The 288358-nt window shown below is 43.4% G+C and overlaps 11 protein-coding genes and 1 long non-coding RNA gene across 19 annotated transcripts in view; 8 read left to right on the forward strand and 4 right to left on the reverse strand.

Moving 5' to 3' along the window:
• Positions 1 to 13023: 13023 nt before the first annotated feature.
• dynlt2b (dynein light chain Tctex-type 2B) lies at positions 13024 to 20359 on the reverse strand. 5 transcript variants are annotated; one of them, XM_021611230.2, is made up of 5 exons: positions 20104 to 20359; positions 18434 to 18567; positions 14562 to 14631; positions 13786 to 13849; positions 13024 to 13682 (listed from the first exon to the last, which is right to left on the reverse strand). In XM_021611230.2, the coding sequence occupies exons 1-5, from the start codon at positions 20160 to 20162 to the stop codon at positions 13608 to 13610; spliced, it is 402 nt and encodes a 133-aa protein (XP_021466905.1). In that variant the 5' UTR covers positions 20163 to 20359; the 3' UTR covers positions 13024 to 13607. The 5 variants fall into 5 exon arrangements, with proteins under 5 accessions (XP_021466905.1, XP_021467015.1, XP_021467078.1 ...); XM_021611340.2 differs by having other exon boundaries at positions 13024 to 13687; positions 20104 to 20350; XM_021611403.2 differs by lacking the exon at positions 20104 to 20359 and adding an exon at positions 19733 to 19945.
• Positions 20360 to 24928: 4569 nt separating this feature from the next.
• On the forward strand, positions 24929 to 35243 carry LOC110529397. Its single transcript, XM_021611590.2, has 5 exons — positions 24929 to 25061; positions 28521 to 28856; positions 29213 to 29377; positions 33838 to 33875; positions 34094 to 35243. The coding sequence occupies exons 1-5, from the start codon at positions 25001 to 25003 to the stop codon at positions 34289 to 34291; spliced, it is 798 nt and encodes a 265-aa protein (XP_021467265.2). The 5' UTR covers positions 24929 to 25000; the 3' UTR covers positions 34292 to 35243.
• Positions 35244 to 50136: 14893 nt separating this feature from the next.
• LOC118965595 lies at positions 50137 to 54987 on the reverse strand. The gene is made up of 2 exons (XM_036986834.1): positions 54707 to 54987; positions 50137 to 50607 (listed from the first exon to the last, which is right to left on the reverse strand). The coding sequence occupies exons 1-2, from the start codon at positions 54921 to 54923 to the stop codon at positions 50183 to 50185; spliced, it is 642 nt and encodes a 213-aa protein (XP_036842729.1). The 5' UTR covers positions 54924 to 54987; the 3' UTR covers positions 50137 to 50182.
• Positions 54988 to 55092: 105 nt separating this feature from the next.
• Positions 55093 to 56887, forward strand: LOC100135997 (VHSV-induced protein-5). Of its 3 annotated transcripts, none has more exons than XM_036974755.1 (3): positions 55093 to 55430; positions 55889 to 56216; positions 56588 to 56887. In XM_036974755.1, the coding sequence occupies exons 1-3, from the start codon at positions 55282 to 55284 to the stop codon at positions 56687 to 56689; spliced, it is 579 nt and encodes a 192-aa protein (XP_036830650.1). In that variant the 5' UTR covers positions 55093 to 55281; the 3' UTR covers positions 56690 to 56887.
• A 3897-nt stretch (positions 56888 to 60784) lies between these two features.
• LOC110529481 (receptor-transporting protein 2) lies at positions 60785 to 64084 on the forward strand. The gene is made up of 2 exons (XM_021611716.2): positions 60785 to 61030; positions 62218 to 64084. Exons 1-2 carry the CDS (start codon positions 60876 to 60878, stop codon positions 62564 to 62566), a joined length of 504 nt encoding a protein of 167 aa, XP_021467391.2. The 5' UTR covers positions 60785 to 60875; the 3' UTR covers positions 62567 to 64084.
• A 1453-nt stretch (positions 64085 to 65537) lies between these two features.
• Positions 65538 to 72522, forward strand: LOC110529566 (5-hydroxytryptamine receptor 3A). The gene is made up of 10 exons (XM_021611929.2): positions 65538 to 65688; positions 65993 to 66056; positions 66725 to 66894; positions 67084 to 67128; positions 67414 to 67520; positions 70176 to 70345; positions 70646 to 70818; positions 71037 to 71247; positions 71431 to 71634; positions 71898 to 72522. Exons 1-10 carry the CDS (start codon positions 65659 to 65661, stop codon positions 72194 to 72196), a joined length of 1473 nt encoding a protein of 490 aa, XP_021467604.2. The 5' UTR covers positions 65538 to 65658; the 3' UTR covers positions 72197 to 72522.
• A 9666-nt stretch (positions 72523 to 82188) lies between these two features.
• Positions 82189 to 86743, forward strand: LOC110497697 (5-hydroxytryptamine receptor 3A-like). The gene is made up of 6 exons (XM_036989287.1): positions 82189 to 82403; positions 84696 to 84865; positions 85167 to 85339; positions 85575 to 85785; positions 85962 to 86165; positions 86451 to 86743. Exons 1-6 carry the CDS (start codon positions 82189 to 82191, stop codon positions 86741 to 86743), a joined length of 1266 nt encoding a protein of 421 aa, XP_036845182.1.
• Positions 86744 to 97220: 10477 nt separating this feature from the next.
• On the forward strand, positions 97221 to 98123 carry LOC118943893. Its single transcript, XR_005039281.1, has 3 exons — positions 97221 to 97299; positions 97497 to 97541; positions 97816 to 98123. It is a non-coding gene; the product is annotated as an uncharacterized LOC118943893 (long non-coding RNA).
• A 3921-nt stretch (positions 98124 to 102044) lies between these two features.
• Positions 102045 to 104422, forward strand: LOC110501328 (5-hydroxytryptamine receptor 3A). The gene is made up of 5 exons (XM_036989290.1): positions 102045 to 102213; positions 102501 to 102673; positions 102910 to 103120; positions 103666 to 103869; positions 104124 to 104422. The coding sequence occupies exons 1-5, from the start codon at positions 102045 to 102047 to the stop codon at positions 104420 to 104422; spliced, it is 1056 nt and encodes a 351-aa protein (XP_036845185.1).
• A 24306-nt stretch (positions 104423 to 128728) lies between these two features.
• Positions 128729 to 144588, forward strand: LOC110505168 (5-hydroxytryptamine receptor 3A-like). The gene is made up of 9 exons (XM_036989291.1): positions 128729 to 128939; positions 132942 to 133105; positions 133215 to 133259; positions 133353 to 133462; positions 134880 to 135049; positions 138044 to 138204; positions 138332 to 138542; positions 143308 to 143616; positions 144072 to 144588. Exons 1-9 carry the CDS (start codon positions 128729 to 128731, stop codon positions 144293 to 144295), a joined length of 1605 nt encoding a protein of 534 aa, XP_036845186.1. The 3' UTR covers positions 144296 to 144588.
• A 2905-nt stretch (positions 144589 to 147493) lies between these two features.
• On the reverse strand, positions 147494 to 213943 carry LOC110529671 (run domain Beclin-1-interacting and cysteine-rich domain-containing protein). Of its 2 annotated transcripts, XM_036986903.1 has the most exons (21): positions 213636 to 213943; positions 199510 to 199663; positions 198513 to 198596; positions 190678 to 190837; positions 189819 to 189925; positions 189236 to 189455; positions 186272 to 186736; positions 177817 to 177864; positions 176928 to 177026; positions 173186 to 173301; positions 171734 to 171929; positions 164704 to 164808; positions 159153 to 159213; positions 156306 to 156438; positions 155880 to 156025; positions 155545 to 155609; positions 155173 to 155411; positions 154916 to 154977; positions 152587 to 152740; positions 152081 to 152174; positions 147494 to 148290 (listed from the first exon to the last, which is right to left on the reverse strand). In XM_036986903.1, exons 1-21 carry the CDS (start codon positions 213671 to 213673, stop codon positions 148142 to 148144), a joined length of 2895 nt encoding a protein of 964 aa, XP_036842798.1. In that variant the 5' UTR covers positions 213674 to 213943; the 3' UTR covers positions 147494 to 148141. The 2 variants fall into 2 exon arrangements, with proteins under 2 accessions (XP_036842798.1, XP_036842809.1); XM_036986914.1 differs by lacking the exon at positions 177817 to 177864 and having other exon boundaries at positions 213636 to 213942.
• A 31505-nt stretch (positions 213944 to 245448) lies between these two features.
• The window catches only part of LOC110529747 (TSC22 domain family protein 2), a 46458-nt gene continuing 3548 nt past the window's right edge, over positions 245449 to 288358 (reverse strand). The window contains exons 2-3 of the mRNA XM_036986955.1: positions 247355 to 247406; positions 245449 to 246297 (exon numbers count right to left, since the gene is read on the reverse strand). Coding sequence (XP_036842850.1) covers positions 246010 to 246297; positions 247355 to 247406 — 340 coding nt within the window. The 3' untranslated portion in view covers positions 245449 to 246009. The remainder of the gene's footprint in view (positions 246298 to 247354; positions 247407 to 288358) is intronic.

Here is a 288358-nt window from a genome sequence, read left to right on the forward strand (position 1 = left end):
TTTGAAGAATATAAAATATATTTAGATTTGTTTAACCCTTTTTAGTTACTACATGATTCCATATGTTTTATTTCATAGTTTTGATGTCTTCACTTTTATTCTACAATGTAGAAAATACAAAAAAAAAATAAAGAAAAACCTTTGAATGACTAGGTGTGTACAAACTTTTAACTGGCACTGTATATACACACTGAGTGGACAAAACATTTGGAACACCTTCCTAATGTTGAGATGCACCCCCAATTCGTCGGGGCCATGGACTCACACAAGGTGTCGAAAGCTCATGTTGATGCAAATAGGCCCCGGTACGTATTAGATAGAACGTTGCGACCCTGTCTGCCTGTGAGGAAAACAACCTGTGGTTACAACATTTTTCAAACAAAATGTTCTTGTTTTCGGCTTGTTACTGACCAGAACATTAAGCTAGCTACTGACCAGAACATTAAGCTAGCTACAGACCAGAACATTAAGCTAGCTACTGACCAGAACATTAAACTAGCTACTGACCAGAACATTAAGCTAGCTACTGACCAGAACATTAAGCTAGCTACAGACCAGAACATTAAGCTAGCTACTGACCAGAACATTAAACTAGCTACTGACCAGAACATTAAACTAGCTACTGACCAGAACATTAAGCAAGCTACTGACCAGAACATTAAACTAGCCACTGACCAGAACATTGAATCAAATTGATTTATATAGCCCTTTTTACATCAGCTGATATCTCAGTGCTGTACAGAAACCCAGCCTAAAACCCCAAACATCAAGCAATGCAGGTGTAGAAGTACAGTGGATAGAAAAAAAACTCCCTAGAAAGGCCAGAACCTAGGGCGAAACCTAGAGAGGAACCAGGCTATGAGGGGTGGCCAGTCCTCTTCTGGCTGTGCCGGGTGGAGATTATAACAGAACATGGCCAAGATGTTCAAATGTTCATAAATGACCAGCATGGTCAAATAATAATAATCACAGTAGTTGTCGAGGGTGCAGCAAGTCAGCACCTCAGGAGTAAATGTCAGTTGGCTTTTCATAGCTGATCATTAAGAGTATCTCTACCGCTCCTGCTGTCTCTAGAGAGTTGAAAACAGCAGGTCTGGGACAGGTAGCACGTCCGGTGAACAGGTCAGGGTTCCATAGCCGCAGGCAGAACAGTTGAAACTGGAGCAGCAGCACGGCCAGGTGGACTGGGGACAGCAAGGAGTCATCATGCCAGGTAGTCCTGAGACATGGTCCTAGGGCTCAGGAGAGAAAGAAACTGACCAGAACTGACCAGAACATTAAACTAGCTACTGACCAGAACATTAAGCTAGCCAAGACCAACATCACTTAGAAACGGACTATACAGCTACAAGTAGTGAGTGGAGTTACAAACAGACTATATTAAAGAAGTGAAATGTCTTACCTGTGATTAAAATGTTTTCCACATACATAGCTACGTGTCGTCTACTTGGACACCGAGTCCCCACATTTCGCACACCGAATAGCCTGAAGCCACAGGGCTCTTCTCGCAGAACCGCAGGTTGGGATATTTAGATCTGGCTACATGTACATTGAACAACACAGCAGCTTTTCAACATGTTTTTCTATATAACAAAAAATGTTTTATTGACAACGAAGTTGCCTCTATTACAATGGGGGTCAATGGTAAACAATGTTGGTTTTCCCCAATTTGTGAGCGTGGTCGAGGTGAACTGCTTATTATTACGTGAATACCGACTGGGATTATGCTTCCCACAGTTGTGTCAAATTGGCTGGATGTCTTTTGGATGGTGGGCCATTCTTGATACACACTTGAAACGTTTGAGTGTGAAAAGGCCAGCACCGTTGCAGTTCTTGGCACACTCTAACCGGTGTGCCTGGCAACTACTACCATACCCTGTTCAAAGGCACTTTAATATTCTCTTGCCCATTCACCCTCTGAATGGCAAACATCAAACAATGATTTAAATAGATTTAACAAAGTGACATCAATAAGGGATCTTCGCTTTGAGCTGGAATCACCTGGTCAGTCTATGTCATGAAAACACAATGTTTTGTATACTCAGTGTACTCAGTATTACTGTTATTTTGTACTTTTTTAGTTTTTCTTAAAACCGCATTGTTGGTTAAGGGCTGTATACATGCGCCAAATACATTTAAATTTGATTTGTGTCTGGATTCACCTGGTCAGTCTATAGAAACACAATGTTTTGAATACTCTGTGAATTCAGACTTTTGCTTCCTTCTTTCCCTCCACCTAGAAGTGGCAGTATGGGGGAGGGGGGTTTAACAGAGACTCAGGGAATGTATGGGTGGGAGTGGGACTGATAAACAACCTCAGTTGCTGGGTGGGTGTGTGGATATTCAAAGCTGAGCTTCTGTTGTCATGGAAAACTGCCAGTTGCCTTACTGCCTCCCTGGCAAGAGTGGCCTTTGAATGATTAGCTTGGTCAAAATACGTGCAATGTGAACTGAATAAGCGGAGTTGTGTCTTATTGGAAAAGCCATGATTCATATTTTGATATTCACTGATTTTCCCCTCTAGTGGCATTAAGGCCAGACTTTTGAATATTGAATTATCTCTGATCTCTCAGCTAGATTTAAGGCCTTGTGAGTTTTGAAAATGGATTTGATTTCACATGGAAGTTATGTAAAGATATTTTCTGAAGGAAAAGGGAATTATATTGACCTGTCTATACAAGGTCCCACAGTTGACAGTACATGTCAGAGCAAAAACCAAGCCATGAGTTTGAAGGAATTGTCCGTAGAGCTCCAAGATAGGATTGTGTTGAGGCACAGATCTGGGGAAGGGTGCCGACATTTTCTGCAGCATTGAAGGTCCCCAAGAAAACAGTGAACTCCATCATTCATGAATGGAAGAAGTTTGGAACTACCATGAGTCTTCTTAGAGATGGCCGCCCAGCCAAACTGAGCAATCAGGGGAGAAGGGTCTTGGTCAGGGAGGTGACCCGATGGTCACTCTGACAGAGCTCCAGATTTCCTCTGTGGAGATGGGAGAGCTTTCCAGAAGAACAACCATCTGTGCAGAACTCCACCAATCAGGCCCTTATGGTAGAGTGGCCAGATGGAAGCCACTCCTCAGTAAAAAGGCACGACAGCCCACTTGGAGTTTGCCAAAAGGCACCTAAAGGACTCTCAGACCATGAGAAACATGATTCTCTGGTCTGATGTTACCAAGATTGAATGCCAAGCGTCACGTCTGTCGGAAACTTGGCACCATCCCTACGGTGAAGCATGGTGGTGGCAGAATCATGCTGTGAGGATGTTTTTCAGCGGCAGGGACTGGGAGACTAGTCAGGATCAAAATAGCAGAGCAGAGACGCCCCATCCAACCTGACAGAGCTTGAGAGGATCTGCATAGAAGAATGGGAGAAACTCCCCAAATACAGGTGTGCCAAGCTTGTAGCATCATATCCAAGAAGACTCGAGACTGTAATCACTGCTAAAGGTGCTTCAACAAAGTACTGAGTAAAGGGTCTGAATACTTACTTAAATGTGATTTCATTTTTTTTTATACATTTGCAAAAATGTATAAAAACATGTTTTTGCTTTGTCATTATTGGGTATTATGTGTAGATTGAAGAGGGGGGAATTAAATACATTTTAGAATAAGGCTGTACCGTAACAAAATGTCAAAGGGTCTGAATACTTTCCGAATGCTCTGTATATAATGTATTCTCGTTAATGCCATCCTATTCAACTATTGCTGTACATATACTATTCTATAGATCTACTAAATATTCTAGTCACATACTATCCCATACACAATCCAGACTCCGACATTGCTCATCCTAATATTTATACATTTATTTTACATTTTAGTAGATCTCTTATCCAGAATGACTTACAGGAGCAATTAGGGTTAAGTACCTTGCTCAAGGGCACTGACAGATTTCACCTAGTCAGCTCGGGGATTTTAAACAACAACCTGGCCCAACCTCTTAACCGCTAGGCTACCACCCAGCCCACATTTGTGTGTATTATTGTGAATTGTTAGATATTATTGCACTGTTAGAGCTAGAAACACAAGCATTTCACTACACCAACAATAACATCTGCTAAATATGTGTATGTGATGAATAAAATTTGATTTGATCTAGATTTTCAACAAAGTTGTGCTTTTATGCCAGAGAGTGATTTTCAATTTTCAATGCACTTGAATTCTCAGATGACAAAATAACATTGCCCAGTTTAAGTACTAGTGTTTCTTCAGGAGTATGGTTGGTTTAAAATAAGAAATGGCATTGGTCTATTGCTGGGAACATGTCGGTTGAACCTTTACCATTTGGACATTAGAGATTTAAGAGGGGAAGATTTTGGGACAGCTACCTAATAAAAAAAAAAGTGGTTGTAGTGTTCAATCTCACATTGTGCCAGGTATCCTGCTAATACTTGCCAATTACCTATGCCAGAAATAAAACTATACTGTCACATTGTATTTACTTTACATTGCTCAGGAGACCTCACAAAAGTGTTGCTATTGGTTAAGTTAAGGTGTGCGGAAATGTGCATATTAAATGAGCAGTCTTATGATTGAGCTCGCTCTGTTCTCTGAAGCTTCCATAAATCGGTTAGTCAGTACTGCCTAGTGAACCATCACAGACCTGAACCGAGGAGACAGTTTCATAGAATTTTCGAGGGCCCTGCGTTACGGAGAAATCACTTATAGCACATAAGGTGCCTCAGAAGGTGAGGCCTTACAGGATAGAATGCATTTAGAGTCACATAGTAGAACTCACAATCCATATGGCCATACGAGGGCAACACAATAGGTAACACACTTCATTCTCGGGGGAATGAGATCACTGAACCCAGTGTTCTGTGTTACAGATACAGATTAGGTCTAATGTTTTGATACACTTGCACTTGTGCAATGGAGCAGAATGCTCTGTTTTTCCTATTTAAAACTTGAATGTATTGGGTTTTTTTTACCTGTAGACCCTGCTGCAACTTTGCGCAGGTGAAATGAATTACACAGTAAACCAGAATCATTGCCTCCAAACAAATTCATCTGAATTTTAAATAATTTAGTCCAGGCCATTTAGATGTTTTTTTTATATTCTTAGTGCTTTATATTCTTAGTGCACATGAAATTGAATTTTTTTTTTTGGTGTTTACAATTTATTTCAGAATAAATAGTGAATCATCAAGGAGGCCTATATATTTGATCGCATCTGAAGGTAATTTAATCCTCAGAAAAAAAAATCTGTGATGTAAGAGAGACCTGCTAAACACATTCAAACATTTACCTGCTAAACACATTCACACTCATTCAAACTATTGCCTAGAACCGCACAGAGGCAGCAGTTCTGTTCCATTCCAAATTAGGACTATCACATGCATCAACATCAACATGGCTCCATTACGTGACAAATGTCAATCAAATGTTTCTAAAAGGATAATAGTTCCCCAGAAAATAAGCTACAGAAGCACATCATAACGATAATAAAATGTATGCACACGACTGTAAATCGCATTGGATAAAAGTTTCTGCTAAATGGCATATGTTACTATGGAACATAATAATATTTTATTTTGTATTATAATGCATTATTATGATATTACAACCTTTGTTTAAACAATAATTGAAAGAACGAAATAATTAGGCTACATTGTTTTCTGTGTAAAAAAGGGAAAGTGAGGCGATTGGTAAAGGATCATCAAACAGTCGACCTAATTGTGGTTCTGTGGTGGTGTGGGCGGGGCTTGAATTGAGATTCTTAGTCATGCATCTATCTCAGAATGAGTGCGAGAGATAGATGGGGAGAGGTAAATGGAGACCAAACTGGAGGGTTGGAAAAAGTCATCATAGAATCAGTTTGACAGTGCAATGTGATGGTATTGCTCATCTGCATTGTAAATTCCCAATGAGAAACTCAAGGAGAGCGAGCTGTGCATTTTGATTTAAGACTGAGTACGTGTCATTCTTTCCACCAAGGGAGATTAGCTCCTATTTTTTGAATTTGAAAATAAAACCGCTGCCATCTGCCCTTAAGGGTAATTGCTATTCAGTGAGACCATGATCTGTTTTCTGAAATGCTATTTATGACTAGCTTGAGTTGTGTGCCAAAATGGTCAACCAAAATAAAAAGTGCTTTGAGTAGTTACTTGGCATTTGCAGTACATCCAACAGCAATTTGTCTAATTGTCTTAAACGTCCTGCTCTTTAAAAAGGAGCTCCCTTTACGGCTCACCGTTACTCCGTCTCTATCCGAGTCGTCCGACTTTCCACTTACACCAGGAAATAAACGGCAGTGTGAAACGTCGTCAGTCAGCAATTATGAAAAAGGCACAGAACGAGTTGGAGGATGACCTCGCTCATGATTGAGACAACGCTGAAATCATTGTCTATTTGAGAAACAGACGATACGGATGAAAGGATGCGTAATCCATTTGCGGAGAACAAATTCGATTTTTATTTGTAATCAGAAAGAGATAGGTGCTAATGGTGTTTGCTCATGTGCAAATATTTAAACTATAGGATTGAACATTGTTACCATATTAGAGTGCAAAATATTAAATAATCTGAACAGAGCAAGAGCGTTTCTTACATTGTCATCCTTTAGATGCAGGTTCACTGCAGACTGAAAATAAATTCAGCCGAAAGCTAGTGTAGGAAACAATCAATTCAAACAGTCAACGATAAGCAGAACTCATGTGTTCGAACAGTAAACCAAGCAGTGTTCCAATCATGACAGAGGCATATGGAGACAACACTAAATAAATCAGAACTCAAGTATTCAAGTAGTAATCCAATAATGACAGAGGCATATGGAGACAACACAAATCAATCAACTGGGATATAGAAAGATATTTTCAGATTTAAGTTAGACATAAGATTTTTGTTTTTAGCTGAGAAAAACTGAAAGGATGCAACGTAGACCACATGACGCAACGCAGACCGCATGACGCAACGGAGACCACATGACGCAACGCAGACCGCATGACGCAACGGAGACTACATGACGCAACGCAGACCATTGGTGCAATTTTCACAAGTATGTGGTAAATCTTCACAACTCTTAATTACAACCCTCAAAACCACATCGTCAAAAAGGCAGCTGTATCAAAAACCTCAGCACATTTTCACTTGACTAAGACCACAAAAAATAAAAAACTGGACCAGTGTTTGTTGAGATTGTGAACAACAGAATGAAAATGTATGTTTGTAAAGTATAAACATATAGCATGACAGAGGCTGACTGTAACGCGCAATTCTGATGATTTTTTTCGAATCTGATATTGACACGAACAGATGCATAATCCAAAATGAATTGCTTGGTATTTTTGCTATGGGGGGGGGGGGGGGGGGGGGTCGCTAATATTCCATTGTCTAATAGATTACTGTAATATATTTCATTTACGTAAAAAAAAAACACTTGGATTGGCCATGCCAAAATATTTTATCCCCAGGTGCATGAACATTCACCGCTATGTGCATGAGAACCTCTGGCCAAATGCTAAACAGGCTTGATGCAAACTAGAACTTCCTAAACGTTCTATTTCTTTCATTCATTTCATTTGATTACAGTACACCTCTGTTGTAATTATATCTGGGAAAAAAATCCATTATTTTCTTGGCATCAACGATTGTGGAAGACGTCTTCAATGATCACACCTGGGATAGAAATGATGGAAATGTGATTCAGTTCATTTTGATGGGTAGTGCAAAGGGTATAGCCTAATCTGAAAACAAAGTAATGTACTATAATATACAGTACTTTGGCATATCACTTTCAGCCATTCAAAAGGGCAATTTTTTAAACATGTATCTTGCATTTTTTGCTATTGGATAGTGTTTTGTTGATTAAACCAAAATGTTCTCATTATATTTCACAGTTAACTTGTATTTTTGATCAAATGGTTGTGTGGTGAAAGATGTCTCCAAAGAAAAGAAATGCAAAATGAAAAGTTTTGAATGTAAGACGCTACATTACAAGAGAAACTGGCTTAGAAACCACGAGGGTCACAATACGTTAGTCTGTCATATACAGATGCTACCTACGCTTCCATTCTAATTAGTATGCAGCTGGTTCTCTGCAGACGAGTGGTAGCTCCACACACACACACACACACACCGTGTTCTTGGGGACTTTCAATGCTGCAGACATTTTTTGGTACACTTCCCCAGACCTGTGCCTCGACACAATCCTGGCTCGGAGCTCTACAGACAATTCCTTCGATCTCATGGCTTGGTTTTTGCTCTGACATGACCTGTCAACTGTGGGACCTTATATAGACAGGTGTGTACCTTTCCAAATCTTGTCCAATCAATTGAATTTACCAGTGGTGGACTCCAATCAAAGTTGTAGAAACATCTCCAAGATGATCAATGGAAACAGGATGCACCTGAGCTCAATATCGAGTCTCAAAGCAAAGGGGCTGAATACATGTGTAAATAAGCTATTTCTGTTTTTAATACATTTGCAAACGTTTCTAAAAAACCTGTTTTCACTATGGGGTATTGTGTGTGTAGATTGATGAGAAACAAATGATTAAATCCATTTCAGAATAAGGCTGTAACGTAACAAAATGTGGAAAAAGTCAAGGGGTCTGAATACTTTCCGAATGCACTGTACACACATACATACACAGTACCAGTCAATAGTTTGGACACACCTACTCATTCCAGGGTTTTTCTTCACTTTGACTATTTTCTACATTGTAGAATAATAGTGACATCAAAACTATGAAATAACACATATGGAATCATGTAGTAACTAAAAAAAAAAGGTGTTAAACAAATCAAAATATATTTTATACTCTTCAAAGTAGCCACAGATTTGCACACTCTTTGCATATATTGGAAAATTGTAATAAAAAAATAAAAAACCCTTGAATGAGTAGGAGTGTCCAAACTTTTGACTGGTACTCATACAGTTGAAGTCGGAAGTTTACATTCACTTAGGTTGGAGTCATTAAAACTAGTTTTTCAACCACTCCACAGGACCTTGTGAAGATGCTGGAGGAAACAGGTACAAAAGTATCTATATCCAGAGTAAAACTATATCGACATAACCTTGAAGCAACATCTCAAGACATCAGTCAGGAAGTTAAAACTTGGTCGCAAATGGGTCTTCCAAATGGACAATGACCCCAAGCATACTTCCAAAGTTGTGGCAAAATGGCTTAAGGACAACAAAGTCAAGGTATTGGGAGTGGCCATCACAAAGCCCGCACCTCAATCACATAGAAAATGTGTGGGCAGAACTGAAAAAGCGTGTGTGAGCAAGGAGGCCTACAAACCTGACTCAGTTACACCAGCTCTGTCAGGAAGAATGGGCCAAAATTCACCCAACTTGTTGTGGGAAGCTTGTGGAAGACTACCTGAAATGTTTGACCCAAGTTAAACAATTTAAAGGCAATGCTACCAAATACTAACGGAGTGCATGTAAACTTCTGACCCACTGGGAATGTGATGAAAGAAATAATAGCTGAAATAAATCATTCTCTCTACTATGTTTCTGAAATTTCACATTCTTAAAATAAAGTGGTGATCCTAACTGACCCAAGACAGCATTTATACTAGGATTAAATGTCAGGAATTGTGAAGAACTGAGTTTAAATGTATTTGGGTAAGGTGTATGTTTACTTCCGACTTCAACTGTATGTATGTATACACACACATACAAATATACACACACTATAAAGTCTCCGAAACAGTTCTTAGCAACACAGTTCAACAGGATTCATTGAAAATAAGAATTTGTTCTTAACTGACTTGTCTAGTTAATTAAAGGTAAAATAAAAACAATTTTTAAAAAATGGGGCAGACGTATTTGTGTGTTGTGATTCTGGATGGCCAGATAGCTAGCAACAATGACAAGAAGCTGTCCTGATTCTGGATGGCCAGATAGCTAGCAACAATGACAAGAAGCTGTCCTGATTCTGGATGGCCAGATAGCTAGCAACAATGACAAGAAACTGCCCTGATTCTGGATGGCCAGACAGCTAGCAACAATGACAAGAAGCTGTCCTGATTCTGGGTGGCCAGATAGCTAGCAACAATGACAAGAAACTGCCCTGATTCTGGATGGCCAGACAGCTAGCAACAATGACAAGAAACTGCCCTGATTCTGGATGGCCAGACAGCTAGCAACAATGACAAGAAACTGCCCTGATTCTGGATGGCCAGACAGCTAGCAACAATGACAAGAAACTGCCCTGATTCTGGATGGCCAGACAGCTAGCAACAATGACAAGAAACTGCCCTGATTCTGGATGGCCAGACAGCTAGCAACAATGACAAGAAACTGCCCTGATTCTGGATGGCCAGACAGCTAGCAACAATGACAAGAAACTGCCCTGATTCTGGATGGCCAGACAGCGAGCAACAATGACAAGAAACTGCCCTGATTCTGGATGGCCAGACAGCTAGCAACAATGACAAGAAACTGCCCTGATTCTGGATGGCCAGATAGCTAGCAACAATGACAAGAAACTGCCCTGATTCTGGATGGCCAGACAGCTAGCAACAATGACAAGAAACTGCCCTGATTCTGGATGGCCAGACAGCTAGCAACAATGACAAGAAACTGCCCTGATTCTGGATGGCCAGACAGCTAGCAACAATGACAAGAAACTGCCCTGATTCTGGATGGCCAGACAGCTAGCAACAATGACAAGAAACTGCCCTGATTCTGGATGGCCAGACAGCGAGCAACAATGACAAGAAACTGCCCTGATTCTGGATGGCCAGACAGCTAGCAACAATGACAAGAAACTGCCCTGATTCTGGATGGCCAGATAGCTAGCAACAATGACAAGAAACTGCCCTGATTCTGGATGGCCAGACAGCTAGCAACAATGACAAGAAACTGCCCTGATTCTGGATGGCCAGATAGCTAGCAACAATGACAAGAAACTGCCCTGATTCTGGATGGCCAGACAGCTAGCAACAATGACAAGAAGCTGTCCTGATTCTGGGTGGCCAGATAGCTAGCAACAATGACAAGAAACTGCCCTGATTCTGGATGGCCAGACAGCTAGCAACAATGACAAGAAACTGCCCTGATTCTGGATGGCCAGACAGCTAGCAACAATGACAAGAAACTGCCCTGATTCTGGATGGCCAGACAGCTAGCAACAATGACAAGAAACTGCCCTGATTCTGGATGGCCAGACAGCTAGCAACAATGACAAGAAACTGCCCTGATTCTGGATGGCCAGACAGCTAGCAACAATGACAAGAAACTGCCCTGATTCTGGATGGCCAGACAGCTAGCAACAATGACAAGAAACTGCCCTGATTCTGGATGGCCAGACAGCTAGCAACAATGACAAGAAACTGCCCTGATTCTGGATGGCCAGACAGCTAGCAACAATGACAAGAAACTGCCCTGATTCTGGATGGCCAGACAGCTAGCAACAATGACAAGAAACTGCCCTGATTCTGGATGGCCAGACAGCGAGCAACAATGACAAGAAACTGCCCTGATTCTGGATGGCCAGACAGCTAGCAACAATGACAAGAAACTGCCCTGATTCTGGATGGCCAGATAGCTAGCAACAATGACAAGAAACTGCCCTGATTCTGGATGGCCAGACAGCTAGCAACAATGACAAGAAACTGCCCTGATTCTGGTTGGCCAGACAGCTAGCAACAATGACAATAAACTGCCCTGATTCTGGATGGCCAGACAGCTAGCAACAATGACAAGAAACTGCCCTGATTCTGGATGGCCAGACAGCTAGCAACAATGACAATAAACTGCCCTGATTCTGGATGGCCAGACAGCTAGCAACAATGACAAGAAGCTGTCCTGATTCTGGATGGCCAGATAGCTAGCAACAATGACAAGAAACTGCCCTGATTCTGGATGGCCAGACAGCTAGCAACAATGACAAGACACTGCCCAATGGGGATTCAGCTAGTGACATCTTGTTCTTGATAGCATGTTTTGAGGTGTTTTGACTGATGTCACATCTATGCTAATATGGCTAAAATTCCATGTATTTGAGAGACAAGTGCTCATTGTACAAATGTATTTGTTTTCAATAAGAATTGGAGACAAACTATAGTTAATATGCTGTCAACAATCTAAGCCAACACCTTCTGTTTTGCCCCATAGTTGCGCACGCATAGGTTGTGTTGCTAAACAACCAACCCGTCCGCATATGTGCCACTTTGTGTTTATACGTTTCCATTGGTGCACTTCCCACACCGGTCTTCTTTTAAGTCAGGTGTTCCAATGCATCACTCCACCACCTCATTCACAACCAACACAAATAGTTAATCTTGTAAAGAACAGGCGATAACAACCATATTTAGGATGGGTTGAAAAGAGCCCAAATACGTTACCTAATCGTTTCAAGTTTATTAGGTAAAACCACCACGAAAATGGTTCGCTCCTACAGACAGTGAGTCACGTGGCCGTGGCTTGCTGTATAAAGCAAGCAGACAGGCATTGAGGCATTCAGTTACTGTTCGATTGAACGTTAGAATGGACAAAACGAGTGACCTAAGCAACTTTGAGCGTGGGTATGATCACAGGCGCGCCGGTTCCAGTATTTCAGAAACGGCCGGTCTCATGGACTTTTCATGCAGTATCTAGGGTTTACCGAAAGATAAGAGCAACTCACCTGTGTTACTACATCGGAGACATTTAGCAGACGCGCTTCTCTAGAGCGACTTTCAGTAGTGAGTGGATAAATGTTTTGTTTTTTTCCCTATACTGGTCCCTCGTGGGAATTGAACACACAATCCTGGTCTTGCAAGCACAACGCTCTACCAACTGAGCCACACAGGACACATTTGAGTGGTGAGAGATACACAATAATTCAAAGTCGAAAGTGTACTGAGGACCCAGCTGCAAAGTACGCTAACGCTTCCAGGTAATTACCACAGAACATATTCACTGGGGAACTAGCTGGATAACCTAGCTACATAAAGTGCATGCATCTATGGCTACAAGATAGGAAGTTAACAATTGCTCATTTGTTTGTGCCTTCCTCATTAGCGAGGATGTCTGTATTAAATTGGAAAGTCAATTGCAGTACCCAATGACAAGTCAAATTGCCAATATATTTGAAATTAATTACATTTAATAAACTAATCTTGTATACAAATAGCAATAAGGGTGATGTAAAGTGACATACACTAGAAAGAAACATTGGTAGACAGCATTTAACACCATGTTACAGTTACAGTCTGCGTGTAGGTTATGCATGTTTTATTCTCAGGTTGACTTGACATTAGTATGAATAAAACAGTGCCTGTCTTGTTGTCCTCTGCAGTTATTAAGCAAGGCAACAGTCCTCTTTCTGTCAGAGTATTTAACTATAATTTGCTGCTACTTACAACAACAAAAAACACAACAGAGATTGCACAGTGCATCTTCCCCCAGGGAAAGGGCAAGTTCTCGGCTCGAATCCACAAAGAATCTCAGTGTAGAAGTTCTGATCTAGGATCTGTCCCTGTAATCCTACTCACTATGATCTAAAAAAAGGTTAAACTGATCCTGGATCATCACTTCTACTCGGAGATGCTTTGAGGATCTTTTTCTGTTTATTTGGATGTCTTATGTGGAGCACTCTCATTTCAAAAGTTCTTGTGTCAAAGTAATTATGCAATTACTGAAGTCATGAGTGCTTTTAAAATAGCAAAGCTATTGCAAAATCTTCCCATCTTCTTTTGTCCTCAGTAGAAATAACTGCCGAAAGCAGCCGCCACACAGAACAAACTGTCCTAGAGGAGGGAAAATAGTAATTATCACAGACGATTACATTTTTTTTTTTAAAACGACAATTCCTCCCTCATACCAGACTGGAAGACAAAACACTTACATTCATGAAAATGTCCTGAGCGTAGCTGTCTGTGTCAGCATCCCAGAAACACCTGGCAGCCATCCTGGTGAGACAGGAAGAAGTCATCAGATCCTTTTAATGAACTTCAATACAAAGAAAGAAGCTTTGGAAATCACAATACAACAACCACAGGGACCAACAGAATGCATTTTGACATTAAAGCCAACACTAGGTGTCATGCACGCTCCCTGATAAAAAAAAAGGTACAGGACACAAGAGTTCATAGTTCCTTACAGTCTAGTTATGTTTTTAGCCCTAAAGGGTTACACCACATACAACTACTACTAAAAGCTGTAGGGTACCTTTGTTCACTCTAGTGCTCAACAATGTTTCTATGAGGATAAGTGGGGTCCATAAGACTTGTGAACTAAAAAGATGGTCAGAGATGGTCTTGAAATTGGGCACACAAATAGTAGCTTGGGAGAAAGGAAAACAAACATCCTCTGTACATATTATCTAAATGGTATAGGAGCCAATGACACATCCTCTGTACATATTATCTAAACGGTATAGGAGCTAGTGCCACATCCTCCGTACATATTATCTAAACGGTATAGGAGCTAGTGCCACATCCTCCGTACATATTATCTAAACGGTATAGGAGACAATGACACATCCTCCGTACATATTATCTAAACGGTATAGGAGCCAATGACACATCCTCCGTACATATTATCTAAACGGTATAGGAGCTAGTGCCACATCCTCTGTACATATTATCTAAACGGTATAGGAGCCAATGACACATGACTCACTTGACACCTTCTCCTCGCTGCTCTCCAATTACCACTTGTACCACCAGCTTGTATCGGTCAAAGCCCACATCTGTTATTGGAGAGAGAGAGACCATTATCATTAACCGTATTTGTTACAAGGTAAATTGAGAAAGAAAAATAACAAAATAACTGTCTGACAGCGAGATCCAGGATTCTCACCGGGTCCAAGTTCAATGTCTCAATATTTTGTGTTTTTAAATTCACCTTTATTTTGACAGGGAAGACATCTAGGTCTCAAAATCTCTTTTCCAAATGTGGAAAGGCACCAGAAAATCAACATTATTAAATGTATTTTGAAATTTGTTCCAGCAATACCGTGCATTAAAACTAAAAGCAGATTTACCTAGCTCTGTGGCGACCTTAGGAACCTCAATAGTTAACCAATCCTGTGAACAGGTTAGGCAACTCGGATGTGTATACTTCAACAACAAAGTTAGATAAGACGGAAGTTTATGAAAAAGGGCCTTGTAAAACAAAAAGGGATTCATGTAGAGATCTATGGGTTTTTAGTGAAGTCCAGCCAACCTTTCGATACAGGATACGGTGATGAGTATCAAAACCGCCGCCTCTAACAAAACGACAGGCACTATGATAGATGGCATACAGAGGTTTAAGAGTAGTAGCAGCTGCACTTCAATAAATAATATCACAATAATCAAGAACAGATAAAAAGGTTGACTGAATAATCTGCTTCCTACTGCTTAGAGAAAGACACCATCTGTTTCTGTAGAAAAAGACAACTTTTAATCTTAGCTTCTCATCCAGCTCATCGAGATATGTTTTTTATATGTGTTTATATAAATAGAGAATAGGTTCCATAAATCGACCCCTGCGGTACACCTTTATGTACTTCTAGACATAACACCATCAATCACGATGGCCTGAGTTCTGTCACTAAGATAATCATGAAACCATCAACAGGCGTCAGAGCTCTGACCTATCGAGGACAACTTATTCAATAAAATAGCCTGATAAACAGTATCAAAAGCTTTTGACAGGTCAAAAAAAAAAAGCAGAACATTTCATTTGAGTGTCTAAAACATTGACAAGTTCATTAACAACTGTGGTGGTTGCTGTAATAGTACTATGTCCAGGACTAACCCCTGACTGTAGTGGTTGTTGTTCAGGACTAAACCCTGACTGTAGTGGTTGTTGTCCAGAACTAAACCCTGACTGTAGCGGTTGTTGTCCAGGACTAAACCCTGACTGTAGCGGTTGTTGTAATAGTACTGTGTCCAGGACTAAACCCTGACTGTAGTAGTTGTTGTCCAGGACTAAACCCTGACTGTAGTGGTTGTTGTCCAGGACTAAACCCTGACTGTAGTGGTTGTTGTCCAGGACTAAACCCTGACTGTAGTGGTTGTTGTCCAGGACTAAACCCTGACTGTAGTGGTTGTTGTCCAGGACTAAACCCTGACTGTAGTGGTTGTTGTCCAGGACTAAACCCTGACTGTAGTGGTTGTTGTCCAGGACAAAACCCTGACTGTAGTGGTTGTTGTCCAGGACTAAACCCTGACTGTAGTGGTGGTTATCCAGGACTAAACCCTGACTGTAGTGGTTGTTGTCCAGGACTAAACCCTGACTGTAGTGGTTGTTGTCCAGGACTAAACCCTGATTGTAGTGGTTGTTGTCCAGGACTAAACCCTGACTGTAGTGGTTGTTGTCCAGGACTAAACCCTGACTGTAGTGGTTGTTGTCCAGGACTAAACCCTGACTGTAGTGGTTGTTGTCCAGGACTAAACCCTGACTGTAGTGGTTGTTGTAATAGTACTATGTTCAGGACTAAACCCTGACTGTAGTGGTTGTTGTCCAGGACTAAACCCTGACTGTAGTGGTTGTTGTAATAGTACTATGTTCAGGACTAAACCCTGATGGTAGTGGTTGTTGTAATAGTACTATGTCCAGGACTAAACCCTGACTGTAGTGGTAGTAGTAATAGTACTATGTCCAGGACTAAACCCTGACTGTAGTGGTTGTTGACCAGGACTAAACCCTGACTGTAGTGGTTGTTGTTCAGGACTAAACCCTGACTGTAGTGGTTGTTGTTCAGGACTAAACCCTGACTGTAGTGGTTGTTGTCCAGGACTAAACCCTGACTGTAGTGGTTGTTGTCCAGGACTAAACCCTGACTGTAGTGGTTGTTGTCCGGGACTAAACCCTGACTGTAGTGGTTGTTGTCCAGGACTAAACCCTGACTGTAGTGGTTGTTGTAATAGTACTATGTTCAGGACTAAACCCTGATGGTAGTGGTTGTTGTAATAGTACTATGTCCAGGACTAAACCCTGACTGTAGTGGTTGTTGTCCAGGACTAAACCCTGACTGTAGTGGTTGTTGACCAGGACTAAACCCTGACTGTAGTGGTTGTTGACCAGGACTAAACCCTGACTGTAGTGGTTGTTGTAATTGTACTATGTCCAGGACTAAACCCTGACTGTAGTGGTAGTTGTAATAGTACTATGTCCAGGACTAAACCCTGACTGTAGTGGTTGTTGACCAGGACTAAACCCTGACTGTAGTGGTAGTTGTAATAGTACTATGTCCAGGACTAAACCCTGACTGTAGTGGTTGTTGACCAGGACTAAACCCTGACTGTGGTGGTTGTTGTTCAGGACTAAACCCTGACTGTAGTGGTTGTTGTCCAGGACTAAACCCTGACTGTAGTGGTTGTTGTCCAGGACTAAACCCTGACTGTAGTGGTTGTTGTCCGGGACTAAACCCTGACTGTAGTGGTTGTTGTCCAGGACTAAACCCTGACTGTAGTGGTTGTTGTCCAGGACTAAACCCTGACTGTAGTGGTTGTTGTTCAGGACTAAACCCTGACTGTGGTGGTTGTTGTCCAGGACTAAACCCTGACTGTAGTGGTTGTTGTAATAGTAGTATGTTCAGGACTAAACCCTGACTGTAGTGGTTGTTGTCCGGGACTAAACCCTGACTGTAGTGGTTGTTGTCCGGGACTAAACCCTGACTGTAGTGGTTGTTGTCCGGGACTAAACCCTGACTGTAGTGGTTGTTGTCCAGGACTAAACCCTGATTGATTTATATTCAAAATACATTACTCAGATAAACATTTTTTTAGCAAAGTTGTACATTTACCAAGGATTGTAGAATCATAGACAAGGAAGCCTTGGAATGGGGTGATATTTATTGAGATCACTACTTTCCCCGTCTTTATGGAGTGGCAGCACAAGAGATGATTTCCATACTTTTGGCATATTTCCTGATAACAATGGTCAAACTAAAATGTGTGTTATTGAGCCAACAATGGGCGCTGCACATTTAAGCAGACCAGGCCATCCAATTGGTCAGCCCCTATGTATTTTTTTGTTGTCTACTGGTAGCAAAGCATTCAGGACTTATTTTAAACTGATGCATGCTTAATATATGATTTAAGGCCAAACAACACTGCTATAAATGCAAGGTAAGAAAAGTCGTGTTTTATGTCAAACGATTTTGGACAAATCTGTCAAGACACCAACCATGAGAAAGTGTTAAACATAGTTTCTAAATCAACTCGTGAATTGTATTAAATGTAGCCATGTTTTCCCCTTATATCTTAAAGTAATGCCATAAAAAAGAAACGCGGCAGATTATTATCAATGACTTTACAGCTGTAATAAATTGTCCACTGCAGGAAATCAAGAACAAGGCCGTTAAACCACTGTTCCTAGGCCGTCATTGAAAATAAGAATTTGTTCTTTAACTGACTTGCCTAGTTAAATAAAGGTAAAAAAAAAATTAAAAAGAGCCAAAGACACTCATTGCCATACATTTACTCATCTTATTAGGATAAGAGTTGTTTCACAACGTCACCCGCAGTTAGAGGCTTTGTAACGGCTGAGTAGTTTCTCACCCTTCAGTTTGTCCTTTATGCAATCTGCTAATGAACGGGACAGAACGCCGACCTCATCCGGATCGTACTGCACCCCAGACAGTTGTTCTCTCAGGATATCATGAATGCATTCCTTCACAACAGCTGCTTTGAACCTGAAATAAAAACAAAATGATAAAGAGAGGGAAAGACAGAGAGACACACCATGCTGCCCTGCTAACTAACGTTAGCTAGCTAGATGGCCAACTAATTTTGTTTCATAGCTAGCTATTAATCTAGTCTACATAACAGTAAATTGTGCAACAAAATGTCTTGAACGTTGACTGCTGCAGCAGCATAGCTAAAGACTGTATATTATATTGGAAAGATATTTGAGTGACCGCTCTAAAAATGTGAAATATGTCCTCAAATATGGAAGGCAGGTGGGAGGCGAGATCAGGTAGGACAATTCTAGCCAATGAGAGGGCAGATGCGCATGTAAACTACAGGACATAGATAGAGGAATAATCTGTGTAGCTGAGGCTATCGCCATTTTAAAGTAGTCAATTTTATTCTTATTCATTGGCTGATTGCTCCCAACTCATGAATCCCCACACAGTTGACTACTTTAACATTCCCACATTGTAATGTTTGGACACAAATGCTCTCACTGCACACATTAGGTAGGTCTCCTCAAACGGATGGGTATACTTTGTGGAACGTTCCAACAGGAATCTGTTCCCAAAACTTCGTAGGGTACAAGTATGCAAACAAACAACGCATACAAAGTAGCATGATCAATTCAACTAGCTGACGAATAGGCATCAATTTACCACGTAGCTTATTCTTAATGTTTGTCCATAGGCTACCAGGGCAGACATTTTCCAGAATAAACGTGGTGAGTGAAAACCGTAATTAAAAAGTCGACTGCCTACCTGGTATCTTATTCTGCCGCTATACAACTTTGTATGCGTTGTTTGTTGACAACCTTGTCATTTACAACGTTTTTGGAACGTTCCACAAATGATATCCACCCTCATCAAACAACAATAACATCGATAGTCTTTTCTCCTTCCTTCCATTTACCCTACGGGTCAGGTAACTTCCTTCCATTTACCATACGGGTCAGGTAACGTACACTGACCACTCCTGGGCTTGTCTGACTAATGTACTCGTCATCTATATCCAACGAGACTCCAGCTATAACTCCTTTGGCAGGCGCCCTACTGCGAAGATCAATACGTGTTGTTTCTGACGTGAACAACTTAGCCAGATCCAGCGCACGCTTCTTCTGTTCTTCATCAACACAATTAACCAGTAAACTCGGCAACTTCTAGTCACCTTGATTGAATCCACATTTCTTCAGTCCTATAACGTTATATTGCAAATGGGAGTTCCCAAATGAATCTCTTAACGCAGTGCATTGCAGTGCGACCGATCCTTGTCTTCTACCACAACTTTTGCTCGTTTTGTTCCATTCTTTGATTTCACTATTTTACATTCATTGTCACACACTTCACTTTTGGACACTTTCAGATTCAAGCAGTCGCCATTTCCTCCCAACCACTACTACCTTAACTCCTTTGAACCTCCAACGACCACCCAAATGATTTTCTTGGGCACAGTAAAACCTCTCACTTCGCCTCTTCCTCTCTACCATAGCTAACGTTAGGTAGCTAACTTTACCGCTAGCATTGAGTATGGCAACTTACTTGTGATGATAATTCGGTCTAATGAGGTAAGTATTTCCTCCGGTATCTGTTCCCTCCATTTTAACTGAGTATGTATTATGGTGCGTTGGATGGTAAAAAAAAGCTTATTTAGCAAATAATACATAACACATGGCAATGGAGATTGAGCTAAAGCCTCAAGAGGCTTGAATAAACGTTTGCTAATGTTACCATAACAACATTTCCGCTTCCGGAAGTGTAACGAACCAAGCGTAACCTTCTCAACGGTTGTTGGAAACATAAGGTCTCGTTCAAGACTTCAAATGTTGAACGGCGTTACGACAACATCTTCCAAGAGCCAATTTGAGTTCAAAATAATTAGCCCCAAATGAAAATAATTACTTAAATAATAGTATTTATATTGTAAGCGACAGTGAAGTAATGCACATTGGGAGATTTTTTTTTTGAAACAAAAAAAATAGTGATATCAATTGTATGAAACATTTTGAAAGAATTCAGTTGATATTTGCATCCAATCTTTCTTTGGTCAAACAACATATTTTCACTCAAGGTTCTTGTTATTTTTTTCACCTTCCTTCAAGTCATCTTTTCTCTCAATTTAGGATTGGTAGTCTTGATTTGGAGGAGAGGTTAGGGGGGATGGGTAATTAAGGTAATTAGGATACTGAAATAACTTGTTCTTTAGTATCTTAAACAACAAGTTTCCATCCTCTTCTTTCTATTTTTAATACAGTTATTTACCCCTCCCCCCCAACCCAAGTCCCCTTACCTTAAACCAGGTTTGTATCCTATTCACAGCCCTTCCCTTTAAATGTAAACCCTTACCCTAAACCAGGTTCATATCCTCTACCCAACCCCTCCTCCTCTTATTAGTTATTTATGTTTACTTTAATTCTTTACATTTTACATCCATAAAAGTTTGTTTTAATCAAATCAAGCTTAGGAAAAAAAAACACCCTGACCCACTTGTACCTTGGCAAACCTGACCTTCACCAGACCGATACATTGAGAAGAGATTGGAAAACTCTAAACAAACAACAACACGAAGAGTTATCTATCCAAAACAGAAGCTGTATGGATAAACCACTTCTCCAATATTTTTGGCTCTATAACAAAGAACAAACATCAAAAACATAAACATGATCAAATAGAATCAACTATTAAAGACTACCAGAACTCACTGGATTCTCCAATTACATTGAATTAACTACAGGACAAAATACAAAACCCTCCAACCCAAAAAAAGCCTGTGGGGTTGATGATACAGACCACAAATTCCAATTGGCTATAGTTAAACTCTTCATCATCCTCAACTCTGGCATATTCTCCGATATTTGGAAGCAGAATACCTGGGTAGAGGATATGAACCTGGTTTAGGATAAGGGTACAGGTTGGGTATAGGATACAAACTTGGTTTAGAATACCTGACCATGGTGACTGACTAAAAATTAAGGAAATGTTTGACTATGGACAGACTTGCTATTGAGAAAGGCCGCCGAAAGCAGACCTGGCTCTCAAGAGAAGACAGGCTATGTGCACACTGCCCACAAAATGAGGTGGAAACTGAGCTGCACTTCCTAACCTCTATCCAAATGTATGACCATATTAGAGACACATATTTCTCTCAGATTACACATGTAACAGTATAACTTTAGTCCGTCCCCTCACCGGGCTCGAACCAGGGATCCTCTGCACACATCAACAACAGTCACCCACGATGCATCGTTACCCATCGCTCCACAAAAGCCTCAGCCCTTGCAGAGCAAGGGGAACCACTACTCAAAGCGAGTGAAGTCACCGATTGAAACGCTATTAGCGCACACCACCACTAACTAGCTAGCCATTTCACATCGGTTACACACAGAACCACAAAGAACTCGAAAACAAAACCAATTTTGATAAATTCCCATATCTATTGGGTGAAATACCACAGTGTGCCATCAGAGCAGTAAGATTTGTGACCTGTTGCCACAAGAAAAAGTCAACCAGTGAAGAACCATCACCATTGTAAATACAACCTACATTTATGTTTATTTATTTTCCCTTTGATACTATTTGCACATCAGTACAACACTGTATATAATATGACATTTGAAATGTCTTTATTATTTTGGATCTTTTGTAAGTTTAATGTTTACTGTAACATTTTTATATTGTTTATTTCACTAAGTGTTTATTATCGAGTTCACTTGCTTTGGCAATGTTAACATGTGTTTCCCATGCCCCAAAAAATCCCTTAAATTGAATAGAAATAGAAGAGGGCATGAAGCCCTGAGATGTCACTACCAGTCCCAAAGGTCGTCGTTGCTTAAAATAAGAACCGAAACGCACTCTGAGACCATCAAGACCCACGCCTCACCTCATTGGTCATTCAATAGCAAATGGGCTCTAAGCAACGCTTCCACCGCCGTGTCCAAGGATAAGCTGTCCAAAGTGGCAAAGTAGTTAGCTAGCTAGCTAGGTACTGTCGACGTAGAAGAACTAGAAAAAATTCAGCCAGTTGTGATTGACTGACAGACATCGAGCTATATACCATGCTGTATGTAAACTGAGCAGGTTAGCTAATGAATTAGATATGGGTATGAGCAGATGAGGTCTACCGTGGGAAAATGTACAAATAACAGTGGAGTTGTTGCCAAGATTGGGCCACTGCACTATACACTACATTGGATTTATGTACACGTTTTATTAGTTATTCCCTGCTGCCAACACCAACCAGCTGCCTGGTACAGCCTGACTGCCTGGTTTAGAACCAGTCCTGCTTTGCCCAGTCCAAATCTTAACGCCACAGCATAAAATTACATTCTAGATGATTCCGTGTAGTGTACTATTAAAAACATTGATGAGTGTGAAATATGGCCTACTCAACCCAATGTCAGCGGTGTTTAGGCCTACGTGTTGGTATAAGAGAAGAGCACAGCATACCAAATATTTTTAGGCAGTTGATATACAGCCGACAGATTTTGTAACCCTATGCCTAACCTTCAGAAAACTGGACACAGGAATGTTCTTGTATTGAAAGATAGCTTGCTACATCCTATCAAACCTGTCATCTGGTGTGTTTGGTTAGCCCGCTAGCTAGTGAAAAGCAGGTTAGGAATTAAGATAACTAGCTAGGATGTCATGCTATCAACAACGCTAACCATTTAGATAGCTATCAAGCTAAACATTTAGCTAGCTGCCATGGCAAGCAAGGTTAGGAATTAAACTAGTTAGCGAGCTTGTTTTGCTGTTTTGCTATCAACGACGTTTAGCTAGTTAACAAGTTAAACATTAGACTAGCTGGCATCGGGAGTATGGGATAATGTTAGTTACAGAGTGGTGAAGTTGAATACAATTTATTCCGCATCTTTGGCTACAACACTAAGTTGTAGGACTTTCTACAATTAACTAACTAGCTTGCAACATTAGCCAAGATACCCGCACAGTCACAATGGCTAGCTAACAACATAACATTTACATATTCTGGAGGCAGTGGAAACACAAAAAAATCGACCAATGGCCAGCCAGGTTGACTTCACAGTGCGAGGCTTTAGAATCCTGTTTTTTTTTTCTTCTCGAATTTGAGCAAAGTTGTATGCTACAACGGGACTTGACTTGCACCATTTCTATTGAGAAAAGACCATACGCCTTAGACCGGGTATACTGTAGGATGGTACAGATTTCCCCCCAAAACGTATGTCCCGCTCCAGATAAGCTTGCCTGTTCCCGCATGTGAAGGCATGCTGAAGTTGCCCCTAGACGTGACTTGGGTCAGTTTTGAATTTATTCCCTTAAATGATTGAGTTCAGGATTGGGGGAGGGAAAGCTTATCCCATTTTGCTCATCCTGAATTTAATTCTGCTGCTTTATCGATGATAAATTCACTGTGAAGAAGAAACAATAGTGGAAGTGGTGTTTTGGATGGATAGTCAGACTAAATCCCATTTGCACTGAGGGGGAACTTCAAGCCGGAGTGTGAAAAATAAACCTTCAAAGTAGGTATGTTTCCAGAGAGTGCATTTGTTACAGTACAACATGATAAAGAGACTGCTGATAAGTCAGTCAGTTAACAATTGTGGTCTCAGTTTAAAGTGACAAAAAGATGGTAGGATTTACACAGCAGAAGGATGTCAGCAGGACCACACAAAAAAAAACAGCTGAAGAGGACGCCCTCCCTACGACCACAGACACCACAACGAAACCCTTTGTTTTGATCCCTCCACTACTGTAGACCACCGGCAACTCTCTCTTTGACATGTCCTCACAGAACCCCATTACATCCTCCAGTAAGCTTCAAACTGCTGTTTTGGCATTTGTTTACCTCATCTAATGTCATGTCTTACTGTTTATGCAAGTGGTACTCGTGAAAATATATGTTTTGATTCTTGATTTCATCATCAGAGGAATGATTTTACGATGATTAATCCCTCATCATTTGTTGCTGGTGAACCATATATACTTGTCACCCCAATTTTTTTTATTATCTTGCCATACATTTTTATACATCGGAAGTGTCTTGGAATAATTTAATTCTTTATTTCTTACAATTTGAGTGGCTCACAGGTGCTGTGGCATGGACCCAGCTTTGCTTTGGTTCCAAAACAGTTGTGAGGTATGACAATGTCTGACATAGTTCACCTTTAAAAGTAGCCTATCTCTTTAACTGACACATTATTCTGGCTTTTATTGGCACGCTTGAGAAACTCACAAGTCTGCACCACAAGTCCCAGAACCCCTTTGAAGCCTTTGTTCACAGGAGGTGCTTGTAGTTCCACATACATATGGGTTCAGGCTAGTTCCTGTCAGCATTTCTCTCTTTACTATGAGCTCAAGTGTGAGGGTAGGAAGAAACAGATCAGGCGTTAGACGGGGGAAGACACATCATTTAGGCCAAAGATAGAAGCTCCATTCTTCTGATCCAGTCCTCGTGTATATCATGTTCTACTACTCTAGCCCAAAGCCTCTCTTACTGGTTGTCCTCATCGTGCTGTTCAACGGTAGGCCATCTTCCTCCGTCTATGTACTGTAGATGTAGCCTACTAGAATGGCAGTGACTGTGTATGTTCGGATCAAATATTGAAGGATTATTATTTATTAAAACATTCCTGAACTGTAAAAGTTATGACTTAAACTATAGGAAAAGGAACTTTAGTAACCCAACTCTTTATCATCGAAGTCACAGGTCAGAGGTGGTGATACTCAGTAGCACAGAGTATGTATGGTATGTCTCTGAACAACCAAGATTGTACTTTTATTTCATTTTTTTTTTATTTCACCTTTATTTAACCAGGTAGGCTAGTTGAGAACAAGTTCTCATTTACAACTGCGACCTGGCCAAGATAAAGAAAAGCAGTTCGACACAAACAACAACACAGAGTTACACATGGAATAAACAAAACATACAGTCAATAATACAATAGAGAAAAAAAAGTATATATGCAGTGTGTGCAAATGAGGTAAGATAAGGGAATTAAGGCAATAAATAGGCCAAGGTGGCGAAATGGGCTGTATAATTCATCCCAATGTGTTTGTGACTTTTTGCTTGTGGATGATGTGACAAAGTGACATGTTTTCCATAGCATTTATTTGAATTGGGGTAGAGTAGGCCTATATACAGAGCCTTCAGAAAGTATTCAGACCCCTGGACTTTTTCCACGTTTTGTTGTGTTACAGCCTGAATTTAAAATTGGATTACATTTGTGTCACTGGCCTACACACAATACCCGTGGATCTATATTTTTAGACATTTTTACAAATTAATTAAAAATGAAAAGCTGAAATGTCTTTAGTCAATAAGTATTCAACCCCTTTTGTTATGGCAAGCCTAAATAAATTTAGGAGTAAAAATGTGCCTAACAAGTTGCTTGGACTCACATACAATTACAGTGTTTAACATGACTTTCAAATGACTACCTCATCTCTGTAGCCCACACATACAATTACAGTGTTTAACATGACTTTCAAATGACTACCTCATCTCTGTAGCCCACACATACAATTACAGTGTTTAACGTGACTTTCAAATGACTACCTCATCTCTGTAGCCCACACATACAATTACAGTGTTTAACATGACTTTCAAATGACTACCTCATCTCTGTAGCCCACACATACAATTACAGTGTTTAACATGACTTTCAAATGACTACCTCATCTCTGTAGCCCACACATACAATTACAGTGTTTAACGTGACTTTCAAATGACTACCTCATCTCTGTAGCCCACACATACAATTACAGTGTTTAACATGACTTTCAAATGACTACCTCATCTCTGTAGCCCACACATACAATTACAGTGCCTTCCAAAAGTATTTACACCTTGACTGTTTACACATTTTGTTGTGTTAAAAAGTGGGATAAAATGTATTTAATTGTCTTTTTGTTGTCAACGATCTACACAAAATACTCTCTAATGCAAGTATTTAACCCCCTGGGTTAATAAATGTTAGTCACTACTTTGTTGAAGCACATTTGGCAGTGATTACAGCTGTGAGTCCTTCTGAGCAAGTCTCTAAGAGCTTTACACACCTGGATTCTGCAACATTTCCCATTATTATTTTCAAGATTCTTCAAGCTCTGTCAAATTGGTTGTTGATCATTGCTAGACAACCATTTTAATGTCTTGCCATAGATTTTTAAGCAGATTTAATTCAAAACTGAAACTAGGCCACTCAGGAACATTCACTGTCTTCTTGGTAAGCAACTCCAGTGTAGATTTGGCCTTGTGTTTAAGGTTATTGTCCTGCTGAAAGGTGAATTCGTCTCCCAGTGTCTGTTGAAACGCAGACTGAACCAGGTTTTCCTCTAGGATTTTGCCTGTGCTTAGCTCCACTCTGTTCCCCTATTTATCCTGAAAAATTCCCCTTAACGATTACAAGCATACACATAACATGAGGCAGCCCCCTCTATACTTGAAAATAGGGCGAGTGGTACTCAGTAATGTGATGTATTGGATGTGCCGTAAACATAACACTTTGTATTCAGGACAAAAAAAGTGAATTGCTTTGGCACATGTTTTGCAGTATTACTAAAGTGCCTTTTTACAAATATTCCTTTGATCATGATGAAATTATGAATGACACTTTGGATGGTGTATCAATACACCCAGTCACTACAAAGATACAGGCATCCTTTCTTACTCAGTTGCCAGAGAGGATGGAAACTGCTCAGGGATTTCACCATGAGGTCAATGGTGACAGTTACAGAGTTTTTAATGGTTGTGAAAGGAGAAAACTGAGGACGGATCAACAACATTGTAGTTACTCCACAATACTAACCTAAATGACAGAGTAAAAAGGAAGCTTTTACAGAACACAAATATTCTAAAACATGCATCTGGTTTGCGCTGGGAGACAAATTCACCTTTCAGCAGGACAATAAGCTACAACACAAAGCCAAATCTACACTGGAGTTGCTTACCAAGATGACATTGAACGTTCCAGTTGTGCAAAGCTTTTAGAGACTTACCCAGACAGACCACAGCTGTAATCGCTGCCAAATGGGATTTTAACATGGATTGACTCAAGGGTGTGAATACTTACATAAAGTAGATATTTCTAAAAGCATGTTTTTACTTTGTCATTTCAGGGTATGGTTGAGAGAGAGAAAAAAAATTCAATCAATTTTGAATTCAGGCTGTAACACAACAGAATGTGGAATAAGTCAAGGGGTATGAATACTTTCTGAAGGCACTCTCATACCTTCTAAAAGGCATTCTAATTTTTGTAATATTTTTATTCCACTTTGATCATAAAATGTTTTTTTTAATATTGCTTGGTTTATTTTTTCTATATCCCAATGAAGACATTTTTGTCCAAGGAATATTTGTGGATCATATCTCTAGTCAATGAAAACTGGTAACTGGGTTCCTGGGATAAGATAAATATACAGGAAATATAAACAATACTGTATGCACAGTGATGAAAATATACACAACACTGTGTACATTTGTTGAAGTATATGGCACTTCTCTTTTCCTACTAGCACTGACTTTGCTGATAACTTCTTAATTAAAGGAGAAATGTACTTACTACGATTGTGATATGTGGTTGTCTCAACTAGCTATCTTAAGACGAATGCACTAACTGTAAGTTGCTCTGGATAAGAGTGTCTGCTAAATGACTAAAATATGAATTATATTAATAATATTAAATATAAATGTAAAATTAGTAATATGGAACATAGTTTTTTTTTATTTAATTAAAAGTAAAAGATGTTAAAGGTCCATTACAATATTAATTTACAATATAGTTTTACATTTATATTTAATATGATTAATATAATTCATATTTTAGTCATTTAGCAGACACTCTTATCCAGAGCAACTTACAGTTAGTGTTATGCAATCAGGTGGAGATAGAAGTTATAGAAAAAAGAGAAAAAAAAAACATATTGTGTACCTAAATCATCAGGTCATGTCCTAACTTGTTGACAACTTCCTCTCTCTTTTTCAGGACACAACTGGGCAGAGAAAATGGTGGGAATCATAGGTCATGGGGTCACCATCCGCTTCTCATTTCAGAACATGTCCAAAGTATTTAATAATCGGTCAATTAGTCTTTACAAAAATAATAACAAGATCGCTGAATGTAATCATGATGTGCACAGCTGTTGCTTACAAAGCCACCTCTGCTTCTCTGAGAATAAAGAGGCCTCTTTCTTCATCCAAAATCTGACATCAGTTGACAACGGAACGTATTGGATCATGTTGTTCCAAATCAATAGAGATCCTCCCATGCTAAAAAGCAATGAGGTGTCGCTTATCCTTCAATCGAATGGTAACACCGCAGGTAGGCTATAAGATCGCTCTCTTCACAGTATAATGTCTATAACTATTCTAAGTCAATGTCAAGCATAAGGGTTTTCATGATACGTCACATGATGTTTTTTATTCATCTTAAAGCAGTGTCCGTCCAGCCTGTATTGAACCCAGCTAAATGTACAACTTTTTTACAAGTACTATCTGTTAAAAATTCAAAACCAACCCAAGCAACCATTTTAAATGAGCTAACTATGGACCTTTTAAAGCCTTTGGTAAAAAATTGTGTTCCTTGAAGATTGATGTTCTAGACAGCATGACCCTACTCTGCTTTACCTTAATTTACTGTCTCATCTAGTTTCACCTAAGGAGCCATTTCTATTCCAGAATCCCCATCATTCACCTCTAACGCCGCAGATGATGCTATCAGCGACCGTGGAAACGCCAACAATGTCTATGTCCTGATCATCTTTGCTGTTTTGGGGGTGTCCATCATAGCTCTGTTAATCGGACTGCTTGGTTGGTTCTGCTGGACCTACAAAAGGAGCCCAGGTATTGAAGGGACCTATCATTATCCCTAACCATACATACCATAAGCAGGAGGTTGGTGGCACCTTAATCAGGGAGGAAGGGCATGTGGTAATGCTGGAGCGGAAAGGTATTTGTGAAAAGGTATCGACAACATCAAACACATGGTTTCCCTCAGCAGCCTCCACTGATACCATAGTATCTCTTGTAGTTGTAATTCTTTGCAATCCAGTTAGATTAAGGCCTTGGTTCTTGTCCATCCACTTCTTTCTTTCTGCCCTTAATGTCAACACCTGGACCAAAGATACTGTATGTCTTTATTATCTGAAACATAGCTTTACAGTCTTAAATCAGTCAAATAATTTTGCTTGTGTAACAGTATAGCTTCCGTCCCTCTCCTCGCCCCAATCTGGGCTCGAAACAGGGACCCTCTGCACACATCAACCACAGTCACTCACGAAGCATCGTTACCCATCGTGCCACAAAAGCCGCTGCCCTTGCAGAGCAAGGGGAACAACTACTTCTAGGTCTCAGAGCGAGTGACGTCACCGACTGAAACACTATAGCACCACCGCTAACTAGCTAGCCATTTCACCTCGGCCACACTTGATCAAACTGACAAATGGAGTAATTCTTAAGGGAGCTGAAATCAATAGCGTTTTTTTGGGGGGGGGGGGGGGGTGGAGCATCAGTAATTCGGTTTCCATCCAATTGGTGATAGATTTGAAATGCAAATATTCTAAAATCTGCAATAAAAAATGCGCATTTTCCCATCAGAGATGTGTTTCCATCCAATTGACTTTTTGCAGATAAAACACTGTGCGTAATCAGTTTAACCAAAAATAAAATGATCTTGCGGAAGTTTGTAATTTCCTGTTTTACTTCTAGGGGAAATGCTGTTAACAATTGTGATTACCTTTGTGCAAAGGAAGAAAGTGAAGACTCCTCCCTCGCAAATGGAAACTCTCTGCAAAACCTATCCCTTCCGCTAATTTCACCACTTTTTATCATGGCCAAAAAGGACATTTTCGTTTTCAGGAATTTTTACGATATAGACAATTTTGACTTTGTGGCTGTGAAATCTAGTGAAAACCGTTTATCGTCTGCACACAGGCTTGAAAATCACCACACAAGTTTAAGAACCGCCTTCGCCCAATCCTGATTCGTCCAAATAATCAGTGTAGTCAAAACCAGGAACTACTGCTGCTTGTAATCACATAATTCTACTTGTGCCTTGACAGATTCTCACTGTTTCATCTATCCACGAGAATCTGTCCACGAGCGATTAGGCTGTGCATGATGATGTAGTGCACATAAAAATAACTTTTCAATTAAATTCCCATGTCTCAAATCAAAAATACAAGTTAAATGGGTTTCCGTCGTATTTTCAACTCTACTGATGCTTTTGTAAAAACAAATGCCTCATTATAAAAATTGATTATTGTGGACCAACGAGCGGGATTATTTTTATTTGTCAAACGGAAGCCAAGTATCGATCCTCACGTCACCAGAATAACAATTGAAGACCCTCAATATTTAGTTGAAAGGAGCATCAACCTCATCATTGTGCACTTTCACCACCCTGTGAAGTTCATGATAATTTATTTCATCTGTAGCCTAATCCTTAAGAAGTCTTTTACTGCACCCGTGCTTCAATCTAAGTAACATAATTAAAGAAAATCCCCGTAGGGCCTCCCGAATGGCGCAGCGGTCTAAGGCAATGCATCACAGTGCTAGAGGTGTCACTACAGACCCGGGTTCGATCCCGGGCTGTATCACAACTGGCTGTGATCGGGAGTCCCATAGGGCAGCGCACAATTGGCCCAGCATCATCCGGGTTAGGGGAGGGCTCATCGTGCTCTAGTGACTCCTTGTGGCGGGCTGGGTACCTGCTGGCTGACCCCAGTCATCAGTTGAATAATGTTTCCTGCGGCGGGTGTTAAGGAGCGTGGTTTGGCGGGTCATGTTTCAGAAGACTTGTGACTTCACCTTTGCCTCCCGAGCCCATTGGGACATTGCAGCGATGAGACAAGATCGAAATTGGGGAGATTATAATAATGAAACAAAAAATCCCCATCAAAATCCATCAGTACTAGAGATACGGTTTTTTTTTTTTGCATGGGGCTGCATCTCCACATCTGCAGTGGAAGGTGACCGAGCTACAGTGGTGTTTGTCAGACCACATCCTAAAAAATCTGTCTTCTCACAAAAACATCTGTAGCGTCTGAGCTACAAACTAATTTGACCACTCTGCGGAAAGGGGAGACTCTCACAAAAATGATGGTGTTCTTTATTTTTGCTCTACGACCTCCATACGTTTCATGGGAATCGTCTGAAGGTAACCCATCCAAATGAATGGAAGTAGTGTATGGAGATCGTTTTGTATAGTAGTAATGTCAAAATGCCATAGATTTAGTTATATCTAATGGTGTACTACATTTCAAAATGTAATAGCTAAATGATCGCACTGGTAGTGGGAGGACCACACAACATATCATTGTGTGACTCCAAGTTTACTTCAATATAATGCTTATTATATCAACATTTGTGCATAATGGCGTTTCTACTGCCATTTTTTGCATAATTAATTTTACAGACACAAAAAGATCCCATCATACGTCGACATTTGCAAAACTGACAAATTTGCTCTTTCCACCAGGCCATTCTTTATCAGACACTTTTACTTGCATGAAAATGCTGGATGGAAACCTTGTTAGTGAGATGAAATACATTCCTTCGAATGAGCCACTGTTGCAGTTTCACATGCATGACTCACGCACTTTGATACGAGCCTCCTTTAACCAGAGGAAATAACCACCTACACAGAGAATTCAAATTAGCACAGAGATTGCAAACTGTTTGTTTTCACAAATGCTGTCTCAAACTCTGGTTTGCTTTTCTCCTGACCCACTTCAAAACAGAGCATCGTGTTTCTTTGATGTGTTTTTTTTGGTATCCCCCCACATGTCATGTTTTGTACCTCCTTGAACAAATGCCTTCTCAAGCACTACAATGTACCAGTAGAAAAGTTTATCTTTCCATTCAGCGACTTCATCTGACTTTGAGGTGTCACTGACTCAGGTTGTATGCAGATACAAGCAGCACAACACTGCAAAGATCATCTGGACTACTAGAATCCTTGGATATGAATAGAATAACTGTTCCCAACTTCAACCCCTAATACCATAGGCCATGATCTTATACCATCTTGTATCCGTGGTGGTAGGTGCCGTTTAAGACGAGGAAGGATGTTTGTTTTTTGTTTTTCTTCTTGAACATTGGCCTTATTTCTATTTCAGCATATCAGATGACTCTCACTCAAATTCCATTCACCCAGTTCTAATGTAACATTGATAGATTTAGGCTATACTCTAATTTTCCCGATGCCCCATCATGAGGTTGCTACAACCTAGGCTATAAATTAAAGTTTACAACGTAAGTGCACACAGGTTCGAGAGACAAATTTGATGTGACAGACAGTGACAGACTTTCCTGCATGTAGCTGATATATGGTGTAATCATTAGTCCAACAGTTGCAAACAATAGTTTCTATTGGATAAATTCAGGTATGTTTAGACCTGTTTTGCTCCATTTGCTTCTGTTTAAGAAACGTTTTTCAACAGAATCTGATGAATGAATACACCCCTGATCACGCGTAAACACAGTTCACTTTCATGGAAGCCACGTCCTATGCGCTCTCCTTCTCTCACCTCTTCCCTTCGCTTGTGGACTTCAATGCACAACACATCAGCTGTATGTGACCAGGCGAAAAAACCTTTCCAAGTTAAACCGCTACACACAGCCTACATTGTCACCATATTAGCTAAAGTAATGTCATAGTCAGCATAGCTAATATAACTAACTTGTTAGTAAACCCGCTACAATCATGCAGTAATGTACAGTCAGTAAGCAGTTACACCAGCTGCAATACATGAGTTATACCAAAAGCTTAACTTGACTTCCAGTGTTGTGTAGCCAGCTAGCTAACATAGCATACTTCTGTTTGTGCAGGGTGTTTTAGTAGGCTGAAAGTGGAAAGAAATTACACTCTCTCTCTCTCTCCATTTCTCTCTTTCAACTCCTTCATGTATTTAATGTACTTCATGTATTTAATGTACTTAATGTACTTAATGTATTTGTTCAAAACTGTTAAACTATTGGCTTTCTTTATGTTTGAGTCAACTACTCACCACATCTTATACACTGCAGTGCTAGCTAGCTGTAGCTTATGCTTTCAGTACTAGATTCATTATCTGATCCTTTGATTTGGTGGACAACACTTCAGTTCATACTGCAAGAGCTCTGATAGGCTGGAGGACGTCCTCCGGAAGTTGACATAATTACTTTGTAAGTCTATGGAAGGTGCTGAGAACCTTTTTTGTATTGTGAAGTCAATGTGCCCAGAGGAGTTTAAGTGACAAAATGCAGGATAATTTGTCTTTGTCTATGATTAACACATAGTAAAATCTGTATCTTGTGTCCAGAAAGGGACCAGCAAGAGAACCTCAAGGCCAAGCAACAGGTAAGATCACACTCTATTGGTGTCTCTCAGAGTCCTGGTCATTCTTTGGTTTGTTACAATTTTGACACATTTGCTTAGCAACAACCATAAGACAAATTCCTAATACAAAGTTTAAAAAAATAATGCCTCAATGTTTGTATTTTGACAGATTTATTAGATCAAATTCAATAAATTGCAAAGGTTCTGTTTTATAAAATGCATACTGTATACATTTTCAGGGGTCAGGAGAGGCGTCCACCTCCATGTCTGTGTATTCTGTAGAATACGGTGTGCTGGACTTCAACAGTAGACCCAATGGAGAAGAGGCAAACAGGCATGGGGGGGAGAGGGAGGGAGGAGTGGTAAGGTCTGCAGAGACAGTGGAATATGCTGCAATCACCTTTCCCCCACAACAAAGGGTGTCATACGGGAGATAGTGAGTCATCTGAAACTCTATTAAATACAAACAGCGTTGCCTGATTTGAACTGAATGCCATCAACATATGGAACAGGTGCTGAGAGAATGATGCTGCGGTTGATGTGTCACTCTGAGGTGATAGATACCGTAAGAATGGAAATACTTAGTCCCGTATTAATAAAAACACCCTCCCTGTGGCTATGCGTGACTGTACCCTACTGGAAATACAAAAAAAAAAAATAAGTTGTAGATACAATAACCCATTTGACTGTAACACGAATGTAATTTTAACATGTTTTTTTTTTTTTTTTTTTTCATAAAGTCATGGAACATTAATTGTGTGTAAAAATTTCCGGAAGGGTTTGCACAGATAAATACACCTTTAATAGGGTATTTTTTTTCTCACAGAGTGTCATGTTGTTTGTTTACTCTGACACTATTCGGATTACCAGAAGTATCTGGGGGGATTTTACAAAAGAATTAGCATGGTCCTCTGCAATCCAACTAAGTTCTCATTAAATGGAGTTTACTTGACACACGTTTGTTTTTTTTTTCATCCCTCAATGGTTTCAAATTCACAATGATTGACATATACATGTATACTGGGAAAATCAAGTTTCAAATAAATTATTTTGTATAATAGGTGATCATATCACGCGGATTACATTCTGATCTAAACGAGCTCTTTCACGGATGTTGTTTTTAGACTTTCAATGGCTCTCATGTAACAGTTTCTAATGTTTCCAGACAAATGCAGTGCATCAAGTGCTGTAATCTTGACACGATCGGTCTAGCGGAAGCCTCGAAGCATGGAGGATTTGGAGGATTTTCATTTTAATGTATCACTGGCAATTGCTATTAGGCAACGTTTGTGCAGAGTTACTCTGTCCAGTGTCTGTGTTCTTTTGCCCGTCTTAATCTTTTTTTTTTATTGGCCAGTTTGAGATATGGCTTTTTCTTTGCAACTCTGCCTAGAAGGCCAGCATCCCGTAGTTGCCTCTTCACTGTTGATGTTGAGACTGGTGTTTTGCGGGTACTATTTAATGAAGCTGCCAGTTGAGGACTTGTGAGGCGTCAGTTTCTCAAACAAGACACTCTTGTCCTCTTGTTCAGTTGTGCACCCGGGCCTCCCACTCCTCTTTCTATTCTGGTTAGGGCCAGTTTGCGCTGTTCTGTGAAGGGAGTAGTACACAGCGTTGCACGAGATCTTCAGTTTCTTGGCAATTTCTCGCATGGAATAGCCTTCTTTTCTCAGAACAAGAATAGACTGACGAGTTTCAGAAGAAACTTCTTTGTTTTTGACCATTTTGAACCTGTAATCAAACCCACAAATGCTGACGCTCTAGATACTCAACTAGTCTAAAAAGGCCAGTTTTATAGCTTCTTTAATCAGTACAACAGTTTTCAGCTGTGCTAACATAATTTCCAAAGGGTTTTCTAATGATCAATTAGCCTTTTAAAATGATAAACGTGGATTAGCTAACACAACGTGCCATTGGAACACAGGAGTGATGGTTGCTGATAATGGGCCTTTGTACTCCTATGTAGATATTCCATAAAAAAACATCAATTTCCAGCTACAATAGTCATTTACAACATTAACAATGTCTACACTGTATTTCTGATCAATTTGATGTTATTTTAATGGACAAAAATGTGCTTTTCTTTCAAAAACAAGGACATTTCTAAATGACCCCAAACTTTTGAACGGTAGTGTATTTTAATAGCACTAAACACAAATCACATTTCATAAATCTTTGTTCATTCTCATGATTTTAACCCCCTTAACCCCAAAATGTCTCCAAGTTTTCAGCATCATTGTGAAGCTCTAGTTATTTTGTTGCTTTGACAAAAGTCATTTCTGAAGATTTTCTTTATTTAATGTGATTAGTGATTCATTTACTGTCTGTCCTTCATTTTAATGTTGAACTGAACTCTCATTTTTATCATGGTGAAACTATTCCCTTTTTCTTTTAAAATCTAAACAAACAAACAAACACAGTCATAGTGTAAAAGCAGGTGAGCTGGTTCTTCTCTGTGTCCATTTTCTGGTGTTTTGTGGTGGAAAACTAAGCGTGTAACGACAAGGTGGTGCCTGAAGCATCTTCTGAGACCTTACTGAGAACATTTACTGTATGTTATGAAGTTGTAAGGGTTAACAAAAAACAACACAGAACTGCATGTGAAAGGTGTGAAATACTATGTTAGTATTTTTTTGTGAAGCTTGCATTAAATTGCCACTTTCTCATAGCATATGCTCCAGTGTTAAATCAACACCGAGAGTGTTAAATTTAACACTGTTCCAGTGTCTATACGACTACACACTTTCAGGGTTAAATGAACACACTCCTTATTGTGAAGCCTTATTTGCATATTTCCCAGAGTGCATGTAAGAACTAATTTGTTGTCACTAGCAAATACAGTCATGGGTGGTAACTACAATTCTTTAACATTCATTCAATTTTAGAGTGTGTGGCCTTCATCAAGTGAGTTCCTCTTATCTCAGGACTAGCAGCCTGTCCATGAGGTGTACTTGTACATCAAGCTACCTTGCGCTAAATAAACAGGAAATAAGATCCTGTCCCAACCATTCTGGCTCAGACAAGGCTTAGGATATGTTTACTGTATCTCAGTATTTAATTTATACAGTATGGGGGTTATTTAATCCGGTGGGGCATTAACATAACATCATGTCGGCATATTACCAGTCAGATAGAAGGGCAATAAGGACAATAGCACGCACAAAGATGATAGGAGAGGGTGGAAAGGGGGTATCTTGCTTTCATACACAATGTGTGGTCAATGTCATTGTGTAAAATTACCACTGGAGACTAGCAGTAGATTGCAGAATGGCTCTAGCTACAGTGCCTTCGGAAAGTATTCAGACCCTTCACTCAGTACTTTGTTGAAGCGCCTTTGGCAGCGATTACAGCCTCAATTCTTCTTGGGTATGACTCTGCAAGCTTGGCACACCTGTATTTGGGCAGTTTCTCCCATTATTTTTTGGCAGATCCTGTCAAACTCTGTCAGGTTGGATTGGGAGCATAGCTGCACAGCTATTTCAGGTCTCTCCAGAGATGTTTGATCTGGTTCAAGTCCGGGCTCTGGCTGGGCCACTCAAGGACATTCAGAGACTTGTCCTGAAGCAACTCCTGCGTTGTCTTGGCTGTGTGCTTAGGGTCGGTGTCATGTTGAAAGGTGAACCTTCGCCCCCAGTCTGAGGTCCTGAGCACTCTGGAGCAGGTTTTCATCAAGGATCTCTCTGTACTTTGCGCTGTTCATCTTTCCCTCGATCCTGACTAGTCTCCCAGTCCCTGCCGCTGAAAAACATCCCCACAGCAATATGCTTCCACCACCATGCTTCACTGTAGGGATGGTGCCTGGTTTCCTCCAGACATGAAGCTTGGCATTCAGGCCAAAGAGTTCATTCTTGGTTTCATCAGACCAGAGAATCATGTATCTCATGGTGTGAGAGTCTTTAGGTGCCTTTTGGCAAACTCCTAGTGGGCTGTCATGTGCCTTTTACTGGAGTGACTTCCGTCTGGCCACTCTACCATAAAGTCCTAATTGGTGGAGTGCTGCAGAGATGGTTGGCCTTCTGGAAAGTTCTCCCATCCCCACAGAATAACTCTAGAGCTCTGTCAGAGTGACCATCAGGTTCTTGCTCACCTCCCTGACCAAGGCCATTCTCCCCCGATTGCTCAGTTTGGCCTGGCGGCCAGCTCTACGAAGAGTCTTGGTGGTTCCGAACTTCTTCCCTTTAAGAATGATGGAGGTCACTGTGTTCTTGGGGACGTTCAATGCTGCAGAAATGTTTGCCACCCTTCCCCAGATCTGTGCCTCAACTATATCCTGTCTTGGAGCTCAATTCCTTCGACTTCATGGCTTGGTTGCTCTGACATGCACTGTCAACTGTGGGACCTTATATAGACTGGCATGTGCCTTTCCAAATCATGTCCAGTCCATTGAATTTACCACAGGAGGACTCCTATCAAGTTGTAGAAACATCTCAAGGATGATCAATGGAAACAGGATGCACCTGAACTCAATGTCAAGTCTCATAGCAAAGGGCCTGAATAGTTATGTAAATAAGGTATTTCTGTAAAAAAAATATATATACATTTGCAAAAATTCTACAAACCTGTTTACGCTTTGTCATTTATGGGGTGTAGATTGCTGATTTTTATTTATTGAATACATTTTAGAATAAGGCTGTAACGTAACATAATGTGAAAAAAGTCAAGCGTTGTGAATGCTTTCCGAAGGCACTGTAAATAGCACCCATCCTTTTGTTTCTATATTTCCATCACCTTCATGAGGCCAAGTGTTTGTCGCTCACAGCTTGTGGTGTGTGATGAAGCGTTAACCTCTGGCTCTGCACAAGATCTCATATCTCTTTGACAAAAAACTGTTGCCCCATCAGCCCACAATCTAACCACGCCACACTCCATAGCTGTGTTGTCAGCACATTTACCACAAGATGTTTCTCTATTACTGTTAGTATTAGCAAGCAGGTCTAATTTTCCTAATACAAACTTGACCTTGATAACTACAGAGCTGAGAACTAGTTGAGATCAACATAAAGCATCTGAATTTCCAATTGGCGTCACCAGAAAATGCAGAGCAACACAACACAGAGCGATATAGTGAAGTTGGAAACTTTTCATTAGTAATTTCAGTATGGTCTGATCATGTGTTGATCAGAGTGTTGTAAACTACAGAGTACATGTAATATCAGATGACAAGATGGCGCCGACAGAGATGGTCGCCTCACTTCAGGTCCTTACGAAACTATGCAGTAATTAGTTTTTTATGTATTATTTCTTACATTGTTAGCCCAGAAAAGCATAAGTGTTTATACATACAGCCGGAAAGAACTATTGGATATAAAAGCGAAGTCAATTTACCAACATTTACGACCAGGAACACGACTTTCTCGAAGCGGATCCTTTGTTCGGACCTCCACCCTGGACATGGGATCCAATCCCAGAGGCCGTCCCAAAACAATGCCGTCACCACAATTCGAGGCAGACGAAGCGGCCTACTGGTCAGACTTAGAAGGCGAGCACACCATCCACCACTTCCGAGCATATTACTCGCCAATGTCCAATCTCTAAACAACAAGGTGGACGAAATTAGTGCACAAGATGCCTTCCAGAGAGATATCAGAGATTGAAACATTCTCTGTTTCACGGAAACATGGCTCACTCTGAATATGTTGTCAGAGTCGGTACAGCCACCTGGTTTCTTCGTGCATCGCGCCGACAGAAGAAGTGCGTGGGGTGTATGCCTTATGATTAACAACTCATGGTGTAATCAGAACAACATACAGGAACTCAAGTCCTTTTTTTCACCTGACCTAGAGTTCCTTCGATTATAGTCACAGCCGTGGATATCCCCCGCAAGCAGATACCTCGACGGTCCTGAAAGAACTTCACTGGACTCCATGTAAACTGGAAACCATATATCCTGAGGCTGCATATATTGTAGCTGGGATTTTAACAAAGCTAATCTGAGATCAAGGCTTCCTAAATTCTATCAGCATATCGAAAGCGCGACACGAGCTGGTAGCATTCTGGACCATTGCTTCTCTAACAACCGCAATGCATACAAAGCCCTCCCCCGCCATCCCTTCGGCAAATCTGACCATGACTCCATTTTGTTGCATCCATCCTATAGGCAGAAACTAAAACAGGAAACGCCCATGCTCAGGTCTATCCAACGCTGGTCTGACCAATCGGATTCCCCGCTTCAAGATTGGGACTGGGATATGTTCCGGGTAGCCTCAGACAATAACATTGACGTATACGCTGACTCGGTGAGCGAGTTTATTAGCAAGTGCATCGGAGATGTTGTACCCACTGTGACTATTAACACCTTCCCTAACCAGAAACCGTGGATTGATGGCAGCATTAGCACAAAATTGAAAGCGCGAACCACTGCTTTTAATCATGGCAAGGCGACTGGAAACATGACTGAGTACAAACAGTGTAGTTATTCCCTCTGCAAGGCAATCAAACAAGCAAAGCGTCAATATAGAGACAAAATAGAGTCGCAATTCTATGGCTCAAACGCAAGACATATGTGGCAGATTCTACAGACAATCACGGATTACAAAAAAGAAAACCAGCCCCTGTCACATTCTGACCTTAGTTCCTTTGTTTTGTCTTTTGTTTTAGTATGGTCAGGGCGTGAGTTGGGTGGGTTGTCTATGTTAGTTTGTCTATGATTTTCTATTTCTGTGTTTGGCCTGGTATGGTTCTCAATCAGAGGCATCTGTCAATCGTTGTCCCTGATTGAGAACCATATTTAGGTAGCCTGTTTTCCATTGTGTTTTGGTGGGTGGTTATTTTCTGTTTAGTGTTGTGTTGCACCTTACAGGACTGCTCGTTGGTTGTTAATTGTTTTGTTTTCAGTGTTCATAAAATATTTAAAATATGAACACTTCCAACGCTGCACCTTGGTCCTCCTCTCCTTCCCCGGATGACAAGCGTTACAGCCCCGTCTCGGACATCGACGTCTTGCTCCCAGACAAATTAAACAACTTCTTTGCTCGCTTTGAGGACAACACAGTGCCACTCACACGGCCCTCTACCAAACACTGTAGGCTCTCCTTCTCCATGGCCGACGTGAGTAAAACATTTAAACACGTTAACCCTCGCAAGGCTGCCGGCCCAGACGACCGCGTCCTCAGAGCTTGCGCAGACCAGCTGGCTGGTGTATTTACGGACATATTCTATCAATCCCTATCCCAATCTGCTGTCCCCACATGCTTCAAGATGGCCACCATTGTTCCTGTTCCCAGGAAAGCTAAGGTAACTGAACTGAATGACTAACACCATGTAGCACTCACTTCTGTCATCATGAAGTGCTTTGAGAGACTAGTCAAGGATCATATCACCTTTACCCTACCTGATACCCTAGACCCACTCCAATTCGCTTACCACCCCAATAGGTCCACAGACGATGCAATCACCATCACACTGCCTCTATGCCATCTGAACAAGAGGAATACCTATGTAAGAATGCTGTTCATTGACTACAGCTCAGCATAGTACCCTTCAAACTCGTCATTAAACTGGAGACCCTGGGTCTCGACCCCACCCTGGGCAACTAGGTCCTGGACTTTCTGATGGGCCGCCCCCAGGTGGTGAAGATAGGAAACAACATCTCCACCCCGCTGATCCTCAACACTGAGGCCCCACAAGGGTGCATTCTCAGTCCTCTCCTGTACTCCCTGTTCACCCATGACTGCGTGGCCATGCATGCCTCCAACTCAATCATCAAGTTTGCAGACAACACTACGGTGGTAGGCTTGATTACCAACAACCACAAGACGGCCTACAGGGAGGAGGTAAGGGACCTCAGAGTGTGGTGTCAGGAAATAACCTCTCACTCAACGTCAACAAAACAAAGGAGCTGATCGTGGACTTCAGGAAACAGCAGACAGAGCACCCCCCACCCCCCTATCCACATCGACGGGACAGTAGTGGAGAAGGTAGAAAGTTTTAAGTTCCTTGGCGTACACACCATAGACTGAAATTGTCCACCCACACAGACAGCGTGGTGAAGGCGGCGCCTCAGGTGGCTGAAGATATTCGACTTGTCATCTAAAACACTCACAAACTTTTACAGATGCACAATCGAGAGTATCCTGTCAGGCTGTATCACTGCCTGGTATGGCAACTGCACCGGCCTCAACCGTAAGGCTCTCCAGAGGGTTGTGTGGTCTGCACAACGCATAACCGGGGGAAAACTACCTGCCCTCCAGGACACCTACAGCACCCGATGTCACAGGAAGGCCAAAAAGATAATCAAGGACAACAACCACCCAAGCCACTGCCTGTTCACCCCATTAACATCCAGAAGGCGAGGTCAGTACAGGTGCATCAAAGCTGGGACCGAGAGACTGAAAAACATCTATCTCAAGGCCATCAGACTGTTAAACAGCCATCACTAACATAGAGAGGCTGTTGCCAACATACAGACTCAAATCTCTAGCAACTTCCATAAATTGATTTAATAAAGATATCACTAGTCACTTTAATTGACACCACTTTAATAATGTTTACATATCCTACATTACTCATCTCATATGTTTATTTTTATTATTTTGTATTTTCACCCCTTTTTTCTCCCCAATTGGTAGTTACAGTCTTGTCTCATTGCAGAAACTCCGAACAGACTAGGGTTAGGTGAAGGTCAAGAGCCGTGCATCCTCCGAAACACAACCCAACCAAGCCACATTGCTTCTTAACACAATGCCCACTTAACCCAGAAGCCAGCCCCACCAACGTGTCGGAAGAAACACTGTACACCAGGCGACCGTGCACTGAACCCAGCCCAACACAGGAATCGCTAGTGAGCGATGGGATAATGAAATCCCTGCCTGACAAACCCTCCCCTAACCCGGACGACGCTGGGCCAATTGTGCGCCGCCCCATGGATCTCCTGGTCACGACAGAGCCTGAACTCGAACCCAGAATCTCTAGTGGAGAGGCCCCACTCATCTCATATGTATATACTGTATTCTGTAACATCAAATGCATCTTGCCTATGCCGCACGGCCATCGCTCATCCATATATTTATATGGACATATTCTTATTCATCCCTTTCCATTTGTGTGTATAAGGTAGTCGTTGTGAATTTGTGAAATTACTTGTTAGATATTACTGCACTGTCGGAACTAGAAGCACAAGCATTAACATCTGCTAACCATGTGTATGTGACCAAAACAATTTGATTAGTACAATGTAATTACTAGGTGTTACACGAGATTTATCTACTTGAAATTAAGTGTATCTTGAGGGCTACGTTATTGTAATGATTGTGTACCTACAAAGTACATGATCCATTCTGACAATCTAAATCGTCAGCTTCTGAAAAGCGCCATCCAAGTGAGAAAATACACTCACCAATATACCACAGACAGATATATGTACAGCTGAAGTCAGAAGTTTACATACACCTAGGTTGGAGTCATTAAAACTCATTTTTCAAACAATCCACACATTTCTTGTTAATCAAACTATTGTATCTGGCAAGTCGGATAGGACATATACTTGTGCATGACACAAGTAATTTTTCCAACAATTGTTTGCAGACAGATTGTTTCACTTATAATTCACTGTATCACAATTCCAGTGGGCCAGAAGTTTACATACATTAAGTTGACTGTGCCTTTAAACAGCTTAGAAAATTCCAGAAAATGATGTCATGGCTTTAGAAGCTTTGACAGGCTAATTGACATCATTTGAGTCAATTGGAGATGTATCTGTGGATGTATTTCAAGGCCTACCTTCAAACTCAGTGCCTCTTTGCTTGACATCATGGGGAAATCAAAATAAATCAATTGTAGACCTCCATAAGTCGGGTTCATCCTTGGGAGCAATTTCCATGGTACCACGTTCATCTGGTACCACGTTCATCTGTACAAACAATAGTACGCAAGTATAAACACCATGGGACCACACAGCCGTCATACTGCTCAGGAAGGAGACGCGTTCTGTCTCCTAGAGATGAACGCACTTTGGTGCGAAAAATGCAAATCAATCCCAGAACAACAGCAAAGAATCTTGTGAAGATGCTGGAAGAAACAGGTACAAAAGTATCTATATCCACAGTAAAATGAGTTCTATATTGACATAACCTGAAAGGCTGCTCAGCAAGGAAGAAGCCACTGCTCCAAAACGGCCATAAAAAAAGGCAGACTATGGTTTGCAACTGCACATGGGGACAAAGATCGTACTTTGTGAAGGGCGGAGGCTTGCAAGCCGAAGAACACCATCCCAACCGTGAAGCACGGGTGTGGCAGCATCATGTTGTGGGGGTGCTTTGCTGCAGGAGGGACTGGTGCACTTCACAAATTAGATGGCCTCATGAGGGAGGAAAAGTATGTGGATATATTGAAGCAACATCTCAAGACATCAGTCAGGAAGTTAAAGCTTGGTCACAAATGGTTCTTCCAAATTGACAATGACCCCAAGCATACTTCCAAAGTTGAGGCAAAATGGCTTAAGGACAACAAAGTCAAGGTATTGGAGTGGCCATCACAAAGCCCTGACCTCAATCCCATTGAACATTTGTGGGCAGAACTGAATAAGCGTGTGCGAGCAAGGAGGCCTGCTACCAAATACTAATCGAGTGTATGTAAACTTCTGACCCGCTGGGAATGTGATGAACGAAATAAAAGCTGAAATAAATGTACTCTTCTGTTTTTCTGACATGTCACATTCTTAAAATAAAGTGGTGATCCTAACTGACCTAAGACTTGGAATTTTTACTAGGATTAAATGTCAGGAACTGTGAAAAACTGAGTTTAAATTTAGTTGGCTAAAGTGTATGTAAACTTTCGACTTCAACTGTATAATACCTGCGTAAGTACAAAGTATAAATTGTCAGCTTCTGAAAAGATTTTCGCAGGATTTACATATTTAAAGTGAAGTGTAACTTTATAGTTACCGATAAGCAATTTCTATATAATTAGTTATTACCAAGTGAAAATACCTACAAACAAAAGAAGATTTTCTACTTTAGTCAACTTTATTTCAACATGTAAAAATACCTTACATTTCTGACAAAATAATAAGGATTTTATTTTTAGATTAATAATTAGATTAATTAGATTAAACAAAGAAATATAGGCCTACTACTCAAAAACATAAAATGACCTATTCTAGTGGTGACTCAAATAGTATGGTGAGTAGCTTAGATAGTATGGTGAGTAGCTTAGATAGCTAGCTAATTTAGAAAAATTGGATTGTCTTTTTCGTCTCTTTTTAACATTACAAGTAACAATGGAAATCGACAACTCTGTCTCTGACTGTCTTCATCCGTTTCGTTCTTGTTTTATATTATTTTATTTTTAACCTTTATTTACCTAGGCAAGTCCGTTAAGAACAAATTCTTATTTACAATGACGGCCTACCAAAAGGCAAAATGCTTCCTGCGGGGATGTGGGCTGGGATATTTTTTGATATTTTTTAAATACAAATATATACAGTAAATACTGTGTAGGACAAAAAACACATCACTACAAGAGAGACAACACTACATAAAGAGAGACCTAAGACAACAATATAGCAAGGCAGCAACACATGACAACCCAGCATAAAACTGTCCAGTTTGAGTGTTTGTGTAACGGATTTTCTCCTCTTCGTCTGAGGAGGAGTAAGGATCGGACCAAAGCGCAGCGTGGTAAGTGTTCATGATGATTTTTTATTAAACTCAGAACACTAAACAATAAATGACAACGTGAATATACAAAACCGAAACAGTACCGTGTGGCCCAAACACTCACAAACCAAAAGTGAAACCCAGGCTACCTAAGTATGATTCTCAATCAGAGACAACTAACAACACTTTTCTCTGATTGAGAACCATACTAGGCCGAACAGAAAAAAACAACATAGAAAAACAAACATAGACTGCCCACCCCAACTCACGCCCTGAACATACTAAAACAAATAATAAAATAGCAGAACTACGGTCAGAACGTGACAGTTTGTTGCAGCTTGTTCCTGTCGCTAGCTGCAGCAAACTGCAAAGACGAGTGACCCAGGGATGTGTGTGCGTTGGGGACCTTTAACAGAATGTGACTGGCAGAACGGGTGTTGTACTGTATGTGGAGAACAAGGGCTGCAGTAGATATCTCAGATAGGAGGGAGTGAGACCTAAGAGGGTTTTTACAAATAAGCATCAACCAGTGGCCCCACCCAATTTACCTACCTCATCCCCATACTGTTTATATTTATTTACTTTTCTGCTCTTTTGCACACCAGTATCTCTACCTGCACATGACAATCTGATCATTTATCACTCCAGTGTTAATCTGCAAAATTGTAATTATCCGCCTACCTCCTCATGCCTTTTGCACACAATGTATATAGACTCTCTTTTTCTTTCTACTGTGTTATTGACTTGTTTATTGTTTACTCCATGTGTAACTCTGTGTTGTTGTCTGTTCACACTGCTATGCCTACCTGGTTAAATAAAGGGTAAATAAAAAATTAAAATAAAAAGTGGGTCATGAGACTGGTAAACAGAGATGACCAGTTTACAGAGTAGTATAGAGTGTATTGATGTGTCCCATAAGGAGCATTGGTAGCAGATCTGATGGCCGAATGGTAAAGAACATCTAGCCGTTCGAGAGCGCTCTTACCTGTCGGTCTGTAAATTGCATCTCCCTAATCTAGCATGGGTAGGATGGTCATCTGAATCAGGGTTAGTTTGGCAGCAGGGGTGAAAGAGGAACGATTAAGATAGAGGAAATCAAGTCTAATTTTAACCTTAGCCTACAGCTTGGATATGTGCTGAGAAAAGGACAGTGCACTGTCTATCCACACTCCCAAGTACTTGTATGAGGTGACTACCTCAAGCTCTAAACCCTCAGAGGTAGTAATCACATCTGTGGGGAGAGTGGCATTCTTCTTACCAAACCACATGGCCTTTGTTTTGGGAGGTGTTCAAAACCAGGTTAAGGGTAAATAAAGCTTGTTGGACACTAAGAAAGCTTTGTTGTAGAGCATTTAACCCACAATCAGTGGAGGGGCCAACTGAGTATAAGACAGTATCATCTGCATATAAATGGATGAGAGAGCTTCCTACCTACTGAGCTATGTTGTTGATGTAAATTGAGAAGAGTGTGGGGCCTAGGATGGAGCCTTGGGGTACTCCCTTTGGTGACAGGCAGTGGCTGAGACAACAGATGTTCTGACTTTAGACACTGCACTCTTTGAGAGAGGTAGTTAGCACACTAGGCCAAAGACGCCTCAGAGACACTAATACTCCTTAGCCGGCCCACATGAATGGAAAGGTCTACCGTATCAAAAGCTTTGGCCAAGTCAATACAAATAGCAGCACAACTTTGCTTAGAAAAATGGGAAATTGAGGACCTTTAAGGTTGCAGTGACACATCCATAACCTGAGCAGAAACCAGATTGCATACCAGAGAGAATACTATAGCCAGTCAGTTGATTATTTACAAGTTTTTCCACCACTTTTGATAAACAGGGTAACATAGAAATAAGCCTATAACAGTTAGGATCAGCTTGATCTCCCCCTTTAAATAAAATACCAACTGTGGCTGCCTTCCAAGCAATGGGAACCTCCCCAGAAAGGAGAGACAAGTTAAAAAGGTTGGATATAGGCTTGGCGATGATAGGGGCAGCAACCTTAAAGAAGAAAGGGTCTAAACCAGGGATGGGCAGTTCTAGTCCTCAAGGGCCTGTTTGGTGTCACAGTTGTGCCCCAGCCCCAGTTCCAGCTAACACACCTGACTCCAATAATCACCTAATCATGTTCTTCAGTTTAGAATGCAATTTGATTAATCAGCTGTGTTTGCTAGGGTAGGAGAAAAAAGAGAAAAAGTGTGACACCAATCAGGCCCTCGAGGACTGGAGTTGCCCACCCCTGTTCTAAACCATCTGACCCAGATGTTTTTTTGGGGGTCAAGTTTCAGGAGCTCCTTTAGCACCTTGGACTCAGTGACCGTCTACAGGGAGAAACTTTGTAGCGGGGCAGGTGGAAAAGGAAGGAGCAGCATCAAGGCTAGTCGCTTTAGAAGGGGTGAGAGATTAGGAAATGTTGGACGGGCAATGAGGCTTGGCTGAGTCAAATAGGAATCCTGACTTAATGAAGTGGTGATTAGTCATGTTCTTCTTCTCATTAACAACCCCATCATCAACATTAAGGGACATGGGCAGCTGTGAGGAGGAGGGTTTATTCTCCAGGTCTTTAATCATTTTCCAGAGCTTCTTGGGGTTAGACCCACAGAGAGCGAACTGCTCCTTAAAGTAACTAACTTTGGACTTCCGGATAGCCTGAGTGCACTTATTTCTCATTTGCCTGAACAAGAGCAAGTCAGCCTGAGTATGTGTGTGCCGAGCCTTTCGCCAAATGCAATTCTTGAGGTGGAGTAACTCTGCAAGATCACGGTCGAACCAGGGGCTGAACCTGTTTTAAATTCTAATTTTCTTTATGGGGGTGTGTTTGTTAACAATACCACTGAAAATATCAAAACAGAAGGTCCAAGTATCTTCGACAGAGGGGATCAAGCTGATTATATACCATTTTACAGAGGCCAGGTCATGAAGGAAGGCTTGCTCATTAAAGTGTTTTAGCAAGCGTCTATGACAAATCAGGACAGGTCGTTTCACTGAGCAGCCATTACGAACACCAGACTGTAAAAAAGTGATCACTAAGGTCATTACAGAAAACACCAGACTGATACCTATCAGGATTATTTGTGAGGATAACATTGAGGAGAGAAACCTTTTCTGGGGTAATTGAAGTTGTATCTGGTCTGTCCTAGCAAGCCTGGCAGCCTTAACTCAGCATTCAGTCCCCATAAAGTAAAATATATAATTGTAATGTACTTTATTTGTCTTTATTTTTTTAAATGTTTTTTTCTTCTTGGCTTTCAAAATAGCATCAGACTAAACACTACTCCCTCAGTGCCAGGTTGGATGGTGTCCTCAGATCTCTCCTGTTTGTTTGGTAGAGCACCCCCCGAGTTTTGATCTGGAGCAAAGGCCATGTTGTAGCGGGTAGCATCCTGCATATGTCCCTGCCGAAAAATCCAAGTTTATTAAACTCCAAATTTATCCTTTTGTAAAACATGTTGAAAAATATGAGCGCTCACGTGTAGCATACCGGAGTCGCCTCCTCACTGTTGAAGTTGAGACTGGTGTTTTGCGGTTACTTTTTAATGAAGCTGCCAGTTGAGGACTTGAGAGGCATCGGTTTCTCAAACTAGACACTAATGTACTTGTCCTCTTGCTCAGTTGTGCACCGGGGCCTCCCACTCCTCTTTCTATTCTGGTTAGAGCCAGTTTGTGCTGTTCTGTGAAGGGATTAGTACATAGCGTTGTATGAGATCTTCAGATTCTTGGCAATTTCTCGCATGGAAGAGCCTTCATTTCTCAGAACAAGAATAGACTGACAAGTTTCAGAAGAAAGTTATTTGTTTCAGGCCATTTTGAGCCTGTAATCAAACCCACAGATGCTGAGGCTCCAGATACTCAACTAGTCTAAAGAAGGCCAGTTTTATTGCTTCTTTAATCGGGACAACAGTTTTCAGCTGTGCTAACATAATTGCAAAATGGTTTTCTAATGATCAATTAGCCATTTAAAATGATAAACTTGGATTAGCTAACACAACGTGCCATTGGAACACAGGAGTGATGGTTGCTGATAATGGGCCTCTGTACGCCTATGTAGATATTCCATGCAAATATATGTAGTTTCCAGCTACAATAGTCATTTACAACATTAACAATGTCTACACTGTATTTCTGATCAATTTGATGTTATTTTAATGGACAATTTTTTTTATTTTCTTTCAAAAACAAGGACATTTCTAAGTGACCCCAAACTTTTGAACGGTAGTGTAGATACTATACATTACCCCTAATCATCATTATGATTTCTATAGTTTAGGCATATAGCTAGTTAGGCCTAGCTAGTTGTTGTATTATCCAGCTAGCAATAATAGTGCTCGTGTTGACACAAATAGCTAGCTAGCTAGCTAGCTAACATTAACATGCTGGGGATCTCACGTAATACCATTGTGGTATGGATACCCTGAGAACAAGGTTCAGGGACGATAAGACCATTGAGCCCAGCTAACGTTAGCTAGATATTTAGCCAGCGAGTAGCAACCATAACAAATTTGCCAGCTTTAGGTCGCTAGCTAGCTGGTCATGGTTTGAAAGCTAGCTAGAGCGCTAGCTAGTCTAAAAATAAATAAACAGACCCCCCATGGGGAGCCAGGCGCAACCAATAAGAAAGAGTTTTCCCCACAAAAAAGGGCTTTATTACAGTCACAAATATGGATTGTGGATTGTGGATTGTGGATTATCTTGACAAAGGATAAAATGCTCACTAACAGGGATGTAAACAAATTTGTGCTCACATTTTGAGAGAATGTAAACCAGGTGTCCTGAAAAATGGAGCGGCGATGGCTAGAAGGCCGGTGACATTGACCGCCGAACGCTGCCCAAACAAGGAGGGGAGCCGTGAGTTGTGACCCACCCTTGACGCGCGGATCCAGCAGCGCGCCTCGGGGATGACCCAGAGGACGAGGTGCAGGGAGATCCGGCTGGAGACGGTGGAACTCCCGTAGCATTTCAGGGTCCAACACGTCCGCCACCGGAACCCAGCACCTCTCCTCAGGACTATACCCCTCCCACTCCACGAGGTACTGAAGGCCCCTCGATCGACGCATTGAATCCAGGATGAAATGGACGGAGTACGCCGTGGCCCCCTCGATGTCCAGAGGGGGAGAAGGAACCTCCCGCACCTCAGACTCCTGGAGCGGACCAACCACCACCGGCCTGAGGAGAGACACATGGAATGAGGGGTTAATACGGTAATTGGGGAGAAGATGTAACCTGTAACACACCTCGTTCACTCTACTCAGGACTTTGAATGGCCCCACAAACCGCGGACCCAGCTTCCTGGAGGGCAGGAGGGGGGGCAGGTTTCGGGTCGAGAGCCAGACCCGGACCCGCGGCCTCACTGCGGTGATAGTCCGCGCTGGTTTTTTGGAGCAGAGCGGCCTGCTGGACGTGAACATGGGCGGCTTCCCATGTCTTCTCCGCGCGCCTGAACCAGTCATCCACCGCAGGAGCCCCGGTCTGACTCTGATGCCACGACGCCAGAAACGGCTGGTACCCCAATACGCACTGAAAGGGGGAAAGGTTAGTGGAGGAGTGGCAGAGCGAGTTCTGCGCCATCTCGGCCCAGGGCACGAACGCTGCTCACTCCCCCGGCCGGTCCTGGCAATAAGATCGCAAAAACCTGCCTACATCCTGGTTCACTCTCTCCACCTGCCCATTACTCTTGGGGTGAAAACCTGAGGTGAGGCTGATCGAGACCCCAGACGTTCCATGAACGCCCTCCAGACTCTCGAAGTGAACTGGGCACCTCGATCAGACACTATATCCTCAAGCACCCCATAGTGCCGGAAGACGTGTGTAAACAAGGCCTCCGCAGTCTGTAGGGCCGTAGGTAGACCGGGCAAAGGGAGGAGATGACAGGACTTAGAGAGGCGATCCACAACAACCAGGATCGGGGTGTTTCCCTGTGAGGGAGGAAGATCGGTCAGAAAATCCACAGACAGGTGTGACCAAGGCCGTTGTGGAACGAGTAAGGGATGTAGCTTACCTCTGGGCAGGTGTCTAGGAGCCTTGCACTGGGTGCACACCGAGCAGGAGGAAACATAAACCCTCAAGCCCATTGCCAAGGTAGACCACCAGTACTTCCCACTCAGACAGCGCACCGTTCGGCCGATCCCCGGATGACCAGAGGAGGGTGCCTTGTGGGCCCAATAGATCAACTGGTCACGGACAGCAAACGGAACGTACAGACGCCCAACAGGACACTGGAGGGGAGCGGGCTCTGTACGTAACGCCTACTCAATGTCCGCATCCAGCTCCCACACAACCGGCACTACCAGGCAGGAGGCCGGGAGTGTGGGAGTCTGATCCATGGGCCGCTCCTCTGTGTCATACAGCCGGGACAGTGCGTCTGCCTTAACATTTTGGGAACCTGGTCTGTAGGACAGGGTAAACACAAAACGGGTCTGGACTTTCCACCGTGGCAGCACCAACGGAAACCCCTTCACACCTCCTCGAGCACTCTCGCGACGACCCCGTGAGAGCCCTCTGTTGCCATGAAATGGTGGAGTCATGACGAGCTAACCAGGAAAGGCCTAGTACCATGGGAAACGCAGGAGAGTCAATGAGGAAGAGACTGATTCTCTCCTCATGACCCTCCTGCGTCACCATGACCAGGGAGATGGTGGCTTCCCTAATTAACCCGGACCCTAATGGTTGACTATCCAGAGCATGTACCGGGAAGGGTCTAACCACAGGAACAATGGGGATCCTTAAACTAAGGGCGAACGCTCTGTCGATAAAATTCCCAGCCGCGCCTGAATCGACGAGCGCCTTATGCTGGGAATGCGGGGAAAACTCAGGAAAACAAACATGAACAAACAGGTGGACAACAGAGGACTCTGGATGAGAGTGGTGCAGACTCACCTATGTTGACGCCAGAGAGCCCTTCTGCTGCCTCGAGTCCCAGGGACCAACCCGGCACCGACCGGCAGTGTGCCCTCTGCGGCCACAGATGGTGCACGTGAAGGCCCCTCCTCCAGCCTCCCTAAGCGCAGCCCTTCCCAGCTCCATTGGCGGTGCTGGAAGATGAAACCAACAGAGCCATCTCTGGACGTCGGCAGGTGACCAGCAGGTTATCCAACCGAATCCACCAGTAGGTCAAAGGTGATGGTGGCATCCCTGCAGGCCAACTCCCGATGGACATCCTCCAGGCTGCATCTTTAATGGTCGATAAGGGCCCTGTCGTTCCATCCTGCTCTGGAGGCCAAGGTCCGAAATTCCAGGGCGAACTCCTGGACGCTCCTCATCCCCTGCCTCAGGTGGAAGAACTGTTCGAAGACTGCGCGGAAGCGGCGGGTGAACTCCTCGAAGTGGTCCAACGCCGTATCTCCTTCCCCCCCGCACGCCGTTTGCCAACTCCAGAGCTCTCCCCTAAAGGCACGAGACGAGGGCGGAAACCCTCTCTCTTCCCGAGGGAGCTGGGTGAACGTTGGCCAGGTAGAGGTCCAGCTGTAACAGTAACCCCTGGCACCGTGCTGCCGTCCCATCATACTCCCTGGGAAGGGAGAGACGCATCCCACTGGGACCGGATACCATGGACCGCTGTCTCTCCCAGCGGCCCATGGTCTGGACAACGCGATCCATCGTGGCGCCATGATGTTGCAGCATCGCCAAGTGTTCTCGGGCGTGGTCCTCAACTCCTTTGACCGGGGTACCTGCTCCTGCTGACTCCATGGGTGGTGTGGAATTCTGTCAGGGTTTTCGCTGCTGGTCATTGCAGTCAAGTGCAGGAGAGCAGAGAATAGGTGATCAGGCGACTTTATTAGCCAAGGGAAACAAACAGACGGGCGCAAACAGCTACAACTCAAGCCAACCATCAAAAGTGACAAGCGCAAAATACCGTCAATAATATAACAATAAGGTTCACCAATAATTCCCCAAATAGGGTACAGGCGATGCCCAAGGTGAAAAACCATACTGGCGCGATACAACAAACACAAAACAAAAAACAATTCCAAACAAAGACATGGGGGGGAACAGAGGAATATATATATATATATATATATATATATGCAGTGTGATTAGGGAATGTAAACCAGGTGTGCGGGGAACAAGACAAAACAAATGGAACAATGAAAAATGGAGCGGCGATGGCTAGAAGGCTGGTGACGTCGACCGCCGCCCGAACAAGGAGGGGAGTCGACTTCGGCGGAAGTCGTGACAATTGTGGACTACAGGAAAAGGAGGACCGAGCACATCCCCATTCTCATCGACGGGGCTGTAGTGGAGCAGGTTGAGAGCTTCAAGTTCCTTGGTGTCCTCATCAACAACAAACTAGAATGGTCCAAACACACCAAAACAGTCGTGAAGAGGGCACTACAAAGCCTATTCCCCCTCAGGAAACTAAAACGATTTGGCATGGGTCCTGAGATCTTCAAAAGGTTCTACAGCTGCAACATCGAGAGCATGGTTGGTACGGCAATTGCTCGACCTCCGACCGCAAGGCACTACAGAGGGTAGTGTGTACATCCCAGTACCTCACTGGGGCTAAGCTGCCTGCCATCCAGGACCTCTACACCAGGCGGTGTCAGAGGAAGGCCCTAACAATTGCATGGCAAGCGGTACTGGAGTGCCAAGTCTAGGACAAAAAGGCTTCTCAACAGTTTTTACCCCCGAGCCATAAGACTCCTGAACAGGTAATCAAATGGCTACCCGGACTTTTTGCATTGTGTGCCTCCTCCAACCCCTCTTTTATGCTGCTGCTACTCTCTGTTTATCATATATGCATAGTCACTTTAACTATACATTCATGTACATACTACCTCAATTGGCCCGACCAACTGGTGTCTGTATGTAACCTCACTACTGTATATAGCCTCGCTACTGATATTTTTCACTGTCTTTTTACTGTTGTTTTATTTCTTTACTTACCTATTGTTCACCTAATACCTTTTATGCACTATTGGTTAGAGCCTGTAAGTAAGCACACGTGACAAATAAACTTTGATTTGATCCCCTGAACGCAGCTCACTCTCCAGATCCCAATCACCTGAATTCTGATCACCTGTCCACACACCTGTATGTCATTTACACACACTATTTAATTCAGTTCATTGCACCCCATCATTGTGAGGTATTGTTAATTTTTGTACACATTCTATTCGGAGTACTGTTTATTTCCATATTAGTCCTCCCGTGTATCGTAGTATTTTGCCTATTCCCTGCCTGTACTTTTGCCTATCAGATGTCCTGTTGTCAACCAGCCTGATCTCCCGAACCGCGTTATTAGCCTTTTCCCTGGCTGTACTGTTACCTTTTTGGATTCCCAGTGTATGACCTTCTGCCTGTCTAGATCCTGCTACCTGCCTCCTCCTGTGGTCCTTTTCTAAATAAACACCTGCCCTGTGCTTGAAACCAGCACTCTGTCTCCCATCATACTCAATACAGATAGCTTGCCATCGTCCATGTAAGATGTTGGGGAAAGGAAATTGAAAGTTTACGCCATAGCACATACAGGCAGAAGTATTCATATTTGGTAGTTGAGCAGTGCCGTTAACACATACTACATGCCGGATTATTGCGCTGGACTTTGTAGAGACGTGTCATAATGACGAAGTAATTTCAGCTGCAAATCGAAACTTAACGGAAAACAGAGAGCAAGCTTTCAGTTTCATTTCTCTTTTCCTTTCGCATCTCTAGCAACAGAGGTATTGATGTCAGTTGTCCAAATGCAGAGCCAATCAACAATCAGCTGGACAGCCCAGTCATTGTAGATAGCATATATAAAACCCAGTGAGTAGACAAAATCTCACGGACAGACATACGTTTCGAAAAGCTACAGCTAAACTGTCCGTTTTGGAAACCTGCTACTTCCCCTGCTCAGAAGCAATGGATCTTCAGGAATGGGCCAGCATTCTCCAGAACACGATTGAGGAGCATGACATAGAGGACACCTGGAGCATTGAATTTGATAGCGCCATCATTCCTGATCACCCAGCGAGAGGTTGGCAGCAGTACATCAGTGGGGCATTTGCAAGGTAGGCTCTTTGAATAAAGTGTAAATAGACGTATATCAATTCAATTCAGAACATAGAAATGTGTTTACAAATGTACAGTAAACCTGATTAAATGTTAAATGACTGTATTCAATGGGATAGGGACTTAATAGATTACATTCAGAATCAAGACGTGAAATATACTATACAGTGGGGCAAAAAAAGTATTTAGTCAGCCACCAATTGTGCAAGTTCTCCCACTTAGAAAGATGAGAGGCCTGTAATTTTCATCAAAGGTACACTTCAACTACGACAGACCAAATGAGGAAAAAAAATCCAGAAACTCACAGTGTAGGATTTTTAATGAATTTATTTGCAAATTATGGTGGAAAATAAGTATTTGTAAATGTCAGGAATTGTTAAAAACTGAGTTTAAATGTATTTGGCTAAGGTGTATGTAAACTTCAGACTTCAACTGTATCACTTATCTCTCCCTGCAGGTTCATGTGCTCAAAGTGTAAGAGGACCTGGCCTTCGAAAAGAGTTCTGGTGGTGTTTCACATGCGTCTGTTGGAGGACAAGGGGATGGTTAAAGTGAAACGCTACAGACAGGAGTGCAAGAAGTGTGTACAGAGTACAATGGAGGAGCCTCATTTTAAGACAGAGAACATTGAGGTTCTGCTGGAGAAGCTTGTTGTGAAGATCCTCGTCAAGTGCTACTATAAGGACGCAGGCGAAAATAATAACCCATTCCATTTGGAAGGGAGGAGTGATGGACCCCATGAGGCTGCCCATTGTGAAGCCTGTAAACATGGCATCTGCAGACAGGTGACCACAAAAGAAACAGAATGAAAAATATAGAAACATCTGGGAAATGTTTAACTCCTAAATGTATTGTATAATCAATGAACAATTTTGAGGAGAGTTGGATGTCGAACTGGATATAATACTGTAAAGATAATTGTATTTCCTGATGAAGCTGCGAAAACGATATCCTCTGAATCAAGGATGGATGGGGGGGGGGGGGGGGGGGGAGAAGGCATTAACTGAATTGTCCACCATTTCATCCAGACGAAATGTACTTGTTTTTTTTTATACAAAAGTTGATAGTTGATTGAGAAAGTAGTTTCCATTATATGCATTCTTTTGCAATAATCTCTTACACTTTAAAAAGAGTTGAAGGAATTACTTCTCAACAGGTGTACAAATCATATCCCATGTGTCAGGTGATGATGACCTTTATGGTGCAGAGACGACTGTCTACAATGCAAATGCATACAAGCAAGGCAACATTGCTTTAGAAGCACATTTGCATGGATTACAAATATTTGTGGGACTTTACACAGATCTTAGTGTGCAAAACGTGACAACATTTTTATAATGTTCAGTGTGTGTGTGTGTGTACTTTGCTTATGACATCAGCAGGGAGTTAAACACCCTTATATGATTTATAACTTTGAGTCAAATGTCCTGACCTGCTATAAAACTGCTTTAAAAATTGAATTTCACTGTTGTCGAGTTATTTCATCAGAAAAACAGATAGGAACAATGACTACGTACAACCAGGGGTTAAATTGGGCCAGGTCCCACCCAGTCCGAGACCCTGTACCTATGATCCAAATGAGAGCCAGGCGGAGCTGAGATCCGGTACCTTTCGTTAGCCTATTTGAATTATGTCATTTAAAAAAAAAAATGGTTGTCCACATTTGTAAATTTTTCACAGTCAACAACATGAGTGGGAAAAAAGGTGCTTGTGGTTGATGCATTTATAAGCATTACTAATAACATTACTAGAAGAAACCATGAACAGGACAAGAAGCAGAGTCCTGCCTAACCTAAGTACAGGGGGTCTCTAATGTAAACCGGATCTCTTTCCTCCATTAGAAAAGCCTATAAGACTGTCCCACTTTAGCTACTCCATGCTGTCCTACTTCAGCTAGCCGTGGTTAGTGAAATGAGACAACAAAAATGACAGAATTACATTTTAACATAATATGGGCAACTTTTATGTATTTTAATGCACAAGTACAAGGTATGCACACATCCATCATAACATTTACATCACAGTTTGGCACTGTGTGTTATGACAGTTTAATCATCTTAACATCAAAACAGAAAAAAAAACGATGTCACTGATATTATTGTGTGCTTCGCGGGGTGAGCTTCCTGTTTGAAACTTGCTTTGTCCGCCTCTCTGATGTCACAGTCTTATAGGCTTTTCCATTGGAGGAAAGACATGTAATCAATAGTGTTTTTTTTAACTGTGGGTTCGAGCCTACTTTACATCAAGCTTTTTTTGTTGAGGAAAAAACAATTACATTTTTGTCATTGATGCTCGATTCAAAACACGTGACAAAGTGATTTATTATAATAATGCATAAACTGTAAAACATTGTAGTCCTGCATGTAAGTGTAACCTTCATAAGAATACACTAATGACAGTCAACTGTCTTCCTGAGGAGTATGTATTATTTTTTTCGTTTTTGCTCAATCTGATTGGGCAGGGCCTGGCAGGGCCTGGCTCCCCAGTGAGTGGGCCCAAGACCCCACAGTCCCACCCATGCCTACCAGAGGAGGCTGGTGAGAGAAGCTATATGAGGACATGCCTATTGTAATGGCTAGAATGAAATAAATGGAATGGAGTCAAACGTGTGGTTTCCAGACATGCCGCCCACCAGCCTCCTCTGATGCCTACGCCCCTGACACCGGTACCTATTTTACTCCAAGTCAAGCACTACACACTAACACAATAAATATACATCTACATTTCAAATCCACTTATGAGTCAACTCTAAATATATAACATTATTCATGAACAAATCACTGTGTGCATGACTTTGTACTTAAAGCAATGTTTACTTTTCCGAAGACGACAGAAAAAGAGTTCCTACTTCTCCTAGTGCATCAAATTTATTTGAGCACGACATAAATACTCGCTCCCCTATTGCCCCAGCATTCAGGCATGCATAATAACAAATTAACATGCTATATTAAGATATGAACCTGGTGAAATTCACAAAATATTATTAACAGCGGTTACATTCTGACAACCATTTGTCTCTTTGAGCTTGGTGAGAGCATGGTTGTCCTATTATTTTGCGTACATCCTTCGCACAACATTTTGGGAACGGCGCAGGATACCCAGCTAGCACATAATGTTCTGAGAACCATATGTTTCTTATATGGGAATTTCAGTACTTCAGCATAATATTTTCTGCAGGTTTCCTCATGGATCTATTTCAAGTCATGTTCTCAGAACAATAAGAAAACTTTCCATAAAAACTACAAGAAAACATTAATAATATGCAAAGAACCTTGTAAGAAATGTAGTTAAAAACATTATTTTCCCAGCAATAAAAAAAACTCTAGCATCTATCTCGTTAAATGTGTCCAGGTGTGTTGGCCGCACCCACTAATTGGCCATACCTGATCTTAATGAGTGCTTGTTTCCTTTGAAATTGGGTTTATTTGAATAGACTAAAATGAACAGCTCTGTATGAGTAAAAAAAAAACATGCCATACTAGCTCAATCCTGATGGGGCATTGGACTAATTCCATGGATAGAAAACAGAATATCACATTGACACTGTGCCACAAGGAAAAAAATGTGTTTGCATGATTAATGCCTAAAGAAATAATGTGTCCTATCTGTGTTTGGAGTTCAAAACAGTTAACTTTAGCAAGCAGTGTTATTGAAACATGTTCTCATAATGTAATTACCTTCAAATTACCTTTCATTTCCATTCTCAGAACCTTTAACCCCCCAGGGAAGCATAGTAAAACATTCTCAGAACCTTTAAACCCCCAGGGAAGCATAGTAAAACATTCTCAGAACCTTTAAACCCCCAGGGAAACATAGTAAAACATTCTCAGAACCTTTAAACCCCCAGGGAAGCGTAGTAAAACATTCTCAGAACCTTTAACCCCCCAGGGAAGCAGAGTAAAACATTCTCAGAACCTTTAAACCCCCAGGGAAGCGTAGTAAAACATTCTCAGAACCTTTAACCCCCCAGGGAAGCAGAGTAAAACATTCTCAGAACCTTTAAACCCCCAGGGAAGCATAGTAAAACATTCTCAGAACCTTTAAACCCCCAGGGAAACATAGTAAAACATTCTCAGAACCTTTAAACCCCCAGGGAAGCAGAGTAAAACATTCTCAGAACCTTTAAACCCCCAGGGAAACATAGTAAAACATTCTCAGAACCTTTAAACCCCCAGGGAAGCATAGTCAAACATTCTCAGAACCTTTAAACCCACAGGGAAGCAGAGTAAAACATTCTCAGAACCTTTAAACCCTCAGGGAAGCATAGTAAAACATTCTCAGAACCTTTAAACCCCCAGGGAAGCATAGTCAAACATTCTCAGAACCTTTAAACCCCCAGGGAAGCATAGTAAAACATTCTCAGAACCTTTAAACCCCCAGGGAAGCGTAGTAAAACATTCTCAGAACCTTTAAACCCCCAGGGAAACATAGTAAAACATTCTCAGAACCTTTAAACCCCCAGGGAAGCGTAGTAAAACATTCTCAGAACCTTTAAAGCCCCAGGGAAACATAGTAAAACATTATCAGAACCTTTAAACCCCCAGGGAAGCAGAGTAAAACATTCTCAGAACCTTTAAACCCCCAGGGAAACATAGTAAAACATTCTCAGAACCTTTAAACCCCCAGGGAAACATAGTAAAACATTCTCAGAACCTTTAAGCCCACAGGGAAGCAGAGTAAAACATTATCAGAACCTTTAAACCCCCAGGGAAGCGTAGTAAAACATTCTCAGAACCTTTAAACCCCCAGGGAAACATAGTAAAACATTATCAGAACCTTTAAACCCCCAGGGAAGCATAGTAAAACATTCTCAGAACCTTTAAACCCACAGGGAAGCATAGTAAAACATTCTCAGAACCTTTAAACCCCCAGGGAAGCATAGTAAAACATTCTCAGAACCTTTAAACCCCCAGGGAAGCATAGTAAAACATTCTCAGAACCTTTAAACCCCCAGGGAAGCATAGTAAAACATTCTCAGAACCTTTAAACCCCCAGGGAAGCATAGTAAAACATTCTCAGAACCTTTAAACCCACAGGGAAGCATAGTAAAACATTCTCAGAACCTTGCTGCAATCTAAAAAATGAAGGTTCCCAGAACAGGAAAAATGTATACTTCTTGTTCTCAGAACCTTTCAATAAGGTTGAGTTGTACCGGTCAGGAAACGTATGGCTTTGTTCTCAGAACCTATGGGAAACAAAACATGTACATTCCCACAACTTCTAAGGAAACAAATGTGATAGCTGGGCCAGGACTATCAGTTGAAATAGAAACCTAACAGCACACTTAAGTTTCACTTTCCCCATAGCATTCCTGTTGAAGGCAACAGTTTTAAGAAAGCTATTTGCATAACTGCCAGGTCATTCTTAGCTACAGTATAAGTGTGTGTGAAGAAGAAGGATAACAACAACAAGTCAAAGGGTTTGGCTACTTCACCAAAAGAGCAATGACTAACCGAGAATGGATTAGGATTTTTCAATCAAAGGTCAATAATCTGAAGAGGAATAAGAGAGACCGCTGGCGTATCGAGTTTGATGAGTCCATTAAGGCAGACAATGTGCAATTTGGCTGGCATCAGTACATCAGTGGGGCATTTGGAAGGTAGGAGTCCTTTGATATTGTTGCACTGTGTGTGTTACCTGTTAGGTGCTAACATAGACAACCAAAAACAGGTCATTGTGTGTATCTGATAAATTAAATACATTAGACTGATAGTTGACATTGAAGTATTAATTTAAAGGGTAAATGCTGTAAAATGTTTTAAACTATAGTAGATAGATATATTTAAACTGTATGCTGAACAAAAATATAAAAGCAACAATTTCAATGATTTTACGGAGTTACAGTTCATATGAGGAAATCAGTCAATTGGGTGCATGGCTGCACCCCTGCCCAGTCATGTGAAATCCATGGATTAGGGCTGATTAGTCAATCAGAATGAGTTTTTCCCCACAAAAGGGCTTTATTACAGACAGAAATAAGCCTCAGCACCCCCCCTCAGACGATCCGGCAGGTGAAGAAGCCGGATGTGGAGGTCCTGGGCTGGCTTGATTACACACGGTCTGCGGTTGTGAGGCCGGTTGCAAGTATTGCCAAATTCTCTAAAACAATGTTGGGGACGGCTTATGGTAGAGAAATTAAATGAGCTCTGGCAACATCTCTGGTGGACATTCCTGCAGTCAGCATTCCAAATTGCATGCTCCCTCAAAACTTAAGACATCTGTGGCATTGTGTTGTGTGACAAAACTGCACATTTTAGAGTGGTCTTTTATTGTCCCCAGCACAAAGTGCACCTGTGTAATGATCATGCTCTTTAATCAGCTTATTGATATGCCACACCTGTCAGGTTGATGGATTATCTTGGCAAAGGAGAAATGCTCACTAACAGGGATGTAGACAAATTTGTGCACAAAATTTGAGAGAAATAAGCTTGTGCGTATGGAAAAGTTTGGGGATATTTTACTTCAGCTCATGGAACAAGGGACCAACACTTTACATAATTTTCTTCAGTATATTGTTCAGTATATTTCTCTAGCTTTCATGTAGCCCTCTCAAAAAGTATGTTTGAATGCAATTATTTGTAATTCAACACCAGGTAAAGACTGAATTATTTGTAAGTCAACACCAGGTAAAGACTGTGCCTGGGGTTGAATTACGAAGAATACTTGCGCAAAGTATAACACAAGTTGATGACAACAGCACCGTAATGGATTTCAACAATTGCTCTGTTAAAAGCTGCTTGTGTCTGAAACCCACTTCCCCCTTTTTTCTCCAATTTCCACATGAAGGTTCAAGTGCTCCAAGTGTAACAGAAGTTGGTCCTCTGGCCGGGTGAATGTGGTGTTTCACATGCATCTATCGTCAGGGCAGGGAATGGTGAAAGTGCGATGTTTGCGTCAGGAATGCAGGCAATGTGACGGCGCTCTTATGGAGGAGGCCAGTTTCGATGAGGAGAAACTCGAAGTCCTACTGGAGAAACTGATGGAGAAGATTCGTGTCAAGTGCTACCGCGAGAACCTGGGCAAGAGAAACAGACGTGATTTCGATGACGAAGACGATGAAGGTCCCCCCCATGAGAGTGCCCATTGCGAAGCCTGCAGTATGGGCCTTTGCACAAAGCGTTTTAAAGCCCGGTAGAATATGGTAGAAATAGACTGGTATACGCCCTAATACACTTTTTATAATATTTCTCTTTGTTTTACTTGTCTATATCTAGTGGTCATTGGGTACACCCTAATGTCTAATTGCTAAAGCTATTTGTTGATTAAATAAATGCAGTGAGACACTGGTGGAACTGGTGGAAGATAGGTGTGGCTGCACAGGGCACAACGAAAGTGGAATAAGAGCCTCAGCAACGTGAGATTAGAGAGGTAGAGAAGGTTCCTCAGCTATGTGAGGTTAGAGAGGTAGAGAAGGTTCCTCTACTATGTGAGATTAAAGAGGTAGAGAAGGTTCAGAGAAGTAGAGAAGGTTCCTCGGCTATGTGAGGTTAGAGAGGTAGAGAAGGTTCCTCTACTATGTGAGATTAGAGAGGTAGAGAAGGTTCCTCTACTATGTGAGGTTAGAGAAGTAGAGAAGGTTCCTCAGCTATGTGAGGTTAGAGAGGTAGAGAAGGTTCCTCTACTATGTGAGATTAGAGAGGTAGAGAAGGTTCCTCTACTATGTGAGGTTAGAGAAGTAGAGAAGGTTCCTCAGCTATGTGAGGTTAGAGAAGTAGAGAATTTTCCTCAGCTATGTGGGGTTAGAGAGGTAGAGAAGGTTCCTCAGCTATGTGGGGTTAGAGAGGTAGAGAAGGTTCCTCTACTTGTGATTCCTTTGAAGAGGAAATGGATTGCCTTTATTTTGCAGCTGTTCCAGTGTGTGTACAAACAATGTGTCACGTCCTGACCTTAGTTCCTTTTTTATGTCTCTATTTTGGTTTGGTCAGGGCGTGAGTTGAGGGGTGGGCATTCTATGTGTTTTTTCTATGTTTTCTATTTCTATGTGTTTGACCTGGTATGGTTCCCAATCAGAGGCAGCTGTAAATCGTTGTCCCTGATTGAGAACCATACTTAGGTAGCCTTTTCCCACCTGTGTTTTGTGGGTAATTATTTTTTCCCTGTGTGTTTGTGTGCACCTCGTGTTGTGTCACGGTCTTTTTTTTCTTTTTTCTGTTTACCTGTTTGTTTCTTGGTTGTTTCTGTTTCACTTTCATTAAAAGACGTGGAACTACATGCACACTGCGCCTTGGTTGATTTATGACAGGAAGTTTGACGATAGCCAGCGTGACACAAAGCTTTATTACTGTCATTGAATTATTCTGCTGGTACACCAACAATACTGTTGGGTCTGTGTATTTCCTGTCTTACTCCACAGTGTGTCTATTTGTAGTTGTAATCCAATCTAATGAAGGCGAAACAAGTTTTATTGCACAAGACATTTGTTGATGATGGGGTGTGATATTAGGCGTGAACTACTACAAGACACAACATGTCACTCTTTTGTATTCTTACGTGGAAGTTTATTACCCATAACCAAAATAAATACACCACATATCCTCTTCCTCTTTCATGATGATGACTTAGCCTTTATGGTAACGGTGACAGGCCTGCACTGGCCACAACCCCCCCCCCCCCCTTTGTCAAAGACAATGTAAATAAAATGGCTTTATGAACTCATTTGCATTTCTTCCCAATCATTGTGTGAATCGAATGTATTATTGGCAGCGTGATGATGAAGTTAAAAAGGATTAACTGTATTTTAGTACCGTTTCCTCCATACACACACGTTTAGCTACTCCTAGCGACAATTATTTGAATGTTCATCTTAACACGATGCTGATGTTTACAGAGACAGTAATACTTGATTGCAAACATCTACAGTTGAAGTCGGAAGTTTACACACACCTCAGCCAAATACATTTTAAACTCAGTTGTTCACAATTCCTGACATTTAATCCTAGTAAACATTCGCTGTCTTAGGTCAGTTAGGATCATCACTTTATTTTAAGAATGTGAAATGTCAGAATAATTACTAGAGAGAATGATTTATTACAGCTTTTATTTCCTTCGTCACATTCCCAGTGGGTCAGAAGTGGACATACACTCAATTAGTATTTGGGAGCATTGCCTTTAAATAGTTTAACTTGGGTCAAACGTTTCTGGTAGCCTTCCACAACCCTCCCACAATAAGTAGGGTGAATTTTGGCCCATAATTATTGGAATGTTCGTCTTAACATGATGCTGATGTTTACAGACACATTAGTACTTGATTGCAGATATCTACGAATAAAGAGGTCTCCTTAATTTAGTCATGAACTAATTTCAGGACTCATATTACCGCCCATCTATAATTAAATTATCAGCCTCTATGTTGTATCAGACACGAGATATAGAATAAACATTACCATTTCATAACATTTCATAAGTTATATAACTAATTATTTGGGTGGGAGAGCTGAATGGGGGGACATTGGGACACCTGTTCCTTTGTGTGCTGAGGTGAACCCCCCCAGCTCATTTCCATAGCCCAGTATGTGTATTGTCTGCAGAGCTGTGGTACACTATCGTCAGATGCCCACTGGTTGCACTTGTTGCGTAGGTTGGTACACCACAGCTCTGGGGTGAAATGTCCCCTAGGTACAGATGTAGGATCAGCTTCCCCTCCGCCAATCCTAACCTTAACCATTAGTGTGGAAAATGATACACTGACCCAGGATCAGCTTCTATGGGCAACTTCACCCTCCACCACAGCCATTTACTGTGGCTCACGCCTGTTTTGTATCCAACCCCCTGCAGGTAAAGTAGCTCTGTACCACAAGAGTTCACCTGCTCTACTGACCACCTCATTTGCCCCAAAGTTTATGGATCTCACTCATGGTCTTCTCTGTTGCTAGGCATATTTCTACCACATTTCTACAACACTTTAGTTTGATTGCACAATCAAGAATATCATTGAATCCTCGTGTCACTTCTAACGTATCAGAGATCTTTGTTGCAGGAGAACTGTGTTAAAACTTGAAAACAGTCTGGAGCTGTAAGATTTTCTGTGGATTCTCCAACAGCAAATTATGATATGACATGACAATACATCAACATAAGTGTTTAACTATGCAAATTAGTCTGTATATGTACAATTTGTTCCAGCTGGTGAAGAGGTGCTATCGATGGGTGTTAGGAAACAAAGCTTTGCTCTGAACAATTCTTCAGCCAGAGGATCGAAACGGTCAAGAACTTGTAGCTTGCTGCTTAATGGCAGCCAAGGATTTTTCCAAAATGGAGGTAAATATCTTTCATTCTAATGCCTTTTGTTACAATTGGGGGTTTTACGTTACTTAAGTTGTGTGTCTGTGTGTTGTGCTTCAATGCATTTACTGTAATTGGTCAAAACATTTGATCGGTGTCTATCAAGTAATGAGAGAGGTACATTTAATTTAAGGTAAATTAAGGTTTGAATTCATAAAGTCATTCATGGTGTTATACAAATTGTGTTAATTATCAAACATACACTAAACAATGGACCGTATCTCTAAAATACAGTTTGACCTTTGAACCTAATAGTGATTTTTTTTTATTGCTATTTCAGTCTCAACGATGGTGGGTCAGTTCCCACCAGGTTCTGTTCATCATCTGCTGTATCATGGTACAGGGTAGGTACAGCTTGGACACGGGAAAAAATGAGTAAAGTCAACTAATTTAAGCAAACTTAAAGTATTATATTTGAGTAATAGTTTGTTTTCATTTATTATTTAGTTTTATGTTAACTTTTTGATATTACTTGGGGTATCTGATACCTTAACCATCAAGTTCTTAACATAATTTATTTGTGGGTTTGCAGTCAATTCATTTCACCATCATATGAAAAAGTACCAAGGTCTTCATCATTCAAACAAGATTCTAATAATGATATCTACAGTAGGCAGGAACCCCATTAGTTGGTAAAATTAAAGACTTTTCACTGAAGATGTTCTTATATTTGACCTAATTTACCAGATTCTCATATCCAGAGCAACATAGTGAGTGAATACATATATTTATTTAATTTAACTAGGCAAGTCAGTTAAGAACAAATTCTTATTTTCAATGACGGCCAATGACAGCCTAGGAACAGTGGGTTAACTGCCTATTCGGGGGTTTGAACTTGCAACCTTCCGGTTATTAGTCCAACGCTCTAACCACTAGGCTACCCTCCCACAGGTCCCCTGTGGGAATTGAACCAACAACTCTGGCATTGCAGCATCATGTTTTACCAACTGGGCCACACAGGGTCATAACAAAACCACAATTTAAAGCAGCATGGTTACCATTGTTTCCCCAGCGCCATGCCTGAGATGTAAGATAGTGGTGAACTGCACCAACCCCAACACCATATCCCTTCTGGCCGCCCTGGAGAACGTCATGACATTGTACTCCATACGACCTGTCATGAACCTCTCAACCCCCACCAACATCAGCATGTACTTCACTCTCTACGGCATCCTGGGTGTGGTAAGGAGTAGTAGGACAGCATGGTATCCCTTTCAACTAGTTCACCTGAGGAGACAAACCATTAAATCCATCAATGTATTTGACATGTGCTATATAGTTCTGAATGTTCCTCCACATCCTGTTTCGTAGACGTATGTAAAATGTGTCTTTATTGCCTTTACTTTGTAGGAAAACTAATTCTCTTTTCAGGAGGAAAAAGCACAACTGTTGTATACCTACATTTGGCTGGTGAAGGTAAACTTATTATTTTTGCAAGTATACGTACACAGTGTATGGGAGTCATTATCAATGTGCACTTTGGTTTCTGATTCTCCTACAGCACCTGTGTTAAGGACGTTACTTCACATTACTTCATATTTGTTAGGGCACCAATATGTACTGGATAGCAATAGTGATATATATTTGGTTAAAAAAAAACAAATACATTTAATCTTTGACTGTATTACAATCCTAACATCATATTATAATTGTGAATGCTGCTTACAAACATATTGTATTGTTGCTAATGTGTTGTTTTAGGAATGGGAGAATGAATTTTTCAGCTGGGACCCAGTCCAATGCGGCTCTGCCAATATTTCTCTCCCCAGGGAAAGGTTCTGGTCACCAGATGTGGTAATCAATGAATTGTGAGTTAAACATCTCTATAGTCTATATAGATACGATATACTTATTTTTTTGATGAAACGTTGACTTTGGTCTTCCTGATATTAGCCCATAGAAACACATTGAATAACAGACTAATACATGGAAAAACACAATCAAAAAATGATGAAAAGGAAGTTTGTTTTAAAGTGTCTGTCCTATATCTGAGAGATAAACGAAAGATCAGGCAATGTATCATTTAAAAAATGGGCCTCACAATGGATCTCAGGATGTCGTTGCGGTACTTTTGTGCATTCAAATTGACAATTGATCAAATTAAATTATGTTCGTTGTCCGTAGCTTATGCCTGCCCCATACCATAACCCCACCGTCACCATGGGGAACTCTGTTCACAATGTTGGCATCAGGAAACCACTAGCCCTCACAACTTCATACACTGCGCTTGTGTGGCCGGATGTACTGCCAAATTCTCTAAAATGACGTTGGAGGCAGCTTATGGTAGAGAAATGAACACAGGACATTCCTGCAGTCAGCATGCCAATTGCATGCTCCCTCAAAACTTGAGACATCTGTGGCATTGTTTTGTGTGACAAAACTGCACATTTTAGAGTGGCCTTTTATTGTCCCCAGCACAAGGTGCACCTGTGTAATAATCATGCTCTTTAAACAGCTTCTTGATATTCCACACCTGTCAGGTGGATGGATTACCTTGTCAAAGGATAAAGGCTCACTTACAGGGATGTAAACACATTTCCGAGGTGTAGTTAGGAATGAAGTTGGGAGATCGGCGGTAACTACTTCAAACGAGTCTCATGAATTTATGGGGGTCGTAGAGCAAAATGGAGAATTTTGAGTATTTGTGACAGTCATATTAGTTTGTTTGGACTCAGACAGACGTTTTCGAGAGAAGACCGATTTTCAGGATGTCGAATGGTCTGACAAACACAACTATAACTCAGCCACCTTCCACCGCAGATGCAGAAGGCCGTCATTGGCCGATGTGGTGGATTGAGACACAGGCCCTACAAATCTCCAGCTTAAAAAGATTTTGATAGGGATGTTTTTATTATGCTAATTAGAATTCAGCGAGGGTGAAGACATCTTAAAAACTTCTTAGGGCTGCAATCGCGTTAACGGGATCGATATGACAACAGCCAGTGAAAGTACAGGGCGTCAAATTCACAACAACAGAATTCTCATAATTACAATTCCTCAAACATACATGTATTTTATACCGTTTTAAAGGTAATCTTGTTGTTAATTCCACCACAGTGTCCGATTTCAAATATGCTTTACAGCGAAAGCACCACAAACGATTATGTTAGGTCACCACCAAGCCAAAGAAAAAAAAAAATTCCAGCCAAAGAGAGGAGTCACAAAAAGCACAAATAGAGATAAAATGAATCACTAACCTTTGATGATCTTCATCAGATGCCACTCATAGGACTTCATGTTACACAATACATGTATGTTTTGTTTGATAAAGTTCATATTTATATAAAAAAATCTGAGTTTACATTGGCGCGTTACGTTCACTAGTTCCCAAAAACATCCGGTGATATTGCAGAGAGCCACATAATTTTACAGAAATACTCAATATAAATGTCGATGAAAATGTAAGTGCTAGACATGGAAATATAGATATACCTCTCCTTAATGCAACCGCTGTGTCAGATTTCAAAAAAACTTTACGGAAAAAGCAAACCATGCTATAATCTGAGTACGGCGCTCAGAAAACAAATAACATTTTCCGCCATGTTGGAGTCAACAGAAATCAGAAATTACATTATAAATATTCCCTTACCTTTGATGATCTTCATCAGAATGCACTCCCAGGAATCGCAGTTCCACAATAAATGCTTGATTTGTTCGATAATGTCCATTATTTATGTCCAAGTAGCTACTTGTTAGCGCGTTAGGTACACATATCCACACGCTCGTGCAGGTCAGACATAACTTCGGACAAAAACTTCAAAAAGTTATATTACAGGTCTTAGAAACATTTCAAACTAAGTATACAATCAATCTTTAGGATGTTTTTATCATAAATCTTCAAAAAAGTTCCAAATAATTCCTTTGTGTGTAGAGGAGCCATGGAATGCAGGTCGATATCAAGTGAAATGCGCATGACCAGGAAATGGCTCTCTGCCAGTAACCTGACTCATTCCCCTCTCATTCAGCCCCACAACACAGTAGAAGCCTCATTCAAGTTTCTAAAGACGGTTGACATCTAGTGGAAGCCTTGGGAAGTGCAACTTCATCCATATCCCACTGTGAATTCAATAGGGCCTGGGTTGAAAATCGACCAACCTCAGATTTCTCACTTCCTGTTTAGATTTCTTCTCAGGTTTTTGCCTGTCATATGAGTTCTCTTATACTCACAGACATAATTCAAACAGTTTTAAAAACTTCAGAGTGTTTTCTATCCAATACTACTAATAATATGCATATATTAGCAAATGGGAATGAGGAGCAGGCCATTTACTCTGGGTACCTCTGGGCACCTTTCATCCAAGCTACTCAATACTGCCCCTGCAGCCATAAGAAGTTTTAACAAACACTTTAATTCTGTCCCTTTTTATTGCACAAGTGACTGATTCAGTTTAGAACTTTAAAACACATGACTTATATCATGCCCATGGTTTGAAATTGTCCCCCTATTTCACCCTGTTTTACAGTATGGATGAAAACAGAGCTCCCATCGTCCCTTATGTGTACATTAAGCACTCTGGTATAGTGCGAGACGCCAACCCTGTCAGAGTGGTTAGCTCCTGTAACCTGGAGATCTACACCTTCCCCTTTGACGTCCAGAACTGCACCTTCACTTTCAGATCCTACATCCACCACGGTAAGACGTCAATGCAACCATGCTTTAGGACTTACTTGAACATAAGGGTCAGACGCCAAACCCATCACTCCTTCTCTCCCAAAAAAACATCCTGACTCTCTTGTGATCTGAAATGATAGGTACGAAACAGGATGGTCCATTGGTTCAATTTAGTTTTTGATAAATTACTTGGTGTCAACCAAGGGATCTGTTTGGTGTTAGGCCCAAGTTTACCATCCCCTCAGTACAGATCATGTTCTGCTTCCATATAGGTTCAACCCATTCATCCCAGTATGTCCCATTCATTTTTCTCCCCTGCAGTGTCGGACATAAGGATTATTTTAGGGAAGAAGGTGGAGGACATCCTGAAACGCTCCATTAGCGTGTTGTCCACTGAAGGGGAGTGGGAGCTGATGGACATCAAATCCAGCAAGTTCAAGTTATCATCATTTGATCAGGGAGAAAGCAACCCCTATGATGAGCTCTGCTTTTACGTACGAACCCAAAGAACTGTAATTTAGCTCTACTAGTACTGAATGTTGAGCTCTCTATATTTCTAGCGTTAGTTTTGTTTCAGAGACTAGTTCCTGTTTCACACATAGGATGCTAACCCAGATAATTATGGCTTTGTCTTGTCTGATATGGGAATCGACTGCACCAAGCCAGATCACCGTTGAAGATTTTCATTCACCATTGTGTCTCTAAACTGTAGATTATCCTGAGGCGCAGAGCCACCCTCTACGTGGTGAACCTCCTGATCCCCAGCTGCTTCCTCATCACTGTGGATCTCTTCAGCTTCCTGCTGCCTCCCCAAAACGTGGACCGCTCCTCCTTCAAGATGACCCTTATTTTGGGCTACTCAGTCTTCCTACTCATCATAAATAACCTGCTGCCCGTTACAGGAAGCACCATTCCACTGATAAGTGAGTATGAAAACATGTGTACTGGAAACACCATATTTTTCGTAAGTCATAAATGTAGATGTTTACTTTGTGTTATTGGATTAGCTGGTTAGGGTCAAGTATCATTTTGAAGTCCACTTCCTTTGTCCTCCTATGAGTTGCTGAATATTTCTTCTCTTCACCTCCCTCCTCCTGCACATACAGATGTGTTCTTCGCCATCTGCTTGGCTCTGATGGTGGCCAGCCTGCTGGAGACTATTCTCATCACCAACCTCCTGGTCGGCTCCAGTAACTTCCACCCAGTGCCAGGCTGGGTCCGAGTGCTCATCCTGCGCTTCATGGGCACCCTCGTCTGGCTGCCTCAGAAATCCAGAGAGGACAAGGTCATCCTCAATCCAGTTTCAAGAGGTACCCTGTCTGATCCTCCAGGGATTTACAATTACACAGACTTTCATTCAGTTAGCAGATCCTTGTCTTGTTCAACCCAATGCAATATAGTGAAGCATTTAATCACAGGCCTGAACAGTAACATAAATGCAGGAATCACTCTGATACATTTTTCCAGACACTTGACTAGTCTAAGGTCCGACCTTAGACAACCAATCATTTCTGTCTTTAGGAGGTATATTCATAATTTCTCCTTTCTCCCTTCCTTCCCTCTTGTCTCTAAGAAACAGACGTGAAAGTCTGCCCTCTAGTGACGGTGGAGAGACAGGTTCAAACAGGAGAACCAGGTAAGATGTGGGCTGAGGCAGACGATCCAGCCCTGGCGGAGCTGAGGAAGCTGGGCAATGAGCTCCAGTCCATCCGCCTCCAGGTGGCCCAGCATGTGGACGGGAACCAGATCTCCCAGGACTGGATGCAGGTGGGCTACATCCTCGACCGGCTGCTGTTTGGCGTCTACTGCATCTTCATCACCTTCAGCTTCATCGTCATCCTCAGCATCTGGAGTAATTCGTACAAACAGTGATGTACTGGTTAAAAAAAAATAGGTGGTTAAACGCCATTCGCTGTGAATAGAGAAATGCTCCTGATATGTTCTTCACATTTTTCCACGATAGGTGGCTAAATGTTTGTGTAAAATACAAAATGTGTGGAAAGAGTGCTTACCCTCCACTACACCACCGTGTACAAGACCTAAGAGTCTCCCATGTTGTCAACTGCTGTTGAGATTTAAAAACAATTACCTTAAAATTAGCATAACTTCAACGATCGCTTGTTTGATCTTCTGGCTGTGTGTGACTTATATATTACTATATTAGATTACATTTATTTTTCTTTGACAAATAAACATACTTTCACAAAAACCACTGTTTCATCACTAAGAACAATTCATTGGGGTCATCTGAGATGTTTTCTGAATTGTAATGTTGATGGTGGATCAATGATGATGAAGATGAAGATCTGTCACGCAAGACACGGATCAATGACATGCAAAGTAGGGGATCATCCAAAAACCACATCCTTGTTTGATTAGAGTGTCGACATACAGGAAGTTATTTTGGCGTATTTTCTTAGGATCCCCATCAGCTGTTACAAAAGCAGCAGCTACTCTTCCTGGGGTCCATACAATGCTCTTAGTTTTAGAGATGTTCCGTTCCAGTTTATTACTGGCCACCCATTCCAAAACTGACTACAACTCCTTGTTAAGGGTTTCCCTGTCTACAGTGGTACTGTAGATCTCCTCCCTGTCTACAGTGGTACTGTAGATCTCCTCCCTGTCTATAGTGGTACTGTAGATCTCCTCCCTGTCTATAGTGGTACTGTAGATCTCCTCAATGTCTACAGTGGTAGTGTAGATCTCCTCCTCCCTGTCCACAGTGGTACTGTAGATCTCCTCCCTGTCTACAGTGGTACTGTAGATCTCCTCCTCCCTGTCTATAGTGGTACTGTAGATCTCCTCAATGTCTATAGTGGTACTGTAGATCTCCTCAATGTCTACAGTGGTACTGTAGATCTCCTCCCTGTCTACAGTGGTACTGTAGATCTCCTCCTCCCTGTCTACAGTGGTACTGTAGATCTCCTCCCTGTCTACAGTGGTACTGTAGATCTCCTCCCTGTCCAGAGTGGTACTGTAGATCTCCTCAATGTCTACAGTGGTACTGTACATCTCCTCCTCCCTGTCTACAGTGGTACTGTAGATCTCCTCCTCCCTGTCTACAGTGGTACTGTAGATCTCCTCCTCCCTGTCTACAGTGGTACTGTAGATATCCTCCTCCCTGTCTACAGTGGTACTGCAGATCTCCTCCTCCCTGTCTACAGTGGTACTGTAGATCTCCTCCTCCCTGTCTACAGTGGTACTGTAGATCTCCTCCTCCCTGTCTACAGTGGTACTGTAGATCTCCTCAATGTCTACAGTGGTACTGCAGTTTAGATGCTCTGCATAACTAATTTGCATACTAACAACCTGTTTAAAATGATTTTTCATTTGTTCTTTCTGGTTTGTTTTAAGGTATAATGTTTTCTTCAGTATAAAGAGAAAGGTGTTTGTCTGTCAATGTTTTTTTAAAGTAAAGATGTCCCTCTAAAAATACCTTATTACAAGCACGAATGACAACTTTGAGAGAACTTGAATGTTATTATATTACTGAGAATGATCCATTTGACAAATAGGTGCAAAGCCTGCAGCATTACCTGAGTGGTGAGGTTTTACCAACTTGATAGTACAACAATATAGTATATTATGTTGCATGATACAAGTTTTGTCATTTTTGGAGGTTGCCAATGTCCCTTATGAATAACCTTGGCCTTATTGACAGTGGTGTAAAGTACTTATGTAAAAAATACTTTAAAGTACTACTAAGAGTATTTTGGGGGTATATGTACTACATATGACTATTTATATTTTTGCCAACTTTCCCTTTTACTTAAATACATTCCTAAAGAAAATAATGTGCTTTTTGCTTCATACATTTTCCCTGACACCTAAAACTACATTTTGACAGGAAAATGGTCCAATTCACACACTTATCAAGAAAACATCCCTGGTCATGCCTACTGCCTCTGATCTGGCGGACTCACTAAACACAAATGCTTCATTTGTTAGGTCTTGGAGTGTACCCCTGGCTATCCGTAAATAAATAAAATAAAAACACGAAAATTGTGCCATCTGGTTTGCTTAATATAAGGAATATGAAATTATTCATATTTTTACATTTTAGCAATTCCATGTACTTTTGATACTTACGTATATTTAAAAACAAATACTTAAAAACTTTTACTCAAGTAGAATTTTACTTGGTGACCACATTTTACTTGAGTCATATTCTATAAAGGAATCTTTACTTTTACTCAGTATGACAAATGAGTACTTTTTCCAGCACTGCTTATTGATTAGGTACCATTGATACTAAAGCATTTAATCCTGTGCATGTGCTCTTCTTACCCTTTCTTTCTCTCTTTATCTCTCATTATTTATTTCTCTCTTTCTTTCTTTCATTCGTTATCTCCCTCTTCCATTGGTCTCCGGCTCTCTCTCTCTCTCTCTCTCTCTCTCTCTCTCTCTCTCTCTCTCTCTCTCTGTGTCTCTGTCTCTCTCGCTCTCTTTCTCCATCCATCTTTCCTTAGGTCATGAACTAATTCCAGGGCTCATATATCGCCCGTCTAGAATTAAATGATCAGCCTATATATTGTATCAGACGCTGGACAGAGAATAAACATTACATTACATACACTCTCGTTGGCTGGCCCTCACTTCATACTCCCCGCCAAACCCACTGGCTCCAGGTCATCTAAAAGTCTCTGCTAGGTAAAGCCTGGCCTTATCTCAGCACACTGTAGCACGCCCTCCAGCAGGTATATCTCACTGGTCACCCACAAAGCCACATTTTCCTTTGGCCGCCTCTCCTTCCAGTTCTCTGCTGCCAATGACTGGAACAAACTGAAAAAATCCAACTACCGCATCCCCATACAGTATTTATTTATTTTACTTTGCACCCCAGTATCTCTACTTGCACATTCATCTTCTGCACATCTACCATTCCAGTGTTTAATTGCTATATTGTAATTACTTCACCACCATGGTCTATTTATTGCCTTACCTCCCTTATCCTACCTCCTTTGCTCACATTGTATATAGACTTTTTCTACTGTATTATTGACTGTATGTTTGTTTTTTCCATGTGTAACTCTGTGTTGCTGTTTGTGTCGAACTGCTATGCTTTATCTTGGCCAGGTCACAGTTGTACATGAGAACTTGTTCAGAACTGGCCTACCTGGTTAAATAAAGGTGAAATAAAAATTAAATAAAAAAAGAACACAAGTTATATAACTAATGATTTGGGTGGGAGAGCTGAATGGGGGGACATTGGGACACCTGTTCCTTTGTGTGCTGAGGTGAACCCCCAGCTCATTTCCATAGCCCAGTACGTGTATTGTCTGCAGAGCTGTGGTACACTATCGTTCGATGCCCACTGGTTGCACTTGTTGCATAGGTTGGTACACCACAGCTCTGGGGTGAAATGTCCCCTAGGTACAGATCTAGGATCAGCTTCCCCTCCCCCAATCCTAACCTTAACCATTAGTGTGGAAAATGATACACTGACCCAGGATCAGCTTCTATGGGCAACTTCACCCTCCACCACAGCCATTTACTGTGGCTCACGTCTGTTTTGTATCCAACCCCCTGCAGGTAAAGTAGCTCTGTACCACAAGAGTTCACCTGCTCTACTGACCACCTCATTTGCCCCAAAGTTTATGGATCTCACTCATGGTCTTCTCTGTTGCTAGGCATATTTCTACCACATTTCTACAACACTTTAGTTTGATTGTACAATCAAGAATATAATTGAATCCTTGCGTCACTTATAAGGGATCAGAGATATTTGTGTCAGGATAATTGTGTTCAAACTTGAAATAGTCTTGAGCTGTGATTTTCTGAGGATTCCCCAAAAGCAACTTCATCTATATTCTTCAGACCTGTCTATTTACCACCACAAACCGATGCTGGCACTATGACAAGTAAAAAGCTCTCACTCGCCCTCCATTTGGCAAATCTGACCATAATTCTATCCTCCAGATTCCTGCTTAGAAGCAAAAATTAAAGCAAGAAGCACAAATGACTCTGTCAACAAAAAAAGTGGTCAGATGTAGCAGATGCTAAGCTACAGGACAGTTTTTCTAGCACAGATTGGAATATGTTCCGGGATTCTTCCGATAGCATTAAGGAGTACAACACATCAGTCGCTGGCTTCATCAATAACTGCATCGATGAGGTAGTCCTGACGGTGACTGTACCTACATACCCCAACCAGAAAACATGGATTACAGGCAACATCCACACTGGACTTCCTGATGGGCTGCCCCCAGGTGGTAAGGGTAGGGAACAACACATCTGCCACGCTGATCCTCAACTCGGGGGCCCCTCAGGGGTGCGTGCTCAGGCCCCTCCTGTACTCCCTATCACTCATTACTGCACGGCCAGGCATGACTCCAACACCATCGTTAAGTTTGCTGATGACACAACAGTGATGTGCCTGATCACCGACAACAATGAGACATATAGGGAGGAGGTCAGAGACCTGGCCGTGTGGTGCCAGGATAACAACCTCTCCCTCAAAGTGATCAAGACTAAGGAGATGATTGTGCACTACAAGAAAAAGAGGACCGTGCACGCCCCCATTCTCATCAACGGGGCTGTAGTGGAGCAGGTTGAGAGCTTCAAGTTCCTTGGTGTCCACATCACCAACAAACTAACATGGTCCAAACACACCAAGACAGTCGTGAAGAGGGCACAACTAAATATATTCCCCATCTGGAGACTGAAAAGATTTGGCATGGGTCCTCGGATCCTCAAAATGTTCTACAGCTGCACCATCGAGAGCATCACTGCCCGGTATGGCAACTGCTCAACTTCCGACCGCAAGGCACTACAGAGGGTAGTTCGTACGGTCCAGTACATCACTGGGGGCCAAGCTTCCTGCCGTCCAGGACCTCTATACCAGGCGGTGTCAGAGGAAGGCCCTAAAAATGACCAAAGACTCCAACCACCCTAGTCATGGACTGTTCTCTCTGCTACCGCACGGCAAGCGGTACCGGAGCGCCAAGTCTAGGTCAAAGAGGCTTCTAAACAGCTTCTACCCCCAAGCCATAAGACTCCTGAACATCTTATCAAATGGCTACCCAAACTATTTGCATTGACCCCCCCCCCCCCCCCCCCCTCATTTACGCTGCTGCTACTCTCTGTTATTATCTTATCTTAACTATTAGCATAGTTACTTTAATAATAACAACTCTACGTACATGTACATATTAACCTCAATTACCTCAACTTAACCGGTGCCCATTGACTCTGTACCGGTACCCCCTGTATATAGCCTCCACATTGACTCTGTACCGGTAGCCCCTGTATATAGCCTCCACATTGACTCTGTACCGGTACCCCCTGTATATAGCCTCCACATTGACTCTGTACCGGTACCCCCTGTATATAGCCTCCACATTGACTCTGTACCGGTACCCCCTGTATATCGCCTCCACATTGACTCTGTACCGGTACCCCCTGTATATAGCCTCCACATTGACTCTGTACTGTAACACCCTGTATATAGCCTCCACATTGACTCTGTACCAGTACCCCCTGTATATAGCCTCCACATTGACTCTGTACCGGTACCCCCTGTATATAGCCTCCACATTGACTCTGTACCGGTACCCCCTGTATATAGCCTCCACATTGACTCTGTACCGGTACCCCCTGTATATCGCCTCCACATTGACTCTGTACCGGTACCCCCTGTATATAGCCTCCACATTGACTCTGTACCGGTACCCCCTGTATATAGCCTCCACATTGACTCTGTACCGGTACCCCCTGTATATAGCCTCCACATTGACTCTGTACCGGTACCCCTGAATATAGCCTCCACATTGACTCTGTACCGGTACTCCCTGTATATAGCCTCCACATTGACTCTGTACCGGTACCCCCTGTATATAGCCTCCACATTGCCTCTGTACCGGTACCCCCTGTATATAGCCTCCACATTGACTCTGTACCGGTACCCCCTGTATATAGCCTCCACATTGACTCTGTACCGGTACCCCCTGTATATCGCCTCCACATTGACTCTGTACCGGTACCCCCTGTATATAGCCTCCACATTGACTCTGTACCGGTACCCCCTGTATATAGCCTCCACATTGACTCTGTACCGGTACCCCCTGTATATAGCCTCCACATTGACTCTGTACCGGTACCCCCTGAATATAGCCTCCACATTGACTCTGTACCGGTACTCCCTGTATATAGCCTCCACATTGACTCTGTACCGGTACCCCCTGTATATAGCCTCCACATTGCCTCTGTACTGGTACCCCCTGTATATAGTCTCCACATTGACTCTGTACCGGTACCCCCTGTATATCGCCTCCACATTGACTCTGTACCGGTACCCCCTGTATATAGCCTCCACATTGACTCTGTACTGTAACACCCTGTATATAGCCTCCACATTGACTCTGTACCAGTACCCCCTGTATATAGCCTCCACATTGACTCTGTACCGGTACCCCCTGTATATAGCCTCCACATTGACTCTGTACCGGTACCCCCTGTATATAGCCTCCACATTGACTCTGTACCAGTACCCCCTGTATATAGCCTCCACATTGACTCTGTACCGTAATACCCTGTATATAGCCTCCACATTGACTCTGTACCGGTACTCCCTGTATATAGCCTCCACATTGACTCTGTACTGTAATACCCTGTATATAGCCTCCACATTGACTCTGTACTGTAATACCCTGTATATAGCCTCCACATTGACTCTGTACCGTACTACCCTGTATATAGCCTCCACATTGACTCTGTACTGTAATACCCTGTATATAGCCTCCACATTGACTCTGTACCGGTAGCCCCTGTATATAGCCTCCACATTGACTCTGTACCGGTACCCCCTGTATATAGCCTCCACATTGACTCTGTACCGGTACCCCCTGTATATAGCCTCCACATTGACTCTGTACCGGTACCCCCTGTATATAGTCTCCACATTGACTCTGTACCGGTACCCCCTGTATATAGCCTCCACATTGACTCTGTACCGGTGCCCCCTGTATATAGCCTCCACATTGACTCTGTACCGTAACACCCTGTATATAGCCTCCACATTGACTCTGTACCGGTACCCCCTGTATATAGCCTCCACATTGACTCTGTACCAGTACCCCCTGTATATAGCCTCCACATTGACTCTGTACCGTAATACCCTGTATATAGCCTCCACATTGACTCTGTACCGGTACTCCCTGTATATAGCCTCCACATTGACTCTGTACTGTAATACCCTGTATATAGCCTCCACATTGACTCTGTACTGTAATACCCTGTATATAGCCTCCACATTGACTCTGTACCGTACTACCCTGTATATAGCCTCCACATTGACTCTGTACTGTAATACCCTGTATATAGCCTCCACATTGACTCTGTACCGGTAGCCCCTGTATATAGCCTCCACATTGACTCTGTACCGGTACCCCCTGTATATAGCCTCCACATTGACTCTGTACCGGTACCCCCTGTATATAGCCTCCACATTGACTCTGTACCGGTACCCCCTGTATATAGTCTCCACATTGACTCTGTACCGGTACCCCCTGTATATAGCCTCCACATTGACTCTGTACCGGTGCCCCCTGTATATAGCCTCCACATTGACTCTGTACCGTAACACCCTGTATATAGCCTCCACATTGACTCTGTACCGGTACCCCCTGTATATAGCCTCCACATTGACTCTGTACCGGTACCCCCTGTATATAGCCTCCACATTGACTCTGTACCGGTACCCCTGTATATAGCCTCCACATTGACTCTGTACCGGTACCCCCTGTATATAGCCTCCACATTGACTCTGTACCGGTACCCCCTGTATATAGCCTCCACATTGACTCTGTACCGGTGCCCCCTGTATATAGCCTCCACATTGACTCTGTACCGGTACCCCCTGTATATAGCCTCCACATTGACTCTGTACCGGTACCCCCTGTATATAGCCTCCACATTGACTCTGTACCGGTACCCCCTGTATATAGCCTCCACATTGACTCTGTACTAGTACCCCCTGTATATAGCCTCCACATTGACTCTGTACTAGTACCCCCTGTATATAGCCTCCACATTGACTCTGTACTAGTACCCCCTGTATATAGCCTCCACATTGACTCTCTACCAGTACCCCCTGTATATCGCCTCCACATTGACTCTGTACCGGTACCCCCTGTATATAGCCTCCACATTGACTCTGTACCGGTACCCCCTGTATATAGCCTCCACATTGACTCTGTACTAGTACCCCCTGTATATAGCCTCCACATTGACTCTGTACTAGTACCCCCTGTATATAGCCTCCACATTGACTCTCTACCAGTACCCCCTGTATATAGCCTCCACATTGACTCTGTACCGGTACCCCCTGTATATAGCCTCCACATTGACTCTGTACTAGTACCCCCTGTATATAGCCTCCACATTGACTCTCTACCAGTACCCCCTGTATATAGCCTCCACATTGACTCTGTACCAGTACCCCTGTATATAGCCTCCACATTGACTCTCTACCAGTACCCCCTGTATATAGCCTCCACATTGACTCTGTACCGGTACCCCCTGTATATAGCCTCCACATTGACTCTGTACCGTAATACCCTGTATATAGCCTCCACATTGACTCTGTACCGGTACCCCCTGTATATAGCCTCCACATTGACTCTGTACCGTAATACCCTGTATATAGCCTCCACATTGACTCTGTACCAGTACCCCCTGTATATCGCCTCGCTATTCTTTTTTTTTGTCAGGTATTTTTCTTAAAACTGCGTTGTTGGTTAAGTGCTTGCAAGTAAGCATTTCACTGTAAGGTCTAGACACCTGTTTTATTCAGCGCCTGTGACTAATAACTTTTGATTTGTTATGCCATGACAATACATCAACATAAGTGGTTAACTATGCAAATTAGTCTGTATATATAAAATGTGTTCCAGCTGGTGAAGAGATGCCATCGTTATGGGAGTGAGGTAACAAAGCTTTGCTCTAGACAGTTCTTCAGCCAAACTACTGTAGGATTGAAACAGTCAACAGTAGTTTGCAAAAACTTGCTGCTTAATGGCAGCCAAGGATTTTTCCAAAATGGAGGTAAATATCTTTCATTCTAATGCCTTTTGTTACAATTGGGGGTTTTACGTTACTTAAGTTGTGTGTCTGTGTGTTGTGCTTCAATGCATTTACTGTAATTGGTCAAAACATTTGTTAGGTTTACTTTTGTGGTAAATTAGGTTGTGAATTCTTACTGTAATTCATGGTGTTATACACGTTGTATTAATTATCAAACATACACTAAACAATGGACCGTATCTCTAAAATACAGTTTGACCTTTGAACCTAACAGTGATTTTTTAAATGACTATTTCAGTCTCAACGATGGTGGGTCAGTTCCCACCAGGTTCTGTTCATCATCTGCTGTATCATGGTACAGGGTAGGTACAGCTTGGACACGGGGAAAAAATGAGTAAAGTCAACTAATTTAAGTAAACTTAAAGTATTATATTTGAGTAATAGTTTGTTTTCATTTATTCTTTAGTTTTATGTTTACTTTTTGATATTACTTGGGGTAGCTGATACCTTAACCATCAAGTTCATAATGTATTTCTGGGTTTGCAGTCAATTCATTTCACTATCATATGAAAAAGTAGCAAGTCTTCATCATTCTAAGAAGAATCTAATAATGATATCTACATTACGCAAGAACCCTAAAATGAATGACTTTTCACTGAAGATGTTCTTATATTTGACCTCATTTATCAGATTCTCATATCCAGAACAACATACAGTAGAGAGTGAATACATTTTCATCCTGGTCCCCCGTGGGAATTGAACCCACAACTCTGGTGTTGAAAGTGCCATGTTCTACTAACTGAGGAACACAGGACCATAACAAAACCACAATATAAAGCAGCATGGTTACCATTGTTTCCCCAGCGCCATGCCTGAGATGTAAGATAGTGGTGAACTGCACCAACCCCAACACCATATCCCTTTTGGCCGCCCTGGAGAACGTCATGAAGTTGTACTCCATACGACCTGTCATGAACCTCTCAACCCCCACCAACATCAGCATGTACTTCACTCTCTACGGCATCCTGGGTGTGGTAAGGAGTAGCAGGACAGCATGGTATCCCTTTCAACTAGTTCACCTGAGGAGACATACCATTAAATCCATCAATGTATTTGACATGTGCTACATAGTTCTGAATGTTCTTCTACATCCTGTTTCGTAGACGTATGTAAAATGTGGCTTTATTGCCTTTACTTTGTAGGAAAACTAATTCTCTTTTCAGGAAGAAAAAGCACAACTGTTGAACACCTACATTTGGCTGGTGAAGGTAAACTTATTATTTTATTATTTTTTGCAAATATATGTACACAATGTATGGGAGTCATTTTTGCACTTTGGTTTCTGATTCTCCTACAGCACGTTACTTCTGTGTTAGGGCACAACATCCATTCACCAATATGTACTGAATAGCAATAGTGATATATATATATATATATTTGGTTAAAACTAAAATATATATTTTATCTTTGACTGTCGAACAATCCTAAACATCATATTATCAATTAGAATGCTGCTCACAGACTTCTTACAAACATATTGCATTGTTGCTAACTTGTTGTTTTAGGAATGGGAGAATGAATTTTTCAGCTGGGACCCAGTCCAATGCGGCTCTGCCAATATTTCTCTCCCCAGGGAAAGGTTCTGGTCACCAGATGTGGTAATCAATGAATTGTGAGTTAAACATCTCTATAGTCTATATAGATACGATATACTTATTTTTTTGATGAAACGTTGACTTTGGTCTTCCTGATATTAGCCCATAGAAACACATTGAATAACAGACTAATACATGGAAAAACACAATCAAAAAATGATGAAAAGGAAGTTTGTTTTAAAGTGTCTGTCCTATATCTGAGAGATAAACGAAAGATCAGGCAATGTATATTTTTTTTGGACCAATATTTAAACTATTTTTTTGGCACTAAAACTACTTCAATATACACTGAACAAAAATATAAACGCGACATGCAACAATTTCAACGATTTTACTGAGTTACAGTTCAAAGGAGGAAATCAGTCAATCGAATAATTTCATTAGACCCTAATCTATGGATTTCACATGATTGGGAATACAGATATGCATCTATTTGTTACAGATACCTTAAAAAAAATGGGCCTAGGATTTCGTTGTGGTAATTTTGTGCATTGAAATTGACAATTGATCAAATGCAATTATGTTTGTTGTCCGTAGCATATGCCTGAGCATACCATCACCCCACCTACTCCATGGGGAACTCTGTTTACAATGTTCACGATGTTGACAACAGCAAACCGCTCGCCCAAACAACGTCATACACATGGTCTGTGGTTTTGAGGCCGGTTGGACGTACTGCCAAATTCTCTAAAATGACGTCGGAGGCAGTTTATGGTAGAGAAATTGACATGAAATCTTCTGCCAAGAGCTCTGGTGGACATTCCTGCAGTCAGATTGCCAATTGCACACTCCCTCAAAACTTTTCCCCAGCATAAGGTGCACCTGCGTAATAATCATGCTCCTCAATCAGCTTCTTGATATGCCACACCTGTCAGGTGGATGCATTACCTTGTCAAAGGACAAATGCTCACTAACAGGGATGTAAACGAATTTGTGCAACCTGACGTCAAGGCAAAGGGTGGCTACTTTGAAGAATCTCAAATATAAAATAATATATACGATGTTTTTGGTTACTACATGATTCCCATCTGTATTATTTCATAGTTTTAATGTCTTCACTATTATTTTACAATGTAGAAAATAGTGAAAATATAGAAAAAACATGGATTGAGTAGGTGTGTCCAAACGTTTGAGTGGCACTGCATGTACTTCCATAATTGATTTTAACTGCTACCATGCTCCCTTCAGATGAGTCTTGTGAGGCTTGTGGTTGTCCTAGAGCAAAACCACAAACATGTATGTGTTTGTGAGTCTCACCTTTCGGACACGAGGTTGGTAACACCATAGTATTTGTGAGAGTCTCATCTTTCCATGGAGTGGTCATTTTAGTTAGTTTGGACTCAGACAGACGTTTTCGAGAAAAGACAGATTTTCGGGATGTCGAATGGTCTGACAAACACAACTGTAGCTCGGCAACCTTCCACCGCAGATGCAGAAGGCCGTCATTGGCCGATGTGGTGGATTGAGACACAGGCTATAGAAATCCATATCTTAAACAGACAGATCTTGATAGGGATGTTTGTATTATGCTATTTAGAATTCTGCGGGAGAGCGGACATCTTAACAAACACTTTAATTCTGTCCCTTTTTATTGCACTATTGACAGCTTCAGTCACAATTAAAAAATATAAAACATATGACTTATATCCTGCCCATGGTTTGAAATTGTCCCCCTATTTCACCCTGTTTTACAGTATGGATGAAAACAGAGCTCCCATCGTCCCTTATGTGTACATTAAGCACACTGGTATAGTGCGAGACGCCAACCCTGTCAGAGTGGTTAGCTCCTGTAACCTGGAGATCTACATCTTCCCCTTTGACGTCCAGAACTGCACCTTCACCTTCAGATCCTACATCCACCACGGTAAGACGTCAATGCAACCATGCTTTAGGACTTACTTGAACGTAAGGGTCAGACGTCAAACCCATCGCTACTTCTCTCCCAAAAAAACATCCTGACTCTCTTGTGATCTGAAATGATAGATGTGAAACAGGGTGGCCCATCGAGTCCATTGAAGTTTTTGATAAATGACTCGGTGTCAACCAAGGGATCTGTTTGGTGTTAGGCCCAAGTTTACCATCCCCTCAGTACAGATCATGTTCTGCTTCCATATAGGTTCAACCCATTCATCCCAGGATGTCCCATTCCTTTTTCTCCCCTGCAGTGTCGGACATAAGGATTATTTTAGGGAAGAAGGTGGAGGACATCCTGAAACGCTCCATTAGCGTGTTGTCCACCGAAGGGGAGTGGGAGCTGATGGACATCAAATCCAGCAAGTTCAAGTTATCAACATTCAATCAAGGAGAAAGCAACCCCTACGATGAGCTCTGCTTCTATGTAAGAACCCAAAGAACTGCAATTTCTGAGACGCCAGTAATTTAGCTCTACTAGCACTGAATGTTGAGTTCTCTATATTTCTAGCATTACTTTTGTTTCAGAGAGTACTTCCTGTTTCACACATAGGATGCTAACCCAGATAATTATGGCTTTGTCTTGTCTGATATGGGAACGACTGCACCAAGCCAGATCACCCTTGAAGGTTTTCATTCCCCATTGTGTCTCTAAACTGTAGATTGTCCTGAGGCGCAGAGCCACCCTCTACGTGGTGAACCTCCTGATCCCCAGCTGCTTTCTCATCACTGTGGATCTCTTCAGCTTCCTGCTGCCTCCCCAGAACGTGGACCGCTCCTCCTTCAAGATGACCCTAATTTTGGGCTACTCCGTCTTCCTGCTCATCGTGAATGACCTTCTGCCCGTCACAGGAAGCACCATTCCACTGATAAGTGAGTATGAAAACATGTGTACTGGGAACACCATATTTTTCGTAAGTTATAAATGTAGATGTTTACTTTGTGTTATTGGATTAGCTAGTTAGGGTCAAGTCCAAGTCCACTTCCTTTGTCCTCCTAAGAGTTGCTGAATATTTCCTCTCTTCACCTCCCTCCTCCTGCACATGCAGATGTGTTCTTTGCCATCTGCTTGGCTCTGATGGTGGCCAGCCTGCTGGAGACTATTCTCATCACCAACCTCCTGGTCGCCTCCTGCAACTTCCCCCCAGTGCCTGGCTGGGTCCGAGTGCTCGTACTGCGCTTCATGGGCACCCTCGTCTGGCTGCCTCAGAAATCCAGAGAGGACAAGATCATCTTCAATCCAGTTGCAAGAGGTACCCTGTCTGATCCTCCAGGGATTTACAATTACACAGACTTTCATTCAGTTAGCAGATCCTTGTCTTGTCCCAACCCAATGCAATATAGTAAAAACCTTCAATCACAGGCCTGAACAGTAACATAAATGCAGGAATCACTCTGATACATTTTTCCAGACACTTTACAAGGTCCGACCTTAGACAGAATTAAACTTCCCACGTACGTCAATAATTTCTGTCTTTAGGAGGTACATTCATAATTTCACCTTTCTCCCTTCCTTCCCTCTTGTCTCGAACAAACAGATGTGAAAGTCTGCCCTCTAGTGTTGGTGGAGAGACAGGTTCAAACAGGAGAACCAGGTAAGATGTGGTCAAAGGCAGGCGATCCAGCCCTAGCGGAGCTGAGGAATCTGGGCAATGAGCTCCAGTCCATCCGCCTCCAGGTGGCCCAGCATGTGGACGGGAACCAGATCTCCCAGGACTGGATGCAGGTGGGCTACATCATAGACCGGCTGCTGTTTGGCATCTACTGCATCTTCATCACCTTCAGCTTCATCATCATCCTCAGCATCTGGAGTAATTCGTACAACCAGTGATGTACTGGTTAAAAAAACTAGGTGGTGAAACGCCATTCGTTGTGAATAAAGTAACGCTCCCGATATGTTCTTCGCATTTTTCCACGATCGGTGGCTAAATGTTTGTGTAAAATACAAAATGTGTGGAAATAGTGCTTACCCTCCACTACACCACCGTGTACAAGACTTAAGAGTCTCCCATGTTGTCAACTGCTGTTTACATTTAAAAACAATTACCTTAAAGTTAGCATAACTTAACAATTGTTTGTTTGATCTTCTGGCTTCACTGAGTAAGTGTGTTGACTTATATATTACTACATTAGAGGAAATATATTTTTCTTTGACAAATAAACATGCTTTCACGAAAACAACTGTTTCATTACAAACAACAATTCATTGGGGTCATCTGAGATATTTTCTGAATTGTAATGTTGATGGTGGATCAATGATGATGAAGATGAAGATCTGTCACGCAAGACATGGATCAATGACATGCAAAGTCGTGTATCATCCAAAAACCACATCCTTCACTAAGTTGTTTTTTTGTTGTATTTCATTGGGATCCCCATTTTCTGTTACAAAAACAGCAGCTACTCTTCCTGGGGTCCAACACGAAACATGCAACATTACATAATACAGAACATTAAAAGACAAGAACAGCTCAAGGACAGAACTAAATCAATTTAAAAATGTCACACATAGTCTACATGTCAATACATACACACAATATCTAGGTCAAGATAGGGGGGAGACATTGGTCCGTGAGGTGTTGCTTTACTTTGAAAACAGGTTTGCTGTTCATTTGAGCAATATGAGACGGAAGGGAGTTTCAGGCAATAATGGCTCTATATAATTTGCTCACTTTCTTGATTTTGTTCTGGGTTTGGGGACTGTGAAAAGACCCCTGGTGGCGTGTCTGGTGGGGTAAGTGTGTGTGTCAGAGCTGTGTAAGTTTACTATGGAAACCATTTGCAATTTACAACATGTGAAAGTTTCTTCTAAAAAGAAGAAGTGATGCAGTCAGTCTTTCCTCAACTCTCAGCCAAGAGAGACTGGCATGAATAGTATTTATATTAGCTCTTTGATTACAATGAAGAGCAAGACGTGCCTCTCTGTTCTGGCCCAGCTGCAGCTTAACTAGGTCTTTCTTTGTAGTACTTGACCACATGATTGGGCAATAATCAAGACAAAACTACAGTCTGCAGGACTGTTTGAAGTGTGGTGTCAAAAAGCAGAGCATCTCTTTATTACAGACAGACCTCTCCCCATCTTTACAACCATTTAATCTATGTGTTTTGACCCGGACAGTTTACAATCGAAGGTAACACCAAGTAATTCAATCTTCTCAAGTTGTTCAACAGCCACACTTTCATTACCAGATTCAGCTGAGGTCTCGAACTTACGGAACGATTTGTACCAAATACAATGTTCTTAGTTTTAGAGATGTTCACTTCCAGTTTGTTACTGGCAACCCATTCCAAATCTGACTACAACTCCTTGTTAAGGGTTTCCGTCACTTCATTCGCTGTGTTTGCTGAAACGAACATGGTTGAATCATAAATTGGTAGGGATACGATGTGGGAAGGCTTGAGATACTGCCTTTGTACCCGGTGGGGAGAAGAGACGGGTTGGTACTGGAACTAATGATATCATTGTCAGTTTATAACCTGTGGTAACCTGTATCGTGTTCAGTACTCTCGTCAATAAAGGCTGCTATTTGACTTTAAGACCGGGCTCTGTCCATTTCTATAAAATAAGGGTCTTACAAATTCTTATGAATTGACAGTGTTAAATTTTAATTGGGTATTAAAACAGAGGAATTACATTCCTTCAACAGGGTGCTTTGCTGGTGACACTGTCAGTGATTTATTTAGAGTTCAATAACGAGCATGGCTACCACAGCATTCTGTAGCGATACGCAATCCCATCTGGTTTGCGCTTAGTGGGACTATCATTTGTTTTTCAACAGGACAATGACCCAACACACCTCCAGGCAGTGTAAGGGCTATTTGACCTAGAAGGAGAGTGATGGAGTGCTGCATCAGATGACCTGGCCTCCACAGTCACCCCACCTCAACCCAATTGAGATGATTTGGGTTGAGTTGGACTGCAGTGTGAAGGAGAAGAAGCCAACAAGTGCTCAGCATATGTGGGAACTTCTTCAAGAGAGAATGCCAAGAGTGTGCAAAGCTGTCATGAAGGCAAAGGGTGGCTACTTTGAATCATTCAAAATATAAATATATTTTGTTTGTAAAACCTTTTTCTTTCCAACATGTGTTATTTCATAGTTTTGATGTCCTCTCTATTATTCTACAATGTAGAAAATAGTAAAAATAAAGAAAACCCCTTGAAAGAGTAGGTATGTCAAAACCGTTGACAGGTTCTGTATGTTTTCTTAACAACAGGTTATGGTCAATAATATCAAAGGCTGCACTGAAATCTAACAGTACAGTTCCCTCAATGTCTACAGTGGTATTGTAGAACTCCTCCTCCCTGTCCACAGTGGTACTGCAGTAAGAACAAGGAGGTCTCCTCAATGTCTACAGTGGTACTGCAGTAAGAACAAGGAGGTCTCCTCCCTGTCCACAGTGGTACTGCAGTAAGAACAATGATATTATCTCCTCCATGTCTACAGTGGTACTGCAGTAAGAACAATGATATTATCTCCTCCCTGTCCACAGTGGTACTGCAGTAAGAACAATGATATTATCTCCTCCCTGTCCACAGTGGTACTGCAGTAAGAACAATGATATTATCTCCTCCCTGTCCACAGTGGTACTGCAGTAGGAACAATGATATTATCTCCTCCCTGTCCACAGTGGTACTGCAGTAAGAACAATGATATTATCTCCTCCCTGTCCACAGTGGTACTGCAGTAAGAACAATGATATTATCTCCTCCCTGTCCACAGTGGGACTGCAGTAAGAACAATGATATTATCTCCTCCCTGTCTACAGTGGTACTGCAGTAAGAACAATGATAGTATCTCCTCCCTGTCCACAGTGGTACTGCAGTAAGAACAATGATATTATCTCCTCCCTGTCTACAGTGGTACTGCAGTAAGAACAATGATATTATCTCCTCCCTGTCCACAGTGGTACTGCAGTAAGAACAATGATATTATCTCCTCCCTGTCCACAGTGGTACTGCAGTAAGAACAATGATATTATCTCCTCCCTGTCCACAGTGGTACTGCAGTAAGAACAATGATATTATCTCCTCCCTGTCCACAGTGGTACTGCAGTAAGAACAATGATATTATCTCCTCCCTGTCCACAGTGGTACTGCAGTAGGAACAATGATATTATCTCCTCACTGTCCACAGTGGTACTGCAGTAAGAACAATGATATTATCTCCTCCCTGTCCACAGTGGTACTGCAGTAAGAACAATGATATTATCTCCTCCCTGTCCACAGTGGTACTGCAGTAGGAACAATGATATTATCTCCTCCCTGTCCACAGTGGTACTGCAGTAGGAACAATGATATTATCTCCTCCCTGTCCACAGTGGTACTGCAGTAAGAACAATGATATTATCTCCTCCCTGTCCACAGTGGTACTGCAGTAAGAACAATGATATTATCTCCTCCCTGTCTACAGTGGTACTGCAGTAAGAACAATGATATTATCTCCTCCCTGTCCACAGTGGTACTGCAGTAAGAACAATGATATTATCTCCTCCCTGTCCACAGTGGTACTGCAGTAAGAACAATGATATTATCTCCTCCCTGTCCACAGTGGTACTGCAGTAAGAACAATGATATTATCTCCTCCCTGTCCACAGTGGTACTGCAGTAGGAACAATGATATTATCTCCTCCCTGTCCACAGTGGTACTGCAGTAAGAACAATGATATTATCTCCTCCCTGTCCACAGTGGTACTGCAGTAAGAACAATGATATTATCTCCTCCCTGTCCACAGTGGTACTGCAGTAAGAACAATGATATTATCTCCTCCCTGTCCACAGTGGTACTGCAGTAAGAACAATGATATTATCTCCTCCCTGTCCACAGTGGTACTGCAGTAAGAACAATGATATTATCTCCTCCCTGTCCACAGTGGTACTGCAATAAGAACAATGATATTATCTCCTCCCTGTCCACAGTGGTACTGCAGTAAGAACAATGATATTATCTCCTCCCTGTCCACAGTGGTACTGCAGTAGGAACAATGATATTATCTCCTCCCTGTCCACAGTGGTACTGCAGTAAGAACAATGATATTATCTCCTCCCTGTCCACAGTGGTACTGCAGTAAGAACAATGATATTATCTCCTCCCTGTCCACAGTGGGACTGCAGTAAGAACAATGATATTATCTCCTTCCTGTCTACAGTGGTACTGCAGTAAGAACAATGATAGTATCTCCTCCCTGTCCACAGTGGTACTGCAGTAAGAACAATGATATTATCTCCTCCCTGTCCACAGTGGTACTGCAGTAAGAACAATGATATTATCTCCTCCCTGTCCACAGTGGTACTGCAGTAAGAACAATGATATTATCTCCTCCCTGTCCACAGTGGTACTGCAGTAAGAACAATGATATTATCTCCTCCCTGTCCACAGTGGTACTGCAGTAAGAACAATGATATTATCTCCTCCCTGTCCACAGTGGTACTGCAGTAAGAACAATGATATTATCTCCTCCCTGTCCACAGTGGTACTGCAGTAGGAACAATGATATTATCTCCTCCCTGTCCACAGTGGTACTGCAGTAAGAACAATGATATTATCTCCTCCCTGTCCACAGTGGTACTGCAGTAAGAACAATTATATTATCTCCTCTCTGTCCACAGTGGTACTGCAGTAAGAACAATGATATTATCTCCTTCCTGTCTACAGTGGTACTGCAGTAAGAACAATGATATTATCTCCTCCCTGTCCACAGTGGTACTGCAGTAAGAACAATGATAGTATCTCCTCCCTGTCCACAGTGGTACTGCAGTAAGAACAATGATATTATCTCCTCCCTGTCCACAGTGGTACTGCAGTAAGAACAATGATATTATCTCCTCCCTGTCCACAGTGGTACTGCAGTAAAAACAATGATATTATCTCCTCCCTGTCCACAGTGGTACTGCAGTAGGAACAATGATATTATCTCCTCCCTGTCCACAGTGGTACTGCAGTAAGAACAATTATATTATCTCCTCCCTGTCCACAGTGGTACTGCAGTAGGAACAATGATATTATCTCCTCCCTGTCCACAGTGGTACTGCAGTAAGAACAATGATATTATCTCCTCCCTGTCCACAGTGGTACTGCAGTAAGAACAATTATATTATCTCCTCCCTGTCCACAGTGGTACTGCAGTAAGAACAATGATATTATCTCCTCCCTGTCCACAGTGGTACTGCAGTAGGAACAATGATATTATCTCCTCCCTGTCCACAGTGGTACTGCAGTAGGAACAATGATATTATCTCCTCCCTGTCCACAGTGGTACTGCAGTAAGAACAATGATATTATCTCCTCCCTGTCCACAGTGGTACTGCAGTAAGAACAATGATATTATCTCCTCCCTGTCCACAGTGGTACTGCAGTAGGAACAATGATATTATCTCCTCCCTGTCCACAGTGGTACTGCAGTAAAAACAATGATATTATCTCCTCCCTGTCCACAGTGGTACTGCAGTAAGAACAATGATATTATCTCCTCCCTGTCCACAGTGGTACTGCAGTAAGAACAATGATATTATCTCCTCCCTGTCCACAGTGGTACTGCAGTAGGAACAATGATATTATCTCCTCCCTGTCCACAGTGGTACTGCAGTAAGAACAATGATATTATCTCCTCCCTGTCCACAGTGGTACTGCAGTAAGAACAATGATATTATCTCCTCCCTGTCCACAGTGGTACTGCAGTAGGAACAATGATATTATCTCCTCCCTGTCCACAGTGGTACTGCAGTAAAAACAATGATATTATCTCCTCCCTGTCCACAGTGGTAGTGCAGTAAGAACAATGATATTATCTCCTCCCTGTCCACAGTGGTACTGCAGTAAGAACAATGATATTATCTCCTCCCTGTCCACAGTGGTACTGCAGTAAGAACAATTATATTATCTCCTCCCTGTCCACAGTGGTACTGCAGTAAAAACAAGGAGGTCTCCTCCTCCCTGTCCACAGTGGTACTGCAGTAAGAACAATGATATTATCTCCTCCCTGTCTACAGTGGTACTGCAGTAAAAACAATGATATTATCTCCTCCCTGTCCACAGTGGTACTGCAGTAAGAACAATTATATTATCTCCTCCCTGTCCACAGTGGTACTGCAGTAAGAACAATGATATTATCTCCTCCCTGTCCACAGTGGTACTGCAGTAAGAACAATTATATTATCTCCTCCCTGTCCAAAGTGGTACTGCAGTAAGAACAATGATATTATCTCCTCCCTGTCCACAGTGGTACTGCAGTAGGAACAATGATATTATCTCCTCCCTGTCCACAGTGGTACTGCAGTAAAAACAATGATATTATCTCCTCCCTGTCCACAGTGGTAGTGCAGTAAGAACAATGATATTATCTCCTCCCTGTCCACAGTGGTACTGCAGTAAGAACAATGATATTATCTCCTCCCTGTCCACAGTGGTACTGCAGTAAGAACAATTATATTATCTCCTCCCTGTCCACAGTGGTACTGCAGTAAAAACAAGGAGGTCTCCTCCTCCCTGTCCACAGTGGTACTGCAGTAAGAACAATGATATTATCTCCTCCCTGTCTACAGTGGTACTGCAGTAAAAACAATGATATTATCTCCTCCCTGTCCACAGTGGTACTGCAGTAAGAACAATTATATTATCTCCTCCCTGTCCACAGTGGTACTGCAGTAAGAACAATGATATTATCTCCTCCCTGTCCACAGTGGTACTGCAGTAAGAACAATTATATTATCTCCTCCCTGTCCACAGTGGTACTGCAGTAAGAACAATGATATTATCTCCTCCCTGTCCACAGTGGTACTGCAGTAAGAACAATGATATTATCTCCTCCCTGTCCACAGTGGTACTGCAGTAGGAACAATGATATTATCTCCTCCCTGTCCACAGTGGTACTGCAGTAAAAACAATGATATTATCTCCTCCCTGTCCACAGTGGTAGTGCAGTAAGAACAATGATATTATCTCCTCCCTGTCCACAGTGGTACTGCAGTAAGAACAATGATATTATCTCCTCCCTGTCCACAGTGGTACTGCAGTAAGAACAATTATATTATCTCCTCCCTGTCCACAGTGGTACTGCAGTAAAAACAAGGAGGTCTCCTCCTCCCTGTCCACAGTGGTACTGCAGTAAGAACAATGATATTATCTCCTCCCTGTCCACAGTGGTACTGCAGTAAGAACAATGATATTATCTCCTCCCTGTCCACAGTGGTACTGCAGTAAGAACAATGATATTATCTCCTCCCTGTCCACAGTGGTACTGCAGTAAGAACAATGATATTATCTCCTCCCTGTCCACAGTGGTACTGCAGTAAGAACAATGATATTATCTCCTCCCTGTCTACAGTGGTACTGCAGTTTAGATGTTCCGCATAACTTATTTGCATAAAGGTAACCTGTTTAAAATTGATTTCCTCTTTCACTGTGATTAACGTATTTTTAATTTGTTCTTTCTGGTTTGTTTTATGGTACATAGTTTTGTTGTAAACAGAAAGGTCTTAATCTGTCAATGTTTGTTTTTTAAATAAAGATGTCCCTCTAAAAATACCTTATTACAAGCATGAATGACAACTTTGAGAGAACTTGAATGTTATTATATTACTGAGAATGATGCATTTGACAAATAGGTGCGAAGCCTGCAGCATTAGCTGAGTGGTGAGGTTTTAAGAACTTGACACAATATAGTATATTATGTTGCATGATACGAGTTTTGTCATTTTTGGAGGTTGCCAATGCCCCTTATGAATAACCTTATTGACAGTGGTGTAAAGTACTTAAGTAAAAAATACTTTAAAGTACTACCTAAGAGTATTTTGGGGGTATATGTACTACATATGACTATTTATATTTTTGCCACTTCATACATTTACCCTGACACCCAAAACCAAATTTCGACAGGAAAATGGTCCAATTCACACACTTATCAAGAGAACATCCCTGGTCATCCCTACTGCCTCTGATCTGGCGGACTCACTAAACACAAATGCTTACTTTGTAAGTTAGGTCTTAGTGTTGGATTGTGCCCCTGGCTATCCATAAATAAATAAAATCAAGAAAATTGTGCCGTCTGGTTTGCCTAATAGGAGGAATTTGAAATGATGAAAACAAATACTTAAAAACTTTTACTCATGTAGTATTTACTTGGTGACCACATTTTACTTGAGTCATATTCTATAAAGGAATCTTTACTTTTACTCAGAATGACAAATGAGTACTTTTTCCAGCACTGCTTATTGATTAGGTACTTTCTTTCATTCGTTATCTCCCTCTTCCTTTGCTCTCCCTCTCTCTCTCTCTCTCTCTCTCTCTCTCTCTCTCTCTCTCTCTCTCTCTCTCTCTCTCTCTCTCTCTCTCTCTTTCCTTCTCTCTCCATCCCTCTTTCCTTAGGTCATGATCTAATTCCAGGACTCATATTATCACCCATCTATAATTAAATGATCAGCCTCTATGTTTTATCAGACACAAGATAGAGAATATACATTACCATACAATTCATAACACAAGTTATATAACAAATTATTTGGGTGTGAGAGCTGAATGGGGGGACATTGGGACACCTGTTCCTTTGTGTGCTGAGGTGAACCCCCAGCTCATTTCCATAGCCCAGTACGTATATTGTCTGCAGAGCTGTGGTACACTATCGTCCGATGCCCACTGGTTGCACTTGTTGCGTAGGTTGGTACACCACAGCTCTAAGGTGAAATGTCTCCTAGGTACAGGTCTAGGATCAGCTTCCCCTCCCCCAATCCTAACCTTAACCATTAGTGTGGAAAATGATACACTGACTCAGGATCAGCATCTAGGGGCAACTTCACCCTCCACCACAGCCATTTACTGTGGCTCACGCCTGTTTTGTATCCAACTCCCTGCAGGTAAAGTAGCTCTGTACCACAAGAGTTCACCTGCTCTACTGACCACCTCATTTGCCCCAAAGTTTATGGATCTCACTCATGGTCTTCTCTGTTGCGAGGAACATTGCTAGAAATATATTTATTTATTTATTTATTTATTTTTACCATTCCTATGTTGAGTTTATTGTAGAATCAAGAAATCACTGACTCTTCGTGTCACTTCTGACGTATCAGAGATCTTTGTTGCAGGAGAACTGTGTTAAAACTTGAAAACAGTCTGGAGCTGTAAGATTTTCTGTGGATTCTCCAACAGCAAATTATGATATGACATGACAATACATCAACATAAGTGTTTAACTATGCAAATTAGTCTGTATATATACAATTTGTTCCAGCTGGTGAAGAGGTGCTATCGATGGGTGTTAGGAAACAAAGCTTTGCTCTGAACAATTCTTCAGCCAGAGGATCGAAACGGTCAAGAACTTGTAGCTTGCTGCTTAATGACAGCCAAGGATTTTTCCAAAATGGAGGTAAATATCGTTCATTCTAATGCCTTTTGTGACAATTAGGGGTTGTACGTTACTTAAGTTGTGTGTCTGTGTGTTGTGCTTCAATGCATTTACCGTAAATGGTCAAAACATTTGTTCTGTGTCTTTTTAGGTAAATTAAGTTGTGAATTCATTAAGTAATTCATGGTGTTATACACATTGTGTTAATTATCAAACATACACTAAACAATGGACCGTATCTCTAAAATACAGTTTGACCTTTGAACCTAACAGTGATTTTTTAAATGACTATTTCAGTCTCAACGATGGTGGGTCAGTTCCCACCAGGTTCTGTTCATCATGTGCTGCATCATGGTACAGGGTAGGTACAGCTTGGACACGGGAAAAAAATGAGTAAAGTCAACTAAATTATGCTAAGTAAAGTTAAAATATTCTAGTTGAGTAATAGTTTGTTTTCATTTATTCTTTAGTTTTATGTTCACTTTTTGATATTACTTGGGGTAGCTGATACCTTAACCATCAAGTTCTTAACATAATGTATTTGTGGGTTTGCAGTCAATTCATTTCACTATCATATGAAAAAGTAGCAAGTCTTCATCATTCTAAGAAGATTCTAATAATGATATCTACAATACGCAAGAACCCCATTAGTTGGTAAAATGAAAGACTTTTCACTGAAGATGATCAGATATTTGACCTCATTTACCAGATTCTCGTATCCAGAACAACATACAGTAGAGAGTGAATACATTTTCATCCTGGTCCCCTGTGGGAATTGAACCCACAACTCTGGTGTTGAAAGTGCCATGTTCTACTAACTGAGGAACACAGGACCATAACAAAACCACAATTTAAAGCAGCATGGTTACCATTGTTTCCCCAGCGCCATGCCTGAGATGTAAGATAGTGGTGAACTGCACCAACCCCAACACCATATCCCTTCTGGCCGCCCTGGAGAACGTCATGAAGTTGTACTCCATACGACCTGTCATGAACCTCTCAACCCCCACCAACATCAGCATGTACTTCACCCTCTACGGCATCCTGGGTGTGGTAAGGAGTAGTAGGACAGCATGGTATCCCTTTCAACTAGTTCACCTGAGGAGACATACCATTAAATCCATCAATGTATTTGACATGTGCTATATAGTTCTGAATGTTCCTCCACATCCTGTTTTGTAGATCTATTGAAAATGTGTCTTTATTGCCTTTACTTTGTATCCTACAACAAAAAGTAATTCTCTTTTCAGGAGGAAAAAGCACAACTGTTGTACACCTACATTTGGCTGGTGAAGGTGAGCATATTATTTTATTATTTTTGCAAGTATACGTACACAGTGTATGGGAGTCATTATCAATGTGCACTTTGGTTTCTGATTCTCCTACAGCACGTTACTTCACATTACTTCATATTTGTTAGGGCACCAATATGTACTGGATAGCAATAGTAATATATATTTGGTTAAAACAAACCAAATACATTTAATCTTTGAATGTATCCTAACATCATATTATAATTTTAAATGCTGCTTACAAACATATTGTATTGTTGCTAATGTGTTGTTTTAGGAATGGGAGAATGAATTTTTCAGCTGGGACCCAGTCCAATGCGGCTCTGCCAATATTTCTCTCCCCAGGGAAAGGTTCTGGTCACCAGATGTGGTAATCAATGAATTGTGAGTTAAACATCTCTATAGTCTATATAGATACGATATACTTATTTTTTTGATGAAACATTGACTTTGGTCTTCCTGATATTAGCCCATAGAAACACATTGAATAACAGACTAATACATGGAAAAACACAATCAAAAAATGATGAAAAGGAAGTTTGTTTTAAAGTGTCTGTCCTATATCTGAGAGATAAACGAAAGATCAGGACATGTATCATTTTTTTGACCAATATTTAAACTCTTTTTTTGGCACTAAAACTACTTCAACATACACTGAACAAAAATATAAACGCGACATGCAACAATTTCAACAATTTTACTGAGTTACAGTTCATAGGAGGAAATCAGTCAATTGAAATAAATTCATTAGACCCTAATCTATGGATTTCACATGATTGAGAATACAGATATGTATATATTGATTACAGATACCTTAAAAAAACATAACAAATGGGCCTAAGGATGGGCCCTGCGGTACTTTTGTGCATTCAAATTGACAATTGATCAAATTGTGTTTGTTGTCCGTAACTTATGCCTGCGCATACCATAACCCCACCGTCACCATAGAGCACTCTGTTCACAATGTTCACAATGTTGGCGTCAGGAAACCACTAGCCCTCACAACGCCATACACATGGTCTGCGCTTGTGTGGCCGGTTGGACGTACTGCGAGATTCTCTAAAATGACATTGGAGGCAGCTTATGGTGGAGAAATGAACATTCAAATCTCTGCCAACAGCTCTGGTGGACATGCCTGCAGTCAGCATGCCAATTGCACGCTCCCTCAAAACTTGAGACATCTCTTGTGACATAACTACCCCTTTTACAGTGGCCCTTTATTGTCCCCAGCACAAGGTGCACCTGTGTAATAATCATGCTGTATAATCAGTTTCTTGATATGCCACACGTGTCAGGTGGATGGATTACCTAATCCATCCACCTGACACATGTGGCATATCAAGGCATATCAAGAAACTGATTATACAGCGTGATTATTACACAGGTGCACCTTGTGCTGGGGACATTGGCATGCTGACTGCAGGCATGTCCACACACTTTCTGTCAAGGTGGCTACTTTGAAGAATCTCAAATATATATTTTTAAAAATATATATTTCACCTTTGTTTAACCATGTAGGCTAGTTGAGAACAAGTTCTCATTTACAACTGCGACCTGGCCAAGATAAATTAAAGCAGTGCGACACAAACAACAACACAGAGTTACACATGGAGTAAAACAAACATACAGTCAATAATACAGTAGAAAAGTCTATATACAGTGTGAGCAAATGAGGTAAGATAAGGGAGGTAAGGCAATAAATAGGTCATAGTGGCAAAATAATTAAGATCAGGAATTGGCTTTGGGGGTGACCAGTGAAATATACCTGCTGGAGCGCGTACTACGGGTGGGTGCTGCTATGGTGACCAGTGAGCTGAGATAAGGCGGGGCTTTACCTAGCAATGACTTATAGATGACCTGGAGCCAGTGGGTTTGGCGACGAATATGAAGCGAGGGCCAGCCAACGAGAACATACAGGTCGCAGTGGTGGGTAGTATATGGGGCTTTGGTGACAAAACGGGGGGCACTGTGATAGACTGCATCAAATTTATTGAGTAGAGTGTTGGAGGCTATTTTGTAAATGACATCGCCGAAGTCAAGGATTGGTAGGATAGTCAGTTTTACGAGGGTATGTTTGACAGCATGAGTGAAAGATGCTTTGTTGCGAAATAGGAAGCCGATTCTAGATTTAATTTTGGATTAGAGATGCTTAATGTGAGTCTGGAAGGAGAGTTTACAGTCTAACCAGACACCTGAAGAGCATGCGTTTAGTTTTACTTGCATTTAAGAGCAGTTGGAGGCCACAGAAGGAGAGTTGTATGGCATTGAAGCTCGTCTGGAGGTTAGTTTACACAGTGTCCAGAGTAAAAAAGTAAAAAGAAGTAAAAAGAATAGTGTCGTCTGCGTAGAGGTGGATCAGGGAATCACCAGCAGCAAGAGAGGCATCAATGATGTTTACAGAGAAAAGAGTCGGCCTGAGAATTGAACCCTGTGGCACCCCCATAGAGACTGCCAGAGGTCCGGGCAACAGGCCCTCCGATTTGACACACTAAACTCTGTCTGATAAGTAGTTGGTGAACCAGATGAGGCAGTCATTTGAGAATCCAAGGCTATTGAGTCTGCCGATAAGAATGTGGTCATTGACAGAGTTGAAAGCCGGTCGATGAAGACGGCTGCACAGTACTCTCTTTTTTTGATGGCGGTTATGATATCATTTAGGACCTTGGGCGTGGCTGAGGTGCACCCATGAACAGCTTAGAAACCAGATTGCATTGCGGAGAAGGTACGGTGGGATTTGAAATGGTCGGTGATTTGTTTGTTAACTTGGCGTTCAAAGACCTTGGAAAGGCAGGTTAGGATAGATATGGGTCTGTAGCAGTTTGGGTCTAGAGTGTCTCCCCCTTTGAAGAGGGGGATGACCGCGGAAGATTTCCAATATTTGGGGATCTCAGACGATACGAAAGAGAGGTTGAACAGGCTAGTAATAGGGGTTGCAACAATTTTGGCGGTTAATTTTAGAGAGGGTCCAGATTGTCTTTCAGAACATCAGCTATCTGGATTTGGGTGAAGGAGAAATGGGGGAGGCTTGGGCAAGTTGCTGTGGGGGGCGCAGGGCTGTTGACCGGGGTAGAGGTAGCCAGGTGGAAAGCATGGCCAGTCATAGAAAAATGCTTCTTGAAATTCTCGATTATCGTAGATTTATCAGTGGTGACAGTGTTTCCTAGCCTCAGTGCAGGGCAGCTCGGATGAGGTGCTCTTATTCTCCATGGACTTTACAGAGTTCCAGAACTTTTTGGAGTTTGTGCTACAGGATGCAAATTTCTGTTTGAAAAAGCTGACCTTTGCTTTACTGCCTGTGTATATTGCCTGTGTATATTGGTTCCCAACTTCCCTGAAAAGTTGCATATCGCGGGGGCTATTCGATGCTAATGCAGTACGCCACAGGATGTTTTTGTGCTGGTCAAGGGCACTCAGGTCTGAAGTGAACCAAGGGCTATATCTGTTCCTGGTTCTACATTTTTTGAATGGGGCATGCTTATTTAAGATGGTGAGGAAAGCACTTTTAAAGAACAACCAGGCATCCTCTACTAACGGAATGAGGTAAACATCCTTCCAGGATACCCAGGCCAGGTCGATTAGAAAAGCCTGCTCACTGAAGTGTTTTAGGGAGCGTTTTACAGTGATGAGGGGTGGTCATTTGACCGCAGACCCATTACGGACGCAGGCAATGAGGCAGTCATCCCTGAGATCTTGGTTGAAGACAGCAGAGGTGTATTCAAAGGGCAGGTTGGTTAGGATGATATCTATAAGGGTGCCCGTGTTTACGGATTTGGGGTTGTACCTGGTAGGTTCATTGATCATTTGTGTGAGATTGAGGGCATCTAGCTTAGATTGTAGGATGGCCGGGGTGTTAAGCATGTCCCAGTTTAGGTCAGCTAACAGCACAAGCACTGAAGATAGATGGGGGGCAATCAATCCACATATAGTGTCCAGGGCACAGCTGGGGGCAGAAGGTGGTCTATAGCAAGCGGCAAAGGTGAGAGACTTGTTTCTGGAAAGGTGAATTTTTTAAAGTAGAAGCTCAAATTGGATAGTAAGACTGAACTCTGCAGGCTCTCTCTGCAGTAGATTGCAACTCCGCCCCTTTTGGCAGTTCTATCTTGTGAGAAAATGTTATAGTTAGGGATGGAAATTTCAGGGGTTTTGGTGGTTGGCAGAATGTGCTAAGGCAGTGAATAAAACACTTAGGGAGGAGGAGGCTTCTAATATTAACATGCATGAAACAAAGCACTGCAATTACTCAGACACCATTAATTTGGCTCTGCTACTACCAAACGTTGAGTTCTCTATATTTCTAGCATTACTATTGTTTCAGAAAATACTTCTTGTTTTACTCATAGGATTATTCTTATTATATTTTTTTTGGGGGGAAGGATATCCTTACAAACATTTTAATTCTGCCCCTTTTTATTGCACTTGTAACAGATTCAGTCACAATTAAAAAATATAAAACATATGATTTATATCATGCCCATGGTTTGAAATTGTTTCACCCTGTTTTACAGTATGGATGAAAACAGATCTCCTATCATCCCTTATGTGTACATTAAGCACACTGGTAAAGTGCGAGAAGCCAAACCTGTCAGAGTGGTTAGCTCCTGTAACCTGGACATCTACACCTTCCCCTTTGACGTCCAGAACTGCACCTTCACCTTCAACTCCTACATCCACCGCGGTAAGACGTCAATGCAACCATGCTTTAGGGCCTCTTTGAACATAAGGATCCTATGCCAAACCCATCGCTCCTTCTCTCCCAAAAAAACATTGAAATGATATGATAGATGTGAAACACGATGGTCCATTGGTTCAACTGAGTTTTTGATCAATTACTCGGTGTCAACCAAGGGATCTGTTTGGTGTTAGGCCCAAGTTTACCATCCCCTCAGTACAGATTATGTTCTGCTTCCATATAGGTTCAATCCATTCATCCCAGGATGTCCCATTCATTTTTCTCCCCTGCAGTGTCGGACATAAGGATTATTTTAGGGAAGAAGGTGGAGGACATCCTGAAACGCTCCATTAGCGTGTTGTCCACCGAAGGGGAGTGGGAGCTGATGGACATCAAATCCAGGAGGTTCAATTTATCAGCACCCGATCAGGGAGAAAGCAACCCATATGATGAGCTCGGCTTCTACGTACGAACCCAAAGCACTGCAATTTCTCAGATGCCATTAATTTGGCTCTACTACTACAGAACGTTGGGTTCTCTATATTCCGAGCATAACAATTGTTTCAGAGAGTACTTCATGTTTCACACATAGGATGCTAACCCGGCTAATTATGGCTTTGTCTTGTCTGAAATGGGAATATGTTGCATAACACCAAAACACCCTTGAAGGTTGACATTGACCGTTGTGTCTCTGAACTGTAGATTGTCCTGAGGCGCAGAGCAACCCTCTATGTGGTGAACCTCCTGATCCCCAGCTTCTTTCTCATCACTGTGGATCTCTTCAGCTTCCTGCTGCCTCCCCAGAACGTGGACCGCTCCTCCTTCAAGATGAGCCTTATTTTTGGCTACTCCGTCTTCCTGCTCATCGTGAATGACCTGCTGCCAGTCACAGGAAGCACCATACCATTGATAAGTGAGTATGAGAGCCTCCCAGGTGGTGCAGTGGTCTAAGGCACTGCATTGCAGTGCTAGATGTGTCACCAGAAACTCTGGGATCGAGCCCAGGCTCTGTCGCAGCCAGCTGTGACCAGGAGGTCCATGGGGCGACGCAGAGCATTGTCCTGATTAGGGAGGGTTTGGCTGGCAGGGTTATCCTTGTCTCATCATGCACTAGTCACTCCTGTGGTGGGCTGGGTGCAGTGCAGGTGTTTCCTATGGCACATTGGGTTGGATGTACTGTCTTCTGGGTTGTGTCAAGAAGCAGTGCAGTTGGGTTGTGTTTCAGAGGATAGCCTCTCCTGAGTCTGTGCAGGAGGTGCAGTGATAAGACAAGACTAACTACCAATTGGATACCATGAAAAGGGGGTCAAAAAAAGATAAGTGAAAACATGTGTACTGGAAACACAATTTTTGTCGTAAGTCATAGAGTTAGGTGTTATTTAATTAGCTGAAGTCCACTTCCTTTGTCCTCCTAAGAGTGGCTGAATATTTTACTCTCTTCACCTCCCGCACATGCAGATGTGTTCTTCGCCATCTGCTTGGCTCTGATGGTGGCCAGCCTGCTGGAGACTATTCTCATCACCAACCTCCTGGTCGGCTCCAGTAACTTCCACCCAGTGCCTGGCTGGGTCCGAGTGCTCGTCCTGCGCTTCATGGGCACCCTCGTCTGGCTGCCTCAGAAATCCGGAGAGGACAAGATCATCCTCAATCCAGTTGCAGGAGGTACCCTGTCTGATCCTCCAGGGATTTACAATTACACAGACTTTCATTCAGTTAGCAGATCCTTGACTTGTTCAACCCAATGCAATATAGTGAAGCATTTAATCACAGGCCTGAACAGTAACATAAATGCAGGAATCACTCTGATACATTTTTCCAGACACTTGACTAGGTCCGACCTTAGACAACCAATCATTTCTGTCTTTAGGAGGTATATTCATAATTTCACCTTCTCCCTTCCTTCCCTCGTCTCTAAGAAACAGACGTGAAAGTCTGCCCTCTAGTGACGGTGGAGAGACAGGTTCAAACAGGAGAACCAGGTAAGATGTGGGCAGAGGCAGGCGATCCAGCCCTGGCGGAGCTGAGGAATCTGGGCAATGAGCTCCAGTCCATCCGCCTCCAGGTGGCCCAGCATGTGGACGGGAACCAGATCTCCCAGGACTGGATGCAGGTGGGCTACATCCTCGACCGGCTGCTGTTTGGTGTCTACTGCATCTTCATCACCTTCAGCTTCATCGTCATCATCAGCATCTGGAGTAATTCGTGCAACCAGTGATGTCATTACAAAAAATAGGTGGTTAAACGCCATTCGTTGTGAATAAAGTAACGCTCCCTATATTTTCTCTGCATTTTTCCACGATCGGTGGCTAAATTTATGTGTTAGATAGAAAATGTGTGGAAAGAGTGCTTACCCTCCACTACAAGACCTAAGAGTCTCCCATGTTGTCAACTGCTGTTTAGATTTAAAAACAATTACCTTAAAATTAGCATAACTTTAACAATTGTTTGTTTGATCTTCTGGCTTCACTGAGTAAGTGTGTTGACTTATATATTACTATATTAGAGGAAATATATTTTTCTTTGACAAATAAACATGCTTTCACAAAAACCACTGTTTCATTACAAACAACAATTCATTGGGGTCATCTGAGACGTTTTCTGAATTGTAATGTTGATGGTGGATCAATGATGATGAAGATGAAGATCTGTCACGCAAGACACGGATCAATGACATGCAAAGTAGGGGGATCATCCAATAACCACATCCTTGTTTGAGTAGAGTGTCGACATACAGGAAGTTATTTTGTTGTATTTTATTAGGATCCCCATTTTCTGTTACAAAAACAGCAGCTACTCTTCCTGGGGTCCAACACAAAACATGAAACATGACGATACAGAACATTAATAGACAAGAACAGCTCAAGGACAGAACTAAATCAATTTAAAAATGTCACACATAGTCTACATGTCAATACATTCACAAAAAAATCTAAGTCAAGATAGGGGGGAGACATTGTGCCATGAGGTGTTGCTTTACTTTGAAAACAGGTTTGCTGTTCATTTGAGCAATATGAGACGGAAGGGAGTTTCAGGCAATAATGTCTCTATATAATTTGTTAACTTTCTTGATTTTGCTCTGGATTTGGGGACTGTGAAAAGACCCCTGGTGGCGTGTCTGGTGGGGTAAGTGTGTGTGTCAGAGCTGTGCAAGTTTACTATGGAAACCATTTGCAATTTGCAACATACAGTATCAATGTTTCTTCTAAAAAGAAGAAGTGATGCAGTCAGTCTTTCCTCAACTCTCAGCCAAGAGAGACTGGCATGAATAGTATTTATATTAGCTCTCTGATTACAATGAAGTGCAAGACGTGCCACTCTGTTCTGGACCAGCTGCAGCTTAACTAGGTCTTTCTTTGTAGTACTTGACCACACAACTGGACAATAATCAAGACAAAACTAGAGTCTGCAGGACTGTTTGAAGTGTGGTGTCAAAAAGCAGAGCATCTCTTTATTACAGACAGACCTCTCCCCATCTTTACAACCATTGAATCTTTGTGTTTTGACCCGGACAGTTTACAATCGAAGGTAACACCAAGTAATTCAATCTCCTCAAGTTGTTCAACAGCCACACTTTCATTACCAGATTCAGCTGAGGTCTCGAACTTACGGAACGATTTGTACCAAATACAGTGTTCTTAGTTTTAGAGATGTTCACTTCCAGTTTGTTACTGGCCACCCATTCCAAATCTGACTACAACTCCTTGTTAAGGGATTCAGTCACTTCATTAGCTGTGTTTGCTGAAACGAACATGGTTGAATCATCAGCATACATAGACACACAGACTTTGTTTAATGCCAGTGGCAGGTCATTGGTAAAAATAGAAGAGTAGATTTATCTGGGGTGACAGTGTTTCCTAGCCTCAGTGCAGTGGGCAGCTGGGAGGAGGTGCTCTTATTCTCCATGGACTTTACAGTGTCCCAAAACTTTTTGGAATTAGTGCTACAGGATGCAAATTTCTGTTTGAAAAAGCTAATAAAACAAACTTAGGGAGGAGGTTTCTGATGTGCACATGCATGAAACCAAGGCTTTTATAGTTACAGAAGTCAACGAATGAATAGGTATGTAGTACCTGGGAATGTAGTACTGGGGGCTACAGGGCCTGGGTTAACCTCTTTATCACCAGAGGAACAGAGAAGTAGGATGAGGGTAGGGCTAAAGGCTATAAGAGGTTGTGTAAGAGCTATTTAACCAGGATGGAGCGTGATGGAGTGCTGCATCAGATGATCTGACCTCCACAATCACCCAACTTCAACCCAATTGAAATGGTTTGGGATGAGTTGGACTGCAGCGTGAAGGAAAAGCAGCCAACAACTGCTCAGCATAAGTAGTAAGTGTGCAAAACTTAGTGTGCAAAACTGTTATCAAGGAAAAGGGTGGCCACTTTGAAGAATTTAAAATGCACACTATATTTTAATTTGTTTAAAATGTTTTTAATTCCCAAATTACTCAACATGTGTTATTTCATAGTTTTGATGTCTTCTCTATTATGCTACAATGTAGAAAATAGTAAAAAATAAAGAAAAACCCTTGAAAGATTAGATACTGTATGTCAAAACTTTTGACTGGTTCTGTATGTTTTCTTAACAACAGGTTATGATCGATAATATCAAAGGCTGCACTGAAATCTAACAGTACAGTTCCCTCAATGTGTACAGTGGTACTGTAGATCTCCTCCTCCCTGTCTACAGTGGTACTGTAGATCTCCTCCTCCCTGTCTACAGTGGTACTGTAGATCTCCTCCCTGTCTACAGTGGTACTGTAGATCTCCTCCATGTCTACAGTGGTACTGTAGATCTCCTCCTCCCTGTCTACAGTGGTACTGTAGATCTCCTCCTCCCGGTCTACAGTGGTACTGTAGATCTCCTCCTCCCGGTCTACAGTGGTACTGTAGATCTCCTCCTCCCTGTCTACAGTGGTACTGTAGATCTCCTCCTCCCTGTCTACAGTGGTACTGTAGATCTCCTCCTCCCTGTCTATAGTGGTACTGTAGATCTCCTCCTCCCTGTCTACAGTGGTACTGTATATCTCCTCCATGTCTACAGTGGTACTGTAGATCTCCTCCATGTCTACAGTGGTACTGTAGATCTCCTCCCTGTCTACAGTGGTACTGTACATCTCCTCCCTGTCTACAGTGGTACTGTAGATCTCCTCCTCCCTGTCTATAGTGGTACTGTAGATCTCCTCCTCCCTGTCTACAGTGGTACTGTATATCTCCTCCATGTCTACAGTGGTACTGTAGATCTCCTCCATGTCTACAGTGGTACTGTAGATCTCCTCCATGTCTACAGTGGTACTGTAGATCTCCTCCCTGTCTACAGTGGTACTGTAGATCTCCTCCCTGTCTACAGTGGTACTGTACATCTCCTCCCTGTCTACAGTGGTACTGTAGATCTCCTCCTCCCTGTCTACAGTGGTACTGCAGTAATCGCACCGAAAGAGATGGCCGCCGTTTTACCCCTAACCTATCGTGTTATTGTGCATGTTTTTTCACCTTATTTGTAACTCATTTTGTACATAATATTTCTGCGACCGGGTCTTATGACTGAAAAGAGCTTCTTGATATTAGGGCAGCGATTACTCCCCCCGTACTGGAGGAATTCTTCTTCAACGAGTCGGACGGGGAGGATTTACTCCAGACACCCGACAAGGCCCTCATCTCTGTCATTCACAGGAGGAAAAGACTGAGATATTGTGGATGACAGTCCGGGTGCCTTGTAAGGATCCGTCGCCGAGACGGTAATCTGCCTTTACCATCAGTCCTATTAGCCAACGTACAATCAATCTATAATAAAATAGACAAACTACGAGCACTTATATCCTACCAACGGGACGTTAAAAACTGTAATATCTTATGTTTCACAGAGTCGTGGCTGAACGACGACATGAATAATATACAACTGGTAGGCTTTAAGCTTTTTCGGCAGGATAGAACAGCGGCCTCTGGTAAGACAAGGGGTGGTGGTCTATGTATATTTGGTAAGACAAGGGGCGGCGGTCTATGTATATCTGGTAAGACAAGGGGTGGTGGTCTATGTGTATCTGGTAAGACAAGGGGTGGTCTATGTATATCTGGTAAGACAAGGGGCGGTGGTCTATGTATATTTGGTAAGACAAGGGGCGGTGGTCTATGTATATCTGGTAAGACACGGGGTGGTGGTCTATGTGTATCTGGTAAGACAAGGGTGGTCTATGTATATCTGGTAAGACAAGGGGCGGTGGTCTATGTGTATCTGGTAAGACAAGGGGCGGTGGTCTATGTATATCTGGTAAGACAAGGGGTGGTCTATGTATATCTGGTAAGACAAGGGGTGGTGGTCTATGTATATCTGGTAAGACAAGGGGTGGTGGTCTATGTATATCTGGTTAAGACAAGGGGCGGCGGTCTATGTATATTTGGTAAGACAAGGGGCGGCGGTCTATGTATATTTGGTAAGACAAGGGGCGGTGGTCTATGTATATCTGGTAAGACAAGGGGTGGTCTATGTATATTTGGTAAGACAAGGGGTATGTACATTTGTAAACAACAGCTGGTGCACGAAATCTAAGGAAGTCTCGAGGATTTGTAGGATTTGCACCTCGCCTGAGGTAGAGTATCTCATGATAAGCTGTAGACCACACTATTTACCAAGAGAGTTTACATCTATGTTTTTCGTAGCTGTCTATATACCATCGCAGACCGATGCTGATACTAAGACCACAATCAATGAGCTGTATACGGCCATAATCAAACAGGAAAACGCTCATCCAGAGGCGGCACTCCTAGTCGCTGGGGACTTTCATGCAGGGAAACTCAAATAAGTTTGACCTCATTTCTATCAGCATGTTAAATGTGCAACCAGAGGAAAAAACTCTAGACCACCTTTACACCACACACAGAGACGTGTTCAAACCTCTAGACCACCTTTACACCACACACAGAGACGTGTTCATACCTCTAGACCACCTTTACACCACACACAGAGACCCATACAAACCTCTAGACCACCTTTACACCACACACAGAGACCCATACAAAGCTCTAGACCACCTTTACACCACACACAGAGATGTGTTCAAACCTCTAGACCACCTTTACACCACACACAGAGATGTGTTCAAAGCTTCCCCTTGCCATCCATTTGGCAAATCTGACCATAATTCTATCCTCCTGATTCCTGCTTAGAAGCAAAAACTAAAGCAGGAAGCACCACTGACTCGGTCAGATGAAGCAGATGCTAAGCTACAGGACTGTTTTGCTAGCACAGACTGGAATATGTTCCGGGATTCTTCTGATGGCATTGAGGAGTATATCGCATCAGTCACTGGCTTCATCGATAAGTGCATAGATGATGTCGTCCCCACAATGACAGTACGTACATACCAACCAGAATCCATGAATTACAGGCAACATCCACACTGAGCTAAAGGATAGAGCTTCCGCTTTCAAGGAGTGGGACTCTAACCCGGAAGCTTAAAATAAATCCCGCTAAGCCCTCCGACGAACAGGCAAAGTGTCAATACAGGACTAAGATTGAATCGTACTACACCGGCTCCAATGCTATTTGGGTGTGGCAGGGCTTGCAAACTATTACAGACTATAAAAAGAAGCACAGCCACGAGCTGCCCTGTGACATGAACCTACCAGATGAGCTAAATTACATCTATGCTCACCTTGAGGCAAGTAACACTGAAACATACATGAGAGCACCAGCTGCTCCGAGCGACTGTGTAATCACGCTCTCCATAGCCGATGTGAGTAAGACCTTTAAACAGGTCAACATTCACAAGGCTGCAGGACCAGACAGATTACCAGGACGTGTACTCCAAGCATGCGCTGACCAAGTGTCTTCACTGACATTTTTAACCTCTCCCTGACTGATATCTGTAATACCAACATGTTTCTAGACCCACTCCAATTTGCATACTGCCCCAACAGATCCGCAGATGATGATATATGTATTGCACTCAAGACTGCCCTTTCCCACATGAATAAAAGGAACACCTACAGTGGGGCAAAAAAAGTATTTAGTCAGCCAGCAATTGTGCAAGTTCTCCCACTTAACAAGATGAGAGAGGCCTGTAATTTTCATCATAGGTACACTTCAACTATAACAGACAAAATGAGAAAAGAAAATCCAGAAAATCACATTGTAGGATTTTTTAATGAATTTATTTGCAAATGATGGTGGAAAATAAGTATTTGGTCAATAACAAAAGACTCCAGCCACCCTAGTCATAGACTGTTCTCTGCTGCCACACGGCAAGCAGTACCAGATCGCCAAGTAGAGGACCAAAAGGAATCTTAACAGCTTCTACCCCCCAAACCATAAGACTACTGAACAGCTAATCAAAGGGCTACCCAGACCCCTCTTTTACGCTGCTGCTACTCTCTGTTTATTATCTATGCATAGTCACTTTAACTCTGCCGACATGTACAGTACATATTACCTTGACTCACCGGTGCCCCCGGTTAAAAACAGTTTATACTGTTTTGTTCAGTATAAACAGAAAGGTATTAATCTGTCAATGTTTTTTTAAATAAAAATGTCCCTCTAAAAATACCTTATTACAAGCGTGAATTACGAACTTTAGAGAAATTGAACGGTATTATATTACTGGGAATGATACATTTTGACATGCGTAGCCTGCAGCATTAGCTGAATGGTGAGGTTTTAGCAATTTGACACAATATAGTGTATTATGTTGCATGATACAAGTTTTGTCATTTTTGGAGGTTGACAATGTCCCTCATGAACAACCTTGGCCTTATTGACAGTGGAGTAAAGTACTTATGTAAATATACTTTAAAGTACTACTTAAGAGTTGTTTTTTTTAGGTATATGCACTTTCTTTTACTATTTATATTGTTGCCAACTTTTACATTTACTTAAATACATTCCTAAAGAAAATAATGTACTTTTTCTTCATACATTTTCCCTGACACCCAAAAGTACATTTTGACAGGAAAATAGTCTAATTCACACACTTATCAAGAGAACATCCCTGGTCATCTCTACTGCCTCTGATCTGGCAGACTCAAAAAACACATAAACAAAATTTGTAAATTAGGTCTGAGTGTTGGATTGTGCCCCTGGCTATCCATAAATAAATAAAAACAAGAACATTGTGCCGTCTGGTTTGCTTAATATAAGGAATTTGAAATGATTTATACTTTTACATTTTAGCAATTCCATGTACTTTGATTCTGAAGTATATTTACAAACAAATACTTAACTTATACTCAAGTAGTATTTTACTGGATGAACCCATTTTATTTCAGTCATGTTCTTTATTTTTACTCCGTATAAAAATGTAGTACTATTTCCAACACTGCTTATTGATTAGGTACCATTGATACTATAGCATTTAATCCTATGTGTGTGCTCTTCTTACCCTTGTCTTTCCTACCATCTCTCTTTCATTCTCTCTTTATCTCTCATTATTTATTTCTCTCTTTCTTTCTCTCTTCATCTCCCCTCTCCCTTTGCTCTCCCTCTCTCTCTCTCTCTCTCTCTCCTTCTCTCTCCATCCCTCTTTCCTTAGGTCATGAACTAATTCCAGGACTCATATTATCACCCATCTATAATTAAATGATCAGCCTATATATTGTATCAGACACAAGATAGAGAATAAACATTACCATACAATTCATAACACAAGTTATTTAACAAATGACTTGGGTGGGAGAGCTGAATGGGGGGACATTGGGACACCTGTTCCTTTGTGTGCTGAGGTGAACCCCCCCAGCTCATTTCCATAGCCCAGTACGTGTATTGTCTGCAGAGCTGTGGTACACTATCGTCCGACGCACACTGGTTGCACTTGTTGCATAGGTTGGTACACCACAGCTCTGGGGTGAAATGTCCCCTAGGTACAGATCTAGGATCAGCTTCCCCTCCCCCAATCCTAACCTTAACCATTAGTGTAGAAAATGATACACTGACTCAGGATCAGCATCTAGGGGCAAATTCACCCTCCACCACAGCCATTTACTGTGGCTCACGCCTGTTTTGTATCCAACCCCCTGCAGGTAAAGTAGCTCTGTACCACAAGAGTTCACCTGCTCTACTGACCACCTCATTTGCCCCAAGGTTTATGGATCTCACTCATGGTCTTCTCTGTTGCTAGGAATATTGCTAGGAATATATATATTTATTTTTAATTAATTTTTTTACAATTCCTATGTTTAGTTTATTGTAGAATCAAGAAATCACTGACTCTTCGTGTCACTTCTAACGTATCAGAGATCTTTGTTGCAGGAGAACTGTGTTAAAACTTGAAAACAGTCTGGAGCTGTAAGATTTTCTGTGGATTCTCCAACAGCAAATTATGATATGACATGACAATACATCAACATAAGTGTTTAACTATGCAAATTAGTCTGTATATATACAATTTGTTCCAGCTGGTGAAGAGGTGCTATCGATGGGATTGAGGAAACAAAGCTTTGCTCTAAACAGTTCTTCAGCCAAACATTAGGATTGAAACAGTCAACAGTAGTTTGCAAAAACTTGCAGTTTGATGGCAGCCAAGGATTTTTCCAAAATGGAGGTAAATATCTTTCATTCTAATGCCTTTCGTTACATTGGGGGGGGGGGGGGTGTACCTTACACATGTTTCGTTCCTGTCTGTTGTGCTTCAATGCATTACTGTAATTGCTCAAAACTTTTGTTAAGTGACATTTGAGGTAAATTAAGTTGTGAATTCATGAAGTAATTCATGGTGTTATACACATTGTATTAATTATCAAACATACACTAAACAATGGACCGTATCTCTAAAATACAGTTTGACCTTTGAACCTAACAGTGATTTTTTAAATTACTATTTCAGTCTCAACGATGGTGGGTCAGTTCCCACCAGGTTCTGTTCATCATGTGCTGCATCATGGTACAGGGTAGGTACAGCTTGGACACGGGAAAAAATGAGTAAAGTCAACTAAATTATGCTAAGTAAAGTTAAAATATTCTAGTTGAGTAAAAGTTGGTGTTCATTTATTCTTTAGTTTTATGTTTACTTTTTGATATTGCTTGGAGTAGCTGTTACTTTAGCAATCAAGTTCATAACATAATTTATTTCTGGGTTTGCAGTCAATTAATTTCACTATCATATGAAAAAGTAGCAAGTCTTCATCATTCAAACAAGATTCTAATAATGATATCTACAATATGCAAGAACCCCATTAGTTGGTAAAATGAAAGACTTTTCACTGAAGATGATCAGATATTTGACCTCATTTACCAGATTCTCGTATCCAGAACAACATACTGTAGAGAGTGAATACATTTTCATCCTGGTCCCCCGTGGGAATTGAACCCACAACTCTGGTGTTGAAAGTGCCATGTTCTACTAACTGAGGAACACAGGACCATAACAAAACCACAATATAAAGCAGCATGGTTACCATTGTTTCCCCAGTGCCATGCCTGAGATGTAAGATAGTGGTGAACTGCACCAACCCCAACACCATATCCCTTCTGGCCGCCCTGGAGAACGTCATGAAGTTGTACTCCATACGACCTGTCATGAACCTCTCAACCCCCACCAACATCAGCATGTACTTCACTCTCTACGGCATCCTGGGTGTGGTAAGGAGTAGTAGGACAGCATGGTATCCCTTTCAACTAGTTCACCTGAGGAGACATACCATTAAATCCATCAATGTACAGTGGGGAGAACAAGTATTTGATACACTGCCAATTTTGCAGGGTTTCCCACTTACAAAGCATGTAGAGGTCTGTAATTTTTATCATAGGTACACTTCAACTGTGAGAGATGGAAAATTACATTATATGATTTTTAAGTAATTAATTTGCATTTTATTGCATGACATAAGTATTTGATCACCTACCAACCGGTATGAATTCCGGCTCTCACAGACCTGTTAGTTTTTCTTTAAGAAGCCCTCCTGTTCTCCACTCATTACCTGTATTAACTGCACCTGTTTGAACTCGTTACCTGTATAAAATTCCCCATGTCCACACACTCAATCAAACAAACTCCAACCTCTCCACAATGGCCAAGACCAGAGAGCTCTGTAAGGACATCAGGGTAAAATTGTAGACCTGCACAAGGCTGGGATGGGCTACAGGACAATAGGCAAGCAGCTTGGTGAGAAGGCAACAACTGTTGGCGCAATTATTAGAAAATGGAAGAAGGTCAAGATGACGGTCAATCACCCTCGGTCTGGGGCTCCATGCAAGATCTCACCTCGTGCGGCATCAATGATCATGAGAAAGGTGAGGGATCAGCCCATAACTACACGTTAGGACCTGGTCAATGACCTGAAGAGAGCTGGGACCACAGTCTCAAAGAAAACCATTAGTAACACACTACGCCATCATGGATTAAAATCCTGCAGCGCACGCAAGGTCCCCCTGCTCAAGGCAGCGCCTGTCCAGGCCCGTCTGAAGTTTGCCAATGACCATCTGGATGATCCAGAGGAGGAATGGGAGAAGGTCATGTGGTCTGATGAGACAAAAATAGAGCTTTTTGGTCTAAACTCCACTCGCCGTGTTTGGAGGAAGAAGAAGGATGAGTACAACCCCAAGAACACCATCCCAACCGTGAAGCATGGAGGTGGAAACATCATTCTTTGGGGATGATTTTCTGCAAAGGGGACAGGACGACTGCACCGTATTGAGGGGAGGATGGATGGGGCCATGTATCGTGAGATCTTGGCCCACAACCTCCTTCCCTCAGTAAAAGCATTGAATATGGGTCGTGGCTGGGTCTTCCAGCATGACAACAACCTGAAACACACAGCCAGGGAAACTAAGGAGTGGCTCCGTAAAAGCACCTTAAGGTCCTGGAGTGGCCTAGCCAGTCTCCAGACCTGAACCCAATAGAAAATCTTTGGAGGGAGCTGAAAGTCTGTATTGCCCAGCAACAGCCCCGAAACCTGAAGGATCTGGAGAAGGTCTGTATGGAGGAGTGGGCCAAAATCCCTGCTGCAGTGTGTGCAAACCTGGTCAAGAACTACAGGAAACATATGATCTCTGTAATTGCAAACAAAGGTTTCTGTACCAAATATTAAGTTATGCTTTTCTGATGTATCAATAAATGTCATGCAATAAAATGCAAATAAATGACTTAAAAATCATACAATGTGTTTTTCTGGATTTTGTTTTAGATTCAGTCTCTCACAGTTGAAGTGTACCTATGATAAAAAATACAGACCTCTACATGCTTTGTAAGTAGGAAAACCTGCAAAAATGTCAGTGTATCAAATACTTGTTCTCCCCACTGTATTTGACATGTGCTATATAGTTCCGAATGTTCCTCCACATCCTGTTTTGTAGATCTATTGAAAATGTGTCTTTATTGCCTTTACTTTGTATCCTACAACAAAAAAGTAATTCTCTTTTCAGGAGGAAAAGGCACAACTGTTGAACACCTACATTTGGCTGGTGAAGGTGAGCGTATTATTTTAGCAAGTATATGTACACAGTGTATGGGAGTCATTTTAAATGTGCACTTTGGTTTCTCTTTCTCCTACAGAACGTTACTTCACATTACTTCATATTTGTTAGGACACACAACATCCATTCACCAATATGAATAGCAATAGTGACATATAATTATGTTAAAATAAAAAATGTATCTTTGAATGTGACACAATCTGAAATATCGTATTGTAATTTTGAATACTGCTTACAAAACATATTGTATTGTTGCTAATGTGTTGTTTTAGGAATGGGAGAATGAATTTTTCAGCTGGGATCCAGTCCAATGCGGCTCTGCCAATATTTCTCTCCCCAGGGAAAGGTTCTGGTCACCAGATGTGGTAATCAATGAATTGTGAGTTAAACATCTCCATAGTCTATATAGATACGATATACTTATTTTTTTGATGAAACATTGAATTTGGTCTTACTGATATTAGCCCATAGAAACACATTGAGTAACCGATTAATACATGGAAAAACACAGTAAAAAAAATATATGTTTTGTTTTTTAAAGACCAGGGAATGTGAAAAGGTTTAGACCGATATTTAACCTATTTAAAACTGCTTCCATGCAGTGATGGAAATGAACCCAAAAGATAAGTTAGATACAACAGGTGTAGTAGACCTTACATTGAAATGCTGAATACAACAGGTGTAGTAGGCCTTACAGTGAAATGCTGAATACAACAGGTGTAGTAGACCTTACATTGAAATGCTGAATACAACAGGTGTAGTAGACCTTACAGTGAAATGCTGAATACAACAGGTGTAGTAGACCTTACAGTGAAATGCTGAATACAACAGGTATAGTAGACCTTACAGTGAAATTCCGAATACAACAGGTGTAGTAGACCTCACAGTGAAATGCTGAATACAACAGGTGTAATAGACCTTACAGTGAAATGCTGAATACAACAGGTGTAGTAGACCTCACAGTGAAATGCCGAATACAACAGGTGTAGTAGACCTTACAGTGAAATGCTGAATACAACAGGTGTAATAGACCTTACAGTGAAATGCTGAATACAACAGGTGTAGTAGACCTCACAGTGAAATGCTGAATACAACAGGTGTAGTAGACCTCACAGTGAAATGCTGAATACAACAGGTGTAGTAGACCTTACAGTGAAATGCTGAATACAACAGGTGTAGTAGACCTTACAGTGAAATGCTGAATACAACAGATGTAGTAGACCTTACAGTGAAATGCTGAATACAACAGGTGTAGTAGACCTTACAGTGAAATGCTGAATACAACAGGTGTAGTAGACCTTACAGTGAAATGCTGAATACAACAGGTGTAGTAGACCTTACAGTGAAATGCTGAATACAACAGGTGTGTAGACCTTACAGTGAAATGCTGAATACAACAGGTGTAGTAGACCTTACAGTGAAATGCTGAATACAACAGGTATAGTAGACCTTACAGTGAAATTCCGAATACAACAGGTGTAGTAGACCTCACAGTGAAATGCTGAATACAACAGGTGTAATAGACCTTACAGTGAAATGCTGAATACAACAGGTGTAGTAGACCTCACAGTGAAATGCCGAATACAACAGGTGTAGTAGACCTTACAGTGAAATGCTGAATACAACAGGTGTAATAGACCTTACAGTGAAATGCTGAATACAACAGGTGTAGTAGACCTTACAGTGAAATGCTGAATACAACAGGTGTAGTAGACCTTACAGTGAAATGCTGAATACAACAGGTGTAGTAGACCTTACAGTGAAATGCTGAATACAACAGGTGTAGTAGACCTCACAGTGAAATGCTGAATACAACAGGTGTAGTAGACCTCACAGTGAAATGCTGAATACAACAGGTATAGTAGACCTCACAGTGAAATGCTGAATACAACAGGTGTAGTAGACCTTACAGTGAAATGCTGAACACAACAGGTGTAGTAGACCTTACAGTGAAATGCTGAATACAACAGGTGTAGTAGACCTTACAGTGAATTGCTGAATACAACAGGTGTGTAGACCTTACAGTGAAATGCTGAATACAACAGGTGTAGTAGACCTTACAGTGAAATGCTGAATACAACAGGTGTAGTAGACCTTACAGTGAAATGCTGAATACAACAGGTGTAGTAGACCTCACAGTGAAATGCCGAATACAACAGGTGTAGTAGACCTTACAGTGAAATGCTGAATACAACAGGTGTAGTAGACCTTACAGTGAAATGCCGAATACAACAGGTGTAGTAGACCTTACAGTGAAATGCCGAATACAACAGGTGTAGTAGACCTTAAATTGAAATGCTGAATACAACAGGTGTAGTATACCTTACATTGAAATGCTGAATACAACAGGTGTAGTAGACCTCACAGTGAAATGCTGAATACAACAGGTGTAGTAGACCTTACAGTGAAATGCTGAATACAACAGGTGTAGTAGACCTAACAGGGAAATGTTGAATACAACAGACCTTACAGTGAAATGCTGAAAACAACAGGTGTAGTAGACCTTACAGTGAAATGCTGAATACAACAGGTGTAGTAGACCTTACAGTGAAATGCTGAATACAACAGATGTAGTAGACCTTACAGTGAAATGCTGAATACAACAGGTGTAGTAGACCTTACAGTGAAATGCTGAATACAACAGGTGTAGTAGACCTTACAGTGAAATGCTGAATACAACAGGTGTAGTAGACCTTACAGTGAAATGCTGAATACAACAGGTGTAGTAGACCTTACAGTGAAATGCTGAATACAACAGGTGTAGTAGACCTCACAGTGAAATGCTGAACACAACAGGTGTAGTAGACCTTACAGTGAAATGCTGAATACAACAGGTGTAGTAGACCTTACAGTGAAATGCTGAATACAACAGGTGTAGTAGACCTTACAGTGAAATGCTGAATACAACAGGTGTAGTAGACCTTACAGTGAAATGCTGAATACAACAGGTGTAGTAGACCTCACAGTGAAATGCTGAACACAACAGGTGTAGTAGACCTTACAGTGAAATGCTGAATACAACAGGTGTAGTAGACCTTACAGTGAAATGCTGAATACAACAGGTATAGTAGACCTTACAGTGAAATTCCGAATACAACAGGTGTAGTAGACCTCACAGTGAAATGCTGAATACAACAGGTGTAATAGACCTTACAGTGAAATGCTGAATACAACAGGTGTAGTAGACCTCACAGTGAAATGCCGAATACAACAGGTGTAGTAGACCTTACAGTGAAATGCTGAATACAACAGGTGTAATAGACCTTACAGTGAAATGCTGAATACAACAGGTGTAGTAGACCTCACAGTGAAATGCTGAATACAACAGGTGTAGTAGACCTCACAGTGAAATGCTGAATACAACAGGTGTAGTAGACCTTACAGTGAAATGCTGAATACAACAGGTGTGTAGACCTTACAGTGAAATGCTGAATACAACAGGTGTAGTAGACCTTACAGTGAAATGCTGAATACAACAGGTATAGTAGACCTTACAGTGAAATTCCGAATACAACAGGTGTAGTAGACCTCACAGTGAAATGCTGAATACAACAGGTGTAATAGACCTTACAGTGAAATGCTGAATACAACAGGTGTAGTAGACCTCACAGTGAAATGCCGAATACAACAGGTGTAGTAGACCTTACAGTGAAATGCTGAATACAACAGGTGTAATAGACCTTACAGTGAAATGCTGAATACAACAGGTGTAGTAGACCTCACAGTGAAATGCTGAATACAACAGGTGTAGTAGACCTTACAGTGAAATGCTGAATACAACAGGTGTAGTAGACCTTACAGGGAAATGTTGAATACAACAGACCTTACAGTGAAATGCTGAAAACAACAGGTGTAGTAGACCTTACAGTGAAATGCTGAATACAACAGATGTAGTAGACCTTACAGTGAAATGCTGAATACAACAGGTGTAGTAGACCTTACAGTGAAATGCTGAATACAACAGGTGTAGTAGACCTTACAGTGAAATGCTGAATACAACAGGTGTAGTAGACCTTACAGTGAAATGCTGAATACAACAGGTGTAGTAGACCTTACAGTGAAATGCTGAATACAACAGGTGTAGTAGACCTCACAGTGAAATGCTGAACACAACAGGTGTAGTAGACCTTACAGTGAAATGCTGAATACAACAGGTGTAGTAGACCTTACAGTGAAATGCTGAATACAACAGGTATAGTAGACCTTACAGTGAAATTCCGAATACAACAGGTGTAGTAGACCTCACAGTGAAATGCCGAATACAACAGGTGTAGTAGACCTTACAGTGAAATGCTGAATACAACAGGTGTAATAGACCTTACAGTGAAATGCTGAATACAACAGGTGTAGTAGACCTCACAGTGAAATGCTGAATACAACAGGTGTAGTAGACCTCACAGTGAAATGCTGAATACAACAGGTGTAGTAGACCTTACAGTGAAATGCTGAATACAACAGGTGTAGTAGACCTTACAGTGAAATGCTGAATACAACAGATGTAGTAGACCTTACAGTGAAATGCTGAATACAACAGGTGTAGTAGACCTTACAGTGAAATGCTGAATACAACAGGTGTAGTAGACCTTACAGTGAAATGCTGAATACAACAGGTGTAGTAGACCTTACAGTGAAATGCTGAATACAACAGGTGTAGTAGACCTTACAGTGAAATGCTGAATACAACAGGTGTAGTAGACCTCACAGTGAAATGCTGAATACAACAGGTGTAGTAGACCTCACAGTGAAATGCTGAATACAACAGGTATAGTAGACCTCACAGTGAAATGCTGAATACAACAGGTGTAGTAGACCTTACAGTGAAATGCTGAACACAACAGGTGTAGTAGACCTTACAGTGAAATGCTGAATACAACAGGTGTAGTAGACCTTACAGTGAATTGCTGAATACAACAGGTGTGTAGACCTTACAGTGAAATGCTGAATACAACAGGTGTAGTAGACCTTACAGTGAAATGCTGAATACAACAGGTGTAGTAGACCTTACAGTGAAATGCTGAATACAACAGGTGTAGTAGACCTCACAGTGAAATGCTGAATACAACAGGTGTAGTAGACCTCACAGTGAAATGCTGAATACAACAGGTGTAGTAGACCTCACAGTGAAATGCTGAATACAACAGGTGTAGTAGACCTTACAGTGAAATGCTGAACACAACAGGTGTAGTAGACCTTACAGTGAAATGCTGAATACAACAGGTGTAGTAGACCTTACAGTGAAATGCTGAATACAACAGGTGTGTAGACCTTACAGTGAAATGCTGAATTCAACAGGTGTAGTAGACCTTACAATGAAATGCTGAAAACAACAGGTGTAGTAGACCTTACAGTGAAATGCTGAATACAACAGGTGTAGTAGACCTTACAGTGAAATGCTGAATACAACAGGTGTAGTAGACCTTACAGTGAAATGCCGAATACAACAGGTGTAGTAGACCTTACAGTGAAATGCCGAATACAACAGGTGTAGTAGACCTTAAATTGAAATGCTGAATACAACAGGTGTAGTATACCTTACATTGAAATGCTGAATACAACAGGTGTAGTAGACCTTACAGTGAAATGCCGAATACAACAGGTGTAGTAGACCTCACAGTGAAATGCTGAATACAACAGGTGTAGTAGACCTCACAGTGAAATGCTGAATACAACAGGTGTAGTAGACCTTACAGTGAAATGCTGAATACAACAGGTGTAGTAGACCTTACAGTGAAATGCTGAATACAACAGGTGTAGTAGACCTTACAGTGAAATGCTGAATACAACAGGTGTAGTAGACCTTACAGTGAAATGCTGAACACAACAGGTGTAGTAGACCTTACAGTGAAATGCCGAATACAACAGGTGTAGTAGACCTTACAGTGAAATGCTGAATACAACAGGTGTAGTAGACCTTACATTGAAATGCTGAATACAACAGGTATAGTAGACCTTACATTGAAATGCTGAATACAACAGGTATAGTAGACCTCACAGTGAAATGCTGAATACAACAGGTGTAGTAGACCTCACAGTGAAATGCTGAATACAACAGGTGTAGTAGACCTTACATTGAAATGCTGAATACAACAGGTATAGTAGACCTTACAGTGAAATGCTGAATACAACAGGTGTAGTAGACCTTACAGTGAAATGCCGAATACAACAGGTGTAGTAGACCTTACATTGAAATGCTGAATACAACAGGTGTAGTAGACCTTACATTGAAATGCTGAATACAACAGCTATAGTAGACCTTACATTGAAATGCTGAATACAACAGGTGTAGTAGACCTTACATTGAAATGCTGAATACAACAGGTGTAGTAGACCTTACAGTGAAATGCCGAATACAACAGGTGTAGTAGACCTTACAGTGAAATGCCGAATACAACAGGTGTAGTAGACCTTACAGTGAAATGCTTACTTACAAGCCCTACCCAACAATGCAGTTCTAAGAAAAAATAATTGTTAAGTAAAAAATAGATATACATTTTAAGTAACTAATAATTAAGAGATCAGCACTAAAAACAATAGCGAGGCTATATACATGGGGTACCGGTACAGATTCAATGGTTAGTTAAGGTAATTGAGTTAATATGTACATGTAAGTAGAGTTAGTGACTAATAGAGGGGTGGGGCAATGCAAATAGTCTGGGTAGCTATTTGATTTGCTGTTCAGAAGTATTATGGCTTGGGGGTAGATGCTGTTAAGAAGCCTTTTGGACCCAGACTTGGCGCTCCGGTACCGCTTGCTGTGCGGTAACAGAAAGAGCAGTCTATAACTAGGGTGGCTGGAGTCTTTGACAACTTGAAGGGCCTGCCTCTGACACCGCCTGGTATAGAGGTCCTGGATGGCAGGAAGCTTGGCCCAAGTGATGTGCTGGGCCCTATGCACTACTCTCTGTAGTGACTTGCGGTAGGAGGCCCGAGCAGTTGCCATACCAGGCAGTGATGCCAAATCTTTTCAGTCTCCTGAGGGGGAAAAGGCGTTGTCGTGCCCTCTTCACGACTGTCTTGGTGTGTTTGAACCATGATAGTTTGTTGATGATCAAGGACATCAAGGAACTTGAAACTCTCAACCCGCTCAAGTACAGCCCCATCGATGTGAATGGGGGCGTGCACGGTCCTCCTTTTCCTGTAGTCCATAGTCATCTCCTTTGTCTTGATAACGTTAAGGGGGAGGTTGTTGTCCTGGCACCACATGGCCAGGTCTCTGACCTTCTCCGTAAAGACTGTCTCATGGTTGTCGGTGATCAGGCCTACCTACCACTCTGCTTCTATGTAAGAACCCAAAGAACTGCAATTTCTCAGATGCCATTCTGTAGAGGATCAGCGTGGCGGATGTGTTGTTACCTACCCTTACCACCTGGGGGCGGCCCGTCAGGAAGTCCAGGATCCAGTTGCAGAGGGAGGTGTTTAGTCCCAGGGACCTTAGCTTAGTGATGAGCTTTGAGGGCACAATGGTGTTGAATTCTGAGCTGTAGTCATGAATGGCATACTCACATAGGTGTTCTTTTTGTCCAGGTGTGAAAGGGCAGTGTGGAGTGCAATAGAGATTGCATCATCTGTCAGTGAAGACACTTGCCAGTTGGTCAGCGCATGCTCGGAGTACACGTCCTGGTAATCCGTCTGTTCTTACGACATTGTGAATGTTGACCTGTTTAAAGGTCTTCCTCACATTAGCTACGGAGAGCGTGATCACACAGTTGTCCAGAACAGCTGATGCTCTCATGCATGTTTCAGTGTTACTTGCCTCAAAGCAAGCATAGAAGTAATTTAGCTTGTCTGGTAGGCTCGTGTCACAGGGCAGCTCGTGGCTGTGCTTCCCTTTGTAAGGGAATAGTTTGCAAGCCCCGCCACATCCGACGAGCGTCGGAGCCGGTGTATTATGATTCAATCTTAGTCCTGTATTGACACTTTGCCTGTTTGATGGTTCGTCGGAGGGCGTAGCGGGATTTCTTATAAGCTTCCAGGTTAGAGTCCCGCTCCTTGAAAGCAGCAGCTCTACCCTTTAACTCAGTGCAGATGTTGTCTGTAATCCATGGCTTCTGGTTGGGGTATTCAGGTACAGTCACTATGGGGACGACATCATCAATGCACTTATTGATGAAGCCAGTGACTGATGTGGTGTACTCCTCAATGCCATCAGAAGAATCCCGGAACATATTCCAATCTGTGCTAGCAGATACATAAGATATTACAGTTTTTAATGTCCCGTTGGTAGGTTATAAGTGCTCGTAGTTTGTCTATTTTTATTATCGAATGATTTGACAATGGCTAACAGGACCGACAGTAAAGGCAGATTACCCTCTCGCCGTAAGATCCTAGAAAGCCCCCTGATATCTCGGATATCTTCATCTCTTTCTCCTGCGAATTAGTGGGATGAGTTCCTTGTCGGGTGTCTGGAGTAAATCCTATGCGTCCGACTCGTTAAAGAAAAAATATTCTTCTACTACAAGGAGAATAATTGCTGTCCAGATGTCTAGATGCTCTTTTCGGTCATAAGAGACAGAAACATTATGTACAAAATAAGTTACAAATAACGTGAAAAAACACACACAATACCACAATAGGTTAGGGGACTGTAAAACGGCAGAAATCTCCTCCTGCGCCATTATCAAGGGTAGAGATATGACTAAAGTAAAAGTGAAAGTCACCCTGTAAAATAATATTTGAGTACAAGTCTAAAAGTATTTGGTTTTAAATATACTTAAGTATTTAAAGTAAATGTAATTGCTAAAATATACTTAAGTATTTAAAGTAAAATTAAAAGTAAAATGAGTGAGCCAGATCAGAGGCAGTAGTGATGACCAGGGATGTTGTCTTGATAGGGGCATGAATTGGTAAAAAGTCCATCATTTTCATTAGGAATGAAATGGAGTAAAAGTTGTCAAAGATATAAACAGCTAAGTACCCCCAAAAATATATACAGTGCCTTGCGAAAGTATTCGGCCCCCTTGAACTTTGCGACCTTTTGCCACATTTCAGGCTTCAAACATAAAGATATAAAACTGTATTTTTTTATGAAGAATCAACAACAAGTGGGACACAATCATGAAGTGGAACGACATTTATTGGATATTTCAAACTTTTTTAACAAATCAAAAACTGAAAAATTGGGCGTGCAAAATGATTCAGCCCCCTTAAGTTAATACTTTGTAGCGCCACCTTTTGCTGCAATTACAGCTGTAATTCACTTGGGGTATGTCTCTATCAGTTTTGCACATCGAGAGACTGACATTTTTTCCCATTCCTCCTTGCAAAACAGCTCGAGCTCAGTGAGGTTGGATGGAGAGCATTTGTGAACAGCAGTTTTCAGTTCTTTCCACAGATTCTCGATTGGATTCAGGTCTGGACTTTGACTTGGCCATTCTAACACCTGGATATGTTTATTTTTGAACCATTCCATTGTAGATTTTGCTTTATGTTTTGGATCATTGTCTTGTTGGAAGACAAATCTCCGTCCCAGTCTCAGGTCTTTTGCAGACTCCATCAGGTTTTCTTCCAGAATGGTCCTGTATTTGGCTCCATCCATCTTCCCATCAATTTTAACCATCTTCCCTGTCCCTGCTGAAGAAAAGCAGGCCCAAACCATGATGCTGCCACCACCATGTTTGACAGTGGGGATGGTGTGTTCATGGTGATGAGCTGTGTTGCTTTTACGCCAAACATAACGTTTTGCATTGTTGCCAAAAAGTTTAATTTTGGTTTCATCTGACCAGAGCACCTTCTTCCACGTTTGGTGTGCCTCCCAGGTGGCTTGTGGCAAACTTTAAACAACACTTTTTATGGATATCTTTAAGAAATGGCTTTCTTCTTGCCACTCTTCCATAAAGGCCAGATTTGTGCAATATACGACTGATTGTTGTCCTCTGGACAGAGTCTCCCACCTCAGCTGTAGATCTCTGCAGTTCATCCAGGGTGATCATGGGCCTCTTGGCTGCATCTCTGATCAGTCTTCTCCTTGTATGAGCTGAAAGTTTATAGGGACGGCCAGGTCTTGGTAGATTTGCAGTGGTCTGATACTCCTTCCATTTCAATATTATTGCTTGCACAGTGCTCCTTGGGATGTTTAAAGCTTGGGAAATCTTTTTGTATCCAAATCCGGCTTTAAACTTCTTCACAACAGTATCTCGGACCTGCCTGGTGTGTTCCTTGTTCTTCATGATGCTCTCTGCACTTTTAACAGACCTCTGAAACTATCACAGTGCAGGTGCATTTATACGGAGACTTGATTACACACAGGTGGATTGTATTTATCATCATTAGTCATTTAGGTCAACATTGGATAATTCAGAGATCCTCACTGAACTTCTGGAGAGAGTTTGCTGCACTGAAAGTAAAGGGGCTGAATAATTTTGCACGCCCAATTTTTCAGTTTTTGAATTGTTAAAAAAGTTTGAAATATCCAATAAATGTTGTTCCACCTCAAGATTGTGTCCCACTTGTTGTTGATTCTTCACAAAAAAAATACAGTTTTATATCTTTATGTTTGAAGCCTGAAATGTGGCAAAAGGTCGCAAAGTTCAAGGGGGCCGAATACTTTCGCAAGGCACTGTATATGTGTGTACCTCCGTAAAAAAAAATATTAACTGGTAACGAGTTACCTTCAGAAGAGTCTTGTAAGGCTTGTAAGCGTCCTAGAGCCAAACAAGCGACCTGTTCGTGAGAGTCTCACCTTTTGATAGAGGTGTAGCCCAAACTGTTCGCACAGAGGTTGGCAGATTGACAGAATCAATCAACCAATCAAACAATCAACTTCAAACAAGTCTCGTCGTAGAGCAAAACACCAACATATTCGCCAGAGTCTCATCTTTCCATAGAGGTCATAGGTCATATTAATAGGTCATATTAATTTGTTCAGACTCCACAGACGTCTTCGTGAGAAGAACAATTTTAGGGATGTATAATGTTCCGACAGACATCGCTAAAGCCCGGCCACCTTCCACCGCAAATTCTGAAAGCCGTCATTGGCAGATGGTGGTGGATTGAGACGCAGCCCCTGCAAAAAAATCTATCTATCTATGGTCTGACAAACACAACTGTAGCTCAACAACCTTCCACCGCAGATGCGGAAGGCCGTCATTGGCCGATGTGGTGGATGGAGACGCAGCCCCTGCAAAAAAATATATCTCGATCTTAAACAGACAGATCTTGATAGGGATGTTTGTATTATGCTAATTAGAATTCTGCTGGAGAGCGGACATCTTAACAAACACTTTCATTCTGTCCCTTTTTATTGCACTAGTGACAGCTTCAGTCACAATTAAAAAATCTAAAACATATGATTTATATCCTGCCCATGGTTTGAAATCGTCCTCATATTTCGCCCTGTCTCACAGTATGGATCAAAGCACAGCTCCCAGCGTCCCTTATGTGTACATTAAGCATACTGGTATAGTGCGAGACGCCAACCCTGTCAGAGTGGTTAGCTCCTGTAAACTGGACATCTACACCTTCCCCTTTGACGTCCAGAACTGCACCTTCACCTTCAGATCCTACATCCACCACGGTAAGACGTCAATGCAACCATGCTTTAGGACTTACTTGAACATAAGGGTTCGATGACTAACCCATCACTCCTTCTCTCCCAAAAAAAACATCCTGACTCTCTCTTGTGATCTGAAATGATAGGTACGAAACAGGATGGTCCATTGGTTCAATTGAGTTTTTGATAAATGACTCGGTGTCAACCAAGGGATCTGTTTGGTGTTAGACCCAAGTTTACCATCCCCTCAGTACAGATCATGTTCTGCTTCCATATAGGTTCAACCCATTCATCCCAGGATGTCCCATTCCTTTTTCTCCCCTGCAGTGTCGGACATAAGGATTATTTTAGGGAAGAAGGTGGAGGACATCCTGAAACGCTCCATTAGCGTGTTGTCCACTGAAGGGGAGTGGGAGCTGATGGACATCAAATCCAGCAAGTTCAAGTTATCAACATTCAATCAGGGAGAAAGCAACCCCTATGATGAGCTCTGCTTCTATGTAAGAACCCAAAGCACTGCAATTTCTCAGACGCCATTCATTTGGCTCTACAACTACAGAGCGTTGAATTTTGTGTCAGAGAGTACTTCATATTTTATAAATAGGATGCTAACTCAGCTATATATGGCTTTGTCTTATCTGAAATGGGAATCTACTGCACGACACCAAATCACCCTTGAAGGTTTTCATTACACATTGTGTCTCTAAACTGTAGATTGTCCTGAGGCGCAGAGCCACCCTCTACGTGGTGAACCTCCTGATCCCCAGCTGCTTCCTCATCACTGTGGATCTCTTCAGCTTCCTGCTGCCTCCCCAAAACGTGGACCGCTCCTCCTTCAAGATGACCCTAATTTTGGGCTACTCCGTCTTCCTGCTCATTGTGAATGACCTGCTGCCCATTACAGGAAGCACCATTCCACTGATAAGTGAGTATGAAAACATGTGTACCGGGAACACCATATTTTTCGTAAGTCATAAATGTAGATGTTTACTTTGTGTTATTGGATTAGCTAGTTAGGGTCAAGTATCATTTTGAAGTCCACTTCCTTTGTCCTCCTAAGAGTTGCTGAATATTTCTTCTCTTCACCTCCCTCCTCCTGCACATGCAGATGTGTTCTTCGCCATCTGCTTGGCTCTGATGGTGGCCAGCCTGCTGGAGACTATTCTCATCACCAACCTCCTGGTCGGCTCCAGTAACTTCCACCCAGTGCCTGGCTGGGTCCGAGTGCTCGTCCTGCGCTTCATGGGCACCCTCGTCTGGCTGCCTCAGAAATCCAGAGAGGACAAGATCATCCTCAATCCAGTTGCAAGAGGTACCCTGTCTGATCCTCCAGGGATTTACAATTACACAGACTTTCATTCAGTTAGCAGATGTCTTGTCCAACACAAAGCAATATAGTGAAGCATTCAATCACAAGCCTGAACAGTAACATAAATGCACGAATCACTCTGATACATTTTTCCAGACACTTGACTAGGTCCGACCTTAGACAACCAATCATTTCTGTCTTTAGGAGGTATATTCATAATTCCACCTTCTCCCTTCCTTCCCTCTTGTCTCTAAGAAACAGACGTGAAAGTCTGCCCTCTAGTGACGGTGGAGAGACAGGTTCAAACAGGAGAACCAGGTAAGATGTGGGCAGAGGCAGGCGATCCAGCCCTGGCGGAGCTGAGGAATCTGGGCAATGAGCTCCAGTCCATCCGCCTCCAGGTGGCCCAGCATGTGGACGGGAACCAGATCTCCCAGGACTGGATGCAGGTGGGCTACATCCTCGACCGGCTGCTGTTTGGCGTCTACTGCATCTTCATCACCTTCAGCTTCCTCGTCATCCTCAGCATCTGGAGTAATTCCTACAACCAGTGATGTACTGGTTAAAAACATAGGTGGGTCAATGTCATTCATTGTGAATAAAATAACGATCCTTGTCATTTCTAACCATTTTTCCATGATAAGTGGCTAAATGGTTGTGTTAAAATACAAAATGTGAGGAAATAGTGCTTACCCTCCACTACACCACTGCGTACAAGTCTCCCATGTTGTCAACTGCTGTTGAGATTTAAAAACAATTACCTTAACATTACCATAACTTCAACGATCGCTTGTTTGATCTTCTGGCTGCATTGAGTAAGTGTGCTGACTTATATATTACTATATTAGATGACATTTATTTTTCTTTGACAAATAAACATACTTTCACAAAAACCACTGTTTCATTACTAACAACAATTCATTGGGGTCATCTGAGATGTTTTCTGAATTGTAATGTTGATGGTGGATCAATGATGATGAAGATGAAGATCTGTCACGCAAGACACGGATCCACGACATGCAAAGTAGGGGATCATCCAAAAACCACATCCTTGTTTTTATTATAGCGTTGACATACAGGAAGTAACTTTTGAGGATTTTATTAGTATCCCCATTAGCTGTTACAAAAGCATCGGCTACTCTTCCTGGGGTCCACACAAAAAAGAGACATCACATAATACAGAACATTAATAGACAAGAACAGCTCAAGGACAGAACTAAATTAATTTTAAAATGGCACACATAGCCTACATGTCAATACATACACAAAATATCTAGGTCAAGATAGGGGAGAGGCGTTGGTCCGTGAGGTGTTGCTTTATCAGTTCCGGAAAACCAGGTTTGCTGTCCATTAGAGTAATATGAGATGGATGGGAGTTCCATGCAATAACGGCTCTATGTAATACTGTATGCTCTCTTGATTTTGTTCTGGATTTGGGGACTGTGAAAGACCCCTGGTGGCATGTCTGGTGGGGTAAGTGTATGTGTTAGAAATGTATGTAAGTTGACTATGTAAACTATTTGGAATTTTCAACACATTATTGTTTCTTCTGAAAAGAAGAAGTGATGCAGTCAGTCTCTCCTCAACTATTAGCCAAGAGAGACTGGCATTCATAGTATTTAAGTTAGCCCTCTGATTACAGTATAGAGCAAGAGGTGTCGCTCTGTTCTGGCCCAGCTGCAGCTTAACTAGGTTTTTCCTCACAGCACTTGACCACATGATTGGACAATAGTCAAGACAAAACTAGAGCCTGCAGGACTTTTTGGAGTGTTGTGTGAAAAAAGCAGAGCATCTCTTTAGTATGAACATACCGTCCCTCTCCCCATCTTTACAACCATTGAATCTATATGTTTTGACCATGACATGTTCTAATCTAAGGTAACACCAAGTCATTTAGTCTCCTCAACTTGTTTGACAGCCAGACCGTTCATTACCAGATTCAGCTGAGGTCTAGAACTTAGGGAATGATTTGTACCAAATACAATGCTCTCAGTGATTTATGTTAATGCAGTACATATTGAGTACCCTTCTCTATAACCGTGCTGAAAGTCTGTTGTCAATTTGTTTACAGATAAATAGTATTGTATTTGGTCAAACACCATCTTTTCCAAAGAGCTGTGTTGTGTAAAACTCGATCCAAAGATTATGGCAGGGACTATTTCATGATATAATAGAAACATATTTAATTCAAGCAGCTGCTTTAATTTCACATTAAATATTTTTCCATTATATCATTATATAGCCCCTGCCTTAATCTTTGGAACATGTTTTCCACACAATTTGGTACCGGGACCCGGATGAGAGCGTCCTGACTTGTTGAATGATATACTTATTACTTACGATTGGTTGTATAGCTGTACCTTAGGACCAGTGATGTTAGTTGACATCCAATTAAATGTGTGCCATTATCAGAACCTATGGTGTGATTAAGCTACAAAGACTTCTACAAGGCCAGTTTATCTCCCATAGGCACAGATGTATTGAACTCAACAAAAAAAAATGTCATGGCTGAGTGGTTACTGCAGGTGTTAAAAAAACAACTCTGTTGTGTTCGTGTGACCGATATCATGAGACTGTGATTAGAGACCGCGTGTGCGTCCCTTTTCACACTATCGTGCCGACCCAAGACAAACTGTACTAGCTAGCTCAGATGTTTTCCAGCACGGTTCAGTTTGGCCCAGCTTGACTCAGTAGTGTGAAAAGGGGCTGTGGTCTCACAGTGTGTGGTGTGTGTGTCTGCATTATAAGTCAATCACTCAGTTTGGTTCGAGCTCTGTATGTGCAGGACATTTGGTTAACTAGTACCATCCAACAGGGCACAGTATGGGACAACCACGGAGATCCATTCTCACATCAGGTTTCTTTCTATTGGCAGGTAATATCCTTCATTTGCATGTTAGATTTAAAGTTGTATTATGTTGTAAATTATTGTATGTGTTTTTAACAATATTTTGAACATTTTAAGCATGTGTTGCTAGAAATATAATTATCTAACTAGGCTGTGGCTACTCAGTTATTTTTTGAATTATTTCTCACCTGGAAAGTTCTGTTTTTTTCTTTTCAAAACTGGTTGAAGGGCTATTTTTAGGCACTACGAGTGTGATACATTACACAGTAAATGAGAATCATTGCCTGCAGATAAATTCATTTGTTTTTTAAAAAATAATTTAGGCCATTTTTGATTTGACATTTTTTGGGGGGGGGGTCCAGTGCAAAAAAAATAATTGTGTAAACACCCCCCAAAATCTCTAGATAACATCCTGAGTGCCAATATATTTGATCGCATCGGTAAGTGCTAGTGATGCTTATTAATCCAATGAAATATGCACAAGGGAAATAATATGAACACCTGCTCTTTCCATGACATAGGCTGATCTGGTGAATCCAAGGTGAAAGCTATGATCCCTTCTGGATGTCAGATCCTCTTCAATCAGTGTAGATAAAGGGGAGGAGACAGGTTAAAGTAGGATTAAGCCTTGAGACATGGATTCCATATGTGTGCCATTCAGAAGGTGAATGGGAAAGACAAGATTTAAGTGCCTGGTTTGTGTCAGGAACTGCAACACTGCTGGGGTTTCTCACGCTAATCAGTTTCCCGTGTGTATCAAGAATGGTCAACCACCAAAAAAAGGACATCCAGAAAATTTGACACAATTGTGGGAAGCATTGGAGTCAACATGGGCCAGCATCCCTGTGGAACGCTTTCGACACCTTGCAGAGTCCCATGCTCTGATGAACTGAGGCTTTTCTGAGGGCAAAAGGGAAGGATGCCACTCAATATTAGAAAGGTGTTCCTAATGTTTTGTCCACTCAGTGTAAGTTTAGATGTTCTGCATATGTATTTACATAAAAGTGACCTGTTTAACATTGGTTCCCTCTATCCCTGTGAGTAATGTATTTTTCATTTGTCCTTCTGGTTTGTTTTAAGGTACAATGTTTTGTTCAGAGTAAACAGAAAGGTGTTCATCTGTCAATGTTTGTTTGTTACATTTTTATTTTTATTTTTTTTTATTTTTATGTCCCTCTAAAAATACCGTATTGCAAACGTGAATGACGACTTTTTGAGAAATGGAATGTTTTAAATTACTGAGAATTATCACTTTTGACAAATACTGTAGGTATGTATGGTAGCCTACAGTTTTAGCTGAATGGTGAGGTTTGACCAACTTGACACAATGTAGTATACCATCAAATCAAATCAAATGTATTTATATAGCCCTTCGTACATCAGCTGATATCTCAAAGTGCTGTACAGAAACCCAGCCTAAAACCCCAAACAGCAAGCAATGCAGGTGTAGAAGCACGGTGGCTACCATGTTGCATGATATGAGTTTGGGCAAGTTTTGAAATTTTGGAGGTTGCTAATGTCCCTTACTTATGAATAACCTTGTCTTTATTGATTAGGTTCCATTGATATTAAAGCATTTAATCCTCTGTCTCTCTTTCTGTCTCTTTTTTTCTTTCTCTCTTTCTCTCTTTCCTTTTGCTCTCTGCCGCTCTCACTCTCTCTCTCTGTCTCTCCTCTATGCTCTTAAGTATATTTATGCCAGTGCGATTTGACCTGTAAAGAGGGTCACAGCGGTCCAACCTACGAGTCGATGCAGACTGTGTTTAACCGCATATCCTTCAGACCGGCAGTCAACCTAAGCAATCCCACCATAGCAAACATCTCCTTCACCCTGTATGCTGTCCTGGGCGTGGTGAGTGTTGGACAGTGTAAGGCCACAATGTTCCTCTTTGCATAGGGTCCATTCATTCAATTAATTTGTTACTAACAATTATCCGCTTTCTTGCTTGGTCATATTTCAGAATGAGAAGACCCAGATCCTCACTACTTTCCTGTGGTTGAGATTGGTGAATGTCAAGATATCTTCCTATTTTATTTTGCCAACAGTTTGTGGTGGTATAAGCTTCCCTGAGCCTAATTCTTTACTGGGTCCTTTTTAGTACTGGCACCATCAGTTCCTGGTTTGGGACTCTGATGCTTGTGGCGGAGTCACCAGGATTTCTCTGCCAGTCAAAGAGCTCTGGGTGCCTGACATCATCGTGTATGAGTTGTGAGTGTCCGAAGAAAACTGACTTTGTTTTACTCATCTATACGCCTATCTTCATGTCCTGTATAAAACATGGGGTCAACCAACCCCCCCCCCCCCCCCCCCTCCAACCATTATCACCTCCTCCTTCTCTCCTCTATCGCATGTTCTTCTCTCCTCTATCACATGATCTTCTCTCCTCTATCGCATGACCTTCTCTCCTCTATCACATGACCTTCTCTCCTCTATCGCATGTCCTTCTCTCCTCTATCACAGGCGTCTGTTTCTCAAACTAGACACTCTAATGTAATTGTCCTCTTGCTCAGTTGTGCACCGGGGCCTCCCACTCCTCTTTCTATTCTGGTTAGAGCCAATTTGCACTGTTCTGTGAAGGGAGTAGTACACAGTGTTGTACCAGAACTTCAGTTTCTTGGCAATTTCTCTCATGGCATAGCCTTCATTTCTCAGACCAAGAATAGACTGACGAGTTTCAGAAGAAACTTCTTTGTTTCTGGCCATTTTGAGCCTGTAATCGAATCCACAAATGCTGATGCTCCAGATACTCAACTAGTCTAAAGAACAGTTTTACTGCTTATTTAATCAGGACAACAGTTTTCAGCTGTGCTAACATAATTGCAAAAGTGTTTTCTAATGATCAATTAGCCTTTTAAAATGATAAACTTGGATTAGCTAACACAACTTGCCATTGGAACACAGGAGTGATGGTTGCTGATAATGGGCCTCTGTGCACCTATGTAGATATTCCATTAAAAATCAGCCGTTTCCAGCTACAACAGTCATTTACAACATGAACAATGTCTACACTGTATTTCTGAATAATTTGATGTTATTTTAAATGGACAAAAAAAATTGCTTTTCTTTCAAAAACAAGGACATTTCTAAATGACCTAAAACTTTTGAACAGTAGTGTATATTGTTCTAAAATACTGTAGAGAGCTGTATTTTCTATTGGCAAAATGCAAAAAACTTTCATATTAGATTTTTTTTTATAGCAGTTCACAATTTTGTGCCCCTTCTCACCCCAAATGTTCTGCATCGGTATCAGAAGTCCAAAAAAAATAAATAATTAACAAGGCCAAATTAGGGGGTCGAGCTCATTAAAATAATATCCAGGATACTTTGCAAGTGTTCATTTTTTAAAATTATTTTTTTTTTTTACATTTTAGTCACTTCTGCAGACACTCTGCATTCAACTAGATTAACAACCATCTGTCACAGTCATAGCAAGTCAAAAGGTTCTGTAACCTTTACTGAAAATACTGTTGTAAAAGGGCTACATGCACATTTATTTTTTGTACATTTAAAATACACATTTGACATATTTTAACTAAACACAATCTTTGCTAGAGTTCATTTGATGTGTATACATTGGTCTTTAGGGTATTTTTGATGCATCTTTGCCTCCCTCTCTGTCTCTCAGTGTGGACGACGACGTGTCACAGCAATGCCCCTACGTCTACGTCAACCACACAGGCCACATCCGCTGGGACAGGATGCTGCGCCTGGTCAGCGCCTGCAACCTGGAAATCTTCAGCTTCCCCTTCGATGTGCAGAACTGCTCGTTTACCTTCGGCTCCTACATGCACACCAGTAACTAACTCCACTGTGATAGGCTACTGCACGCACACCAGTAACTAACTACAGTGTGATAGGCTACTGCACGCACACCAGTAACTAACTACAGTGTGATAGGCTACTGCATGCACACCAGTAACTAACTCCACTGTGATAGGCTACTGCATGCACACCAGTAACTAACTACAGTGTGATAGGCTACTGCATGCACACCAGTAACTAACTCCACTGTGATAGGCTACTGCACGCACACCAGTAACTAACTACAGTGTGATAGGCTACTGCATGCACACCAGTAACTAACTCCACTGTGATAGGCTACTGCATGCACACCAGTATTAGTAGCTGGTGGGGGGGGGGGGGGGGGGGGGGGGGGGTTATATGATAGATATTGGTTTGTTGGGGGGAGTCATAGAATATAATAGTCATAGTAATTAACTCCACTGTGATAGGCTACTTCAAGCACACCAGTATCTAACTCCACTATGATAGGCTACTGCATGCACACCAGTAACTAACTCCACTGTGATAGGCTACTGCATGCACACCAGTAACTAACTCCACTATGATAGGCTACTGCATGCACACCAGTAACTAACTCCACTGTGATAGGCTACTGCATGCACACCAGTAACTAACTCCACTGTGATAGGCTACTGCATGCACACCAGTATTAGTAGCTGGTGGGGGGGGGGGTTATATGATAGATATTGGTTTGTTGGGGGGAGTCATAGAATATAATAGTCATAGTAATTAACTCCACTGTGATAGGCTACTTCAAGCACACCAGTATCTAACTGCACTATGATAGGCTACTGCATGCACACCAGTAACTAACTCCACTGTGATAGGCTACTGCATGCACACCAGTAACTAACTCCACTATGATAGGCTACTGCATGCACACCAGTAACTAACTCCACTATGATAGGCTACTGCATGCACACCAGTAACTAACTCCACTGTGATAGGCTACTGCATGCACACCAGTAACTAACTCCACTGTGATAGGCTACTGCATGCACACCAGTAACTAACTCCACTGTGATAGGCTACTGCATGCACACCAGTAACTAACTCCACTGTGATAGGCTACTGCACGCACACCAGTAATTAACTCCACTGAGTGGACAAAACATTAGGAACACTTTTCTAATATTGAGTTGCACCCCCTTTCGCCCTCCGAACAGCATCAATTCGTTGGGGCATGGACTCTACAAGGTGTCAAATGCGTTCCCCAGGGATGCTGACCCATGTTGACGCCAATGCTTCCTACAGTTGTGTCAGGTTGTCTGGATGTCCTCTGGGTGGTGGTCGATTCTTGATACACACGGGAATCTATTCCGTGTGAAAAACCCAGCAGCATTGCAGTTCTTGACACAAACCAGTGCGCCTGGCACCTACTACCATACCCAGTTCAAGGGCACTTAAATATTTTATATTGCCCATTCACCCTCTGAATGGCACACATACACAATCCATGCCTCAATGATCCTTCTTTAACCTGTCTCTTCCCCGACATCTACACTGATTGAAATGGATTTAACAAGTGACATCAACAAGGGATAATAGGTCAGTCTATGTCAAGGAAAGAGCAGATGTTCCTACAGCGCAGTGGTACAGCGGTCTATAAGACCCTGCATCTCAGTACTACAGACCCTGGTTCCATTCCAGGCTGTATCACAGCAGTCTAAGACACTGCATCTCAGTACTACAGACCCTGGTTCCATTCCAGGCTGTATCACAGCGGTCTAAGACACTGCATCTCAGTAGTACAGACCCTGGTTCCATTCCAGGCTGTATCACAGCGGTCTACGACACTGTATCACAGCGGTCTACGACACTGTATCACAGCGGTCTACGACACTGTATCTCAGTGCTACAGGCGTCACTACAGACACCCTGGCTCGAATCCAGACTGTATCACAACCGGCCGTGATTGGGAGTCGCATAGGTATCACACTGCGATAGTGATGTGGTGTACGTGTCTGATGCCATGTGCATATCGTCAAATCAGATATATTTATAAAGCCCTTCTTACATCAGCTGATGCCACAAAGTGCTGTACAGAAACCCAGCCTAAAACCAATGCAGGTGTAGAAGCACGGTGGCTAGGAAAAACTCCCTAGAAAGGCCAGAACCTAGGAAGAAACCAGGAGAGGAACCAGGCTATGAGGGGTGTCCAGTCCTCTTCTGGCTGTGCCGGGTGGAGATTATAACAGAACATGGGCCAAGATGTTCAAACGTTCATAGATGACCAGCAGGGTTAAATAATAATAATCACAGTGGTTATTGAGGGTGCAACAGGTCAGCACCTCAGGAGTAAATGTCAATTGGCTTTTCATAGCCGATCATTAAGGGTATCTCTACTACTCCTGCTGTCTCTAGAGAGTTGAAAACAGCATGGCCTGAAATACATACTGTAGCCTACTCACCACTTAATACACAACTAGCATGCCGTAATATACCTTGTATGTCGTGTTAATACTTCCGGGTTGTGATCTGCACAATCTAGAAAATCCAGGGGAAGGATAGGTGTCTATTTGAACAATAATGTAGGAATGAAAGCACACCTGATTTTCTAACGTACAAAAGTACTAATATCCTAAAATATATACCACCCCCCAGCTACTAATATCCTATAATACACCCCCCCCCCCCCCCCCCCCCCCCCCCCGGCTATTAATATCCTATAATACACCCCCCCCCCCCCCAGCTATTAATATCCTATAATACACCCCCCCCCCCCGGGTAGAAATATCCTATAATACACCCCCCCTCCCCCCCCCGGGTAGAAATATCCTGAAATAACCCCCCCCCCGGCTACTAATATCCCCCCAGCTACTATCCCACCAGCTAGCTAGCTATTATCCAAATATATACAAAAACCCTTTTCTCTCTCATTTATCGTTATTGGCATGATATAACAATGTACATATTAACAAAGCCTACTTTGGCAATGGAAAAGGAATGACCCCCCCCCCCCCCCCCCCTCTCTCTCCTCATTAGTAAAGGATGTGAGGTTGACTCCAGCCCTGTCCTTCGAGGAGATGTCGGGGAACTCGAAACAGTACCTGGAGGCTAGTGGGGAGTGGGAGCTGGTCAACATCTATGGAGAGGCGTCTGTCCTCAAGTTTGGCATCGACGAATGGGACATCATCACTTTCTGGGTGAGAGAGATAGACAGGGAGATGGAGAGGGAGAGAGAGACCTGCTAAGACAGGGATATCTGCTGTCTCTCTGCTCTCCAATATGTCTCCTAATACATCTGCTGTACTTGCTTCATCTCACCACCAGGTGGTGATAAAGCGCAGGCCAGTGCTCTACGTGGTCAACCTGCTCATCCCCAGTTCCTTCCTCATGCTCATCGACATCCTCTCCTTCTACCTGCCCCCTCACAGCGTGGACCGCGCCTCCTTCAAGATGACCCTTATTTTGGGCTACACCGTCTTCCTGCTCATCATGAACGACCTGCTGCCCAGCACGGCCAACGGCACCCCCCTCATAGGTCAGCGTCCTGTTCATAAGTGCACACAAAGATGCTAGGGTTGTGGGTTCGATTCCCACGGGGGACCAGTACGAAAATGTATGCACTCAGTATTGTAAGTTTCTCTGGATATGTGCGTATGCTAAAATGTAAAAGGAATTAATTGACCATTTCAGTTTTCACATTGAAATAAGTTACATTTGCAAAGTATTTCAAGAAACTGAAAAACAAGCAACTATTTATATATCAGATTAACTGTTTTGTAAAGACTCAAGTTACAAATGCTGGTAAACACTCAAATAGCTTTAGTTTTAAAAAATCACATAAGTAGTGCACTGTGGCTTTGCTGGTCATGTGTTAGTTGACCATAGAGGTTTTTAGCGCGCTGAACCACCGCGAACATTTAATGTTGCAATGGTAAAAAGTTTAATACCTACAAATTTCACTGACAAGATCATTTAGCCTACTCTTAATTCTTGCCTATTATGTTGGCATGCATAACCTTGTTAAACGGGATCGAGTGACGAGTGTATTGACACAACGGTAGGATTATTAAAGAAATCCGCGTTCAACCGGAATCACGCTGTATGATTCTATCACATTATTCAAAATATCAGAATTGGTTAAAAAAAAAACTCTAAATCGCGTTGGTACAGTAGGCATCAAGTAACTTCTCGACAATGTTGCATAAAATGTTGAATGGTCTATACTTTTCACCAACACATAGACCCTAGATGTTTCAATAGCCCAATTTATACGCATGCCCCAAAACAACAGAAGTTTGATCAAATTAAACTACCGTTAATCAAAACACTTATCACTCCCGTTCAACAACTCTAAATCGCGTTGGAATGCGCTCCCAACGGGAAACTTGAAATAACATGATATAGGTTAATGAAATAATCGAAAAACAAATATTTGATTATTTATTAGCCTCGTGGTTATAAGTATTTAGGCATATCATGTAAATTAGACCTTGTGAAATCGTCGTAAAAAGCGCAAAAGATACTGATGGATGTGTCTAGGTTATTTATGGATTGATCATATAGCAATATCAATGCATTCTTTCAACAACTCCAAAGCAATAGCCTGTCTTTGGCGCAGCAACCACTTGCTCATTCTATAATCAAGTCTTAACTGGTTTGGACAGCTCGTGAGGTATCCTAAATATCTGTCGACTAGGTGGAACTCTTCTGACTAAATAGGTTTCATGCATAGCTTTTGTTTTAACCCATAAGAGTCGGTGTAAAAACTATTGGTCGCTAAATCCGGAGAAATTGTGCACCATGTAAAAAACTGTAGGTCACTATATCGGGCTTGAAGTACCATGTAAAAAAACTATTGGTCACTATATCGGGCTTGAAGTACCATGTAAAAAACTATTTGTCACTATATCCAGAGAAATTACAGACCATGTCAAAAATGTTTTTTTTTTTTTTTTTTTTTCTAGCTAAATCCTGCTAGAAAGACCATGTAAAAACAGTTGTCTGGTTGCCCTCACCCTTCTGAGTGGTTGGCTGTGAATACCCTCACCCTTCTGAGTGGTTGGCTGTGAATACCCTCACCCTTCTGAGTGGTTGGCTGTGAATACCCTCACCCTTCTGAGTGGTTGGCTGTGAATACCCTCACCCTTCTGAGTGGTTGGCTGTGAATACCCTCACCCACTATAAGTATACAATATACAGTGCATACTGAGTGCTGAGTGCTGATTGATTAAAACCGTATTCATTACGTTAAAATGCCTATTTACTCAGTTCCATCTGACTGCGCATTCCACTGTCTCATCAGCCCAGCCAGGCTATTTATAAACATCATTTTTTTTACCCCCTTTTTCTCCCCAGTTTTCAATATTGTCTCATCGCTGCAACTCCCCAATGGGCTCGGTAGAGGCGATGGTGGAGTCATGCGTCCTCTGATACATGACCCGCTCAACCACGCTTCTTAACATTTCTAGCGCGGGCGTTCCGCTAGCGACCCACCTCGACAACATCCGGTGAAATCACAGAGCGCGAAATTCAAACTACGGAAATATAAATATTTAACATTCATGAAAATACATATGTAATAAAGCGTAACTTCTTGTTAATCCAGCCACTGTGTCAGATTTCAAAAAGGCTTTACGGCGAAAGCACACCATGCGATTATCCGAGTACAGCGCCCCGCATACAGAACCATGAACCCCCAAAAAATTCAACCAGGCAGGTGCGACACGAAAGTCAGAAATAGCGATATAATAAATGCCTTACCTTTGAAGATCTTCTTCTGTTGGCACTCCAAAAAGTCCCAGATACATCACAAATGGTCCTTTTGTTCGATAAAGTCCTTTTTTATATCAATAAAAACTCAGTTTAGCTGGCTCTCTTCAGTCAATAATCCACTCAGTTTCCCTCCTTCAAAATGCATACAGAATTAATCCCAAACATTACCAATAAACGTATCCAAACAAGTCAAACAATGTTTATAATCAAACCTTAGGTACCCTAATACGTAAATAAATTACACAATTTAAGACGGAGAAAAGTATGTTCATTACCGGAGATAAATAACAAAGAACATGCTTTCCTCCACGCGCATGGAAACACTACAGCCAAAATGGGAGCCACCTAGAATAACTACAACTTCTGGCTCATTTTTCCAAATACCAGCCTGAAACTCTTTCTAAAGACTGTTGACATCTAGTGGAAGCCCTAGGAACTGCAATCTGGGAGGTTTTCGCCTTATAATAAAAGAGACAGCCATTGAAAACAGTGGTAGGCTGAAAATGTTTTTTTGGGGGGGGGGTGGTTTGTCCTTGGGGTTTCGCCTGCCATATCAGTTCTGTTATACTCACAGACATTATTTTAACAGTTTTAGAGTGTTTTCTATCCAAATCTACCAATTATATGCATATCCTAGCTTCCGGGCCTGAGTAAAAGGCAGTTTACTTTGGACACGCTTTTCATCCGGATGTCAAAATACTGCACCCCACCCCAAAGAGGTTTTAAGGGGATCGTTGTCCAGTCAACAGGACAGTTGTAAATCATGCAGCACCTTGTGTCAGGATGGCAGATTTTAGAGAAACAACAAATGTCGATACATATGTGTCTTATATCGGCTGAAAGCTTAAATTCTTGTTAATTTAACTGCACTTTCCAATTTACAGTAGATATTACTGCAAAAAAAATGCCATGCTATTGTTTGAGGAGAGCTCCTAACAAAACACTTTTTTCTCCACAGTATGTTTGATAAAAGCACCTCTAAAGGTGAAATAAATGGCATTACACTTACAACTTGTCTATAAACACAGCATCAATATAAACATAAACTTAAACATTCACCTCTTGGAGAGAGAGAAACTAATTACTTGTATTGACAAAGGATCAAGATTTATGACACCATCTCTCTCCAGCCCTGCGTGAGAATCTGCCAGGCTGAGATCTTATCAGATCTGTCCTGGAGCCACAGAGTCGCAAATTACTCTGTTCATGAGCAAGCTCCAAGAACCGTCTGGGATGACTCTGGGATGACTCTGGGATGACTCTGGGATGACTGTGGGATGACTGTGGGATGACTGTGGGATGACTGTGGGATGACTCTAGAAGCTCGCCCATGGCAGCACAATAAAACACCTTAATAAAGGCCACTATGGAAAACGCTGCGGTGGCGTGTGCATGCAAAAAGACGATGTTTACCAATACAGCAATTCAACTTCTGCAAAAGTATTTGTGCAACCAATGCAACAATAACACTTATGACAGTAAAGAATAATACGTACATATGATAAACAATTTGTTAAAGCAGCATTGGCAACTCTTAACATTAAAGAATAGTAAACAACCATAACAGTAGAATATATGTCTAAAAGCTATCAAAGTAACAGGAAGTAATTACTGGTAATTACCTATTATTACACAGTATGTAAAAAAAAACAATAAAACTTTCCTGCAACTTACATTGATGCACCGCATTCAGAAATTGGTGTTACTGTTGACAATAAAAAAACGTCTTCAGAAATGTGCATCTTCTCCCTTCCCGACGACGATAACACTCTGACCTGAGTAGGCAGGTGTTCGTGTCCAGATGAGCATTTCCAAGCGCTCTGATTGGTTAAGAATGGCAGGGCTATAATAGGTGAGGAATAACTAAGGTAGGCCGAGCAGCCAAACTAACGGGACTTAAGGAAAACTGAAGGGACTGTCAGGGGAAGTTACGTTGAGAGGAGAGGAGTAGTACTGCCTTTTCTACAGTAGGAGTAAAATGTCTCTATTATCAGCACTTATGACCAAATGTATACTTCGAGACGCTTTGTGGATACGCTGTGATATGGCCCCTGGTCTACCTGTTAGACACGGAGCACTGAGATCTATGATAAGTGTTGTGACTTAGATACGGAGCACTGAGATCTATGATAAGTGTTGTGGGTTAGACACGGAGCAACAAAATAAACAAAACACTGTGTCCCTCACTGGAGGCTGTTGAGGGGAGGATGGCTCATAATAACGGCTGGAACGGAGTCAATGGAATGACATCAAACACCTGGAAACCATGTGTTGGATACCATTCCACCTATTCCACTACCAGCCATTACCACAAGCCTGTCCTCCCCAATTAAAGTGCCACCATCCTCCTATGGTGTCCCTCCCTACTAATTGGGGGCAATTCCATTGCACTTCAGGTACTTCTGGGAGTGAACCCGAAGTCATCTGAAAATAAATGGCACATCTCAATTAATCTCATCTCCTGAATTGGAAGAGAATTTAACCCACCTAACCCTGTAGTGTCCCTGCTATCCTCCCCCCCTTCTCAGGAATTTACTTTTCAGTGTGTCTGGCTCTCATGGTCATCAGCCTGTTGGAGACAGTCATCATCACTAATGTGCTCCATTCCAACTCCAAGAAGTACCGCGAGGTGCCCCACTGGGTCCGTGTGGTCATCCTGAAGCACATCGCCCGTATGATCTGCTACCAGTGGCCCGAGGAGCTTGTTCAACCCTCAGCCTCCAGAGGATCCACCCAGGATGACAAGGCAGACAGACCAAACCCCACAAGCCCTCCCTGGGTCCTTGCACCAGCCAACCCTGTGCACATCCCTGCCCAGCACACCACAAGCACCATTGGTGAGGAGCCATTCGCGGGTAGATTTGATTAGCAGACATGAAAGTGTTAAATAATCTGGGTTTATTTCGGGTAGATTATTTTAGTTTAATCTCTCTCTGCTAATCAAATCTGGGCTCATTTCGGGTAGATGTGATTAGCAGACATGAAACTGTTATAAAGTAATAGTTTAGGATCATTTCCATTTCAACCTTCAAGTCAATTTAAAAACTTCACAATTAAATTTCCGGAATTTAAATTGACTAGGTTACCAGGAAACTGCCCCAATCCCTTCTATATAACAAAACAGCATATTATCAGAAAGCTTAACACCCCCTGTAGGTAATATGTTTTTATTGTGAACATGTGCTTGCTCAAACCTGATCAACTGTGTATTGAGCATCCAGTCTTGCTGACCAATAGCAGTGTTTCAGCACCATAGGCTAAGCATCTATGCTCATCCCTTTGTTGTTTTTAGGTCCTGGGGTGGTGTCCTCTGTGCCTGAGCTGCGTCAGATCTGCCAGGACCTGAGTGACTTGCGTGCCCACTTAACGTCGATGCAGAAGGAGGGCGTGCTTCAGGAGCAGTGGTGCCACGTAGGCTACGTACTGGACTTCCTGCTCTTCCGTATCTACCTCCTCCTCATCTCCTGCTACGCCATGGTCATCATCTGTATGTGGTGCATCTGGATCAACCAATGAGAGACCAAAAGGGCGCATTTGTTTTAGCTTGCCCATTCCATTGGTCTGAAAGTGAAATCTCAGATCACCTCAGGCAGTGGGGCGAGCTAAAACAAATGCACCCAGAGAGAGAAGAAGGGGGGGTAGAAGAGAGTGAGACCAATGTACAGTAAGTAGTACCATAAGTCTCTGAATTTCTTTTGAAATGTAGTTTTCATTTTGTAAAAAATTGAGTTAAAGGTAAAAAAAAAAGTGTGTTAACTAGGCAAGTCAGTTAAGAACAAATTATTATATTCAATGACTGCCCCTTGTTCAGGGGCAGAATGACAGATTTTTACCTTGTCAGCTCAGGGTTTCGATCTAGCAGCCTTTCGGTTACTGGCCCAACACTCTAACCACTAGGCTACCTGCCGCCCCCCTCTAACCACTAGGCTACCTGCCGCCCCCCTCTAACCACTAGGCTACCTGCCTGCCGCCCCTACAGTCATATGCCCCTACAGTCCATGTAGGCTTACTACATGTTATTTATCTGATATACTAAATGCCTGTGGAGATTTTAGTGAAACGCTACCATGTTCACCAAGAATAACACCCCACTGAAGGTTTAGACGCCCCGAGGTCTGAGGGTTTAGAAGCCCCGAGGTCTGAGGGTTTAGAAGCCCCGAGGTCTGAGGGTTTAGAAGCCCCAAAGGTTAAGAAGCCCCGAGGTCTGAAGGTTTAGAAGCCCCGAAGGTTTAGAAGCCCCGAGGTCTGAAGGTTTAGAAGCCCCGAAGGTTTAGAAGCCCCGAGGTCTGAAGGTTTAGAAGCCCCGAAGGTTTAGAAGCCCCAAGGTCTGAAGGTTTAGAAGCCCCGAGGCTTTAGAATCACCGAGGGTTTAGAAGCAGCAAAGGTTTAGAAGCCCCGAAGGTTTAGAAGCCCCGAGGTCTGAATACACATTTTTCATGAACAATAAACTGAAGTACTCGACTGAAAGAGCTGTGTTCTGTGTGTGTGTGTGTGTGTTTGTGTGTGTGTATACACACCAGCCCTTACTATACCAGTCCTCATTACCCACAGGGCTCAATTAACACTTAAGCCTGCTAACAGCCTGCGAAGCTGTAAAATAACAAAATGGAAAAAGGCTATAAATTCACCTCCTAATTGTCTTGCCTTTTACTTGACTCCATTCGCTTCATTGGACTCCTGTCTAAATGTAAGATTCTGTGTCTTGTGGCAGAAAAACATCAAGCCATGGTGACGTCCCAATAACCTCTCCTTCCTCCTCATGTGTTCCCTCATTCACTACTCCCAAGTTTTAAAGCATTAGATTGGAGTAAGGCACGCGCTAGAGGGAGTTTCCATAAACCAGTCAATTCTTCTAAATTCCATGGAGGGAAGTGAGTGCACTCTTCAGGAGAAACAAGACTGGGATGTAACCCAAAGCTACTTTGCCCCTAAGGGCTACCGTACAAACCACCCATCCATCCCACAATCCCCCAGAAACCAGCAACGACACCAGGAGAAAACAGTCTGACCAGTCTTTAATTGTCATCATATTTGAATTATATAACAGTACATAAAACACAAACAATAGCATTTTCTTCCAGTAGTTTACTTAAAGCTCCACAGCACCCTACACGTAAAAAAAAAACAGTGTTATATTTAATAAGGACGGGAGTCTGCTTGGATTGGGGAGGCCATCAGTAAAAACAGTGTTTTATTTAATAAGGACGGGAGTCTGCTTGGATCGGGGAGGCCATCAGTAAAATCAACTGGAGATCAGGTCCTGTATTCACAATGTGTCTCGGAGTAGAAGTGCTGATCTAGGATCAGTTTTGCCTTTCAGATCATAATGGATACTACTATATGGACTGGGGGGGGGGGGGGGGGGACTGAACACGGGCCCAGACACCTTCCGGGCGACGATTATATCAATAGCGTTTCTATTTAAAGCAGGCTTGTTAAAATGTTAGATGAACAAGGTTATACTCCCCTGGTTGGCAATAGACTATACACGAATATCTGTCGGGAAGGGAACATTGAATTATGAGTCTTATGAGGGCCAACTATGCTGTTCTGGAGTTAGTTTTTTTTCTACAGCAGGCATGCCAGTCTGTATATATGTAGCCGTGTTATATATGGGCTAGTTTCCCACAGACACACAAAGTCTAAAAGGAAATTCTCCGTCCTAAAAGCTTCTTAGTCAGAGGCTTAATCTGGCAGGAAAACCAGAGCAAAATGTCGTGTGTTACCAATCGCCTTGTGAATGAGCACACTCCCCACCCCAAGACACAACATCACTAACCAGAGCGACCAACAGAAAACCAAACAGATTTGATCCCGAACCTCAAACACAACCGTTCTATATATTCTTTCCATCAGTCGTCATAAACATTCAAAATGGTGAAACTTGGGATGATGGATTAACACGCTGTGGGGAAACCGAACAGACACTCTGAATACAGCAAAACCATGAAAGACAGTAAAGCCCTTCAGGAATATTGGACCTCGGCCCAAGAGGCCCAAGATGAATCCATGTAGCAACAAGATGAAGATGGTCGTACGAGGCTGAAGTCAGAACGGTACTATAACCTGTAAAGCCCTATATGCTTTGTGTGAGATAAACATCACCAACACCCCTCCCCCCAACCCGACAGACCAGTGCAATTAAATTGATATAAATCAACAACAAAAACACACTTCATATTTGACACAAAAACAGAAACATTAAGTGTCCAATTAGGCTGGTGCTTTTCAGCAGGTACAGACCCACACAGTACAGACCCACAGTACAGACCCACACAGTACAGACCCACACACACACATACCCCTCACACACACACACCCCCCTCTCTCTCTCACACACACACACACACACACACACCCCTCTCTCACACACACACACCCACCCCTCTCTCACACACACACACACACCCACCCCTCTCTCACACACACACACCCACCCCTCTCTCACACACACACACCCACCCCTCTCTCACACACACCCCCACACACACACTTTTTTTGTAGGATGCACACAAAGCAGGACAAACACGCTGCCTCATCTTACAAAATATCCGTAACTCCGTGCAACACTGACTGAAAGACTCCCTCCAGAGACCTGTCATTCCAACTCCTCCAGAACGACCAATGGTGCACCAGCTCTGCCAGTATAAGACCATTGGTCGCAGAGGCACTTGGCTAAAATAGCCTGAAATGGGTTGGAGTAAATCGCACTTGTATTAAAGGGATTTTTTATTTTTTATTTGTTGTGGTTGATTTCAGTACTTCTACCTTCCTTGTTCTATTTAAATTGATCAACTTGTTGACATAAATGGCAGGACTACATCATACGATGGATATCTGCAATCAGAGCAGAAAACCATAAAAGCAGCCAATATGTTAATATAATATGTTATTTAGCGTATTGGCAAGACATTCACAAAACAAAAGCAAGAATCCAAACCATCAGAGCTCATCCACTATCCAGAAGCTGGACTTTCAGGGGAAAGAGGGATGAATGGAGGGAGGAGTTGAAGGAATAAGGTCCCTACAATCATTGTCATGTTGTGCTCTTGGTTTTTCCATCTTTTCCAGCTCCCTCGTTTCTCAGTTCGTCGTCCTAGCTCCCCGCCACCCTCGTTTCCTCAGTTCGTCGTCCTAGCTCCCCGCCACCCTCGTTTCCTCACTTCGTTGTCCTAGCTCCCCGCCACCCTCGTTTCCTCACTTCGTTGTCCTAGCTCCCCGCCACCCACGTTTCCTCAGTTCGTCTTCCTAGCTCCCCGCCACACTCGTTTCCTCAGTTCGTCGTCCTAGCTCCCCGCCACCCTCGTTCCCTCAGTTCGTCGTCCTAGCTCCCCGCCACCCTCGTTTCCTCAGTTCGTCGTCCTAGCTCCCGCCTCCCTCGTCCTCCTCCTCATCCTCCTGCTCCTCCATGTTCTTGCGTGCCATCCTCTCCCGCCGCTCTGCCAAGCGCTGGCACCGCGGGCACTCCTTGCCTGCCTGAAAACATTTGCTGTGGAAACACGCCTTGCACTCTGAAAGACAAAACACAAAAGAAAGATATCAGTGAAAAAAAAAAACTTGCACTCTGAAACACTATGTAAGAGATACGACACACAAAAATGGGTGGGTTCCCATTTAAAAAGACATTGTCTTGTGGATGTGTAGAGGAAGAACACCAGGACATAAATGGACAACGTCCTTATTCACTCAAAAAGGGGTGTTCCACCTCATAACTCCCCTGTTGACCAACTTAAGCAAACATGGGGGGAGCGTTCGGCAACGCTAATAACCGGTTTGACAACATTGCTCACAATGGGAAGAGGACTGAGGTGTTGTGATGTCACGGCAGAAGAGCCAATGATAGTCTCTGAAGCGAGGGGGGAGGGGTGACAGAAAACTATAAAATAAGAGGTAAGGCTGGTGGCAAAGGCAGAAGGTGGGACAGAGGAGTGGTAAAAACACAGAAACTTGTCAAGAGTCAGTTCACCACTCAAACCAGTTCAGACATGACCGCAATGAGAAGCCTCAATAGAGGCAGAGACACCGCTTCTAAAGCTCAAAAAATGTGTGCCTGAACCATTTCAGGAAACACCTGGGTGGAAGCTTCGAATGCACACATTTTTTAAACCATATATTTCTAATGAATATTATTGTTCCCACGATAATGAAATGACAAAAGAAACTGAAATTCACAAATGTGTTTATTTGACATTCAAACAGAGAAGTTGATGCTTAAATAATAGATGGTGAACAGCCAGGCACACATCGAACGAACAACACTTTCTCTCAGTCCAGTTGATCCTCCATTACCCACATCTCTCTTCCCCACGCTTCACAATATAAACCTGTCTCTTAAATAACACACAAAGAACTACTTTCAAATACTAAAACAACTTTTCAGATAGGGCAGACAGCAAAAGCAACTCTTGAAAATTATGCCATGTCACATTTGAAATTGATGAACACAGCTGACAAACACTGTAGCCGAAAACACTCGGTTAAAAACAATGTTATCTGACAATGACCTCTAACACACACATTCTGTACATCAGAAGGTGAGGCCAGTAGGACCTTTTGACCTTTCACAGCCATACTGAGTAGAGGCCAGAGCCCAGTGAGGCACCAAGGAGAGGCCAGAGCTCAGTGAGGCACCAAGGAGAGGCCAGAGCTCATTGAGGCACCAAGGAGAGGCCAGAGCTCAGTGAGGCACCAAGGAGAGGCCAGAGCCCAGTGAGGAACCAAGGAGAGGCCAGAGCTCAGTGAGGAACCAAGGAGAGGCCAGAGCTCAGTGAGGCACCAAGGAGAGGCCAGAGCTCAGTGAGGCACCAAGGAGAGGCCAGAGCTCAGTGAGGCACCAAGGAGAGGCCAGAGCCCAGTGAGGCACCAAGGAGAGGCCAAAGCCCAGTGAGGCACAAAGGAGAGGCCAGAGCTCAGTGAGGCACCAAGGAGAGGCCAGAGCTCAGTGAGGCACCAAGGAGAGGCCAGAGCTCAGTGAGGCACCAAGGAGAGGCCAGAGCCCAGTGAGGCACCAAGGAGAGGCCAGAGCCCAGTGAGGCACCAAGGAGAGGCCAGAGCCCAGTGAGGCACCAAGGAGAGGCCAGAGCTCAGTGAGGCACCAAGGAGAGGCCAGAGCTCAGTGAGGAACCAAGGAGAGGCCAGAGCTCAGTGAGGCACCAAGGAGAGGCCAGAGCTCAGTGAGGCACCAAGGAGAGGCCAGAGCTCAGTGAGGCACCAAGGAGAGGCCAGAGCTCAGTGAGGCACCAAGGAGAGGCCAGAGCTCAGTGAGGCACCAAGGAAAGGCCAGAGCTCAGTGAGGCACCAAGGAGAGGCCAGAGCTCAGTGAGGCACCAAGGAGAGGCCAGAGCTCAGTGAGGCACCAAGGAGAGGCCAGACAACAAGATCAAACAACCGTGGCAGCCACAACTAAAGATGTCGGAACATCCTATAACTACCCTCCACCTGTAGTGCCACCCTGCACCATAAAAACCAGTCCAACCAACCACCATAGCGAGGAAAACCAGTCCAACCAACCACCATAGCAATGAAAACCAGTCCAACCAACCACCACCACCACCATAGTGAAGAAACCACAATCCACCACACACACAGAAACGCAAAGAATTCCACGCAAGAAGTGATCAACGTTGAAATGAACGAGGAAGTTTAAATTCTAGGCTGTGACTGCCCATGTGAATTGATACCCAAGTAAACAATATCCTAAGTTACATATTTCCATACCAATTCACCTCGGTCCACACGCGTTTCCATCACAGCTAGTGCAAGTCGATGTTAATGTGCTACATTCTGCATCTCTCAATCATGTCTTTTGTAATTCAAGTTGTTTTCCTAATTCCAGATTGACCAGTAAACCATAGGGGTTTGATTTGGAATACAGCAACTGATTAGGGATTTATTGTAACCAAACCTTTTCTGCTATTCTCTTCATCCTTCCCAATACTCAGAGAGGGGGAATTTCTTTCTGTTTAGAAGTCATCTATGTTTTCCAAAGGGGAGGTCAATGAAACGCTGCTTTCCCTCCCCTCCTCGCACTCCTCCCTCCATCCTCTATCTGACTTCACTTCCGTTAGGCTTGGCGAGAGAGCCTTGGTCACCGCCCTCCATCTATTGCTCTGTTCCTCCCCCTCTACTTCTCTCCTCCTCCGTCTCCACTGCCCTCCATCTATTGCTCTGTTCCTCCCCCTCTACTTCTCTCCTCCTCCGTCTCCACCGCCCTCTCACCCCGGTTCTTTTCTCTCTCCCCCCTACCGATTGTTATCCTCCTGGCTTTGCGTGTTTTGCAGGATCTCCAGTTAGATGGGGTCTCCTGCTCTTCCACTCTCTCTTTTTCATCACTCATCTTCCTCCCTTCTTTCTTTCTGGTGTCTCTGGAGAAAACGTTGAGCAACCTAAGGCCCAAAACCGGAGGTTTCACTGTGAACCATCCGTCCTTTCCTTCCACTACTACGCTGCTGTGACTCTCTTGTACTTCACTTACTCCTTTGTCTGAACAATCTTTTTTAGAGAATTTCCCTTTACTGTCACACTTGTCTAATTCCTCTAGCTCTTCTTTCTCCTTTTTCCTCCTCTCTACTTCCACTTTTGAGAACGCTTTCGCTAGCCTCCCAACCCCTGGGACTTTCCAGAGTCCTCTCCTCTCTTCCTTCTCTGTCTCATCCACATCCCCTTGTTTTTCTTTCTCTCTTTCCCTGGATCCTTTGTCCTTGGAGAAAGTGTTGGTTAGTTTGCTGACACCGAGGGCCTTGAATAAATTGCCCTTCTCTTTCTTCACGTGTCCTTCTGCACTTCCCTCACTGTCTTCCCTGTCCTCCCTTTCTTTGTTCTCAACCTCCTCAGTTTCAAACTTTGCTTCCTCCTCCATTCCTTTCCCTGTCTGGGTTTCTCCTTCCCTCTCTGCTTCTTGCCCTCCTTCTAGATTCTCCTCATCTTCCTCCATTCCTTTCCCTGTCTGGGTTTCTCCTTCCCTCTCTGCTTCTTGCCCTCCTTCTAGATTCTCCTCATCTTCCTCCTTTCCTTTACTCCAGAAGGCCTTGGCCAGAGTTCCATGTTGGAACGCTGTGAATAACCTCCTCGTCTCCCCTTCTGTTCTCCTCCTCTCCTTTTCTCTCTCTCCAGTCCATTTCTCCTCATCTTCCCTTGCCTCACTCTCTTCTTCCCCCTCTTCCTCTCCTCCCTCTCCCTCTCTCTTGTCTTGGGAGAGGGCCCTGGCCAGCCTGCGGAACTTCCAATTTCTCCAGGAGGGGGAGAGGAAGGGAGAGGGGGCCCGTGGGACACCCAGTCCTCCCACCAGCAGGGGGGGCTCACCTTCGCAGCACGTGCACTTGTTCAACTGGAAGGGGAAGATGATGTCTTTGTCGTTGCCGCAGAACTCACACACAAAGCCCTTGGCCTGACACAGCTGTGGGAGACAAAGACAGGGATAAAGGGGAAATTGAGACCTTGAGGGCAAGAGCCAAACACTGAGAAAACAATTATTATTATTTATTTTTTTTACTTTGAAAATGTCACGTTAGAACACCCACAAGTCCACTGGAACACATGGCGCAAACAGTCATTTGACACACACAGTACTAGCCATCTTATAGAAGGACAACTCCAGAATGTTAGTTCACAATCACACTGGATTGGTGAAGACCAATCATCCTACTCATATGGATATTTTATTTAACCTTTATTTAACTAGGATAGAGTAAAAAGACAATTACAAATGTAAATCCCCATATCAAAATCAACAATGTATCTCTATTAGCGTATCTGAGAGTGAACTACAGTGACAACAGGAGTCTCTGGTTCATGATAAGCATTCTCACCACACAGCCAGCCACGTGCGCGGAACCCAATTTCAGAAGCTCTCGTAGCCGGGGGGCCAGCTCTCCGTTGCGCACAGCGTTGAGGTCGCTGAGGGAGAACAGGTGCAGGTCCTCAGTCAGGTGACCAGGGAGGCTGTCGAACTGGTCCAGCACGCTGTGGGGGCCAAACGCAGGGACACACGTCAGGGGAACTCATACCAACAATACCATCCATAGCTGGAATACTTTACCTGTTAGTGCAGACACACAGTCCTCTCAGAGGAGGAATACTATTAGGAGACATGTCAATGGAATGGACCGTCTCATACCAACAATACCAGTTATTGCAGGACACACACACAACTACACTAATTACTTTTTCCATTGGCAAGATAAACAAACTTAGGGATGATATGCCAGCAACAATCGCTGACACTACACATCCAAGTATATCTGACCGAATTATGAAAGACAAGAATTGTACTTTTGAATTCTGTAAAGTCAGTGTGGAAGAGGTACATTTTTTTTTATTGTTGTCTATTAACAATGACAAGCCACCGGGGTCTGACAATCTGGATGGAAAATAACTGAGGATAATATTGCCACTCCTATTTGCCACATCTTCAATTTAAGCCTACTAGAAAGTTTGTGCCCTCAGGCCTGGAGGGAAGCTAAAGTCATTCCTGTATCTAAGAATAGTAAAGCCCCCTTTACCGGCTCAAATACCAAATCAGCCTGTTACCAACCCTTAGCTGGTAACTGTAACAATGCTATTTTAGAGTAAACAAATTGACAACAGACTTTCAGCACGCTTCTAGGGAAGGACATTCAACAAGCACAGCACTTACACAAATGACTGATGATTGGCTGAGAGACATTGAGAGAAATTATTGGAGAAATGATTGGCTGAGAAATGAAAAGATCAAACGATAAAAAGATTGTGGGGTCTGTTTTGTTAGACACCATCGATTATAGTCTGCTGCTGGAAAAACACGTGTGTTATGGCTTTACACCCTCTGCTTTATTGTGGATGAAGAGTTACCTGTCTAACATAGCAAAGAGTGTGTTCTTTAAATGGAAGCCTCTCAAACATAATAATCCAGGTAGAATCAGGAATTCCACAGGGCAGCTGTCTATGCCCCTTACTTTTTAAAAATTTGACTAACGATATGCCACTGACTGAGTAAAGCCAGTAGGGCTCTGTATGCGAATGACTCAACACTATAGTTACGACAGCGACTGAAATGACTGCAACACTTAACAAAGCGCTGCAGTTAGTCCTTGCCACCCACTCTAAAACTAAGTCAGCCCTAAATATTCCTAAAACTAAAAGCATTGTATTTGGAACAAAACATTCACTAAACCCTAAATCTCAAGTAAATATTGTAATAAATAACGTTTAAATTGAGCAAGTTGAGATGACTAAACTGCTTGGAGTAACACTAGATTGTAAACTGTTTATGGTCCAAACATATTGATGCAGTAGTAGCTAAGATGGGGAGTCTTTCTATAATAAATCAATGCTCTGCCTTAACACCATCAACAAGGCAGGTCCTACAGTCCCTAGTTTCTACCTTCTTAACAACACCATCAACAAGGCAGGTCCTACAGGCCCTAGTTTCTACCTTCTTAACAACACCATCAACAAGGCAGGTCCTACAGGCCCTAGTTTTGTCGCACCTGGACTGCTGTTCAGTCGTGTGGTCAAGTGCCACAAAAAAGGATTTAGGAAAATTGCAATTGGCTCAGAACAGGCCATCCACAGCTGGCCCTTGGATGTACGCAGATAGCTAATATTAATAATATGCATGTCAATCTCTCCTGGCTGAAAGTGGAGGAGAGATTGACTTCATCACTACCTTTATTCATGAGATGTCTTAATGTTGAATGCACCGAGCTGTCTGTTTGAACTACTGGCACACAGCACGGACACCCATGCATACTCCACAAGACATCACTTCACAGTCTCCAAGTCCAGAACATACTATGGGAAGAACACAGTACTACATAGAGCCATGACCTCATGGAACTCTATTCCACATCAAGTAACTGAAGCAAGCAGTAAAATTAGATATAATGATATATTTTTTAAAACACCTTATGGAACAGTGGGCACTGTGAAGCAACACAAACATTGGTACAGACACATGCCTACACACACGATAACATACGCACTATGGATTTTGTGTTGTAGATATGTGGTAGTGGTGGAGTAAGGGCCTGGGGGCACACAGTGTGTTGTGAAATCTGTGAATGTATTGTAATGTTTTTTTAATTGTATAAACTGACTTCATTTTGCTGGACCCCAGGAATGCTGATGGAGAGACATAATAAATACAACACAACTTACTCTCTAGCTAGGCGGCAGGTCTTAAAGAGGTTTTTCATGTGGAATAGTTGGACCCTCAAAACCTGAAGAATATTAGGAAAATATACTTAGTTCACAGAATGCATTTCAAACTCATAACCATAACGCGTTTTCCTTCTAGTACAGGTGAGTTACAGTAAACTGAAGTAAAGTAACTAACCAAACCTAAAATAAGATAAGCATTAAACAAACCAGCCTTAAACTAACCAGGCAAGTATTACAAAATCAAGTCCTCTCACCCGGACAGTCTCCAGGGCTTTGGTTTTCTTGTAGAGGCCACTGTTGATGTCGTTAGGGTTGAACAGGGGGTCTCCTGATATCTTGCCCAGCAGGTCCCGGGCAAAGTTGCTGACATAGTACTTGCTGAAGTCCCACTTCCTCAGCACACGTCCCGGCACCACTGCCTGGGCGTTCTCATGGCAACACTGGCAGAAGTAGCGGCCCAGGTACTCACAATAGCGCATTCGCTTGATGTAGTCTGTCCGGGGGGGGGTTAAGAGTTTTAATGTGAGTGAGGCAGGGGGGGAGGTTGACACAAAATGGCCACCGTGGGATAGGGATAACATGGGTGGTTGAGCTATGGCAGCGGGTATCTTCAATGTGATTTGTACCTGGGTCTATGCGAGTCCCGCAGCCTGCACAGCGGTAGTTCTGCTTGGCCACAACGATCTTCCTCCTGATAGAGAGAAAAGGAGAGGGAGGAGGGTTAGTGAGAGACAGGCAGAAAGAAACAAAAAGACAGAACTAGAGTGACTGACAGCGAGAGAGACAGCGACACAGCGAGAGAGACAGCGATAGAAAGACAGAACGAGACAGAACGAGACAGCGAGTGAGACACAGCGAGAGAGAGAGAGAAACAAAAAAGGGGGAGGCAAACAGAGAATAGTGTGAAGTCAGCAACTAAGTTTGTGACCCGTGTGTGTGTGTGTGTGTGTTAAGGACTCACTTGGGCGCGGGGTGAATGTTGAAGATGATCTGGGGTCGCGGCGGGGCCCACTCCAGGTTCCCTCTCACTCGGATCCTCAGCTTGTAGATATCAGCATGCTCCCCGTCATCAGGAGAGATGGGCAGGGAGTCAGGGATGGGCAGGAGCTGAGTGGAGCAGGATACAGGTCAGTTTGTGTGAGTCTGTGTGTCTATTTGTGTGTGTGTGTGTGTGTGTGCGTGTGTGTCTATTTGTGTGTGTGTGTGTGTGTGTGTCTATTTGTGTGTGTGTGTCTATTTGTGTGTGTATTTGTGTGTGTGTGTGTGTGTGTGTGTGTGTGTGTGTGTCTATTTGTGTGTGTGTGTCTATTTGTGTGTGTGTGTCTATTTGTGTGTGTGTGTGTGTGTGTGTGTGTGTGTGTGTGTGTGTGTGTGTGTGTGTGTGTACCTTCTGTGGTGCATCATGTTCTGGGACCAGCCATTCGAGCTCCGAGGCTGCAGGGAGCTGCATGCCCTCAAACTGCCTGAGCAGGCCCATGGCCACCGACTCAGCAGAGTTAGACTGGAGGAACGACGGAGAACTGAGAGAGAGAGAAAGATTGATAGTCGGAATAGAGAACAAGCATACACCAAACTGTTTAATTTGAACGAGCGCAAACAATAGCCTAATTCCAGCTACCGCAAACATTAGCCTAATTCCAACTTCCCCAAACATTAGCCTAATTCCAACTACCGCAAACAATAGCCTAATTCCAACTACCGCAAACAATATCCTAATTCCAGCTATCGCAAACAATAGCCTAATTCCAGCTACCGCAAACAATAGCCTAATTCCAAGTACCGCAAACATTAGCCTAATTCCAACCACCGCAAACATTAGCCTAATTCCAACCACCGCAAACAATAGCCTAATTCCAACTACCGCAAACAATATCCTAATTCCAGCTACCGCAAACATTAGCCTAATTCCAGCTACCGCAAACAATAGCCTAATTCCAGCTACCGCAAACATTAGCCTAATTCCAGCTACCGCAAACAATAGCCTAATTCCAGCTACCGCAAACAATATCCTAATTCCAGCTACCGCAAACAATATCCTAATTCCAGCTACCGCAAACAATAGCCTAATTCCAGCTACCGCAAACAATAGCCTAATTCCAGCTACCGCAAACAATAGCCTAATTCCAGCTACCGCAAACAATAGCCTAATTCCAGCTACCGCAAACATTAGCCTAATTCCAGCTACAGCAAACAATAGCCTAATTCCAGCTACCGCAAACAATAGCCTAATTCCAGCTACCGCAAACAATAGCCTAATTCCAGCTACCGCAAACAATAGCCTAATTCCAGCTACCGCAAACAATAGCCTAATTCCAGCTATCGCAAACAATGGCCTAATTCCAGCTATCGCAAACAATGGCCTAATTCCAGCTATCGCAAACATTGGCCTAATTCCAGCTACCGCAAACAATAGCCTAATTCCAGCTACCGCAAACAATAGCCTAATTCCAGCTACCGCAAACAATAGCCTAATTCCAGCTACCGCAAACAATAGCCTAATTCCAGCTACCGCAAACAATAGCCTAATTCCAGCTACCGCAAACATTAGCCTAATTCCAGCTACCGCAAACAATAGCCTAATTCCAGCTATCGCAAACAATGGCCTAATTCCAGCTATCGCAAACAATGGCCTAATTCCAGCTATCGCAAACATTGGCCTAATTCCAGCTACCGCAAACAATAGCCTAATTCCAGCTACCGCAAACAATAGCCTAATTCCAACCACCGCAAACAATAGCCTAATTCCAGCTACCGCAAACAATAGCCTAATTCCAGCTACCGCAAACAATAGCCTAATTCCAGCTACCGCAAACAATAGCCTAATTCCAGCTACCGCAAACAATAGCCTAATTCCAGCTACCGCAAACAATAGCCTAATTCCAGCTACCGCAAACAATAGCCTAATTCCAGCTACCGCAAACAATAGCCTAATTCCAGCTACCGCAAACAATAGCCTAATTCCAGCTACCGCAAACAATAGCCTAATTCCAGCTACCGCAAACAATAGCCTAATTCCAGCTACCGCAAACAATAGCCTAATTCCAGCTACCGCAAACAATAGCCTAATTCCAGCTACCGCAAACAATAGCCTAATTCCAGCTACCGCAAACAATAGCCTAATTCCAGCTACCGCAAACAATAGCCTAATTCCAGCTACCGCAAACAATAGCCTAATTCCAGCTACCGCAAACAATAGCCTAATTCCAGCTATCGCAAACAATAGCCTAATTCCAGCTATCGCAAACAATAGCCTAATTCCAGCTACCGCAAACAATAAGTAAGCATCTGCCTCTGATTTCACAAGGTTGCAAGTTCGAATCCAGCAATAGAAAGACAAACATTTTGACGATATGATTATTATTCCACACAGCTACAAGGATGCACTTTCATGCCAGGTTTATGACCTCATATTGGAGCTGATCGAGACCCAAACTGATGTATAAAACAATCTTTCAATTATCCACAAGCACCATGAAACCTGTAACACAAGAAATTCATTTTGACTTGGTGAAAATCTGTTTTTAGGAGCTAACTTTTTCCATGTGGTTTCTTCCTTCACAAACTCCTAAATATTTGGTAAAATTATTCATTTTGTGTACGGTTTCCTAGAAAACAAGGGTGGCTCAATTTACCCCTTTGGCTCAATGTATCCCACTCCCCCCTACCAGGAGTCGGCAACCTTTTTCATGTTTATTTTACCTTTATTTAACTAGGCAAGTCAGTTAAGAACAAATTCTTATTTTCAATGACGGCCTAGGAGCAGTGGGTTAACTGCCTGTTCAGGGGCAGAACGACAGATTTGTACCTTGTCAGCTCAGGGATTTGAACTTGCAACCTTTCGGTTACAAGTCCAACGCTCGAACCACTAGGCTACCCTAAGTGACAATTAATAATTTATCCTACCATTTCTACCAATCTATATGCCATTTATGATTTTCATATGTGCATTACAACTAATTGTGCACGTAGATTATACACTTTTGGAAATCTTAGACCAAGACTTATCCTATCAGAGGGCAAGTTGGTGAGTAACTCGTAACAAGTTGGTGAGTGCTCTTAACAAGTTGGTGAGTGCTCTTAACAAGTTGGTGAGTGCTCTTAACAAGTTGGTGAGTGCTCTTAACAAGTTGGTGAGTGCTCTTTGCCCTATTTACACAAGTGCATAGGGCAAAGGATATAGAGGTCGATTTGGCATTAGGCCAACCTCTTTGAGGAGGGAGGAAGTAGTTCTTACATAGATTCTGATCCGAGGAAAGAGCGGCCACTGGATGTCACACCGCGCTTTATGTCTGCATCTGAGAGAGAGAAAGAGAAAGGAACCTCAACATAACAGCAGGACATATGCCCAGGCCGTGAGCAAAGCAATCAGGCTCAACCCCCACTGTTACACCTGCCCAAGCCCCCACTATTACACCCGCCCAAGCCCCCACTATTACACCCGCCCAACCCCCACTATTACACCCGCCCAACCCCCACTATTACACCCGCCCAACCCCCACTATTACACCCGCCCAACCCCCACTATTACACCCGCCCAACCCCCACTATTACACCCGCCCAACCCCCACTATTACACCCGCCCAACCCCCACTATTACACCCGCCCAACCCCCACTATTACACCTGCCCAACCCCCACTATTACACCTGCCCAACCCCCACTATTACACCTGCCCAACCCCCACTATTACACCTGCCCAACCCCCACTATTACACCTGCCCAAGCCCCACTATTACACCTGCCCAAGCCCCACTATTACACCTGCCCAACCCCCACTATTACACCTGCCCAACCCCCACTATTACACCTGCCCAAGCCCCATCCTGTGACCTAAGAGGTATGTGACAGATGCTCAACATGCTCTGCTCACACCTACTGTGATGGTTCGGGGCCTAAAACACACAAAACAACACTAGACACTATGGAACACAAAGCTTTTACTATCTCATCCTGGAATATATACAAGGTCATCTGCCTTTGGCCTAAAAAGCAGGAACCCAGACTTCATCAAAGAAACTGAAAATACAGACATTGTCATCCTACAAGAAACGTGGTATAAACGAGACGGACCCACTGGTTGCTCCCCAGAGAGCTGGTAGTCCCATCCACCACACTACCAGATGTGAAACAGGGAAGAGACTCAGGGCGTATGCTAATTTTATATAGGGCAGACCTAAACCCACTTTTAAATGAGTCAATACAGTAACATTTTACATCTGCCTAGACATGAATAAGGAAATTCTCAGAAAAATGTGAACAAACAAAACACCATTGTAAATGCAACCTATATTTATGTTGATTAACAATGTGCACATCATTACAACATTGTATACAGACAATTACACTTGACATGTCTTTTTAATTTTGGAACTTTTGTGAGTGTTAATGTTTTTATTTATTTATTTTTATTTATTTATTTCACTTTTGCTTATTAATCTCTCTTCCTTGCTTTGGCAATGTAAAACATGTGTTTTTCCCTTGCCATTAAAGCCTCTTACATTTTTGAGAGAGAAACAGAGATAGATCGAGATTAGGCTCAGTGCTTTTAAAAAGCACAACTATCAAACTATAGCATCACCTGGTTCAAAAGAAAGGCATCAAATTCAGACCATCACAAAGAAAAATCACTACCTTTATATACAAAAGGACTGATCTATCATTAAGTGTCCTTTGTCTTATGAAAGCCTACCACGCTGCAGTATGTCTCACCAATGCTGCAATGATTATCTTATCTTATCTTATCATTTATTGATAGCTTACGCCCTTATAGAACACAGCAAATACGATTAGGTGGCAGCCATTTTGTTTGTAGTCCATTGTAAAAGGCTCTTAACTCTAATCTTGAACGTGTCATATCTGATGTTTATTTTAAAGGAGATATATGTAATATAGTTGCATTGTCATTTCAGTAAATGTCAATAGATTTAGAGTAATAGTGGAATCATAGTGTTTCACAATATTTCTCCCCCCCCACTTTAGGTAATGAAGCCGGTTATGTTGTTCCTTTCACGGGTCACATTATTTTACATGATGAAGTTTACCGTAGTTCCCCAGAACAGTTGAGCCAGTCACGTGTTTGTTTGTATAGAGCACAACGGGAGAAAGCAGGAGCAGGAGAATCCAGCAGTGTGTTTGGTTAATGAAAACTGGGATTGAGCCCAACCCTACCCTCCCAACCCATAGCTCCCTGGCCTCCTTAGCCCCGCCCCGCCCCCACCAGACCAGATACCTGAGAAGAGGGAGGTGTGCGACAGGGAGACACTCTTAGACACCGCCATCAGGGACTGGCCCTCACAGCCATCTGAGAGACATAGATTACACTCAGCAACCAGCCCCACATATATACTATATACTACTACTACTACACACCACCACATATATACTATATACTACTACACACCACCACATATATACTATATACTACTACACACCACCACATATATACTATATACCACCACATATATACTATATACTACCACATATATACTATATACTACTACACACCACCACATATATACTATATAGTACTACACACCACCACATATATACTATATAGTACTACACACCACCACATATATACTATATACTACCACATATATACTATATAGTACTACACACCACCACATATATACTATATACTACTACACACCACCACATATATACTATATACCACCACATATATACTATATACTACCACATATATACTATATACTACTACACACCACCACATATATACTATATAGTACTACACACCACCACATATATACTATATAGTACTACACACCACCACATATATACTATATAGTACTACACACCACCACATATATACTATATACTACTACACACCACCACATATATACTATATAGTACTACACACCACCACATATATACTATATACTACCACATATATACTATATAGTACTACACACCACCACATATACTATATAAATATATTACTACTCACCAACACAAACAGTTGAAGTCGGAAGTTAACATACAACGTAGCCAAATACATTTAAAAACTCAGTTTCACAATTCCTGACATTTAATCCTAGTAAACAGTATCTGTCTTAGGTCACCACTTTATTTTAAGAATGTGAAATGTCATAATAATAGTAGAGAATTATTAATTTCAGCTTTTATTTCTTTCATCATATTCACAGTGGGTCAGAAGTTTACATACATTCAATTAGTATTTGGTAGCATTGTCTTTAAATTGTTTAACTTGGGTCAAACGTGTCGGGTAGCCTTCCACAAACTTAGGTGAATATTGGCCCATTCCTAATGCTGATGTAACTGAGTCAGGTTTGTAGGCCTCCTTGCTCGCACACACTTTTTCAGTTCTGCCCACAAATCTTCTATAGGATTGAAGTCAGGGCTTTGTGATGGCCACTCCAATACCTTGACTTTGTTGTTCTTAAGTCATTTTGACACAACTTTGGAAGTATGCTTGGGGTCATTGTCCATTTGGAAGACCCATTTGCGACCAAGCTTTAACTTCCTGACTGATGTCTTGAGATGTTGCTTCAATATATCCACATAATTGTCCATCCTCATGATGCTATCTATTTTGTGAAGTGCACTAGACCCTCCTGCAGCAAAGCACCCCCACAACATGATGCTGCTACCCCCAGGCTTCACTTTTGGAATGGTGTTCTTCGGCTTGCAAGCCTCCTCCTTTTTCCTCCAAACATAACGATGGTCATTATGGCCTAACAGTTCTATTTTTGTTTCATCAGACCAGAGGACATTTCTCCAAAAAGTACAATCTTTGGCCCCATGTGCCGTTGCAAACCGTAGTCTGGCCTTTTTTGGAGGTGGCTTCTTCCCTGCTGAGCGGCCTTCCAGCTTATGTCGATATAGGACTCATTTTACTGTGGCTATAGATACTTTGTAACCGTTTCCTCCAGCATCTTCACAAGGTCCTTTGCTGTTGTTCTGGGATTGATTTGCACTTTTCGCACCAAAGTGCATTCATCTCTAGGAGACAGAACGAGTCTCCTTCCTGAGCGGTGTCACGGCTGCGTGATCCCATGGCGTTTATACTTGCGCACTATTGTTTGTACAGACGAATGTGGTACCTTCTAGCATATGGAAATTGCTCCCAAGGATGAACCAGACTTGTGGAGGTCTACAATTGTTTTTCTGAGGTCTTGGCTGATTTCTTTTGATTTTCTCATGATGTCAAGCAAAGAGGCACTGAGTTTGAAGGTAGGCCTTGAAATAAATCCACAGGTACACCTCCAATTGAATCAAATGATGTCAATTAGTCTATTAGAAGCTTCTAAAGCCATGACATCATTTTCTGGAATTTTCCAAGCTGTTTAAAGGCACAGTCAACTTAGTGTATGTAAACTTCTGACCTACTGGAATTGTGATACAGATATAAGTGAAATAATCTGTCTGCAAACCATTTTGGGAAAAATTACTTGTCAAAACTATAGTTTGTTAACAAGAAATTTGTGGAGTGGTTGAAATACGAGTTTTAATGACTCCAACCTAAGTGTATGTAAACTTCCGACTTCAACTGTATATACACTATACACACCACCACACACACACACACATACACTACCACACACACACACACCACCACGAAAATACTACTACACACCACCAGCCCCACAACGCCACATATACACTACCGTTCAAGTTTGGGGTCACTTAGAAATGTCCTTGTTGTGAAAAGAAAAGCCTGTGTAGATATTACATAAATAAAAAAAAATCAGTTTCCAGCTACAATAGTCATTTACAACATTAACAATTAACACTGTATTTCTGATCAATTTGATGTTATTTTAATGGACTTTTATTTGTTTGTTTTTTTGCTTTTCTTTCAAAAACAAGGACATTTCAAAGTGACCCAAACTTTTGAATGAGTGTGCACACACACACACCACTGTATACTATATACTACCTCACACCCCCACACATAACCTTTAACCTACTACATACCCACACATATATACTACATCCTATACACTACCCACAAAGCAGTACCCCTCACACAGATGAAGGACATGGGAACACACATTAAAGCCCATTAAAGCCCATGCAATTTATTTTATATTTTGACCTTTATTTAAGGCAAGGCAAGTCAGTTAAGAACAAATTCTTATTTTCAATGACGGCCTAGGAACAGTGGGTTAACTGCCTGTTCAGGTGCAGAACGACAGACTTTGTACCTTGTCAGCTCGGGGATTTGAACTTGCAACCTTCCGGTTACTAGTCCAACGCTCTAACCACTAGGCTACCCTGCCGCCTCTACACTCTAGCCACTAGGCTACCCTGCCGCCTCTACACTCTAGCCACTAGGCTACCCTGCCGCAATGTTAGGTATAATGTGTGTTCAAGTGTTAGCCCACAAACCCTGTTAGTTAAGACTGGCACAGTATCTTAGAAGCTGGATCCACAGAAAACGTAACACATCCTCTAATCTTTTCATTCAAATAAGTTAAGTTAATAAGTTAAAAACACCCACCCCTTTTCGTGAAGCCACAGTTATGACTACCAGCCTGTGCCTATTAACCTTACATGAACCTGCCTTCGTATGCTCTTATCATAGATAATAAAATATTTATAACTTTTACAAAACACACACACACACACCAATCTATCTTTCCCTAACAGTCCAGAGAGCAATGTTAACAACTGGCAGTAAAAATGGGAGACGTTTTCCGGCCTTGGTGGGTGAATATGATGGGACACCTGCCGATGAGGTGGTGAATGATATTAAATCATTATAGTCTATGATATGCATTTAATGTCTCCCCTCCCTCGCTCTACCTTTCAGCTCGCACTCCTCCACCTCCTCGGCCGAGCCGGAGTTGGACAGGTGAAAGGAATCCTGGGAGCTCCTGCGGGAGCATCCACTGTCTGTTGAATGGAACACTAAAAGAGGGGGAGGGGGGGGAGAGAGAGCGCCAGATGGTTAAAATGAATACCAGCAAAATGACGACATGGGGACTAAGCCCAAAATGGAGGAGTTGTATGGGTGCCAGAAGATGTGAGCGAAGTTGAGAGGTTGGAAATCCCGGTGCTGACGAGCAGCTCAAACCGCTCCGCTAAAAACCGATCCGTGCTCACATAAGGGAGAAAAAAAAATAAAAAATCCCTAAAAATCACAATTTAACCAACACCCATCTATTTTTGTGACTACCTGAACCTACCATTTCATTTTCAAGTATTGAAACCAAAACGATATGGATTTGAATGAAAAGTATTTGAATATGCCTAAGAAGGAACGAAAATAAATGTCAGCTATATTATTTCAATTATTACAAGGCTATAGCTTAGAAAGAAAGAAATTGTGAAGCATTTGCGAGCGCCACACAAATAGGCTGTTAAGGACATAAAGCCCTCGGCATTTAAACAACATTTCATTGTATTAAATCATTATAGTCTATACGTATACATTCTGCAGCATTGAAGATCCCCAAGAACACAGTGGCCTCCATCATTCTTAAATGGATGAAGTTTGGAACCACCAAGAGTCATCCTAGACCTGGCCACCCGGCCAAACTGAGCAATCAGGGGAGAAGTGCCTTGGTCAGGGAGGTGCCACACAATAGGCTGTTAGGGACATAAAGCACTCAGCATTTAAACAACATTTCATTGTATTAAATCATTATAGTCTATACATTTTGAGTACAGCATTTGGAAAGTACTCAGACCCCTTGACTTCTTCCACATTTTGTTACGTTCTTACGCCTTATTAGAAAAAGGATTCAATTGTTTTTTCCCCTCATCAATTTACATACAAAACCGCATTATGACAAAACAAAAACAGATTTGACTTTATTTTTGGCACATTTTGTTGATGTGCATTTGACAGCGATGACAGCCTCGAGTCTTCTTGGGTATGAGGCTACAGGCTTGGTACACCCTGTATTTGGAGAGTTTCTCCCATTCTCATCTGCAGAGCCTCTCAAACTCAGTCAGGTTGGAGGGGGAGCATCGCTGCATAGCCATTTTCCAAGTCCTTCCAGAGATATTTGATCAGGTTCAAGTCTGGGCTCTGGCTGGGCCACTCAAGGACATTCAGAGACTTGTCCCGAAGCCACTCTTGTGTTGTCTTGGCTGTGTGCTTAGGGTCATTGTCCTGATGGAAGGTGAACCATCACCCCAGTCTGAGGTCCTGAGCAGGTTTTCTTCAAGGATCTCGGTTCTTTGCGCCGTTCATCTTTCCCTCGATCCTGACTAGTCTCCCAGTCCCTGCCGCTGAAAAACATCCCCGCATCATGATGCTGCCACCACCATGCTTCATCGTAGGGGTGGTGCCAGGCTTCCTTCAGATGTGATGCTTGGCATTCAGGCCAACATTTTAGTTTCGTCAGACTAGAGAATCATGATTCTCATGGCCCGAGAGTCCTTTAGGTTAATTTTGGCAAGTCCAAGTGGGCTGTCGTGCCTTTTTACTGAGGAGTAGCTTCTGTCTGGCCACTACCATAAAGGCCTGATTGGTGGAGCGCTGCAGAGATGGTTGTCCTTCTGGAAGGTTCCCTCATCTCCATAGAGGAACTCTGCCAGAGTGACCATCAGGTTTTGGTCACCTCCCTGATCAAGGCACTTCTCCCCTGATTGCTCAGTTTGGCCGGGTGGCCAGCTCTAGGATGACTCTTGGTGGTTCCAAACTTCATCCATTTAAGAATGATGGAGGCCACTGTGTTCTTGGGGATCTTCAATGCTGCAGAAATGTTTTGGTACCCTTCCCCAGATCTGGGCTTCGACACAATCCTGTCTCAGAGCTCTACGGACAATTCCTTCGACCTCATGGCTTGGTTTTTGCTGTAACATGCACTGTCAACTGTCGGAACTTATATAGACAGGTGTGTGCCTTTACAAATAATGTCCAATCAGTTGAACTTACCACAGGTGGACTAAAATCAAGTTGTAGAAACATCAAGGATGATCAATAGAAACAGGATGCACGGAGTCTCATAGCAAAGGGTCTAATTATTTATGCAAATAAGGTAAGTTATTTATTTTTTATACATTTGCAACAATGTATTTGTAATTATGGGGTATTGTGTGTGTAGATTGATGAGGACAAAATGGTATTTCATTCATTTTAGAATAAGGCTGTAACGTAACAAAATGTGGGAAAAGTCAAGAGGTCTGAATACTTTCTGAATGCACTGTAGGCTGTGACTTAGAAATACAAATTACATTTTTTTTTTTTTTTACAAGTAGGCCTAAAGGTTTTTAGGCAAAATAACCCAATCAAAATGGAAAGCTCCTTGAACTTGGTAATATGCCATGCCTAATGGGCCAAAATCAATTATGGCCCATTGTATAGATAATATAACAAAAATGAGCCATGACCAGCCTTCAAAGCACTTCATGGCTACCAACATGAGTGCTACAGGGCGGTAATCATTTAGGCAGGTTACCTTCGCTTTCTTGGCCACAAGGAAAATCGTGGTCTGTTTGAAACATGTAGGTATTACAGACTCGGTCAGGGAGAGGTTGAAAATGTCAGTGAAGACACTTGTCAGTTGGTCAGCGCATGCTCGTAGTACACGTCCTGGTAATCCGTCTGACCCTGCGGCCTTGTGAATGTTGACCTGTTTAAAGGTCTTACTCACATCAGCTATGGAGAGCGCGATCACACAGTCGTCCAGAACAGCTGATGTTGAAAATGTCAGTGAAAACACTTGCCAGTTGGTCCGCACATGCTTTGAGTACATGTCCTGGTAAACCGTCTGGCCAAGCGGTGAATGTTGACCTGTTTTAAGGTCTTGCTCACATCGACTACGGAGAGCGTGATCACACAGTCGTCCAGAACAGCTGGTACCCTCATCCATGCTTCAGAGTCGCTTGCCTCGAAGCGAACATAAAAGGCATTTAGCTCGTCTGGTACGCTCGAGTCACTGGGTAGCTCACGGCTGGGTTTCCCTTTGTAGTCAGTAACAGTTTTCATGCCCTGCCACATGCAACGAGCGTCGCAACCGGTGTAGTAGGATTCAGTCTCAGTCATGTATTGATGCTTTGCCTGTTTGATGGTTTGTCTGAGGGCATAGCGGGATTTCTTATAAGCGTCGGGATTAGTGTCCCACTCCTTGAAAGACGCAGCTCTAGCCTTTAGCTAGGTGCGGATGTTGCGGGTAATCCATGGCTTCAGGTTGCGATATGTGCGTATGGTATGTGGGGAAGACGTCGTCAATGCACTTATTGATGAAGCAAGTGACTAAGGTGGTATACTCCTCAATGTCATTGGATGAATCCCGGAACATATTCCAATCTGTGCTAGCAAAACAGTCCTGTAGCGTAGCATCCGCATCATCTGACCGCTTCCATATTGAGCGAGTCACTGGTACTTCCTGCTTTCGTTTTTGCTTGTAAGCAGGAATCAGGAGGATAGAATTACGGTCAGATTTGCCAAATGGAGGGCGAGGGAGAGCTTTGTACGCGTCTCGGTGTGTGGAGTAAAGGTGGTCTAGAGTTTTTCCTTCTCCTCTGGTTGCACATTTGATAAGCTGGTAGAAACGAGGTAAAAACAGATTTAAGTTTGCCTGCATTAACGTCCCCGGCCACTAGGAGTGCCACTTCTGGATGAGCATTTTCTTGTTTGCTTATGGCCTTATACAGCTCGTTGAGTGCGGTCTTCGTGCCAGCATTGGTTTGCGGTGGTAAATATAAGGCTGTATTTTATTTTTTTACCTTTGTTTAACTAGGCAAGTCAGTTAAGAACAAATTCTTATTTACAATGACGGCCTACCCCAGACAAACCCGGACGACGCTGGGCCAATTGTGCGCCGCTCTATGGGACTCCCAATCACGGCCGCGTGTGAAACCGCCTCGATTCGACCCAGGGACTGTAGTGACGCCTCTTGCACTGAGATGCAGTGCCTTAAGACCGCACAATTGGCCCAGCGTCGTACGGGATTGTCCGGTGTAGGCCATCATTGTAAACAATAATTTGTTTTTTAAGTGACTTGCCTAGTTAAATAAAGGTTAAATAAAATACAAAAATAGGATGTCTTCCTCAATTGACCCTCCATAAATGTAACGGACATACCAGGAGCTGTGCCAGGCCCGCCACGTCGGTTGACTCATCCAGCTGTAACACATAGAATTCACTGGCTTGTAAAGCTGTAATTGTTTCAAAATATCTCCTGCCATGTCACTGACGCGTCGTGAAACAGTGTTGTTTGACGAAGCCATTCCCCGAGCCATATAAGCGGCAGCAGGAAAACTTAAGTCCTCCACAATAGTAAAGGGCTTGCCTGTCCTAGCCACCGTGCTTTTACACCTGCATTGCTTCCTGTTTGGGGTTTTAGGCTGGGTTTCTGTACAGCACTTTGTGACATCAGCTGATGTACGATGTACGGCTATATAAATAAATTTGATTTGATTTGATGTAGCTCACCATATAAGGCGCTTCTAGCCTCTTCTTATTATTGGTATCTGTTGCTTTTATACACGTCTTACTACTCGAAAGTCGTCTTATTTATCGGTCCAAAAACTCCTGTGGCTTATTTTTCAAATTGGCATGTTTCATTTCTAAATGTCTGCGCAACAGTGAAGGTTTCCTGCGAGAGACTACCGGTTAACCTGATTGGATGTTCATTATTTGACTAGGTTACCTGTATTTGACATTGTGTTGTTATTTTGCTGAAAGCTAGATGTTTCATTTTATTTTTGGCAGTGAAACCAGGCTATTCAGGCGAGAAAAAAAAAAAAAAACATCACCCAAATGTATAGCCCCCTTTGGAAAATCTAAATGGACTGTTTGAAAATGTGAATAACATTTGCGCGTAAACCTCGACGGCATACCCACATACCCCGGGTTGTGAATAGCCGTCGTAGAGAGAGGCTCGATAGTAGTGAGAGGTAGTGAGAGGCTCGATAGTAGTGAGAGGTAGTGAGAGGCTCGATAGTAGTGAGAGGTAGTGAGAGGCTCGATAGTAGTGAGAGGTAGTGAGAGGCTCGATAGTAGTGAGAGGTAGTGAGAGGCTCGATAGTAGTTAGAGGTAGTGAGAGGCTCGATAGTAGTGAGAGGCTTGATAGTAGTGAGAGGTACTGAGAGGCTCGATAGTAGTGAGAGGTAGTGAGAGGCTCGATAGTAGTGAGAGGTAGTGAGAGGCTCGATAGTAGTGAGAGGTAGTGAGAGGCTCGATAGTAGTGAGAGGTAGTGAGAGGCTCGATAGTAGTGAGAGGTAGTGAGAGGCTCGATAGTAGTGAGAGGCTCGATAGTAGTGAGAGGTACTGAGAGGCTCGATAGTAGTGAGAGGTAGTGAGAGGCTCGATAGTAGTGAGAGGTAGTGAGAGGCTCGATAGTAGTGAGAGGTAGTGAGAGGCTCGATAGTAGTGAGAGGTAGTGAGAGGCTCGATAGTAGTGAGAGGTAGTGAGAGGTTCGATAGTAGTGAGAGGTAGTGAGAGGCTCGATAGTAGTGAGAGGTAGTGAGAGGCTCGATAGTAGTGAGAGGTAGTGAGAGGCTCGATAGTAGTGAGAGGTAGTAGTGAGAGGTAGTGAGAGGCTCGATAGTAGTGAGAGGTAGTGAGAGGCTCGATAGTAGTGAGAGGTAGTGAGAGGCTCGATAGTAGTGAGAGGTAGTGAGAGGCTCGATAGTAGTGAGAGGTAGTGAGAGGCTCGATAGTAGTGAGAGGTAGTGAGAGGCTCGATAGTAGTGAGAGGTAGTGAGAGGCTCGATAGTAGTGAGAGGTAGTGAGAGGCTCGATAGTAGTGAGAGGTAGTGAGAGGCTCGATAGTAGTGAGAGGTACTGAGAGGCTCGATAGTAGTGAGAGGTACTGAGAGGCTCGATAGTAGTGAGAGGTACTGAGAGGCTCGATAGTAGTGAGAGGTACCGAGAGGCTCGATAGTAGTGAGAGGTACTGAGAGGCTCGATAGTAGTGAGAGGTACTGAGAGGCTCGATGGTAGTGAGAGGTACTGAGAGGCTCGATGGTAGTGAGAGGTACTGAGAGGCTCGATAGTAGTGAGAGGTACTGAGAGGCTCGATAGTAGTGAGAGGTACTGAGAGGCTCGATAGTAGTGAGAGGTACTGAGAGGCTCGATAGTAGTGAGAGGTAGTGAGAGGCTTGATAGTAGTGAGAGGCACGATAGTAGTGAGAGGCTCGATAGTAGTGAGAGGCTCGATAGTAGTGAGAGGTAGTGAGAGGCTCGATAGTAGTGAGAGGTACTGAGAGGCTCGATAGTAGTGAGAGGTACTGAGAGGCTCGATAGTAGTGAGAGGTACTGAGAGGCTCGATAGTAGTGAGAGGTACTGAGAGGCTCGATAGTAGTGAGAGGTACTGAGAGGCTCGATAGTAGTGAGAGGTACTGAGAGGCTCGATAGTAGTGAGAGGTACTGAGAGGCTCGATGGTAGTGAGAGGTACTGAGAGGCTCGATAGTAGTGAGAGGTACTGAGAGGCTCGATAGTAGTGAGAGGTACTGAGAGGCTCGATAGTAGTGAGAGGTAGTGAGAGGCTTGATAGTAGTGAGAGGCACGATAGTAGTGAGAGGCTCGATAGTAGTGAGAGGCTCGATAGTAGTGAGAGGCTCGATCAAACAGCAGCAAAACAGAGACATGCAGACACTTTCATAACAGGAATCAACATAATGCATAGGCTATTAACTGTTGACCAAATTAATGGTTCTAGAACAATCTACAGGAACGTTATGTAGCAAAAAAAAAAATTTACACACTTAAGCTAAATGCTTCAGTAAGAGAAAGACGGTGTGGGTAATTTTCAGTTTATCGTCCCAGCTCTAGCGTGTGTGTGTGTGTGTGTGTGTGTGTGTGTGTGTGTGTGTGTGTGTGTGTGTGTGTCCGTGCAGGTGTACGTCTGGCCCTATGTGTCGGCTCTTACAGCGCTGTGAGGGAGGCAGGCGGGTCCGCTGGATCTGGCGTCTACGCAGCCGGATCTTCTGTTTGAGCTGCCGGATCTCTGAGTCACTGTCGTCACCCTCCTCTTCGTCGTCCAACACCACCCGCCGCCGCAGGTTGCACTTCATCAGCTCGATGGCGGCGATCAGAGACTCCGAGATGCTGAAGTGGGCGTTCTCCTGGAATGAGATGCAGATGGCCGGAGGAGAGTGAGGCCTTGTTGTAACACTTTCAGTATGGACACTCCCTTCTGCCCAAACTTGAAGTTGACTGATTTAACACAGTTGGGGAGGTGCACAATTTTAAAAAAATAAAAATTATAATAATGATAATAATAATAAATATATATATACATACACACACACACATTTTATTTATACAGATTATTCTCATTGAGATAACATCTCTTTTCCAAGAGAGACCTGGTCCAATAGCAGCAGGGGAAACAACTTACATACACTAACAACATGAAACAAAAAATATAAACAAACATAACAGTACAACAATTACATATTATATTAACACAAACATCTTGACTAAAAACAATTACACTCTTCTATGATATATACATCGATCAAGTGTTTAAACTCCACCAACGAAACTAGATCATCACATTTTAAAACGTTCAGGGGAGAATTACAGGACCACGGAGCTAAGTAACTAAAGCTATTTCTACCATGACCTGTTCTAATTTTTGGTACTGCTAGAAGCAAATCAGAATGAGACCGTAATTTATATTTATTTACCAACCGGACTATAAAAAGAACAGAGATAAATTGGCATTTTACCCAATATGGCCTTATAAATCAGTGTATACCAGTGTTTAAGCCTATGCAAGGTCAATGACGACCAGCCAACAGTGCTGTAGAGATCACAATGATGTGTTAGACGTTTCTGATTCGTAATGAACCTGAGGGCTGCATGATACACTGAATCAAGTGCTCTCAGGGTAGTGGCTGAGGCCTGCATATACAGTATACAGTATAATCACTAAAATCTAAAATCGATAGTAATGTACAACATACCAGCTCCTTCCTGGCCTCAAAAGAAAAACAAGCCGTATGCCGGTAATTAAAACCTATTTTCAGCTTGAGCTTCCTTATCAAGTTCTCTACATGCACAGTGAATCTCAGCTTATCATCAACCCACACACCCAAATATTTGGACACTTTAACTTGCTCTTTAGTATGTCCAGCCAATGTAGCAATGACATGATTAGTAACATGCCTGGCATTTGAAAATACCATTGCATTTAGTTTAACCTGAATTTAGAACCAGCTTTAAATCATACAGATTCTGTTGTGATGTTAAATGCTCTTTGGGCATTTTCAAAAGCTAAAGATAAACTACTACCACTTGAATAAAAGAACAGTATCATCTGCATAAAAATAAAAGCGGGCCAGAAGCGGGTTTCTGAACCCTCCCCAAGGCTCACCTTCTCCAGGTCAGCACAGCTGCCGAAGTCCTGCTCTGACAGGTAGCTGATGAGGCTCTGTCCCTCCAGCGGCTTCCGGAACATGCAGTCTGGAACACTGCTGTACTGGGAGCCGTCTGTGTAGACCACACGCAGCGAGAGAGTCACACACACACACACAAAGTCACACACACACAAAGAGTCACACACACACAGAGTCACACACACACACACACACACACACAAAGTCACACACAGTCACACACACACAGAGTCACACACACACACAGAGTCACACACACACACACACAAAGAGTCACACACACACACACACAAAGTCACACACACACACAGTCACACACACACACAGTCACACACACACACAGTCACACACACACACAGAGTCACACACACACACAGAGTCACACACACACACACACAAAGAGTCACACACACACAAAGTCACACACACACACAGTCACACACACACACAGAGTCACACATACACAGAGTCACACACACACACAAAGTCACACACACACACAAAGTCACACACACACAGAGTCACACACAAAGTCACACACAGAGTCACACACACACACACAAAGTCACACACACACACACAAAGTCACACACACACACAGAGTCACACACACACACACAAAGTCACACATTACACACACAAAGTCACACACACACACAGAGTCACACACACACACACACAAAGTCACACATTACACACACAAAGTCACACATTACACACACAAAGTCACACACACACACACAGAGTCACACACACACACACAGAGTCACACACACAAAGTCACACATTACACACACAAAGTCACACACACACACAGAGTCACACACACATACACAAAGTCACACACACAGAGTCACACACATACACAGAGTCACACACACACAAAGTCACACACACACACAAAGTCACACACACACACAAAGTCACACACACACAGAGTCACACACACACACAGAGTCACACACACACAGAGTCACACACACACAGAGTCACACACACACAGAGTCACACACACACAGAGTCACACACACACACAGAGTCACACACACACAGAGTCACACACACACAGTCACACACACACAGAGTCACACACACACAGAGTCACACACACACACACAGAGTCACACACACACACACAGAGTCACACACACACACACACACAGAGTCACACACACACACACACAGAGTCACACACACACACAGAGTCACACACACACACAGAGTCACACACACACACACAGAGTCACACACACACACACAGAGTCACACACACACACACAGAGTCACACACACACACACAGAGTCACACACACACAGAGTCACACACACAGAGTCACACACACACACAGAGAGAGTCACACACACACAGAGAGAGTCACACACACACAGAGAGAGTCACACACACACACACAGAGAGAGTCACACACACACACAGAGAGTCACACACAGAGAGAGTCACACACAGAGAGAGTCACACACAGAGAGAGTCACACACAGAGAGAGTCACACACAGAGAGAGTCACACACAGAGAGAGTCACACACACAGAAAGAGTCACACACACAGAAAGAGTCACACACACACACAGAAAGAGTCACACACACACACAAAGAGTCACACACACACACACACAGAGTCACACACACACAGAGTCACACACACACACAAAGAGTCACACACACACACACACAGAGTCACACACACACACACACAGAGTCACACACACACACAGAGAGAGCCACACACACAAAGGACTCTGTTTAAAACTTGAAGCTGCTGGTGTATGAGACTCCCCCTTGACTTGTTCCACATGTTGTTGTGTTTCAGCCTGAATCACCCCGATACACATAATACCCCATAATGACAAAGTCAAAACAGGTTTTTTCTTAAATATGCAAATATATTGAAAATAAAAATCAGAAATCTTTCATTTAGATAAGAATTCACACCTGAGTTAATACTTTGTAGAAAACACCTTTGGCAGCAATTACAGCTGTGAGTCTTTCTGGGTAAGTCTCTAAGAGTGATTACAGCTGTGAGTCTTTCTGGGTAAGTCTCTAAGAGCTTTCCACACCCTTATTACACAATATTCTTTTAATTCTTCAAGCTCGATCAAGTTGGTTGTTGATCATTGCTAGGCAGCCATATGCGAGTTTTGTCATAGATTTTCATGCCGATTTAAGTCTAAACTGAAACTCGTCCACTCAGGATCATTCAATGTCATCTTGGTAATCAACAGTGTATATTTGAGCATTTGTTTTAGCTTATTGTCCTGCTGAAAGGGTCATTTGTCTCCCAGTGTGTTGGACAGCAGACAACCAGGTTTTCCTCTAGGATTTTTGCTGTGCTTAGCTCTATTCCGTTTATTTTCATTCAACAAAAAAATAACTCCCTTACTCGTCCTTGACAAGTGTAACTGGTATGAAATGGCTAGCTAGTTAGCGGGACGCGCTAGTAGCGTTTCAATCGGTGACGTCACTCGCTCTGAGAACTTTAAGTAGTATCCCTTGCTCTGCAAGGGCAACGATGCTTCAAGGGTGACCTGTTGTCGATGTGTTCAGGTGTCCCTGGTTCAAGCCCAGGAGAGGGACGGAAGCAGAACTGTTACACAAGCAAAACTGTTACACAAGCATACCCATAACATGATGCAGCCACCACCATGTTCGAAAATATGAAGTGGTACACAGTGATGTGTTTGCCCCAAACATAACGCTTTGTATTCACGACATAAAAGGTCATTTCTTTGCCACATTTTTTACAGTTTAACTTGAGTACCTTATTGCAAACAGGATGGATGTTTTTGAATATTTTTATTCTGTACAGGCTTCCTTCTTTTCACGCTGTCATTTAGGTTAGTATTGTGGAGTAACTACAATGTTTTAAAGTCAACATTAGCCTCATGGTGAAATCCCTGAAAGGTTCCTGAACGGTTTCCTTCCTCTCCGGCAACTGAAGCTTAGTTGGAGGAAGGAAACCGTTCAGGAACCTTTCAGGGAAGGATGCCTTTATCTCTCTAGTGACTGGGTGTATTGATACACCATTCAAATTGTAATTAATAACCTCATCATCCCCAAAGCGAAATTCATTGTGTGTTTTTGTTTGTTTTTTGAACAATTATGTGCCCTCCTTTGCGAGGCATTGGAAAACCTCCCTGGTCTTTACTGTTGAATCTGTGTTTGAAATTCACCGCTCGACTGAGGGACCTTACAGATAATTGGATGTGTTGGGGTACAGAGATGAGGTAGTCATTCAAAAATCATGTTAAACACTATTATTACACACAGAGTGAGTCCATGCAACTTATTATGTGACTTGTTAAGACTCATTTTTACTCCTGAATTTATTTAGGCTTGCCATAACAAAGGGGTTGAATACTAATTGACTCAGCTTTAAATTGTAAATTAATTAGTAATAATATCTAAAAACATAATTCCACTTTGACATTATGTGCTATTGTGTGTAGGCCAGTGACACAAAATCTCAATTGACTCCATTTTAAATTCAGGCTGTAACACAACTGGAAAAAGTCAAGGGGTGTGAATACTTTCTGAAGGCACTGTAGGTAACAGGAACAAGAAATTTGTGGAGTGGTTGAAAAACGAGTTTGAATTACTTTTAGTTTATGTAAACTTCTGACTTCAACTGCAGGTAGTTTTAGTGTTAGGACCAGTCTACTCACTACACAGCTAGGTAGTTCTAATGTTCGAACCAGTCTACTCACTAGACTCCATATAGAGGGAACTGGGTGTACTGCCATCACTGCTGCCAAGGGAGAAAGGGCTGTAGTCCTCCAAACGACAGTCCTCCGCAACCAATGATTCTGACACAGAACACACAGCTGACGTTAGATTGACCACAGAACGGACATTAGATTAGTGTCTTGTCATCAAGTGCCAACAAATAGCCTGTTTTTCCTGACTGGTTCTGTATTCAACATGTTAAATGTAGCTAACAGACTGGTAACTGATCGATTGTGTCAGTAAATAGGGATTTCAACTTTTACCTTCCCTTTTGAGACATGCTCAATTAAGACACCCACAAAGGATATATTGAAAAGTAAATGTATGAATAATAACTTCAATGTTTTGTTATCAGCTAGGTAAATGACATCACAGGGTAATAATCTATCAAATATCAAGTCTTAAACATTGACGTGCATGTGGTGTACTCTCTGCAAATCCAGAGCAAATATTGTGATGATACAATTTTGTACAATGATTCTGGCCAAATTCTTAACTAATAAATGTCAAGTTGAACTGGCCACAGAAAGCATTAACAGAGAAAAGGAAACAATTGATAGTAAAATTATGATGCATTCAATGAACGACCAAAAAAAAAAACATCAAAACATCACAATGTAATAAAAGTAAGGTGCATTTATACACCAACCAACACAATGAAAACACAAAAGCTGTTTTGGCCTAGCGTCTTGATCTTAGTTTGACCAAAACAACAACCAAAACAGCAACCAAGAAAACAACTGCACAAATGAAGAACCAGAGGCAAGGCCAGATGAAGGAAGGGGAAGAAGGAAGAATAGCATGCGGAGGGGCAGGGAGCGAGGAAGAGGAAGAGGAAGTGATGGAGCGCAGAAGAACTGCACTGCCAACCTGCTACAGGATCCTCTATTATAACGCTGATTTTCCTGTGGCCCCCTCCTTCACGCAGACAAGGAAGAGAGACAGGGAGAGAGAGAAAAGATTACCACAAAGCAGAGAGAGAGAGAGAAAGAGAGAGAAAATATTACCACAAAGCAGAGAGAGAGAGAGAGAAAATATTACCACAAAGCAGAGAGAACGAGAGAAAACGAGAGAGCACAAGAGCAGGAGAGAGAGAAGAGAGATGCTCATCTCTTGGCAGTAGTACCTGTAGATAAAACAACATCTTCAGTAATAAAATGATCACCGACCTCAACCCAAAGTTTCTTGGAGCATTCACAGTCAGCCCCCCCTGACGGCCCAATCAGATCACAATCTACTTGAATGGAGCACTAATCAACCGTGAGGCATCGAAGACGAGCAAACTGCATACTATTAAAGACATGTTATAGATGGAAGGAAGGAACAGCATGACAGAAAACATCTCATTGTGATTGAATAATCCATAGAATCAAATGACTTCTGGGTAATTTAGAACACACTAAACAAACACGGAGAGGTATTTATCCAAAATGGAGGTGTATGGGATAAACCCCTTCTCCAATCTTTTCAGCCATATAACAAGCAGTCAAAACATATACCTGATAATCTACTAAATGATCAGCTATTAAAGACTACCAGAACCCAATGGATTCTCCAATTACATTGGATGAGCTACAGGACCAAATGCAAACCCTCCAAAAGGCCTGTGGTGTTATAATAATTATTATTATTGTTGTTATTGTTAGTATTATTATTATTATTATTATTATTATTATAATAATACCACCTTTATTTCAACAAGGATCACAGCCTGAGACCAAGGTCTCTTTTACAGCTGGGCCCTGCGTATACATGTTTACACATACAGTTTAGGTACAATGATTAAAAAACTACACAAGACGAACAAAACCATCACAGATAACACAAAAAAAATACTGCAAAAAATACTGCAACAGATTACATTTACACATTTAGGTTATTCCCACTAACGGGTTATTCCCACTAAACGGGTTATTCCCACTAACAGGTTATTCCCACTAACGGGTTATTCCCACTAACGGGTTATTCCCACTAACGGGTTATTCCCACTAACGGGTTATTCCCACTAACGGGTTATTCCCACTAACGGGTTATTCCCACTAACAGGTTATTCCCCTAACAGGTTATTCCCACTAACAGGTTATTCCCCTAACAGGTTATCCCACTAACGGGTTATTCCCACTAACGGGTTATTCCCACTAACGGGTTATTCCCACTAACGGGTTATTCCCACTAACGGGTTATTCCCACTAACGGGTTATTCCCACTAACGGGTTATTCCCACTAACGGGTTATTCCCACTAACAGGTTATTCCCCTAACAGGTTATTCCCCTAACAGGTTATTCCCCTAACAGGTTATTCCACTAACAGCACAAGAACTTGCATTACCCAAAACAGTTACAAGCAATACAAAAATAAAAATGCTCCAATAAATGTTTAAAATGAGCAACAGGGGGACAAGAGTCTCAAGTTTAAGTTTAGTCTGCAGGCTTATTCCATAGGCGAGGAGTGTAACAGGAAAAGGCAGCCATACCCAACTCTAATGGCTCTGACTGGATGCTGTCGACTCTAACAGCCTGACTTCTATCCTTAAGATAGTCGTGAAACCAAACGACAGGCATCCAATCCCAGTCCTATCATCCCAGTCCTATCATCCCAGTCCTATCATCCCAGTCCTATCATCCCAGTCCTATCATCCCAGTCCTATCATCCCAGTCCTATCATCCCAGTCCTATCATCCCAGTCCTATCATCCCAGTCCTCCAATCCCAGTCCTCCAATCCCAGTCCTCCAATCCCAGTCCTATCGACGACAGTTTACCCAAAGGTATCGCATGGTCCACAGTGTCAAAAGCTTTAGATAAACCTATGAACAAGGCGGCACAGTACTTTCTATTATCTAGGGCATTAGTAATATAATTTACAACACATACACTGGCCGTAATAGTACTGTGTTTAGGTCTAAAGCCAGATTGATTACTAGAAAGAATACTGTTAACAGTTAAAGAAGATTGTAGTTGCCTATTCACCAATGACTCTAGACGTTTAGCCAAACAGGAGAGCATAGAGATGGGCCGGTAATTATCCAACTCACTACCATCACCTCCCTTGAGGAGTGGTTAAACAAAAGCTGTTTTCCAAGCTTTAGGAATCTTTCCTACGACAAATGTTTGATTAAAAATATGGGTCACTACATCAAATGTTGATGGCATACTAAACTAAATGATAAAATATACAGACCACAAATTCAAAATTGGCTATACTTAAACCCTTCAACATTACCCTCGGTTCTGGAATCTTCCCTAATATATTTGGAACCAAGTCCTGATCACCCCAAATCCACAAAAGTAGACTAAAATTTGACCCCAATAATTACCGTGTAATATGCACCAGCAGCAATCAAGAAAACAAATCCTCTGCAGTATCATCAACAGCAGACTCCACATTTCCTCAGCGAAAACAATGTCCCGCGCAAATGTCAAATTGGCTTCCTATCACATACACCCTGCACACCCTTGTTGACGAACGAACAAAAAAAAAGCAAAGTCTTCTCATGCTTTGATGATATCAAAGAAAGCTTTTGACTCAAAAGGGTCTGCTATATAAATGAATGGTGGAAAAACAAAATCAATGTACACAAAGAACAAGTGTTAAAATGTGCAATAAACACACAGATTTCTTTCCTCGGGGCCGTAAAGAGGCAGGGATGCAGCTTGAGCCCCACCCTCTTCAACATATATATATCCATGAATTGGCGAGGGGATTAGAACAGTCTGCATCACCCGGCTTCACACTGCTAGACTCCAAAATCAAACGTCTACTGTTTGCAGACTACCTGGTACTTCTGTCCCCAACCAAGGAGGGAGTACAGCAGCACCTAGATCTTCTGCACAGATTCGGTCAGACCTAGTAAGACAAAAATAATGATGTTCCAAAAAAGGTCCAGTAGCCAAGCCAACAAATATAATTTTATCTAGACACCATTGCCCTAGAGCACACAAAGAAGGACACCTACATCTGCCTAAACATTAGCACCAAAAGGAAACGTCCACAAGGCTGTGAAGGACCTGAGAGACCAGACAAGGGCCTTCTATGCCATCAAAAGGAAACGGACCCCACAGAGCCCCAGGACAGAAACACATTTTAGACCCAACCAAAGCAAAAAAGATAATTATTTCCCATGTGTCAAGTAATTAACAAAAAAAAAAAAACAGAGCAAACTAGAATGCTATTAGGCCCTAAACAGAGAGTACACAGCAGCAGAATACCTGACCACTGTGACAGAATACCTGACCACTGTGACAGATTACCTGACCACTGTGACAGAATACCTGACCACTGTGACAGATTACCTGACCACTGTGACAGATTACCTGACCACTGTGACATATTACCTGACCACTGTGACAGAATACCTGACCACTGTGACAGAATACCTGACCACTGTGACAGAATACCTGACCACTGTGACAGAATACCTGACCACTGTGACAGAATACCTGACCACTGTGACAGATTACCTGACCACTGTGACAGATTACCTGACCACTGTGACAGATTACCTGACCACTGTGACAGATTACCTGACCACTGTGACAGATTACCTGACCACTGTGACAGATTACCTGACCACTGTGACAGATTACCTGACCACTGTGACAGAATACCTGACCACTGTGACAGATTACCTGACCACTGTGACAGAATACCTGACCACTGTGACAGAATACCTGACCACTGTGACAGAATACCTGACCACTGTGACAGAATACCTGACCACTGTGACAGAATACCTGACCACTGTGACAGAATACCTGACCACTGTGACAGAATACCTGACCACTGTGACAGAATACCTGACCACTGTGACAGAATACCTGACCACTGTGACTGACCCAAAATGAAGGACATCTTTGACTGCATACAGAGCCCTGCTATTGAGAGACCGCCATAGCCGGTCTTCTCTTGAGAGCCAGGTCTGCCTATGTGCACACTGCCCACAAAATGAGGTGGAAACTGAGCTGAACTTCCTAACCTCCTGCCATATGTATGAGTACAGAGACACATATTTCCCACAGATCACTCAGACCCAAAGAATTTGAAAACAAATCCAACATTGATGAACTCCCATATCTGTTAGGTGAAATACCGCAGAGTGCCATCACAGCAGAAAGATGTGTGGCCCGTTGCCATGAGAAAAGGGCAACCAGTGGAACACAAACAACATTGTAAATACAACCTATCAAATAAAATTGTATTTGTCACATACACATGGTTAGCAGATGTTAATGCGAGTGTAGCGAAATGCTTGTGCTTCTAGTTCCGACAATGCAGTAATAACCAATTAGTAATCTAACCTAACAATTCCCCAACTACTGCCTTATACACACACAAGTGTAAAGGGATAAAGAATATGTACATAAAGATATATGAATGAGTGATGGTACAGAACGACATAGGCAAGATGCAGGCATAGGCAAGATGCAGTAGATGGTATCGAGTACTGTATATACATACGCGATGAGTAATGTAGGGTAGGTAAACATTAAGTGGCATTGTTTAAAGTGGCTAGTGATACATTTTTTACATCAATTTCCATTATTAAAGTGAGCTGGAGTTGAGTCAGTATGTTGGCAGCAGCCACTCAATGTTAGTGGTGGCTGTTTAACAGTCTGATGGCCTTGAGATAGAAGCTGTTTTGATGCACCTGTACTGACCTCGCCTTCTGGATGATAGAGGGGTGAACAGGCAGTGACTCGGGTGGTTGTTGTCCTTGATGATCTTTATGGCCTTCCTGTAACATCGGGTGGTGTAAGTGTCCTCGAGGGTAGGTAGTTTGCCCCCAGTGATACGTTGAGCAGACCTCACTACCCTCTGGAGAGCCTTACGGTTGTGGGCGGAGCAGTTGCCGTACCAGGCGGTGATACAGTCCGACAGGATGCTCTCGATTGTGCATCTGTAGAAGTTTGTGAGTGCTTTTGGTGTCAAGTCGAATTTCTTCAGCCTCCTGAGGTTGAAGAGGTGCTGCTGCGCCTTCTTTACAACGCTGTCTGTGTGGGTGGACCAATTCAGTGTCCGTAATGTGTACGCCGAGGAACTTAAAACTTACTACCCTCTCCACTACTGTCCCGTCGATGTGGATAGGTGCTCCCTCTGCTGTTTCCTGAAGTCCACAATCATCTCCTTTGTTTTGTTGACGTTGAGTGTGAGGTTATTTTCCTGACACCACACTCCGAGGGCCCTCACCTCCTCCCTGTAGGCCGTCTCGTCGTTGTTGGTAATCAAGCCTGCCACTGTGGTGTCGTCCGCAAACTTGATGATTGAGTTGGAGGCGTGCATGGCCATGCAGTCGTGGGTGAACAGGGAGTACAGGAGAGGGCTCAGAACGCACCCTTGTGGGGCCCCAGTGTTGAGGATCAGCGGGGTGGAGATGTTGTTACCTACCCTCACCACCTGGGGGCGGCCCGTCAGGAAGTCCAGTACCCAGTTGCACAGGGTGGGGTCGAGACCCAGGGTTTCGAGCTTGATGACGAGTTTGGAGGATACTATGGTATTAAATGCTGAGCTGTAGTCGATGAACAGCATTCTCACATAGGTATTCTTCTTGTCCAGATGGGTTAGGGCAGTGTGCAGAGTGGTTGCAATTGCGTCGTCTGTGGACCTATTGGGGCGGTAAGCAAATTGGAGTGGGTCTAGGGTGTCAGGTAGGGTGGAGGTGATATGGTCCTTGACTAGTCTCTCCAAGCACTTCATGATGACAGAAGTGAGTGCTACAAGGCGGTAGTCGTTTAGCTTAGTTACCTTAGCTTTCTTGGGAACAGGAACAATGGTGGCCCTTTTGAAGCATGTAGGGACAGCAGACTGGGATAAGGTTTGATTGAATGTCTGTAAACACACCAGCCAGCTGGTCTGCGCATGCTCTGAGGATGCGGCTGGGGATGCCGTCTGGGCCTGCAGCCTTGCGTGGGTTAACACGTTTAAATGTTTTACTCACGTCAGCTGCAATGAAGGAGAGTCCGCAGGTTTTGGTAGTGGGCCGTGTCAGTGGCACTGTATTGTCCTCAAAGCGAGCAAAGAAGTTATTTAGTCTGTCTGGAAGCAAGACATCCATGGTCCAAGACGGGGCTGGTTTTCTTTTTGTAATCCGTGATTGACTGTAGACCCCGCCACATACCTCTTGTGTCTGAGCCGTTGAATTGTGACTACTTTGTCTCTATACTGACGCTTAGCTTGTTTGATTGCCTTGCGGAGGGAATAGCTACACTGTTTGTATTCGGTCATGTTACCAGACACCTTGCCCTGGTTAAAACCAGTGAATTGCGCTTTCAGTTTCTCATCGAATGCTGCCATCAATCCACGGTTTCTGGTTTGGGAATGTTTTAATAGTTGCTGTGGGTACGACATTGCTGATGCACTTTCTAATGAACTCGCTCACTGAATCAGCGTATTCGTCAATGTTGTTGTTGGACGCAATGCGGGACATATCCCAATCCACGTGATCGAAGCAGTCTTGAAGCGTGGAATCAGATTGGTCAGACCAGCGTTGAACAGACCTGAGCGCAGGAGCTTCCTGGTTCAGTTTCTGGCTATAGGCTGGAAGCAACAAAATGGAGTTGTGGTCAGCTTTCCCGAAAGGAGGGCGGTGGGGGCCTTATATGAGTCGCGGAAGTTAGAATAACAATGATCCAGGAGTTTTACCAGCCCTGGTTGCACAATCGATATGTCTTTCTGTTTATTTATTTTCCCTTTTGTACTTCAACTACTTCAAGCACATTGTTACAACACTGTACAAAGCCAATAATATAACATTTGAAATGTCTATTATATTCTTCAAAAACTTTTGTGAGGGTTCCCCTTGTTAATTTCCAATTTCTTTATTGCCTATTCGATTTACTTTCATAATGTACCCATATGTTCCAATGACAATCAAGCCCGTTGATTTGAGTTGAGAGGAGAGCGATTAGCAGTGTGAAAATAGAGGATGAGGGTAAAGTAAAGTAGTTTTAGAAGCAGTGGCACTGTGGTAACTGAGCATCAGAGAGACAGGTAGTTTTAGAAGCAGTGGCACTGTGGTAACTGAGCATCAGAGAGACTGGTAGTTTTAGAAGCAGTGGCACTGTGGTAACTGAGCATCAGAGAGACAGGTAGTTTTAGAAGCAGTGGCACTGTGGTAACTGAGCATCAGAGAGACAGGTAGTTTTAGAAGCAGTGGCACTGTGGTAACTGAGCATCAGAGAGACAGGTAGTTTTAGTAGCAGTGGCACTGTGGTAACTGAGCATCAGAGAGACAGGTAGTTTTAGAAGCAGTGGCACTGTGGTAACTGAGCATCAGAGAGACAGGTAGTTTTAGAAGCAGTGGCACTGTGGTAACTGAGCATCAGAGAGACAGGTAGTTTTAGTAGCAGTGGCACTGTGGTAACTGAGCATCAGAGAGACAGGTAGTTTTAGTAGCAGTGGCACTGTGGTAACTGAGCATCAGAGAGACAGGTAGTTTTAGAAGCAGTGGCACTGTGGTAACTGAGCATCAGAGAGACAGGTAGTTTTAGTAGCAGTGGCACTGTGGTAACTGAGCATCAGAGAGACAGGTAGTTTTAGAAGCAGTGGCACTGTGGTAACTGAGCATCAGAGAGACAGGTAGTTTTAGTAGCAGTGACACTGTGGTAACTGAGCATCAGAGAGACAGGTAGTTTTAGTAGCAGTGGCACTGTGGTAACTGAGCATCAGAGAGACAGGTAGTTTTAGTAGCAGTGGCACTGTGGTAACTGAGCATCAGAGAGACAGGTAGTTTTAGAAGCAGTGGCACTGTGGTAACTGAGCATCAGAGAGACAGGTAGTTTTAGAAGCAGTGGCACTGTGGTAACTGAGCATCAGAGAGACAGGTAGTTTTAGTAGCAGTGACACTGTGGTAACTGAGCATCAGAGAGACAGGTAGTTTTAGTAGCAGTGGCACTGTGGTAACTGAGCATCAGAGAGACAGGTAGTTTTAGTAGCAGTGGCACTGTGGTAACTGAGCATCAGAGAGACAGGTAGTTTTAGAAGCAGTGGCACTGTGGTAACTGAGCATCAGAGAGACAGGTAGTTTTAGAAGCAGTGGCACTGTGGTAACTGAGCATCAGAGAGACAGGTAGTTTTAGTAGCAGTGACACTGTGGTAACTGAGCATCAGAGAGACAGGTAGTTTTAGTAGCAGTGGCACTGTGGTAACTGAGCATCAGCGAGACAATAAATGTGCAGGATGTGATTCACACCTCCTAGGCATGCAGACCCTCTCTCTGCAGCATAGCCATACTCTTACACAAACACTGGTCTTACACACATTCAGCTGCTGCAATGCAAGCACATCGGAATGACTTTTTTTGACACACACACACACACACACACACTCACCATGTCTATGTTTGCTGTTGATCCCTGTGTCGGACATTGAGCGGACGTGCCCTCTGCTGCCCCCCCGACCCGGCTCTCTCTGACCCTCTGAAAAGGATGACCTTCGAGGTGTGGGAGGTGGGACCGAAGCCAAGGAGCTCCTTCCAGGGGACTGGACCTGAATCTCACCATCCGATTCGCCGCCGCAAGGATCGCCACCGGGGGTGGAGCTTTGGGAGTCGCGGCGATTGCTACGATGCCCCAGGTTACCGATAGCCAGATACTCGGGGCCGTCGTCGTAGTCGCCCTCGCCAGAGTCTAGGGCGTCGGAGTGGGCAGGGCATGGGGAGGCAGGCTCTGTCAGGGCGATGGAGGGGATCAACACTGAGGGACCGGGAGGGGGGCTCATGCCCCTTTCGCCATCTCCCTCGGACCCCCCCACACACCCCCAGGGGGCTCCCGAGGCCCTAGCGGCAGGAGTGGAGTCTAAAAGGGAAACAAGAACAGTATGGGCTAAATCAGACTTAGAAATATAACTCTATATTTAGTGCCTTCGGAAAGTATTCAGACCCCTTGACTTTTTCCACAGTTTGTTAGGTTAAAACCTTATTTCTAAAATGTATTAAATTCCCCCCCCTCTTCAACCAACACACTATAAATGACAAAGCAAAAAACTTCTTTTTTTTTTGCACATTTACAAAAAATAAAATAAAAAACTGAAATCTCAGTATTCAGGCCCTTAACTCAGTACTTTGTTGAAGCACCTTTTCTACCCATTATATCCTGGAGTATTCTTGGATAAGACACTACAAGCTTGGCACACCTGTATTTGGGGAGTTTCTCCCATTGTTTTCCACATATCCTCCCAAGCTCTGTCAGGTTGGTTGGGGAGCGTGTAGGTTTACCACCCAGAGTGACTCATTGTGGTCCAGAGTGACTCATTGTGGTCCAGAGTGACTCATTGTGGTACAGAGTGACTCATTGTGGTCCAGAGTGACTCATTGTGGTCCAGAGTGACTCATTGTGGTCCAGAGTGACTCATTGTGGTCCAGAGTGACTCATTGTGGACCATAGTGACTCATTGTGGTCCAGAGTGACTCATTGTGGACCATAGTGACTCATTGTGGTCCAGAGTGACTCATTGTGGACCATAGTGACCCATTGTGGACCATAGTGACTCATTGTGGTCCAGAGTGACTCATTGTGGACCATAGTGACTCATTGTGGACCATAGTGACTCATTGTGGACCATAGTGACTCATTGTGGACCAGAGTGACTCATTGTGGTCCAGAGTGACTCATTGTGGTCCAGAGTGACTCATTGTGGTCCAGAGTGACTCATTGTGGACCAGAGTGACTCATTGTGGACCATAGTGACTCATTGTGGACCAGAGTGACTCATTGTGGTCCAGAGTGACTCATTGTGGACCATAGTGACTCATTGTGGACCATAGTGACTTATTGTGGACCATAGTGACTCATTGTGGACCATAGTGACTCATTGTGGACCAGAGTGACTCATTGTGGACCAGAGTGACTCATTGTGGACCAGAGTGACTCATTGTGGACCATAGTGACTCATTGTGGACCATAGTGACTCATTGTGGTCCAGAGTGACTCATTGTGGACCATAGTGACTCATTGTGGACCAGAGTGACTCATTGTGGACCAGAGTGACTCATTGTGGACCGTAGTGACTCATTGTGGACCGTAGTGACTCATTGTGGACCATAGTGACTCATTGTGGTCCAGAGTGACTCATTGTGGACCATAGTGACTCATTGTGGACCATAGTGACTCATTGTGGACCATAGTGACTCATTGTGGACCATAGTGACTCATTGTGGTCCAGAGTGACTCATTGTGGACCATAGTGACTCATTGTGGACCATAATGACTCATTGTGGACCAGAGTGACTCATTGTGGACCAGAGTGACTCATTGTGGTCCAGAGTGACTCATTGTGGACCATAGTGACTCATTGTGGTCCATAGTGACTCATTGTGGACCATAGTGACTCATTGTGGACCATAGTGACTCATTGTGGACCACAGTGACTCATTGTGGACATTGACCCATTGTAATGATGATGCAAAAACATTGACATTTTACACTTATCCACAGTGGTTTGCAGGAGCAATTAGGGTTAAGTGCCTTGCCTAGGGGCACGTCGGCAGATTTTTCACCTAGTCGGCTCGGACTTTCAGTTACTGCCCCAGCGGTCTTAAACAGCACGCTACCTACCGCCACAGAGCGCATGTCTAGTCTAACCTCCAAACTGTTGCTCCAATATAGTCTCCCCCTCTCCTCCACTGTCCCCCTCTCTACCCCCTTCTCACCATCCCCCTCTCTCACCATCCCCCTCTCACCAGCCCCCTCTCTCTCACCATTCCCCTCTCTCTCACCATCCCCCTCTCTCTCACCATCCCCCTCTCTCTCACCATCCCCCTCTCTCTCTCTCTCGCGCCCCCCCCTCTCTCGCCCCCCCCCTCTCTCGCCCCCCTCTCTCACCATCCCCCTCTCTCTCACCATCCCTCTCTCGCGCCCCCCCCTCTCTCGCCCCCCTCTCTCTCACCATCCCTCTCCCCCTCTCATTATTCCCCTACCCCCTATTTCTTCCCCTCTCATTACCCCTCTCCCCCCCATTATCCCTCCCTCCCTCCCTCATTATCCCTCCCTCCCTCATTCATTATCCCTCTCCCTCCCTCCCTCCCTCATTATCCCTCTCTCCCACCCTCATTATCCCTCTCTCCCACCCTCATTATCCCTCTCCCACCCTCATTATCCCTCTCCCACCCTCATTATCCCTCTCCCACCCTCATTATCCCTCTCCCACCCTCATTATCCCTCTCCCACCCTCATTATCCCTCTCCCACCCTCATTATCCCTCTCCCATCCTCATTATCCCTCTCCCTATGTCCCTTCACTCCTCCCTCACCTGAGTTGCTCTCTGAGATGTCCCCTGTGTTATCCTCACTCCCTCACCTGAGTTGCTCTCCGAGATGGCCCCTGGGTTATTACTGTTGGGCGTGAGTCCTCCGTCTCGGTGGGGGAGGGAGCACTGGGAGGTGGTGAGCCTGTGGTTGAGCTCCCCTCTGGGGGGACCCTGACCTTCCCCGGACCTCCAGCCGCCCCCCGGCAGAACACCCAGACTCTGACTCTTCAACAGGCCCTCCATGTATGGAGAGCACATTAGAGTGGACAGCTGAGAGAGGGGGTGGATTAGAGGAGAGAGAGAGAGGTACTAAGATATGATATGATATAAGATATGAATACAGGCACAGAAAATGAAGTATAGGGGAAAGAAAATTCAAGTAAAAACAGGGAGAGAAAAAAGGAAAGCATTTCAGATTGGCAAAGCTGAGAGGTAATGGAAAAGACATAAGGAATGAGAGGTAGAGAGAGATCAGCCACTGAAGAGCATATCAGGGATAGGAGCCTGAGACACCAACATACACACAGAGACAGGGGAGAGAGAATGATTGGTGTGTCTTCTCAACTCTCTCTATATCTGCGCGCGCGTGTGTGTGTGTGTGTGTATGTGTGTGTGTGTGTGTGTGTGTGTCACCTTAACTGTGTTGACAAGGGCCAGCAGACGGGGGTTGTTTTGCTCCACAGCCTCCAGACACTGGAACATGGCCGTCACATGGGGCTCACTCAGCAGAAAGGCCTCCACTGAGAGAGAGAGCGAGAGAGAGGCAGGCGGGGAGAGAGAGAGAGAGGCAGGCGGGGAGAGAGAGAGAGAGAGGCAGGCGGGGAGAGAGAGAGAGAGGCAGGCGGGGAGAGAGAGAGAGAGAGGCAGGCGGGGAGAGAGAGAGAGAGAGGCAGGCGGGGAGAGAGAGAGAGAGGCAGGCGGGGAGAGAGAGAGGAGAGAAAAGGGAGAAAAAGTCAAGATAAGATAGGGGCAGGGTAAAAATCAATAATACACTCAGTCAATCAACATCCAAGACCCAGAAGATTGATTACATCATTCTTTCATCAAAATTCTATTTGCAAATGGTATTGGTTTGGCTCAACCTCACACCCACCCAACCTCACACCCACCCACTTTCACTCCCCCACCCACTCTCACTCCCCCACCCACTCTCACTCCCCCACCCACTCTCACTCCCCCACCCACCCTCACACCCACCCAACCTCACACCCACCCACTTTCACTCCCCCACCCACTCTCACTCCCCCACCCACTTTCACTCCCCCACCCACTCTCACACCCACTCTCACTCCCCCACCCACCCTCACTCCCCCACCCACCCAACCTCACACCCACCCACCCAACCTCACACCCACCCACCCAACCTCACACCCACCCACCCAACCTCACTCCCTCACCCAACCTCACTCCCCCACCCAACCTCACTCCCCCACCCACCAGGCAGATTTTTGTTGGGTTCAAATGCCAAATCTGTTTTTTCTCCCACTCTTACCGTTGTAGTACTTGCTCGTGTGTCCCTGGTGTTTGAGCAGGGGTCGGAGCTGGGCTGACAGCAGGTGGACCTGTAGGCTGTGCAGCAGCCAGCGCTCGGCCTTGTAACCCTCCCCAACACTCTTCAGCCCACTGCTCAGCACAGGCTCCAGCTTACTAAACTACAGGGCCAGAGAGGGGAAGGAGAGAGGTGATGGTAGAGGGAGAGAGCGAGAGGGGAAGGAGAGAGGTGATGGTAGAGGGAGAGAGCGAGAGGGAAAGGAGAGAGGTGATGGTAGAGGGAGAGAGCGAGAGGGGAAGGAGAGAGGTGATGGTAGAGGGAGAGAGCGAGAGTGGAAGGAGAGAGGTGATGGTAGAGGGAGAGAGCGAGAGGGGAAGGAGAGAGGTGATGGTAGCGGGAGAGAGCGAGAGGGGAAGGAGAGAGGTGATGGTAGAGGGAGAGAGCGAGAGGGGAAGGAGAGAGGTGATGGTAGCGGGAGAGAGCGAGAGGGGAAGGAGAGAGGTGATGGTAGCGGGGGAGAGAGCGCGAGCAAGAGGGGAAGGAGAGAGGTGATGGTAGCGGGAGAGAGCGAGAGGGGAAGGAGAGAGGTGATGGTAGCGGGAGAGAGCGAGAGGGGAAGGAGAGAGGTGATGGTAGAGGGAGAGAGAGCGCGAGCAAGAGGGGAAGGAGAGAGGTGATGGTAGAGGGAGAGAGCGACAAAATAGGAGTATATAGGAGAGAGAGTGGGGAAGTGATGGAATAGAAAAACAAAGAGGGAGAATAGATGAGAGGATGAAGGAGAGAAATCAATAGAGAGAGAGAAAAACACTTGAATCAGTTATTGAACCCATTACCCTTTACGGTTGTGAGGTCTGGGGCCCGGCTCACCAACCAAGAATTCACACAATGGGACAAACACCAAAATTGAGAACGCAGAGCAGAATTAGGTCGATATCCGCTAATTATCAAAATCCAGAAAATACCTTTTAAATTTGACAACCATCTAAAAAAGGAAGCGATTCCTAAACCTTCCATAACAAAGCCATCACTACAGAGTGATGAACCTGGAGAAGAGTCCCCTAAACCTTCCATAACAAATCACTACAGAGTGATGAACCTGGAGAAGAGTCCCCTAAACCTTCCATAACAAATCACTACAGAGTGATGAACCTGGAGAAGAGTCCCCTAAACAAGCTGGTCCTGGGGCTCTGTTCACAAACAGACCACACAGAGCCCCAGGACAGCAACACAATTAGACCCAACCAAATCATGAGAAAACAAAAAGTTAATAAAAAAAACTGAGCAAACTAAAACGCTATTTGGCCCTAAACAGAGAGTACACCGTGGTAGAATACCTGACCACTGTGACTGACCCAAACTTAAGGAAAGCTTTGACTATGTGTAGACTCAGTGAGCATAGCCTTGCTATTGAGAAAGGCCGCCGTAGGCAGACCTGGCTCTCAAGAGAAGACAGGCTATGTGCTCACTGCCCATAAAATGAGGTGGAAACTGAGCTGCACTTCCTAACCTCCTGCCCAATGTATGACCATATTAGAGAGACATATTTCCCTCAGATTACACAGATTCACAAAGATTTAAAAAACAAATCCTAATTTGATAAACTCCCATATCTACTGGGTGAAATACCACAGTGTGCCATCACAGCAGCAACATTTGTGACCTGTTGCCACAAGGGCAACCAGTGAAGAACAAACACCATTATAAATACAACCCATATTTATTTATATTCCCTTTTGTACTTTAACTATTTGCACATCATTACAACACTGTTTATAGAGACATGTGAAATATGAGAGAGAAACTCACATCAAAGCTGTGCTCACATAACCATTATATATAAACAGGTGACCCCTCTCTCTGTGGCTGATCCCGGTCTCTCCAGCTGTTTGCTATGTAACAGTAGCCTGTTCTGAGATCTGTGTGCTATGTAACAGTAGCCTGGTCTGAGATCTGTTTGCTATGTAACAGTAGCCTGGTCTGAGATCTGTTTGCTATGTAACAGTAGCCTGTTCTGAGATCTGTTTGCTATGTAACAGTAGCCTGTTCTGAGATCTGTTCGGTATGTAACAGTAGCCTGTTCTGAGATCTGTTTGGTAGTTAATGAAGAGAGCAGCAGAGGTTGACAAGGATGTTGATGAAGTATGACCCAAGTAAGAAAGTCACTATGGTCCTTATTTTTAAACTCATTGTCAACCGTGGACCTACCAGTTCAGATTTAGCATCAAATTAGCACCAGGCCTCAGTGGCACCCTACTCCCTACTTAGTGCACTTCTTTTGGCCAAGGCTCATAGTGGCACCCTATTCCCTACTTAGTGCACTTCTTTTGGCCAAGGCTCATAGTGGCACCCTATTCCCTACTTGGTGTACTTCTTTCGACCAGGGGTCATAACGTAGTGCACTACGTAGGGAATAGGGTGCCATTTGGGATGCAACTGATGTCTGTGGTCACAACAAACTGTACTGGATCCACCATAATAGACACAGGGTGAATCGTCATTGGAAGGAGATAACATGCCTGTTCTATTTACGAGGCTAGATGAGGGCTGACGGAGCGGACATACCTGTTCTACATGAGAGGCCAGGTGAGGGCTGACATACCTGTTCTACATGAGAGGCCAGGTGGGGCTGACGGAGCGGACATACCTGTTCTACATGAGAGGCCAGGTGAGGGCTGACATACCTGTTCTACATGAGAGGCCAGGTGAGGGCTGACATACCTGTTCTACATGAGAGGCCAGGTGAGGCTGACGGAGCGGACATACCTGTTCTACATGAGAGGCCAGGTGAGGGCTGACATACCTGTTCTACATGAGAGGCCAGGTGAGGGCTGACATACCTGTTCTACATGACAGGCCAGGTGAGGGCTGACATACCTGTTCTACATGAGAGGCCAGGTGAGGGCTGACATACCTGTGCTACATGAGAGGCCAGGTGGGGCTGACGGAGCGGACATACCTGTTCTACATGAGAGGCCAGGTGAGGACTGACATACCTGTGCTACGTGAGAGGCCAGGTGGGGCTGACGGAGCGGACATACCTGTTCTACATGAGAGGCCAGGTGAGGGCTGACATACCTGTTCTACATGAGAGGCCAGGTGAGGGCCGACATACCTGTTCTACATGAGAGGCCAGGTGAGGGCTGACATACCTGTTCTACATGAGAGGCCAGGTGAGGGCTGACATACCTGTTCTACATGAGAGGCCAGGTGAGGGCTGACATACCTGTTCTACATGAGAGGCCAGGTGAGGGCTGACATACCTGTTCTACATGAGAGGCCAGGTGAGGGCTGACGGAGCGGACATACCTGTTCTACATGAGAGGCCAGGTGAGGGCTGACATACCTGTTCTACATGAGAGGCCAGGTGAGGGCTGACATACCTGTTCTACATGAGAGGCCAGGTGAGGGCTGACATACCTGTTCTACATGAGAGGCCAGGTGAGGGCTGACATACCTGTTCTACATGAGAGGCCAGGTGAGGGCTGACATACCTGTTCTACATGAGAGGCCAGGTGAGGCTGACATACCTGTTCTACATGAGAGACCAGGTGAGGGCTGACGGAACGGACATACCTGTTCTACATGAGAGGCCAGGTGGGGCTGACATACCTGTAGAACATGAGAGGCCAGGTGAGGGCTGACATACCTGTTCTACATGAGAGGCCAGGTGAGGGCTGACGGAGCGGACATACCTGTTCTACATGAGAGGCCAGGTGAGGGCTGACGGAGCGGACATACCTGTTCTACATGAGAGGCCAGGTGAGGGCTGACATACCTGTTCTACATGAGAGGCCAGGTGAGGGCTGACATACCTGTTCTACATGAGATGCCAGGTGAGGGCTGACATACCTGTTCTACATGAGAGGCCAGGTGAGGGCTGACATACCTGTTCTACATGAGAGGCCAGGTGAGGGCTGACGGAGCGGACATACCTGTTCTACATGAGAGGCCAGGTGAGGGCTGACGGAGCGGACATACCTGTTCTAAATGAGAGGCCAGGTGAGGGCTGACGGAGCGGACATACCTGTTCTACATGAGAGGCCAGGTGGGGCTGACATACCTGTAGAACATGAGAGGCCAGGTGAGGGCTGACATACCTGTTCTACATGAGAGGCCAGGTGAGGGCTGACGGAGCGGACATACCTGTTCTACATGAGAGGCCAGGTGAGGGCTGACGGAGCGGACATACCTGTTCTACATGAGAGGCCAGGTGAGGGCTGACATACCTGTTCTACATGAGAGGCCAGGTGAGGGCTGACATACCTGTTCTACATGAGATGCCAGGTGAGGGCTGACATACCTGTTCTACATGAGAGGCCAGGTAAGGGCTGACATACCTGTTCTACATGAGAGGCCAGGTGAGGGCTGACATACCTGTTCTACATGAGAGGCCAGGTGAGGGCTGACGGAGCGGACATACCTGTTCTAAATGAGAGGCCAGGTGAGGGCTCACGGAGCGGACATACCTGTTCTACATGAGAGGCCAGGTGAGGGCTGACGTACCTGTTCTACATGAGAGGCCAGGTGAGGGCTGACGGAGCGGACATACCTGTTCTACATGAGAGGCCAGGTGAGGGCTGACGGAGCGGACATACCTGTTCTACATGAGAGGCCAGGTGAGGGCTGACATACCTGTTCTACATGACAGGCCAGGTGAGGGCTGACATACCTGTTCTACATGAGAGGCCAGGTGGGGCTGACGGAGCGGACATACCTGTTCTACATGAGAGGCCAGGTGAGGGCTGACATACCTGTTCTACATGAGAGGCCAGGTGAGGGCTGACATACCTGTTCTACATGAGATGCCAGGTGAGGGCTGACATACCTGTTCTACATGAGAGGCCAGGTGAGGGCTGACGTACCTGTTCTACATGACAGGCCAGGTGAGGGCTGACATACCTGTTCTACATGAGAGGCCAGGTGAGGGCTGACGGAGCGGACATACCTGTTCTACATGAGAGGCCAGGTGAGGGCTGACATACCTGTTCTACATGAGAGGCCAGGTGAGGGCTGACATACCTGTTCTACATGAGAGGCCAGGTGAGGGCTGACGTACCTGTTCTACATGAGAGGCCAGGTGAGGGCTGACGGAGCGGACATACCTGTTCTACATGAGAGGCCAGGTGAGGGCTGACATACCTGTTCTACATGAGAGGCCAGGTGAGGGCTGACATACCTGTTCTACATGAGAGGCCAGGTGAGGGCTGACGTACCTGTTCTACATGAGAGGCCAGGTGAGGGCTGACGGAGCGGACATACCTGTTCTACATGAGAGGCCAGGTGAGGGCTGACATACCTGTTCTACATGAGAGGCCAGGTGAGGGCTGACGTACCTGTTCTACATGAGAGGCCAGGTGAGGGCTGACGGAGCGGACATACCTGTTCTACATGAGAGGCCAGGTGAGGGCTGACATACCTGTTCTACATGAGAGGCCAGGTGAGGGCTGACATACCTGTTCTACATGAGAGGCCAGGTGAGGGCTGACATACCTGTTCTACATGAGAGGCCAGGTGAGGGCTGACATACCTGTTCTACATGAGAGGCCAGGTGAGGGCTGACATACCTGTTCTACATGAGAGGCCAGGTGAGGGCTGACATACCTGTTCTACATGAGAGGCCAGGTGAGGGCTGACATACCTGTTCTACATGAGAGGCCAGGTGAGGGCTGACATACCTGTTCTACATGAGAGGCCAGGTGAGGGCTGACATACCTGTTCTACATGAGAGGCCAGGTGAGGGCTGACATACCTGTTCTACATGAGAGGCCAGGTGAGGGCTGACGGAGCGGACATACCTGTTCTACATGAGAGGCCAGGTGAGGGCTGACGGAGCAGACATACCTGTTCTACATGAGAGGCCAGGTGAGGGCTGACATACCTGTTCTACATGACAGGCCAGGTGAGGGCTGACATACCTGTTCTACATGACAGGCCAGGTGAGGGCTGACATACCTGTTCTACATGAGAGGCCAGGTGGGGCTGACGGAGCGGACATACCTGTTCTACATGAGAGGCCAGGTGAGGGCTGACATACCTGTTCTACATGAGAGGCCAGGTGAGGGCTGACATACCTGTTCTACATGAGAGGCCAGGTGAGGGCTGACGTACCTGTTCTACATGACAGGCCAGGTGAGGGCTGACATACCTGTTCTACATGAGAGGCCAGGTGAGGGCTGACGGAGCGGACATACCTGTTCTACATGAGAGGCCAGGTGAGGGCTGACATACCTGTTCTACATGAGAGGCCAGGTGAGGGCTGACATACCTGTTCTACATGAGAGGCCAGGTAAGGGCTGACATACCTGTTCTACATGAGAGGCCAGGTGAGGGCTGACATACCTGTTCTACATGAGAGGCCAGGTGAGGGCTGACATACCTGTTCTACATGAGAGGCCAGGTGAGGGCTGACATACCTGTTCTACATGAGAGGCCAGGTGAGGGCTGACATACCTGTTCTACATGAGAGGCCAGGTGAGGGCTGACATACCTGTTCTACATGAGAGGCGAGGTGAGGGCTGACATACCTGTTCTACATGAGAGGCCAGGTGAGGGCTGACATACCTGTTCTACATGAGAGGCCAGGTGAGGGCTGACATACCTGTTCTACATGAGAGGCCAGGTGAGGGCTGACATACCTGTTCTACATGAGAGGCCAGGTGAGGGCTGACATACCTGTTCTACATGAGAGGCCAGGTGAGGGCTGACGGAGCGGACATACCTGTTCTACATGAGAGGCCAGGTGAGGGCTGACGGAGCAGACATACCTGTTCTACATGAGAGGCCAGGTGAGGACTGACATACCTGTGCTACATGAGAGGCCAGGTGAGGGCTGACATACCTGTGCTACATGAGAGGCCAGGTGAGGGCTGACATACCTGTTCTACATGAGAGGCCAGGTGAGGGCTGACATACCTGTTCTACATGAGAGGCCAGGTAAGGGCTGACATACCTGTTCTACATGAGAGGCCAGGTGAGGGCTGACGTACCTGTTCTACATGACAGGCCAGGTGAGGGCTGACATACCTGTTCTACATGACAGGCCAGGTGAGGGCTGACATACCTGTTCTACATGAGAGGCCAGGTGGGGCTGACGGAGCGGACATACCTGTTCTACATGAGAGGCCAGGTGAGGGCTGACATACCTGTTCTACATGAGAGGCCAGGTGAGGGCTGACATACCTGTTCTACATGAGATGCCAGGTGAGGGCTGACATACCTGTTCTACATGAGAGGCCAGGTGAGGGCTGACGTACCTGTTCTACATGACAGGCCAGGTGAGGGCTGACATACCTGTTCTACATGAGAGGCCAGGTGAGGGCTGACGGAGCGGACATACCTGTTCTACATGAGAGGCCAGGTGAGGGCTGACATACCTGTTCTACATGAGAGGCCAGGTGAGGGCTGACATACCTGTTCTACATGAGAGGCCAGGTGAGGGCTGACGTACCTGTTCTACATGACAGGCCAGGTGAGGGCTGACATACCTGTTCTACATGAGAGGCCAGGTGAGGGCTGACGGAGCGGACATACCTGTTCTACATGAGAGGCCAGGTGAGGGCTGACATACCTGTTCTACATGAGAGGCCAGGTGAGGGCTGACATACCTGTTCTACATGAGAGGCCAGGTGAGGGCTGACATACCTGTTCTACATGACAGGCCAGGTGAGGGCTGACATACCTGTTCTACATGAGAGGCCAGGTGAGGGCTGACGGAGCGGACATACCTGTTCTACATGAGAGGCCAGGTGAGGGCTGACATACCTGTTCTACATGAGAGGCCAGGTGAGGGCTGACATACCTGTTCTACTTGAGAGGCCAGGTGAGGGCTGACATACCTGTTCTACATGAGAGGCCAGGTGAGGGCTGACGGAGCGGACACGCCACACGAAGGGCCAGTAGTCTTTCTGCTTGTAGTACACCTGCAACGCAAAACCAGACTTTTACTACAGTACAATGGCATTGGTATGAGACTAATCTTCCAGCATAAAATAAAAAAAATACTAAATATAATCTGAGAAAAAGTAGAACAATTATGACCTGTTCGTTGTCAGCAGCTCTTTGTCACGAGAACTTTCAATCACAAACGATAATAACTAACAATCAATCAACTTTGACTAATCCCAGAGGTTCGCAAAAAACCCTGGGTTTAATAATAATTAGGTAAAGACTCAGCTTATGCAAAAAAGTTAGTACAGTTTATTCACGAGAGCTGCTCTAAAGTCAAGAATGCTAACACAGTCTTTATAACACACACACACACACACACACACAAAGCTCAAATCTTAAGCCACGCCTTGCTCAGACAGTCAGTGTTTTTCCACTACACAGACACACTGGTTCTTTAATCCGCAACACGTTTCATAATGTTCTGCCAGCCTAACAGTGTCTCCCCTCCACGGGTGGAGACAGAATGTCCTGTAAGGAACACGGTAGTACAACTCGTCTGTGGATAGCTCCTCTTATCATTTGTTTCCCACCCTGCTTACATACTTAAAAGGAACAAAAAAAGGTCCATTGTTCTAATTCTGACTAGAACTACACAACATCATCAGATCGTTTTTGTGATTCTAATAAAATATCATACAATTATATGTTTTAAGGTTGGAATATTTTAAGTCATTACCTTGAAGCATATAATTCCCTGATCACTCTTTTGCACCCTGACTCAAATAAAAATGCAAGGAAGGAAAGCAGAAGCTCCATGGCAATAACATGACAGAGCGTCTGGAAAACAGACAAATAACAGTGCCTTGTGTAAGCCAAGCTTTTCTCCCCCCCAAAAAAACATACAAAATGCCCAGAGTAGAAGAGTAGTCAGTCCCGAGGCCTGACCTGCTCGTGCTTGAGGCCGTGGCTGAGGATGTGGTCCATGTCCTTGTGCAGCCGCTGTAGACCCCCGTAGCGAGACCACACGTTGGGGTTGCTGCTGGACACCAGGCCCTCCACCGTGGTCTTCAGACTAGACAGCAGCTTCCAGTGTTCCCTCCTGGAGAGAGAGAGAGAGAAAGAGAGAAAGAGAGAAAGAGAGAGAGAGAGAGAGAGAGAGAGAGAGAAAAAGAGAGAGAGAAGTCAGGTTTGAATGAACTCGTGCTCCATCCAAAACACTCAAGAGCAGACAGTTGAGCAGAGAGATAAACACATCAAGTGACTGACAGAGAAGAAAACCACAACCATACAATCATATACTGTCATAACAAACTACTTTTCTTAAAACTGCATTGTTGGTTAAGGGTTAAGGTTTTTTTTAAAGTAACCATTTCACTGTAAGGGCTACACCTGTTGTGCCAAATAAAATTTGATTTGACTGTGCAATGACCCCAAAACAAACCATGGTGACTACAAACTACTGGCTGTGGACTGCATTTACAGCGCCTAATGATATGCATTGTACTAGGCTAAGTAGCTATAGTGTACTCAGACCATAGACACACAGTGCCTTCAGAAAGTATTCAGAGCCCTGGACTTTTCCCACATTTTATTACGTCACAGCCTTACTCTAAAATTGATTAAATAAATACAAATCCTCAGCAATCTACACACAATACCCCAATAATGATAAAGCGAAAACAGGTTTAGACATATTTGCAAATGTATTAAAGATGAAATACAGGAATACCTTATTTACATTATTATTCAGACCCTTTGTTGTGAGAGTCGAAATTGAGCTCAGGTGCATCCTGTTTCCATTGATCATCCCTTGGGGTGTTTCTACAACTTGGGAGTGCACCTGTGCTAAATTCAATCGATTAGAAAGGCACACACAGTTGACAGTGCATGTCAAAACCAAGCCTTGAGGTCGAAGGAATTGTCTGTAGAGCTCTGAGACAAGGATTGTGTGTACGCATTTCTGCAGCCTTGAAGGTACCAAAGAACACAGTGGCTTCCATCGAATAGAAGTTCGGAATCACCAAAACTCTTCCAAGAGCTGGCTGCCCGGCCAAACTGAAAAATCAGGGGGAGAAAGGCCTTGGTCTGGGAGGTGACCAAGAACCCCGATGGTCACTCTGACAGAGCTCCAGAGTTCCTCTGTGGAGATGGGAGAACCTTCCAGAAGGAGAACTATCTCTGTAGCACTCCACCAATTAGGCCTTTGTGGTAGAGTGGCCAGATGGAAGCCACTCCTCAGTAAAAGGCATATGACAGCAGCTTGGAGTTTGACAAAAAGGCAGCTAAAGACTCTCAGACCATGAGAAAATGATTTTCTCATCTGATGAAACCAAGATTCAACTGTTTAGCCTGAATGCCAAGTATCATGTCCGGAGGAAACCTTGCACCATCCCTATGGTGTTGCATGGTGGTGGCAGCATCATGCTGTGGTGGTGGTGGTGTTTTTTTCAGAGTACCCCTTATTGGTGCAACAGAAAAGCCTCCTGGTGAAGTCATTAATATAGCAGTTAGCCTAGATGTGATTAGCAAATAAGTGTTTCCTAATGGTTGAGAAAGTAGTAGTTGTTTTATGTTTTTACAACATAGCGACCGCGCAGAGCATCTAAGACACTAGCTCTAGCGTACATAGCCAAGGTGATGTGGGCGACAATCTCCACGGCTAATCGTAAACTCTTAAAACAGTTGACTCCAAAAAGTAAATACACTGAGTAAACAAAACATTAAAAACACCTGCTCTTTCCCTGACATAGATTGACCAGGTGAAAGTGATGATCCCTTAATGATGCCACTTGTTAAATCCACTTCAAAATCAGTGTAGATGAAGGGGAGCAGACAGGTTAAAGAATGATTTTTCAGCCTTGAGATGATAGAGACATGGATTGTGGATGTGTGCCATTTCAGAGGATGAAATGGGCAAGACAATATTAAAGTGCCTCTGAACGGGATTTGGTAGTAGGTGCCAGGCGCACCGGTTTGTGTCAAGAACTGCAACGCTGCTGTGTTTTTTCACACTCAACAGTTTCACTTTTTATATCAAGAATTGTCCACCACCAAAGGACATCCAGCCAACATGACAACTGTGGGAAGCATTGTAGTCAACATGGGCAAGGATCCTTGTGGAACGCTTTCGACACTTTGCAGAGAGTCTTATGCCCGGACGAATTGAGGCTGTTCTTAGGACAAAAAAAGGGGAGCAACTCAATATTAGGAAGGTGTCCCTAATGTTTGGTGTACTCAGTGTATATTGTTATTCTGAGTGAGTGAATAGAGCGGTGTTTCCGCTTGCATGGAGAAAAGCAGGAGAAACAAAAGTGAAATTGATAGCGAGATAAAAAAAAAAAAATCAGGCAGCCGTTTTGCGAGCTCCGACTTCCCTATTTTCTATTTTGGGATTCTTGCTCCATTTATCCTTACTTTATATTCATGAAATTGAATTCACCATCATTTCATATAAACGACAAGAGCATTTGAACATCAGATCGGCATTTGCATACCCTGAACTACAGCTTCAACTCATTGCCCTGGGCAAGATAAGAGGAATACCTTCATGACCAAAAATGTGGACACCTGCTTGATGAACATCTCATTCCTTAAATAATGGGCATTAATATAGAGTTGGTCCTCCCTTTACTGCTATAACAGCCTCCACTCTTCTGGGAAGGCTTTCCACTAGACGTTGGAACATTGCAGCAGGGACTTGCTTCCATTCAGCCACAAGAGCATTCGTGTGGTCGGGCACTAATGTTGGGCGATTAGGCCTGGCTCGCAGTTGGCGTTCCAGTTCATCCCAAAGGTGTTCGATGGCGTAGAGGTCAAGACGCTGTGCAGGCCAGTCAAGTTCTTCCACACTGATTTCGACAAACTATTTCTGCAGCTCTTCGTTGTGCGTCAAGCATTGCGCTGTTTATGACTTCAAGCCTATCAACTCCCGAGATGAGGCTGGTGTAAACAAAGTGAAATGGCTGGCTAGTTAGGGCGCGCTAATAGCGTTTCAAACTTCACTCGCTCTGAGCCTTGGGGTTGTTGTTTCCCTTGCTCTGGATGGGTAACGCTGCTTCGATGGTGGCTGTTGTCGTTGTGTTGCTGGATCGAGCGAGGAGAGGGACGGAAGCTATACTGTTACACTGGCAATACTAAAATGACTATAAGAACATCCAATAGTCAACGGTTAATTAAATACAAATGGTATAGAGGGAAATAGTCCTATAATTCCTATAATAACTACAACCTAAAACCTCTTCCCTTGGAATATTGAAGACTCATGTTAAAAGGAACCACCAACTTTCATATGTTCTCATGTTCTGAGCAAGGAACTTAAACGTTAGCTTTCTTACATGGCACATATTGCACTTTTACTTTCTTCTCCAAAACTTTGTTTTTGCATTATTTAAACCAAATTGAACATGTTTCATTATTTACTTGAGGCTAAATTGATTTTATTGATGTATTATATTAAGTTAAAATAATTGTTCATTCAGTATTGTTGTAATTGTCATGATTACAACTACATTTAAATATTATTATTTTGTATTATTATTATTTTATATATATATATATATTTAAAAATAAAAAAATACATGTATTTATTTTATTATTATTTTTATTATTATTATTATTATTATTATTATTTTTTTTTTTTTTTTTTTTTTTTAACCTGCCGATTAAATCGGTATGGGCTTTTTTGGTCCTCCAATAATCGGTATCGCCGTTGAAAAATCATAATCGGTCGACCTCTAGTATTAACCAGGTGAAATTGTGTCACTTCCCTTGCGTTCATTGCATGCAGAGTCAGGGTATATGCAACTGTTTGGGCCGCCTGGCTCGTTGCAAACTAATTTCCCAGAATTTTAAGTAATTATGACATAACATTGAAGGCTGTACAATGTAACAGCAATATCGAAATGATAGTTTCTGGACTCAACCATATTAATGACCAAAGGCTCGTATTTCTGTGTGTTATTATGTTATAATTAAGTCTATGATTTGATATTTGATAGAGCAGTCTGACTGAGCGGTGGTAGGCAGCAGCAGGCTCGTAAGCATTCATTCAAACAGAACTTTCCTGCATTTGCCAGCAGCTCTTCACTGTGCTTCAAGTATTGAGCTGTTTATGACTTCAAGCCTATCAACTTCCGAGATTAGGCTGGTGTAACCGATGTGAAATGGCTAGCTAGTTAGCGGGGTGGGCGTTAATAGTGTGGTAGAGAGCGAAATAGTCCTATAAATACTATATTAACTACAACCTAAAACCTCTTACCTTGGAATATTGAAGTCTCATGTTAAAAGGAACCACCAGCTTTCATATGTTCTCATGTTCTGAGCAAGGAACTTAAACGTTAGCTTTCTTACATGGCACATATTGCACTTTTACTTCCTTCTCCAACACTTTGTTTTTGCATTATTTAAACCAAATTGAACATGTTTCATTTTTTATTTGAGGCTAAATTGATTTTTATTGATGTATTATATTAAGTTAAAATAAGTGTTAATTCAGTATTGTTGTAATTGTCATTATTACAAATACATTTAAAAAAAATAACACACACAACATTCACACACATTTATACTGACTCTACACACACGCATTCACATACAATCATTCATCTGATGCTACTCTGTTTGTCATATATCCTGATGCCTAGTCACCTTACCCCTATACCTATCTACCACTCCAGTATCCCTGCACATTGTTAATATGGTACTGACCCTGTATATTACCCCTACACCTATCTACCTCTACCACTCCAGTATCCCTGCACATTGTTAATATGGTACTGACCCTGTATATAGTCACCTTACCCCTACACCTATCTACCTCTACCACTCCAGTATCCCTGCACATTGTTAATATGGTACTGGAACTGACCCTGTATATTACCCCTACACCTATCTACCTCTACCACTCCAGTATCCCTGCACATTGTTAATATGGTACTGACCCTGTATATAGTCACCTTACCCCTACACCTATCTACCTCTACCACTCCAGTATCCTTGCACATTGTTAATATGGTACTGGAACTGACCCTGTATTTTACCCCTACACCTATCTACCTCTACCACTCCAGTATCCCTGCACATTGTTAATATGGTACTGGAACTGACCCTGTATATAGTCACCTTACCCCTATACCTATCTACCTCTACCACTCCAGTATCCCTGCACATTGTTAATATGGTACTGGAACTGACCCTGTATATTACCCCTACACCTATCTACCTCTACCACTCCAGTATCCCTGCACATTGTTAATATGGTACTGGAACTGACCCTGTATATTACCCCTACACCTATCTACCTCTACCACTCCAGTATCCCTGCACATTGTTAATATGGTACTATAACTGACCCTGGAGCTGATCCTGGAGCTGACCCTGTATATAGTCACCTTACCCCTATCTGTTGTTAATATGGTACTGGAACTGACCCTGGAGCTGACCCTGGAGCTGACCCTGTACACAGCTTCTTGCTTTCTCATGTTCTACTTATTTCTATTTCTCGTGAGTTTTTTGTTCTACCTTGTTATTTTTGATTCTATATATCGATTACTGCTTTGTTGGGTTTGGGGGTTGCAAGAAAAGGCAGTTCACGGTTTCTCATGACACGTGACATTAAAAGGAGACACAACAGACAACGTCCAAGCTCATTTCCAGGACTTCCTTCTTTTTCCTCAAGTCAGCAGCAACTGTAGCTGGAACTGACCGTCTCTTCCCCACACACCACTACAACACCAGGGTTTCTGTTTAAGAAACTGTGGCACCGGACATTTTAAAACGGATATTTGAGAAATGTACCAGACCCATATGCATTGGGTGCGTAACCTGATTAGGGCGTCCAGCCACGGTGTTGAGAATGACAGAAATCATACGTATAGTATGATAATTCATATTTACGACAATTTTTTTTAAATGAAATTCGAGTACATAACGAATTCCCGATTTTGGCTACTTTGAAGCAAGGTAAAACAACATGCAATATGTATTAAAACCTTTAAGTTTCAATCCATTAAAAATATATGTTTTAAAAATGGGATACAACCTCTAGCTAATTGCAAAGTGGTGTGATGCACTGATGAAGCCCACCTTCAGTTGCCTCTCTCCCACTCACTCTGTCCCACACACACACACTCTGTCCCACACACACACACACTCTGTCCCACACACACACACACTCTGTCCCACACACACACACACTCTGTCCCACACACACACACACTCTGTCCCACACACACACACACTCTGTCCCACACACACACACACTCTGTCCCACACACACACACTCTGTCCCACACACACACACTCTGTCCCACACACACACACTCTGTCCCACACACACACACTCTGTCCCACACACACACACTCTGTCCCACACACACACACTCTGTCCCACACACACACACTCTGTCCCACACACACACACTCTGTCCCACAAACACACTCTGTCCCACAAACACACTCTGTCCCACACACACACAAACACACTCTGTCCCACACACACACAAACAGACTCTGTCCCACACACACACACACACACACACAGACTCTGTCCCACACACACACACTCTGTCCCACACACACACACTCTGTCCCACACACACACACACTCTGTCCCACACACACACACACTCTGTCCCACACACACACACACACTCTGTCCCACACACACACACACTCTGTCCCACACACACACACACTCTGTCCCACACACACACACACTCTGTCCCACACACACACACACACACTCTGTCCCACACACACACACACTCTGTCCCACACACACACACACTCTGTCCCACACACACACACACTCTGTCCCACACACACACACTCTGTCCCACACACACACACACACACACACACTCTGTCCCACACACACACACACTCTGTCCCACACACACACACACTCTGTCCCACACACACACACACTCTGTCCCACACACACACACACTCTGTCCCACACACACACACACTCTGTCCCACACACACACACACACACTCTGTCCCACACACACACACACACACTCTGTCCCACACACACACACTCTGTCCCACACACACACACACTCTGTCCCACACACACACACTCTGTCCCACACACACACACACACACACACTCTGTCCCACACACACACACACTCTGTCCCACACACACACACACTCTGTCCCACACACACACACACTCTGTCCCACACACACACACACTCTGTCCCACACACACACACACTCTGTCCCACACACACACACACTCTGTCCCACACACACACACACTCTGTCCCACACACACACACACTCTGTCCCACACACACACACACTCTGTCCCACACACACACACACTCTGTCCCACACACACACACACTCTGTCCCACACACACACACACTCTGTCCCACACACACACACACACACTCTGTCCCACACACACACACACACACTCTGTCCCACACACACACACACACACTCTGTCCCACACACACACACACACACTCTGTCCCACACACACACACACACACTCTGTCCCACACACACACACACACTCTGTCCCACACACACACACACACTCTGTCCCACACACACACACACTCTGTCCCACACACACACACACACACACTCTGTCCCACACACACACACACACACACTCTGTCCCACACACACACACACACTCTGTCCCACACACACACACACACACACTCTGTCCCACACACACACACACACACACACTCTGTCCCACACACACACACACACACACACACTCTGTCCCACACACACACACACTCTGTCCCACACACACACACACTCTGTCCCACACACACACACACTCTGTCCCACACACACACACACTCTGTCCCACACACACACACACTCTGTCCCACACACACACACACTCTGTCCCACACACACACACACACACTCTGTCCCACACACACACACTCTGTCCCACACACACACACACTCTGTCCCACACACACACACACTCTGTCCCACACACACACACACTCTGTCCCACACACACACACACTCTGTCCCACACACACACACACTCTGTCCCACACACACACACACACACTCTGTCCCACACACACACACACACACTCTGTCCCACACACACACACACACACTCTGTCCCACACACACACACACACTCTGTCCCACACACACACACACACTCTGTCCCACACACACACACACACTCTGTCCCACACACACACTCTGTCCCACACACACACACACACACACTCTGTCCCACACACACACACACACACACTCTGTCCCACACACACACACACTCTGTCCCACACACACACACACTCTGTCCCACACACACACACACTCTGTCCCACACACACACACACACACTCTGTCCCACACACACACACACTCTGTCCCACACACACACACACTCTGTCCCACACACACACACACTCTGTCCCACACACACACACACTCTGTCCCACACACACACACACTCTGTCCCACACACACACACACTCTGTCCCACACACACACACACTCTGTCCCACACACACACACACTCTGTCCCACACACACACACACACACTCTGTCCCACACACACACACTCTGTCCCACACACACACACACTCTGTCCCACACACACACACACTCTGTCCCACACACACACACACTCTGTCCCACACACACACACACTCTGTCCCACACACACACACACTCTGTCCCACACACACACACACACACTCTGTCCCACACACACACACACACACTCTGTCCCACACACACACACACACACACTCTGTCCCACACACACACACACACACTCTGTCCCACACACACACACACACTCTGTCCCACACACACACACACACTCTGTCCCACACACACACTCTGTCCCACACACACACACACACACACTCTGTCCCACACACACACACACACACACACTCTGTCCCACACACACACACACACTCTGTCCCACACACACACACACACACACTCTGTCCCACACACACACACACACACACACTCTGTCCCACACACACACACACACACACTCTGTCCCACACACACACACACACTCTGTCCCACACACACACACACACACTCTGTCCCACACACACACACACACACTCTGTCCCACACACACACTCTGTCCCACACACACACACACACTCTGTCCCACACACACACTCTGTCCCCCCCACACACACACACACACTGTCCCACACACACGCTCTGTCCCACACACACGCTCTGTCCCACACACACACACACACACACTCTGTCCCACACACACACACACACTCTGTCCCACACACACGCTGTCCCACACACACCCACACACACACTCTGTCCCACACACACACTCTGTCCCACACACACACACACACTCTGTCCCACACACACACACACACTCTGTCCCACACACACACACACACTCTGTCCCACACACACACTCTGTCCCACACACACACACACACTCTGAAGCCCACCTTCAGTTGCCTCTCTCCCACTCACTCTGTCCCACACACACACATACACACTTTCTGTCCCACACACACACATACACACTTTCTGTCCCACACACACACACACACACTCTCTGTCCCACACACACTCTCTGTCCCACAGTGTGTGTGTGTGTGTGGGACAGAGTGTGTGTGTGGGACAGAGCGTGTGTGTGTGTGTGGGACAGAGTGTGTGTGTGTGTGTGTGTGTGTGTGTGGGGGGGGGACAGAGTGTGTGTGTGGGACAGAGTGTGTGTGTGTGTGTGTGTGGGACAGAGTGTGTGTGTGTGTGTGTGTGTGGGACTGTCTCCCCCACACACACACTGTCTCCCCCACACACACACACCCTCCCACACACACCCTCCCACACACACACACACCCTCCCTCCCACACACACACACACCCTCCCACACACACACACACCCTCCCACACACACACACACACCCTCCCACACACACACACACACACCCCCACACACACACACACACACCCTCCCACACACACACACACACCCTCCCACACACACACACACACACCCTCCCACACACACACACACTCTCCCACACACACACACACTCTCCCACACGAAAGTCTTGGGTCTTCGCATTAATCAAATCTGGTGGGAAGTATGACAGAAATGAGGCCTGAAACATCCCATTCAGGTTCAATAACAAAATATATCTAATTTGATTCAGGAGACGTGGTTGAGAGAAATGGCTGGTCAGCCTTATGGATGTGAAACGGGCTGTGTGGAGTGAACAAAGTCACATTCATGACCATTACAGGCTCTTTCAGTGTGCTAAGTGAGCAGTACCAAAAGTGACGACTATCACGAGTTCAACCATGGGCTGTTCGAATCAAATTAACATCACATTTTAAACCAGAGAAAGGCCAGAACATGGGACAAACACATTCTCCCCATAGCAGGGAGAATGGATAGTTTTACAGGAGGAGGTGGTGTGTGTGTGTGTGTGTGACTGCTTCGTGACTACTGGAGGAGTCACTCAGTGATTATAGGGTGGTCCAAGCTCCCAAGCAGTCACACAGATCAAAGCAAACGTCAACAACATGGCAATGAGGAGAGGCATGGGCCCCTAGTGCCAACCCTCATATCTGTGTAGTTCAATAAACAAGTTAGGAATTATGTGTTGTTGTAATTAAAAGATCGGCTGATTAATCAGCAGGGCCAATTAATTAGGGCCGATTTAAGATTTCATAACAAAAATCGGTAAATCTGCCATTTTTGATGCAGATTATGGCCGATTACATCCAGGAGGAAACTGCGTGGCAGGCTGACCACCTGTTACGTGAGTGCAGCATCAAAAAAATAAATAATTAAGTAGCTAGCTTGCATTAAACTTCTATGTAAAAAAAACAATCCATCTTAACATGATCACTAGTTAACTACACATGGTTGATGATATTACTAGGTTAACTAGCTTGTCCTGCGTTGCATATAATCGTTGCGGTGCCTGTTAATTTATCGTCGAATCACAGCCTACTTGAACTTCGCCAAACGGGTGATGATTTAACAAAAGCGCATTTGCGAGAAAAAAAAAAAAAAAAGCACAATTGTTGCACAATCGTACCTAACCATAAACATCAATGCCTTTCTTAAAATCAACACATAGAAGTATATAATTTTAAACCTGCATATTTAGTACAAACAAATTAATGTTAGCAGGCAATATTAACTAGGGAAATTGTCTCACTTCTCTTGCGTTCAGTGCAAGCAGAGTCAGGGTATATGCAACAGTTTGGGCCGCCTGGCTCGTTGCAAACTGTGTGAAGACCATTTCTTCCTAACAAAAGACCGTAATTAATTTGCCAGAATTGTACATCATTATGACATAACATTGAAGGTTGTGCAATGTAACAGAAATATTTAGACTTAGGGTTTCACCATTTCTATAACATACGGAACGATTCCGTATTTCACTGAAAGAATAAATGTTTTGTTTTCGAAATTATAGTTTCCGGATTTGACCATATTAATGACCTAAGGCTCGTATTTCTGTGTGTTATTATGTTATAATTAAGTCTATGATTTGATAGAGCAGTCTAACTGAGCGGTGGTAGGCAGCAGCAGGCTCATAAGCATTCATTCAAATAGTACTTTACTTTCAAACACGTTTGCCAGCAGCTCTTATCAATGCTTGAAGCACAGCGCTGTTTATGACTTCAAGCCTATCAACTCCTGAGAGGCTGGCATTACTAAAGTGCCTATAAGAACATCCAATAGCCAAAGGTATATGAAATACAAATGGTATAGAGAGAAATAGTCGACGTGTCATAATTCCTATAATAACTACAACCTAAAAGTTCTTAACTGGGAATATTGAACCACCAGCTTTCACATGTTCTCATGTTCTGAGCAAGGAACTTAAACATTAGCTTTTTTTACATGGCACATATTGCACTTTTACTTTCTTCTCCAACACTGTGTTTTGGCATTATTTAAACCAAATTGAAAAATGTTTCATTATTTATTCAACTAAATAGATTTTATTTGTGAAATGTATTAAGTTAAAATAAAAGTGTTCATTCAGTATTGTTGTAATTGTCATTATTACAAATATATATTTTTAAAAAATATAATAAATTGCTATCGGCATGGAAAAATCATAATCGGTCGACCTCTAGTTGTAATTGTAAACAGTTGAGTCAGCTGGTCTACGACTAATGACCTTGTGCATCATACTCTGAGTGCAGCCACAATTCACTGATGCATTAATATACACACACAAAGAGAATGTTTGCACCAATTTCCATGTCTTATAATACACTACATGACCAAAAGTATGTGGACACCTGCTCGACGAACATCTCATTTCAAAATCACAGGCATTAATATGGAGTTGGTCCCCTCCCTTTGCTGCTATAACAGCCTCCACTCTCCTGGGAAGGCTTTCCACTAGATGCTGGAACATTGCTGTGCAGACTTGCTTCCATTCAGCCACAAGAGCATTAGTGCGGTCGGGCACTGGTGTTGGGCGATTAGGGAGTCGGCGTTCCAATTAATCTCAAAGGTGTTTGATGGGGTTGAGGTAAAGGTCTCTGTGCAGGCCAGTCAAGTTCTTCCACACCGATCTTGACAAACTACTTCTGTATGGACCTCACTTTGTGCACTGGGGCTGAAATAGGAAAGGGCCTTCCCCAAACTGTTCCCACAAAGTTGGAAGCACAGAAACGTCTAGAATGTCATTTTATGCTGTAGCATTAAGTTTTCCCTTCACTGGAACTAAGGTGTCTATCCCGAACCATATAAAAACAGCCCCAGACCATTATTCCTCCTCCACCAAACTTTACAGTTGGCATTATTAATTTGGGCAGGTAGCGTTTTCCTGCAATTTGCCAAACCCAGATTCGTCAGTTCGACTACCAGATGGTGAAACGTGATTCATCACTCCAGAGAACGCGTGTCCACTGCTCCAGAGTCAAATGGCGGTGAGCTTTACACCACTCCAGCCGACGCTTGGTATTGTGCATGGTGATCTCATGCTTGTGTGTGGCTGCTCTGCCATGGAAACCTATTTCATGAAGCTCCCAACTAACAGTTCTGTTAGTGCTGACATTGCTTCCAGAGGCCGTTTGGAAATCAGTAGCGAGTGCTCTAGCAGGGCAGAAATTTGACGAACTGACTTGTTGGAAAGGTGTCATCGTCATATGACGATGCCACTTTGAAAGTCACTAAGCTCTTCAGTAAGGCCATTCTACTGCCAATGTTTGTCTATGGAGATTGCGCAGCAGTGTGCTTGATTTATTTATTTTTTTACAGCGGTCGGTAACAGCTGTGGCTGAAATAGCCTAATCTACTAATTTGAAGGGGTGTCCACATACTTTTATAAATATAGTGTAGCACGGTACATTACATACAATAAGGTCTGTCTATTGTTGAAAGCACGAAAAGGATTGCTTTGATTGGCAGGTAATACAACATGGATAAAACTGTTGTCGCTATAGTGCATTTCCTCAGGACTGAGCCTCTTCCCAAAACTTAGCAAACAGAGGTGGCTTGTTGCTAACACCCTGGCCTTAGAACACTGTACAAATGTGCTGTTAGTTAGCTGCCAAATTACATAAACTGATCATTTATTGTATGCAAATCCCTGCGTCATACACAGATAACACTGGAGACTAAAGTCAATCAAATAGCAAAGGCTGACCCCAGCTAGTTAGGCGCCTGTCCTGCAAACACAAACAATGATTCATTAACCCCGGCAATGTTAATTCTATAAAACAGCTACACCTTGGGGACGCATCCATTTGCCATACCAAAAACATTGGTTCCTTCCAGAGTTTGCAGGTTACGTAGCTATTTAACTAACGTTGCTAGCTAGCTAGTTAGTTTAGCGTCATCTAGCGAATGCTAGTTTAGCTAACAAATATGAGGTATTATTGGATGTGACATGGTACTGAACTGAGGAAAACACTTAAAATATATATATATATATTTCAGATGTTTTTTGTATTCGTAAACATTCAAAATGTAGTCAACGACCTAGTCGACTAAGCTAACTTTAGCTAACAAGCATCAACATTCAAACTTGGTTAGCTAGCTTGGTTAGCCGAGTCCCGACCCAGTCCCTCACCTGCGTTCCTCGGCTTTTTCCTCCGAAGTAATCTCCATTTCATCGGAGCAGGGGGGAAACTGAATACGGTATCAGCTTCCCCCCAAGTCCCCTTCCAGTATGCACAAGTCACCGGCCACTTACAGTCAGTCGGTGGCTTAAAATTAGCTCGTCGCATTCACTTTTGACTAGGAGTGTGACTGTAGTCCAACATAAGCGCTGTCAGTGTCAAAATCACAAGTCTAAACAGCAGGACAGGCCTGAACAGAAACACACAACCACATGACTTCAGTGGGCGGGGTTGATGTTTCTCAGGCTCCGACTCAAACTCTTTGACACAGGTTGATTTGTCGGTGATAATATTGATAACATTTATTTTTGCTGGAGCTATTTAATGCAAACTAGCCTCATACTGATCTGATCTGTGAGTTATTCTAATGAACATGCCTGCATATTTTCTACCTTTCCCAAGTATCCTGTATTCTCTGTTGAATCAAGTCTGGGACATTAAATGTCAAGTTTCACATTATTATTTGTAGCTGGTGGGGGATGACTAATGACAGCCCTGAATGCCACTTTTTTTTTTAAAAGTGAAGTGTGATAGAGTGAGAGAGTGAGAGAGCGAGAAAGAGAGAGAACCCTTCACCACCAGCAGAGGTGTATATGTATATATATATATATATATATATATATAGTATCAGTCAAAAGTTTGGACACACCAAATCATTCAAGGGTTTTCCTTTATTTGTACTATTTTCTACATTTTAGAATAATAGTAAAGACATCAAAACTGTGAAAGAACACATATGGAATCATGCAGTAACCAAAAAAGTGTTAAACAAGTCCAAATAGATTTGAGATTCTTCAAAGTAGCCACCTTTTGCCTTGACAGATCTGCACACTCGTGACATTCTCTCAACCAGCTTCATGAGGTAGTCACCTGGAATGCATTTCAATTAACAGGTGCGCCTTGTTAAAAGTGAATTTGTGTAATTCCGTCTTAATGCATTTGAGCCAATCAGTTGTGTTCTGACAAGGTATGGGCGCTATACAGAAGATAGCCCTATTTGGTAAAAGACAAAGTCCATATTATGGCAAGAACAGCTCAAATTAGCAAAGAGAAACGACAGTCCATCATTACTTTAAGACATGAAGGTCAGTCATTGCGGAAATTTCAGGAACTTTGAAAGTTTCTTCAAGTGCAGTCAAGCGCAAAACCATCAAGCGCTATGATGAAACTGGCTCTCATGAGGAACGCCACAGGAAAGGAAGAGCCGGAGTTACCTCTGCTGCAGAGGATACGTTCATTAGAGTTAACTGGACCTCAGATTGCAGCCCAAATAAATGCTTCACAGAGTTCAAGTAACAGACACATCTCAACATCAACTGTTCAAAGGAGACTGTGTGAATCAGGCCTTAATGATCAAATTGCTGCAGAGAAACCACTACTAAAGGACACCAATAAGAAGAAGAGACTTGCTTGGGCCAAGAAACACGAGCAATGGACATTAGACCGGTGGAAATCTGTCCTTTGGTCTGATGAGTCCAAATGTGAGATTTTTGGTTCCAACCGCCATGTCTTTGTGAGACGCAGAGTAGGTGAACGGATGATCTCTGCATGTATGGTTCCCACTCTGAAGCATGGAGGAGGAGGTGTGATGGTGTGGGGGTGCTTTGCTGGTGACACTGTCAGTGATTTATTTAGAATTCAAGGCATTCTTAAAACCAGCATGGCTACCACAGCATTCTGCAGCGATACTCCATCCCATCTGGTTTGCGCTTAGTGGGACTATAATTAGTTTTTCAACAGGACAATGACCCAAAACACACCTCCAGGCTGTGTAAGAGCTATGTTACCAAGAAGGAGAGTGATAGAGTGCAGCATGTGATAGAATGCAGATTACCTGGCCTCCACAATCCCCCGACCTCAAACCCAATTCGTTCCCAGGCTGTGTCACAACCGGCCGTGATAGGGATTCCCATAGCGCGGCGTGCAATTGAGAGTTTGCCTGGGGGGTTTGGCCGTCATTGTAAATAAGAATTTGTTCTTAACTGACTTGCCTAGTTAAATAAAGATTTTTTTTAAAGAGTGAAGGAAAAGTGACCAAAAAGTGCTCAGCATATCCCACATATGCTGAGCACTCCTTTAAACTCCTTCAAAACTGTTGGAAAAGCATTCCTCTAGAAGCTGGTTGAGAGAATATGTGTCCAAACTTTTGACTGGTACTGTGTATACATATATATTCTAGGTTTCTAGCACAGACAGTATGTATTGACAGATATATATATATATATATATATATATATATAGTGGGGCAAAAAAATATTTAGTCAGCCACCAATTGCGCAAGTTCTCCCACTTAAAAAGATGAGAGTGGCCTGTAATTTTCATCATGGGTACACTTCAACTATGACAGACAAAACAAGGAAAAAAAGTCCAGAAAATCACATTGTAGCATTTTTTATGAATTTATTTGCAAATTATGGTGGAAAATAAGTATTTGGTCAACTACAAACAAGCAAGATTTCTGGCCCACTGTATATATATATATATATATATATATATACTGTCTATACATACTGTCTGTGCTAGAAACCTAGAAACCTACATTTCATACAAAGCCTGCTAATATCTTGACAATGCTGCCATCAGCTGGTGCTGAAGGGTTCTCTCTCTTTCTCACTTTCTCCCTCTCAATTCAATTCAATTTAAGGGCTTTATTGGCATGGGAAAATATATGTTAACATTGCCAAAGCAAGTGAAGTAGATAATAAACAAAAGAAAAATAAACAACAATTTACTGTAAACATTACACATTACACTCACAGAAGTTCCAAAAGAATAAAGACATTTCAAATGTCATATTATGTCTATATACAGTGTTGTAACGATGTGCACAGTGGCAGATTTAGGTGTGCCCAGGGCGTAATCTTGCCTGGGGGCGGCACCGGACGCCCGCACAATTGTGGGGGGAATGGTGACATTTGCGCGATCGGTTTTCTATCGCTAATTTGCATGTTACGTCAATGATATCATGTCACCGTGTGGGACAATTAACCTTTTCGGAGTAGGCGCCCTGATTCTAGTTTGTGAGCTAGGCAGGCTACTGCCTGGGAAGGTCTCCCACTCAGAAGTACGAGATGGGGAGAGGGACAGGGGTAGGGTCTCCCCACTGGAAGCCCGAGGTAGGGGAGCGGGGGAATCTATCAAATAGCGCATCTCTAACTTTGTACAGCACTAATGCAATTAGTAAAATCAGCCACACTACGAAATGCTACCAAATAAGCCACAATTAATTTATAATACTGTGCATACATAGTTTCACAGATATATTGTTAGCGTTTTTTTCTGGTTTGTGCGAGATCGTTAAGAATAGTATAAAACCAGTCTGCACAGCACCAAGGTGAATTGGTTTCCTCTTCACTCTTGGTTGACAGTGTTGGGGGATGGGTAATGTAGTCTTGACTCTTGGTTGATAGTGTTGGGGGATGGGTAATGTAGTCTTGACTATTGGTTGACAGTGTTGGGGAATGGGTAATGTAGTCTTGACTCTTGGTTGATAGTGTTGGGGGATGGGTAATGTAGTCTTGACTCTTGGTTGACAGTGTTGGGGTATGGTAATGTAGTCTTGACTCTTGGTTGATAGTGTTGGGGGATGGGTAATGTAGTCTTGACTCTTGGTTGACAGTGTTGGGGGATGGGTAATGTAGTCTTGACTCTTGGTTGACAGTGTTGGGGGATGGGTAATGTAGTCTTGACTCTTGGTTGATAGTGTTGGGGGATGGGTAATGTAGTCTTGACTATTGGTTGACAGTGTTGGGGAATGGGTAATGTAGTCTTGACTCTTGGTTGATAGTGTTGGGGGATGGGTAATGTAGTCTTGACTCTTGGTTGACAGTGTTGGGGTATGGTAATGTAGTCTTGACTCTTGGTTGATAGTGTTGGGGGATGGGTAATGTAGTCTTGACTCTTGGTTGACAGTGTTGGGGGATGGGTAATGTAGTCTTGACTCTTGGTTGACAGTGTTGGGGGGTGGGTAATGTAGTCTTGACTCTTGGTTGACAGTGTTGGGGGGTGGGTAATGTAGTCTTGACTCTTGGTTGATAGTGTTGGGGGATGGGTAATGTAGTCTTGACTCTCGGTTGATAGTGTTGGGGGATGGGTAATGTAGTCTTGACTCTCGGTTGATAGTGTTGGGGGATGGGTAATGTAGTCTTGACTCTTGGTTGACAGTGTTGGGGGATGGGTAATGTAGTCTTGACTCTTGGTTGACAGTGTTGGGGGATGGGTAATGTAGTCTTGACTCTTGGTTGACAGTGTTGGGGGGTGGGTAATGTAGTCTTGACTCTTGGTTGATAGTGTTGGGGGATGGGTAATGTAGTCTTGACTCTTGGTTGATAGTGTTGGGGGATGGGTAATGTAGTCTTGACTCTTGGTTGACAGTGTTGGGGGATGGGTAATGTAGTCTTGACTCTTGGTTGATAGTGTTGGGGGATGGGTAATGTAGTCTTGACTCTTGGTTGATAGTGTTGGGGGATGGGTAATGTAGTCTTGACTCTTGGTTGATAGTGTTGGGGGATGGGTCATGTAGTCTTGACTCTTGGTTGACAGTGTTGGGGGATGGGTAATGTAGTCTTGACTCTTGTTGACAGTGTTGGGGTATGGTAATGTAGTCTTGACTCTTGGTTGACAGTGTTGGGGGGTGGGTAATGTAGTCTTGACTCTTGGTTGATAGTGTTGGGGGATGGGTAATGTAGTCTTGACTATTGGTTGACAGTGTTGGGGAATGGGTAATGTAGTCTTGACTCTTGGTTGATAGTGTTGGGGGATGGGTAATGTAGTCTTGACTCTTGGTTGATAGTGTTGGGGGATGGGTAATGTAGTCTTGACTCTTGGTTGATAGTGTTGGGGGATGGGTAATGTAGTCTTGACTCTTGGTTGATAGTGTTGGGGGATGGGTAATGTAGTCTTGACTCTTGGTTGACAGTGTTGGGGGATGGGTAATGTAGTCTTGACTCTTGTTGACAGTGTTGGGGTATGGTAATGTAGTCTTGACTCTTGGTTGACAGTGTTGGGGGGTGGGTAATGTAGTCTTGACTCTTGGTTGACAGTGTTGGGGGATGGGTAATGTAGTCTTGACTCTTGGTTGACAGTGTTGGGGGATGGGTAATGTAGTCTTGACTCTTGGTTGACAGTGTTGGGGGATGGGTAATGTAGTCTTGACTCTTGGTTGACAGTGTTGGGGGATGGGTAATGTAGTCTTGACTCTTGGTTGATAGTGTTGGGGGATGGGTAATGTAGTCTTGACTCTTGGTTGATAGTGTTGGGGGATGGGTAATGTAGTCTTGACTCTTGGTTGATAGTGTTGGGGGATGGGTAATGTAGTCTTGACTCTTGGTTGACAGTGTTGGGGGATGGGTAATGTAGTCTTGACTCTTGTTGACAGTGTTGGGGTATGGTAATGTAGTCTTGACTCTTGGTTGACAGTGTTGGGGGGTGGGTAATGTAGTCTTGACTCTTGGTTGACAGTGTTGGGGGATGGGTAATGTAGTCTTGACTCTTGGTTGACAGTGTTGGGGGATGGGTAATGTAGTCTTGACTCTTGTTGACAGTGTTGGGGGATGGGTAATGTAGTCTTGACTCTTGGTTGACAGTGTTGGGGGATGGGTAATGTAGTCTTGACTCTTGTTGACTGTGTTGGGGTATGGTAATGTAGTCTTGACTCTTGGTTGACAGTGTTGGGGGATGGGTAATGTAGTCTTGACTCTTGGTTGATAGTGTTGGGGGATGGGTAATGTAGTCTTGACTCTCGGTTGATAGTGTTGGGGGATGGGTAATGTAGTCTTGACTCTTGGTTGACAGTGTTGGGGGATGGGTAATGTAGTCTTGACTCTTGGTTGACAGTGTTGGGGGATGGGTAATGTAGTCTTGACTCTTGGTTGACAGTGTTGGGGGGTGGGTAATGTAGTCTTGACTCTTGGTTGACAGTGTTGGGGGGTGGGTAATGTAGTCTTGACTCTTGGTTGATAGTGTTGGGGGATGGGTAATGTAGTCTTGACTCTTGGTTGACAGTGTTGGGGGATGGGTAATGTAGTCTTGACTCTTGGTTGATAGTCTTGGGGGATGGGTAATGTAGTCTTGACTCTTGGTTGATAGTGTTGGGGGATGGGTAATGTAGTCTTGACTCTTGGTTGATAGTGTTGGGGGATGGGTAATGTAGTCTTGACTCTTGGTTGACAGTGTTGGGGGATGGGTAATGTAGTCTTGACTATTGTTGACAGTGTTGGGGTATGGTAATGTAGTCTTGACTCTTGGTTGACAGTGTTGGGGGTGGGTAATGTAGTCTTGACTCTTGGTTGATAGTGTTGGGGGATGGGTAATGTAGTCTTGACTATTGGTTGACAGTGTTGGGGAATGGGTAATGTAGTCTTGACTCTTGGTTGATAGTGTTGGGGGATGGGTAATGTAGTCTTGACTCTTGGTTGACAGTGTTGGGGTATGGTAATGTATGGTAATGTAGTCTTGACTCTTGGTTGATAGTGTTGGGGGATGGGTAATGTAGTCTTGACTCTTGTATGACAGTGTTGGGGGATGGGTAATGTAGTCTTGACTCTTGTTGACAGTGTTGGGGTATGGTAATGTAGTCTTGACTCTTGGTTGACAGTGTTGGGGGGTGGGTAATGTAGTCTTGACTCTTGGTTGACAGTGTTGGGGGATGGGTAATGCAGTCTTGACTCTTGGTTGACAGTGTTGGGGGATGGGTAATGTAGTCTTGACTCTTGTTGACAGTGTTGGGGTATGGTAATGTAGTCTTGACTCTTGGTTGACAGTGTTGGGGGGTGGGTAATGTAGTCTTGACTCTTGGTTGATAGTGTTGGGGGATGGGTAATGTAGTCTTGACTCTTGGTTGACAGTGTTGGGGGATGGGTAATGTAGTCTTGACTCTTGTTGACAGTGTTGGGGTATGGTAATGTAGTCTTGACTCTTGGTTGACAGTGTTGGGGGGTGGGTAATGTAGTCTTGACTCTTGGTTGACAGTGTTGGGGGATGGGTAATGTAGTCTTGACTCTTGGTTGACAGTGTTGGGGGCTGGGTAATGTAGTCTTGACTCTTGGTTGACAGTGTTGGGGGATGGTAATGTAGTCTTGACTCTTGGTTGACAGTGTTGGGGGATGGGTAATGTAGTCTTGACTCTTGTTGACAGTGTTGGGGTATGGTAATGTAGTCTTGACTCTTGGTTGACAGTGTTGGGGGGTGGGTAATGTAGTCTTGACTCTTGGTTGATAGTGTTGGGGGATGGGTAATGTAGTCTTGACTCTCGGTTGATAGTGTTGGGGGATGGGTAATGTAGTCTTGACTCTCGGTTGACAGTGTTGGGGGATGGGTAATGTAGTCTTGACTCTTGGTTGACAGTGTTGGGGGATGGGTAATGTAGTCTTGACTCTTGGTTGACAGTGTTGGGGGGTGGGTAATGTAGTCTTGACTCTTGGTTGACAGTGTTGGGGGATGGTAATGTAGTCTTGACTCTTGGTTGACAGTGTTGGGGGATGGGTAATGTAGTCTTGACTCTTGGTTGACAGTGTTGGGGGATGGGTAAGGTAGTCTTGACTCTTGGTTGACAGTGTTGGGGGGTGGGTAATGTAGTCTTGACTCTTGGTTGATAGTGTTGGGGGATGGGTAATGTAGTCTTGACTCTTGGTTGATAGTGTTGGGGGATGGGTAATGTAGTCTTGACTCTTGGTTGACAGTGTTGGGGGATGGGTAATGTAGTCTTGACTCTTGGTTGATAGTGTTGGGGGATGGGTAATGTAGTCTTGACTCTTGGTTGATAGTGTTGGGGGATGGGTAATGTAGTCTTGACTCTTGGTTGATAGTGTTGGGGGATGGGTCATGTAGTCTTGACTCTTGGTTGACAGTGCTGGGGGATGGGTAATGTAGTCTTGACTCTTGTTGACAGTGTTGGGGTATGGTAATGTAGTCTTGACTCTTGGTTGACAGTGTTGGGGGGTGGGTAATGTAGTCTTGACTCTTGGTTGATAGTGTTGGGGGATGGGTAATGTAGTCTTGACTATTGGTTGACAGTGTTGGGGAATGGGTAATGTAGTCTTGACTCTTGGTTGATAGTGTTGGGGGATGGGTAATGTAGTCTTGACTCTTGGTTGACAGTGTTGGGGTATGGTAATGTAGTCTTGACTCTTGGTTGATAGTGTTGGGGGATGGGTAATGTAGTCTTGACTCTTGGTTGACAGTGTTGGGGGATGGGTAATGTAGTCTTGACTCTTGGTTGACAGTGTTGGGGGATGGGTAATGTAGTCTTGACTCTTGGTTGACAGTGTTGGGGGATGGGTAATGTAGTCTTGACTCTTGGTTGACAGTGTTGGGGGGTGGGTAATGTAGTCTTGACTCTTGGTTGATAGTGTTGGGGGATGGGTAATGTAGTCTTCACTCTCGGTTGATAGTGTTGGGGGATGGGTAATGTAGTCTTGACTCTTGGTTGACAGTGTTGGGGGATGGGTAATGTAGTCTTGACTCTTGGTTGACAGTGTTGGGGGGTGGGTAATGTAGTCTTGACTCTTGGTTGATAGTGTTGGGGGATGGGTAATGTAGTCTTGACTCTTGGTTGACAGTGTTGGGGGATGGGTAATGTAGTCTTGACTCTTGGTTGATAGTGTTGGGGGATGGGTAATGTAGTCTTGACTCTTGGTTGATAGTGTTGGGGGATGGGTAATGTAGTCTTGACTCTTGGTTGATAGTGTTGGGGGATGGGTAATGTAGTCTTGACTCTTGGTTGACAGTGTTGGGGGATGGGTAATGTAGTCTTGACTCTTGTTGACAGTGTTGGGGTATGGTAATGTAGTCTTGACTCTTGGTTGACAGTGTTGGGGGGTGGGTAATGTAGTCTTGACTCTTGGTTGACAGTGTTGGGGGATGGGTAATGTAGTCTTGACTCTTGGTTGACAGTGTTGGGGGATGGGTAATGTAGTCTTGACTCTTGGTTGACAGTGTTGGGGGATGGGTAATGTAGTCTTGACTCTTGGTTGACAGTGTTGGGGGATGGGTAATGTAGTCTTGACTCTTGGTTGATAGTGTTGGGGGATGGGTAATGTAGTCTTGACTCTTGGTTGATAGTGTTGGGGGATGGGTAATGTAGTCTTGACTCTTGGTTGATAGTGTTGGGGGATGGGTAATGTAGTCTTGACTCTTGGTTGACAGTGTTGGGGGATGGGTAATGTAGTCTTGACTCTTGTTGACAGTGTTGGGGTATGGTAATGTAGTCTTGACTCTTGGTTGACAGTGTTGGGGGGTGGGTAATGTAGTCTTGACTCTTGGTTGACAGTGTTGGGGGATGGGTAATGTAGTCTTGACTCTTGGTTGACAGTGTTGGGGGATGGGTAATGTAGTCTTGACTCTTGTTGACAGTGTTGGGGGATGGGTAATGTAGTCTTGACTCTTGGTTGACAGTGTTGGGGGATGGGTAATGTAGTCTTGACTCTTGTTGACTGTGTTGGGGTATGGTAATGTAGTCTTGACTCTTGGTTGACAGTGTTGGGGGATGGGTAATGTAGTCTTGACTCTTGGTTGATAGTGTTGGGGGATGGGTAATGTAGTCTTGACTCTCGGTTGATAGTGTTGGGGGATGGGTAATGTAGTCTTGACTCTTGGTTGACAGTGTTGGGGGATGGGTAATGTAGTCTTGACTCTTGGTTGACAGTGTTGGGGGATGGGTAATGTAGTCTTGACTCTTGGTTGACAGTGTTGGGGGGTGGGTAATGTAGTCTTGACTCTTGGTTGACAGTGTTGGGGGGTGGGTAATGTAGTCTTGACTCTTGGTTGATAGTGTTGGGGGATGGGTAATGTAGTCTTGACTCTTGGTTGACAGTGTTGGGGGATGGGTAATGTAGTCTTGACTCTTGGTTGATAGTCTTGGGGGATGGGTAATGTAGTCTTGACTCTTGGTTGATAGTGTTGGGGGATGGGTAATGTAGTCTTGACTCTTGGTTGATAGTGTTGGGGGATGGGTAATGTAGTCTTGACTCTTGGTTGACAGTGTTGGGGGATGGGTAATGTAGTCTTGACTATTGTTGACAGTGTTGGGGTATGGTAATGTAGTCTTGACTCTTGGTTGACAGTGTTGGGGGTGGGTAATGTAGTCTTGACTCTTGGTTGATAGTGTTGGGGGATGGGTAATGTAGTCTTGACTATTGGTTGACAGTGTTGGGGAATGGGTAATGTAGTCTTGACTCTTGGTTGATAGTGTTGGGGGATGGGTAATGTAGTCTTGACTCTTGGTTGACAGTGTTGGGGTATGGTAATGTATGGTAATGTAGTCTTGACTCTTGGTTGATAGTGTTGGGGGATGGGTAATGTAGTCTTGACTCTTGTATGACAGTGTTGGGGGATGGGTAATGTAGTCTTGACTCTTGTTGACAGTGTTGGGGTATGGTAATGTAGTCTTGACTCTTGGTTGACAGTGTTGGGGGGTGGGTAATGTAGTCTTGACTCTTGGTTGACAGTGTTGGGGGATGGGTAATGCAGTCTTGACTCTTGGTTGACAGTGTTGGGGGATGGGTAATGTAGTCTTGACTCTTGTTGACAGTGTTGGGGTATGGTAATGTAGTCTTGACTCTTGGTTGACAGTGTTGGGGGGTGGGTAATGTAGTCTTGACTCTTGGTTGATAGTGTTGGGGGATGGGTAATGTAGTCTTGACTCTTGGTTGACAGTGTTGGGGGATGGGTAATGTAGTCTTGACTCTTGTTGACAGTGTTGGGGTATGGTAATGTAGTCTTGACTCTTGGTTGACAGTGTTGGGGGGTGGGTAATGTAGTCTTGACTCTTGGTTGACAGTGTTGGGGGATGGGTAATGTAGTCTTGACTCTTGGTTGACAGTGTTGGGGGCTGGGTAATGTAGTCTTGACTCTTGGTTGACAGTGTTGGGGGATGGTAATGTAGTCTTGACTCTTGGTTGACAGTGTTGGGGGATGGGTAATGTAGTCTTGACTCTTGTTGACAGTGTTGGGGTATGGTAATGTAGTCTTGACTCTTGGTTGACAGTGTTGGGGGGTGGGTAATGTAGTCTTGACTCTTGGTTGATAGTGTTGGGGGATGGGTAATGTAGTCTTGACTCTCGGTTGATAGTGTTGGGGGATGGGTAATGTAGTCTTGACTCTCGGTTGACAGTGTTGGGGGATGGGTAATGTAGTCTTGACTCTTGGTTGACAGTGTTGGGGGATGGGTAATGTAGTCTTGACTCTTGGTTGACAGTGTTGGGGGGTGGGTAATGTAGTCTTGACTCTTGGTTGACAGTGTTGGGGGATGGTAATGTAGTCTTGACTCTTGGTTGACAGTGTTGGGGGATGGGTAATGTAGTCTTGACTCTTGGTTGATAGTGTTGGGGGATGGTTAATGTAGTCTTGACTCTTGGTTGACAGTGTTGGGGGATGGGTAATGTAGTCTTGACTCTTGGTTGACAGTGTTGGGGGATGGGTAATGTAGTCTTGACTCTTGGTTGACAGTGTTGGGGGATGGGTAATGTAGTCTTGACTCTTGGTTGACAGTGTTGGGGGATGGGTAATGTAGTCTTGACTCTTGGTTGACAGTGTTGGGGGATGGGTAATGTATTGCTGCTCGAGCGCCAAATCAACACAAATGTATAAGAAAAGGTCTAAGCCATCAGGTAGGCACCTGATTAGGAAAAAGAAGAAGAGGAGAAACAAGCAATAGATAAAGATGTGCAGCTACGTCATCTCTTTGTGAGTATAATATTATGCATGTAATGAAATAGGCTAGTACAACACTTATGTTTGTTAGCCTATGTTGCTCGCTATGCTATTACACATAGGGTGACAATATTCAACAACTAGCTTGGCTATAATTTCACACAGTTTCATCATGATAATGTGTGTAGCCTGCAGCAAAACGATTACAACCTAACGAGCACATTATTGATTTGGTTAACTTTCATTGAGGTGACATCATAAAGGTTTTCTGTGATTGTATTGACTAGGTCCTGAGCTCAGTAAGGGGAATTTCCAATGCTATAGGCTAACTTAAAAGACGTCTGTCTATATTATGCTGTTATTTCGTACCTTTTGTTATATATTGAGTCTTAAGGGGTGCCTTATGCCTAGAATTAGCCAAGGAGGTTGTATGGTTCATTTGGTTCCTATTCTGAATGTTTGCTAAATTGTGCATAATGACATTATATTTAATTGTGGAACAAATGTATTTAGGGTGTCAGACTCATATGTTGTATTTCAAATTCAGGGGCACTTCTGAAATATTTTGGAGCACCCTCTGGCACTGGCCAGGATGAGGAGCCATCTACCTCCTCAGCCACACAGGCCTCTTCAGAAATGATCTGTCATGTTGTCTTGTCTCTGTCCTTTCCCTTCACCCTGTCTCCCTCTGCTGGTCGTTGTTATGTTACCTTTTCTCCCCCTCTTTTCCCCAGCTGTGCCTTGTCTCCTCCTAATTACCCATTCACCCCGTTCCCCACCTGTTCCCTTTTTCCCTCTGATTAGGTCCCTATATCTCTCTCTGTTTCTGCTCCTGTCCTTGTCGGATTCTTGTTTGTTTGTTTGTGTGTCTCATGCCTGAACCAGACTATCATCGTGTGTGCTGCAACCTTGTCCTGTCCTGTCGGAATCTACCTGTCCATCTGAGCCCACGTATGTTCGTCATTAAAGTACTCTGTTTGTTAATTCGCTTTTGGGTCCTCATTCACGCACCATAACAGAAGAATCCGACCAAGAATGGACCCAGCGACTTCGGATCCTCTCCACTCAGCCGTCGAGATCCAGGGAGCGATGCTAGGCAGACACGAGCAGGAATTGTCTGCTGCTCGACATGCCGTTGAGACCCTGGCCACCCAAGTCTCCAACCTCACAGAACAGGTTCACCATCTCCGCCTCGATCCACCGGCCACTTCCAGGGCTTTCGAATCTCCGGAGCCCAGAATCAATAACCCGCCGTGTTACTCTGGGGAGCCCACTGAATGCCGCTCGTTCCTCACCCAGTGTGATATTGTGTTTTCTCTCCAGCCCAACACTTACGCCAGGAGCACTGCTCGTGTCGCCTACGTCATATCTCTCCTTACTGGACGGGCTCGTGAGTGGGGCACGGCAATCTGGGAGGCAAGGGCTGAGTGTACTAACCAGTATCAGGACTTTAAGGAGGAGATGATACGGGTTTTTGATCGATCTGTTTTTGGGGAGGAGGCTTCCAGGGCCCTGTCTTCCCTATGTCAAGGCAATCGATCCATAACAGACTACTCTATTGAGTTTCGCACTCTTGCTGCCTCCAGTGGCTGGAACGAGCCGGCTTTGCTCGCTCGTCTTCTGGAGGGTCTCCGCGCAGAGGTAAAGGATGAGATTCTCTCCCGGGAGGTTCCTTCCAGCGTGGATTCCTTGATTGAACTCGCTATTCGCATTGAGCGACGGGTTGATCTTCGTCACCGAGCTCGTGGAAAGGAGCTTGCGTTCTCCGTTGCCCCCCTCTCCGCATCACTACCATCTTCCTCTGCCGGCTCGGGAGCTGAGCCTATGCAGCTGGGAGGTATCCGCATCTCGACTAAGGAGAGGGAACGGAGAATCACCAACCGCCTCTGTCTCTATTGCGGTTCTGCTGGTCATTTTGTCACTTCATGTCCAGTAAAAGCCAGAGCTCATCAGTAAGCGGAGGGCTACTGGTGAGCGCTACTACTCCTGTCTCTCCTTCAAGATCCTGCACTACCTTGTCGGTCCATCTACGCTGGACCGGTTCGTCAGCTTCCTGCAGTGCCTTAATAGACTCTGGGGCGGAGGGCTGTTTTATGGACGAGACCTGGGCTCGGGAACATGACATTCCTCTCAGACAGTTAAGGGAGTCCACGGCCTTGTTCGCCCTGGATGGTAGTCCTCTCCCCAGGATTCAGCGTGAGACGCTACCTTTAACCCTCACTGTTTCTGGTAATCATAGCGAAACCATTTCTTTTTTGATTTTTCGTTCACCTTTTACACCTGTTGTTTTGGGCCATCCCTGGCTAGTTTGTCATAATCCTTCCATTAATTGGTCTAGTAATTCTATCCTCTCCTGGAACGTCTCTTGTCATGTGAAATGTTTAATGTCTGCTATCCCTCCTGTTTCCTCTGTCTCTTCTTCACAGGAGGAGCCTGGTGATTTGACAGGGGTGCCGGAGGAATATCACGATCTGCGCACGGTGTTCAGTCGGTCCAGGGCCACCTCTCTTCCTCCACACCGGTCGTATGATTGTAGTATTGATCTCCTTCCGGGAACCACTCCCCCCCGGGGTAGACTATACTCTCTGTCGGCTCCCGAACGTAAGGCTCTCGAGGATTATTTGTCTGTAGCTCTTGACGCCGGTACCATAGTCCCCTCCTCCTCTCCCGCCGGAGCGGGGTTTTTTTTTGTCAAGAAGAAGGACGGGTCTCTGCGCCCCTGCATAGATTATCGAGGGCTGAATGACATAACAGTTAAGAATCGTTATCCGCTTCCTCTTATGTCTTCAGCCTTCGAGATCCTGCAGGGAGCCAGGTTTTTCACTAAGTTGGACCTTCGTAACGCTTACCATCTCGTGCGCATCAGGGAGGGGGACGAGTGGAAGACGGCGTTTAACACTCCGTTAGGGCACTTTGAATACCGGGTTCTTCCTTTCGGCCTCGCTAACGCTCCAGCTGTCTTTCAGGCATTAGTCAATGATGTCCTGAGAGACATGCTGAACATCTTTGTTTTCGTTTACCTTGACGATATCCTGATTTTTTCACCGTCACTCCAGATTCATCTTCAGCACGTTCGACGTGTCCTCCAGCGCCTTTTAGAGAATTGTCTTTTTGTGAAGGCTGAGAAGTGCACTTTTCATGCCTCCTCCGTCACATTTCTCGGTTCTGTTATTTCCGCTGAAGGCATTAAGATGGATCCCGCTAAGGTCCAAGCTGTCATTGATTGGCCCGCTCCTAAGTCACGCGTCGAGCTGCAGCGCTTTCTCGGCTTCGCGAACTTCTATCGTCGTTTCATCCGTAATTTCGGTCAGGTGGCAGCTCCTCTCACAGCCCTTACTTCTGTCAAGACGTGCTTTAAGTGGTCCGTTTCCGCCCAGGGAGCTTTTGATCTCCTCAAGAATCGTTTTACATCCGCTCCTATCCTTGTTACACCTGACGTCTCTAGACAGTTCGTTGTCGAGGTTGACGCGTCAGAGGTGGGCGTGGGAGCCATTCTTTCTCAGCGCTCCCTCTCTGACGACAAGGTCCACCCATGCGCGTATTTTTCTCATCGCCTGTCCCCGTCGGAACGTAACTATGATGTGGGAAACCGCGAACTGCTCGCCATCCGGTTAGCCCTAGGCGAATGGCGACAGTGGTTGGAGGGGGCGACCGTTCCTTTTGTCGTTTGGACTGACCATAGGAACCTTGAGTACATCCGTTCTGCCAAACGACTTAATGCGCGTCAGGCGCGTTGGGCGCTGTTTTTCGCTCGTTTCGAGTTCGTGATTTCTTATCGTCCGGGCTCTAAGAACACCAAGCCTGATGCTTTATCTCGTCTCTTCAGTTCTTCAGTAGCCTCCACTGACCCCGAGGGGATTCTCCCTGAGGGGCGTGTTGTCGGGTTGACTGTCTGGGGAATTGAGAGGCAGGTAAAGCAAGCGCTCACTCACACTCCGTCGCCGCGCGCTTGTCCTAGGAACCTTCTTTTCGTTCCCGTTCCTACTCGTCTGGCCGTTCTTCAGTGGGCTCACTCTGCCAAGTTAGCCGGCCACCCTGGCGTTCGGGGTACGCTTGCTTCCATTCGCCAGCGTTTTTGGTGGCCCACCCGGGAGCATGACACGCGTCGTTTCGTGGCTGCTTGTTCGGTCTGCGCGCAGACTAAGTCCGGTAACTCCCCTCCTGCCGGCCGTCTCAGGCCGCTTCCCATTCCCTCTCGACCGTGGTCTCACATCGCCTTAGATTTTGTCACCGGACTGCCTTCGTCAGCGGGGAAGACTGTTATTCTTACGGTTGTCGACAGGTTCTCTAAGGCGGCTCATTTTATTCCCCTTGCTAAGCTTCCTTCTGCTAAAGAGACGGCACAAATCATCATCGAGAATGTTTTCAGAATTCATGGCCTTCCGTCAGACGTCGTTTCGGACAGAGGTCCGCAATTCACGTCTCAATTTTGGAGGGAGTTTTGCCGTTTGATTGGGGCTTCCGTCAGTCTCTCTTCCGGCTTTCACCCCCAGTCTAACGGTCAAGCAGAACGGGCCAATCAGACTATTGGTCGCATCTTACGCAGTCTTTCTTTTCGCAACCCTGCGTCTTGGTCAGAACAGCTCCCCTGGGCAGAATACGCCCACAACTCGCTTCCTTCGTCTGCGACAGGGCTATCTCCTTTTCAGAGTAGCCTCGGGTACCAGCCTCCGCTGTTCTCATCTCAGTTCGCCGAGTCCAGCGTCCCCTCCGCTCAGGCTTTTGTCCAACGTTGCGAGCGCACCTGGAAGAGGGTCAGGTCTGCACTTTGCCGTTATAGGGCGCAGACTGTGAGAGCTGCTAATAAGCGTAGAACTAAGAGTCCTAGATATTGTCGCGGTCAGAGAGTTTGGCTCTCCACTCAGAACCTTCCCCTTAAGACCGCTTCTCGCAAGTTGACCCCGCGGTTCATTGGTCCGTTCCGTATTTCTCAAATCATTAACCCTGTCGCAGTGCGACTTCTTCTGCCGCGATATCTTCGTCGCGTCCACCCGGTCTTCCATGTCTCCTGTGTCAAGCCCGTTCTTCGCGCCCCCGCTCGTCTTCCCCCCCCCCCCCCCCATCCTTGTCGAGGGCGCACCCATCTACAGGGTCCGTAGGATTTTGGACATGCGTCCTCGGGGCCGTGGTCATCAGTACCTAGTAGATTGGGAGGGGTACGGTCCTGAGGAGAGGAGTTGGGTTCCCTCTCGGGACGTGCTGGACCGTGCGCTGATCGATGATTTCCTCCGTTGCCGCCAGGCTTCCTCCTCGAGTGCGCCAGGAGGCGCTCGGTGAGTGGGGGGGTACTGTCATGTTGTCTTGTCTCTGTCCTTTCCCTTCACCCTGTCTCCCTCTGCTGGTCGTTGTTATGTTACCTTTTCTCCCCCTCTTTTCCCCAGCTGTGCCTTGTCTCCTCCTAATTACCCATTCACCCCGTTCCCCACCTGTTCCCTTTTTCCCTCTGATTAGGTCCCTATATCTCTCTCTGTTTCTGCTCCTGTCCTTGTCGGATTCTTGTTTGTTTGTTTGTGTGTCTCATGCCTGAACCAGACTATCATCGTGTGTGCTGCAACCTTGTCCTGTCCTGTCGGAATCTACCTGTCCATCTGAGCCCACGTATGTTCGTCATTAAAGTACTCTGTTTGTTAATTCGCTTTTGGGTCCTCATTCACGCACCATAACATGATCTCGGAGCCTCAGGATGAGGAGCCATCTACCTCCCCAGCCACACAGGCCTCTTCAGAAATGATCTCGGAGCCTCAGGATGAGGAGCCATCCACCTCCTCAGCCACACAGGTGTCTTCACAAATGTTGTCTGAGCCTGAGGATGAAGATCCATTTGATTCCACTTCTCCCCAGCAGGATTCCTCAGGTGTGTTTGTGCGCACACGCACGTGTGTTTATGTGTGCGCATCCCTGCATAACATAAACAAAATAAATAATTTCCCTTTTGCAAAGTTTTACGTTTCCATATTGCAGGTGACAATGATGGTTTTATTATTACTGGGTTTGTATGTGGGATGTTCCACCACTATAAATGCTGTGAATAACATGTGTAAACTAATGCCCTTGTGCTCTCCATTAGAAATGCCTGTAGCATCATCCCCACCAAACCCTGCTGCTGAGGATGAACCACTGTCTACAGACCCTGCTACTGAGGATGACCCACTGTCTACAGACCCTGTCTACAGACCCTGCTGCCTGAGGATGACCTACTGTCTACAGACCCTGCTACTGAGGATGAACCACTGTCTACAGACCCTGCTGCCTGAGGATGACCTACTGTCTACAGACCCTGCTACTGTGGATGACCCACTGTCTACAGACCCTGTCTACAGACCCTGCTGCCTGAGGATGACCTGCTGTCTACAGACCCTGCTACTGAGGATGAACCACTGTCTACAGACCCTGCTGCTGAGGATGAACCACTGTCAACAGACCCTGCTGCTGAGGATGAACCACTGTCTACAGACCCTGCTGCTGAGGATGAACCACTGTCTATAGACCCTGCTGCTGAGGATGAACCACTGTCTACAGACCCTGCTGCTGAGGATGAACCACTGTCTACAGACCCTGCTGCTGAGGATGAACCACTGTCTATAGACCCTGCTGCTGAGGATGAACCACTGTCTACAGACCCTGTCTACAGACCCTGCTGCTGAGGATGAACCACTGTCTACAGACCCTGCTGCTGAGGATGAACCACTGTCTACAGACCCTGCTGCTGAGGATGAACCACTGTCAACAGACCCTGCTGCTGAGGATGAACCACTGTCTACAGACCCTGTCTACAGACCCTGCTGCTGAGGATGAACCACTGTCAACAGACCCTGCTGCTGAGGATGAACCACTGTCTACAGACCCTGCTGCTGAGGATGAACCACTGTCAACAGACCCTGCTGCTGAGGATGAACAACTGTCTACAGACCCTGCTGCTGAGGATGAACCACTGTCTACAGACCCTGCTGCTGAGGATGAACCACTGTCAACAGACCCTGCTGCTGAGGATGAACCACTGTCAACAGACCCTGCTGCTGGCCTTCAGTTCTGACTGACAGAATTAGGACACAACTTGTTTGCAGAGGACCTAGAGAGGTACCATCTAACTTTGTTTTCCAAGGAATGAGGAATGACAGTGATTGAAGAAGATGCCACCACCAGTATTTCAGGAAGACCTTAGTGAGTGGTGAAAAAATCCCTAGGAGTTGGTTGATGTATTCTGAAAGAAACAACAGCCTCTTCTTCTTCTGTTGCAAACTTTTTATCTAAGAAGAACATTTATTTAACAAACTCAGGACTGACAGACTGGAAACATGCTGTCACATCCTGACCATAGAGAGCCCTTATTTTCTGTGGTAGAGTAGGTCAGGGCGTGACTGGGGGTTAGTCTAGTTTATATTTTCTATGTGGGGTTCTAGTTTTGTTTTTCTGTGGTAGAGTAGGTCAGGGCGTGACTGGGGGTTAGTCTAGTTTATATTTTCTATGTGGGGTTCTAGTTTTGTTTTTCTGTGGTAGAGTAGGTCAGGGCGTGACTGGGGGTTAGTCTAGTTTATATTTTCTATGTGGGGTTCTAGTTTTGTTTTTCTATGTTGGTGATTTTGTATAATTCCCAATTAGAGGCAGCTGGTAATCGTTGACTCAAATCATATTTAGGTAGCTTTTTTCCACCTGTTTTTTGTGGGATATTGTTTATGTGTAGTTGCATGTTAGCACTCCGTTGTCGTCACGGTTTCGTTTAGTCTTTATTGTTTTGTTGTGTGGTTCACTTACATCTAATAAAAGATGTGGAACCCAGATCACGCTGCACGTTGGTCCGAGTGTGCTTCCAACGATTGTGACACAAGTTCTTTGCTGACTTCACACGACAGCAGTCCAGAACACCAAAACTGTGTGAAAACATGGAAAGAACTGGCAATGCAGATCAAAAAAGTGGAAACAATTGATCAGCATGAGATGGCACTTATGCAGGCTGAGAGGATAAGATGGAGAGAGGTGTTGACACGTCTGACTGCTTTTGTGCAGTCTCTGGCCATTACAAATCTGGCACTAAGGGGACACACAGAAACACTGTACTCTCCATCAAATGGGAATTTCCTCAAAGAGGTTGAACTGACGGCACAATTTGATCCAGTCATGAAATAGAACCTTAACCGTGTCTAAAAAGGGACCTCGAGTCACACCTCCAGCTACCTTGGCCACCAAATACAGAATGAACTCATTGATTTGTTGAGGAGCAAGGTCATTTCAGTAATGGTGAGTGACATCAAGCTGGCAAAATTCTTCTCTGTCATTCTAGATTACACCTCAGATGTCAGCCACACTGAACAGTTGTCAGTTGTGATTAGAATTGTGTCACTGAAGGAGGAGCCCCACATAAAGGAACATTCTATTGGTTTTTTTGGAGGCAGAGGAGTCCACGGACCAACATTTGGCATCCCTGATTCTCAAAAGATTAGAGGAGCTAAACATTCCTTTTGAGGACTGCAGAGGACAGTCTTATGATAATGGGGCCAACATGAGAGGCAAAAACAAAGGTGTCCAAGCCAGACTCCTGGAAACAAATTCCAGAGCTCTATTTGTGCCATGTGGGGCTCACACATTGAACCTGGTTGTGGATGATGCTGCTAAAAGTCCTGTCAATGCCACAGGTTAGATTGGCATGTTACACAAACTGTACACCTTGTTCTCAGCCTCCACACAGCGACGGGCCATCCTGAAAAAAACATGTGGACATCACTTTGAAGATGTGGACTGAGACAAGGTGGGAGAGTAAAGTTAAGAGTGTCGAGCCACTGAGGTGTCAGACAGCAGCGGTGAGAGAGACACTGATTGAAGTGAGGAATCAAACCAAAGACCATGTGATAAAGATTGAGGCCCAGTCCTTGTCAGAGGAGGTGGGATCATACCGCTTTAGCATCTGTACAGTGATGTGGTATGACATCTGGAGCCAGATCCAACAGGTGAGCAAGCTGATGCAGTCTCCCAGTATGCATGTGGATGTTGCAGTCAGTCTTCTCAGAAAGACAGAGAGAGGTCTCAGCAACTACAGGGCGACAGGCTTTATGACTGCACAAACGTCAGCCAAGGATATTTGCGAGGGTATGAATGTAGAGGCCGTTCTTCAACAAAAAAAGTCTGAGGTCCACAATGCAGCACTTTTCCTACGAATAATTTTATCAGATCAAATCAAATCAAACTTTATTTGTCACATGCGCCGAATACAACAAGTGTAGACTTTACCGTGAAATGCTGACTGACAAGCCCTTAAACAACAGCGCAGTTCCAGTAGAGTAAATAAAATATTTACCAAGTAGACTAAAATAAAAAGTAATAATAAAAAGTAACACAATGAAAATAACAATAACGAGGCTATATACAGGGGGAAGGAAAGATTCTCCTCATTGGAAAATGTGGGAGAGAAGTTTGGAGTGCTGTCAACCTTCCAAAGTCTCTCCAATGAGGAGCTGACAGAACAATGTGAGGCCCTGAGTATGACACTGCACTATGAAGAACACTCAGACTTGGATGGCAGAGAGCTTGCACAGGAACTGAAGAACTTGTCTGACTTGCCATCGAAGACCATGACCCTGGTTGAGCTGCTGCTATTTAAACACGAAAGGGAGCTCTCAGCAATGTATCCGTAATTTGTGGACTGCTCTCAGAATGTGTGTTACTCTTCCAGTGACCGTAGCTGAAGCAGAGAGGAGCTTTTCAAAGCTGAAGCTCATCAAATCCTACCTGAGGCCCACCATGTCACAGGAACGCCTCAGTGGCCTTGCTGTCATCAGTATTAACCATTCAACTGCTGGGCAGATTTCCTATGATGATGTCATTGATGACTTTGCATCAAGGAAGGCAAGAAAGGTCAGAGTTCAGATGGCAGTTGTGCAATTTAGTTTTTGTGATTCTTGTTTGAAGTTCAATAGTGTAATAATCAGGTTCTCTTCTTTATAAGTGTGTTATTCTATTTGTGTATTTGTGTCATAGAGGATTTGTACAATTTAGTTTTATTTGTGTTTTTTGTTTGCAATAAGGTAATAATGTAATAATTAAATTCGCTTTTTATTTCTATTTATATACTACAATTTGTTTCTATTTGTCTTTACTACTTTTTGATATTTATGAATCTTATTTTTGTATATATTTTTATATTTATATAGTTTTAAATTACATTATTATTTATTTGTGGTGTTCCAAATGTCTGAATAAAAAATGACATTTAGTGCAGAATGGTGTTTTTTGAAAGGGGGAGCCCAGGGCTCCCCTACAAGCTAGAACGGCCACTGGATGTGAAATTGTTAAAGTACAAAAGGAGAAAATAAATAAGCATAAATATGGGTTGTATTTACAATGGTGTTTGTTCTTCACTGGTTGCCCTTTTCTTGTGGCAACAGGTCACAAATCTTGCTGCTATGATGGCACACTTTGTGGTATTTCCCCCAGTAGATATGGGAGTTTATCAAAATTGGGTCACTCTCACACAGAAACACACACAAACAAACATAAAAATATCCTCCTGTATTTTGCAAGGTTTTCATCCTTGCACCATGTGTGAACTTTATTCACTGTTACTAGCCGGTTACCACCTGGTAGTCTACCCTGCGCCTTAGGCCTGGCCTTTGTACATAGAGTCATTGAACACTGGTCACTTGAATAATGTTTACATGCTGTTTTACCCACTTCATATGTATAATACTGTATTCTAGACAAGACTCATCCTATATAACTACTGCTGTACACACCTTTTCTATTCATATACTGTCCATAATATCTATACACAACATCATATACATAAATGTTTATATTCCGGACTCTGACATTGCTCGTTGAATATTGTTATATTTCTTCGTAACTTTCTGTTAATAATGTTAGATTTGTATTTTTTTATATGAAGTATTTCTGGATCGTTGGCGCTAGAAACATAACGTAACATACACCCGTGATAACATCTGCACAATATGTTTGCGCGACCAATACAATTTGATTTGAATATCTATTCCTACGCTGTAAGGGACACTGGCACTTTGTGCCCATCACTTGTTGCATGCTCTGCTCAATAAACTGTTGATATGCGTACTTCGCGCACATACACGCGCGTATGGGCACACACACAAAGGATTGTGTCTAGGAGCCACACACATAATGAGAGGATTTTACATATTTACCTACAGGGCATTGCGTCTCTCGTTACTGGCCAGTAGTATAGCGATCCTAGCTACATGACCAACGTTACAAAACGCTAATCCTTCTGGCACAATGCCTAGGGTGTTGGCCTTTGACGGGGTCCACTTCCCTACCACGCTGATCACTACATTGGTGTAAGAAGTGCCATCGGAACGCATGGCCCAGATGTGTGAGGGAGCTGAGTAGTCAACGCGCCTTCTCGTTTAGAGGTAGCTGTGTGAGCCATGTTACAATTCCCACCAAGTGGGTTATTCACCTGACACTTCCTACTTTGGTGACAAGAAATAAGAAAGGGCTATTAGTGTTATGTATCATATTTCTCCAGTAACTCTTAATCAACTTAATTCAGTAAGTTTATTTTGAGAAACTGTGTGACTTTCTAAAGACCACATAAAGAAACACATACAAAGATACTCGCGTGGTGGCAACATCTATCTTTTATATCTAGGGAAAAGGTCATGGATTTGTGTCAAATGTTTTACAAAGTTCCCACATGATAGCGCTATGGAGTCATGGCTCAATAAACTGGTCTAATAAACTGGTCTATGTGGAGACAGTAGTTGCTGTGGAGACAGTGGTTGCTGTGGAGACAGTGGTTGCTGTGGAGGCAGGTTGGGAAAGGGTGGACATAAAGTCAGTTGCACAACTGAATGCATTCAACCTGAAATGTGTCATCCACATTTAACCCAAACATCAGGCCTATTCAAGTATGTGCATGAGAGACTGTAATGAACAGTGAAGTCTTTGACTAGCCGGTTTCTCCACTGAAAGTGTGCCTTAGTCATGGGCCTGTATTCACAAAGCGTCTTAGAGTAGGAGTGCTGATCTAGAATCAGTTTTGCCATATTACATTATAATGAATGTACAGAGGGTACCTGGTCCTAGATCAGCACTCTTACGCTGAGGAACTGAATGAATATGGTGCCAGGACCATCCACTCAGACGTGCTCAAGGCCACACATCTTGAGGTGTTATGGACTACTGAGTGTTGGAAGACTTACACAATGATTTACACAACATTCACAGACACGTCCATGAGAGTGTGAACGGTCACGTACTGTAATATAAGATTTTCCGCCATAATTACTGCATCCAACTTCCTTCCTCTATTGCTGTCAAAATACTTTTTGTACTATCATATAGTTTTCATAATACTATATTGTACCTAATGGTATCAACTGGCATCACAATCACCTTTATTCACCCAATACATTTGCATGTACAGGAATTTGACTGGGTGAAATGGTGTCGCCACAATAAACAGGATATACAGACAGACTATAAACAGGATATACAGACAGACTATAAACAGGATATACAGACAGACTATAAACAGGATATACAGACAGACTATAAACAGGATATACAGACAGACTATGAACAGGATATACAGACAGACTATAAACAGGATATACCGCCAGACTATAAACAGGATATACAGACAGACTATAAACAGGATATACCGCCAGACTATAAACAGGATATACAGACAGACTATAAACAGGATATACAGACAGACTATAAACAGGATATACAACCAGACTATAAACAGGATATACAGACAGACTATAAACAGGATATACAGACAGACTATACCCAGGATATACAGACAGACTATAAACAGGATATACCGCCAGACTATAAACAGGATATACAGACAGACTATAAACAGGATATACAACCAGACTATAAACAGGATATACAGACAGACTATAAACAGGATATACCGCCAGACTATAAACAGGATATACAGACTGACTATAAACAGGATATACAGACTGACTATAAACAGGATATACAGCCAGACTATAAAACAGGATATACAGTCAGACTATAAACAGGATATACAGCCAGACTATAAACAGGATATACAGTCAGACTATAAACAGGATATACAGCCAGACTATAAACAGGATATACAGCCAGACTATAAACAGGATATACAACCAGACTATAAACAGTATATACAGACAGACTATAAACAGAATATACAACCAGACTATAAACAGGATATACAGACAGACTAGCATAAGGCAAACGATTCTGTGGTTTGATGAGACAAAAATGTATCTCTTTGCACTGAATGCAGAGCCCTATGTCTGGAGAAAACCAGGCACAGCTCATCACCGTCTAACACCATCCCTAAGTGAAGCACGGTGGTGGCAGAATCATGCTATGAGGATGCTTTTCGGCGGCAGGCACTGGGAGACTGGTAAGGATAGAGGGAACAATGAATGGAGCCAAATACAGGCAAATTATTGATCACGACCTACTTCAGAGTGCAAACTACCTTTACGTTCCAACAGGATAATGAAAGTCTTTGGGTGGCCCAGCCAAAGTCCAGACTTGAATCACATTAAAAAACTGTGGAAAGACTTGAAGATTACTGTTCACTGCCACTCCCCATCTAATTTAACAGAGCTTGAGAAAATCTGCACGGAATAATGGGAGAAAATCCCCAAATCCAGATGTGCCAAACTGATACAGACGTACCCAAGACAACTGAACGCTGTGTTTCTACAAAGTATTGATTCAGGAGTGTGAAAACTTATGTCAATTACATATGTCAGTGTTTCATTTTCAATACATTTGCTAAAATTTCTATAAACATGTTTTTACTTTCTTATTATGGGGCATTGGTTCAGGCTGTAACACAACACAATGTGCAATAAATCAATAGGTGTGAATACCTTCTGAAGACACTGTATATATACAGTGCCTTGCGAAAGTATTCGGCCCCCTTGAACTTTGCGACCTTTTGCCACATTTCAGGCTTCAAACATAAAGATATAAAACTGTATTTTTTTGTGAAGAATCAACAACAAGTGGGACATAATCATGAAGTGGAACGACATTTATTGGATATTTCAAACTTTTTTAACAAATCAAAAACTGAAAAATTGGGCGTGCAAAATTATTCAGCCCCCTTAAGTTAATACTTTGTAGCGCCACCTTTTGCTGCGATTACAGCTGTAAGTCGCTTGGGGTATGTCTCTATCAGTTTTGCACATCGAGAGACTGACATTTTTTCCCATTCCTCCTTGCAAAACAGCTCGAGCTCAGTGAGGTTGGATGGAGAGCATTTGTGAACAGCAGTTTTCAGTTCTTTCCACAGATTCTCGATTGGATTCAGGTCTGGACTTTGACTTGGCCATTCTAACACCTGGATATGTTTATTTTTGAACCATTCCATTGTAGATTTTGCTTTATATTTTGGATCATTGTCTTGTTGGAAGACAAATCTCCGTCCCAGTCTCAGGTAACCATCTTCCCTGTCCCTGCTGAAGAAAAGCAGGCCTAAACCATGATGCTGCCACCACCATGTTTGACAGTGGGTATGGTGTGTTCAGGGTGAGGAGCTGTGTTGCTTTTACGCCAAACATAACGTTTTGCATTGTTGCCAAAAAGTTCAATTTTGGTTTCATCTGACCAGAGCACCTTCTTCCACATGTTTGGTGTGTTTCCCAGGTGGCTTGTGGCAAACTTTAAACAACACTTTTTATGGATATCTTTAAGAAATGGCTTTCTTCTTGCCACTCTTCCATAAAGGCCAGATTTGTGCAATATACGACTGATTGTTGTCCTATGGACAGAGTCTCCCACCTCAGCTGTAGATCTCTGCAGTTCATCCGGAGTGATCATGGGCCTCTTGGCTGCATCTCTGATCAGTCTTCTCCTTGTATGAGCTGAAAGTTTAGAGGGACGGCCAGGTCTTGGTAGATTTGCCGTGGTCTGATACTCCTTCCATTTCAATATTATCGCTTGCACAGTGCTCCTTGGGATGTTTAAAGCTTGGGAAATCTTTTTGCATCCAAATCCGGCTTTAAACTTCTTCACAACAGTATCTCGGACCTGCCTGGTGTGTTCCTTGTTCTTCATGATGCTCTCTGCGCTTTTAACGGACCTCTGAGACTATCACAGTGCAGGTGCATTTATACGGAGACTTGATTACACACAGGTGGATTGTATTTATCATCATTAGTCATTTAGGTCAACATTGGATAATTCAGAGATCCTCACTGAACTTCTGGAGAGAGTTTGCTGCACTGAAAGTAAAGGGGCAGAATAATTTTGCACGCCCAATTTTTCAGTTTTTGATTTGTTAAAAAAGTTCGAAATATCCAATAAATGTCGTTCCACTTCATGATTGTGTCCCACTTGTTGTTGATTCTTCACAAAAAAATGCAGTTTTATATCTTTATGTTTGAAGCCTGAAATGTGGCAAAAGGTCGCAAAGTTCAAGGGGGCCGAATACTTTCGCAAGGCACTGCATGTAGAGTCAGGTGTATAGGAATGTGTGCAAAGAGTAATATGCAGTTCTAGGATGAGAATATCATGGTGGACCAGGTGGCCAGTTGGTGAGGGCCACAGCGCTGGGGAAGAAGCTGTTCAGGTGACGGGAGGTTTTAGTTGCGATTGACCTGAACTGTCCGTTTGCCAAAGGGGAGTCTTTGGAAGACAGGGTGTCCGGGGTGGAATGGGTCGGTGATGATCTTTCCTACACGCCTCCATGCCATGCAGTCGTACAGGACTCTCGATGGAGGGCAGATGGCAGCCGATGACCCTCTAAGTAGAACGGACAATCCGTTACAGTTTGCCCCGTGGCCCCGTGGCCCGGGCAGACGCATTCCGGAATCACACAGTGATCGAAGAGGTGAGGATGAACTCGATGATGGTTGTGTAGAATCTAATCGGTATTGTCCGTGAGAGTTTTAATTTCTTCAGCTGACGCCTCAAGAAGTACATCAGCTGGTGTCTAGATAGGGTCCTTGAAAAATAAATCTGTCATTTGTTGGAAGGGAACACAGATTATCTATCCATTGTCCATGTGGTAAAGTGATGTGGATAATTGATATAATATTATCAATTAGTCCATGAAATACCGAGACAATACTTTTGTGTAGTCCATGAAATACTGAGACAATACTTTTGTGCAAGTGATATTACCTTGATGAAAAATATGTTTAACTTTCCTGATATTCCTCACTTTCGTAAAAATAATTGGAATACATTTTTTCTTCTCTATTGAGGATACATGGCCTCTCATCTGTCCCAGTGTGACATATCATTTAACCTATATATCCTATGTGTTTTGTGTAGAATAAGTGTGGTTTGTAATTATCATAACATCCAATGCTTCTACGTACTGTACCTGTGCAGTACAATACAGTCTGCTATTAGCGAGTCGGTCTGGATGAAAGCGTCTGCCTTCTACTGCGAGTCGGTCTGGATGAGAGCGTCTGCCTTCTACTGCCAGTCGGTCTGGATGAAAGCGTCTGCCTTCTACTGCGAGTCGGTCTGGATGAAAGCGTCTGCCTTCTACTGCCAGTTGGTCTGGATAAAAGCGTCTGCCTTCTACTGCCAGTCGGTCTGGATAAAAGCGTCTGCCTTCTACTGCCAGTCGGTCTGGATAAAAGCGTCTGCCTTCTACTGCCAGTCGGTCTGGATGAAAGCGTCTGCCTTCTACTGCCAGTCGGTCTGGATAAAAGCGTCTGCCTTCTACTGCGAGTCGGTCTGGATGAAAGCGTCTGCCTTCTACTGCCAGTCGGTCTGGATAAAAGCGTCTGCCTTCTACTGCCAGTCGGTCTGGATAAAAGCATCTGCCTTCTACTGCCAGTCGGTCTGGATAAAAGCGTCTGCCTTCTACTGCGAGTCGGTCTGGATGAAAGCGTCTGCCTTCTACTGCCAGTCGGTCTGGTTGAAAGCGTCTGCTAAATGACATCAACGGTAAACACACCCACAGCATAGGTGAGACAGGTGCATAGGTGAGTCAGAGAGACCTGTCTTGACACGTGCACCTAGGTGGAAACTAGGTTAGTGGAAGGATGTGTAGCTACAGTCAAAACTCAACGGAAATATACCCATGTGCATTAGAAATGTTTCCTATATCAGGAAACCCTTAGTGGCCGACCTATTAACTGCAGAGTTTACTACAACCTCATTTCACTGGCATATATTTAGAAATCCCAGAGTACAATGGTCATTACACTGTGGAGTTTCGTTTCTCTGGGACACAATGAAACAAGCAACACGTTGCAACCATTTGGTACCAGGAAATGACCGTGTTGCATTCTTACAAGTATGATGAAGTTAGGCACACATTACCACATCATTTCTTAGGAAATTCTAAGGAAATACTAGCTAGTTATAACAATAACTCATCACACCATTCAGTTACAAATGTAAAAACCTAAAAAAATGGTATGTTCAATGTAACCCTCAAGCCACACAAGCTCACAGAACGGTCCGCCGAGTGCTGAAGTGCGTAGTGCGTAAAAAAATTCTGTCCTCAGTTGCAATACTCGCTACCAGGTCCCAAACTGCCTCTGAAAGCAATTTCAGCACAAGAACTGTAAGTCGAGAGCTTCAGGAATGGGTTTCCATGGCCGAGCAGCCGCACACAAGCCTAAGACCACCATGAGCAATGCCAACCCTCGTCCGGAGAGATGTAAAGCTCACCGCCATTCGACTTGGGAGCAGTCAAAACGCGTTCTCTAGAGTGATGAATCACACTTCACTTTCTGATAGTCCGACAAACTAATCTGGGTTTGGCGAATGCCAGAACACAACCTTCGAAGGAATAATACCAACTGTAAAGTTTGGTGGAGGAATAATGGTCTGCGACTGTTTTTCATGGTTCGGGCTAGGCCCTTTGATTCCAGTGAAGGGAAATCTTAATTCTACAGCATGCAATAACATTTTAGACAATTATGTGCTTCCAACTTGGTGGCAAAAGTTTGGAGAAGGCCCTTTCCTGTTTCATCATGACAGTAACCCCGTGCACAAAGTGAGGTCCATGCAGAAATGGTTTGTCGAGATCGATGTGGAAGAACTTGACTGGCCTGCACAGAGACCTGACCTCCACTCCATCGAACACCTTTGGGATGAACTGCAGCAACACTCCAACGTCTAGTGGAAACCCTTCCCAGAAGAGTGGAGACTGTTAAAACAAAGGCGGAGGGGGGGGGCAACTCCATATTACTGCCCATGATTTTGGTATGAGATGGTCTTGGTTATGTAGTGTACATTGGAAGCAGGCATGAACCTCTCTGGGCACTTTCCTATTCTGCTTTTAGTGTCAACTTCACCATATTTCAATGTGTGTGCAGACCAGACATTTGTCTTATTGGCTCAATCAGGATCCTATTTCAGAATCTAAGTCAACACACACAAATAAACCTTGCTGCGAAACAAGAGATTATCACACCTATATAAGCAAATATATCCTAGCCTAGTGTTAGTGTCAATTCAAAGTAAGATCGTACGGCATCATATGTCCTTGTTGATCCTAGAGTGAAGTACATCAAGCAGAGACTGAGGTGAGATAGTTGACAGCTATATACCCTGGACAGCTATATACCCTGGACACAGTATGTTTTGTACTTGTACGTCAAATAGCTTAAATCAATCTAAGCTGATCATTAGTCATTCATTGGAAGATTTAAAAAAAAATGTTTTTAAATGCACTGGGCGAGACATTGACATTCTTAATAAAACAGTAATTTATTTTTTTTACTGAAAACTGAAACCGTCAGAACAGCACATTACAAGGGCATTGTTAAGATATTTTCTCCAAGGCTCAGTGATAAATCACTTTCATACAGTACACCTGGCATGTGCACAGCATCTCCTTCAAATAAAAAATTTTTAAAAAAAACCCAACTGAAGTTGAAATCTAAATTCATCCTGCTAAAGATGACCGATTGTACAATTATAAGCCACAAAGAATAAACCAGGTCGCCCGACAACCGGCGATGGTGCAGGAGGCACAAAATACATGTAACACAGACAGGACATACCATAATATGCTCATACAAGAATTTACCGGGTTCAAGCTGGAGTTGTGAAATGTGTACAAAGTTTCCGTTAAGTTTCGAACGTTTCTTTATTGAAGTACAGATTGGTAAACTACAATCAGAATCTAAATGTTTGCATTCATCAAATACATTAAAACGTAACAAAAAAACTGTCTGCATATGAAATAAAATTTTAAAAAAACACTGTTTACATGAACAAAAAGATGGGTCAAACTTCATTTTCTGCTAATGTGAGCTTCTGACTCTCCCTTCCTCTTAATCCCTCACTCTTCCCCCCCCCCCTCCCCCCTCCATTACCCATCGTTCAGACTGAATAACTAACTATACGTTACAATAAGAGCGTTGGATAAAAACATGAGGTAAGAAAGTGGTTTGATTATAGATCATGCAGAACATGCCAAACAGCATCCCCCCCCCAAAAAAATATTTGATGTGAAGGAGGAAGGAGGAAGTGTAAAAAAAAAAAAATGTTTTAAGTAAAAATACATAGAAGTGTGCATTCAAAAATAATAAAAATATATAGGAATTACACAGCTTTGCGTCTTTGGTTACAAAGTAGGTTGAACAATTTCACAGCTTTTTTTTGTTTTTTTACCCCCAGCCCAGAAATTAAATATGCGCAATAGAATTTTCAAAAAGGTTGGGGAAGTATGGCAATTTTCTCTACATTTTTTTTCCCCCCCCAAAAAGAAACTATAGCAAAGGAAATGAACAGTGTTCTTCATCAAAATATAACCACCGAAAATTCATTGAAGAATATATATATATATATATTTGAAGAACTGGTGTTCACCTGTACAAACCCTCTACGCTCTCAATACTTTACACTCTCTACAAAATGTACATTCAACCTGGATTTCATCTCATTTAAATGAACTGCCTTTTAGTGTTAGCGGTGCTATGCCATAGGAAATTGCCATTTTAAAAGAACCTATTGCCTGTACGGAACTACTTGTTGCATTAGACTACCAAAAATGTCTGACCGATAATCATAAACAGAAAGTTTTTATTTTCTCTTCTTTTTTTTGTTTTTAAATATAAGTATTTCTGTTACATTGTTCATTTACATTATGAAAATAGCAGCCCCAAAATAAATAAATGCAAACAGTAAAACTGAACTAATGAAGGTATGTTTTTTTTTAAATTTTATTTTTTTAACTTGGGTCAAAGTGTGGTGGTTCTGGGAAAACTAGTCTCGCTCTTCTCACGGTGAGACACACATTCCTCTTATGGTAGGGTGAGAATCCTCTTCCCCACCTCAGTCTCTTTGTCCCTCTCATTCCCCCGTTCTTTTCCACTCACCACCAACAGCCCAGTGTTGATTTTTGGGGGGCCCTTTGGACCACCTCCAGTTATCCCGCCACAATACAGCCCATCACCTCTCTCCCCTGCGTGGGGACTCCAGGCTGCGATGTACTCGCCCCTGGCCAGTTCCCCTTCCACTGAACACGGGACGCCCGGACAAAACAATGCTTTCACAGGATGATGATGGTCTAATACTGGGAAGGCCCGACGACAGCAGCAGCACACTGAAGCATGGCTCTTAACGCCACTCAAAAAGACAAGGGTGGCAAACAAAGGCCGATTTTGCTTCTCAATAAAACATAATCAAGTGTTGATTATGGTTGGTTAGTTGGTTGTTTGGGGACTCCTCCTCGCGTATTTCGGGGAGGTGTTTTACGGAGGCAGGTGATCACGCCGAGGTGACGTTGGGCTGCTGGAGCAGGCTGAGAGCCTGGGCTGCACCCTCCAAGTGGGGTTTGGTATTGGCGGGGGGTTGCTGCTGAGGCGGGGAGGTGCTGCCGGCCGGGCTGATTTGGGTGGACGACAGCTGGGTGAGCTGATCAGTGTTGGCCAGGGACTTGAGCACAGCGTTCTCCCGCTCCAGCTGAGAGTTCCTCTCATACAGCTCCTTGATCTGCTCCTTCAGAACCTCCACCTCCTCCCTCACCGCATACATCAGGTGGCTCTTCACTAGGTCCTGAGGAGAAAGAGAGGGGGAGAGCGTTAGTACAACAACTCAGGAGCATATAACACTACAGAGATGTGAGGGGTCAGAGGGCTAGCAAGACAGATACTACCATGTCATACGATGTGAGGGGTCAGAGGGCTAGCAAGACAGAGATACTACCATGTCATACGATGTGAGGGGTCAGAGGGCTAGCAAGACAGAGATACTACCATGTCATACGATGTGAGGGGTCAGAGGGCTAGCAAGACAGAGATACTACCATGTCATACGATGTGAGGGGTCAGAGGGCTAGCAAGACAGATACTACCATGTCATACGATGTGAGGGGTCAGAGGGCTAGCAAGACAGAGATACTACCATATCATGGGAGGGGTTACATCAGTGTGCTAGCAAGACAGATACTACCATATCATGGGAGGGGTTACATCAGAGTTCTAGCAAGACAGAGATACTACCATATCATGGGAGGGGTTACATCAGAGTGCTAGCAAGACAGAGATACTACCATATCATGGGAGGGGTTACATCAGAGTGCTAGCAAGACAGAGATACTACCATATCATGGGAGGGGTTACATCAGAGTGCTAGCAAGACAGAGATACTACCATATCATGGGAGGGGTTACATCAGAGTGCTAGCAAGACAGAGATACTACCATATCATGGGAGGGGTTACATCAGAGTGCTAGCAAGACAGAGATACTACCATATCATGGGAGGGGTTACATCAGAGTGCTAGCAAGACAGAGATACTACCATATCATGGGAGGGGTTACATCAGAGTGCTAGCAAGACAGAGATACTACCATATCATGGGAGGGGTTACATCAGAGTGCTAGCAAGACAGAGATACTACCATATCATGGGAGGGGTTACATCAGAGTGCTAGCAAGACAGAGATACTACCATATCATGGGAGGGGTTACATCAGAGTGCTAGCAAGACAGATACTACCATGTCAAGCTTTACCACTGATTTCAGGTCAAAGGGCATCGCCATCAACTTTTCAATACGTTAGTAGTGCCTAGCTAGTGGGTAGAAAAGTGCAGAACTAGAGATGCACTCACCATCGCTTGCTCGATCTTGTTATCGATGGCTACAACACTGGCTCCAGAAGAACTGTGGAGAAAGAGTCAAGAGAGAAAATAATGTCAACATACCGAAGGAATGAGAGAACTCCCCCCCCCCCCCCCCCCCCCACATTTGACATCCTTTTCCAGCCTGTAGAAGAATGCTGCCTTGCCTCTTAATACTGTTTACAGGCTATATGCAATTGGGATTTAGGCTAGTTGAACATAAAGGGGTTTAAGCAACACAGATGTTTGGGGGGGAGATTAGGTTTATAGCACAGAACCCAGTGCTGGAAGGGCTATGCAAAATGACGCTCCATTGTGTGGAAAGTCATCGTTTCACGATACTGTGCACTTCCAATAGGCCCAGGGCCAAAGTGAGCCGCACATGATGCATTTCAGCTGCACATTTACTCCAATATGATATCTAATCAAGTGTAAACACATCCTAAGGATAAGGGAATAAGCACATTTGCATAAAATTGTTATACTGTAGAATATAAAAATGCGTGGGCAACTGGTCGCTGCATTCTAGCGACAGAATAACATGCCATACAAAACAGAACTGATCCCGTTATTTGAAAACATGATTTACGTTTATAATGCATAGCTCACAAAAGGTGCATTTCATGTTGATGCACGTGTAAAAACTGCGCATTGGTCACAACACCGTGTGACGTGAAAAAAAAAAAACGTTTTTAAACACCATCCTCCAAATAATGATGTCAGATGTATATAAATATGTTGTTTTGACATGCTTTTGTCTCGACATTGATTTGAGGATAGTATTTGTTTTCGCAATGTTTTGTTGTCTAGGCGACACAGCATACTGTGTGTCCTTTTATGGCGGTTACCACCACTTCTCCTCCCTTGCTCCGTTTAGCGTATTACCCTTGTAGAAAATGCGTTATACTCACGTCGTTCAGTGGCCAACGTCTCGTAGACACATTAAATAATCTCACAAATCTCTATTTAAACCCCCAAAATGTTGCGTTTCTGATCCTTTTAGCTACGCCCGGTCGATGCCTGTCGTCCACTGACTACACCGCCCCATCTGAACAAAGGCGCTTTCACGCAACGCGCCGCTAGAAGGTGCACTGGCAAGCCAATATATTGTCCACGTCTGTAATTGTGTATTTTAAATATTTTACCGATCCTGTGGAATAAAATGTATTGTATTATTCCTCCATATGCATGTGTGAGGTGAAACTATACGATCTATTCTGCTCCAAATAACAGTGAAAGTTTTAGGTTTCCTCGCTATACTTCAAAACATGAACAGGATACAGAACATTAATTTGCTGATCTATGTTCATATGTATTAAATGTCCCTTTATAGTTAGGACTTCTAGCGCACCGTCGGCATAGGATAACTGTCTACATGTGATACATATTTGTGTGTGAGAGAGGTTGAGTGAGAGTGTGTCGGCATATCATAATTCAACTGTTGCCCAAAATTATGCTGGCGCGCAATTTAACTAACAATTCGCCAAACGGTTGACAAGATCATTTTCAAATTAGGTCCTGATTACGCCATTAATGTCTTTGGCTCCTCCATTCAATGTAAATAAATCATCGATCAATGGTCTACGACTACTGAATCCCCACGGCTATGTAGACTACGTGACTCGCTGCAGCTCAGCAAGGAGACGAGAGGACGTGCAGAGAAGGAGCACTGTACCCCTAAGGCTATGTAGCCTACATGACCGACTGCAGCGCAACAAGAGGACGTGCAGAGAGGGAGCACTGTACCCCTAAGGCTATGTAGCCTACATGACCGACTGCAGCGCAACAAGAGGACGTGCAGAGAGGGAGCACTGTACCCCTAAGGCTATGTAGCCTACATGACCGACTGCAGCGCAACAAGACGACGTGCAGAGAGGGAGCACTGTACCCCCTAAGGCTATGTAGCCTACATGACCGACTGCAGCGCAACAAGACGACGTGCAGAGAGGGAGCACTGTACCCCCTAAGGCTATGTAGCCTACATGACCGACTGCAGCTCAACAAGACAACGAGAGGGCGTGCAGAGAGGGCGCATTGCACCCCTAAGGCTATGTAGCCTACATGACCGACTGCAGCTCAACAAGGCGACGAGAGGACGTGCAGAGAGACAATCACTACTGCCCAGTCAAAACACTACATTGAAGCTACTAAATGCTACAAAGTAGCCAAAGCACTTACATCACAGCGGCTCTCAAACTTCATACAATTGCTAACAACGCCGTGAAGATAAGAGGTACCAACAAGCAGACACAGCAACTATTAGCCAGGGTGCACTCGCAACTATGTCCTTCTAACTGACAATATAGAGAGCATGCGTCTAAATACAATCGTAAAGACAGCTACACAATGATGAGGGAATAGCCTCCAAATACTCAACACTATTACCTGCATCGTGCTCTGTAACGAACCACACGTCCTGAATTTGTGGGTGAGGATCCTGGCGAGTAGGGAAGAGTGTAGCTCATTTCGCAACGCATGATGACCAAAACTTCCCAAATTACAACTCTCGGAAAAGAGTTGAACAAGAGTCCACGTTCTCTCTCTGACTCGTAGGTGTACTTTCAGTGTTTTGATGGGAGTGAGTGTCTCCAGTCTTTAAAAGCCTTTTACGTCACATGGGACTTGCCTGGAAGAATGTTAGGGGAGGAGTTTGGTGCGTCTACGTTCTAATTTGTCTACTCAGTGACAGGCTTATATAAATCATATTTACTTACTGCTGTTGCAAAACATAATCTCACACTGCATGTGTTAAACCACACCTTTATCAAATCAACTTAAGTTTACTCATGCTTTGCTTTATCTTGGCCAGGTCGCAGTTGTAAAATGGGAACTTGTTCTCAACTAGTTTACCTGGTTAAATAAAAAGGTGAAAAAAATAAAATTCTCTCTCAAGTATGTGCATGTTTGATTTGTATCAAACCCAAATTATGGCACTTACTTTTGAATAACTATGGTTATCAAATATCAAGATGGTATCTCAGGGTGATACTATTTTCAGGTTGTGTGGGCCTGATCATTTCCGTAGCCTAAACTTGACTTAATACCCCCTAAGGTCAATGTCCACGCCCCTGCGGAAATATTATATATATATTTATTTTTTAAAGAAATCTAATCAATTTGCATTGGATTCGTTTCAATCCACAGCATCCGCCTATGTAACACTTCTACTTCTGAGGTGAAAGGTGACAGAGCTAGAGCGGTATTTGTCAGACCATGAGACATGGCGAAAATCAGTCTTCTCACAAAATAGTCTGTAGCGTCCGAACGGTTATGACCCCAAACTTTAATGACCCCTTTACAGAAAGATGACTCTCTCGAACACGATGGCGTTCCCCGTTTCACTCTAACGACCCCCCGCAAGCGTCTTGGGACTTGTCTGAAGTCAGTACAGCCGATCTGCCAACTTCTGTCTGTAGCATCTGAACAGTTTGGGCTACACACTAATATGACCCCTAATGCTTTGAGTAAAGAACATGTTATTTGTAAAAATATACAAGGTCTTGTTAATGACTACATGTTCAATTCGTATCACTTTTTAAAAAAAAGGTGTAATGCAGAAATCACTCCGCCATTTCCTGGTTGGGTAATTGAGTAATTTGAGATGGGTTGTAAACAGAGGTTTCTGTTTTCTTCCTACAAATGTGGTCTCTTTTCAATGGTTTAAGCTACACAATATGACATTATCACAGAGAGAGAAAACTCTCAGGAACAAATACATACAGTTAGGGTCAGAAGTTTACATACACCTTAGCCAATTACATTTAAACTCAGTTTCATAATTCCTGACATTCAATCCTAGTAAAAACTCCCTGTCTTAGGTCAGTTAGGATCACCACTTTATTTTAAGAATGTGAAATGTCAGAATAATGGCAGAGAGAATTATTTATTTCAGCTATTATGTCTTTCATCACTTTCCCAGTGGGTCAGAAGTTTACATACACTCAAATAGTATTTGGTAGCATTGTCTTTAAATTGTTTAACTTGGGTCAAACATTTCAGGTAGCCGTCCACAAGCTCCCCACAATAAGTTGGGTGAATTTTGGCCCACTAGTCCTGACAGAGCTGGTGGTAACAGTCAGGTTTGTAGGCCTCCTTGCTTGCACACGCCTTTTCAGTTCTGCCCACACATTTTCTATAGGATTGAGGTCAGGACTTTGTGATGGCCACTCCAATACCTTGACTTTGTTTTTCTTAAGCCATTTTGACACAACTTTGGAAGTATGCTTGGGGTCATTGTTCATTATGAATGCCCATTTGCGACCAAGTTTTAACTTCCTGACGGATGTCTTGAAATGTTGCTTCAATATATCCACATAATTTTCCTTCCTCACGAAGCCACCTATTTTGTGACATGCACCAGTTCCTCCTGCAGCATAGCACCCCCACAATATGATGCTGCCACCCCCGTACTTTACGGTTGGGGATGGTGTTCTTCGGCTTGCAAGCCTCACCCCTTTTCCTCCAAACATGACAATGGTCATTATGCCCAAACAGTTCAATTTCTCCAAAAAGTATGATCTTTGTCCCCATGTGCATTTGCAAACCGTAGTATTTTTTTAGGTCGGTTTTGGAGCAGTGGCTTCTCCCTTGCTGAGCGGCCTTTCAGGTTATGTCGATATAGGACTCGTTTTACTGTGGTTATAGATACTTTTGTACCCGTTTCCTCCAGCATCTTCACAAGGTCCTTTGCTGTTGTTCTGGGATTGATTTGCACTTTTTGCACCAAAGTACATTAATCTCTAGGAGACAGAACACGTATCCTTCCTGAGCGGTATGACGGCTGCGTGGTCCCATGGTGTTTATACTTGCGTACTATTGTTTGGATGTGGTACCTTCAGGAGTTTGGAAATTGCTCCCAAGCATGAACCAGACTTGTGAAGGTCTACAATTGTTTTTCCTGAGGTCTTGACTGATTTCTTTTGATTTTCCCATGATGTCAAGCAAAGAGGCACTGAGTTTGAAAGGTAGGCCTTGAAATACATCCACAGGTACACCTCCAATTGACTCAGATGATGTCAATTAGCTTAACAGAAGCTTCTAAAGCCATGACGTCCTTTTCTGGAATTTTCCAAGATGTTTAAAGGCACAGTTAACTTAGTGCATGTAAACTTCTGACCCACTGGAATTGTCATACAGTGAATTATAAGTGAAACAATCGGTCTGTAAACAATTGTTGGAAAAATGACTTGTGTCATGCACAAAGTAGATGTCCAAACCGACATACCAAAACTATAGTTTGTTAACTAAAAATTTGTGGAGTGGTTGAAAAACGAGTTTTAATGACTCCAACCTAAGTGTATGTAAACTTCCGACTTCAACTGTACTTACTGCTTCCCTCTACTATGTCTGCAAGCTGTTAGAACAAGACCAGGCACTGAATCTGACAGGGGGAAATAGCATTCATATTTGATGTTATTTTCTACACAGAAGATCACACAACATTGTCTAAATGATCTTCTGAATTTCCCAATACCTTTTATGATGCATCAGTCACTTCAAACCATCTTGAGATTAACAATATTGTCCGACTGATTTTTAATAGACTCACAGCCCAAATTGTAAAAAAGTAAACTTTGGCCGTTAATTACATAACTTAGTTTTTTTGTACATGGTGGGGGGGGGGGGGGGGGGGGGGGGGTCACAGAAACATTTTTCTATCAAAATGGGGTTGCAGGACAAAACAAAGTTTGGGAACCCCTGAATTAAACAAATCAAATATCCAACAACTTTCCTAATATCACCAAGGTCCTTACCCTCCAGTCTTCTGTGGCTATGTTTCAAAATGCAAGCATTCAACTATCAAAAATCAGGTATCAAAATATGGAAAAAAATTGTGAAAATGTGGATCGTTACCTTTCCCAGTGTCTCTAGTCAACAGTGGACAACTGGGGAGCCATACATCTTGCTGTGATTACGTACTGTAAACATGTTTGGTATGCATTGGGCTTTAGGTTGGCTACGCATACTACAGCTATACAGACCAGGGACTGAGAGGAATGCGATGCCAACAGGTCCATGATAACTCGCGAGACAGCTAAATGAAGTGACCGCATTCCACGCAGGGGCCTGAGTTAGATTTAAATCTGACTGGTTGATAAACAAGGAGAGAACAGCACATTCTTCTCCCCCCCTTTGAACCGACCAATTAACACATCCAGGACAAAAGGAGGAAACAGAATGCCCAACGGCTGAGTATGGAATGCGTTTATCCATAACACATGGACAGCAGGGGAAGGATGATGGACAGGGAGTGGTTAACAGGAGGGGAGACACTGGCAGACAAATCTAAAGGAAAACAAGGGGGCCGGTACATTTCATTAAGGGAGGGGACCTTAAACGGCCCGTTTATATAAAAGAGACACGGCTTGCTCTGTGTGCCACACACAACAAGGACCTGTTCTGACCACAACAGTGCACGTGCGTGTGCCCCCCCCGCCAGGAACACAACAGCAGACGACATTCCAGTCACCCCCAGACCCCCCAACACAACGCACCCACACGTGTATCACCCCCGCGACGCAAACCCAAATATCCAAGTCACCTCACTCCCGACGGGGAATCGGCAGAACCACAACACCCCACATTTGGGTCAGGGGTGCTGACCGGATACCAGGGACACAAAAACAGAGAACACATGCTTTCAGAGATGAAAAATCTAATTAGTTCTTCAACAGGGGACAGATGCACAGGCACACGTCGCCCTGTAAAACCATACAAAACACCTCACCAGGCGGCGGCAGCTGAACAAATCATACTTCTCCTCCATTGGCCGAGGGGTTGGGGGGGGGGGGTTAAGAGATTACTGACTGACGCAGTCTCTCAAATAGCCGCCTGTCTCTTTTAATAGCTGGCACACGTGTCAGCAAATAAACACTGGTCTAAATGAATTGTTTACGAGTTAACTTCAGTGAGTACTCTAAAAGGTTGAGCAACAGAAGAGAGAAAGAATAACAACATCATTGCCATGGATGAAACAGCAGTGCGGTTTGACAATGGTCGGCTCGACTAGCAACAAGATCTCACTTCGGTATTCAATGTTTTTCCAGTAGGATACACATCTGTGGGTGAAGTGAAAGTAGGTAAATGGTTAAAGTTGTTAAAACAGAAAATAACTTTAAGCATAAAAAAAAATCAAAATGACAGTTAAGTTGCTCCTAGTGGACGGTATTAAAAAAAGGCATCATCCAATGTCCTGGGGACGAGGGACAAACATCGAATACTGAAGTCTATCTGGTGTGATCGAGTTGCAACTACGGGGGGGATACAAGGCACAAGAGAGAGACTGAAGCGTGAAACCTGGGGTGTATGATAGGGAAAGGGCGATACACCCAGTCACTTGTACGAATGCAACAAGGCGGCGCCGGAGAACAAGGCTGACGTTTTACGTATTCCTAACCAATTGTGCTTTTTTTTTTTTTTCTCTCCTTTGCATTGTTTGTAACTTATTTTGTACATAATGTTGCCGCTACCGTCTCTTATGACCAAAAATAACTTCTGGGACATCAGAACTGCAATTACTCACCATGGACCTGCAGAATCCTTTTTTTTCCTTTAACAAGTCTGACGAGCCCGGCCTGAATGGTATACTGCTTTCTCAGGAACAGGCCCAGATTCCCATCATTTGCGTGAAGAGGGGGCGGAGAAAAAGGGGCCAGAGGGCGGGCTGCCTTCTGAGAATTCGTAGGCCATCGAATAAACCCCCAATTCCTTCTATTCTGCTAGCAAACGTGCTCTCTTTGAACAATAAAATAGGTGACATACGCAGAAGATTAATCTATCAACGGGACATTCAAAACTGTAATATCTTATGCTTCACAGAGTCGTGGCTGAACGACAACATTATCAACATACAACTGGCTGGTTATACACTGTATCGGCTAGATAGCACAGCGGCGTCTTGTAAGACAAGGGGCGGCGGACAATGCATTTGTGTAAATAACAGCTGGTACACTAAGGAAGTTTCAAGGTTTTGCTCACCTGAGGTAGAATATCTCATGATAAGCTGTAGACCACAATATCTACCAAGAGAGTTTCTGTATTTTTTGTAGCTGTCTACATTCCACCACAGAGCGAGGTTGGCACTAAGAACTCACTGAATGAGCTGTATTCCGCCATAAGCAAACAGGAAAACGCTCATCCAGAGGCAGCGCTTCTAGTAGTCGGGGACTTTAATACAGGGAAACTTAAATCTGTTTTACCAAATTTCTATCAGCATGTTAAAATGTGCAACCAGAGGGGAAAACAACCTCTGGACCACCTTTACACCACACAGAGACGCATACAAAGCTCTCCCTCGCCCTCCATTTGGGCAAATCTGACCATAATTCTATCCTTCTGATTCCTGCTTACAAGCGAAAATTAAAGCAGGAAGTACCAGTGACTCGGTGAGTAAAAATGTGTTCAGATGAAGCTGATGCTAAGCTACAGGACTGTGTTGTTTGCACAGACTAGAATATGTTCCAGAATTCCTCCGATGCCATTGAGGAGTAGACCACGTCAGTCATTGGCTTCATCAATAAGTACAGGGGCCTCTCAGGGGTGCGTGCTGAGTCCCATCCTGTACTCTGTTCACTCATGACTGCATAGCCAGGCACAACTCCAACACCATCATTAAGTCTGCTGATGACAATAGTGGTAGGCCTGATCACCGACAACGATGAGACAGCCTATAGGGAGGAGGTCAGAAACCTGGTTGTGTGGTGCCAGGACAACAACCTCTCCCTCAACATGATCAAGACAAAGGAGAGGATTGTGGACTACAGGAAAAAGAGGACAGAGCACGCCCCCATTCTCATCGACAGGGCTGTAGTGGAGCAGGTTGAGAGCTTCAAGTTCCTTGGTGTCCACATCACCAACAAACTAACATGGTCCCAGCACACCAAGACAGTCGTGAAGAGGGCACAAAACCTATTCAGAGGGTAGTGCGTACGGCCCAGTACATCACTGGGGTCAAGCTTCCTGCCATCCAGGACCTCTATACCATGCGGTGTAAGAGGAAGGCCCTAAAAATTGTCAAAGACTCCAGCTACCCTAGTCGGCAAACGGTACCGGAGCGCCAAGTCTAGGTCCAAGAGGCTTCTAAACAGCTTCTAGCCCCAAGGCTCCTGAACATCTAATCAAATGGCCGCACCCCCCCCCCCCCCCTCTTTACACCACTGCTACTCTGTTTTCATCTACGCACAGTCACTAATAACTCTACCAACATGATTAGCTCAACTAACCAGTGCCCGGTTATTGACTCTCTACCGGTACACCCCTGTATATGGTCTCACAATTGATATTTTACTGCTGCTCTTTAATTACTTGTTACTTTTATTTATTATTTTCTTTTTTTTTACTGCATTGTTGGTTAGGGGCTTGTAAGTAAGCATTTCACTGTACGGTGCATTTCACTGTACACCTGTTGTATTCGGTGCATGTGACGAATAAAATTCGATTTCATCAACTGAAACGTGTCTTCCGCATTTAACCCAACCCCTTTGTATTAGAGAGGTGCGGGGGGGGGGGGGGGGGTTGCTTAAAAAAAAAAGAAAATCGGCATCCATGTCTTCGGTCGCCCGGGGAACAGTGGGTTAACTGCCTTCGGTTACTGGCCCAACATTCCTACCCGCTATAGCAGCCTAGTCTTTGCAAGTATGATCTGCGATGTATTTGTTATGATTATACTCCTCACACCAGTTAGCAAAAGTATAAAAAACATTTTATTGAGCAAAAGCAATGAAATGTGTTGTTTTACCAGGTCAGCCATAGTAGTACGGGGCCACTGGCTCAAATTAGGGCCTTGAAGGGCCCATCCATCGACAGAGTTTACAGCATATTGGGGTAACCTTACTTATACTAGGAGTTTACCGCATATGGGCCTCTCTACTCTTCTCAACAGCTGCACTACAGTCGCTAAACCAGATGATGTCAGCAGAGTTATTAGCCATTATCCTCACTTTAACCAGATGTCGTCAGCAGAGTGAGTTATTAGCCATTATCCTCACTTTAACCAGATGTCATCAGCAGAGTGAGTTATTAGCCATTATGCTCACCTAAATCAAAGTCAACAAAACTACTTCAGCCGACTATGAACTGTGTCAAACAGAACAGAAGCCTAGTTAATCAGGTATGTTAATGTTAAAAAGACCATTCATGTCTAGCCATTTGTTCACCCAAGACCAGACGACTAAAAGGGACAATGGTCCTGCATGGTAAATATAAAAGCATCAAGCAAGACAAAAAAAAATACATTGTTATAAACCAGCTTTGCTCCTCCACTATCTTAATTGATGGTGCCCATTATGTAAGTAAACAGCCCAGTATAAACCTGCCCAGAGGGCAGTCTCCTAGGGGTATTGTGAGGGCTATTGTTTACCTTTACAAACAGATAGAGAGCCAGGGGGAAACATTTAGAGCTTATTCAGATTGAAGAGAGTTGAAGCAGAGGCATCGCAACAAAGTTTCAATGTTAATTTGTTTCCGTCTTTCATGGAAGGATTTTTTTGATCCATAAAATGAAGTGGGCTGAGAACAAACCCCTCTTCACATTATTTAAGATAATATTTAAATTATATTTTGAAATGATAAATGTAAAAACAATACGCACCATGAAAGTATAACAAATTGAAAATGAATCTTGATATGCAAGGTTTGTTAGGTTTATATATATATATATATATAATTTTTTTTTTTTTTTTTTAAGTTTTATGCACACAAAAAAACATATATATACATAACATATATATATAATGTTTTTTTGTGTGCATAAAACTTAAAAAAAAAAAAGTTTCAATTTACATAATACGTACATAAACTTTTCAATTTACATAAGCAAGGGGAATGTCATGTACCGAGAGGGGGTTTGGGGGGCTTGAAGCAGCATGTACGCACGCAGCCCCACGACCTAGAAGGCGTATAAACTCGCTGGCTGACGTATTTTGCTTTACCTTAGATCCTACATGGCGCTCTCCAGGGAACAAGTGCTGCTGATGGTATAAAAATGGTTGACATTCCTGTTTGGTAGGGTTTTATAATGAATAGCAACATTGACACATGGCCTTAAAGGAGGTACATTCAGGAGACAAGTACATGCAATTTTGGCTACAGGTGCAGTCGAGTGGCTACAGGTAAGAAGTCTGTTCTACCCGCCAAGATGTACACTACATGACCAAAAGTATGTGGACACCTGCTTGTCGAACATCTCATTCCAAAATCATGGGCATTAATATGGAGTTGGTCCCCCCCCTTTGCTGCTATAACAGCCTCCACTCTTCTGAGAAGGCTTTCCTCTAGATGTTGGAACATTGCTGCGGGGACTTGCTTCCATTCAGCCAGTAGAGCATTAGTGAGGCCTAGCCTGAACCATGAATAACAGCCCCAGACCATTATTCCTCATCCACCAAACTTTACAGTTGGCACTGTGCATTCAGGCAGGGCACGTTCTCCTGGCATCCGCCAAACCCAGATTTGTTCGTCAGATTGCCAGATGGTAAAGTGTGATTCATCACGCCAGAGAATGCGTTTCCACTGCTCCAGAGTCCACTGGTGGCGAGCTTTACACCACTCCAGCCGATGCTTGGCATTGTGCATGGTGATCTTCGGTTTGTGTGCGGCTGCTCAGCCACGGAAACCCATTTCACGAAGCTCCCGACGAATAGTTATTGTGCTGACATTGCTTCCAGAGGCAGTTTGGAACCCGGTAGTGACTGTTGTGACGACAGAAGATTTTAATACGTTTATGTAGCCTACCACTTCGCGGCTGAGCCGTTGTTGCTCCTAGACGTTTCCACTTCACAATAACAGCACTTACAGTTGACCGGGGAAGCTTTAGCAGGGCATACATTTGACAAACTGACTTGTTGGAAAGGTGGCATCCTATGACAGTGCCACGTTGAAAGTCACTGAGCTCTTCAGTAAAGCCATTCTACTACCATCGTGTGTCTCTGGAGATTGCACGTCTTTGTGTTTGATTATTATTTATTTTTTTTTTACACCCGCCAGCAACGAGTGTGGCTGAAATGACCTGAATCTACTAATTTGAAAAGGTGTCCACATAGTGTGCATATATACAAAAGTATGTTTTGCTACTGCGCTCAAGTTGAAGGATAACCCAGAAATGCACAGAGGACACCGCCCTGGGATTCAGGCAACTTTGATCTTGGATTCCCTCAATGTGTAGGTGCCATAGTCGGGTCCCATTTACACGTCATTAATCCACCACTCGCACAGACTACTTATATTGGGTGTCCCGCCACCCCCTCTTTTACACTACTGCCACTCTCTGTTCATCATATATGTCACTTTAACCATATCTACATGTACATACTACCTCAATCAGCCTGACTAACCAGTACCTGTATGTAGCCTCGCTACTGTTACTTTTCACTGTCTTTTTTACTCTTTTTTTTGTTGCACTGTTTGTTAGAGCCTGTAAGTAAGCATTTCACTGTAAGGTCTACTACACCTGTTGTATTCAGCATTTCACTGTAAGGTCTACTACACCTGTTGTATTCAGCATTTCACTGTAAGGTCTACTACACCTGTTGTATTCAGCATTTCACTGTAAGGTCTACTACACCTGTTGTATTCAGCATTTCACTGTGAGGTCTACTACACCTGTTGTATTCAGCATTTCACTGTCAGGTCTACTACACCTGTTGTATTCAGCATTTCACTGTAAGGTCTACACACCTGTTGTATTCAGCATTTCACTGTAAGGTCTACTACACCTGTTGTATTCAGCATTTCACTGTAAGGTCTACTACACCTGTTGTATTCAGCATTTCACTGTCAGGTCTACTACACCTGTTGTATTCAGCATTTCACTGTGAGGTCTACTACACCTGTTGTATTCAGCATTTCACTGTGTGGTCTACTACACCTGTTGTATTCAGCATTTCACTGTCAGGTCTACTACACCTGTTGTATTCAGCATTTCACTGTAAGGTCTACTACACCTGTTGTATTCAGCATTTCACTGTAAGGTCTACTACACCTGTTGTATTCAGCATTTCACTGTAAGGTCTACTACACCTGTTGTATTCAGCATTTCACTGTAAGGTCTACTACACCTGTTGTATTCAGCATTTCACTGTCAGGTCTACTACACCTGTTGTATTCAGCATTTCACTGTAAGGTCTACTACACCTGTTGTATTCAGCATTTCACTGTAAGGTCTACTACACCTGTTGTATTCAGCATTTCACTGTAAGGTCTACTACACCTGTTGTATTCAGCATTTCACTGTAAGGTCTGCTACACCTGTTGTATTCAGCATTTCACTGTAAGGTCTACTACACCTGTTGTATTCAGCATTTCACTGTGAGGTCTACTACACCTGTTGTATTCAGCATTTCACTGTAAGGTCTGCTACACCTGTTGTATTCAGCATTTCACTGTAAGGTCTGCTACACCTGTTGTATTCAGCATTTCACTGTAAGGTCTACTACACCTGTTGTATTCAGCATTTCACTGTAAGGTCTACTACACCTGTTGTATTCAGCATTTCACTGTAAGGTCTACTACACCTGTTGTATTCAGCATTTCACTGTAAGGTCTACTACACCTGTTGTATTCAGCATTTCACTGTAAGGTCTACTACACCTGTTGTATTCAGCATTTCACTGTGAGGTCTACTACACCTGTTGTATTCAGCATTTCACTGTCAGGTCTACTACACCTGTTGTATTCAGCATTTCACTGTAAGGTCTACTACACCTGTTGTATTCAGCATTTCACTGTGAGGTCTACTACACCTGTTGTATTCAGCATTTCACTGTAAGGTCTGCTACACCTGTTGTATTCAGCATTTCACTGTAAGGTCTACTACACCTGTTGTATTCAGCATTTCACTGTAAGGTCTGCTACACCTGTTGTATTCAGCATTTCACTGTAAGGTCTACTACACCTGTTGTATTCAGCATTTCAATGTAAGGTCTACTACACCTGTTATATTCAGCATTTCACTGTGTGGTCTACTACACCTGTTGTATTCAGCATTTCACTATGAGGTCTACTACACCTGTTGTATTCAGCATTTCACTGTAAGGTCTACTACACCTGTTGTATTCAGCATTTCACTGTAAGGTCTACTACACCTGTTGTATTCAGCATTTCACTGTAAGGTCTACTACACCTGTTGTATTCAGCATTTCACTGTAAGGTCTACTACACCTGTTGTATTCAGCATTTCACTGTAAGGTCTACTACACCTGTTGTATTCAGCATTTCACTGTAAGGTCTACTACACCTGTTGTATTCAGCATTTCACTGTAAGGTCTACTACACCTGTTGTATTCAGCATTTCACTGTAAGGTCTGCTACACCTGTTGTATTCAGCATTTCACTGTAAGGTCTACTACACCTGTTGTATTCAGCATTTCACTATGAGGTCTACTACACCTGTTGTATTCAGCATTTCACTGTAAGGTCTACTACACCTGTTGTATTCAGCATTTCACTATGAGGTCTACTACACCTGTTGTATTCAGCATTTCACTGTAAGGTCTACTACACCTGTTGTATTCAGCATTTCACTGTAAGGTCTACTACACCTGTTGTATTCAGCATTTCACTGTAAGGTCTACTACACCTGTTGTATTCAGCATTTCACTGTAAGGTCTACTACACCTGTTGTATTCAGCATTTCACTGTGAGGTCTACTACACCTGTTGTATTCAGCATTTCACTGTAAGGTCTACTACACCTGTTGTATTCAGCATTTCACTATGAGGTCTACTACACCTGTTGTATTCAGCATTTCACTGTAAGGTCTACTACACCTGTTGTATTCGGTGCACGTGACAAATAAACTGATTGTATTATTCAACACGGGGTCATCGACCACCAGTCAAGGTCAAACTTGTTAGTAAAATGCCAAGAGTGTGCAGAGCTGTCGTCAAGGCAACGGGTGGCTACTTTGAAGAATCTCACATGAAATATATTTAGATTTTTTAAACACCTTTTTCGGTTACTACATGATTCCATGGGTGTCATTTCATAGTTGACGTCTTCACTATTATTCTACAATGTAGAAAATAGTAAAAAATAAGGAAACTCTTAAGTCTGGAAACTCCTCCTCAATCAACTAGCACTGTATATACATGTTTCTTTAATGCATTATGAGAATAACATGCAGTCGTTTCAGCTTTCACTTTCTTCAGTGTGTTGTCTGTTCAGGGTGAAATGGGGAAACAAGCAATAATAATAATAATAATAATAAATAATAATAATAATAGTTGTTATAGTTGTTGTCGTTGTTGTTTCCCAGGCTGGATTGTCTTTGAGATGGTGGTCTGAAGCCATACAGGATTGCTGCTGTACGCTGGTGTAACAGTAGAGATTTTACGTCCGTCCCCTCGCCCCGACCTGGGCGCGAACCAGGGACGCTCTGCACACGTCAACAGTCGCCCTCGAAGCATCGTTACCCATCGCTCCACGAAAGCCGCGGCCCTTGCAGAGCAAGGGGAACCACTACTTCAAGGTCTCAGAGCAAGTGACGTCACCGATTGAAACGCCACTAGCGCGCACCACCGCTAACTAGCTAGCCATTTCACATCGGCTACACTGGCTCCTGACCCTGCAGCAATGACATCCTGGATTGGCTCTGCACAGGGGCCTGCTGAGGAGCAGGTACATCAGGCTAGCGCTTGCGAGCATAATGGCAGAAAAGTTGAACACAAGCTGCCAGTTCATCTCGACCTGCCTTTCTTGAGACCACATGGTGAATTCCTCGCAGCCGTTTCGCTGTGTTGTTACCGCCCATATGGCATCTTTCTGGATGCTCTGCCACCTGGAGAGTGATGAGTTGGTTGAACTTGAGAGGGAAACTAGGGGAAGACTGCTCAGAGTTGGGGCTACCGACGGGACCCGAGGCTGGTGTTGCTGCATGGCTTTTCGTCAGAGTCTGTGTGGGAGAGATTGATAAGCAAAGTTACCCAACAGGATATGTTCACTATGAACAGTGATTTTTGTAAGCAAGCAGCTAGCATTCCACGATGTAAAGCTGTGGTGAAATAACTCAACAGCAACTAGCTCATAGTCATTACAAGCATTTGGGTGGGAGTGATAAGCAAAGTCTACAAAAACAGGCTAGCAATGTTTTGTTGTCTGCTAGCTGGCTGCTAACAACGTTAAGTAGTGATACTTTAGATTCATATAACTTAGAACTAGCTAGCCGTCGGGCTAATACATTAGGACACTAGTGTCCGGATGACTTTTCTAAGTTAATTTTTCACAAATAAAAAGTACTTGCCAAATTCTTGCTCTTCATCTGCTGCAGTTACCCTGGCCTCCATAATGTGGGGCGGGATGGAGGCAGGTTGCGTGATGAGGAAATTGTCCAATTCCCTATTGAATGGACAGGCCTCTCCGCCAATACCACTCAGTCCATTCTCATGTCTGGCGCTGCTTCCACAAAAGGATGGTGGCCACGTTCAAGCAACGCCGCAGACGTCGAGGTAGACTTCTTTCTTTCTGTAATTAGTGCAACAACCTCGCTAGAATCCGATCGCTTGACCAACTGGAGATCAAAAGCTTGGTCTCCGCACCGGAACAAGTCGTTTTGCTACGGTGTTATCGATATCGATACGGATACGTACAAACAACAAGCGTAGGGGTTTCTCTGGCAAACGTCAGTTTATACATTGTCGCCGGAAACGTCCTTCGACCTTAAAACCTCGTACATCACCGCTCACGTGACTACAATACACATGGGCCGGTGCATCTCTTCACACCGCAATGCTCGGAGTGGAGGTGAATCTCAAGCAAAGCTCGTCCGCAGCCTTCAAAAGGTGGCGTAGAAGACAAGATTGCAAATTTACATTACAAGTAAAAAAAGTCTAGCTGAGGGTATTTTCTCAAAACCTCTGCCTCGCTCTCGTAGTGTGAACACCTAAGTAACGAGCCCAGTATAAACCTGGTCTATTGGGCTAATATTTAGCCAGGGGGAACATTAACATAAGAGTTGTTATATTAACAACATACAGTAGCTTGGATGAATAAGGTACCCAGAGGAAACTGCCTGCTACTCAGGCCTAGTTGCTAATATATGCATATTATTAGTACATTTGGATAGAAAAGTTTGTCTCTGAGCGACGTACTCAGATTATTGCATGGTGTGCTTTTTCCCGTAAAGTTTTTTTGAAATCTGACACAGCGGTTGCATTAAGGAGAAGTTTATCTAAAGTTCCATGTATAATAGTTGTATCTTTTATCAATGTTTATTATGAGTATTTCTGTGAATTGATGTGGCTCTCTGCAAAATCACCACATGTTTTGGAACTACTGAACATAACACGCCAATGTAAAATTTGATTTTTGGACATAATGCACTTTAACGAACAAAACATACATGTATTGTGTAACATGAAGTCCTATGAGTGTCATCTGATGAAGATCAAAGGTTAGTGATTAATTTTATCTATATTTCTGCGACTCTTCTCTTTGGCTGGAAAAATTGCTGTGTTTTTCTGTGACTTGGCGAGTTTCAGACATTTATGCACAATTTTTATTTTTTTTATGAAAAATTTAAAACTTTGCGACTGAATGCCCGACTAAAAAAGATCTGTCGACCAATAGCCTATTGACCAAACAATCGACCAGTTGACTAAATGGGGTCAGCCCTACTACAGGACGAAGCGTGCATAGTTCAATCTAGGTAATCTGTCCTTACAAACATGTGCCACAAAAAAAATATAATAATTATATGCCTACACGTTGAAGGGATGTTAAATCGGTTAGCTGCCAAAAACACATCTGAACGGTCATGCTTAATCGGTCTATAAGTTAATTTGCATAATTTAGTGGAATTAAATTGGCATGTGTGTATTTTCCTAAGTAGTACAGCATACAGAGCCTAATTTGAGGAGTGGCATAGTGCTGTCAGCGTGAGAGCCGCTCCTCAAATCTGGTACTGGAGTGAAACAAGCGTTTGTAAGCCCAATTATTGCGCAACAAATACAACCGCGCGCTAATCTTTTTTTTTTTAAACTGTTGAGAGCCACAATAAAAAAAGAGCTACTATTTTTTTTATTTCTCAATTGGTAATTAAAGTGTGCCTCTGCTATCGCTACCGGGAGGCAGGCTATCAGCTTGGCACCCACCACATCGCGATGGGAGCTTGTGTTTGAAACCTGAAATTGTTTTATACTTTTATACTTTATGCCGTTAACCAGCATTTCTCCCGTTCTAATTGGTTTTCATATTAACTTTCTTTCGTTGTCCAGAAGCCAAAGCCACAATCGTAGTCATAGCACACCATCCTAGTTGTTGCTATTAGATACCCCCTATTTCTTAGTGGAACACCACATGGAACAGCTCTTATTAGGTGCACTATTCAGAACAGATTCCATTTTGGCAAATGTTTGAAAATGCCATTTTATTAGCCACTTCCTTATAGGAGTTCCATGTTCAATGATAGTCAAAAAGGGCTTTTGACGAAGACATCCTTGCTATTTATTGTTTCCATTAAGCTCTCAATGAAAAAATGTTGGTTCCATGTATAGTATTTTCTCAGCTACAATTATTTGAATAATTCAAAGGCTGTTTTGGGCACCCTGGTGATGACTAAAGTGTCTTAGGATTTTTATATATTTTTTTGTAATTGTACCCCATTTTCCTCCCTAATTTCATGACATCCAATCGGTAGTTACGATCTTGTCTCGTCGCTGCAACTCCTCAACGGGTTCGGCAGAGGCGAAGGTCGAGACATGCGTCCTCCAAAATATGACCCACCAAGCCGCGCTGCCTCTTAACACACTGCTTGCTTAATCCGGTAGCCAGCCGCACTAATGGGTCGGAGGAAACAGTTCGACTGACAACCGAGGTCAGCTTACAGGCGCCCTTGCCCGCCACAAGGAGTCACTGGAGGGCGATGAGCTAAGGACCCCCCCCCCCCCAACACAGAAGGCACTAGGCCAATTATGCGCTGCCCTATGGGGCTACCAGCCAGCTGTGACAGCCTGGGATCGACTTGGGCAGCTCTATTAAGAATGTTCAAATCTGACTTCTCTATGTGGCCGTCTATGTGGAAATGGTCTTTCTGGCCCGGGCGTTAGTTAAACTGCAAGTACCGTGCTTCTACAACGGAACCCTGGCCCCTTCTTCCTTGGAAAGACGGCATGAATTGAGACGATAACAATTGAAGGATGTGGAATCTGGATGAACGGGTTCCTCTGAACAAGCTTCTTTTTTTTTTTCTAAGGCTGCATTGTTAGGACGTCAACTACTGTAAATGGGGAGTGGTTGACACAAAGAAACAAAAAGAGCCTCAACCGCCCAATGCCTGTCCATCAGATCACTGGCACATGCTATTTTCCAGTGCAAAATCAGTCATGAGCATTGTCCCTCCAAAGGCTATTCTGTAAACAGGCCTCAAAACGTCTTCAGGGTCGGTGGGTCCCCTCCCTGTGGGACGTTGAGCTAACGTAGGATAATGCGATTAGCAAGAGGTTGTAAGTAACAAGAACATTTCCCAGGGCATAGACATATCTATTGGCAGAAAGCTTAAATTCTTGTTGATCTAACTGCACTGTCTAATTTACAGTAACTATTACAGTGAAATAATACCATGCTATTGTTTGAGAGTGCACAGTTTTGAACATGAAAAGTTATTAATAAACAAATTAGGCACATTTTGGCAGTCTTAACACATTTAACAGAGATGCAATGGTTCATTGGATCAATCTAAAAACTTTGCACATACACTGCTGCCCTCTAGTGGCCAAAATCTTAATTGCAGCTGGGCCGGAATAATACATGGCCTTTCTCTTTCATTTCAAAGAAAGAACGTTTTTATTTTTTTATTTTACCAAATCTATTGTGTTACATTCTCCTACATTCCTTTCACATTTCCACAAACTTCAAAGTGTTTCCTTTCAAATGGTACCAAGAATATGCATATCCTTGAGTTACAAGCAGTTAGATTTGGTTATGTCCTTTTAGGCAAAAATGGAAAAAAAGCATCCGATCCTGAAGAGGTTTTAATAGAAACCCGATGCCGGCCAGCTCGTTCGCTGTCCTGTTGCATAATCATCGGCCGAGTACACACACAGCTGCTCTGTCTGCACATGTTCCTTGCATGCTGCGCTGAGAGCTTATAGGTTGTCCTCCTTGAGACACACTGGGGGTCCTGGTAGGCAGGCTGGAATATATATATATATATATATATGAGAGAGAGAGCGAGAGTGTGGAAAGGTATACATAACTGTAGATGTTTTGGATCTGAGTGACGAGAGTTTGCACACACACACACACACACACACGTTAGACCCTACTGAAGTCTGACGGAGCTATATTATTGTAAATAAGAATGTTCTTAACCGACTTGCCTAGTTAAATGAAGGTTGAATAAATCAAAAACAAAATTAGGCTAAAATGTTCCACTAAACTAACTTTCATCTAGGATGCTCGTTAAATGGAGGAGAATCCTGGCTTGCCAAGGAGCGAGAGGCCGGGCCTGTAAAATCAAATCAATACAACTTGATTTGTGTGATTTCACCATCAAACTCCATGTGACAGAGTAAGTAGTGGTGTGAGGTCAGGTGCCAGGTCAGTAGGACTAACATAGCGCCTGGCCCCTAAAGATCCTCTGTATTCATTAGATCATTATCACAGAATCAGCGCCTCAATTAGGGGCTTCCCCTCTGGTACGGCTCCCCTTTCAACACGGAGACCAGGGGTTAGGCCCTAATCTACATCTCATCTGCTAGTAGTGCTACTTACTCTGTTTATGTAATGTTATTTATTACCTTGATTTAACAAGGTAAGTCAGTTAAGAACAAATTCTTATTATTCTTATTTTCAATGATGGAACAGTGTGTTAACTGCCTTGATCAGGGGCAGAACGACAGATTTGTACCTTGTCAGCTCTGGGATTCGAACTTGCAACCTTTTGGTTACTAGCACAACGCTCTAACCACTAGGCAAACCCTGCCGCCCTGTGTCGTTTCTTGCTGTGATGTGAGACCTTTTGTAAATAAGAATTTCTTCTTACTTATCTGACTTCATAGTTAAGGTCAAATCAAAAAAAAAATGAAATACTTCTTGCCCTTATGATGTGACTGCTGACAACTGGGAGATTCTCCATATCTCAGACCTCGATTGGCCACAACAGGGTGTCAAGAAAAGGGCAGCAGTCACGTTGTGGAGACGTTTGCCAAGATTAACATTCTCACTCAGCTGGCAAGGAGGAGGCATATTCTAGGAACAGTGTCTCGTCATACATACACACATATATACATACATACATACTTACATACATACATACGTAAGACGAGACACATACATAATATATATAAATAATCACCCTTTGCCATGATGGCCAGCCCCCTTTCCTCCCCAAGTCGTAAAGCAAAAAAATCAGAGTGCCAGGCTTGTGTCACGTCCATCAGGCCTCGCAGACCTGGCCCGCAGTGGAGGCACCATGTAATCCCCTCAAAATGACACACTTTCATGTGCTCCTTAATAAGATGCTTAGAAAAGGACAGTTAAATTAATCGTAGCTCAGGAGGCCTCCCTGTAGGAGAGTGGCCAGTGGGGGGACAGGGGGGGTAATAGGTCCATCTTCTATTTTACTCCAGAAGTAGTAAGGAGGGGGGGGTATTGGTTAAAAATGAAAATCGGGAACTATTTTATTTAATTGTTGTTGTTGGGACAGAAAAAGCAGCATCATTGTATGAGTTGCACAAAGGACTAGAGTAAGTAGTGGTGCGAGGTCACGTGCCAGGTCAGTAGTTAAGAGGACTAACGTAGCGCCTGGCAATGGTTTTCTAACTCAGCCAGCCGTCTATGGACATGGCAGGAACCCATGCTTTTGTTTAGTTTCCCCTGGCACGGTTTCCAAATGCTACAGTTTCAGCATACGTGGCACAGATCCCATAATAGTATTTTTCCACGCATCGTGTTCAAAAATCATCTATACGTGACTTTGTTGAGCTTCACAATACATTTTAGATACTATCGTATGACTTGGGCTTTATGCGCAGAAATTTCTAATGATATCAGTAATAGAATAGTTTGTTTCTTGCCATAAATGTGGGCCACATACATGATCTAGGTCAAATCAGCCTCTATACCAGACAGCAGGAGACACTTATGGCTCATAAATCATAAAAGTGTTTTATTCAGGGCAGTAAAAATAGAGAAGGCATCTGCTACTTTGACTTGGCGACAAGATCGTTTTTGGTGCTGCCGCCTTGTACACCGATCCCATTCACGCCTTGTACACCGATCCCATTCACGCCTTGTACACCGATCCCATTCACGCCTTGTACACCGATCCCATTCACGCCTTGTACACCGATCCCATTCACGCCTTGTACACCGATCCCATTCAGCGCGCCAACCAGTAGCTTTCCCGGAATGTTTACAAACACGCAGTCAAGTGTGATCACAGATTCGGTCATGGTGACCCAAAAATGTCATCATCGATCTGTTTTGGCTGTTTAAAAGGAAGCCCAAAACAGGTAGAGATGTGAATGGAGTCACTTAAGTTCAAACAACGACACCCCCTTTAAAAAAATATATATATATTTATTTTTTATTTAACTAGGCAAGTCAGTTAAGGACAAATTCTTATTTTCAATAAAGGCCTAGGAACAGTGGGTTAACTGCCTTGTTCAGGGGCAGAACGACAGAGATCGGGGATTTGAACTTGCAACCTTTCGGTTACTAGTCCAACGCTCTAACCACTAGGCTACCCTGCCGCCCCAAAATAGCCAAAGGAAACACGAGACCAGAGTTGTCGGCTTACTCCAGTTGTTTCACTATAAGAAAAAGGTTGAATGGCTATGATAATACAACTTAGGGATAAAGCCATCGGTGGCGACGCAAAACTATGACTGATCCGACCCACCTACAAGGTTTGCCATTTGTACATTGTATATTTTTTTTAATCTATACTATTTATTAGAAAGAGTAGGAAGGGAAGCGCTACTAAGGTACACAAAAGTACATTTTGGTAGACAGAAGGTGCTCTTTGGTCATCAAAAAGAGGACCAAGGCACTTCATATAGCGGCAGGGTTTGCCTAGTGGTTCGAGCGTTGGACTAGTAACCGGAAGGTTGCAAGTTCAAATCCCCGAGCTGAAAAGGTACAAATCTGTCGTTCTGCCCCTGAACAGGCAGTTGACCCACTGTTCCTAGGCCGTCATTGAAAATAAGAATTTGTTCTTAACTGACTTGCTTAGTTAAATAAAGGTAAAATCAATAAAAAAAATAATTAAAATGCCTTTTTGTTATGGCATATTCTATAGAAATAAAGTTAAAAAAACTGACGCGTTTCGGCTGCATGGCCTTCGTCAGGGAGAACAAAGAAATAAAATGTCCTCTTTTGAACAGCTTTTCCAATCAGCCCTAATTGGAAGAGGGAATGGTTACATAGTTGATTGGACACACCTAGTAAGCAATACTATACACATCTATACAAATCTATAAAACGAATTATTTCGAAGGGATGTCTTTTCCCCTAAAATTGCTTTAGAGCAAGTTAGCTTAGGGCTGGGTGATATGGCCAAAATATCCTATTACGGTATTTTTCTAATTTGACGGTATTTTGTGTTTTTGAATAATACAAATTCAAAAATGTTCTTTATGAGTAGTGCATAACCCAGGTTGACAACACATATTTTAAGTGATTTCAATGAGTCTCTCACCATTCTGATTGTTTTATACTGTTCAATTAAACTTAAACCAACAATTGTCTTTATTTTTTCATCAATTTCTGCATTTCCTGCACTCATTTGAGAGCATTTCCCCACACGATATCGGCAACAAAAAAAAAATCGAGGCCTTATTTTTATCCAAATGTTGCAAATGCGATTTGACTTGCAATTTAGATCAATACACTTGAACTTTTGGAATCATGGAAATTGAAAGATTATTATTGAACACCGTTTTGTTTGACACGACAACGAATGAAAATGCCAAGGAGGAGTTTGTGACAGGGTAGGAACCAAAATCTTAGTCCGTGTTTCCTAGGGGACCCTATAATCTTCGGCTACATTCAAATGTTCTCTTAGGTCACTTCATGTAGTTATCGTTTTCATGCTCTGCCCAATCCTCTTTGATTTAGAAGATACCTGTTGCACAAAGAAACCTGCTGATTTAGGCCTACACCGTCACTGGTATCAGGATGTATAACTAGCTACGTTTGCGCTGACTCGGTACATTTATTAGCTAGCGATTAGCATTAGCGGATAACACGATTTAGCCACAACTTGCTAAGAACAGACAAACTAGCTGTTTGCATCGTAGTCATCAACATGGTTGCAGGTGCTGCGTTGACAATAAAACACGCTACACCACCTAGCGCTACATTAGCCCCCTTCCAACAAGTCATTCAGTGCAAAGGAGTGAGAAGTTAGCCGACTCCAGACAAAAGGGAGGGTGGATGGTAGGCAGCTCTCAGGTTTACCTGTGGTTAGATTAAATCAGTTAGGAAAAAAGCCAAAACCGTTTGTCACTGCAGCCCAGGGGGCACTTCAGCTGGGTGGGGATCAAACACGTAAGTGGTGAGCCACAACTCTTACACAACACAGCTACTGTTGTTTACCCAAATCCAACAGCAGGGGCGGTCAACCGCCATCTCGCTCTTGCCAAGTGCACCAGTGTGTTGTTGGTGCACTGGGAGTGTATATGGTAACTCGTGCTTTGATCACAATAGGCCATACTACGGGATGACAGCGGAGGGGAGGGGTTGTTTTCAGGGTGGGCTGTGTTTTCTATGGCAGTGACCTTGCATGAACTTGAAAATAGAAATAACTGTTGAGAAATACCTTAGGTATAGAGTGCCACCGAGGCACATTCTTCAATGGTCGACCGCTCCTTACATAAATCATGAGATCAGAGCGTTTGTATAGCTACGACGTCTTGACAAAACAGACCTGAATGAGACGCGTTCCTGCCAGCTAACCCGTAAAACAAAAAAGGCACTAGCTCACAGGCAATACAGTACGTGGCGGAGAGAAAGCCCTGCAGGTGCATGAGACAGCATGTGGGAAAGTCTTTCATGTGCCTCAAACCTGATCAGAACAGGGGCATGAGTAATGCACGCTCGTCTCCGAACAAAGTACATTGCCGCCACGTAAATTGCATTTCATGGAATTATCCAACAATATTATCTCCATTTTAGTCATTTAGCAGAAACTCATATTTCAGAGAAACTTATACTGAGCGCATACAATGTATACGGTCACCCCGTGGGAATCGAACCCACAACCCTGACGTTGCAAGCAACATGCTCTACCAACTTGAGCCGCACGGGACCTAATATTGTCACCTGTTTTGTCAAAAGTACCGCAGCCATTTCATTACAGAAGGATATTCAAATGGTTGGTTATATAACGTGTTTTCAGTTCCAGATGGGATGGATGGGATACAACGTTGACCTATACTACCAAAAACAGGCACTTATTATATTGAGGTAGGCCTAAAGTTGTTACCGAGGCAACACACACACACACACACACGCAGAGATTCAAGTATTATCCAAGTGTTTCAATAATGTGAGTTAAAAGTGAGTCAATATAATGCAAGTGAATGACTTAACTCCCATAGGAGTTAGGCGAGGTCACTTAAACAAGCCAAACCATGTGACTGCGTCACTTCAGTTGGTTATGTCCGTAACACCCAACAAAACTGAAGCTCCATAAATCACGTCAACATACAAAATATCTGTCCTCCTACTGCCTGGTTTGTCTTAAGAGTTCAATATAACACTTGGCTCTTCAGTTTTTGTACATAATCATTTTATATGCTACAGAGATATTTTAGATAATCAACTCACTAAGGCTAATGGATGAGACAAAAATACTTTGCCTAAGCTAAACGAGGTGAAGGTATTCACCAATCTGCTCCTCTTCAGCTCTCCCTAACATCGCAACAACAAAAAACAAAACAAAAATCCAGCTTTCAAAATATTACGTAAATCGCATCGTATTTCATGGGATATTACACTAAGTAATAGGTGATCTTCTATTTGGAGTGCTAAAACCCTGTGGTGCTACTCTGTACAGCTGCGGTGCCAAAGAAACTTAATCGCCGGGTCCTCGTGACTGATAGATTACCACACTGAAAGTGTCAACGGGTCCTGAAGTGTGAAATTCCGACCTGCCCCGACACTTCCCACAATGCCATGCTTCTAACCATGCAAACTTGGGGATTGCCAGCCATGGCTGGTCAACACACACACACACACACACACACACACACATGCATACACCCCCATCACTGACAGGCTTTGCCCCCCCCATAACTTGCTAGTAGGCAAGGCTTGGTAGAAAGCAGTGGACAGGTTCCTGCATATAAACATAGGAATAAAAAAAGAAACATGAGTATGGAAAAAAAGCAGCTACCTAATGAAAAGAAAGAAGGGAGAGAACTAGATTGTCAAGGAGTGAAGCTGAGGTTTAGTGACTCAGCCCAGGCTGAGCTCTCACATCAGAAATTCTATGATGTTCCACAGCTACATCAATCAGCGCTAAAACATGCTTCCAGAATAAATAAACATCTGATCTGAATGGTATTTAATGCCAGTCAAGGGATCCAGGCATACAATTAGCTTAAAAAAAATCTCATGCCAGATGTTTTGTTGCAAAGACTGGTGAAAAAAAATAATAATAATATTGGACCAAGGCTACATGTGCAAACAGAATCCTCTGTGAAAGGAATAGAACGATCCATTTACTGAGTGCCCAGACACAGCCCTTAGCCGTGGTATATTGGCCATATATCACACCCCCCCCCCGAGGTGCCTTATTGCTATTATAAACTTGTTACCAATGTAATTAGAGCAGTAAAAATGAAATGTTTTGTCAGACCTGTGGCATACGGTCTGATATACCATGGCTGTCAGCATTCAGGGCTCGACCAACCCAGGTTATTAAAAATGGTCAGTTTACTCATGTACAACAAGGTTGTTAAATCTGTTACAAAACACTTACCATTACCTACATGTACTTGGCTTTAACTGAACATGGTTCAGTTAAAATGTTCTTTTCATGTTCTTTTAGCGCTGCTATGTCCTGACTTGGAAATCTAGGTTAAAGGCCTAGGTAGGCCCTAAGGCTGAAATCGGTTCAACTACAGCCTGAAAAAGTTTGGCTGTCATTTGGTTGAGAGATACAGTATGTTCACTTTGTGAGATATACCAGTAATTGTTCCTTTGCAGGAGAACATCTCAAAATCGCCTTAGTGATTATTATCACCCAAATATCAAGACGTTTGTACACCACACACTGCAAGGTATGAGTCCCTATTCCTTTCATGAGATGCACCCAAATGAATAATTTATAGAATGAGACTTCTTGTATTTTTTTTGCTAATTTCCTGCAATTATATAGGATTTTGCCATGGCTAATGCTGTGTTTTGCTCAAACATAGTAAAATGTATTCTGCTAAAATGCACTGTCTAGCTTTTATTTTGGCAATTTAGCTCTCAGATGTATTTTTTTTTAGTTCCCGCAAAAAATGAACCCCCTTTTTCACCACAATATCAAACTTGTCCCATCGCAGCAACTCCCCAACGGGGTCCGGAAGGCGAAGGTCGAGTCATGCTTCCTCCGAAACATGACCCGCCTAACTGCGCTTCTTAACACCCGAAGCTAGGCCAATTGTGCGCCGTCCTATGGGACTCCTGATCCCGGCTGGTTGTGATACGGACCGGGATCGAACCTGGGTCTGTCGTGGTGCCTGTAGCACTGCGATGAAGTGCCTTAGACCGACGTGTCACTCGGGAGGCCCCATGCCAAAGATTTTAATGCCATTAAAAACATCCTTGAACGCATTGAGCATCTTTTTCCTAATACAACAAAGCCTTTTAAATAATCTATAGACTGAATTATAGGGTGACAAAAATGTTCATGTGAAAAATTGCGTAACACAAAAAAGAAACGGCCTCAGTGCCAACTGCATTTATTTTCAGCAAACTTAACATATGTAAATATTTGTATGAACATAAGATTTCAACAACTGAACAAGTTCCACAGACATGTGACTAACAGAAATGGAATAGTGTGTCCCTGAACAAGGGGGGGGGTCAAAATCAAAAGTAACAGTCAATACAGCTGGTGGCCACACCAGATACTAAGTACTGCAGTGCATCTCCTCCTCATGAACTGCACCAGATTTGCCAGTTCTTGCTGTGAGATGTTAACCCACTTTTCAACCAAGGCACCTGCAAGTTCCAGGACATTTCTGGGGGGAATGGCCCTAGCCCTCACCCTCCGATCCAACAGGTCCCAGACGTGCTCAATGAGATTGAGATCTGTGCTCTTCGCTGGCCATGGCAGAACACTGACATTCCTGTCTTGCAGGAAATCACGCACAGAATGAGCAATATGGTTGGTGGCATTGTCATGCTGGAGGGTCATGTCAGGATGAGCCTGCAGGAAGGGTACCACGAGGGAAGAGGACTGCAGTACTTAATACAGCTGGTGGCCACACCAGACTGTTACTTTTGTAGCGCAGTCTTAGGCGTCTCACAGTACAGACATTGCAATTTATTGCACTGGGCATCTTTCTTTTGGTGTTTCTCCAGAGTCAGTGGAAAGGCCTCTTTAGTGTCCTAAGTTTTCATAACTGTGACCTTAATTGCCTACCGTCGGTAAGCTGTTAGTGTCTTAACCGGTCCACAGGTGCATGTTCATTAATTGTTTATGGTTCATTGAACAAGCATGGTTAACAGTAATTAAACCCTTTACAATGAAGATCTGTGAAGTTATTTGGATTTTTACGAATTATCTTTGAAAGACAGGGTTCTAAAAAAAGGGAAGTTTCTTTTTTTGCTGAGTTGATAATCCTCATGGGAAATTAATTCAATATATTAAGTGAATACACAAAACATAAACCGGTGATTCACGTGACAAATATAATTTGTGGGGAAAAAAACATTTTCAGTTGCCTGCGTGCAATTGCAGAGAAAAGTTGGTTCTCCGCAGCGAATTTGAATGAACTTTCAAAAGGGGAGGGAAATCAACTACAGTGTAAAAACACCTGATACACTGGGTATACATCTCAAAACAAGAGCAGGGCTGGTCTCTGGAAGTATAAAACTGGACTGCTCTACTGCATGAGGGGGGCCCCCAACAAAAAGGTCCCAGAGGGCTCACGCAGCTTAGCGCAACATGAGATTGAAACTGGAAAAGCTGAGTCCTCCATCCACTCTCGGAGAAGACTTCCGTGTCCTAGTAGTGGGGACTGAACTCAACTGATTAATGGCTCTTCTCTACAGTGCATTCGGAAGGTATTCAGACCACTCAACTTTTTCCACATTCTGGAACGTTATAGCCTTATTCTAAAAAGGATCGAAATTGGGGGTGTTCCCCCCTCAATCTACAAACAATACCCCATAATGACAAAGCAAAAACAGGCTTTATAAATGTTTGCAAATATATATTATAAATTTAAATAAAATACAAATTTAATACCACATTTTACATAAGTATTCAGATCCTGTACTCAGTACTTTGTTGAAGCACCTTTGGCAGTGATTACAGGACTGGAGTCTTCTTGGGTATGAAGCTACAAGCTTGGCACACCTGTATATATTTGGGAAGTTTCTCCCATTCTTCTCTGCAGATCCTGTCAAGCTCTACCCGAATGGATGGGGAAAATTGCAGCACAACTATTTTTCAGGTTTCTCCAGAAATGCTCGATCGGGTTCAAGTCCAGGCTCTAGCCGGGCCACTCAAGGACATTCAGAGACTTGTCCAGAAGCCACTCCTGCATTGTCTTGGCTGTGTGCTTAGTGTTGTTGTCCTGTTGGAAGGTGAACCTTTGCCCCAGTCTGAGGTCCTATGCACTCTGGAGCAGGTTCATGTTTTCATCGAGGATCTCTGTACTTTGCTTTGTTCATCTTTGCCTCGATCCTGACTAGTCTCCCAGTCCCTGCCGCTGAAAAACATCCCCACCGCATTCTGCCACCACACTTCACCATATGAATGGTGCCAGGTTTCCTTCAGAAGTGACGCTGGCATTCAGGCCAAAGACATCAATAAGAACAGAGAATTCATGTTGCCAGTCTTTAGGTGCCTTTTGGCAAACTCCAAGTGGGCTGTCATGTGCCTTTTGCTGAGGTGTAGCATCTGTCTGGCCATTCTACCATAAAGGTCTGATTGGTGGAGTGTTGCAGAGATGGGAGAATCTTCCGGAAGGACAACCATCTCCACAGAGGGACTCTGGAGCTCTGTCAGAGCGACCATCGGGTTCTTGGTCACCTCCCTGACCAAGGCTCTTCTCCACCGATTGTTCCGTTTGGCCGGGCGGCCAGCTCTTGGTGGTTCCAAACTTATTCCATTTTTAGAATGATGAAGGCCACTGTGTTTTTGGGGACCTTCAATGCTGCAGACATTTTTTGGTACCCTTCCCCAGATCTGTGCCTCGACACAAACCCGTCTCAGAGCTCTACGGACAATTCCTTCGACCTCAGGGCTTGGTTTTTGCTCTGACATGCACTGTCAACTGGGGGACTGGTCAACTTTGTGTGCCTTTCCAAATCATGTCCAATCAATTTAAATTTACCACAGATGAACTAAAATCATGTTGTATAAACATCAAGGATGATCAAAGGGTCTGAATAGCTATGTAAATAAGTTTTTTTTTTTTTATTGTTAATACATTTGCAAAAATGTCTACAAACCTGTTTTTGCTTTGTTGTTATGGGGTATTGTGTATAAATTGGAGGGTAAAAAAAACTAACTTGAATCCATTTCAGAATAAGGCTGTAATGTAACAAAATATATAAAAAGGGAAGGGGTATGAATACCTTCCGAATGCACTGTATATTTTTGCTCATGACAGATTTATTTTTCACAGTGCCTCCGAGTCTCGCTCATAACCCATGTTGTGGAATTACCTCAAGTAAGTGCTGCATTTTAGCTTGCAAGTTTCACTTCAACAAATACCTCAGAGAGCAGCTATGAAGAGGTCACTTGGTAACAACCAGAGTAAGAAACCAAATGACTGATTTTAAAGAACGAGGCAGTCAGACACCCCTAGTGCCCAGAATGAGTTCATTAACGGACGAATGAGACCAGACAGAAATGGAGAATAAGTTCTAAGAGAGAAGGTCAATTCGGAGATAGTTAAAACTTGTAAAATAAAGAGATGTTTGTTTTGATGGGCAAGGGAGAAATAACTTGTAGTATTGGTCACCGTGACATGACAATTAGCTAACGTAACGACAAGCCAGTGGAAATTACCAGTGTTGTATCAAGGTGCTTCCCACTGAGCAGCTGTATCACGTCGTTGGTGGTAGCTAACATGGCCAATTTGTTCCATTCCACTTGATTATATTTAGAGTGGGAGAGCACCCTACACAAGAAATAGCCTCTCCCGCTTACATCAAAACAGTAAACATTATTGGATTAAATATATGCCATAATGTAGAGACTGCATTGAAATAATTGCTTTAGGTAAGTTTGTGAAGGTTTGGGAATGCTGCCATGCAGAGGACACAAAATAACACTTACTATCTGGGTGACCTATAGCCCAGAGTCCACATGGGAAACGTCACCAGAAACTTTGTGCGTCCCTTTGGCATTGCCTTGTCAGATAATTACAAGAAAACAATTGTATTTAGAGCACTGCTGCACTTGACTGGCAGGTAAAATCACATTCATCAAAACAGAGTGATTGCAGACACCTACAAGTACACTGAGAGCAGAAAAGTATTGGTCCTAGGATACAGCCTTGGGGTACACCTGTCCAGGCTAATATTATGTATTGGATCTGGCCCGAACCGTGGGTAAATCAAAACAGTACCAAGAAATACAAGGTCTTTATTGTGCTATTCACTGAAGAGCGTGCATCATAATGACAACCGTTAAAAGAGAGAGTCTTGGCCCCATGATGCCTGCTTGACAGGGGATTTAGAAACGAGCACTTCAGTAAATAAGAAGCTTTGCACAACAATACCTTTATACAAATGAAAGAAATCTGTGTTCTTAAGGGTTTTACCCATTGGCAGCAGTTACCAAATACCTGAAATATTATATAAAAAGGTGATGAGTGAAACGGTTCTTTTACATAATTTATGTATTGTATTTCAGATTAGGTTAAATAAAAGAGAATATTTGATGTCCATTTCTTATTGAGTAACAGTTGTAAAAACACAACCTAAACAAAACTAACTTGAATACATTTACCCTGACAGGTCAAATGCATCAACATGTTACCTGGAAAAAAACCTGAGGCGGAGTTAACATAATCAACATTATTTCTCTCATTTTGGGGGCCTAAACCTCTTTCGAAATGTGAGGTGAACAGAATATGAACGCAGCCACTCAAACTCAGGTCACTCAGCTGAGTGAATCCTCAGAAATCCCCCCCAGAAAAACATAACCACAAGCCACATACACAAGACACTCTCCTCTTAAGCAGGAAAACATAAAACGATCCTGTACACAGAATGCAATGCAAGTGGCTTGAGGCCAGGTGGCGCCTCCATTGTCTGTTGTTCCTCATCCAGCGTAGCGGCCTCCGCCATTCCCTGCGCTACTACTTCCTTGGGAAAATATCCATACAGGATATGAACCAGAGGTAATGTGAGCTCAGTGCACAGAGACGGATGACTGAGGCAGAGTGAGTCAGCTGGATGGGGTGTCAAATAAAAACAGTGAACCCTGCAGTAGTACGGGCAGAGCCGATGCATTACGCTCTGGGAGATTGGATGGCTCAAGGACGTGACTCTCAGTAGGGGGCCAGCTGTACCAGCTGTGCTGCTAGCCACCAACCATTCCTGCCTCTGTTCTTTAGGGGTCAGGACATGGAGGAGGGTGAGGTGGATCACCGTTGGCAGGGTGTGGACTGAGTCTTCTGACTCAACGGCACACAGTGTTACCAGACAGATGGCTCCCCAGTGTCTGGCTAAACGTTAATTCAGTGAAAGGTTGGCACCAAAAATGCGCCACAGATTAGAAACAGCTCTGTGCCAAAAGGTGATGAATTTCTTGTGCATCTTTGCTGACACTGTCACAATGAGTCAATCCAAGAGAGAAAAAACGCTACTATATTAGGCCCACTCAGCCCAGCCCAACCCACTCAGCCCAGCCCAACCCACTCAGCCCAGCCCAACCCACTCAGCCCAGCCCAACCCACTCAGCCCAGCCCAACCCACTCAGCCCAGCCCAACCCACTCAGCCGGAATGCAACAAGTAACTGATGACATTAGCATGGTAACTGGTACAAAATACACGCCATCTGCTCCATTTCCAAATCAGGGTCTAGTTCATGGACTCTGCCGGTTAAATAAAGCACAGAATAGGGTACTGAAGCATGAGCGTGACACACTGAACTCCCTGTGTGTGTCCCCCTCAGGTCTGCTCTAGCGTGTCCAGACAATTCCCTTTAAACACAGTCGGTCACTCTCCAGTAACTGCCTGGGGTCCAATGAGCAGGCCTGTTGCACAGCAGAGAGCTAATGAGAAGTGTAAGGCAGCCACTGTGCAGCAGAGCGCAGGCAAGAGAGCAGAGCGCAGGCAAGAGAGCAGAGCGCAGGCAAGAGGACGGAAACATGACAGACTGGGCTGATACAGCGCATCACAGTTCATCCCTGCTTGTGCCACATTATACAGTGGCAGCGAACGAACAGGACACCCAGTGAAACGCTTCAGTTAAAAAGGCTTTGTGCAGCCAGGCGGCATGTGACACTCCAACACACAACTTGAATCCGGAAATCTTTAAAGCTGTGCTTAGACAGCTAATAATGCAGGCCTGGACTGTACATAACATTACTAAATGGACTACAGGGCCCAAGAATCCCAGGCCTCGTCTGCGCTGCAGCTAACATACGAGTGTGACAAGTCACACACAAAAAACCCTTTACATACCGTACTCCCTGTGACAGACCCTTTAGACAGCACACTGGATGACCCGAGCCAACCTTTATGGAAATCAAAGCAACCATCACTTCAGGCTTTAGGTGGCTGTCAACGTTGCAGTTCTGAATGAAAGGGACGACGCAGAGAGAGGGATTTGAGAATGAATGCACCGTGATTATGTTGTCAGGGTAGGTTTCATGTGGCGTCTTACCGCATCTTTTTTTTTAAAAATGTATTCATCCCTCGTAATGCTCCAAAACGGTCAATTATTTTATTGGCCGTGGTCTCCTTCGGTTTTCCACATTCGGGACATGACACTGACCGCCATTCGTCACGGATAGGGTAAAAACCATGTCTTGGATCTAGTGCGTAGAGGCAAGACTCAAGGGGCTTAGTATACATTTAGCCACCACACACTTGAAGGCATAGAAGGTAGGTTGACGGTCAGAGTTGATAAGAACCAACAGGGCATAACATTTTCCTAAATCTGTCCTCTCCCCCCCCCCCTCCCCTTCTCATGGGACCGATAACTAAAAGGAGAGTAGGAAAGGAGTGAGGTCACCCAAATTGCTCTGTCACCAAATAACAGGCAGGATTTACACCAGCATTTACACCACTTGGTGAATGACAAAACACACACACACACGCACTGATTAAATACTAGTCTGTTGTGAAAAAGGTGTCAGATTAGTGAATTAAACTGCTACATCTCTACTCCGCCAGTATGAGTCACGTCCGTTGCCCTGCAGAAGCTCAGCACAAGAGGGGGAACAGGAAGTGCACAACGCTGACAAGATGAAACATTAGAAACTAAAGTTTTTAAAAACGAGGATGTAGTTGGACAACAAACAAAAAAAGCAGACAAAGCAGGAAAGTAAATTCCTTTCAGACCGATCTGAGCAGAGAATAAAATGCACCCAGAATTATTTACATGGCTCTTTCAGCAATGTCAGATTTAAAATAGCTGAGAATAACCCTCAGTGTGGCCTCTATATTTTTCACCCTCTGTCACCAACTCAATGTGAACCTAAAAAGCCCCAGAGGGTGGGAGGGTTCCCCTACACGGTTGACACAGCCTCCATCTCCTCTCGAACAAAGACTGTGGTTTGTAATCATCGCTGCGGTGATTTGACATGCTGTATATTTTCTGTCTCAAGAGTCTAGTAGGTCCCCTGGCCCATAATCAGACACACAGAGAGAGACAGAGTGGGTTGATCAATATGACAAACGGTGCACTTTCCCCTCCAACCACTGTGTTGGTAAGGGTAGGCAGGTGGTAAGGGTAGGCAACAACACATCTGCCATGCTGATCCTCAACACAGGGGCCCCTCAGGGGTGCGTGCTTACTACCCCCCTGTACTCCCTGTTCACCCACGACTGCGTGGCCAAGCGCGACTCCAACACTATCATTAAGTTTGCTGACGGTGGTAGGCCTGATCACCGACAAAGATGAGACCTGGCAGAGTGGTGCTAGGATAACAAGCTCTCCTTCAACGTGAGCAAGACAAAGGAGATGATCATGAACTACAGGACAAGGAGGGCCGAACACGCCCCCATTAACATCGACAAGGCTGTAGTGGAGCGGGTCGAGAGGTAAGTTCCTTAGTTTATTGGTGTTGTGGACACCAATAAACTATCAAAGTCCAAACACACCAAAACAGTCGTGAAGAGTGCACGACACCACCATTTCCCCCCACAGGAGAATGAAAAGATCTGGCATTGGTCCCCAGATCCTCCAAAAGTCCTACAGCTGCACGATCGAGAGAATCCTGACCGGTTGCGTCACCGCCTGGTATGGCAACTGCTCGGCATCCAACTGCAAGGCGCTGCAGAGGGTAGTGCATACAGCCCAGTACATCACTGGGGACAAGCTTCCTGCCATCCAGGACCTATATACTAGGAGTGTCAGAGGAAGGGCCCAAAAATGGTACTGTTCTCTCCGCTACCGCACGGCAAGCAGTACCAGAGTGCCAAGTCTAGGTCGTCTAACACCAAGACATAAGACTGCATAACAATTCATAAAATTGCCACCCGGACTATTTGAGTTGACCCCCCCCCCCCCCCCCCCCATTGTTTTCCTGCGCTACTCACCGTTTACCTATGCATAGTCACTTTACCCCTACCTACATGTACAAATTACTTATTATATCATTTATATATAAAATAACCTATAATAAAAATGTATTTGTCCCATTCGCCAAATACAACAGGTGTAGTTAAAGGGAACACTAAAATAACATCCTAGATCTGAATGAATGAAATATTTTTATTAAATACTTTTTTCTTTACATAGTTGAATGTGCTGACAACAAAATCACAAAAATTATCAATGGAAATGAAATTTATCAACCCATGGAGGTGTGGATTTGGAGTCCCACTCAAAATTGAAGTGGAAAACGACACTACAGGCTGATCCAACTTTGATGTAATGTCCTTAAAACAAGTCAAAATGAGGCTCAGTAGTGTGTGTGGCCTCCACGTGCCTGTATGACCTCCCTACAACGCCTGGGCATGCTCCTGATGAGGTGGCGGATGGTATCCTGAGGGATCTCCTCCCAGACCTGGACTAAAGCATCCGCCAACTCCTGGACAGTCTGTGGTGCAACGTGGCATTGGTGGATGGAGCGAGACATGATGTCCCAGATGTGCTCAATTGGATTCAGGTCTGGGGAACGGGCGGCCCAGTCCATAGCATCAATGCCTTCCTCTTGCAGGAACTGCTGACACACTCCAGCCACATGAGGTCTAGCATTGTCTTGCATTAGGAGGAACCCAGGGCCAACCGCACCAGCATATGGTCTCACAAGGGGTCTGAGGATTTCATCTCGGTACCTAATGGCAGTCAGGCTACCTCTGGCGAGCACATGGAGGGCTGTGCGGCCCCCCAAAGAAATGCCACCCCCACACCATGACTGACCCACCGCCAAACCGGTCATGCTGGAGGATGTTGCAGGCAGCAGAACGTTCTCCACAGCGTATCCAGACTATGTCACGTCTGGCACATGTGCTCAGTGTGAACCTGCTTTCATCTGTGAAGAGCACAGGGCGCCAGTGGCGAATTTGCCAATCTTGGTGTTCTCTGGCAAATGCCAAACGTCCTGCACGGTGTTGGGCTGTAAGCACAACCCCCACCTGTGGACGTCGGGCCCTCATACCACCCTCATGGAGTCTTGTTTCTGACTGTTTGAGCAGACACATGCACATTTGTGGCCTGCTGGAGGTCATTTTGCAGGGCTCTGGCAGTGCTCCTCCTTGCACAAAGGCGGAGGTAGCGGTCCTGCTGCTGGGATGTTGCCCTCCTACGGCCTCCTCCACGTCTCCTGATGTACTGGCCTGTCTCCTGGTAGCGCCCCCATGCTCTGGACACTACGCTGACAGACACAGCAAACCTTCTTGCCACAGCTCGCATTGATGTGCCATCCTGGATGAGCTGCACTACCTGAGCCACTTGTGTGGGTTGTAGACTCCGTCTCATGCTACCACTAGAGTGAAAGCACCGCCAGCATTCAAAAGTGACCAAAACATCAGCCAGGAAGCATAGGAACTGAGAAGTGGTCTGTGGTCACCACCTGCAGAACCACTCCTTTATTGGGGGTGTCTTGTTAATTGCCTATAACTTCCACCTTTTGTCTATTCCATTTGCACAACAGCATGTGAAATTTGTCAATCAGTGTTGCTTCCTAAGTGGACAGTTTGATTTCACAGAAGTGTGATTGACTTGGAGTTACATTGTGTTGTTTAAGTGTTCCCTTTATTTTTTTCAGCAGTGACACAGAAGGGGCGTGGCTCACATGCACACACTGAAACCAGTCACTTTGTTAAGTAGGGCCACCACAGGGGCACAGGACTATCAATGCTGGGTCCTGGAGTGACCGCGACGACATAAGGCCTGACTGTAGCTCAAGTCGGTGTTGCCTAGTTACTGGGTTTTCCTCTTAAGAGTAGCCCAGGTATTTATCTAAAAAAAAATATGTGATAAAAACAGGTTAAATAATTGTTGCCGATTAAGATGTAGTCCTAAATTAGGATCCAACTACTACGCCCCCCTAACCTCGCAATTGAGAGTCCGGCTGAGGGGAACCTATCCAGGGAGTTATAATTCAGTTGAAGACCATACCATTCTGTTGAATGGAGCCAATTTGTCCCAAGGGCATCCTCACTGGTTTATTTGACCTAAAGGACAGCATTGAGCATAGAAGACGCCAACCTTTCCAAACTGAAGACTCAATCTCTCCCCGGTCGCACTGCGCCACCCAGCGTTGTTTTAATAAAGACCAGAACAAACGATGAGACTTGGCCCTGACCTGGTTTCACATTGGAGTTGAAATTGTGTACAGAACAATGCGTCTCTGGCTGTAGGAGTAAACATATTTCTCCCTAGAAGATGTGACATGATTTTAGATGTGTTTCTTACATTTGGATCATTTTGAATTGTCAGGAAGTTTTATATATTTTATCTGAATATTAGCTGATACCATAATAATCTAGAGCCTAGCTGGCTCTGTTTGCCTGCTATCTCCCCTTTAGGCTACACACAGGCTAGCCTCCCAGCACACACTCCAAGGTTAACCAAACTTCAGCACAGGAACATTCTACACAAGTGTTTGTGAGAATCTATAGGAAGCCTCTCAAGAGCCTCCAAAAGTCAATAAACAGTGAGAGTACAAGTGATCAAGAATCAGTCTGAAATGTGAACAATTTCAAGGACTGAGAAAATCCCATGTCAACATCAGCCAGGGCAGGCCATGATAGGACTGAGCTAGACCGTTGACAGAGACTCGACTCAATCCAGCCATGTCATCTCACCGTTGACTGGAGCCCACCTGTCGGCCTGTCCTCTCCACCAACGTCATGCTTCCCAAATGACACCCTATTCTCCATAGGACTCTGGTCAACGGTAGTGGACAAGGTGTAACTTGGGATGCAGACCTGCTGCCATTATGGCTCCATGGTCGGTTATATAGGGCTCCACTGATGTCAAGGCCAACATCCGAGAACGATTAGAAAATGGGCACGGGCTGTTCCCGATGACATTACACTGGCAACAACTTGCTCTGTCCATCATTATTTCTCCCTCTCTACACCCCTGTTTATGAGGTGTCATGCTAGGAAGAGATCCAGAGTTACTCTACCCCAGAACAAAACACAGGGCTCCATGCTAGGAGAGTATTCACTTCAGTGAATGTGTCAGCATTACTTTTAGTGTCATTTATTTAAGAGCCCTCAACACAAAAAGGAGAGAGAGGGAAGGGGGGGGGGGGGTAAATATGGGGTTCTGAGTGTCTATAACAAAGTGGGTTGTTGTCCAGTGTTTTAGGGCCGTCCCCAACCAAAAAATAATAATAATAAAATTGACCAATGGACTTGTCTGAATTTTATTTTTCCCATTTAAGGGAAATCGTCGATCCATGTCTTCGGCACCCGGGGAACAGTGGGTTAACTGCCTTGCTCAGGGGCAGAACAGATTTTTACCATGTCAGCTCGGGGATTCAATCCAGCAACATTTCGGAAGAAGTTTACAGAAGTTTACATACACTAAGTTGACTGTGCCTTAAACAGCTTGGAAAATTCCAGAAAATGTCATTGCTTTAGCAGCCTCTGATAGTCTAATTGACATAATTTGAGTCAATTGGAGGTGTACCTGTGGATGCATTTCAAGGCCTTCCTTCAAACTCAGTGCCTCAGCCAAGACCTCAGAAAAACAATTGTAGACCTCCACAAGTCTGGTTCATCCTTGGGAGCAATTTCCAAACGCCTGAAGGTACCATGTTCATCTGTACAAACAATAGTACGCAAGTAAAAACACCATGGTACCACGCAGCTGTCATACTGCTCAGGACGGAGACGTGTTCTGTCTCCTAGAGATGAATGTACTTTGTTGCGAAAAGTGCAAATCGATCAAAGAACAGCAGCAAAGGACCTTGTGAAGATGCTGGAGGAAACAGGTACAAAAGTATCTATATACACAGTAAAATTAGTCCTATATCAACATAACCTGAAAGGCTGCTCAGCAAGGAAGAAGCCACTGCTCCAAAACCACCATAAAAATGCCAGACTACGGTTTGCAACTGCACATGGGGACAAAGATCGTACTATTTGGAGAAATGTCCTCTGGTCTGACGAAACAAAACTGGAACTGTTTGGCCATAATGACCATCATTATGTTTGGAGGAAAAAGGGGGAGGCTTGCAAGCTGAAGAACACCATCCCAACCGTGATGCACGGGGGTGGCAGCATCATGCTGTGGGGGTGCTTTGCTGCAGGAGGGGCTGGTGCACGTCGCAAAATAGATAGCATAATGAGGTTGGAAAATGATATGGATATATTGAAGCAACATCTCAAGACTTCAGTCAGGAAGTTAAATCTTGGTCGCAAATGGGTCTTCCAAACGGACAATGACCCCAAGCATACTTCCAAAGTTGTGTCAAAATGGCTTAAGGACAACAAAGTCAGGGTATTGGAGTGGCCATCACAAAGCTCCGACCTCAATCCTATAGAAAATGTGTCGGCAGAACTGAAAAGGCGTGTGCGAGCAAGGAGGCCTTCAAACCTGACACAGTTACACCAGCTCTGTCAGAAGGAATGGGCCAAAATTCACCCAACTTATTGTGGGAAGCTTGTGGAAGGCTACCCAAATCATTTAACCCAAGTTAAACAATTTAAAGGCAATGCTACCAAATACTAATTGAGTGCATGTGAACTTCTGACCCACTGGGAATGTGATGAATAATACTATTATTCTGGCATTTCACATCATTAAAATAAAGTGGTGATCCTAAAATAACATAAGATGGTATTTTTACTCTGATTAAATATCAGGAATTGTGAAAAAAAGTTTCAATGTATTTGCTATGGTGTATGTAAACTTCCGACTTCAACTGTAGCCTCGCTACTGTTATTTTGTTACTCCTTAAATTATTTGTTATATATTTATTTATTTTCTTAAAATCTGTATTGTTGGTTAAGGACATGTAAGCAAAGCATTTCACTGTAAGGTCTACCTACACCTGTTGTATTTCAGCACGTGACAAATAAAATGTGATTTCTATTGCCAACTAAGTCAAAAATAACCTACATAAAGCCAACAAATAAAAACAGGTAGAAAAATATCCTGATAAAAATACAGCTACACATGTCTGCAAGGAACTTCAAACACTGCATAAAATATTCTGGATCCTCAATTTCTGCGCCAGTGCGCT

The sequence above is a fragment of the Oncorhynchus mykiss genome, chromosome 1 (genome assembly GCF_013265735.2).
Source record: "Oncorhynchus mykiss isolate Arlee chromosome 1, USDA_OmykA_1.1, whole genome shotgun sequence".
Lineage (NCBI taxonomy): Eukaryota > Metazoa > Chordata > Actinopteri > Salmoniformes > Salmonidae > Oncorhynchus > Oncorhynchus mykiss.

Bases quoted from the DNA above. Each gene is read 5' to 3' on its own strand.
- dynlt2b (XM_021611230.2), bottom strand. From the start codon at position 20,162: ATGGAGGGAACAGATACCGGAGGAAATACTTACCTCATTAGACCGAAT. The intron at 18,568-20,103 runs GTAAGTTGCCAT...TTTTTATTTCAG, and splicing joins AGACCGAATTATCATCACAA to GTTCAAAGCAGCTGTTGTGA. The intron at 14,632-18,433 runs GTGAGAAACTAC...CTCCAATAACAG, and splicing joins CATAAAGGACAAACTGAAGG to ATGTGGGCTTTGACCGATAC.
- LOC110529397 (XM_021611590.2), top strand. From the start codon at position 25,001: ATGTTCTACTACTCTAGCCCAAAGCCTCTCTTACTGGTTGTCCTCATC. The intron at 28,857-29,212 runs GTAGGCTATAAG...TTTCTATTCCAG, and splicing joins ATCGAATGGTAACACCGCAG to AATCCCCATCATTCACCTCT. The intron at 29,378-33,837 runs GTATTGAAGGGA...TCTTGTGTCCAG, and splicing joins GACCTACAAAAGGAGCCCAG to AAAGGGACCAGCAAGAGAAC.
- LOC118965595 (XM_036986834.1), bottom strand. From the start codon at position 54,923: ATGAATACTTCTGCCTGTATGTGCTATGGCGTAAACTTTCAATTTCCT. The intron at 50,608-54,706 runs GTAACAGTACAG...GTCTCTCCTCAG, and splicing joins TACACTGGGAATCCAAAAAG to GCCGGTGGTGGTTGGTCCGC.
- LOC100135997 (XM_036974755.1), top strand. From the start codon at position 55,282: ATGGATCTTCAGGAATGGGCCAGCATTCTCCAGAACACGATTGAGGAG. The intron at 55,431-55,888 runs GTAGGCTCTTTG...CTCTCCCTGCAG, and splicing joins ATCAGTGGGGCATTTGCAAG to GTTCATGTGCTCAAAGTGTA. The intron at 56,217-56,587 runs GTGACCACAAAA...ACTTCTCAACAG, and splicing joins AACATGGCATCTGCAGACAG to GTGTACAAATCATATCCCAT.
- LOC110529481 (XM_021611716.2), top strand. From the start codon at position 60,876: ATGACTAACCGAGAATGGATTAGGATTTTTCAATCAAAGGTCAATAAT. The intron at 61,031-62,217 runs GTAGGAGTCCTT...TTCCACATGAAG, and splicing joins ATCAGTGGGGCATTTGGAAG to GTTCAAGTGCTCCAAGTGTA.
- LOC110529566 (XM_021611929.2), top strand. From the start codon at position 65,659: ATGGCAGCCAAGGATTTTTCCAAAATGGAG. The intron at 67,521-70,175 runs GTGAGTTAAACA...CCTGTTTTACAG, and splicing joins GATGTGGTAATCAATGAATT to TATGGATGAAAACAGAGCTC. The intron at 70,346-70,645 runs GTAAGACGTCAA...TCTCCCCTGCAG, and splicing joins CAGATCCTACATCCACCACG to TGTCGGACATAAGGATTATT.
- LOC110497697 (XM_036989287.1), top strand. From the start codon at position 82,189: ATGGTTACCATTGTTTCCCCAGCGCCATGCCTGAGATGTAAGATAGTG. The intron at 85,786-85,961 runs GTGAGTATGAAA...CTGCACATGCAG, and splicing joins AAGCACCATTCCACTGATAA to ATGTGTTCTTTGCCATCTGC. The intron at 86,166-86,450 runs GTACCCTGTCTG...TCGAACAAACAG, and splicing joins CTTCAATCCAGTTGCAAGAG to ATGTGAAAGTCTGCCCTCTA.
- LOC110501328 (XM_036989290.1), top strand. From the start codon at position 102,045: ATGGATGAAAACAGATCTCCTATCATCCCTTATGTGTACATTAAGCAC. The intron at 103,121-103,665 runs GTGAGTATGAGA...CCGCACATGCAG, and splicing joins AAGCACCATACCATTGATAA to ATGTGTTCTTCGCCATCTGC. The intron at 103,870-104,123 runs GTACCCTGTCTG...CTCGTCTCTAAG, and splicing joins CCTCAATCCAGTTGCAGGAG to AAACAGACGTGAAAGTCTGC.
- LOC110505168 (XM_036989291.1), top strand. From the start codon at position 128,729: ATGTGGGCAGAGGCAGGCGATCCAGCCCTGGCGGAGCTGAGGAATCTG. The intron at 133,463-134,879 runs GTGAGTGTCCGA...TCTGTCTCTCAG, and splicing joins GACATCATCGTGTATGAGTT to TGTGGACGACGACGTGTCAC. The intron at 138,543-143,307 runs GTCAGCGTCCTG...CCCCCTTCTCAG, and splicing joins CAACGGCACCCCCCTCATAG to GAATTTACTTTTCAGTGTGT.
- LOC110529671 (XM_036986903.1), bottom strand. From the start codon at position 213,673: ATGGAGATTACTTCGGAGGAAAAAGCCGAGGAACGCAG. The intron at 177,027-177,816 runs GTTGGCAGTGCA...GTTCTGTGTCAG, and splicing joins AATAGAGGATCCTGTAGCAG to AATCATTGGTTGCGGAGGAC. The intron at 155,412-155,544 runs GTACAAATCACA...CCCCCCGGACAG, and splicing joins CGGGACTCGCATAGACCCAG to ACTACATCAAGCGAATGCGC.